Below are 205,928 nucleotides of genomic sequence, written 5' to 3' on the forward strand. Positions count from 1 at the left end.
TCCACTCCACAACTCAGTGGCTTCAAACAATAAGCATTTAGTTTATGAATCTGCAGGTGGGCTATGTGGATAGGGCTGTTGTGGGCTCAGCTGGGCTCACTCACCTGTTGTGGCTGCTCCATGCTGGACTTGACTGGGGTGACTCAGTTCTTGTCTGCAGGTCTCTCATCATCCAGCAGGCTGTCTGGGCATATTTTCATGGTGAGAGAAGTGGTGCAAAATGCAAGCCAAAGCACACAGCATTTTTTCAAACCTCTGCTCAAGCCCCTTGGGAGCCCCTTGGGAGTTACCTGATTGAACTGAGAACAGAGGGATGAAGAAATAGGCCTCTTGACGTGAAGAGCTGCAGAGTCACATGACAATGGGGACAATGAGCGTTAGGCGTGAGGAACTAGGTCCACTAATGTGATCAGTTTACCTGTGGGGACAATAGTGTGCCCTCCCCATGAACATCAGATGTGGTCAGATATATGAATCTAACAGAGGCCTGCGGGGCCCGTGAAAGGAACTTGTAAAGTGGTTAGTTCCTCCTCACACAGGAATCTTAGGCTGCTTCCAGGACTAGTGGGATAGAGTAGAAGATACCAAGAATTGCTAGAGATACGGCAGCAAAGGGAGACACAAGATGTATGCTTTACTTGGTAGAGGCCTTCCCTCAGGTACCCGTCATGGCTCTTTCTCGAGTTTGGTCTTCAGCCTTGATGAGCACAATGTCACTTGTCGACAGACATTCACTCATCATTTGCAGTGTCCTGTTCGTCTACATAGATTCCTGTCAAATGAGAGGAGTCACTGAAAGACTTTCAAACCATTAGCTTCCTTACTACGACACAGACACAAGTCCCTGACAAATAAAAATGTGCCTTTTGCCTTCTGAGCAATAATGATGATGATGATGATATCGGTAATAAAATTCATAGCTCCCACCTACTAAGTAGGCAAAACTGAGTCCCATCTGATTCTCACATTAACTCACTGAAGTTAGTACTATTACTCAGCCCATTTTACAGATGAAGAAACTGAGGCTCAGAGAAGTCATTCAGCTAACAAGTGGCAGAGTTGGGACTCTACAACTCCAAGGCCAATACTGTTAACTACTTCACTTTTCTCCCTTAAAGCTCTTGTATTTATTCTGCCCAAGTCAGGCTACTTGACATTTGTGTTACTTTTTGCAAGCCTGCTTCATTACCCATAGGCTTCAAGTCACACCCTGACAAGCGACAGCAGCTCTGAAGTGAGGGGGTCATAGTTGAAGGGAATTTTTCCAGGTCTGTACAGGTAAGGGTCCCCCAACTATAGGGCTTCCTCTGCTCACTCCCAGAGTTACACTTGAAACCTTACCCTTCCCTTGAAGGCCACTGCCTGCTGGTCATTCCTGGGGACAGCCTGAGGTCTTGGCCAAAGCCAAGGCATGGAGCTGGCCCTTCTCCCAGGGCCCCAACATCTCATGGCTTGAATCTAGGGGTCAGTGAGGAGCAGGACTCTGGGAGGGGAGGCAAGGCCCCGAATATCAGACCTGAGTTGGAGAAACTTGAGAAGGCCCCCAGAACAGCTGACTCTGGGCGCCACGTTTTGGAGGCGGCTGCCCCCTCCCCCACACTGGCTGTGCTGTGAGTCACGGGTTTTAGGCTGAGCACTCTGGGAGATTAACCAGCTTTGTGACCAGCTGCTGGAGGAGAATACTTGGCCGAAAGAAGCAGGATAAAGTTACCCTCTCAGAAGTTTATAGGAAGGCCCATAAATGCCCCCAACTGCTGTGGGGCCCATGATGTGGGGCGCTTCTGGATCCCCCCCTTGCTGAGGCCCTCGGTGGCTATACCCATCCCCCCACTCCTCACCCACCCTAACCTGGAACCCACTGGGAATGCCTGCCACTTAGGGTTCCAAGAAGGGTCTTGGGCCATGGGCCTTCCTTCACCGGATGACACACATTAGGAACAGAGCCCGGACTGGAGTCAGTTGGGAAGGGCCTGGCTCCCTCCTGGCTCCAGCCTGGGTCAGAGGCTGGTGGGAAATGTCTGGAACAGGATGGTAGGCCGCTGGCACCCAGGGCGAAATGAACAGGAAGGACTACATTGCATCATGGCTCCAGAATGCATCATGGTGAGGGTTTGAGAGGATGAAAGGGAGCCCTGGGATAGGGAGCAGGAGGCCTGGGTTCAGCCCAGCTTTGCTGCTGACCCTCTGTCCTCATTCACTAAAAGGAGAGCTGGACAAGTTGTTTTCAAACTATGCTCAGTGGAGTCCTGGGCCATTCAGAAGTGCCTCGGGGCTACCACAAAGGCTTGATGAGCATTTCAGCCCAGTAGGATTCTTCAGTTATCTTTGTGACCCCCTTCCCCCATCTCACATATTCATATTTATCAAAATAATCTCATTTTCCCACAACCAATTGACTATCCATTCAGTCAACAATTATTTATTGAGGGCCTAGCCTGTGCCAGGCTCTGTTGTAGCTGATAGAGAAAAACAGTGTTCCTTATAAGAAATAAGAACTATACATTTGAACTGGGAAAATTAACTTGTAACAACAAAATGGCATGCCCACATCTGCTTTATGGATCTGAAGGTAGGATTCTGTTTCTAAAGAAGTTTGGCTTGGGATATCTCCTGGGTGACTTCTGATCCACTTGACACCATTCCCAAAGCCTAAGCTGCCAGTTACCCAGGGAAGACCCAGAGAAGGGTGAGAAGGAGGCATCTTGGTCCCAGGATGTGTTGGGGGGTTTCCCACACAGTGGAGGAGGCTCTGTCTGCCCTCTGCCCTGGGACCTGAAGGGTATGTGGGCCAGGGGACTGTGCTGGTTGTAGCCCCTACCCTGGATCCAAAGATGGGGTGTCCACACTACTTTATATAAAATAAACAACAAGGTCCTGTTGTATAGCACAGGAAACTATATTCAATAGCATATAATAACTTATGGGCTTCTCAGGTGGCTCCAGTGGTAAAAAATTCATCTGCCAGTGCAGGAGACGCAAGAGATGCAGGTTCAATCCCTGGGTCAGGAAGATCCCCTAGAGGAGGACATGGCAACCCACAACAGTATTCCTGCCTAGAGAATCCCATGGACAGAGGAGCCTGGCGGGCTACTGTCCATGTGGCTGCAGAGAGTTGGACGTGACTGAGCAACTAAGCAGCAATAACCCATAGTAGAAAAGAATCTGGAAAAGATTTAAAATGTTGTGTTGGTTACCAGTGTAAAGTGACTTCTAGGCTAGTGGGAGACAATACCAACAATAATATCTGACACATATACTACCTACTGTATGACAGGAATTACTTCTGAGTTCACTTCACTCCTAACACTAGTGGATGGTTATCTCTTCCATTTTATAGATGAGGAAACAGGGACAGAGGATTAGTGTCCCAAGGTCATAGAGCAGGTAAGATAGAGCTGGAACTTGAAGGCTGCTACTTGCAATGTTGACAACCCACTCCTGTACTCTTGTCTAGAAAATCCCATGGACAGAGGAGCCTGGTGGGTTTCATGGGGTCGCCAAGAGTTGGACACGACTGAAGCAACTTAGCACTCAAGGAGGGGGCAGGAAGAAGGAGGAAGAGGAGGATTTGGGAACTTGTTTCTCTATGAGTCTTGTTCTTGGCTAGAGGCTGGCCCGCTGCACCCAGCCCTGCTCTCCAGCCCCAAGTCTGTCCAGGCACCTGCTGTGGGGCCTGGCTTCTGCAGACAGGACCGGGGAAGGGCCAGGGTGAGGCGGGAGGGCGGGTGAGGACAGCTCAGCCCAGCTCCTCACTTCTGGGAGCCTAGGGCTGCTCCAGCAGCTTGGAGCCTCCCTGGAAGGACAGAGGACATGAGTGTATGTGGAGGAGTGAGCCAGACTCTCCTGCCTCTTAGAAATGAAGTCCCCAGCAGCCTCTGTCTAGTTGGTGGACAGGGGCAGGGTCCATGTCTCTGCCTGCTGAGTGTCTCCACTCAGAGAGCATTCTCTGTTATCATGTGTCTAGACCTGCCTCTGTTCTCAGGGAGCTACTGTCTCCAGGAGATGCAGATGACACTGGAGTGGCCTAAGCCAGGTGTGATCCAAGGTTCTTCAAGGAGAGAAAAGAGCAGGTTGGGCTGGTGCTACAGGAAGGGCTTCCTGGTGGAGGTGGCTCCTGCGTTCTAGGAAAGGGAGGGGCCTTCTTCTAGGCAGAAAAGAAAGAAGGTGAAGTCGCTCTGTTGCGTCTGACTCTCTGCAACCCTGTGGACTGTAGCCTACCAGACTCCTCTGTCCATGGGATTCTCCAGGCAAGAATACTGGAGTGGATTGCCATTTCCTTCTCCAGGGGAATCTTCCCGACCCAGGGATGGAACCCAGCTCTCCTGCATTGCAGGCAGACGCTTTACTGTCTGAGCCACCAGGGAAGCCTAGGGAACCGCAGGTGCAAGGGCTCAGAGGCTTATCTGTGACATTAGATAAGAATCTTCAATTCTGACTTTGCCAAGATCTGGTTATTTTGGCCATGTGAAAGCAAGTCTGGGGGCCCTGAGCTAAGGCGCTGGGTTCCAGATGGGCTTGAGGGGGCAGGCCTGAATTTAGAGAGCCCCACTCAGCAGATACATGGTTGAGACACTGCTGTGGGGAAACAGCTTGAGGGAGGTGACTGCCGCAAAGGCTACCTCTGCACAGGGGACGTGGGCACCCCGGCCCAGGGAAGGTGGACGTTCTTCCTGACACTAAAGACACAGAGACATCCCTGTAGAGTCTGTGGGTCTCACAGTAGCCTTAAGGTCCTGGACAGTGGCACACAGTCAGCATAGGGTGATAATAGAAACTGTCATGTCGGAGAGACACACGCAGTCAGAGTCCCCGGGAATCGGACCCGAGGGACACCATCACAAGGTGACAGCTGTCACAATGCCCCACTTGCCCCTCAAAGTTCCGACACACATTCAAGCCAGTGCCCTCGGCAGCTCACTGCCGAGACCCTCTCAGACCCGCGCAGCCTCCGGCCATCAGCGACAGCCGCAGGGCCCCGGTGGCACACGTGCGCACGCCGCCGCAGCCGCACACCCCCGCGCACACGCCGGCGCGGGCTAACGAGCCCACAGCCCTGCTCGGCGGGAGGGAGCCAGTTGTCGGGCGGGGCCGCGCGGTCACACAGCATTAGCCCTGCGGCCGCCCCGCCAGGTGCGGCCACTGCCCCTAATCCCTGGCCCTGGCCCGCTAAGCCGGGCCTGAGCGACGCCACAGCTGGGGGCGGCCGGCCACGCGCCGCCCATCACCGCAGCCCCAGCCCACCGCGGGGGCCTTCCCCACCCTCCACCCCACTCTCACCTCCCCAGTCCCGGGCAACCCTCGCGCTCCCTCCGCCGCCCCTGACCTTGGGCTCCCACCCCATCTAGCCCTTAGCGCCCCACTGCCCCGCCCCCAGCTCCTCCCACTACAGCCTCCATCTGGGTCCTCGGCTGGTTAGAGCTCCCCGCACCTCCCCGACCCCATTCCAGTCTCCACTGCAAGACCGGCGGTGCCCTACTCTGCCCCAGCGCCACTCACTGCCAGCTCCGTGCCCACTCCTCCACCGGATTTGACTTGGGCTCCACCCTCCTCACGCTTCACCCCTCTCATTTACCTGCCCTGCCCCTTGTGCGGGCCAGAGCTGGGGTCCCCCTCCCCTACTTGGATTTGTAAAGTTCCAGGATCCGCTCTTCCCCCACCACACATATTTCCAGCCTTCAACTGCTCATCCTGTTACCAGGCAGAAGTCATCTCCCCCCCAGGGAAGCTGAACTTCAGTTCTAGATTTCTGACTCTTGCTGGACCTTGGGATGGATCCCAGGACCTTCAGAGGTATTCTGTGGCCTCTTTGAATCTCAGTTTTCCTTGTCTGAAAAATAAAGAAGTGTGATTGAGATGACCTCTGAGAAGCTTTTGTCTTTTCCAATCCCATAATGTTAGCAAGGTCATGTACTTCCTGTCACCTGAATGTTGAAGACAGATGAATGTGGAAGAGCACCCACTAGCCATGTGTTCCCACCCCATCTCATCCCATTATTTAGCTTTCACTGTGTGAGTCGCCCAAGGCAACTTTTACCCTCTGGTATGCGGATGAGTCGGAGAAGGCAATGGCACCCCTCTCCAGTACTCTTGCCTGGAAAATCCCATGGATGGAAGAGCCTGGTAGGTTGCAGTCCATGGGGTCGCTAAGAGTCAGACACGACTGAGTGACTTCACTTTCACTTTTCACTTTCATGCATTGGAGAAGGAAATGGCAACCCACTCCAGTGTTCTTGCCTGGAGAATCCCAGGGATGGGGGAGCCTGGTGGGCTGCCGTCTCTGGGGTCGCACAGAGTCGGACACGACTGAAGCGACTTAGCAGCAGCAGCAGAAGAAGCATGGGGATGAGTGGGCTTCCCAGGTGGCTCAGTGGTAAAGAATCTGCCTGCCAGGAGACACAGGAGTCACGGGTTCAATCCCTGGGTGGGAATGATCCCCTGGAAGAGGAAATGACAACCCACTCCAGTATTCTTGCCTGGGAAATCCCATGGACAGAGGAGCCTAGTGGACTACAGTCCATGGGGTCACAAAAGAGTCAGACACGACTAAGCGACTGAGGATGCATGAATGCATGGGGGATGAGTAAGAGAGAACAAGGTGGAATCTGGGTGCTTAGGGCTTGGCCAAGGCTTGGGACTGGCTGTGGGCAGGGGATCTCTGCCACCTTGGGATGTCCCCTGCAAGGGTGCACATCTGGGACTGGCCTGGCGGGGGTCCTGGCCTCGGGCACTGTCAGCATTGGTGCTGATGGACAGCCCTGGCAGGTGGGAGCCGGCCAGTCACCCCCGACAGCCCTGCCCACCTGTCACCCTCCTGCTCGGGTGACCGGCTGCCTGACCCACTGACCAACTTCCTGCTGCTTCGCTGCACCCTGGGCACTGTATGATCAGGACTGCTGTGCCCTGCCCCGTTCCTCTCAGATTTTTCCCAACAACCTGCTGGTTCAGAGCACACAGGCACACAAATATCAGGTTAATATTATGCAGATTCACACAACACAGACAGACACATACAGGGGTTGCAGGCATGCATGCCCATGTCTAAGCCTGCTTCATTCTCATGCAAGCTGAGCCAAGATGCTTCTTCCCAGGTATGACAACATGGGCATTGCCTTCTCTGTGGCCACAGGGCCCCGTGATAAAGGTGAAGGCAGGCAGTCTGGGTTGCCAGCCCCGACTCTGTGATATCCTAACTGCGTGACTTTGTCAAGTGACTTAATTTCCCTGGACCTCAGATTCTCCATCTGTTCAATAGAACTGATAATAAGTATTCATCTTATAGGATTGTTTTGAGAATCAGATGAAACAATCCATGGAAAGCACTCAGAATGGTTCCTAGTATTAATACAATAGAAATCCACAATACATGCTAACTGTTAATATTATTATCCGGTGGGGGCTGACAGGTTTCTGGGATCTTCTCAGTGATAATTTTCCTTTAATTGGTCATTTCTGGGCATAACTGTTTAAATGGTTATAAATCTCCCTAAAAGTACTTTTATTCCACTTTCCACATTAGGAGATGTCAACTGGCAGATGAAATCAGGATATGCCATTTCCACATCCTTCCCTGGATCCTGGTCAGGTGTGATTGCTCATGCTTTGCTGTTTAAAAACTAAGAAACCGCACAAGTCTAGACCTGAGTTGTTTAGGGGATGCTGGGCTGGGGCCTGGGGCTCACCATCTTCTCTTCAGAATCTAGGCAAGACCCTCTCCCCAGGTCAGGACCCCCAGTCCATGCATCTATGGATCCTTCTCCTTCTTTCTGAAAATCAGGACAATGTCTGCTCCATCCTGTATGACCCCTCCCATCCCCCAGATCTTCCTAAGGGCCACCCGTAGCACTTCAACAATCTCACTTCACATGCTTTTGGGCCCTGAGATTGGGATTTCTTGGAGCCCTAAAGAGAAGACTGCACTTGGCAGAGTTTTGAGTTCTAGAACAATCTTCTTCAGCATCTCCCTCTTCAGTCTGCTCCAACCAAACCAAATCTGCTCTTGGCAACCTTTGAGCAATGAATGAATGAGGCTCATGATCCCAGTGGCGGCAACAGATGCAGGATAAAGTTGGGGAGTTCTACTTTTCTACCACTCTCGCCCCCACAGGAAGTCTTCTTTGTTCTGCTTCTAAACAAAACTCAAGAAATCCTGTTTTCCACCTTGAGCATTTTCCCAACTCTCACTCCACATGAGTCCTCTCCCCTCCTGACTCCCTCCTCTCGAGCCCTGTCTTTGTTTTATCCTCAGGTGCGTGTCTTGCCTCTGATTTGGGGTATATTCTTCATTTATATTCTTTATCATAACTATTGTAAAGTACTGTCACTTCTAGTATAAAGCTTCCTGTATTAGTTACCTACTGTTGCACAACAAAATACAGTCAAATTTACCAGCTAAAAACAATAAACTTTTATTATCCTGCTGTTTCTGTGGGTCAGGAGTCCAGCAGCAGCTTAGCTCAGGGTTTCTCGCAGGCTGTAACTAAGGTGTTGGCTGGGGCTAACGTTATCTTGCGGCAAGACTAGGAGCAGATCCATGTCCAGCTCACTCATGTGGCTGTTGGCAGGCCTCAGTTTTGTGCTGGCTGTTGGCTGGAGATGTCAGTTCCTTGCCACGAGGGACTCTCCATGGGGCAAGTTGCAACATGGCAGCTGGCTTCTCTCAGAGCGAGTGATCCGAGAGAGGAAAGAGACAGAGAATGCACCCAAAACAAAGACGTGTCTTTTGATGTTGCTGCTGCCAGTGCCCCTGACCCCACAGCAGGCCACTGTCAACCCACGCCTCCACAGGAGACTCCCAAACACTCACAGGTATAGAAGGATTATTTGCCTCCCTTTTTCTTCTTATCTGGGCCAAATCACTTCCGAACTACCAGTTGGTCTTAATGAGAGTGCTTCTCAACTCCAGGTCTCAAATGCTTGAGGTCGGTCATGGCTACTCCACTGGACAGCACAGCTGTGACCTGACCTGGATACCCAGGGGCCACCAGGGGAGCAACACTGGACTGGATAATGCTGTGAAGACCACTTAGCAGATTCTGGTGCCCCAGACAAAATAGGCAGACAAAGACACCTGGGCTCAAATCCCACCCCCCTCCCAGAAGATGCATCATTTTATAATCTGATCTTGGAAGTAACTTCCATTACTTTCACTGATATTCATATTCAAAGGGGAGGGATTACATTAAACCAGGAGGGAGAGATCACCTATCACACTTCTCAGTGCGGTGGTCCCTGACTTAGCCCACCCATCACTGTGCTCTCAGTAGATATTTGTTGAAAGAACGAGTGCAGTCACCAGAAGACACTTGGCAGAGGCCCTATTATCTAGACTGTTCTCCTTGGATACGACCCTTCCCCCCAAACCGCCCCCAATTTTCTTCTTGGGAGTCATTTGAAATTAAACTGAAAAATAATGTTACCTTTGAATAACATATCTGCTCTTGGGAGTTTGTCTGCTCTCCCACTTTCTATAATTTGCCTTTCCAAAACTGGACATGTGCTTGGCATTATCTCATGCAGATAATCTCTGTGGTTATCACAAGTTCTAAGGTGACTTGGTTACTTTCTTTCAGGGTTCCTATCTCTTCTCTTCATCTAAGTCAAGACTAGTTTCAAAGAAATGGCCTCCCATGTGCCCCTAGCACACATACCCTCCTCTCACAGTGATCAGCACTTGAAGCTTTCCCGTGTTTATGGTTCTGTCTTCTCAGCTAAGCAGAGACCTACTATAAGGTAGGGACAGTTCAGCAAATACTTGGTGAGTATTCATGGAGTGTGTATCCTGTGCTGGGGCTGGGCTAGGGACCAGGGAGACAAGAGGGTCATTCATGGAACTCCCAGCATCAAAATGGAACAGGTGCTCAGGAATGCTTGCTCCTCTGGGAGATCAAACTGTCAGCAAGTCCACCTCAAGTATTTATCAGGTGCTGTTGTGACAGAATTTCCAGGAATGGCTCCCAAGATGCCACACTTTAATCCCTAGAATCTGAGGATGTGGTGAGATACAATACACTCCCCTGATTGTATTATGCTGTGTGTTATACAGTTGACCTTAAAAAGCGGTGATTATCTGAGGGGGCCTAACCTACTTACATAAGTCATTGCCAGCAAGGAACTCTCACACCCTGGTGGCAGAAAGGGAAGTCAGAGAGATCCGAAGCAAAAGAAGGACTCAGAGCTCTGATTTGTTAGTTTGGGGGTAGAGGGGGCCATGTGAGAAGGAATGCAGGTAGTGTTCAGGTGCTGAGAGACAGCAGGCAACAGGGACCTCAGCTCTACAATCACAAGGACTGGACTCTGCCAACAAGTATGTTTGGAAGTAGATTCTTAGAATATGCCTCATGCCACCCTCCATACCTTCATTTCAGACTTGTAAGCCCTTGAGATTAGAGCCCAGCCAAGCCTGTCCAGACATCCGATCTACAGAACTATGAACTAATTAATGAATATTTTAAAGTTATAATTCGATGCTTTTTAGCATATTCACAAAGTGTGCAACCATCATTGCTATATAATTCCAGAACATTTTACTCACCTCCCCCAAATGAAACCTGTTAAGTAGTCATTCCCTGATCCTCACTTTCTCCAGCCCCTGGCAAACACTAATCCATTTTTTGTATATATGCATTTGCCTATTCTGAACATTTCATATAAATAGGATCATGTAATATGCAGCCTTTTGCATCTGGCTCCTTTTGCTTAGCATATTTCCAAGATTCATCCAAATTGTAGTATGTATCAGTGTTTCACTCCTTTTTATGGATGAGTAATAATCCCTTGTATAGATACAGCACATTATATTTATCCATTCAACAGCTGATGGATATTTGGGCTGTTTCTACTTTTTGGTTATTATGAAGAAAGCACTCGGAACAGTCGTGAACAAGTTTTTATGTGGATTCACATTTACAATTCTCTTAGGCATATACCTAGGAGCAGAACTGCTGAGTCACATAATAACCCTATGTTTAACTTTTTGAGGAACTGCCAGACTGCTTCCCAAAGTAACTGCACACTTTTACACTCCCACCAGTTGTGTATGAGGATTCCAATTTCTTCATCCCCATGAACCACTGTTATTTCTCTCTCTCTCTCTCTTTTTTTTTTATTAAAACCATCCTAGCAAGGATGAAGTATTGCTTCTTTTTGGCTTTAGCTTGCATTTCCCTAATGACAGTTGATATTGAGTAGATAGGGTTTAAATCCACTAAGTTTGGGGTGACTTGTTCTACAGCAGTAGAAATCTAATAAAGGTGCTTCCTCAAACCCAGATGGCAAAAATGGAAATGGGGAAAAAGTTGACAACAAAAGAAGCTATTTGAGGTGAGTGGCAAAGGAGTCAATAAATGGCATTGTCATGAGGTAGGTCTGGAACCACCCTGGGTGGGAGGACAGACATCTAATGTTAAGAGGTGGGACTAAATCAAGAACTAGGACAGTTATCCTGTTATAACAGGGCAGCATACATGGAATAAATCAGGGGAATATTGGGAGTAAGCTGCTTCTAGTTTTTGCCCTTTTCTGTTGAATCAGTCATAAATATAGCTGTGCTGAAGGCACCTCAGAGTCTGCAACATGTTTGACTTTTAGCCATTAAGTCCCTTGTAGCAGGACATCCGGATGGATGAACACCTCATCTGCTTAAATAGGTCTCTGGGTCAGCCCTGGGACACGCTTCAGTATGCCAAACTCCATTTCTATAACGTGGCCGGTAAGCTTTAGGCGACTTTCTTCTGCCCTTCACCACCTTGATTCATTCATGAACAGGCTAGATTTTGTTCTAGGTACCCGGGATACAACAGTGGACAAAATACAGGTCTTGTGTCACTTACCTTTTAGCTGGGAGAGACGGCAACAAGCATAAAGGTAGTAAATAGTGAATTATATACTTTATGTGTATTTGTGTTATATATTAAAAAAAGAAGAAAAGTAGACTGTGGTATGGGAGATCAGGCTGCTGGAAGAGAGAAACTGATTGCAGCTGAAGGATAATCAGGGCAGACCTTGGCTTGTTGAAAAGGTGAAATTTGAGCAAAGACCTGAAGGAGTCTTTCGAAAGAGGAGTTAGGAAGGCAGATACCTGGTGGGAGAATATTCCAGGCAGTGAGAAAAATTACAAAGATGGTTCTACGGCAGAAGCATGTCTACCAAGTTTGAGAAACAATGAGGTGGTCAATATACCTGGGGCAGAGAAAGAGGAAGAGGAGCAGGAGATGAAGGCCAAGTGTGGTTGAAAGAAGACCATGTAGAGCTTTGCAGGCATTGCCAGGACTTTGGATTTTAGTTTTAAAGAAATGTGGAGCCTTGAAGAGTTTTGAGCAGAAAAATTATGAAGAACTAACTTGCATTTTCAAAAGGATTCCCCTAGCTGTTGTGCTTAGAACAGGTCGGGTGGGGAGGTAGGGTGTTGGCCGGGGGGGAGGTTAGAAACAAGAGGTCTTGCACAAGGCTTCTGCAGTGAGAGATGGTCACAGCTTGGTCCGGAGTGGGAGCAGTAGAGAGTGAGAAGTAGTTAGCTTTTTGATACAGTTTTTGAAATTAGAGCCAATAGGATCTCATGACAGACTGGATGTGGAAATGGAGAGAGACGGAGAAGATTCAAAGGTAGTGTTTTACCTGAGCAACATGATGGATGGAGTTGCTGCAAGCTCAGATGGAAAAGGTTATATGTAGAGCAAGCTTCGTAGAGCAGATCAGGAGTTCAGTTTTGGATGAGTTAAGGTTGAGAGCTTTATTGTATATCCAAGTGATGATATCAAGCAGGCTAATATAAGTTCAGAGTTTAGTTGAGAAATCTCAGCTGAAGATAGAAATTGGATAGCCATCAGTATATACGTGGTATTTAAAGCAGGGCTGTACAAACATTGATGCTTTTGCCATACAGGATTATTTGTTCTTCTCTCTGAACAGATCCATTTTCTTTGTGCACATGAAATGTTTCCATCTGGTTTCTGAGGGCTGAGTCCTCATCCCACTATGTCTCCATGAAGTCTAAAACATGATATTGACTTTGCTGACTTAAAATCTCAAGCTCATGGGGTTCATCACTCAACTCTGATCTCTACATCAAAAGCCACTGCACTATTTGACAGCTCCTCCTCCCAGGGTGCATCTCTGAAAAGCTGGGTAGCTCTTCCTTCTAGGTCAGACCAGTAGGTGCCACACCAGTTTTATCTGGCCATCTTTCTCCCTCTTCCTCCAGTTTCAGTTTTTGGTAGATCAGTGTCAGACCAGGAAGCTCTTGGTGTGAACGTCAATACATCATATGGGTAGAGAGTCTTAGATGGTGTTTTTAAGTCAGAGAATGATAGACGTCTAAGGTCAGCCCTATAGATCATGCTCGTAGGGGCAGGAAGTTAGCACAGCTCCTTCCACCACAGCCCCTCAACACAGGGATTTGGAGTGGGTCCTAGAGTGAAGTGCTCCCTAGTCTTGTCAGTTGACTATTCTCTGTCCATTTAAGGGATGGAGACATGACAGTTAGGGGTGTGGCATGTGAAAGAGATGGAGTTAGGCAGTCAGGGCATGACAAAGAAGCTAACGTGCAAGCTCCATGCCCTCACTCTGGTGTATGGATTTGAGGCCTCACACAGGTGACAGGGAAGGTAGTTGAGCTAGAACACCTCTAGGAGTCCAGCCTGGTTCTTCTGCATAATCCCCACACCCTTTCCATCCTCTGGGTTCCCGCTTCCCTCTTCCCTTAGGCCTGGTTCTCCTTGCCACCTCCTCCCTCACCCCAGGCAGAGAGGGGGCCAGTTCAGGGCCCTATGACTCAGGCACAGGGTGGGGGAGGATGTTTTGGATGCCGCTCTGCTGACGCTGGTGCCCTCTGTTCTTACATCCTCCTTAATTTACTGCCTGAGGAGGGGGCCAGGGCTCTAGAGAGGGGATTAGATGGTCCACACTGATCTGAGGCAACAGCTGCTGGGCTGGCGGCCGAGGAGCGAGGAGTGAGCAGGAGGCGGGGGAGGCTCATGCCTCCGCTAGGGCCGGAAGGGAACTAAGCGGGCATCTGGATGGGGCCCCTAGGTGAGGCTGGCTCTGGAAGAAGCTGCCATTGGCCTGAGTGGTAGGGCTAGAAGGTCTGCCTGACCAGTAAATCAAATCTATGTATCACACAGGAAGGCCAAGGGGGGCCATCTGGTCAACCATCTTGCCAGTTTTCTAAAGAAAATTAAGAAGTGCTTTCTTTAGCTTCCTGCAACCCAGGGAGGGGAAGATTGGCTCTGGGGCCTAAAAGGCCATCTTATTCAGCCCTAAGATGCCACATAATTGTGTGAGAAGCTCCCTAACATCAAGAATGCCGCACTTCAGTTGGAACAATTCCTTACAGAGAAACCTCTTTTCCCTCGCTTACAGTCCACTCACTTGTGTCTTACAAAGCAGAAGGCAAACAGTTAGCAGCATTCCCATTTGACAGATGGGGAAACCAAGACCCACAGAAGTTCAGTGCCTTGTTCCAGGTCACACTTGGGGTCCGTGGTGTGGCTGTGATTAGAGCCCAGTGCTCTTAACTAAATCAGTCTGCATTTTGAATACCTGGGCACATGTGTTGACATTTTGCACTGGGGACTGGCCTCTTTTTTCCTTCTAATCCATAATTCCAGGTGATAGTCTTGTCTAAAGGAAAATGGCCCAGGCATGGAAGCCATAAACCTAGAATCTTTGAATCAGTTAATGTCCCCTTTGGGTGACTTGGTTTTCCCATCAATATAATGGACAATATCTTAAACAGTCCTATGACTATCTTTAAAAGCCTAAAAGAGTATTTGTCTTATTCAGCCAAAGGACAGGAGGGGCTTTGGGGACCATTAAAAAAGTAAAGATTTGAGCTCTGGAGTTAAAATATCTGGGATCAAATACAATCTCTGCCACTTACCATTATTTTTAGTGAGTTTTCCCTCTCTTTGAATTCAATTATTTCATCTTCTGTAGTCAAGTGATAGCAACACCTACCACAAATGGATATTATGAGGATTAAAAGAAGTCATTCTAAAAGCAAAGCATTATTTTTGGTGCCTAGTAAATGTTAAATTAGAGAAAGAGCAATAGCTCTAGTAGTTGTTGGGTGTTACTTACTGCTTGCTTACAAGTAGCCAGTGAGATTGGGCCAAGAGATCCCAGGCTAGTGGCTAGCTTAGGGCAGTGGTTCTCAACCTTGGCTGACCAATCAGGATCACTGTTTTGGAGATGGATGCTTACAAGGTTCCTAGATGACCTTGAGGATCACCCGAGGTTGGTAATCACTATCTAGGGGGCCTTCTTTGATGGTTGGATAATTGACATATCAGTTGTTTGTAAGTAAACAGGTGCTTAGTCATTTAATAGTTTAAACACTTTCCCTGATTGGCACTTCTACTCCTAATTAACTCCTAACAAGCCCTTCCTTCCCTGGGTCATGATCAGGAATTCCCCACTGGGGGTTCCCAATTAATGAGGTTTTCCCAGCTTGGGGGCCTCTGGGAAGCAGGCAGGACTAATTATGCTCTTGTCCCCCAACCCCCTGGCCAAATCCTCTCCCTGTCCTTCATCAATCTTGTCCTGGCCTCCAGCTGGCTTGCATTAGCTCTGGTTTTCCAGCCCCCATGGCTGCGGCTGTAGCTGAGAGATTGAGCCAGTCCAGGCTGGATGGATCTGTCACCCGATCCTGGGTCTGTGCTGCAGCCAGTCCTGGAATCTGGGGCAATGTGATCCTGCCCTGCGGGAGCCCCTAGCCAAACCAGGGACGCCATGGCGGAGCTCACGAAATCCCAGCTATCCAGGGACCTCTGCCTAGGCCCCCAAGGATCATATCCACTTATTCTCAGAGAACCTCTTGTCTAAGTGCCTTATCTTAAAGAACAGGAACTGGGGGCCCAGAGATGCGAGTCACCTGCACAAGGTCACACAACCTGTCCATGGAAGAGCTTACCTACAGCTCTGATCCCTTTGGTTATAGTCCAGGCTCTTTCCCTGGCTCCTCCTGAAGTAGTGTTTCTGCAGACCATTGTCTGGGTGATGGAGTCTGATATGGGTGCTCCCATCCAACCCCAGACACCAGGCAGAGGAGATCAGGGGAGGGAAGTTTTGAACCAAAGCACATGATCCTTTTAATCCAGATTAAAGAAGTCCAATTTCAGGTCATTGGAATTTGGAAATTTAGGGAATAGTGGGAATAAAAATACGGAAATAATTGATATAAGAGCAATATGTTTTAAAAATGTATTTTATAGATGTAACACTTTTCAGCATAATTGAGGAACACAGATGGATGGATCTGACACATAGGAACACTCATCTCTGGAATCTGAGTTTGCTGATTATCATGTTCACCCAAAGGTTATTACATCCCAAAGTATGGACACCTAGACCATGAAACAGAAAATTTTATAGAGGACAGTTTGAACTTTTTCTTTAGTAGTTGAGAAAAAAGACAACTAGTTTCCTAAAGACTGCTCTTTCCCACATAATTTCATTTTTTAAATACCCAGATTTTACATATCTCACTCACACCTGCTTCCCTTGTTCCTCCTAAATGATTTGAACCAAATATCTAAGACAAGAAGTGGTTTTGTTGAGGTTCTGAGGGTGAGGACAGCAGAGACCATAGAGCTATCTGGTCTCGGCCTTCAAAGCCCCAGGATGTCAGGCAGCTCCTGTCTAGAGAAGGTGAAATAGCCTCCTTCCCTCAGAGATGATCTGGGGCTTCGAGGTGGCTGAGGGTGTGGAAAACATGCTGGCTCTTTGGCAAGAGCTGCCATATGTTGAGAAAGGGTTTGCTACCTCCCAAGGGCTTTGCACATCACTGTTTTTTATAAGGTAAGTATTTTTATAGCTATCATATATTTGGGGAAACTGAGGCTTAAAGCCGTCAGGTAGCATACCTAATGTCACTAATTTACTAAGTAGATTTGAACCCAAATATTTAGAGTTCAAAAGTCGTATGTTTCTCTCCAATGCCTTTTGGGTAGAAGTGTGAGGTACTCCATACTTCAGTTTGGGTTCACATTTCTTGTTCCTTTTGACTTTAGTTCCCTGTTGCTTTCCCTCCGAGTTTGTACCATTGTTCAGGAGGCTGCAGTCAGGGTGAGCAGCCAGTGTTGTCTGCTCCGCCAGCGCCTGGCCGGCCTCTGATTTCAGTCACAGCCAAAGAGGACAGACCTATGTGAAACTATTCTCATTCTCAATGTCCTCCCTCAAGCAGAGCCAGAGTCTTTCTGATTCTGATTCAGGGTTATCTCCTACACCACACAAGCTTGCTCACAGCCTGCAAATGCTACCTGGAAGCGTAAGGGAGTTAACTTCCCAGGAACAACTTCCCAATCAGTGAGGGGCGGGGGGGGGGGGCGGAGACAAAGACTCCAGCTATCATCCGTCAGGTGGACCCTTCTGTGAGGCATCTGCCACCTTCTCAGAGGTTCCAGTGGACCTGAGCCTTCTATGCCTACAGACCTCAAGGAAACACACCTTCATCTTGGCTTTTCCTATTTCCCTGGTTCGCTCTTCCTCCTCCACACTTCTTCCTGGGGTCACTTTCTGAGTAGACCACCTCCATCAAATCCTTGCCTTGCTTGTTCTGCTTTCAGAGTGATCCAAACTAACCTGGTGTGATGCCCGGAAGGCTGTGTGAATTGGTTTGTGTGCAGGGATCGGGTAGGGAATATGGTGGCAAAGGAAGAAAGAACTTTGAACAGAAAATGAACACAGGAGGATCTCCTTTCATGGAGATTCTCCATATATAAAATTCCAGGAGCTCTTGAAATTTCTGTCCAAATGGGAGGCATCACCTGGCAGAGACACGTGATTTCAATTTGGGGCAATGGGTGGAGTCATCACCGAGCAGGATGTTTCAGGATGGGGCTGTCTCTGTCTCTAGTTAGGGAGGTCCCTCAGTCCTCGGTGGTGGGTCTCCCCAAGCTCTCACCAGTGGAGCTGTCTCAGGTAGATCACTACCTGGCCAGTTTCAGTGAGCCAGTTTCACTGGTCCCAGAGGCTCCCATCTTGCATGAAGTGGGGGACTGTTTTACCTGGTAATGTCTTTGGAGCTGATATCCAGCCACATCCTAAGCCTCTGTATAAAAACAAAGGGGAGAATTTAACCAGCTGTAAAAATCAATTTAAATGCTTACAGAGAAACAGTAAGGCCTGACACTGCCGCCTCATTTTCACGAGGTGAGTCACTGAAACGGTTGACCTCATGGCTAATCTATGAGCAAAGGCGCGCTGGCAGTTACTGCTGGCGCGGGAGTGGCCTCCGACCTGTTTCCTGGAACCCTGGCGCCAGTCAGAGCCCAGAGTGGCCTTTAGCCATTTTGGAAGTCAGATTACCTTTCCAAGGAGAACGTTCCCAGCTCAGAGATGCAGGTCTAGCTGTGACTCCTCGATTTGTCAGTGTCACTGACTAGGGCCCTTTTTGAAGTTACTGATTGGTCAGATCCACCACCCACTCCTCACAATATGCAGCTTTCATTGGTCGAATCCACCATGTGCTCACCAAAGATCTCCTTTTCTGGTTGGTAAGTCCCACCAGCCAGTCCGTGGGAAGAATCCTGCTCTCACACACCTTTGAAATGATTTCTACTTAAAGGCTCGTAAGTCCTGCTATGATCTTCTGCATTTATGCAACTCTAATAAACCTACTTTAAAATGCCTGCTCCCCGTCCTGTAGAGTGAGGAAGTAAGGATTGGAGATACATGAGCTCTGGATTTGAATTCCAGATTAGACTCGTCTTAGCTTTATGATTATAGACCAACGATTTGACTTTTGTATGCCTTAAATTTAATAGCTGAGAGCATTACAGTTAGATGGGTTCAAATATAATTTGCTGGCTGTGTGATTTCAGATGGGTTACTTAAGTTTTTTGAGCCTCACTTTCCACAGATAGAAGATAGGGGTAGTAGTAATACATACTTGGAGAACGGAATGGTAACCCACTCCAGTATTCTTGTCTAGAGAATTTCATGGACAGAGGAGCCTGGCGGGCTACAGTCCATGGGGTCCCAAAGAGTCAGACTAACACACACACACACACAAACACACACACAGTACATAGTATCTACGACTATGTGTGTGTGTGTGTATGCGACTAACACACACAGTACATAGTATCTACATGTTATGAGGATTAAAGGAGATAATGAATATAAAATATTTGGCACATAATACATTCTTAACAAGTATTAGCTATTTATATTGTACATTTGGAGAGAAGGAAACTTGTAGAATAATAAAGACCCAGTCCTAAGTGGTTAAGGATACTGTCCAAAGATCAGCCACCGGGCAGACCTGGATGGTGGTCAGTGATCTCATGGATGCAGCTCTTATTTTCCTGGATGTGGACAACCTCAGTGGCTGGTCCTACCTGGACCTGTTGTTTGTGAGTGGCAGGCAGAGTCTTCATGTGTAGACCAGAGGCTCAAGACAGGGAGGAGGAGGTATTAAGACACTGCATTAAGATCAGCGCTCTGAGAGAACGATGTGATTCAGGAGGGGCAAGAATATTGGCTGTGGCTATTAAATACTCTAAAGCGTTTTAAAATGAACATTAAAGCATTAGCAAAGGAAGAATCCTATGCATACTTGCATAGGATTCAAATACAAGAGGAAGAATCTGGTTTCAAACACTTGACTACAGTATCATGATGTGCAACAATTAAACAACAGAGAAAGTAAGATCTAAGGTGTATTAAGGTATATCTTTGCACCATTCCATTAATACAACATTCTGTCAATTGTCCAATAACACTTAATAACTATCCTCCTAGTCCTTACTTTGTTAAGCAGCTATGAAAGCACAATGCATTGTTCTGATAAAAATAAAAACACCAGTGGGTTTTTTTTAAAGGGTACAGGAAATTGCTGTATTGGTCAAATCCAGCTTTTGGAATTCAGACTTTGTCAAAGTATGTTTCACCTGTATTTATTACTCCAAAATCTTATATTGCATTAGTCGCTCAGTCGTGTCTGACTCTGCAATCCCATGGACTGTAGCCCTCCAAGCTTCTCTGTCCATGAGATTCTCCAGGCAAGAATACTGGAGTGGATTGCCATTCCCTCATCCAACTCTAAAATCTTAGGGTTAGGTTATCCTATGCAATCATTTTCATGTGCAAAAATAATATACATATACCTGGTCAGTATATTGGAAGGTCCTATGTGAACTGGTCATTGCGGGCTCTTTGCAAGAAGAATCTGGAAGCTTGTATGAACATTGATACAGCTAGACCACTGTGTCAGTATCTGTTGGTCCTTTGAGACTTGGTTGCTTGTTAGCTGAAAGTATATGGAAATCTGCAGAATCATGTGTCAGGGATTATATATATGTGTATGTGTACACACACACAGTAATACCAAGTGGTTCGGGCTTGTGCCCTATAGCATTCCCACCATCAACCTTGCGGTTGGAGGGCTGGAGTGGGGTAGGAGGAGAGGATGATGTAAGAGAAGCTCTGTCAGACTGGAGGGGGAAGCCGAGAGTCCTTCAATTGCTAGGAAAAGATAACGTAAGATCAGGGTGCTGCCTTAGCCCAGGGATATAGAGAAGGAAGATGAAAGATGCTGCAGAGGAAATACTTATCTACCACCTAGATCAGGAAATGCAGGCTTTCGTGCCACTGTTGCACTTTCTCCCATGCTCACCATCTGACTGTAAGCCGTATCTGGACTGGTAGCCTGAAGTGGTCTTCACATGCTATAAAAGAGATCCCAAAGCCTCTACAGGTCTCTGGCAAACAGAGAAGGTGGCTGAGAACTGAGGATTGGCGGTCATGGTGTGGAGACACAAGGACTCCCCCATTGTGAGGAGGCATGAGGATCCCACGACAAGACGCTGTGGTTAGCAGCCCCAAACTGGAGGTCCAGGTAGCATCTGAAGCTGGAGAAAACAATCGTCTCCCAGAAATCAATCACTGAGTTATTTGCCTGTGCTGAGCACAGACTGCAAGATGTCCAGTCATAGGCACCTCAGCAATGGATGAGGTTTATGTCCAGAAGCCTGGTGGGTTGAGCTCCCCTTTACCCAGCAGAAGCCAGACTAGAGACCTCTCTCCTCCGGGGGTCCCTGTAGCACTCAGGGAGCAGAGACCGAGGAGTGAGTGTGGAGCACCTTGAAGGACTGAGTAACTACCACAGAGAGAACTTACCCACAGAATTTTTTAACTAGAAGAGTTGGAGTACAGTTTTTCTCCTACCTGCATTTGTTAGGGAACTTTGAATTAAGAAAAAAAAATGCTTAGAGAGTAATAAACAGAAGTATATTTTCTTGCGTATCTGACCTGTGATGCATAAATCGTAATCCAGTTATTACTAAAGTGTACAGTGGCCAATGGCATTGTCTTAAAGCCTATGCAAAACTCAACTGTTCTAAATCATGTTTCCCACATAGTGAAACTCTCTTGGTTGAAAGGATACTTTAAACATTTTTGTGTCATCTGCTGCAGAGCATATGATGGTTCTCTGATCTGCAGATTTTTTAGAGGAAAGGATTATAGTTCATCATTTTTCATCCTGTAATTGATACACTGGCCGCCTATTGAGACCAAATACTTCCAGAGGCAAAGTCCAGCTTTGTTTGCATGTGTTACTCCAAACCCACTAAAACTGGGTGAAAAATCCACTGTAGCAGGCACACTAACAGTGTAAAAGGACTTCTCAAGTGATCCTTCAGAAGTATTAAGAAAGCTGCTTTGTGTAAAATCATTAAATGCTAAATGACAAAAAATAAGCCTGAATTTGCTAAGATGGTTACTGCAAAATATTACAGTCTAAGCACCTGATTTTCTGAAATGTAATCTGCAGTCTGAACAATTTTTATGCCTTTTGACTTTGGAAGAATATTCTTTCTCCAAATTAGAAAAAATTAAAGTCTTTTGAGGAACTATGGGAAGCAGCATCAGTTGCGAGTGTAACACAGCTTATTAAAAAAGCTCAAATAGCTGAACCCTCTCCCACGCAGAGGCATTGCAAAACCAGAGTATACCCTTTGTAATTTGTATAGAATTCTTCACAGCATTAGAATATTGTTTGATTATTATACTGTAAAGATTTGTTTTAGATTTTCAGGGTTCTTTTTTCAGGAGGTGTATTTTTGTTTTAACCAATAAACCAGTTATTGGTTATTAGTAAAATTATGTGCCCAGTGTTTACAATAAGTCTTCTTCATGGTGCTCAGTCCTGAGTGGAGGCACCTGAGACTTTGCACTGCAGTGTATTTGTCCTGCCAGAAGGTCTTGTTATTCCCTAATATCTGCCTGGAGTTCCTAGTCTTGGAGTGTATGGGTTAAGGGACCTTCTTTATGAACTCTGCTCACCTGGGCGTGACCACAGTAGGGACAACACAAATTAGAACCTGACAGGAGAGTTAGGCAGGAGAAAACCACAGACAGAGAAACACTCTTCCTAGGCTCCTATAGTGTGCTGGACACTGGGCCGAGCTCCTATCATTGTTTTTTAAAAATATATATTTTTTAAAACCTTTTTATTGAAGTATAGTATACATAGAAAAAAATACACATAAATGTACAAATTGATGAATTTTCATAAAATGAACATGTCTGTGTAGTTACCCCCTATATTAAGAAACAAACCATTACAGTTTGCAGAAGATCCTATGACCCCTCCCAGTCACTCTGACTCCCCAATGGGAAATTACTCTCCTGACTTCTTGCACCATTGATTTTATCTGTTTAAAAAAAATTTTTTTTAAACAATCTTAGACTCCTAAGCTGGAAAGGTAGTACAGAGAATTCCTGCATATTTTTTACTCGGCTTCCCCAATAATATATCACAGAACTATAGTATATTATCAAAACCAGGAAACTGACATCAGTATACAATGATAGAAACTTAGCTACAGATCTAGTCAGCTTTCACCAGGTTTATGTACACCTTTGTTCGGTATATAGTTCTATAAAATTTTATCACATACATGTAAGCACCATCACAATCAGGACACAGAAATGTCCCATCACTACAAAGGCTTTTGCCTGGATTTGAAATTCGTGAATGACACCATGCAGTATACTTTTATTTCTGGCTTCTTTCACTGAAAATTGTGTTTACGAGATTTATTCTTGTTGCTGTGTGTAGGTGTAACTTGTTTATTCTCACTGTTGTATTCTGTGGTGTCTCACAATTTACTTACCCACTGTACTCTTGGTAGACACTTCTGGTGGGTTCCAATTTTTGTCTGCTATGAATGGTGCTGTTATGAACATTCTGGTCTATCTTTGGATAAATGTATATAAGCATTTCTGCTGGGCATATACTGAAGAGTGCAATTGCTGGACCTTAGGCTGTCCATATGTTTATCTTTGATACATACTGCAAATCAATTTTCCAAAATGATTCTACCAATTTACATTCCCATTAGCAGTTCACAGAGTCCTGGCTTTCGCATCCTTACCAAATCTTGGGATTTTCTGTCATTTTCCTTTTAGTCATGTAATGGAATGCATGTGATATTGTGTGATAGGTTTAATTTGCATTTCCTTAAGAACTAGTGAAGCTGAGCACCATTTCATACATTTACTGGCCACTTGGAAATAATTTTTTTTGAGAAGTATCTACTCAAGTTTTGGTGAATTTTTTTAAATTACTTTGTCTTTTTTTCCCTCATTGATTTTCAAGAGTTTTTATATGCGTGCTTTGTTGGGTATTTGTGTTGCAATAGCCCCTTGCAGTCTGTGGGTCACCTTTAAGGCTTTTTTTTTTTTTTTTAGAGCAGTTGTAATTTCTCACCAAAATGGAGTGGCAAGTACAGGAAGTTCCTAAAACCCCCTGCCCCTACACATAAGCACCCTCTCCACTATCAACACCCTGCACCAGAGTGGTGCATCTGTTATAATCAGTAAATCTACATTGACACATAATTATCACCTAAAGTCTATAGTTTACATTAGGGCTCACGTTTGGTGTTGTAGATACTATGGCTGTGCACAGATGTATGATGACATGTATTCGCCATCATAGTATCATACAGAAGAGTTTCACAGCCCTGAAAATCCACTATGCTCTGCCTATTCATCTCTCCCTCCTCTTCATCCCTGCAAACACTGAGCTTTTTATTATCTCTATAGTTTTGCCTTTTCTAGAATGCAGTATTGTATGTAGCCTTTTGAAATTGGCTTCTCTCACTTACTAATATACCATTAAGTTTCCTCCATGTCTTTTCCTGGCTTGATAGCTCATTTGCTTTTTAGTGCTGGATAATACTCCTTTATCTGGATATCCCACAGTTTATCTATCAGTTGAAGAATATCTTGGTTACTTTCATTTTGGTAAATGAATAAAGCTACTTATAAACATCCATGTGCAATTTTTCTGTGCAGACATAAGTTTTCAACTCTTTGGGGTATATACCAAGTGTGATTGATTGCTAGATCGTATGGTATGAATACATTTAGTTTTATAAAAAACTACCAGACTGTCTTTCAAACTGTCTGTACCATTTTGTACTCCCATCAGCAATGAATGAAAGTTCCTGTTGCTCCACATTCTTGTCAGCATTTGGTATTATCCATGTTTAGGATTTGGGGCCTTCTGATGCTTTTGAAAAGCTTTTGATGAAAGTGAAAGTGGAGAGTGAAAAAGTTGGCCTAAAGCTCAACATTCAGAAAATGAAGATCATGGCATCTGGTCCCATCACTTCATGGGAAATAGATGGGGAAACAGTGGAAACAGTGTCAGACTTTATTTTTGGGGGCTCCAAAATCACTCCAGATGGTGACTGCAGCCATGAAATTAAAAGACGCTTACTCCTTGGAAGGAAAGTTATGACCAAATAATAACCAAAGTTATTATTCAAAAGCAGAGACATTACTTTGCCAACAAAGGTCTGTCTAGTCAAGGCTATGGTTTTTCCAGTGGTCATGTACGGATGTGAGAGTTGGACTGAAGAAGGCTGAGCGCTGAAGAATTGATGCTTTTGAAGTGTGGTGTTGGAGAAGACTCTTGAGAGTCCCTTGGACTGCAAGGAGATCCAACCAGTCCATTCTGAAGGAGATCAGCCCTGGGATTTCTTTGGAAGGAATGATGCTAAAGCTGAAACTCCAGTACTTTGGCCATCTCATGTGAAGAGTTGACTCATTGGAAAAGACTGATTCTGGGAGGGATTGGGGGCAGGAGGAGAAGGGGATGACAGAGGATGAGATGGCTGGATGGCATCACTGACTCGATGGACGTGAGTCTGAGTGAACTCCAGGAGTTGGTGATGGACAGGGAGGCCTGGCATGCTGCAATTCATGGGGTCGCAAAGAGTCGGACACGACTGAGCAACTGAACTGAACTGAATTGAACTGAGGGTAAGGCTAAAGATGGTTGCAAGAAAAAGTGAAGGCTCTGGGAAAGAAGAACCCTTGAGGATAGGAAACAGTTGGCTCCTCCGAGGAAGCACACCTTCACAACCTCTTCCATTCCCCTGTCCTCACAAGGGCAGTAACTAGGTGCTTCCCCAAGGAGACAGGAATAGCAGAGGGAATAGCAGGTGGGACTGAGGCACTTAAAGGATGCAGTGGAATCACCCTGTCCTCTCTTCATCATTCTTAAGATAATACATAGTAATAACAACAACAGTAATAATAAACATTTAATTATCTAAGCTTCTCAATATCGAGCCATTGTGTTATTCTTATCTTCATTTTACACATTTGTAAATAGGTTCAAAGAAATCAACCAACTTGTTTCAAGCCGCACAACAAAGACTGAAAAGTCCTTGATGCTGGGAAAGATTAGAAAGCAAGAGAAGGGCATGACAGATGGGGAGATGGTTGGATGGCATCACTGACTTAATAGACATGAGCTTGAGCAAACTCTGGGAGATGGTGAAGGATAGGGAAGCCTGGTGGGCTGCAGTCCATGGGGTCGCAAAGAGCTGAACACGACTGAGCAACTGAACAACAGAGACTGAAATGCAGATCTGCCAGATTACAAAGCCTACAGGATTAGCTCCAAAGACAGAAGTTTCCCAACTTACAGCCAGTCTCAGGCCAGATATCTGCTGAGCAGGAGAGGCAGGAGTCCTGAGTGCAGACCCCTCACCTCAGAAAGAGTTGTGGTGAAGAATAAAATAGATATATGCGAGCAGACAGGCATATCCACGGACACCTGATTGATGACAAAGATGCCACTGCAGTGCCACAGGGAAGTGATAATATTCTCAGTAAACAGTGCTGGGTCAGTTGGATATCCATAGAGAAAAACATGATGCTGAACCCCTCCACCTCATACTATACACAAAATCAACTCTGTTTGGATTACAAATATAAATGTGAAATGTCAAACTCCAAAGCTTAAAAAAAATGGAACATTTTGGAAATCACTTTGGCAAGTGATTTCCCAGGCAAGAATACTGGAGTGGATTGCCGTTTCTTTCTCCAGGGAAATCTTCACAACCCTGGGATCAAACCCATATCTCCTGCATTGGCAGGCAGGTTCTTTGCCACTGAGTCACTAGGGAAGCCCAGGGAATTGCAAATTAAAACAACAATGAGATAGAGTCCACTACAGACCATTCAGTTCAGTTCAGTTCAGTTCAGCCGCTCAGTCATGTCCGACTCTTTGCAACCCCATGAATCGCAGCACGCCAGGCCTCCCTGTCCATCACCAACTCCCAGAGTTCACTCAGACTCACGTCCATCGAGTCAGTGATGCCATCCAGCCATTTCATCCTCTGTTGTCCCCTTCTCCTCCTGCCCCCAATCCCTCCCAGCCTCAGAGTCTTTTCCAATGAGTCAACTCTTCACATGAGATGGCCAAAGTACTGGAGTTTCAGCTTTAGCATCATTCCTTCCAAAGAAATTCCAGGGCTGATCTCCTTTAGAATGGACTGATTGGATCTCCTTGCAGTCCAAGGGACTCTCAAGAGTCTTCTCCAACACCACACTTGAAAAGCATCAATTCTTCGGTGCTCAGCCTTCTTCACAGTCCAACTCTCACATCCATACATGACCACTGGAAAAACCATAGCCTTGACTAGACAGACCTTTGTTGGCAAAGTAATGTCTCTGCTTTTGAGTATGCTATCTAGGTTGGTCATAACTTTTCTTCCAAGGAGTAAGCGTTTTTTATTTCATGGCTGCAGTCACCATCTGGAGTGATTTTGGAGCCCCCAAAAATAAAGTCTGACACTGTTTCCACTGTTTCCCCATCTATTTCCCATGAAGTGATGGGCCCAGATGCCATGATCTTCGTTTTCTGAATGTTGAGCTTTAAGCCAACTTTTTCACTCTCCACTTTCACTTTCATCAAGAGGCTTTTGAGTTCCTCTTCACTTTCTGCCATAAGGGTGGTGTCATCTGCATATCTGAGGTTATTGAGATTTCTCCCGGCAATCTTGATTCCAGCTTGTGCTTCTTCCAGCCCAGCGTTTCTCATGATGTACTCTGATATCCCACGTCCAAGGTAAGAGAAACCCAAGTAAGACGGTAGGTGTTGCAAGAGGGCATCAGAGGGCAGACACACTGAAACCATACTCACAGAAAACTAGTCAATCTAATCACAATAGGACCACAGCCTTGTCTAACTCAATGAAACTAAGCCATGCCCATGGGACCACCCAAGACAGGTGGGTCATGGTCTGACAGAATGTGGCCCACTGGAGAAGGGAATGGCAAACCACACTTCAGTATTCTTGCCTTGAGAACCCCATGAACGTATGAAAAGGCAAAATGATAGGATACTGAAAGAGGAACTCCCCAGGTCAGTAGGTGCCCAATATGCTACTGGAGATCAGTGGAGAAATAACTCCAGAAAGAATGAAGGGATGGAGCCAAAGCAAAAACAATACCCAGTTGTGGATGTGACTGGTGATAGAAGCAAGGTCTGATGCTGTAAAGAGCAATGTGGCATAGGAACCTGGAATGTCAGGTCCATGAATCAAGGCAAATTGGAAGTGGTCAAATAAGAGATGGCAAGAGTGAACATCGACATTCTAGGAATCAGTGAACTAAAATGGACTGGAATGGGTGAATTTAACTCAGATGACCATTATATCTACTGTGGGCAGGAATCCCTCAGAAGAAATGGAGTAGCCATCATGGTCAACAAAAAAGTCCAAAATGCAGTACTTGGATGCAATCTCAAAAATGACAGAATGATCTCTGTTCGTTTCCAAGGCAAACCATTCAATATCACAGTAATCCAAGTCTATGCCCCAACCAGTAATGCTGAAGAAGCTGAAGTTGAATGGTTCTGTGAAGACCTACATGACCTTTTAGAACTAACACCCCCAAAAGATGTCCTTTTCATTATAGGGGACTGGAATGCAAAAGTAGGAAGTCAAGAAACACCTGGAGTAACAGGCAAATTTGGCCTTGGAATATGGAATGAAGCAGGGCAAAGACTAATAGAGTCTTGCCAAGAAAATGCACTGGTCATAGCAAACACCCTCTTCCAACAACACAAGAGAAGACTCTACACATGGACATCACCAGATGGTCAACACTGAAATCAGATTGATTATGTTCTTTGCAGCCAAAGATGGAGAAGCTCTATACAGTCAGCAAAAACAAGACTGGGAGCTAACTGTGGCTCAGACCATGAACTCCTTATTGCCAACTTCAAACTGAAATTGAAGAAAGTGGGGGAAACCACTAGACCATTCAGGTATGACCTAAATAAAATCCCTTATGATTATACAGTGGAAGTGAGAAATAGATTTAAGGGCCTAGATCTGATAGATAGAGTGCCTGATGAACTATGGACCAAGGTTCATGACATTGTACAGGAGACAGGGATCAAGACCATCCCCATGGAAAAGAAATGCAAAAAAGCAAAATGGCTGTCTGAGGAGGCCTTACAAATAGCTGTGAAAAGAAGAGAAGTGAAAAGCAAAGGAGAAAAGGAAACGTATAAGCATCTGAATGCAGAGTTCCAAAGAATAGCAAGAAGAGATAAGAAAGCCTTCCTCATATGGCAAAACCAATACAATATTGTAACATTAAAAAATAAAATTAAATTTAAAAAATAAAGTTAAAATTACTTTTTAAGTATCAGAATATCAATAAAATTTATATGAAGCAAAAAAAAAAAAAAAGAAAAGAAAAGAAAGAAAGCCTTCTTCAGCGATCAATGCAAAGAAATAGAGGAAAACAACAGAATGGGAAAGATTAGAGATCTCTTCAAGAAAATTAGAGATACCAAGAGAACATTTCATGCAAAGATGGGCTTGATAAAGGACAGAAATGGTATGGACCTAACAGAAGCAGAAGATATTAAGCAGAGGTGGCAAGAATACACAGAAGAACTGTACAAAAAAGATCTTCACGACCAAGATAATCACGATGGTGTGATCACTGACCTAGAGCCAGACATCCTGGAATGTGAAGTCAAGTGGGCCTTAGAAAGCATCACTATGAACAAAGCTAGTGGAGGTGATGGAATTCCAGTTGAGCTATTCCAAATCCTGAAAGATGATGCTGTGAAAGTGCTGCACTCAATATGCCAGCAAATTTGGAAAACTCAGCAGTGGCCACAGGACTGGAAAAGGTCCGTTTTCATTCCAATCCCAAAGAAAGGCAATGCCAAAGAATGCTCAAACTACCGCACAATTGCACTCATCTCACACGCTAGTAAAGTAATGCTCAAAATTCTCCAAGCCAGGCTTCAGCAATACATGAACTGTGAACTTCCAGATGTTCAAGCTGGTTTTAGAAAAGGCAGAGGAACCAGAGATCAAATTGCCAACATCCTCTGGATCATCGAAAAAGCAAGAGAGTTCCAGAAAAACATCTATTTCTGCTTTAACGACTATGCCAAAGCCTTTGACTGTGTGGATCACAATAAACTGTGGAAAATTCTGAAAGAGATGGGAATACCAGACCACCTGACCTGCCTCTGAGAAATTTGTATGCAGGTCAGGAAGCAACAGTTAGAACTGGACATGGAACAACAGATTGGTTCCAAATAGGAAAAGGAGTCCGTCAAGGCTGTATGTTGTCACCCTGCTTATTTAACTTATATGCAGAGTACATCATGAGAGCCTTACCCTCAGGAGATTGTTAATTGCTTGTTATTCCAAAGAAGGCATGAGATGCCGGAAGCAAGAGCAAGGCATGGCACTTGGGAAACCCTGGTCCTTAGACTTGGCTTAGTCGGTCATGTTCTTGAACAATCTTGGATGAGCTGCTCTCCTTTCCTGAGCCATGCTTTCTCACCCACAGTGGTGTAGAATCATTCCATCATGTCCCCAGGTCTTCTTGGCACCATATTCTGTGACTGTTTAATAAGATGTGACACCTGTAATCGCTGGTTGGTGGTATGATCCAGGGTAGGTTTCCAAGTGCATGTGAGTGTGTGTGATTGTTTGCTCAGTCCAGTCTGGCTCTTTGTGACCCCATGGACCATAGTCTGCCAGGCTTCTCTGTCCATGGAATTCTCCAGGCAAGAATACTGGAGTGGCTTGGCATTTCCTGCTCCAGGGGATCTTCTCAAGCCCAGTGATCAAACCTGTTTCTCTTGCATCTCCTGAATTAGCAGGTGGATTCTTTACCACTGCACCACTTGGGAAGCCAAGAGGACCTGCAAAGAAGGCTTATCCCACTCTTGGGGCTTATCCTTTCCCTGAGAAAATCAGGTAGTCTGGTTGCTGTTATGCACAAAGATGTTCATAGTATTGCTTATGCTAGTAAAAACACCCATTTTGGAAAGATTTGCTCTGCCTATGTTCTATCTGGGGTCAACTAGACTGGTACCCAGGATCCTCCAATCAGCATAGGGAAATCTAATATTGACTTAGTTTCAGGAAGGCAGCCACAATACTTGATATAGAATCAATTAGTTAAACATCAAAAGGTTTTCATCACCCATTAAGCCCTGGGCTACAGCTCATGAGAAGAGTTGACTCATTGGAAAAGACTCTGATGCTGGGAGGGATTGGGGGCAGGAGGAGAAGGGGATGACAGAGGATGAGATGGCTGGATGGCATCACCAACTCGATGGACATGAGTTTGGGTGAACTCCGGGAGGTGGTGATGGACAGGGAGGCCTGGCATGCTGCTATTCATGGGGTCGCAAAGAGTCGGACACAACTGAGTGACTGAACTGAACAGAATGAAAACAGTGATAGGCTATTTCATGGGCTCCAAAATCACTGCAGATGGTGACTGCAGCCATGAAATTAAAAGATGCTTGCTCCTTGGAAGAAAAGCTGTGACAAACCTAGACAGAACATTACTTTGCCAACAAAGGTCCATGTAGTCAAAGCTATGGTTTTTCCAGTAGTCTTGTATGGATGTGAGAGTTGGACCATAAAGAAGGCTGAGTGCCAAACAATTGATGCTTTTGAACTGTGGTGTTGAAGAAGACTCTTGAGAGTCCCTTGGACTGCAAGGAGATCCAACCAGTCAATCCTAAAAGAAATCAATCCTGAATAGTCATTGGAAGGACTGATGCTGAAGCTGAAGCTCCAGTACTTTGTCCACCTGATGTGAAGAACTGACTCATTGGAAAAGAGCCTGATGCTGGGAAAGACTGAAGGCAGGAGGAGAAGGGGACAACAGAGGATGAGATGGTTGGATGGCATCAATGACTCAGTGGACATGAGTTTGAGTGAGCTTGGGAAGATGGTGAAGGACAGGAGAGCCTGACATGCTGCAGTTCATGGGGTTGCAAAGAATCAGACACAACTGAGCCACTGAACAACAACAGAATGGTTATATGAAGATGACTCAGACATTATTTCTACTCTGAAGGAGATCATGATTTAGCCAAGAAAGGAGAACTCCAAGAGTTAAAATAGAAGTCAATATAAATGCTGCATTAGAGGCAAGTGAAAGATGCCATGAGAACTCAGACAAGACAGTCATGTTTCTTGGTAAATTGGGAAGACTTCCTGGACAAGGTGGCATCTGGGTTTTCCAGACAAAAAGCTGGAAAATAATTTTAAGCAGTTTGAGCCAAGGCATAGAGAGAGCAGTACATCTTTGTGGCTGGATTGTAGAGTGCATGGGAATTGCATAAGGGGTAACATGTAAGAGAAATAAGAGAAATATTTCTTATGTACTGTCACTCAGGACAGTAGACTAGAGGTAAATATGTAGGGCCTTGAATGGCAGGGTAAGCAGTGTCAACTGCATCCAATGAATGGATTGGAGCTGGGGGGTGGGGGGATGTTGTCTAATATGATAGCATTAGAATGATGATCAAGTGATGTTTTTGAAAGATAGATTGGAGAAGAACAAGGATGGAGGTGGCATGATTAGATAGAAGCTACTGACAATTTTTCAGGAGAGAAAGGAGGAGACATGGGGACCTGAGGGCATTGACAATGGAAAGCAGAGTCCTAGTGCTCTTTAGGAGGTAGAATCAACAGATCTTGTTGGCAGCGAGGATGTGGGAGGTGTGGTGAGTCTCAGATTTCTGACTCTGGCCACTGCATAGACAGTGGTGTCCTTTCCTGAGATGGGGAACTCAGGAGGAGAAGTTGGGGGAAAGATAAGGACCACAATCTGGGCTGTGTTGAGTTTTAGGTGCTAGAATGGGCTCTCAGGAGGCAGATGGTTGGATAAACCAGGGGCTTAGAGGGAGACTGAGGCTGGTGATGTTGCTCTGGGCCACATCAGCCTAGAGCTGGTGTTTAAAGACTGGGAGAGAAGACCTGTGTCAGGGAGAGTGTCTTGAGAGAAGGGAACTGAGGACAGTGCCAAGAGGAGCTCCCACCCCTAATGGAACGAGAAAGAAGGCATTGGAAAGGCAAAAGGAGAAAAGCCAATGAAGAAGACAGATGAGGGACAGTCAGGAGACCAGAAGAGTTCCCCTGGAAGGAGAGGGAAGCTCAAGGAGCGAGCTGCCAGTTTGTCTTATAATGCGGAGAGGTCCAGACCATTGAGAACTCAGATGTGACATGTCCCTGCAATTTAGCAGTGACAAGGTTGGAACAGAAGAGCTTTCTTGGGATGAAGAGAGTGGAATCCAGATGGCAAGGAGTTGAGTGAGTAGGGATGAGGAAGTGCAGGACTTGGAGTAGAGACAGCTCTGGCTAGAGTCAGCCTGGCTAGAAAGAGAAGGAAAGAGATGGAGCAGTGACTGAGCCTGTGGGGAGATGGAGGGAGGGCTTCAAGCTGTGATGGTGGCTACAACCCTCTTTCTACCAACTTCTGACTAGTGAACAAGCCCAGAGTCTGCTTCAGGACCTTTCTTTTCCAGGCCAGGCTTCCCATGGAAGACGGAGCCTGGGTCACACCTCTGTTCTCTTCCCCTTTCTTTGTGCGTGGGTGTCTATGGGCGTGTATGGGCTCATGTTTATGAGCAGTTGGCATAAAAAGCCTGTAGGTAGAGTTCTGGCTCCCCAGCTGGTCTGGAGTCAGCCGTGGGGCACCCTAAGGTTCCTGAGGGGGTGAGCCTGCATCTCTTTATCCAAGATGAGGGTGAGAAGTAGGAGGCAGGCTGTGGACCATCACGATCTGTCAGCTAGCTCAACAAGTCTGCCCGCCATCTGGGCCCTATCAGATGAGCGGAGCGCTTCCTAGTTAATCTCTGATGAACTTGGCCTGGTTTTCATTTCAAAAGGCTCTACTTCTTTGCCTTCTTCCACCCAGCTCCTTCTTTACATCCCCTCCCCAAAATAGGACTAAAAATTATACCTTCTCCCCTCCTTGGTCTCCCCACCCAGCTGGGGCTGAAGAAAGCTTTGAAATTGGAGCAAGGCTCAGGATGGGGAGGGATGGGATGCTGATGTAGCTGCTGGGGAGGTGCTGGGGGAGGAAAGGCCAACTGAGCTCCCAGGCGATGGGGAGAGAACAGAGATCTCTTAGACCAACTCTGCCCCCTTGGGATTTCCAATCCGCTCCTTCTCATCTCCCAAGTGTCCTTCCATCACCTTAGTCTTTCCTTTCCTCATCCCACATCCCACGTAGGATGAGGAAATCATTTCTTGGCATGTTTGTTCATCCCCTGGGTGTCTCAATAGACTAGGGACAATCCTCTTGGCCAGTAAGGGAGTAAGTCTGAGTCCTGGCAAAGGCTGCCCTGTTATCAGCTGCCTGAAATCAGGGGCTTCCAGGGCCATGAGCCAGAGGCTTTGGGAAGCTGGTCTTCTGTCTTCCTCCCTCCATGTTTATCATACAGTATAGTGCAGGAGACCAGTGCTGAAAGGCTCTGTGCCAAATGCAGAATGGAGTTTTGAGCTAACCAGAATAGATAGAGTTTATTGTATCTCAGAGTGCAGGAATCCTAGAATTTCAGAACTAAGAGAGACCTTGAGACATATGGTCCAGCCCAATTATTGTACAGCCTTCCCTGGTGGCTCAGACAGTAAAGAATCTGCCTGCAATGCAGGAGATCCCGGTTCAATCCCTGGGTTGGGAAGATCCCCTGGAGAAGGAAATGACTACCCACTCCAGTATTCTTGCCTGGAGAATCCCATGGGCAGAGGAGCCTGGCGGGCTACAGTCCATGAGGTCATGAAGAATCAGACATGACTTAGCAACTAATACTTTCATTTTCATTTTTCAATTATTGTATGTAGAGAAATGTGAGGGCCCTAAGAGAGAAGAGTGATCACACAAGGACAGATGAGAATGGGCACCAAGGCTCTCACTTACGAGTCTGACTAGTGTGAAGCCCTGCAACAGGCATCACAGATGCTTTACCTTCCTAAGTCAAGGGCTGAATTGGCTTCATGGTCAGTGGGAGCCAGAGTTGTCCTGAAAGTGTTTCATAAGAGCTCTGAGTTCCACTCATTGGAGATGAGGCGTGGATGGGAGGCAAAGTTAAGGATCAGTTTGTAAAAGAGGGAGTGAGGGGAGGATAAGTGAGGGGAGTGAGGCTAAGGATAAAAGGCAATGTTAATGGGAGTCTATTCTTTTTTTAAATTGAAGTATAGTTGATTTGTAATGTGTTAATTTCTGGCATACAGCAAAGTGATTCCATTTTACATATATATATATATATATATATATATCTTTTTCATATTATTTTCCATTATAGTTTATTACAGATATTGAATATAGTTCCATGTGCTATACAGTAGGATCTTATTGTTTATTTTATATGTAGTTGTTTGTACCGGCTAATCCCAAATTCCTAATTTATCTGCCCATCTTTCCCCTTTGGTAACCATAGGTTTGTTTTCTATGTCTGTGAGTCTGTTTCTGTTTTATAAATAAATTAATTTATATCATATTTTGGATTCCACATATTAAGTGATATCATATGACATTTGTCTTTTTCTTTCAGACTTGTTTCACTTAGTGTGGTGATCTCTAGATCCATCCATGTTGCTGCAAATGGCATTACTTCATTCTTTGGCTAAGTAATATCCCATTGTATATGTATACCATGTCTTCTTTATCCATTCATCTGTTGATGGACATTTAGGTTGCTTCCATGCCTTGACTATTGTGAATAGCGCTGCTGGGAACACTGGGGTGCATGTAATTTTTTCAAGTTAGAGTTTTCTCTGGATATATGCCCAGGAGTGGGATTGCTGGATCATATGGCAACTCTGTCTTGCTCCATACTGTTTTCTATAGTGGTTGTACCAATTTACATTAATGGAAGCCCATTCTTATTAGGTTCTCGTCTGCATGATTCTTTTTCTGTTCGCTTGAAGTAGGGATTCATTCAGTAATGGAAGACTGACTACATGGGTACAGGATGGATCTCACTACAGGAAAACCCAGCTCAAACTGGATCAAACAATAAGAGAATCTAGTAACTCATTTGCAAGTTCAGAGATAAAGTGGGCCTCAGGATTGGTTGATGTATCTGCTCAACCATGGCATCCAAGCCTCAAAATCTTTCTCAGCTTGCTTTAATCCATGTCATAAGATGGTTGTCTCCTAGTCATGAAGTAACTGCCAGCAGAAAATAGGAATTTTTACCTGTTTACTCAATTTAATGGAAAAGAGGAAAATAATCTCTCTTCAACCATAGAATATAAGTATTTTTCTTGAGTATACTTGAGCAACTTTGAGTCATATTGCCATCCCTGGACCAACAGCAGTTATCAAACACTTGCATAATTAATCCTATATGATACATTATAATAGATTTTTAAAAAAACACTCAAGTTTTCTTGGAAATAAAAACCTGAGTGGTAGGGGAAAAATAATGGAAAGCCTGATGAACATAATCAAGACAGGATCAGTGAACTAAAAAACAGTGCCAAGGAATTCTCTCAAAATACAGAGAAATAAAACAAACAGGTGAGAAGTGTAAGATAGGAGTTTAAATACAGAGTTTCAAGGCTTCTGCTTTTGCCTGGTGTGGAAAACTGGAGAGTCTCTCATTGTTCCTGCACTAATAAAATGAAAAGGTTGGATAAACTACAAAACTACCATATTCCTTGAAACTATCTGTAGTGACCACCTTCCAAGATGGCCCCCCGTGACCCCTACTTCCTGGTATTTACACCTTGTATACTTATACCCTTCCAGGGTCAGCCTGCGTAAGCCATAAAATATTACAGAAGTGATGTTTTGTCATGTCCAAGATTAAGTTATAAAAGAAGGTGGTATTCTGTCTTGAGTTCTCCCTCTCCCTTGCTATCTCTCCTTCTTCCATCTCTCTCTCTCATCACTTGCTCTGCAGGAGCAAGCTGCCATGCTATTAGCAGACCCACAGAAAGGCCCACATAGCAAGGAATTGAAATCTCAACAACAGCCAGCAATGCACTGAGGCCCGCTGACAACTGCAGGCATGAGCTGGGGAGAGCTCTTCAGCCCTATTCAAGTCTTGAGCTGTCTACAGCCCTGCTGACAGCTAGACAGCAACCTTATAAGAGACTCTGAACCAGAACCACGCCATCAAGCCACTCTCATATTTCTGAGACATGGAAATGGTGAGATGATATTTCTCCTATATTGCTTTAAGCTGCTACATTTGGGGGATGATTTGTTATGTAGCAGGAAATAACTAATAACCTATCCAGAGTGGAGGATTCAGGGTAACCAAGCAGGTTAAAATTTCAGGGAAGACAGGGCCCTTCAAGCAGAGACAGATAGTGAGCATTTGCTTACCTCTGGTAGAGCAGGAGAAGAGATCTAGGTATGTGTGCTCAACCGCTTCAGTTGTGTCTATCGACTCTTCACGACCGCATGGACTGTAGCCCGCCAGACTCATCTGTCCATGGAATTCTCCAGGCAAGAATACTGGAATGGGTAGCCATTCCCTTCTCCAGGGGATCTACCTGATCCAGAGAACAAAGCTGGGTCTCCTGAATTGCAGGCAGATTCTTTACCATCTGAGCCACCAGGGTGCCATAGAAAAAGGTAAAAAGAAAAGAGAGAATTTTTATTTTTGATTCATCAAATGAATTCATTTTTTATTGAGGTATAATTGACATATAACATCATTTTTGTTTCAGGTGTACAACCTAATGATTCAATACTTGCGTATATTGTGAAATGATCACCACAGTGTCTTGTTAGTATCTGTCACCATACATAGTTGCAAACTATTTTTTTTTTTCTTGTGAGAAGAACTTTTAAGATTTGCTCTCTTAGCCACTTCCAAATATGCAGCACAGTATTATTAACTATAGTTCCCATGACTTTATTTTATAACTGAAAAGCTTGTACCTTTTGACCTCTGTCTCTCATTTCCCCCATCCCCAATCCCCTACTCCTGGAAACCACCAATCAGTTCTCTATATCTGTATGCCTAAGTCAGATTATATAGTATTTGTCCTTTGTTGACTTATTTCAGGAGATAAAAGTTTTAAATTGCTAAAGCCCACATGTGGATGATTATAGAAGGATAGAGATTGTGGGAGCAACAGACAAAAGGGTGGTTCACGTTCACATACAGTCTCTTCTTCCCGAACTTTCAGGGGCTGCTCATGACAAAGACCAGCAGCAATGTAGGAGAATGGAGAGTCAAAGACCTGTGCATCTTGATCTTGGGCTTCCCAACTTTCACAACTATGAGAAAATCAATTTGTTATTTATGCCACTCAGTCTATGGTAGCCCTGGCGGATGCAGGACTTATTTTAAAGTGTAATTTCAAATTCGTTATTGACGATATGTTGACCTTATATCCTACCACTTTGCTAAACTCACTTAGTTCTGTTGCTTTTTGGTTGACCCTTTGGGATTTTATGCAGAGACAATTATGTCATCTGTAAACAGAGACACTTTTATTTTTTCCTCTCCACTCTTTATACCTTATATTTCTTTAAAAGTGTTTTAAATTACTTTATTTTTTAACCTTAAAATTTTTTTATTGAAAGAAAGATTCTTTAAATCCTATAGTGCTTTACAATTTTCAAAAGTTTTGCACACATGATTTCCTATAAGCCCATAATAACTTTTTTCCCTTTTATCCCCAACCCTATATGACCTCTCCCTTCACTCTCCCCACTGGTAACTGCTAGTTTGTTCTCTGTATCTGTGAGTCTGCTGCTACTTCTTATTTCTTTTTCTTGCCTAACTTCACTGGATAGAATTTCCAGTGCAATGTTGAATAGAAGTGATAAGAACAGATATCCATCCTTTGTTCTTAGATGTAGGGAGACAGCCTTTAGTCTTTCATTATTAAGTATGATGCAGTTTATATTGCCAACAAAGGTTCATCTAGTCAAGGCTATGGTTTTTCCTGTGGTCATGTATGGATGTAAGAGTTGGACTGTGAAGAAGGCTGAGCGCCAAAGAGTTGATGCTTTTGAACTGTGGTGTTGGAGAAGACTCTTGAGAGTCCCTTGGACTGCAAGGAGATCCAACCAGTCCATTCTGAAGGAGATCAGCCCTGGGATTTCTTTGGAAGGAATGATGCTAAAGCTGAAACTCCAGTACTTGGGCCATCTCATGCGAAGAGTTGACTCATTGGAAAAGACTCTGATGCTGGGAGGGATTGGGGGCTGGAGGGGAAGGGGACGACAGAGGATGAAATGGCTGGATGGCATCGCTGACTCGATGGACATGAGTCTCAGTGAACTCCGGGAGTTGAAGATGGACAGGGAGGCCTGGCGTGCTGTGATTCATGGGGTCGCAAAGAGTTGGACACGACTGAGCGACTGATCTGATCTGATCTGATCTGATACAGCTCTGTAACCATCACTGCAATCAGTAATTGCTCACCATCTGTTATCATGCTGTTTGTGTGTTCAACTGAAATCCCAGAGCAGCCTTAGAATGGAAGATAGTACAATGGATGAAAGGGAGAAAAATTAATATCCTCCCTTAAAAGTCATAACATGCCCTGGCTCTTTTTACCCTCATATCCAGCCTGCTCTCTGCACTCCTAGTTTGGGTTACTTAACCTTTATGCTGATTTTAGAAAAGGCAGAGGAATAAGAGATCAAACTGCCAACATCCGCTGGATCATTGAAAAAGCAAGAGAGTTCCAGAAAAATATCTATTTCTGCTTTATTGACTATGCCAAAGCCTTTGACTGTGTGGATCACAATAAACTGTGGAAAATTCTGAAAGAGATGGGAATACCAGACCACCTGATCTGCCTCTTGAGAAACCTGTATGCAGGTCAGGAAGAAACAGTTAGAGAACTGGACATGGAACAACAGACTGGTTCCAAACAGGAAAAGGAGTACATCAAGGCTGTCTATTGTCACCCTGCTTATTTAACTTATATGCAGAGTACATCATGAGAAATGCTGGGCTGGAAGAAGCACAAGCTGGAATCAAGATTGCCAGGAGAAATATCAATAACCTCAGATATGCAGATGACACCACCCTTATGGCAGAAAGTAAAGAACTAAAGAGCCTCTTGATAAAAGTGAAAGAGGAGAGTGAAAAGTTGGCTTAAAACTCAACATTCAGAAAACGAAGATCATGGCATCTGGTCCCATCACTTCATGGGAAAACAATGGGGAAACAGTGGAAACAGTGGCTGTCTTTATTTTTCTGGGCTCCAAAATTACTGCAGTTGGTGATTGCAGCCATGAAATTAAAGGATGCTTACTCCTTGGAAGGAAAGTTATGACCAACCTAGATAGCATATTAAAAAGCAGAGACATTACTTTGTCAACAAAAGTCCGTCTAGTCAAGGCTATGGTTTTTCCTGTGGTCATGTATGGATGTGAGAGTTGGACTGTGAAGAAAGCTGGGCACCAAAGAATTGATGCTTTTGAACTGTGGTGTTGGAGAAGACTCTTGAGAGTCCTTTGGACTTCAAGGAGATCCAACCAGTCCATTCTAAAGGAGATCAGTCCTGGGTGTTCAGTGGAAGGACTGATGCTGAAGCTGAAACTCCAATACTTTGGCCACCTGATGCAAAGAGCTGACTCATTTGAAAAGACCCTGATGCTGGGAAAGATTGAGGGCAAGAGGAGAGGGGGACGACAGAGGATGAGATGGTTGGATGGCATCACCAACTCAATGGACACGGGTTTGGGTGGACTCCGGGAGTTGGTGATGGACAGGGAGGCCTGGTGTGCTGTGGTTTATGGGGTTACAAAGAGTCAGACACGACTGAGTGACTGAACTGAACTGAACTGAACTGAACCTTTATGCTCGGCCCCTTCTCTTGCTTCATCTGACGCATTATCTCATACGGAGGTTTGTACTCAGCCATCCCTTCTTCAACTCACAGAATTGTTGCTATTGTTTCCTGTTGTTTATGGTTGTAGTCAGGTACACACCCTTCCTTTTCCTTGTGGTGGTGGTGGTTTAGTCACTAAGTTCTGTCTGACTCTTGCAACCCTATGGACTGTCGACTGCCAGGCTCCTCTGTCTATGGGATTCTCCAGGCAAGAATACTGGAGCTGGTTGCCATTTCCTTCTCCAAGGGATCTTCCTGACCCAGAAATTGAACCTGGGTCTCCTGCATTACAGAAAGACTTTTTACTGACTAAGCTACAGGTACTCTACCCTAAACTATGTCTACAACCAAGTCCTGCAGGAAGGTAACTTTCAGTGAATTCGATCTCCCTGGAGTGAATTATTTTGGAATCAGACACATGGTTGTTGAAATCAAAACTGAGGAGCTGCTAAAACTTTCATGGATGGCTCCATGTTCTGGTCCTGAACCACAGGCCTCTGACAGTGATGGGAATCTATCGATCCACTCTAAGCGGTTAGAGCTTCCTTTTTTCAACCTGTGTATGTTTGTCTACAACATTATCCTCTGAGTATGTAAAGCAACTTGAAGATCCAGGTCAGTCTGTACAGGATAACTTGAACTTTAGAAAGTCAATGTATGTAAACTGATGTGCCTTCATCCTGACTTTGGAGGTGTTTTTCAAACTACAGTTTACTACTAGTTAGAAGTCAGTTGAGCGAATGCAATAAGAATTTTTCAAAACCCAGTGGATTTTGACATACCAGAAGGTGTTGCCTACAGCAGTGTAGTATTGTGTGAGGAAGCTTCTGTTGCGTGTGTATGTGGGTGGACGCACACACGTGCTGGCTAGTGATGTTTTGGAGCTATCACAGCCCGTGAAGCTGAACTATTGAAAAGTGCAGGAACTATGGATTGGGCAGCGTGAATGAAGGCAGAACACAAATATTTTTGATTGAGCAAACTGATCAAGGGATGTCTGTGCTTAACTTTAAAAAAATATTTGTTTATTTATGGCTGTGCTGGATTTTCATCACTGCCATTGGTTTTTCTGTAGTTACAGCAGGCGGGGGCTACTCTCTCGTTGTGGTGCACGGACTTCTAATTGAAGTGGCTTCTTTTGTTGTGGAGCGTGGGTTCTAGAGCTCGTGGGCACGTGGGCTCAGGAGTTGAGGTTCCTGGGCTCTAGAGCACAGGCTTAATAGTTGTGGTACATAGGCTTTGTTCCTCCCTGGCATATGGGATCTTCTGAGACCAGGAATTGAACCTGTGTCTCCTGTATCGGCAGGCGGATTCTTTACCATTGAGCCACCAGGGAAACCCTGTACTTAACTTTTAAAGCAACTCACACACCGATTACTTAAGAGGCTATATGATTTTCCACATTCACTAGCAAAGTGAAATGAGGATTCCATTTATCCACATTCTTGCCAAAACTTGATGGGTCAGTCTTTCAGTATGTGGACATTCTAGAGGGTATGTAGTATAATCTCATTATGGTTTTAATTTGGATTTCACTAATAACAAATGATGTTGAGACTCTTTACATGTATTTATTTGCCATCATATATATATTTAAATGTCAAATGAGATTTTGTTCATGGTAGAATTGCTTTTTTTAGACTTCTTATTGTTATGTGGGTGTATTTCTGAACTTTCTGTTGTAGTTCATTGGTGTGTGTATGTATATATATATATATGTGTGTGTGTGTGTGTGTGTGTGTGTATATGTATATGTATATATACCCTTAGAACCATACTGTATTATCTGGATTACTGTCACTTTATAGTAAGTTTTGAATAAAGATAGTGTAAGTTTTCCAGCTTTTATCTTGACCAAGTTGTCTTGGCTGATCTGGGTCTTTACATTCCCATATATGTTTTAGGATCAGCTTGTCACATTCTACAAAACAACCTTGTTGGGATTTTGATGAGAATTTCTCTTTTTTAAAATTAGTTAATTTATTTTAATTGAATGCTATTTACTTTATAATATTGTGGTGATTTTTGCCATACATCAATATGAATCAGCCATGGGTGTACATGTGCCCCACCATCTTGGACCCCCCTCCCACCTCCCTGCCCAACCCATCACTCTGGGTTGTCCCAGAGCACCAGCTTTGGGTGCCTGCTTCATGCATCAAATTTGCACTGGTCATCTATTTTACATGTGGTAATATACATGTTTCAGTGCTCTTCTCTCATATCGTCCCACCCTTGCCTTCTCCCACATTGTCCAAAAGTCTGTTCTTTACATGTGTCTCTTTTGCTGTCTTGCATATAGGGTCACTGTTACTGTCTTTCTCAATTCCATATATATGCGTTAATATATTCTATTGGTGTTTCTCATTCTAGCTTACTTCAATCTGTATAATAGGCTCCAGTTTCATCCACTTCATTAGAACTGACTCAAATGCACTTTTCTATAACTGAGTAATATTTCCTTGTGTATATGTACCTAACTTCCTTATCTATTCATCTGCTGATGGGCATCTAGGTTGCTTCCATGTCCTGGCTATTATAAACAGTGCTGCAATGAACATTGGAGTACATGTGTCTCTTTCAGTTCTGGTTTCCTTGGTGTGTATGCCCAGCAGTGGGATTGCTGGGTCATATGGAAGTTCTATTTCCAGTTTTTTAAGGAATCTCCACACTGTTCTCCATAGTGGCTGTACTAGTTTGCATTTACACCAACAGTGTAAGAGGATTCCCTTTTCTCCATACCCTCTCCAGCATTTATTGTTTGTAGACTTTTTGATGGCAGCCATTCTGACCTGCATGAGATGGTACCTCATTGTGGTTTTGATTTGCATTTCTCTGATAATGAGTGATGTTGAGCATCTTTTCATGTGTTTGTTAGGCATCTGTATGTCTTTTCTGTTTAGCTCTTTGGCCCATTTTTTGATTGGATCATTTATTTTCCTGGTATTGAGCTGCAAGAGTTGCTTGTATATTTTTGAGATTAATTCTTTGTCAGTTACTTCATTTGCTATTATTTTCTCCCATTCTGAAGCCTGCCTTTTCACCTTGGTTATCGTTTTCTTCATTGTGCAAAAGCTTTTAAGTTTAATTAGGTCCCATTTGTTTATTTTTGTTTTTATTTCCATTACTTTGGGAGGTTGATCAATGATAGTAAAGATGGTCCAAAATCTTGAAAACAAAATGGAGGTACAGATAAATAGACTAGAGACAAGAATTGATGAGAATTTCAATTGGGGTGAAATATTTAACAATATTGAGTCTTCCAATACCTGAAGAAGATGTAGCTCTCCATTCATTCACATCTTTAAATTCTCTCAGCGATGTTTTTTACTTTTCAATATATAGGTCTTGCAGGTTTCTTAAATGTACTCCAAACTCTTTTATTCTTTTTTATATTATTGTGATTAGCATTGTTTTCATTATTTTATTTGCAGATTGTTGCTATTATATAGAAATATAATTGAGTTTTGCATATTGAGTTTGAATTGTGTTAACTTAATAGTTCTAGTAGTTTTCTTTTTTGTAGTTCCTTAAGATTCTATACATAGATGATTATATAATTTATGAATAAAGACAAGATTATTTTTGCCTTTCCACTTTGTATGCTTTTCATTTCTTGTTTTACTTTATTGCACTGGTAGAATCTCTTAGTGGAAAATATTCTGCCTCTGGTCATTAAGTATGACATTAGTTGAAAAATTTTGAGATGTCTTTATCTGGTTTAAAAAGCTTCCTTCTGTTCTTACTTTTCTGAGAGTATTTTCTTTTAATGGATGGGTGTTGGATTTTGTCAAATGCTTTTTCTGTGCCTATTGAGATAATGTTGGAACTAGTTCTTCACTTTATTAATATTATTACTTGATTTTGGGATGTTAAACCAACTTGCATCCCTGAAATACTCCACTTGGTCATAGTATACAATCCCTTTTACAAGTTGCTGGATTTTGTTTGCCAATATTCTTTTTAAGGGGTTCTGTAGGCACCCCACTCCAGTACTCTTGCCTGGAAAATCCCATGGACGGAGGAGCCTGGTAGGCTGCAGTCCATGGGATCGCAAAGAGTGGGACATGACTGAACGACTTCACTTTCACTTTTCACTTTCATGCTTTGGAGAAGGAAATGGCAACCCACTCCAGTGTTCTTGCCTGGAGAATCCCAGGGACGGGAGAGCCTGGTGGGCTGCCGTCTATGGGGTCACACAGAGTCAGACACAACTGAAGTGACTTAGCAGCAGCAGTAGTAGTACCCGTGTTTGGGCTTCCCAGGTAGCTTAGTGTTAAATAACCTGTCTGCCAATGCAGGACACACAGGAGATGTGGGTTTGATTCCTGGGTTGAGAGGATCCTCCGAAGGAGAAAATGGCAACCCATGCCAGTATTCTTGCCTGGGAAATCCCATGGACAGAGGAGCTTGGCGGGTTGTAGTCCACAGGGCTGCAAAATGTCAGACATGACTGAGCATGCATGAATGCACGCACACACCCATGTTCACGTGAGACATTAAGATGTTTCGATTTTTATCATGTCTCTGCTGGCTTTGGTATCAAGGTAATACCAGCCTTATAAAATAATTTGGGAAGTTTTCCCTCCTCTTTTTTTCTGAAAGAGTTTGTGTAGGAATTTGTCTTATTTATTTCTTAAATGTTTGATAGAATTCAAAAGTGAAGGGATCTGGGCCTAGGGTTTTCTTTGTGGGATAAATTTTGCTTATCAAGTCAGATTCTTTACTTGATATAGGTCCTACATATTTTTTGTTCCTTTTTGAGTTTTGGTAATTAATCTTTCTCAGAATTTTTTCTGTGTGACATATATCTTCAATTCATTTGGGTTTATACCTAGGAGTGGAATTGCAGGGTCATATGAAAACCACTGAAAACTGACCCATTGGAAAAGGCCCTGATGCTGGGAAAGATTGAAGGCAAAAGGAGAAGAGGGCAGCAGAGGATGAGATGGTGGACAGCATCACTGACTCAATGGACATGAGTCTGAGTAAACTCCAGAAGATGGTGAAGGACAGGGAAGCCTGGTGTGCTTCAGTCCATGAGGTCACAAATAGTCAGACATGACTTAATGACTGGACAACAACGACAACAATGAAAACCATTTGATTAACATTTTGAGTAACTACTAGGCCATTTGCAAAGTAGCTGCATCATTTTATACTCCTGATAGCAATGTATAAGGATTTCAGTTTGTTCATATCCTCTCCAATACCTATTATTATCTGACTTATGATTATAGCCATTTTAGTGGATGCAAGGTAGTATCTCATTGTGCATTTTATTTGCATTTCCTCAGTGACTAATGATCATGTTTTTGTGTGCTTATTGAACATTTTTACATATTCTTTGGAGAAAGCCTATTCAGATTTTTTGCCCATTTTAAAAACTGATTTATCTGGGTTTTGTTGCTGTTGTTATTTGCTATTGATGTGTAGAAATTCTTTGTTATGGATAGTTCATTATGGATACAAGTCCCTTATCAGACATAAAGTTTGCAAATATTTTCTCCCATCTGTGGAGTGGGTTTTTTGTTTGTTTATTTTTTGTTTTACTTTTCTGATGTCTTTTGAAGAACAAAAGTTTTCATTTTGGTGAAGTTCAAGGGATCTATTTTTCTTTTGTCTCTTGAGCTTTTTATATCACATCTAAGATGACTTTGCTTAACCCAATGTCATGGAAATTTACTCGTTTTTTTTCCTAAGAGCTTTATTGTTTTACCTCTTACATTTGGGTTTATAATCCATTTGGAGTCAATCTTTGTATATAGTGTAAGGAATGGGTTCAACTTCACTTTTTTCACATGGCCATCCAGTTGTTCCAGCACTATTTGCTGAAAAGACTATTCTCCATTGAATTGTTATGGCATGTGTGTCAAAAATTAATTGACCATAAATGTTTGGGTTTATTCCTTGGCTTTCAATTCTATTCCATTGATCTATATGTTATTCTTATGTCAATTTGTTATTTTTGTTTTTGTTGTTCAGTTGCTAAGTTGAGTCTGACTCTTTGTGACCCCATAGACTGAAGCACACCAGGCTCCTCTGTCCTCCACTATCTCCCATAAGTTCCTCAAATTCATGTCCATTGAGTCGGTGACGCTATCTAACCATCTCATCTTCTGCTGCCCGCTTCTCCTTTTGCCCTCAATCTTTCCCAGCATCGGGGTCTTTTCCAATGAGTCAGCTCTTCGATTCAGGTGGCCAAAGTATTGGAGCTTCAGCTTCAGCATCAGTCCTTCCAATGAATATTCAGGATTGATTTCCTTTAGGATTGACTGGTTTGATCTCCTTGCAGTCCAAGGGACTCTCAAGTGTCTTCTTCAGCACCACAGTTCAAAAGCATCAATTTTCAGTGCTCATCCTTCTTTATGGCCCAACTCTCACATCTGTACCTGACTAGTAGAAAAACCATAGCTATGTCTTTATTGGCCTTTGTCGGCAAAGTGATGTCTTTGCTTTTTAATACACTGTCTAGGTGTGTCATAGTTTTTCTTCCAAGGAGCAAGTGTCTTTTAATTTCATGGCTGCAGTCACCATCCACAGTAATTTTGGAGCCCAAGAAAATAAACTCTGTCACCATGTCAATTCCATGACTGCAAGTTTGAGTGCACTTGTCAACCTACAAATAGGCCAATAGGCAGAGTATGGACCTTGTGGATTTTGAAGTGTTTAAGCATAACTTAATTCCAATTCATTGGCTAACCACAAAGCTAAGCTATACTAAGTACCGTGTAAGTATAATCATACAGTATTTTTCCTTTTGTAACTGGCTTAGTTCATTTAGCATGATGCCTTCAAGGTTCATCCTTAGCAAGTGTTAGACTTTTCTTCCTTTTTGAGGCTGAATAATATTCCATTGTATGCATAAGCATTGAGTGTTAGGCTGCTTCTGTGTTTTGATTATTGTGAATAAAGCTGCTATAAACATAAGTGTACAAATATCTGTTGTGTCTTTACTATGAAATCTTTAAAGTATATGCCCAGAAGTAGATTTCTGGATCATATGCTAATTTTATTTTTAATTTTAAGGGAAAGCCTTGCTTTCCATAGTGGCTGTACCACTATGGAATCCCCAAGGCAAGGGCAACAAACAAAGTGAATCTTACTAGAAAGCTCCATATTTTTTCCTGGAGGGATTTTCATTTTACATGCTGGAGCATTTTATATGCTTACCAACCATGTGCAAATAAATGTTCAGGTTTCTCTGCATCCTCACCAATACTTGTTACTTTTTTTTTTTATTCAAATGACTTTTATTTAAATTGAAAACGATACTTAAAACACATTTAGAGTCCAAACTCTTTTGTTTATAAAAACTACAAGGATTATTCCTAGGTAAGGCAGAAGTATTACTCAGTTAACAAGACCAGATTTGACTTTGCACTTTTCTTTAAACAAGTTGTAGAGAATGGAGAAAAAAGTTATTTACAGAAAACATTATCTACATATGTACTCAGAGGTACAAAGACAAAAAAGACTTAAGTGTGTGCTGGCATCTCAGAAGCAGTTCTCAAAGAGCTTAGTTTTATTTCTTTGAATTTTAAGAATGTCTAAGATCCTTCTTCATCCTTGATCTTGGGAGCCAAATAGTACTTTTAAATGTCCCATATCAGCAATTTTATACTTACAACAAGGGGTACATGTGCAGACATACTGAGTGTTACTGTAGGAGACAGTGGAGTAGCTTTTGTAAAGAAGTTCAGGTACCTCAGTGCAAAAGTTAGCTGAACTGGTTCATTCATCTCTATGGTAACAGCTTCCTCCTCTTTATCAACATTACTTGTCTGTGACAACTTAATATTTCCATTTCCAAGTTTTCCACTTGCAGAAAATTTCACTCCATCTTTTGCACAGGAAATTACAACAGCATCTCCAATATGACTGAGATCTCGGCATATACGTGCAAATTCACCAGAAGGCATCTTTACTACACAGCTGGACTCTTGTTCTGGAATTCTAAGCTGTTCAACATCTAAATCCATTAACTTCATTTCGTAGTCTGAAACCTTTTCCTGATTTGGAGCTTCAAATACTAGTGCCAAGGTGTCCACGTTATCTTCAGCCCTTAAGGTAATGGTGTCTTCATTGCCAGCACATTTTAGTATTTTGGACATGCTGGTAAGGTTCACGCCCATGGCCAAGTTGCGGTCACAGCGCTAAGTGTCGAAGCCCTCGGGACGAAGGGTTAGCTGCACCAAGGAGACATGAGACGAGTCCATGCTCTGCAGGTTCATGCCACTTGAGCTGATGTCCCAGCAGGCCTCGTTGATGAGATCCTTAAGAGCCTCTAGCACTTTCTTCAAGATGGAGCCCTGGACCAGGCGCACCTCGAACATGGTGGCGGAGTCGCAATGACACGGCTACAGGTAGAAGGGCTGAGGAAGATGAAGCTGGCTTAGGCTTCAGAGGATGAGAGCGAGAGGCAGAACAGGACTGTGAACGCCTGAGACGAAGCAAGCGTCTTACTTGTTACTTCTTTTTTGAATAACAGCTATACTGATGAGTATGGTATCTCATTGTGGTTTGAGTTTCATTTCCCTAATGATTATTGATGGTGAGCATCTTTTCTTGTGCTTATTAGCCATTTGGATACATACATTTCTTTGGAAAAATGCCTGTTCAAGTTCTTTGCCTTTAAAAAAAATTGTAGTTTGTTTTTTTGTTGTTGTTGTTGAGTTACAGAAGTTCTCTATACATTCTGGATTCAGCCATTATTTCTTTTCTTTCCTTTCTTCTTTCCTTCAGGGCCTTAAATTACACGGATTTTAAAGTCTCTTCATCAGGCCACTGAGGCACTATTCATTTTTTCAGCCTATGATTTGTTTTAGATATTTTCTCTTATTTTGTCTTCAAGTTCACTGATCTTTTCTTCTGAAATCTCTAATCTATTCTTAATTTCATTTAACATTTTGTGCTTTCACCTCTGAAAGTTCCATTTTCTTTATTTATATCTTTCTTTTTTTTTCTTAGTAGTTTCATATTTTTCTCTGCTTTTTGAGCATCTTTGTAATAGCTATTTTAAGATGCTTGTCAGCTTTTATCATCACCTTTGTTGTTTCATGTCTGTTTCCGTTGAACTGATTACTGTCATTGTTATGAGTCACATTTTCCAGCCTCTTTGCATGCCTAGTAATTTTTAATTGAATTCTAGACATTATTATGTTGTCACATGTCTGGATTTTTATTCTAAAGAATATTTAGATTTTGTTGGGTCTTATATTTAAGTTACTTGTGTAACAACATGGTCACTTTGAGGTGTGTTTCTGTGCTTGGTTAGGGTAGGCTTAGAGTAGGATTTACTCTAGGGTTAGTGTTTACTCATTCCTATTTCTATTTATCCAGTCCTATTTCTAAGGGATGACCCTTTCTGGAGAGTCAGTTAAGCACACTGATGTTCAATGAGGTCTCTTCACTGTGACTGGTCAGCACTTGAATTTCTCCCAGCCCTATATAAGCTCCAGGAACTGCTCAGTTGACAATTAATTTATAGTTCTCCGCTCAACCTTATGAATGTGCACCCTACATGTGTACACTTAGTATTCAGCAGCAGACTTAATCTACGCAGGTTTCTGGAGCTCTTTCTCTACACAGCAACCTCGGCTCTGGTAGTCTGCCACACAAATTCCAGCTGCCTCAGACTTTCTGAATTTGATCTGTGTCTCCTCAGCTCTTTGGGACTGCCATACTCTAATGGGGCTTCCCCCTCTTTGTTACCTTGTTCCAGAAAATACCTCCAGGAAGAAAGAGGGAGCTTTCTAGTAAGATTCGCTTCATTTGTTGCCCTTGCCTTGGGGATCCCAGCCCTGCACTGCTTGTTGTCTGATGTCTGAAGACACAAATTTCATGTATTTTGTCCGATTTTTCTAGTTGCTTATAATTGCCAGGCAAGTCAGCAATTGCAGAGTATTCTGTTGTGAGGTCGTGAATGTTTTCAATTGCTAAAACATACATGTTTTTTGACTGTGTTTTTACATATAAGCCTCCTATTCTATGGATACATAAATATCCTGGGAATGTTAATAAGAATACTATTCATGTCCTTCTTGTTTCTTGAATTAGTGGTATTTCACTGAGGGAAATTTCCCCTGCTATCTCAATTTGGACACTATTTTTGTCCAAATAGCCAGTGAGTTTTAGTTGACTGATAATATTTATAATAAAAGTCAAGATTAATTAGAATTGGCACGCTGTGGGGTTCCCCAGCAGCTGTGTAGGTGGAAAGAGGGGAGAAACATACCATAACCATTCACTCATTGGGTGACGCTGGTTCCTCTTATGAAAGGATCACAAGGATGTTTCCCACACAGGAACTTTTAAAATCTTTGCATAATTCTCATAACTATTATAATTATTATTCCAACTTTACAGTTGAAGAAACTGAAGTTCAGAGAAGTTCAGTAACTTGCCAAGGTCACAAAACTAGTAAGTGAAGCAACCATAACTGGAAAACAGGCAGTCTGTCCACCCTGTACACCGTGCCTCACAGCCAGAAATGTCATATATCTGGCCTATTGATGGACTCATTTCATAGTTTTCATTACAGGTACATAATTTTCTAGTTTTAAGTTTTTCTTTGTCATTTCCTATGGCTTTTTTGAGTAATCTGAGCATAGTCAGGCCATTAACTTTTTTAATCTTGAAACTATACCCCAGAATATTTTTCCATATTATAAACTGCTTAAGTCACCTTTTTCTTTAAGTGAAAGTCCATGGTGGAACTATTGAGACAAAGGAATAGACATTTTTTGAAGGACTCCATAGTTTAATAAATAGTTCCTGAATTTTATCAAGACAGTTCCATCAAGCAGTGCACAAGCATGCCAGCTACTCCATGGAGTGTAGCTTTAATTGGTGTCTTTGAAGACCCAAAGTTTCTACAATGTCTAATGGTGGAATCTGAGGCACAGTGACATATGGGCAGAGGAGATATTTTTGGGAGCAGTCCCTTCCCTGTACCTCCCAAATCCCTTGCAGACCCCCTTTCTCCTCAGGCAGCCCCTCCTGCACATGTTGGGGGCAGGGCCTGGGCTAGGGGCACCTCTGCCAGGATCCCGCTGATCTATGTTCTTGTCTGACACTCAGCAGCTGTCGCAGAGGCGTGGGCTGCAGGCGCTGTTCCCCATGGGCCGTGTGCAGGCTGCAGGCCGGGGATCCTTTCCCGCCTAATCCGAGGGGCACTGGCGGTGGGGAGGGAGACAGCTGGGTGTAACTGATCTGCAAAGGAATGGAATGGTGCAGGCCTCCCAGTGCTGGGCTGGGCGTCTGCAGGCTGCCCTCCCCAGCTGCCAAGCCTTTAACCCTTCCCTCTCTTGCTCCTCGCTCCCCTCCATCCTGGGAGTGGATGTCGCCCAGTTTGACCAAATCCCAGGAACATCCCCGGGTTGGGTCTGAACACCTTGCAGAGGAGCCAGCCTTGTGATAATTACTGTTGGGGAGGCTAGAGCAGGAGCAAGAGGCTCAGGCGCTGTCTCAGAAGGAGACAAAGCCCCAGCAGGTGTCTCAGACAGCAGCGGAGACCGTGAGGTGGAAGCAGGGAGGCCCGGCTTGGGTTGGAGCTCAGGGAAGACTCCCTGGAGGAGGAAGAGAAAGGAGCTCTGGGTTTGGATTCATTTGATTCTTCTTCCACCTTTGCTCACTTTGCAGTGAGAGCTTGTATAAGTCACTGTCTCTCTAGGATCTATTTGCTGCTCCTGAAAATGTGGTATTTGAAGCTGATCTTTACGGTTCTGTCCACAGTGGTAATAGTAGCTCTATTCACCAGCCAGGGGCTTTTTATCCAGAAACATTCTCACCATCACTTTGCCAGATTCTCCCATTTTAGTGACAAGGAAACTGAGAATTTGGAGAGAAGGAATCACACAGCTGCTCAGAGACAGAGCCTGGCCCCATATTCCAGGCTCTTCCAAGGCCACCTGTTCTGTCTTCATCTCCAACAGTCTGTAAATGGTGGCTGAGTTCAGGTAGAGTGGAGGCCGGGTACACCGCAGGCTGGCGCCCAGAAGAGGCAAAGGCTAGCGATGAGCCCTAGAGCTCCTAGATGAAGGGTGGGCTGCGGCTGGTTGGGACTCCTGGCCCCTTTTATTCTCCTGTCCTGGGCGCAGCTGGGCTGAGATCTCCTGGCTCAGCCAGGCAGCCTCACACAGAGTCACGGCCTTTGCAGTTGTCCAGCCCGTTCCCATCCATGAGCTCACTTGACCCTCATGCCAAGCTTAGGATGCAGAACCTGTCAGCCCTCTTCACAATGAGGGACGGAGGCTTGAAATTTTCCAGCATTCCTATAACTGGTAACTAACCAAAGAGAGACTAGAGCCCTCTTTCCACTGTCCCCTCTGGCCTCCTAGAGGAGAAGGGGCTGGAATACTAGCTACCAGGCACCCCATGATCCTCTTCATGCTCCTGTTCCTCTAGAGTTAAGAAGGAAAGTTTGAGTGTGGGCTCTGGAGTTAAGCAAGCATGGGCTCACATCCTGCCTTCCTCACTCTCAAGCTGTGCAGTTGCTTAAACTTTCTGAGCCTTAGCTTCCTCCTGTGTTGTAAATGAGATATGGGTGAATAATAAATAAATGCTGGAGGCTGGCCTGCCTCCCTCTTCCCTGAGCAGAGCACAGACATAGGCTGGCATGGGACACCCCAGAGAATCAGAATGTAGGGCTGGGGGTAGGGGGTGGTGCTAATGGCCACAGAGAAGGATCCTGTGGGCTGGAGTTTTGCAGTAAGGTAGGAGTCTAGGCTGGTCTGAAGGGTGGGAGGAGCTGCCTAGAGGGAATGAGGACAAGGACATTCCGGGTAAGGCACAGGCCACAGGCAGAGGCGGGAACAGACATGGTGTGGGAGGAACAGAGACGGAGTTTGGCTTTAGCTGCCTGGGGAGGACACTTGTCCCAGAGGGAGACGGGTCTTCATGGAGAATGGGGGCTGAGCAACAAGCCCAGAGGATGCTCAGCTCTGGAGAACAAGTTCTCCAAGGGTACAGGGGCTGTACCAGCACCCACTGTGTTGCCCACCTATTGCCCCCACCCTCGTCCCCATCCATGGGTTGCCCAGACCTCTGGGCAAACGGCCGGGTAGAGCATGGTTCCAGCTTGGGAAAGACAGCTGTGCAGGCCTCCTGCCTGCTGCAGGGGATTAACTGGCACTGCCACGGTATGTGGGGGGCACCTGGCTCCCAGCTCAGCCCACCCCATACCCTTTAACTTCTTGCTGCCTGGGTCCTTTGCTTTCATGTTTAAAGGCATGTTATTTCTCTTTTTTCAGTGCCCTGTGTTAGACACTGGGGGCACAGACATAAATAGAAATCCAGGGCAGGGTCTATCCAGCCAGAGGCAGCTTTGTCCATCACTGTCTCTCCTTGTGCCACCCATGGGACCTCTAAGAGCCTAGATCTCTTTTCCAGCAAAACATTTCTCTCTCCACTGGCTCCTTCCAGGATATATGGTCAAATCACTGCCCTCCTTAAACCAGCAAACAAGCAAACTTTCCTTTGACCTTATGCCCTTTCTCTTTTCTGTTTCCTCAGCCAAACTCCCTAGCATCGTCCGCACTATCTCTACCTCCTCCCTGAGAAGATACCATCCACCAGACCCACTTCAACTTCTTCTGAGCATACAGCTGGACTACGTCTCCCAGCCTCCCTTGCAGTTAGGTGTGGCCATGTACTTGAGTTCTGGCCAGTGGGATGCAAGTGGAAGAGACCCAGACACTTTTAGTCCTGCTCCCTCAAACCTGCAGTGCATGCTTCCTGCACTCCTCTTGGGGTGCAGACAAGCACAGCACTTTTTGAAGGCTCGTGCTGAAGATGGTAGACCCTCAAGACAGAGGAGCCAGGGTCTCTGAATCATTTTGGATGCGAGGTTCCAGCTACACAGGAACATCTAGTTTTCATTTTCAATAGTAAGAGGGAGATAAACTTCTATCATGTTTCAGCCCAAGAAAAGATCTGAGTTGCTATTCATTTAAAAAAAAAAAAAAAAAAGGAGTTGGGTCCTTCTGCTTCTCCATCTTCCCATGTTGGAGAACCCAAGAAGGCAAGGAAGAGGGGACCTGAATTCTAAAAAGAAGGTTGGAATAAGGAAACACTCTGCTCTGAGATTTCCTGAGGCAAGACATGGCCAGTGAACTTACTCAGGCAGCATTTAACCTTCAGCTTGAAGTTGTTCCCTTTTGGTTTGGGGCTATGTTTGCAATCTGCCTCCCCCAAACCACCACGACAAGTGTGTGAGGCTTCAAGGCTTGGGTGGTCAGAGGCTTAGGGAGATGTAAAAGTCAGGGCCACAGGTGGGCGAACAGACCTAGGCCTGGGGGAGAAGCCTGAAGCTGGGGCAGGTGCTGACACAGCAGATGGGAGAGGCAAGGAAAGGGTTAAGGAATCTGAGAGCAGGATTGGCTCCCCTCTAAGTGAGGGCAGTAAAATCAGCATGTCGCCTCCAATTTGCTCCGGCCTGACCTTGAACGTGAATCATTCCATCACAATGTCCTTATTGATTTCCACAGGAAGAGGATTAAGCCCAGAAAATCAGGGCGGGAACTTGAGCCTGAAGCACGGAAAATGGGATCGTTCTGGAGCTCAAAGCCCCTCGTGTTGGCAAATACGTCACAGGGGGCTGCAGGCTGGACGGCCGCCCAGCTCGGCTACCAGTTTTCTGATGGCCGGGGCCTGGGCTTCCGTTTCCTTACCTGTCTGGTGTGTGCCCCCTAGGGTTCCCTCAAGCTTTAAGTCATGTGCAGAGAGTGGGGAGGAAACTGAGGATGGGGGAGATGCTATAGACACGCCTTGAGGCTCTTCGGGGCTGGTCACTTCAACCTTCTGTATGCAGCGGCAGCCTTTGGGACCCTCAGAACCCAACAGGCTGTTCCAGGACCAATGTTGACATGGAACCAGCCGGCTCAAACAGCCAGGAAGGGCCTCCTTAGTCCTAAAAACCCTTCAAGGGAATGAGAGTGATATATGGTGGGTAGGTGGGGGGTGTGTGTGTGTGTGTGTGTCCCTGCATAGGAGCATAAAGGAAGCAGGTCATTCTCTGGGAACTGACCCACAATTTCCTTCTTTCATTTAACATATCCTGAAGAGCCCACCATATCAGTTTATTAAAAGGCTATATAGTATTCTTTGGTGTGACTGTACTAGGTTATTTTAATCATTCCCTAATGATAGGCATTTAAAGTTATCTATTTTTTTTAACTTAAGATAATGTGCCATAAACATCCTGGCACACGCCTCTTTTTAGGAATTACTTCTTTAGATGCTGTGTTCGTTTCCTGATGCTGTAACAAATTACCATAACCTCCAGCCTCAGCTTCTATCATCGCATCTCTTCTGACACTTATCCTGATGTGATTCCCTTGGGCCCACCTGAATAATCTAGGATCATCTCCCCACCACAAGATCCTGAACTTAATCACATCTGCAAAGCCCCTTTACCATGTAAGGGACACATTCAGAGGCTCCTGGCACTGAATGTGGATGTTTTTGGAGGACCGCTGCTCAGCCCACCACAGCTTCCTAGAAATAAGATGGCTGAGTCAAAGGGTATGTGCATTTTTAATGTAAATCAACATCTCATAATTGTATCAATGAACACTCATATCAGCACTATGGGTACTGGCTTCTTGAATGCCACTGAGCAGTGTTGATTTAGGTTTGACATCCTCACCTTTCGCTATCTTCCCCCAGTGCAGAGCAGGAAGCATGCTGGTTGGTGATTTGCTTCTTGTTAATCTTTCATTTGTATCTTAGCCTAAAAGAGTTGGTTCCCCAGAAGGAAGCTAGGGGAACAGGACTGGGAGTTTTAGCCATATGGTTGGGGTGTGACGTGGGTTTCCAGGAGAAGCAGGCAGGAGGGGGTACCTGGGTGGGGATGGAAACCCAGGAACACTGTGATTCCAGAGATCAGTGTGATCATCAGAACGTGTGGCCACCTGTAAGTGTATAGTGAGGGTGGAGTAGGAAAAGTCAGGGTGACCTCCAGGGTCCTAAAACAGGGTCTTGTCTTCAGAGTTTAAATTCCTTCAGATTCAAAGCCAACCTGACACCTTCAGAGATGCTCAGAGGCCTGATGGGTTCCTGTGGTTTACTGGATATACAAACAGAATACAGATACAGGAACAAAGAGGCTGCAGGAACAGCTGGGGACCATCCTGGCACAGGGCCCCGATCCCAAGGGCGCCAGGGCAGCCACACATCTCCAGACATACAGGGCAGTGCTGGGGTCAGAACACCCTCACGTTCATACCCTTTGGACCCAACAGCACAAAGTGGCATGTGTTGGGGTGTGGAGGGAGCCCCAGGCTGGCTTTAGGAAGGATGCTGTGGTTCAGAGGCCAGGCTCTGACAGACGCTCAGAGACAGCTACACATGCATCAGGCCTCACTTCCCACTGACCATTGCTCTCCTACTGGACCGTCTCATGAAGCAGAGAGCTGGGCATTGGCAGAGCTAGGAACCCCATACTTGGGCTGTTCCAGAGACCATGTACTTGGAAAAAAGGCACATGGCAGAGCCGGGGTCTGCCCTTGCAGGCTGAAGGTATCATTAAACACCCTAAGGCCCTTGGAGGGGTGGACTGTGCAGCCACATGGGGGTGAGTGGAGCTGGACCCTCATGGAGGGTCCTCCATCACACCTCACCAGAGCCAGCCCACTTGCCAGGGAGGCTGGTTCTGAGGTGTGAGAGTGGAGGTGAGTATGCCCCTGTTCTTCTAAATCCTTTCCTGAATTACAAGATCAATGACAGAATACCAGGGCTCCCCTCTCTGGGCTATGGGAAACTTGAAGGTCATTGAACACACTCCCCAGTCTCTGGACCTGACCTCACAGATACTGGTGAGAGCACATGGGCTTGGGAACCCACCCTCTTTGCTTCTGAGAAGCCCTCCTGGACAGCACTGAGCAGATCTGGGTGTTGCAATTAAAGCCCTCTTTCCTTTTACTGAGTTTGTGGTTCTTCCATGGTCCAGAGGGCCAAGGAGGAGGATGGGTCATCAGATCCAGGCTCTCTGCTGGGTCTTGGGTACAGCCTTGGTCCCAGCTTCTCAGGAAAGCTGTCTCCTCCTCCACCAACACTGCAGCCAGAGTCTCCAGTGACAGAGGGCCCTTCCCAGACCTCAAGCCAGGGACAGAGTTGAGCTCCCTGAGCCCCAAGCTGTGGCACTCTCCCACACGTGAAGGAGGGAGAGGCAGGATGGGCCAGTGCGGCCTGTTCTGGTCACTCTCTGTGCTCTGCCCACCATTCCACCCTCAGCACATACCAGCTCTCCATACTTAGTGCCCCCGCCCCCGCCCACCCTACACTAGGCCAGCCAGAGCAGACAGTGGTCCGGCCAGCCCCCGCCCCCAGGCCTCAGGACCACTGGCAGGCACAGTCGGTGGGCTCCTGCAACGTGTAGGGCACCCAGGTGGCATTGGTGGCACAGAACAGCTGCACGGAGCGCCGCTGCAGGCCCACCTCGCGGCAGCACTTGCAGAAGCGGGCGTAGGTGTTGATGTTATAGTTGTAGATGCTGGCGGACGGGCACCTCCCATCACAGGACACTAGGTTCACCTGGAGATAGGCAGGCCAGTGAGGCAGCCTGTGAGGCTTCCTTCCCCCCAAAGCTCCCTCCATTCCCATATTCGGTTCGCCCCCACCCCACCCAATCCCCACTGTCTTGCCAGGGCCACGCACAGGGGTGTTGCTCCTGCATTCATTCTTGCGGATGGTCATGCGGATTGTCACCTTCTTGCAGGAGCGCCCATCCTCTTTACCTGCGGGGACAGGGTGAGTGAGGCAGCTACGGCTAAGGAGTGCTCCCGGGGCTGCAGGCTGGGCCAGACTGGGGGGGTTAGTGTCATGCTGGAGGGCCCCTCCACCAGCGTTAGTGCCCCACATTAGAGCCCCTCCCAATCAGAGGAAAAGCTCATGACCCAGTGCCCCGGAAGGAGTTGGAGGCGGCAAGGCAGGGGAGATGGTGAGACAGAGAAGGATGCCTGAGATGGCCTGGGGGCTCTGGGCTAGGGGAGAGGAGGATCTGGGGACAAAGCAAGCTGCCCCTCTACCCAAGCCCCAACACCTGTCTCTAACCCATTGGTGACCCTGGGTGTGTATTCTCCCCTCTCTGAGCTTTTGTTCAAGCATTCAGATTTTGCAGTTTCTGGAGTGAATGGAAGCCCCAGTCCCTAGCATAGTCAATGCTTGCACACAGCAGGATCACTCGGCTTCCATAGCTATCAAACACGACAGGCCCACCTCACGTGGCCATCGCAGAGATAGAAACTGATAAGCATGGACCATGCTTATCACGGTCCATGATAAACCCTCTTCCTGGACCATGCTTCCCACAACCAGTCACATGGCTCATGCACACCCTCACCTGCTCAAATATTCCCTCACCAAGGCCTTTCCTGATCCTCTTCTTAAACAACAGCATCCTCCCTCCACCCAACCTCCTTCCCTGATCCCTCCCTTCCCTATTTCTACCCAGGGCACTATCACCATCCCGAGAGACAGATTTGAAATGATGCTCTTGACACATAAGCATTAGGGTCTTCTTTTGCACAGGCTCCTTCCACAATTTGTTATGAGTTCTCATTCTAAGTAAATCTTCACTCTTGTAAGTTTGGGATCCTTTTCTTAATGAAGCCCACCCCCAAGTGCATAAATTTCAACCCCCATAACCCAGTTACATCCATCTTACTGTAATTTACTTGCCATTCTGTCTCTCCCACTAAGCAATATGGCTTTACCCTTGTGGCTCAGCAGATAAAAAGAATCTGCCTAACCAGAAGACCTGGGTTCAATCCCTGGGTTGGGAAGATGCCCTGGAGAAGGGAGAGGTTACCCACTCCAGTATTCTGGCCTAGAGAATTCCATGGACTGTATAGTCGGACACGACTAAGCAACTTTCACACTTTCACTCTCCCACTAAAACGGCAACTCCACGAGACTGTGTCATTTTTGCTTTATCTACAGGGCCTAGAACAAGGCCTGGCATATTGGTGCTATACAAATACTTGCCAGATGCATAGACTCCCTCTGTGACCCCAGTGTGCCCACAGGAAATGGGGTGGCATCCTCTCTTCTGGCCTCTGGGCTTCACCACAGTGGGTTTCTGACCACACCTGCTGGAGGTCTCCTAGCCAGAGCTAAGTTCACTTTTTCCTCCTTCTCTGGTCCCAGGAAGCAGAAGAACCAAGGACTGTCCTGGCCATAGCATCAGGGTCCTGGGCTGAGACCAGCTGAGTGACCAGCGGGAGCAAATCACTGGGCATTGGTGGGCATGCGGTGCCAGGAGAGTGGGCACTGCTGAAGCATCCCCATGCAAGCCCAGGGTGCAGCCTGCTACCCAGCATGCACTGCGGGCCTTATGGCCTTTGCCAGGGGCAGGGAACTGGGGCACCATGCCCCCCTCCCCCACCCCCAGGGCTTGGGGCCACCTAGCATTAGGGACATTGCTGGAAATAGCAATGCAGCTACACGCCTCCAGTCCCATGGGCTTCCGAGAGGAGTACCTGGGTGGCAGTGGACAATAACACGTGGAGGAGAGGCGGGGCTAATGGGGACCACAGGAAGCAGGGTCCCCGGGAAACCTGGGGAGAGGGACATGGGTCACAGGTCACATGGAGCACCTGGGACGTTCAGAGAACATGAGTTGTGCCAGGAAACAGAGGCACAACTCTGTTGTGATCCTCAGGGAACAGAGATCAGCCAATGAGGCACTGAGCTCAGTGTCCTTGGAATATGTGAGTTGGACATAAAAGGGTCCCATATCCTACAACCCTCCATGGGAGGGTTGAGGGCCCTGGGGAATGAGAGGCATGGGGTCAAAGGTCCTCAGGCTGATGGGAACACACACACACACATGCAGCTGGGGCTGTGGGTTCCCGGGGTAGGGGTGAGGACAGATGCTCAGAGCTCTCACTCAGACCTGGTCAGGGAGCCCGTGTGCCTGAGGCCCACCCAGGAGGCACCTCCAAGACAGGGCTCCTGAGCACAGGAGAATTCACGTAGGGGCATCTGGGCTGGAAGTCATGGCATGCCCGGAGGAGGCAGAGTAGCTGCGGAGTTACTGACCTCCTGGATCCAACATCCCAATGTCCCCCATGTCCAACAAGGAGCAGAGGCCTTTTATTGGGAAAGGGATGTGAGCATGGCCCCTGCCCACCTGCAGCCCCACATCAGCTCTGTGAACACCACGGTGCAAGTGTTATCTCTTCATCTACTCCCTCAGAAAGAGCCACCACCAGAGGTGCCAGGCCAGGAACCTGGCCCTCTGAGCCCCAACATGATACCCTGTACCCCCGACCAGAGCCCCCTCCCTACCCCCAATGGCCTACATTTGCTCACTCACATGTCCTGCAGCATCCTTCCAAGGAAGGTACCACCGAGCCCCCAACCTAGAGGGAGAGGAGAAGAGGTGGGTGGCAGACTCTATCTAGGCCAGGACCCAAGATGCCAGGAAGAGGCACAAAGATTGCAAGAGTCTTGAGACTTGTTTCCTCCCATGATGCTCCAGGGCAGGAGTTCCATGCCCTGTGGTCCAGCAGGCCCAGGCCAGAGCAGGAAGGGCCCCTGGGCTGGCCATCATTGAGAGTCACAAAGCCTAACCTGACTGGTTGGGACACTGGATCTAAGACTACCTCAGCTCCCAGTGAGGCTGGAGGCTGGGTAGAGATGGGGCAGGGTGCCAGGGCCTCCTGTCTGCATGGCGGTAGCTCTTCTTATGTACCCTGCCCCCAGCACTGTCAGCCCGCTTAGTGTTTCCTGCACAGAGGGTCAGGGGAGGGAGAGGGAAGGGACTGACCCACGTGGAGCAGTGATCTGGGCTCTCTCTCAGTCCTAGATGAGATACCTCTTTCCTCTGGACTCAGTTTTGCCATCTCTCCTGCTTGTGCTTCTGCTCAGTCGCTAAGTCGAATCCATGGACTGTAGCCCATATTTGTCCATGGGATTTTCCAGGCAAGAATATTGGAGTGGGGTTGCCATTTCCTACTCCAGGGGATCTTCCCAACCCAGGGATCGAACTCACATCTACTTGGCAGCAAGATTCTTTACCACTGAGCTACCAGGGAAGCCCATTCTCCCACCTCTGAAATGGGACAATGATCCCTGATAGCCCTTCTCCTCTACAGTGAAATGGATAAAAGAATGGATGTGACAGTTCTTTGTAAATAAGTATGTGTGTGTGTGTGTGTGTGTGTGTGTGTGTGTGTGTGTGTGTCTCAGTATATGTGTGTGATTTTTGTGATTTATGTGTGATTTTGCATATGTGTGTCTGTATGAATGAGAGAGAATGACTGGATGTGTGTAATTGTATTCTAGGTGAGACCAGAAATCGTTAAAAGCTCAATATTAATGTCAATGTCCAGGAGTCTCTGGCAGAGGCGTGGGTCAGCGGTGGCCTGCATCAGGCTACATTCGGGGCACTGAGTGCAGCAGTGCGTGCATGGGACCTCTTGAAGAAGGTCGCCATTATTTTCATTACCTCCACTATAGTTTGGCCTCAGGTCAAACAACAGGGAGGGAACACAGCCCTCCAATTTAAAATTGGATTAAAGATTTACTGAGCATGGCCCCGCCCATCAGAACAAGACCCAGTTTCCCTCTCAATCAGTCTCTCCCATCAGGAAGCTTCCATAAGCCTCTTATCCTTCTCCATCAGAGGACAGATAGAATGAAAACCACAATCACAGAAAACTAACCAATCTGATCACATGGACCACAGCCTTGTTTAACTCAATGAAACTATGAGCCATGCCATGTAGGGCCACCCAAGATGGACAGGTCATGGTGGAGAGTTCTGACAAAATGTGGTTCACTGGAGAAGGGAATGGCAAACCACTTCAGTATTCTTGTCTTGAGAACCCCATGAACAGTATGAAAAAGCAAAAAGATAGGACACTGAAAGATGAACTCCCCAGGTCAGTAGGTGCCCAATATGCTACTGGAGGTCAGTGGAGAAATAACTCCAGAAAGTTATTTTGGAGCCAAAAGGAGCCAAAGCAAAAACAACACCCAGTTGTGGATGTGATTGGTGATGGAAGTAAAGTCCAATGCTGTAAAGAACAATATTGCATCTGAACCTGGAATGTTAGGTCCATGAAAAGTGAAAGAAAGTGAAGTCACTCAGTCATGTCCAACTCTTTGTGACCCCATGGACTGTAACCTATCAGGCTTCTCTGTCCATGGGATTTTCCAGGCAAGAGTACTGGAGTGGGTTGCCATTTTAGTTCCATGAATCAAGGCAAATTGGAAGTGGTCAAACAGGAGATGGCAAGAGTGAACATTGACATTTTAGGAATCAGCGAACTAAAATGGACTGGAATGGGTGAATTGAACTCAGATGACCATTATATCTACTACTGCGGGCAAGAATCCCTTAGAAGAAATGGAGCAGCCATCATAGTCAACAAAAGAGTCTGAAATGCAGTACTTGGATGCAGTCTCAAAACGACTGAATGACATTTGTTCATTTCCAAGGAAAACCATTCAATATCACAGTAATCCAAGTCTATGCCCTGACCAGTACTGGTGAAGAAGCTGAAGTTGAATGGTTCTATGAAGGTCTGGAAGACCTTCTGGAACTAACACCCAAAAAAGATGTCCTTTTCATTATAGGGGACTGGAATGCAAAAGTAGGAAGTCAAGAGATACGTGGAGTAACAGGCAAATTTGGCCTTGGAGTACTGAATGAAGCTGGGCAAAGGCTAATAAAGTTTTGCCAAGAGAACACACTGCTCATAGCAAACACCCACTTCCAACAACACAAGAGAAGACTCTATACATGGATATCACCAGATGGTCAACACCGAAATCAGACTGATTATATTCTTTGCAGCCAAAGATGGAGAAGCTCTATACAGTCAACAAAAACAAGACTGGGAGCTGACTGTGGCTCAGACCATGAACTCCTTATTGCCAAATTCAGACTTAAATTGAAGAAAATAGGGAAAACCACTAGACCATTCAAGTATGACCTAAATCAAATCCCTAACGATTATACAGTGAAAGTGAGAAATAGATTTAAGGGACTAGATGTGATAGACAGGGTGCCTGAAGAACTATGGACAGGGGTTTGTGACATTGTACAGGATAATAGGCAGTGATCAAGACCATCCCCAAGAAAAAGAAATGCAAAAAGGCAAAACGGCTGTCTGAGCAGTCCTTCCGAATAGCTGAGAAGAGTAGCTAAAGGCAAAGGAGAAAAGGAAAGATATACCCATCTGAATGCAGAGTTCCAAAAAAATAGCAAGGAGAGATACGAAAGCCTTTCTTAGTGATCAGTGCAAAGAAATAGAGAGTCTTTCCCATTAGAATGGGAAAGACTAGAGATCTCTTCAAGAAAATCAGAGATACCAAGGGAACATCTCATGCAAAGATGTGCACAATAAAGGACAGAAAGGGTATGGACCTAACAGAAGCAGAAAATATTAAGAAGAGGTGGCAAGAATACACAGAAGAACTGTACAAAAGAGATCTGCACAACCCAGATAATCACGATGGTGTGATCACTCACCTAGAGCCAGACAACCTGGAATGCAAAGTCAACTGGGCCTTAGGAAGCATCACTACGAACAAAGCTAGTGGCGGTGATGGAATTCCAGTAGAGCTATTTCAAATCCTAAAAGATGCTGCTGCTAAAGTTCTTCACTCAATACATCAGCAAATTTGGAAAACTGAGCAGTGGCCACAGGACTGGAAAAGGTCAGTTTTTGTTCCAATCCCAAAGAAAGGCAATGACAGAGAATGCTCAAACTACCACACAATTGCACTCGTCTCACACACGAGCAAAGTAATGCTCAAAATTCTCCAAGCCAGGCTTCAACAGTACATGAACCAAGAACTTCCAAGTGTTCAAACTGGATTTAGAAAAGGCAGAGGAACCAGAGATCAAATTGCCAACATCCGCTGGATCACCAAAAAAGCAAGAGAGTTCCAGAAAAACATCTATTTCTGCTTTATTGACTATGCCAAAACCTTTGACTGTGTGGATCACAATAAACTGGAAAATTATGAAAGAGATGGGAATACCAGACCACCTGACCTGCCTCCTGAGAAATCTGTATGCAGGTCAGGAAGCAACAGTTAGAACTGGACATGGAACAACAGGCTGGTTCCAAATTGAGAAAGGAGTATGTCAAGGCTGTGTATTGTCACCCTGTTTATTTAACTTACATGCAGAGTACATCATGAGAAACGCTGGGCTGGATGAATCACAAGGTGGAATCAAGATTGCTGGGAGAAATATCAATAACCTCAGAAATGCAGATGACACCACCCTCATGGCAGAAAGTGAAGAACTAAAGAGCCTCTTGATGGAAGTGAAAGAGGAGAGTGAAAAAGTTGGCTTAAAATTCAACATTCAGAAAACTAAGATCATGGCATCTGGTCCCATCACTTCATGGCAAATAAATGTGGAAACAGTGACAGACTTTATTTTCTGGGGCTCCAAAATCACTGCAGATGGTGATTGCAGTCATGAAGTTAAAAGATGCTTGGTCCTTGGAAGAAAAGCTATGACCAACCTAGACAGCATATTAAAAAGCAGAGACATTACTTTCCCAGCAAAGATCTGTCTAGTCAAAACTATGGTTTTTTCAGTAGTCATGTATAGATGTGAGAGTTGGACCATAAAGAAAGCTGAGTGCCGAAGAATTGATGCTTTTGAACTGTGGTGTTGGAGGAGACTCTTGAGAGTCCCTTAGACTGCAAGGAGATCCAACCAGTCCATCCTATAGGAAATCAGTCCTGAATATTCATTGGAAGGACTGATGTTGAAGCTGAAACTCCAATACTTTGGCCACCTGATGCGAACAACTGACTCACTGGAAAAGACCCTGATGCTGGGAAAGATTGAAGGCAGGAGGAAAGGGGGATGACAGAGGATGAGATGGTTGGATGGCATCACTGACTTGATGGACATGAGTTTGAGTAAGCTCCGGGAGTTGGTGATGGACAGGGAAGCCTGGCGTGCTGCAGTCCATGGGGTCGCAGAGTCAGATACAACTGAGCGACTGAACTGAACTGAATGTCAGGAACTCTAATAATTCAACTATAGGCCTAAACCCTCCAGGAAATCCTTTTCCTTTAGGTGTGTGCAGAATGACAGCTCTCCATGCTAGTACTGGACACCCATTAGCCCACTGCAGGACTGAACAACACATCTGTGTGATGCACGTGTGCAAGTGTGATTGGTGTGTGGCATGTGCACTGGCCTGATGAGGTGTTAACGGCCCTGTGGAGTTGTGTGGTGCCTGTGAGTGGCTGACTGCCCATGTTGGTGTGTATGTGAGTGTGCTGAGAATGTGTGTATGTCTGTGTGCATCTGGACACTCTCGTGTGATGGGTGCGGATGTTGTATGATGGGGTCAGAGCAAAGATACACGGAGAGATGTGGAGTTCAGGTGGAGTCAAGGTGGCTGGACACGTCCAGATTCCAGGGAAGCCCTCCTTCCACACATCTCCACACCAAAAGACACCCCTGCCCCTACCCGCCACCACCACTAAGACAGCCAGTACCCCTGGCCTCCAGCCGTGCTGTAGGGAGAGGTGGCTGGCACTGACCTTGGCGCACTCGGTCTCGTTGAGCGGTGGGCAGCTGATGGGCGAGTGGACGAGCACGGCGCCCAGGGGAGTGCTACCGCAGTGGTGGCGGGTGCAGTCTGCGATCCAGGACGCCCCGGGCTGGGGGGACAGAGGTGGGTGATGGGGACTTGGGGATGATGGCCCGAGTGAACCAACAGGGCACAGCTCTAAGGACAGGTGCTGCCCAGAACTTGGCACTGCCCAGGACCCCATGTGGACCCAGTCCTGGGAGCTGGTCCTAGGTGTCCCTGCCTGGGACACCTTCCCAGTTGCGCAGTTAAGGGCTGCATACCAAGAACAGGGAGGTGGTGCCATTTGGGAAGGTGAAGAGGCAGGACACGTTCCTGCAGGAGCCGCAGCAGGCCGCCAGGTCCCTCGGGTGCTCGTACTCCTGGTTCTGTAGGACAGGGCGGGACGTGATGGGCTAAGCCCTGGGGCCCACCTCCACCCTCCTGCACTCCCACTCTCTGCTTGTCCCTGAGCCCAGAAACCAGAGGAGGGGCCCTGGAGATGGCTGGGAAGGAAACCCCCAGCCTCTTTCAATGTCAAGTAGGAAGGCCGTCCTTATGTACCCTGAACCTCCCTTCCAGCCCTTCCTTGACCCAGCCCCAGTGGACCGAGAGACGGCATGGCTGCTAATTAAGGGTGCCAGTATTCAGTCCAGATAGGCTTTCGTTTGGGTCCCAGTTCCCGGGGAAATGTTGACAAACAGCTGGACCTCCCTAAACTTCAGTTTTCTCATCTGAAAAATGGGAATAATTTCATCATCTTTTGCTCGACTAATTCTGATCCAGGCCTTACTAGAAGCCAGTTGCTGTCCTAGGTACTGGGCATATAGAAGCACTCAACAAATGGTAGCAACACAAAGACACAAACCAAGATGACAGGGAATGTGCCAGGCACGAGTAGGTGCTTAATAATTGTGTATTTTCTCTGTCAAATGTCCACCCTCGCCAGGCCTGCACTCCTGCTGTTCCCCTCTGGCCTCGGCACTTTGCACAGGGGATCTCGGAGGTTCCCTGCCATGCCCACCCTCTAGACTCGTCCAAAGAGCTTGGGCAAGCTTGAAGGGCCCCTCGGACACACAGCCCCCCGGGCCCCCAGCCCCCTCCCCCTACCGCCTCACAGTGGACGTCACACAGCACAGAGGTGGTGTTGATCTGGTAGAAGCTAGTCAGAGGGTCGAGCACATCAGTGCAGCGGGAGGTGTGGCACACACCATCTGCCGAGAGCTCCACCACTGTCTGGCCTGGCTGCATCACCCCCAGCTCGCGACTCAAACACACGGGGGCCTTCACTGGATGGGCGAGCAGGGTGGTGACAGTCAGCAAGAGCCCAGCAGCCCTACCAGCCCCACGCTGACTGGCCCAGCCCTGGATCGCCCAACCTACTTTACCTCCCTGGCTTTCCCCTCCCCACTCACCGCACTCATATTTGGCGCAGCCACACACGTTCTCCGCGCTGCGCATGAACGCCTCGTCCAGCTGGGACTTCTCCCACTGGGTGGGCAGAGGAGGTCAGCACCCCAGGGTTGGGGAGGCCCAGCCCCACCGTTGGGAGCAGCCTGCCACCTGGGGCCCTCTCTCTGTCTGTAGTTTCCTTGCAGTGGGTAGGGAGGGGGCTGGCAGGCCTGTTGGCCAGGGGGGCCCTTGGCACCCTGTGAGTTCAGTCATCCTCTTATAAGGATGCCTGGGTGCTTCTCCCTTCTGAGGAGCTGCTCCCCAATGTCCTCTTCTGGGCCTTGGGCCTCTCCTGTTATCCTGAGCACCCACTGGCCATATCAGCGGGGCCCCTGCATGGCTGGTGGCCCAGAGCCCTGCTCTGTTCATACACTTTCCTTCTTCCTAACCCAGTTAAAAGGAGAAGAGGCTGGGATGGGGGGAAACATGAGAAGACATGAGGGCTGGGTGGGAGGGAGGGAATACTTATGATCCAGAAAATCATGTAAACAACACAACTTTAAGCACAACTTTCCATTTCTTAAAGTATTTTCAACTTTTCTCAGTGGCCATGCAGCCTGATAGTTAAGGGCATGTTTTCTGAAGTCAGATTTCCTGGGTTTCAATCCTGGCTCTGAGATTTACTAGCTACATTGCATTAACCTTAGTTTCCTTTTTTGTACTGAGATAATCACAGACTCCACCTCGTTTGGGTTATCATGAGAATTAATATGATAATGTATATAAAGTCTAGTCAAAGCTATGGTTTTTCCAGTAGTCATGTATGGATGTGAGAATTGGACTATAAAGAAAGCTGAGTGCCGAAGAATTGATGCTTTTGAACTATGGTGTTGGAGAAGGCTCTTGAGAGTCCCTTGGACTGCAAGGAGATCCAACCAGTCTATCCTAAAGGAAGTCAGTCCTGAATATTCACTGGAAGGACTGATGCTGAAGCTGAAGCTATAATACTTTGGCCACCGTGATGCAAAGAACTGACTCACTAGAAAAGACTCTGATGCTGGGAAAGATTGAAGGTGGGAGGAGAAGGGGACGACAGAGGATGAGAGGGTTGGATGGTGTCAGTGACTCGATGGACATGAGTTTGAGTAAGCTGCAGGAGTTGGTGATGGAAAGGGAAGCCTGGCGTGCTGCAGTCCATGGGGTCGCAAAGAGTCAGACATGACTGAGCGACTGAACTGAAACATCAGCTACTGTCATGAGTATCACCATCATCTCCGCCATCCCCACCATCATCCCCACCACCACCACCATCAATGTCTTCCTTGTAGTACTGATTCCTCACCACAACTCTGAACTATGATCAGACCCACTTTACAAGCAAGGGTACTATGCCCAGAGAGCAGAACTTGATACAAGAATGCTGACTTGCAGTTCAAGGCTCATTGACCAGATGAAAGGAGTGGAGAAGGGAAAGGGAGGAAAGAAAAGGTGGGAGGAAGACCAGGGGGAGTGGGGAGGGGCAGGGTCTCCATACCAGATGGCACCGGGGCACTGGGATGGTATCACAGTCACATTCTGGAAAACAGGAGGGGCCAGGACCCACCTCACCAGAGATGTCCAGGCGGGGCCCCTTGGGCCTCCCACATTCCTCACCATAAGTGCAGTCTCCCTTCTAGCCTCCCTCCATCCCCACATGGGGGCTGCAGCTCCGGGGGCTGGGCAGGTGGAGTGTGATGGGTCCATAATTGAATGTGCAGGGAGGATAAGCGGGTGGATGGGTCAACCCTAGGTTCCCTTCCATCATCTGGGCTTCATCTCTCCCAGTGCTCTAGAACCCACTGAGCAGAGCAGAGTGGGGCCTCTCCAAGAAGGAATATGGCAGGGTGGAATTTCTGATCACTTGCATTTCCCAAAGTATATACTCAGCAAGCTGAGCTCTACCCTGAACCTTTGCCTGTGAGAAGGTCCAGTTCTAAGCTGCGAAGGAGCTGACTTTGGAGGCACCGCTGCCTGTGACATAAGGGCTCCACCAGCTCTAGCTTCAGAGGGAAGAGAAGTCAGGGTCACAGTGGCTGTGAAACATGCTTTGGAGTCACCCCCTCATGCAGCAAATAGTTTTAAGCACCTATATGCTGAGATTTTTCTGTGCTTTGGGGACAAATCTGTGGATAAGACAAACTGAAATCCCTATCTTCATGAAGTTTACATTTTAGTGAGGCCTGGAAAAAGTAAGCAAAATACCCGGATGCAAAACAGAGTTTTTGAACTCTTTTGAAAACCATTTTTATGTAAAGTTCGCTGGTATTCATTACTGATCACTGCCACTCCCCACCTGCTTCCCAAAAGGACTTCAGGTGAATTTGAACGAAATCATGATTACTATCTGATGGTTGCAATAAAGATTTTTTTTTTTAGGTGGAAAATTTCCTTTTTGCAACAGGGAAGTTGCTTATTTTCTTCTTTTATTCTGGGGAGACAAAAAAATGTCCAGCACTCAGGGAGAGGATGAAGCCAGGAGGAAGGCCATTTGAAGGCTTCCCTCTGGTGGCTCTGGAGGAGGAGAACCTGAGCCAGGCGGACAGTGGCGGCCCTGCTCCTGCCTCCCTCCCAGGGCCCTGGGTCTCCACCTTTGGGGAGGGGGCGTCTCTGTGCAGGGACTTACCACAGGACTTGTAGGGGCAGCAGCGCTCTGGGCTCCACACCTCCACCAGGGCCGTGCCCATGCCACACTGCACGTGGGGGCAGCGGAAGCTCTCACACACTGCACAGGAGGGGAGGCAGGGGACGCATCAGACACAGACACCTTGGAGCTGCAGTCCTCAGAAACACATTGGCTAAGGAGGGGGTACCTCCTGGCTTCCCCCGAGGCCCCCTCAGTGTCCTCAGGCACGTTCTGGAGTTCAGGGGAGAAGTATGGGCTCCTGAAGTCTCCCCATAGATCTATGTCAGGACACCCTAGCTCTGCTCCAGGAGGTATTAGCAACATGACAGTGTCAGAACCTTCAACTCGTTCAGCTGGGCCTCCCTCTTGGGATGCTGTGTCACTCTGAGACTAGTGCTCCGAGGGTAGTCCAGGACCAAGGGAAGCTCTCCTGATGGACAGTTCCTCTCTAAGAACACAGCTCCTCCCATGCTGTGGAGACTTCCTCCTCTGGTAGCATCTCGGCCCCAATCTGCTCTGCTTCAGCAGATGCTACACACACCCCAGGGCTCACACTTCCCCTCATCCTGCTCTTCAGCAGGTCCCCTCTTAGTTTAGGATTCCCCGGCCATTCATTGAGAGACCAAGACAAGGAGGAGGGAATCGCTGGACACAACTTTCTGGTGGGGAAGGAAGGTGCCAGGGACAATGCTGAAGGTGAAAGACTGTAAAACTTATTTTATCTAATAAAAAAAATATTGGCACAGGTAAGAATTATTAATCAATTTTCAAAAACCTAACAGGCGAAAGGTGAGAAGGACATTTGTATAATGTCTAAGTGATAGGTTACTTTCTGTTTGAAAGAGGAAATTTGTAAATATAAGATGGACAGGTCACCCTAATCCAGGGCCAGCAACTACAGAGTATGTACCTCCTGGTGTGACGAAGCTCAAGAATAGTGTAGATTTTTAGCCTGAATCCATGAAATCTTGGTTCTAATTTCCAGTTTATAGAAGCACAGAAGACAGAGGAGCAATGTAAACAGTTCCAAGAAGCAGCAGCCAGGTAAATGCAGAAGGTGGGACTTGTGCTGGACCATAACCCAAACTCTACAATTAGCATTGCGTGGAAGAAAGGACACTTACTAGATTCAAAGACACTTAAGAGACATAATGTTAATGTGTGCGTCTGGCTGGGATCCTGGATTGGACAGACCAGGCAAATCATAGATGGGGTGTGATAGGACTTGAAAATGTATTAGCAAGAAAAGTAAAGGTCATTCACTGAAAATCTGGCTTAAAAAGAGCATGTATGGTATAAACTCAATTTGGTAAAACACATTCATATTGTATAAAGGCATGGAAAATATCTGGAAGAATATGTACTAAATTGGAGGATATTGACAATGGAATACCTGGGAGGTAGGAAAATTGCGTTTTCATTTTCTTGTCTTTACTTGGATTCAGTGCTTTCTACAAGACTAAGTGCTTTTGCAAGAAAAGTGTAGTGAAGACTGGGACAAGGTAATATCAGTGGCCTCTGTTTATTGAGGGCGCTAGTGGTACAGAACTCGCCAGCCAGTGCAGGAGACAGAAGAGACACAGGTTCGATCCATGGGTTGGGAAGGTCCCCTGGAGGAGGGCATGGCAAGCTACTCCAGTATTCTTGCCTGGAGAATGGACAGAGGAGCCTGGTGGGCCATATAGTCCACAGGGTTGCAAAGAGTCAGAAATGGCTAAAGGGATAGCACACACTATATGCCAGGCACCATTATATTAAGGTAGTATGTACATAGCACACACTTCATGTATATTATCTCTAATCTTCACAATATCCCCTTGAGGCACATGCTATTATCCGCATTTTACAAATGAGAAACCTTGGCTCAGAGAAGTCGTACATTGCCCCAGGCCACACGGCTGGTAAGTGATTGGCACCCAACACAGTGACTGACTTCATACCATTGTACTCACTCCACATTACTCGAGTCCTTCCTGAGAAACACGAGAGGCAAGCTGAGAAGAGGAGATGAGGAGAGAGGCTGAAGAGGACAGAGGATAGGAAAGATGCTGATACCCTCTGCTCAGATGCACTTTGTAAATACTTTGTGACAAGTGGCCTCTGAGCCCCGGGTGCAGCTGCTTGGTCAGGTACAGCTTGGCCTTTGGGGGAACTCTCCTCCATGGGAACCTGCATTGCTTCAAAGGTGGTTCTAGAAATTGATCCCACTGGGGCTGCCCTTGGGGTATCCTGGAAGAGACCCCTCCCCTACAATGCTCTGTGCCAGTGCGGTCCACCTCACATTTCTCCTACAGTTGGTGTGGAAAGTAATTTTTGTAAATAAAGCCATATTTAAATTTAACCCTTTTGTTAATGTTCATCCAATAGATTTGCTTAAAGTTGATGATGCTGGCTGTATTATGACTATGCTTAGTAGGTATTGTATACAGTAATATGTTACTGTAATTGTATACAGTAATATGTTAAGGTACAGTCTATATACATACAGGTGCTATGTCTTGTAAAAATATCAGAAAGGGCCCACTTTGATTTATCATTGCAGAATAACAGGGCTTCAGAGGCTTCAGAATGCAGCCTTGTGGAGGGACTATGGTAACAGTGGTAGAGACCCTGAGGCAGGGGCCTGGGTCAGTCACAGAATGAGGACTGTGGATCCAGGCTGTGTGGGTGGGAGTGGCCTAAGCATTTGTGCCTCAACCCAGGCTCTTGGGGGCCTCCATGGAGGACAGGGACCTCCTTTAGGAAGCCTCAGAGCCATCTATGTGACAGCCCAGACCCTCGCCATTCAGCCCAGCTTCCTCAGGTGGGGCCTCCTTCCATGGCTTCCCCAGAGCCCACCACGTGGGGGCTCCTTGCTGCCCCCTGTTGAATGCCCATGGATCCCAGAGTGAGGAGTTTGTGACGGTCCCCAGAGCCCCTTCCAGCCCTGGCCCCCACGTCCTGCAGGACTCACCGCACCGGTACAGAGGACAGCAGAGCTCTGTGGTGTTCCTGTCCACAGTGAGCGCCTCCCCTTCCTGACACTCGGGGATGGGATCCGGACAGTCTCCACAGGCTGAGGGGAGAGACGGGCCACCCCTGTCACAGGCAGTCCCCGTGCTGGGAAGGGCGGTCCAGGGCAGGTGGTTGTGGGAAGCACCTAAACCACAGGTGTGACAGGAGCCAGACTCATAGCGTTACCAAACCTAACTTGGGTCTGCTCATCTGCCCGCAGTAAAGCCAATCTGCTGACACCCAGTTGTGGTGAAGGAAAGTGCCGTGGTTATTGCAGGCCCCAAGCAAGGAATTCGAGTTTGAGCATTAACTGCCTGTTCTCCTTACGGGCTTCCCTGGTGGCTCAGATGGTAAAGAATCTGCCTGCAATGTGGAAGACCTGGGGTTCCATCCCTGGGTTGGGAAGATCCCCTGGAGAAGGAAAGGGCAATCCACTCCAGTATTCTTGCCTGGGAAATCCTGTAGACAGAGAAGCCTGGTGGGCTACACTTCATGGGATCGCCAAGAGTCAGACACAACTGAGCAGCTAACTCTTTCTCCTTGCCTGGTGCCTGCAATAAAGGCTGCACTTTCCTTCACCACAATGCGGAGTCAGTAAATGGGCTTTGCTGCAGGCAGGTGAGCAGCCCCAAGTTTGGCTTGGTAACGCTTGCAGCATGCCGGTCCCATGCGACCCGTCCTGCAGTCAGAGCCGAGGGGTTCTCCCTCACCTCCACCTAAGTTATTTTACTGAAAAAGCACCCATCTTCCTGTGCTCAGTAATGTACGGCTTGAAGCAGTGGTGGTTTCCTCCTACACTTCTTCCTGGACAGGTGTCTCACCCTTCTCCCTGTGCCCCTTCCACCAGAAGATCCCCACCCTTGCCTCCCAGCCACCCAGGGAAGCAGGGGTGAGGGAGGTGGTGGCGGTGATCCAGGCGGGCCTGGTGCCATCAGAGGGCACGTCCACCCACCACAGAGGTAGGAGATGCAACATGAGTCCCCCAGGCGGCCTGCGATCAGGATCTGGTCCTGACGGCAGCTGGGGACCTGCACTGCCTCGCACAGGTCCGGGTCACACTCTGGGGGAAACAGAATTTCGGGGTTGGGAGCAGACCCTGCGTGGCCATGCCTGGTCCCCCACCCTAGCCCTGCTTTCATTTCCAGCCAGAACCCAGTCATTCCCAGAGCTAGCCATGCTCCCCACCCCCGGGGGATAGGCGCCCCACCCCCCACCCCCATCCCCATCCCCAGGTTCTCACCACAGCTGTAGCCGGGGCAGCAGGAGTCCTCCTGGAAGTGGGTGAGGAGCCGGTGGCCAGGGCTGCAGGTGGGGGCGAGGCCCTCACACAGACTCTGGTTACACACTGCCCGGGGGCCACAGGGCCTGTCACCTGGAGGCCGGGACTCCCCCCAGCCTCCAGCACTGCCCAGCCCCTGGACACCTGGCCCCAGCATTTCCCCCAGGACCCATGTTCTTGGAGAAGGCTTCTGAGGATCACATAGGGTTCAGGACCGAGACAGAAGAGCCATCAGAGTTAACATTCATCCAGCGGGCCACGTGCCGGTTGTAGTTCTACTAGATCAGTATCAAATTCTATAATTCTCATAACAACCCAGAAAGTGGGTACAATTATCAGCCTCATGTTACAGGAGAATGGACCTCATGTTAAATGATCTGCTGGGGCCACAAGGCTGCAAGGCGGTAGAGGAAGCGTCCACCAGGCTGCCTGGCTCCAAGCACACATCATTAAGTCTTGCCCCACACTGACTCAAAGGGCACAGCTTCCCCCACTCTCATGGTCCTCCACTCTCCCCAACACACCCCCACAAGACACTCTCATTTCCCAAGGCCTTATCGTATCCATCAAGGTCAAGGAGCAGAGCTGCAGTCTTTTAACCATCTAACAATGGAGGTCTAAGGGTGGGACTCACCGCAAACCGTCCCCAGGCAGCAGGGGTCCTCGGTGGGCTGCAGCAGGGCCACCTCCCCGAAGCGTGGGCAACTTTCAGGGCGGGGACCTGGGCATCCCAGGTCCACCGGGACGATTGTATCTGGAGCTTGGCACTGGTGCTGGCAGCAGCCACTGAGGGAGCTGTTCCAAGTCTCCCCCAGGGCCCGTGGCACACCCGTGCTGTCCGTGCAGGCTGCAGTGGGCATGGCGAGGTGCCGGGGACTGAGGGATGTGGGGAGACCCAGACCGTCCCAGGCCAGACCCTCCCTGGGAAACTAACCACCCCCAGAGCAGACCTGGAGGGATGCAGAGGGGCTCAGCCATGGGCATAGGAGGGCAAAGGAGACTCTGGGGTCTACCAGACTCCAGGGCAGACTCTAGGGCAGACTCCCTCTGCCGGGGGAGGGGAGGGACTTACCGCACTTCTCCTCGGGGATGCAGAGCCCCGAGTGGCGCCGGTGCAAGATGGTGCCCTCGGAGCAGACGCAGCCCTCGCCCAGCACCTGGCACTGCTCTGGGTCCAGCGGGCCCAGCATCCCATCCTGGCATGTCTTAGCGGGCTCACAGGCTGACACACATGCCTGGTATGTAGCATCGCTGGAGCACAGGAAGGCTGCAGGGGCACAGCAGCAGGCCCAGCTCAGACCCCAGGAGGGCGAGCAGGGGGGCTCATCTGTGCCTCAGCAGAGAGTATTAATTCAAAACGGTTTAGTGCATTGCCGCCTTCCTCTACATCAGGAGCCAGCAAAGCACAGCCCACAGCCCAAATCCAGCCTCTGCCTGGTTTTGCAAATAAAGTTTTATTGAAACACAGGCATGCCCATGCACTTACTATTGTATCTGGCTGCTTCTGTACCATAAGAGAGTTGAGTAATTGTGACAGAGACAATTAAAAGCCTCAACTATTTACTAGCTGGCCCTTTACAGAAAACACTTGCCAACGTCTTGCTGTAGATCAGTGCTTCCAAACTTCCTTGACTGTAAAAACTAGATCTTACACTGTGTTCCAATATACACTCGCACATGAACAGTGGTCCTTAAGCCTGACTGCAAAAGGGAGCTTTGGCAACATCATGGCTGGGACCCCACCCCAGACCAATTGAATTAGCATTTCTCACTGTGGGGCCCAGGCATGAATACTTTTTGAAGTTCCCTGAGTAATTTCAAAGGGTAGCTGGGATTAAGAATCACTGATGCATTATAACAGAAACCTTTTTTCACAAAACAATACTTCAATACTTAACCTTTCTAGGTGTAGTACACACTAGGGTTTTGGTGTTTTTTTTTTTTTAATTCTATTCCATTTTTAAATGCTGATGCCAACCCCCAAATCAGTAGGTGAGCTGACCTCATGCCCACTGACTTGGGGTTCAGTCTGAAAAACACTGTGTGTGTATGCTCAGCCTCTCAGTCGCATCTGACTCTTTGTGACCCCGTGTGCTGTGCAGACCACTATACTCCTCAGGCCATGGGATTTCCCAGGCAAGAATACTGGAGTGGACTGCCCTTTCCTCCACGAGGGGATCTCCCCAACCCAGGGAACAAACCCACATATTCTGCAGCTCCAGCATCGGCAAGCGAATTCTTGACCACTGAGCCACCTGGGAACCCCCCCCCAAAACACAACCCTAGATAAACTTGTCTTTTTATCTTTTGCCTGTCATATTATAGATGTGGTCTTCCTTTGAGCTGTCTCCAACCTTTCTGGATGTGTTCACATTTACAAATCAAACTACTCTAGGCTGGTCCACCCCGCCTACCCCACCAGTGCAAACCTGATGGGGGGTGGGAGGAATGGCTCTCACATCCATCCTCAACGAAGGACAGGAAAGATCGAAAGAGAAAGACGACCAAAAACTAAGAGAGAAGGGCTAATGTTTACTAGATGGAAACACGTGACGGGCCTCTGTGAAGCACTTTGTACACATTATCTCATGTCACCTTCAAAACAATACTCAAGGGACTGCCCCCATTTTACAGATGAGGCAAGGAAACAAAGAAACTAAATAATAAACTAATAATATCTATTTGATGTGTTCATATAAATGATAATAAAGGTAAAATTTTAAATTTGTTAGCAGTTTATAGATTTATTTAGAAAATATTTGTAAATGTATTAATTGATATTCATTAGTGAATGAATGAATAATTGAACCTGGGAAAGCCCAGACCTGGCTCAGATCTGTGAGCCTTTCTCCCACTCTAACAAGGGTGAGGGGTGAGAGCCACAGAAGGCACGGAGGGGACCGTGGGGTGCCGCCGCCCCCCTCCCCTCTCCCTTCCCTGACAACTCACGGCAGTAGTCGGAGCGCCGCCACTCGATGCACACGCGGAACTTGTGGCACATGGCCACATACACGGTCAGTGCCACACAGGGCTGCTGCACGTATTTGGTGTCCCGGATCCACAGGTCACAGAACGACTCCGGGGGGACCTGGGCCGTGCATCAGATGGTGCTGCTACTCCGGCCTCCCACGTGCCAGGGCTCAGCTCCTCCCAGCCAGGCCCAGAGGCAGCAAGGAGCTTCTGCAGGCTCCCAACCCATCCCAAGATCAACACCTCCAGGGAGTTTGCCTTCTGCACACAGGAGCAGAGGAGCTGCCGTTCTCAGCCCGGGACGTCCCCCCTGCTGGAGCCCAGCGACACCTACAAAGCGGTGGCAGGCACTGAACGTGCGGTTGGACACCATGCGAAGGCAGGGCGAGCAGTCGGCCGTGGCACAGCTGTCTGGACGGAAGCGGGTCTGGCCAACTGAAGTCAGGGAGCTGGGCACCTGCCAGCTGTCCAGAAAGGGAGCCGGGTCTTCGGCCTCACCCACCACAGAACCGTCCTTCAGGGTGAGGTCATTGGCCACATCTCCATCACAGATACCTGAAAGGGGCAGAATTACCCCTGTGGCCACAGTAATCTCTACCACTCCCAGCTCCCCAGCTGTCATACTGAACATTCCTCGCAATAACTCTTTGAGGCTGGTATTACTGCTATCCCCATTTTATAGATGAGAGAAATACGACATAGAGAAGCCAAGCAACTCCCTGTGGAAGAAACTGTGTTTGTTTAGGAACTACACATCAAAGTACCTAGGGACAAAGGGACCCCTGTCTCAAACTTATTTTCAAATGGTTCAGAAAAAATGCATTTATATAAACAGCATATGCATAGAGAACTGAATAGATAAAATGCATATATACATATATAAATGAATAGTTACATATACACACGCATATATATATATATATATGTACACACACACACACACAGGTACAAGGAGAGAGAAAGAAAGAAGCAAATGGACAGAATGTGAACACTTGGTAAATCTGGGTAAAAAGTACATGAGAGTTTCTTAATACTAGTTTTGCAACTTCTGAGTTTAACGTTATATCAAATTTAAAAGTTACTCCAAAAAATCTGCTTTAGTAGAGATTGCTAGCTAATTATAGCACCTGTCTCCTCTTCCTCCTGGAAGTTCCGCTAGCCTACTTCTCCCAGGCTCTCTTGTGGCTAGTGAGACCACGTGATGAGTCCCCCACCAATGGAATGTGAGTGAAGGTGATGGGTGCCACTTTCAGGCTGGACGCGTAAAATTTGCCCAATTCTTTGCCCTACTGTGCAGTTGGAAGCTTGCGTTGAAAATGGCAGGGCCACAGGATGGAAGGAATCTCCATTTAGGAATTTACATGTGCAAGAAATAAACCTCTATTGTGTTAAGGCACTGAGATGGGACTCAAGTTCATCTGTCACAGCTTCTAAAGTGAAGTGAAGTGAAAAATGAAGTTGCTCAGTTGTGTCCGACTCTTAGCGACCCCATGCACTGCAGCCTATCAGGCTCCTCTGTCCATGGGATTTTCCAGGCCAAGAGTACTGGAGTGGGGTGCCATTGCCTTCATCTCTCACAATCTGGGCTCCGAACACACACTTCCCTGCCCTTGTCTTCTGTCTGAAACATGTTCTCTTAAGTCCTTCCTTCACACGCCCTTCAGATGCATGGTCCCTGACCTTCCCAATTCTGTGTGGCAGGTTCAGTGTGCAGGTCTGTCTTGCTTTCTGAGCACAAAGACTCATTTTCCTTTATAGTCTCACTCTCTCAATATTTCCCCAAGTTGTCTAGCAGGTGCCCAAGACACCAAGTGTTAGTTTGGATAAAATACAGATAAATTAGCTGACTTCTGCTCTGATACCTCTAGCCACTAATTTCATGAATATAAAGCATAATGTAACACAAAATCCTCATATTTTTATCAACAGTCCCAATGGTCAGATTTTTGGTGTCTTGGCCTTGAGTGATGGAAGGGTGTCAAAAAGGCATCATAGGGAGTAGCTGACCCACCAGAGGTTTACCACAGCACCCTTCACCAGTCATAAACAGTGGAAGGAAGAAATGGTGCGAAAGGATGGCAGAGGAGGTGCTGATGGTGGTGGAAGGGTGTGTGCCTGTGCGTGTGTGTATGTGTGTGTGTGTGTAAGAAGAGATTGTTATATCAGTAGGAATGGAAGCTTCGCAGGACACATTTTGTCTGTTTTGCCTACTCCCTAGTGGCTGATACTCGGTACATATGTGGCGCACAAATGAGAGAATGAGCAGTGTGCAGACTGACACGTGTTAGTGCATATGTAGAAGGCATTTTGACAGAGTGTGAATGAATAAAATGGGTGCAGATTTATGGATGGAGGGCATGCAAGTATGTGTGTTTAAGTATTCCTGTGTCATCCATCATTATAACCGTGGCAGTCTGTCATGGAGTGTCTCATGGGGGTCCTTCTGTATCTGCAAGAAGCAGCAGCTCACGCTCAGACTCCTGTACCCCTTTTTCTTATCAAAATCCATCCAGGCTCTTAGGGAAAGCTCTCTGTAATCATGCTATGGTCTGAAGAGCACTAGTTCTGTGTTGTGGCAACTCTGCTGTGTGATCTTAGGCAAGCCACTTAGCTTCTCTGAGTCCCTTTTCTTCCTTAGTTCAATGGAGATCCTTCAGGGCTATTGTGTGGATAACCTGGAATAAGTGAGATCAGTGTGGAAGTGCTTTGTGAAGTGCCCAAGCATATGCAGACAGGGGGGATTATCTGGTATTAGGAGGCTATCAGGGAAGCTGACAGACCATCTCGGCTGAAGCGACAACTGGCCGAGGCCAGAGCCCTGCACCATCTCCCAGCTGGCAACTTCAGCCCCAGGACACAAGACATTAGGTCTCTGCTCCAGTGGCTCTGCTGGTCCCACCTCTGGCACGGCACTCTGTCCCAGCTTTCCCTGTTCCAGGGGAACTGGTGTCTGGGGACAGAGGTGGACCGAGGAGTTATCTCCCTCCCCTAGCTGGGTCCCCTCTCACCGCACAGGCCACGGCCCTGGGCCTCGCCGGCTCTGCTGGCCTCCAGGATCATGAGTCCCGAGCTGTGGAGCCACTGGATCTGGATGTGTGACGGCGTCCGGATCACGTACATGTGGCCTGTATCCTCAATTCTGAACCCGTGCCAGCTCACAGGGGGCCACACAGGCTGCGCGTCCACAGACACCTTGTGAGGAGGCGGGTGTTCAACGTGAGCACAGCTTGTCTGCCTGTTCAATCATCCCTCCACCCATCTATCCAACTAGCAGTTATTAAAAATCTGCTCTGTGACAGGCTCTGTTTCAGGTACCTGCAGGGAAGACACAGTCTAAGGCGGCATAGAAAAATTCTGAAATCATTTTTATGAGTGTAAAACAATGAAACAAATGCAATAGCCAGAGGCAGGCAATTTCTATATACGCCCAAATACGCACAAATCCTGAGCCTGTCCAATCACTCTCTTCTTTCCTGATTCTGCTCAGGTCATTTCTTCTGGGACAAGCTCATATGTTTAGCTGCTCAGTCGTGTCTGACTCTTTGTGATTCCATGGACTATAGCCTGCCAGGCTCCTCTGTTCATGGGATTTTTTTCCCAGGCAAGAATACTGGAGTGGGTTGCCATTTCCTCCTCCAGGGAATCTTCTTGACCCAGGGATCAAACCCGCATCTCGTATGTCTCCTTCATTGCAGGCAGATTCTTTACAAACACTGAGCCATGGGGGAAGTCCTTTTATTCTGGGAGATTTTCCCTAAATCTCCAGCCCCTAGGTTGGGTATTCCTTCTCTGGGGTCTTCCCAGATCTGTCCTGGCCTTTAAGACAGATTTGTTTCTTCATCATGACTTTCAGTGGACTGTGAGCTTCTTAAAGGCAGAAACTATGTCTAGTCACTCACCTTTGAATCCCCAGCACCTGCCTTGAGGCCTGACATAAATTGGGGGCTCAATGCATGTTTGTTAAATATGCAACACTTTAAACTCAAAGCTACAACCCCTGCTACATACAGACAAGGTTAAATGTGTATGTATTATGGATTCTCAGTTTTACTCTGTAGAAATGGGAGATGAAAAGATTAGGATTTTAAAATATTTATAATGACTTTATACCCTCCCACCCAAGCATCACTGTTTTATTAATCACTTGGCAAATTATCCAGTGCATAAACTACTGTGCTGAATAGAGGGAGTCCCAGCCCAGCAGTCAGAAAACTTTAACCTTGGCCAATTCCCTGGCTCTCTCTTATCCCGAGCCTTCTGAGCTGTACAGACAGTGCCGTGGGCTCCACGACCCTGAAGCATGTGGGACAAAACCCAGGGAGTATTATGCTGAAGTCTAAGCAGTGGGTTTTTCTGAGAGCCTCACAAGGCATGGACCTTGTGTTCAATGTTCATGAGCAGATTCTAGTAAGAGGGCTGCAGGTCTTACCTCAGGAAGAGGTGGGGAGAGCCGGAACTCTGGGACCTGAGAAGGAGTAAGCCCAGCTCACTCTCCCACTGGGAGGAGCAAAGGCAGGGTCCTTGGAGCAGGTACCCCACACAGGGGGGGCTGTGGTCAGGCACCGGCCTCCTTGACAGAGGTGGGCTTAATGGGAAGCCGATGCAGCTTAAATTCAGGGCTCCTTGCTTAGACAGTCCCTTTCTTGGACGAGTCCCCAGTAGTGTGTTCACATGGCCTTCTATTTTTGTAAAAATTGCAAAAGTGAAATATTGGGTTGGCCAAAAAGTTCGTTTGAGTCTTTCCGTCACATCATCTTACAGAAAAACCTGAATGAACTTTTTGGCCAATCCAATATTTTAACCACAATCATTTAAGGCTACTGTCTCTTGCCATTTAGCTTCTTTTCAGTCACAATATTCCTCCTGGCACACTTCCTCCCCTGACATTAGAGTGGTCACAAATATCCTAATGAAAATCACCTCCAAGTATATCTAATTTGCACTACTTTTTTACAGGTTATGAATAAGCTTCAAAGCCCCTCCTGCCCCTCGCCTGATTGCTGCCCTGACCTGTAGGCCGGCTCCCTGATGCACTCACCTTGCGGTTGAAGCGGTCAATGGTGACCTCGTGGGTCTTGTGAGTCACATTCAGCATCACCAGACAGAACGGGGGCCAGTTCAGGTGCCCCTACAGAGAGCACCCAGCCCTCATCAACCTGGAGGCCGGTGCTGCTGGCCCCTCCTCCTGGGGAGCAGCTCTCCCCATTCCCCCAAGCCAATGCTCCTACAGTGTGCTAAGAGCACCCACTGCAGCTGTGCAGATGGTGCACAGAATCCCACAGAACGCTCTGGTTCCACCTGACCTCCTGCAAGCCCCCCAGAAAGCTGTCTCCTTCCACCTGGCTCATGGGAGCATCCCAGGTGGTGGTTCACTGCAGCCAGCATCCTTGACCACAGACCACATCCTAGGGATGGCATCCCAGCTCCTCTGCATTTCAGAGCATTTCAGTACCTTTCGCAGGGGCCTGGGCTACTAGGATGAGCAGTGAATGGTGCAGGCTCTAGAAAGGGCCAGGAGGTGGCGCTCCACTCACTCTTTCCGCAAGTGCTGGCTCCAGAAGACACCCACCCCGCCCTTGCCTGAGAGAGGAGCTGTGGGCAGGGGCCTCTGATAACCCTCAACAAAGCCAACTCACTGTTCAATCTCCCCTCCAAACCTAGTCAGGTCCCGAGGTCCCAGCAGGAAGGGAAGCAGGGGATAGTCACCAGGTTGGCACTTTTGCAGTCAAGGACGTGGACGGTGACCATTTCTTCCGGTCTCTGGCTGAGGATGTAGATGGCCTCTTTAAACAGGGCCACGTGGCTCCCATCAAAGGTGACAAAGCTCAGATCAGGGAAAATTGAGCACCGGCCTGGGGAGGGGAGAGACGAGAAGAATAAACAGATGCCCCCAGGGCCAAGGCCACTCAGGACCACCAGGCCTTTTCCGGAGTGATCCAGAGGCCCTGGGGGCTGGCTGGAGGGTCCCACAGAGATCAAAGGTCACAGGGGTAGGAAATCTGCCAGGTGAGAGGTCCTTCTGCGGGTTCATGTCAAAGTTACCCCGAGAGCCAAGAGCACACAGGTGAGGGGCAGAGGTCGGGCTAGGGTAAGGGTAGGAGGGAGACACAGGAGGCGCCGGCAGACCCCACGACTCACAGGCGCACTCCCAGATGGGGCAGCAGTGGTCGCCGCCCACCCTCACGGCGAGGCCCAGGACCCCACAGCGAGGGGGTGCGGCGCCCTGGGGACAGTGCTGGGACTGGTTCACACGGATCAGCTCGCCCTGCAGGCAAATGTGGCGGACGCAGTCCTGCTCGGCGATCGGCTGGGGCACAGGGTGGAGGAACAGCTTGAGTGACCCCCTTGGGGCCGCAGCCACTCTTGCCCCCTGCCCTGGCCCACCCCCAGCCGTGAGGGCACAGATCCTTACCCTTGTAGGTTCTAGCAGGTGGGGGACCCTGAGGCACAACGACGAGGAAATGGTGCCTTCACCCTCCCTCCACCCACCCAACACAGGCCCCCACCGAGGGCCTGGGGCTGGGCTGAGCGTGAGACTGGAGTCAGGGACTGAGTCCCAGAGAGTCTACATAACCGCCTGGCCCTGCAGAGAGCTCCAGGCACAGAGGCGTGCAGACCACTAGCTCAGACTCAAAGAAACCCAAAACATGCACGCATACACACTTTATCTCTTTTCCTACAAACACACAGACATATACCATCTTGCAACAACATACATCACATGCACAAGAGCACACACGCAGATAGATGAGTGTCCACATGGAGTCCCGTACATGTAAACACAAACGAGTTCACACAGAGTCCCGTGTGGGTACACAGACATAAACATGCTACACACACGCCAGCACACCATGCTGTCACACTGGCTGTCCCACCAAGCCATCCAACAGGCCCCTGGACTCCAGGTGGGGTATGTGGGATCTGCTATGGCATCAGGGGCCCAAGGAGCCTGGGGCAGGGGCCAGGATGGTGGCTAAATGTCATCTGGGAGTCTGACAGCTGGCTAAGGAGAAGCTGCAGCCAGCCATGAGGATGTGAGAGCATGATTGTGTCCAATCCCCGGGGCACAGGAGGAGGGAAGGCATAGAGGGTCCACAAACCGGGGCAGACCCTGACAAGCCACTCACGACACAGGCGGCAGACGTTTTGGCCTCAGCAGTGGTTGCCAAGGCCTCGGCTGAACCCGCTGAGACGCTCTGGACTGCGGGGGCTGAGCGCCCGGACTGCTGGGTGGTGGCCTCTCCCTTCGGCTCCGCTGGGGGCTGAGGTCCTGCCGAGGTACCGTGGGCCTCAGCCAGCTGCGGGGGCAGAACGAGTGGGCTCTCTCGGGAGGCCGTCCTGGCCGAGACTCGGCTCAGTGGGTAGGATGTGGGCACGAGGGGCACCGTGCCAGCCCAGGGGCCCTCAGCCCCCGTCACCAAGGTAGCAGCAGTGTGGGCCACCGCAGGCATGAGCTCCATGGGGCGCCCCTGGGCAGAGCCGGATATCCAGGTGGGCAGAGACACCTGCTTGGACAGGATGGCCGTCTTCTCTGTGGTGCTCTTTTGTGGGGCAGCAGATACTGTGGAGGCCCCCTCAGCCACGGCCACGACCCCAGGAGTTGGCAGTGTGGCTCCCAGAAGCAGGCCTGGAGCCGTGCCTGTTGCCTGAGGGACCGCATGACCGGGCGGGTGACCCTGGGCCATGATAGCAGGGGTTAGAGGCGGTGCAGGACCGAGGGTCCCAGCAGGCAGAGTCGTGGCCACGGCGAGAAATGTGGCCTGTTGCTGGAGTGGAGGAATTAGGGTAGAGCCTTTGGGGCCAGGCGTGGCCACTGGGGCGGACGTCCCCACCTTGGCCAGGGGCAGGCTGGTGTCAGGAGGCAGGCCAGAGAGGAGCTGGGCTGGCCGGGTGGACTCCAGAGTGGTGAAGGGTGTGGCCCCCCACGCGTGAGCAACTGTAGACATGCTGGCGGCAGCTGCAGTCCCTGAGGGCCGAGCTGGGGGCCTGGCGGCTGTGGTGGCGTGCTGGGCAGGGCGGGCTGGGGCCATGGGCAACGGGCTTGGAAGTGGGGCTGCTGGCAGGCCTGTGGGCTGGCCAGGCCCGGGTTGGACCTTCTCTGGGGAAGGCACGGTCTCCACGCTCTCAGTCACCAGGGTATGGGCAGGAATCTGTTCTGCAGCTGTTCTGGCCTCAGCTGGGGGGCTGCTAGGACTGGAAGGGCCCTGGGCCTGTATGGACTGTGGGACCCCTGTCCCGGTCATGACCTTTGTCATTGCAGGTGTCAGAGAAGCTTCGCGGGCTCCTGAGGAAGTGAGGGGCCTGGAGGTCACTGCCAGTGAAGCCACAGGCCTGGAGGAAGGACTTGCAGGCAACTCCAGGCTGGGGAAGGGCTGGAGGGGCGTCGTCTTAACGGGCAAGGAGCTAAGGCCTAGGACCGTCACAGCTTTGGTCACAAGGGGGAAGCGAGGAGCAGGGGGTGACAGAGAGGAGACTGTGATGTTGGGGCTCTCGGTCAGGATCACGGTCACCCTGGTCGTCTCCATGGCACCTGACCCCATGCCAGATGTGGGCACGTGCTGTGAAACGGGGAGGGATGAGGGCTCTGGGGCCCCGGGGCTAGCAGGGTGGCCAGCGGTCACTCCCTTGCTGGCCGGGGCCTCTGTGGGGTGCCCAGGAAGGTTAGAGGCTGTGACTCCCAGGAGCTGTTGCTGAGTGGCCTGGGCGGGGCCTGGAGACAGCGCTGGCCCCGCCGTGGCTGCCGTGGGCGGGTTCAGGGCTGTGGTGAGTGGGGCAGTCGGTGTGAGCGCTGGCCTGTGGGATGAGGCCCCGGGAGCTTCCTGTGGAAACTGCGGCTCCCTGTCACTGGCAGCGGGCAGCACTTGACTGGGAGGCAGGGTCTCGTTGCCAAGGGCCTCCGTGGGAGCCAAATCCACAGGCTCCACACCTGGGGCAGACGAGAGAAGAGGCTCAGCCAATGGGGCGACTCCTGCGTCCAAGGGTCATCACTAGACAGGGCTGTGATGCAGGGCTCCTGGGCTAGCATCCTCGGTGAGGGGGATAGGCAGCTGCTGACCCGCCCAGGGCCTCTGTTACGTGGTGTCAGATGACTCAAGACATCAGCAGGTCCCTGCCCCACACCTCAAACCCTGACTCCAGAGCCCAGTGACCTCAGGTCTGAATCTGGCCACATTCTCAGCACAGGACCCCAAGCCAGACTCTTCCCCACATGGGCCTCATTTTTTCTGTCTGTGAAAAGTGGGGTAATGGACTGGATGAGTCCCTGCCTGCTTTAGAGGATCGTCACCTTCCAGAGGCCCCTCTGGTGACCGCTTCTCCAGGGACCAGGGGGCTCTGGTGAGCATGACTGGTCAGTGAGACCGGGGATTTACAGGACGCTGGAGGAGGGGTGAGAAGTCCAGGCCACTCACAGTCCTCCAAGTGGACGCATCTCTGTGTGACTTCATCCAGGACCTTGGGGGTGGCGCACGCGGGCACACAGCCCTCCACCCTGAGGACAGAGCAGGGCGCTAGTTAATGGTCTGGAGCACAAGGGCTGGTTATGCACACCTGGTGCCCACACTCACACATGTGCACATTTAGGCACATTTTCATGTTTCTTCTCCACACCTGCGGGACTCAAAAACATTCACACAGACACTTATATGTCCACAGTCTGCCAAAACATCAGTGTACATACCTACTTATGCACACACACCCAGCTACACCAACACCCATATACTTGCAGCTCATATACAAGTACATACACACAGCTCTGTACACCTGTGCACCCACAGCCACCCTTTACACCCACATGAACACACACAGGGCTCAGCTATATGCACACATGCACAAATCCATATTCAAATATGCCCATATCAGTCAGGTTCACCCTGGTTCACACACATCCCCGTACCCAGTAAACAAAACATATATATACAAGTACATGTGAAAACACACACACGTCAGTACAAGCTCATGCCTAAACTCACAGATGGCATACAAACCCATTCACATAATGAATGCTCAGACACTGGTGTATGCACCTTAACTCCCATGACCCCTCACCTGGGCACATCCCGGCAGCCGGCTGCCCATGGGTCCCGGCAGGTTTGGAAGCAGGGGCTGGCACAGGCATCATAGCGCCACTCACAAGTGGGGTAGGCAGCCCCCGAGGGCTTGGCATCTGGAAAGGCACCCAAACCCAGGGCCCCGAGACTGAGTGACACCAGGCACCAGCTCCTGATCAGGTGCCCGAGCACAGAGGTCATCCCAGCTCAGCCCATGCCCATCCTGCTCCATGGAAGAGATGAATGGACTCATGAAAAAAAAGTGAAGACTGAAATGAAATTTTAAAATAAAATGAAAAGCCAACCTAAGGAGAAACTGTATTCTTGAGAGTTGAGGTCAGTGTCTGCGGGATCCTTGGATTGGGACCCTGGGACCTTGGTTTTGTGGGGGCTGAAGTCTCAGCAGGGTGGGGCTATGGAGCAGGCAGTTGGGGCTGGACTTTGAGAGGCGGCCAAAGAGGCTGGGACCCCTGACCTTTGCATGAGGCTACCCTGTCACCCTGCCCCTCTGAGGCCCTGGTGGCCAGAATTGCCCCCTCTGACCTTGGTGGCTAATGATAACAACAGCCAACTCTTAACAGCAAGCATAACACTCAACAGTTCACAAGTATTTACTCCCTTATCCTCACAGGTAGCACTATTTTAAAGATGAGGAAACTGAGCACAGAAGATGCTGGGAATATTAGACTTTCCCAGAAGTGATTTCCTCTAAAAAGGCCTTGAGCTAGTGCCTTGACAAATGAAGGATCTTCATGGAAAGTCTGGAGACCATGGCGGGTTTCGAGATGGTGTGTTAGTCACTCAGTCGTGTCCAACTCTTTGAGACTCCATGGACTGTAGCCCAACAGACTCCTCTGTCCATGGGATTCTTCAGGCAAGAATACTGGAGTGGGTTGCCATTCCCTTCTCCAGGGGATCTTCCTGACCCAGGGATTGAACCCAGGTCTCTTGCACTGCAGGCAGATTCTCCACTGTCTGAGCCACCAACCCCAGACCACATTGGCACAAGTGACCAGTCTCTGAAACCGTGGCCTGAGCTGGGAGGTGTGGGCAAGCTCCCCAGCAGGCTGGAGGGAGCAGCCCCATTCTGACTCCTCAGTCCCCAACACTGCTGCTGACTGTAAAGAAGCCTGCTTTTCTAAGATCCTTGAGACCAGAACTGGGAATTTACATCTGAGGAGCACCTACTATGAGTCAGGCCCAGAGCAAAGCCCAGGAGACAGTCAATCCTCACAACAACCTTCTGAGGCAAATGTCCCAGGGAGAAGAAACAGGGAGAGGGGTTCTGGGGCTCTTCCAAGTGCCAAGGACAGGGGTCAGGATTCAAACCCAAGGCTGTCTGTCTCATAGCCTGGGCTTTTTTCACTCTGCCCTGGTGACTTCCAGGAAGGGACACAGTCCTGGCATCATAGCCGGTGATGAATCCGTGCTGGGTGGGGTGCCTGGTGGACTTGACAGGTGACCACTGAGTGTAAGAATGAGCTGGCCCCGCCCTGAGCTGGGAGGGGCAGGGGATGGTAAAGGAAAGGCTGACTGGGGGCGCTTTTACACACATGTGCATGTAAATGGATCCATTCATACAGCACCGGTGCCCACACAAGCGCAAACATACATGTCCACATACAAGACAGACAGGCCAGCCTGGAGCAGTGAGGCCTTTATAGTCACTGTCTCCAGGGTGTAGGCAGAGAACAACTACTTTTGGGGCAGACCCACCTGCAGGGGTATGGCAAAGCCTTGGAAGCCATTGGTCTCAGCTAGAAAGGGCACGAAGCTGCCCCATCACCACCCAGGGTCCGGGGCCTCTCAGTGGGGATGGGGGGTCTGCGGGCTCCTCGTCTGTGCCCCAGTGGGCAGTCTTTGAGCTCACAGGGCAGGCATGTGCCCCCATCAGCAGGAAACCTGAGCCAGCAAGCTACACAAGCTGTGGCCAGGATGATCACTTTCCTCCTCGCTGCCACAAAGGCCGCCCTATTTTTAGACCATGTAAATGGCCTGCAGGAGTAGGCAGACCCAGGAGGCTGGCTGGGCACCAAGCCGCACTGCCCAAGGCTCCCTGGGCCACCAACATGGAGGCCAGGCCGCCTCCCATCTCAGGGGTGGCACCGTGTGGCCTCTCTGCAGCAGGAGAGTGAGGGTCTTGTCTCTCAGGGGGCAATGGGAAGGGTGAGGTGGGGAGAAGGCAGGGAGGGTGAGGCAGGGTAGACACCTACCCAGAAGGCGGAAAAGCGTGCCCCGGCGGAAGGCCTCCGTGTGCTCGTACGGCCGCAGGGCTAGCACTGGGCCCGACACGTAAAGGAAGGCCCCGGGCTCCGCCAGGGACTCCAGGGCCACCAGGCCCGCCCGCCACGTCCCCCGGTGCAGAGAGAAGGAGGCATGGTGGCGGAAGGCATCGCCGGCCTGCCACTTAGCCAGCTCCAGAGACCCGTTGGCTGTGACGTGGAGGAAGAAGTTGGGTCTGTCCGCTGCCTCCAGGGACACCACATCTGGGTCTGCAAAGAGCCGTGGGGGTAAAGTCGGCAGAGAGGGATCCAGATGGGCGGGGGCGGGGCAGACACCCAGGCTCCATCTGCAGTCTCAGCGACCCAGGACTGGGCCCTGCTCCTCCAAGCTTGAGCCACCTCCCCTCGGCCCACCCATCTTGGCCTGCTGGCTGCCCCTCCGCAGACACCACCTCTGCCTGAGGGGGTGGCAACGGGGGGGAGTTACAGTCCCAACTGCAGAGCCTTGTGCAGGTGACTGAACCACCCCCTCCCTCCCTTTCTTCCCTTCCCGCCTTCCCTTCTTCCTCCCTCTTTCCCTCCCCACTCCCCCCTCCTGCAAACATCTCTGAATGCCAGGTGCTATTCTAGATGCTGAGAAAACGGCGGGGAGCAGGACAGACAGAAACGGCCGTCCCAGCGGAGTTCTGTTCCATGGGACGTACTGGACGACCTGGGCTTTGCTGATTTGCCAGGCTTCAGTTTCTGTGGTCCCACCCCTCACAGAATCCCAGAGGGCCAGAGCTGGGGGACCTGGGGACTTGAGTCCAACTCATGGAGGGGAAACTGCTCCAGAGCTGGGCCCCTCTGTCCTCTCTCCTGTCTCCACCAGGGCCTATTTCTAGAGAGAGTGCATTGCTGCTGGGTGGATCCCCCCTCCACAAACATGCACGCACACACACACACACACAGGGCCCTGCAGGGTCAGGACCCAAATCCACAAGCAGGTGTCTGGAGTCCCTGCCCGCCACGGCTGGCATGTGGTGGGCAAGTGAATTAACGCCTCCAGGTTGTGAAGGATGAACAACGTGTGAAAGCCCAGCACCCGACCTGGTGCGTCTCCCCCATCACCACCCCTCCCCTCATGGCCCCAGGAGTTCCTGTTAGACCTCCCTGGGCAGCTGTGAGAAGACATGAGATAACTGGAGGAAGAACTCATTATTAATGTCAACAACAACTGCAACTGAGCAAGGACTTACTCCGTGCCAGGCGCAATGCTAAGCAAGCAAGCCCTCTGCTCGCTGCTTGTACTAAATTCCAAGAGAGCCCTGTGAGGCAGTGAATTCACTCATTCAGCAGCTAATATTACTGAGGGCCCATCATGTGCCAGCCACCGTTCTAGGCACCAGGGACACAAAAGAGAACAAAAGGACAAAACCCCTGTCCTCATGGAGCTGACATTCAAGTGGCGGATGTGGAGGGGCAGGGGGAGTAAACTTAGAGAAGAAGCAAATTCCGTATAATAGCTTAGAAGGGGATGACACTGTTATTCCCATTTTACAGATGAGGGAAGCGAGGCCTGGAGTCACACTGATGGTGGATGAGGGAGGCAGGATTGGAGTCCAGGCTCTTAACCACCGTGCAGTCAGCCCTAGGGATGGGATCCAGCAGTGGGCATGGGGCATCCCGGAGGGGTGGAGCGTGAAGTCCCTTGCTGTGTGACCTCAGGTAAGTCACTCCCCATCTCTGAGTCTTGGCCTTCTCCTTTGTGAAGACTGGGGTTGGCCTAAACCAAGTTTCTCAATCATTTGTCCTTAAGTCCTCCTAACAGGGGAGAGGCTGAAACCCAAAGCTTGAGGTACAGTCATCCCTCAGTACCCCCAACAGCACCAAAATCTGCAGATGCCCAAGTCTGCAATGTTTAATGTCCTAGCGGTCATCCATCCTGATCTGTAGGTTTCACATCTGAAATTTTGCCTGCAGTTGGTTTTAATTCCTAGATGTAGGACCATGGATACAGAGGACTGACTGTACAGAGTCTTGAGTTTTACTTTAATTAATCAAGTGACTTTCACATTCTAAATTTTATTTCTCTTTTAATTTCTCTGTTTGGGAGGCAGCCTATCAAAAAGTGGGCTGCTGTCACTTCCGAGTGCCCTTGGGTAAGTTACCTAACCTCTCTGGGCCTCAGTTCTCACATCTGTAAACTGGGAAAGTAATTTAAATGATAGCAACTACTTCCTAAGACTGTTGTGAGGATTAAATGAGTTATTACAGGTGAAACACTTAGAACAGTGCCCAGCACATGGTAGGTACTACAGAAGAGTGAGATAGTATTAATAATAAAACTATTATTAATAATAAATAATAGAATCAATAATAGATAACCTCCTCTAAAAATCTTGAATGAAAATTGATACTCCAGGGAGACATGCTGCCGGGATGTAGCAATGTGTGCCTTCAGTACATTCCATGAGCGGTCAAGACTGCCAGGGAGAGGCTTAGGCTAAAGGACCGCTGAGTCCTCCTCTTTGTGACCTTTTCACATCGGTGACATTTCTTTTCATCACAGTCTTTCCCGTTCTTCAAGACTAAGTTCAAAGGACACCTCCCCCACGTAGCCACCCCAGAGCTTACCTGGAAGGGACATTCTCTTCTGCTATCCAGTACTCTGGGCTCAGCACAGGGAAGGAGCACAGGATGGGGTGGGAGGGGAAGCGGGGTCCTCACTAGGTCCTGCCCCCAGCTGCTCAGGAAGCCCAGGTCTGACCGAAATGTAGGCTGGCTTTCATAGCCTCGGGGCATCCCATCCACAGTGACATTCTCCAGGGTCAGGCTACTCTAGGTTCTGCTTAACACGCCATAAAACCACTGGAAAATCAACACCCCCTCTCCACTAGACCTTACTTACTGGACTAAAATACTGAATGGGGAATAGAAAATTCCCACTAAGCAGATGGCCCGTTACATCTGGAAGGTTGTAAGACACCCTTAATTCTCCAAGCAGGACCACACAGATCTGAAGGTCAGGCATGTCTAGGGAGGAAGCGTTCTCTTTGGGGGACACTGGAGGTGCTTCTGGCCCTCCCATAGCCTAGTCCCTGGCTCCTCACACCCACGTTTCCTCATGCAGTGATGGGATTCCTCCCGGCACTTCCTCCTGTACCCCTGACTCACCCCACCATGGACATCACCCCGAGCTGTGCTGGGGTGTCCCTCCTCTCCTTAAAGCCCTTCCATGGCTCCCCACTGCTCTCAGGATAAAGACCCACTTGGATTACAGGTTCCTCCCTGGCTCCTTCCAACCCCTCGAGGAACATATTCTAAGAAGCCTCTCTTGACTCTCCAAGGCTGAGCTAGGGGCTCCACCTTCCCACAGGCGCTGTAACTGCCTTGTGTCCTCTGGGTGGGACGGTGGGCTTCTGGTGGGCAGGGATGGTGTCTCTGACACCGCTGGTCCCCTGGTGCCCAACTCTGTGCCTGGCACGGGAACAGGGTTCAGTGAAAGGGAGGGAGGCAGGGGAAGCTGCAGAGGAGGAAGAGGAAGGAGGGAGGAGGGGAGAGAAATTAAGAGGGGGGAGGACGATCCTCATAACTAGACAAACCACAGATCCTAAGAACATGAGACCTTAAATTCTCAGGCTAGAATAAACTCTCTGAGCCATGTCTTGGTTCAAGACTCCAGTCCACACTGGGATTGACTGTGTGAACCATCCTTGTGATTAGGAGATACTGACTAGATGGGACCAACAGGATTTGGGGAAGAAACTCTGATCACAGTGACTGCATGCTGGGACATGCAGAAATGGTCACAGAAGAGAAGGCTTCCCAGCACTGGTGAACTGAGGCTTTGGCTGGCCCAGGACCCAATGCAAATACCAGCCGGGGGTCACTCCCCACCAGGCAAGGTCCTGCCAACCCTCAGGCACTACTGAACTCTGAAGAGAAGATGGTGCCCACTACAGCTAAGCCTTCAGGTCTGCTGACAGTCTGAGACTCAGGACATGGGCTATGTGCTTCAGTCTGTGTTAACCCAGCAGTCCAGAATTCCGAACCACAACTGAGCAAATCAAGAACCCGCTCCTCCATTCACAGGAGAAGTTCTGCTGCAGTCCATACATTAGCCAGCTCCCCTCTGGCATTTGAAGTCTGTCTAATCTTAAAAATAGAGGGGGCTGAGGAGGAGGAAGAGAGAGACAGAGAGGAGGGGAGGGGAAGTAGTAATTATTGCCACCCGGCTTTTCTGGAACATAGCTGTTGTGTGAAGCAGGGTGCACAGGTTCATCTGGACCTTGGCCTCCCTGATCTCTCAGGAAGAAGATGGACAGTGTCTCTTGAAAGAGGCTGAGAGGCTGACCCAGAACCCTGTCTCAACTAGGAAATGGGCGCCTGTTGGAATCCCACACTTCTCCAGCTACCAGAGCTAGGCTAGGGTCACAGCATCTGCCCTCCTTCCACCAAGGGCCAGAGGGTGGGCCTTACCGTGGGCCTTGGCCTCGTACAGCGCAGCTGTTAGCAGGAAGTTCACAATGTCCCCCGGCGCCACGTCCTCTGCTCTCACTAGGACCAGGGCACCGCCTGCCACCTTCATGGCCACCAAGGCACCGCCGGCTGCCAAGCTAGCCAGCTGGTAGGGGCCTTTCCCTAGTGCTGGAGAAAGGGGGCCCAGTCATAAGTCCTGCTTCCCTGGGCCTCTGCTCACCTCCTATCTATCCCTACCTGCCCAGCCTTGTTTGAGATGGGGGAGAAGAGAGGCCCAAGAGCTCCACTGGGTCACGTCCTCAGCCCCAGGCCCTGGGGACCTTGATTTCCAGAAGGAAGGGACGGGAGGCGCAGGTTGCCAGCCGCTGAGGAACTGACCCCCTTCATAGCTCCTGAATCACTTTGTGGGAAGCCTGGAAACAGGCCACCCCTAGAGGAGTGGGGGTGTCGGGGTGGGCATCTGGGTCCACAACGTCTCTCCACCAGCCAGTCCCCCTGCCTGAGACTCTACCATCCCAGCTGCTGTGCTATTCAGAGTTGCCCCTGGGAGAAGACATCTGTGTAGTCTCTGCCCACCCGAGGTCTGGAGAGTAAAGGCCACAAAGGCTTGGGTTCAGCGTTAGCACCTATCTGCTTCTTTCAAACATGTGTCACTTCTGGGTCTCTTGGGTTCCTGGGGTTGTCGGCACAGGCAGGACAGGGGCACAGGTTTCCCAGACAATCACAACAGCCCTGTAACCAACCTTACAGGCTCTGGTGTGCCCTGCCTTCCAGAGTCATCTTTCCAGTCCCTGCTGTAACTCCTCAACAGCTCCCCTCTGCCCTCAGGATAGAGTCCAAGAGCCCGGCCTGAATTCAGGGACCCCTCAAGCCCCAACCCCTGCCCCTGCCACACCAAACTTCTCTCGCTCTTCCCTGTAAGAACCCTACGGCGCTCCACCTTCTGTCTCCACCCGTGCCGCCCCACGCACTCAGCACAGTCCTCCCTGTCTGAGCCCGCGGCCAACGCCTCCTCCATCTCTGGGGCCCAGCTCAAATGCCGCCTCTGTGGTGCAGCTCTCCCCGCACCCTCTCCTCTCACATGTGAGCATCTTTCCTCCCTTGTGCTCCAGCAGCATCGGTGCATGGTACGTGCTGATCACAGCTCTTACGAGGAGGGTCTCAACTGGGGAGACCACATCTGTCTCCCCTACCAGATGGGACACAGGCAGTGCTGTGCTGGGAAATGGTGAACAGTCAGCACCCAAAAAATGAATACACAAAACCCCATTTGGTAATGTTTGCTGATTTCCGTGGTGCGAATACTCCCACCAGCGGTCAGCTTCAAACACCAACTGAATGTGGAGTGAAGAAGACACAGTGGGCTCTAGAGAGTTGGGGTGGGCTGGCTCCAGAGCTCCACTGGGACGGGTCTCGTTAACCGTTGCATCCCCAGCACCCGGCAAGGGCCTGGACCAGAGAAAATGTTGGCAGCACAGCCGAGCAAGGAATGGATGGGTGGGTGGGTGGGTGGGTGGAGGATGCTAGAAGCAGCTTGTCCTTTGTCAGTTACTGCCACCCAAAATGCCACAGAAGGGAGAAAACTCGGCTCAGAGCTGTCTTGCTGAAATGTCTTGCCTGGTGTCAGACAGACCCTGCCTGTGAAGGGACCGCAGTCCTCCCAGTACAGATTCAGGCCTCCAGGAGTTAAAGGTCGGGGGCTATCAGGAGCCCGCTGAGGCTAATATTTTCAGTCACAGCAGGGACTGTGGCTGGAAAGACGACCCTGGAAGGCAGGGCGCACCAGAGCCTGTGAGGTCAGTTACAGGGCTGTTGTGATTGTCTAGGAAACCCATGCCCCTTGAGCTGCCGCGGCAGCTATTGTGAATAATCATACTGTGCCTGGTCCAGCTCTCATCTCATGGACCCCCTACCTGGTATCCTTGTCCCTCTAGTCAGGCCCCCACTATTTCACCCTTCAGGGGGACGTTTCGCAAACCAAAATCTGATCATGTGGGTAACAGGGGAAAAGCCTTGGGCTTGTATCCATATAGACTTGCTCCTGGCAGGATGGTGCCTGGAAGCAGGGGCAGAGGGGACCTCAGAAGTCAAAGGTGAATGGCATCAAGGACTTGATGAGCTTTTAATTCCGCCAACCTGGCCCCACCACACAAAGATCGGTGCTGAAAACTATTCCTGGGCAGCCCTCCAATTCCATCCAACCCCAGTGATTAAACTCACTAATTGGTTCTAACACTGGACATTAACCTCCCTGGAGTCTTTAGTCATGACCTAGTTAGTGAGAAGTTGGAGCCTATCCTGTTACCCTGAGACCTTGGTTAAAACTGAAGATAAATCTGACAGACCGCGCTGGACCACAGGTTTTGCCCCAACAAAGGAAGAGCAGTTTGCATCTGCCTTTGCCAACTCAAAACTTCAGGAAACCCAAGACAAGAATCCATGGGCCTGATGAGCCAGATGATAAAGGCTATGGGGCAGCACGTTGATGCAAAAGGGGTTTCCATTTCCTGGTGAAGCTGCCACATGAGCACACCCGGGAAGCTAGCCTGCCCTGGGCTCTGGACAGAGGCAGCAGAAGCTGCTGGGCAGAGTCCCAGGGCATCTCTGGGCCCTGCACTGTCAGGGCCCTCTCTGCATGATGGAGTCTTCCTGCCCCACATCACTCAGGACCAGCAGGACCTCAGGATGTCTGATGCTGTGGCACCAGGGCACAGATGGCAATGCCTCGGCTTTCAAGGCTGAGCTTACCTTTGTTAAAGAAGTCACAGTCATAGGCTGAAAGAGAGAGAACAGAGACCTCTTGAGAAGCCTGGAACAGATGGACAGGGCCAAGGGCCCTAGCATCCCAACTCTCCCTCATTCCCCAAGGGCTGGACCTGGCCTGCCTCCCAAACTCCAAAATTCAGACATGGTCGTTGATCCAGATGTCTTAAAGTGTAGGAAATACAATGGCTCCTCTCTTTGCCCCCAGCATAAAGCTCAAAGGCTGGCCGAGAGTAGGCATTCAGCATGAACTGAATGAATGAATGCTGGGACAGAAGGGTGTATTCTGTGTGATCCCAAAGGGCAAGAATAGAATCAAGAAATGGAAGCTCAGTTCAAGAGAGAGGTGACATATGTATACCTATGGCTGATTCATGCTGATTGGCAGAAACCAACACAATTTTGTAAAGCAATTATCCTTCAATTTTAAAAATAAATAAATAATTTTTTTTAAAAAAAGAAAGAAATGGAAGCTCCAGTCGAAAATGTTTTGGAAGGTACTAGAGAAATGCAAGCACAAGACAGAAGTTGGTCTTTCAACAGCATGGATAGGAAGGACCCAAAGGCCTCCAGGATCCAAGGCCCTGAGCGCAGTTTCCATCAGGCTTTGATGAGCTCCTCCAAGTATGTGCTCCATACGCCCTCTAGTGGCTTAGCACAGCACCACAGCCTGTTCCCTTGGCAAGTCAGCCACGGATTAGTCCACTGGGATAAGCTGGGGACTTTGTAGGTGGCTTCCCTGGTGGCTCAGAAGGTAAAGAATCTGCCTGCAATGCAGGAGACCTGGGTTTGATCCCTGGAGAAGGGAATAGGCACTCATTCCAGTATTCTTGCTTGGAGAATTCCATGGACAGAGGAGCCTGGGGGGCTACACAGTACATGGTATCTTGCCCTTTGGGATCTTGCCCCATGGGTCACAAAGAGTTGGTCACAAAGGTCACAACTGAGCAACTATCACTAACACTTTGCAGGGGGCACCTAAGCTCAGGAGCAAGACCATGAGAAGTCAGTTGACCCGGTAGATTTGGGACAAAGGCTGAGGAAGGGCCTCCCTTACTCATAGGCCACCAACTCCACCCCACACCCTCCACACCCCATGATGAACACTATTCCTCTGCATTTGGCACTGCCATCTGGAAAGAGCACTAGGAATCAGTAGATGACCCACCATGTGGTTATGGGCAAGTATGTGCTTTTCCTCACTTGTGGATTCGGAAGATTGAACTTGAAAATCAGATCTCCAAGTCTCTGTTTTCAAGTGTGTACCAGGCTGCCCAAAGATGTGGTCAAGAGCCAGCTATCTAGAGACCCACAGACCTGGGTTCAAATCCCATCTCTCACTCATCAGCTGTGCATACTGGGGACAAATTTCTCAACCCATCTGAAATTTAGTGTCTTCCTCTGTAGGATGGGAACCACCGCCAAGTATTGCCCCACAGACTGTTAAGGTCTGAACTGGAGCAAAGCAAGTGATCATTTCAGGTGCAAAATTTAAGGGGACCTCAAAAAAAATCTCGGTAATCAGGATATGTCATACTTCAATACAACTTTTAAAATTTCAGAATTAATGAAAAATATCCATGATGAACAACATATCAAAATTTTAAAACAAAGACAAAAATCAGTGACCGCACCTTGCTGAGCCATATTGGAGCCTGAGGGGAAAGGAAAAATCAATAATATTGAGCCTGTTATTACTAAAATTGTGGTATTTTATTCATCAAAGATGTTCTTGCATTAGTTTTGATTTTTAAAAAGTATTGCCTGAAAATGTGATTTATCTTGATTACTGAGTCTTTTGGTACTCCTTTAAATCTTTGGCTCCAGGCACTGGCCTCACTTGCATTTCCCTAGTCCTGAATATTAAATGATTTAATGCACAGAAGGCTCAGGGCCTGACACACAGTGGATCCTCAATAAATATGTTCCCTTCTCCTTCCAGAAGTGCACGCTCAGTCGCTTCCGTCCTGTCTGATACTTTGTGACCCCATGGACTGTAGCCCACCAGGCTCCTCTGTCCATGAGATTCTCCAGGCAAGAATACTGGAGTGGGTTTCCATGCCCTCCTCCAGGGGATCTTCCTGACCCAGGGATCGAACTTGCATCTGCCTGTGTCTCCTGCATTGCCAGTAGATCCTTTACCTACTGAGTCACCTGGGAAGCCTCCTTCCTCAAGAACTTTTGCTAAAGGAGAAGGAGAAGCAGACTGCATGAGGACCTAAGGCATCTGTGGTGGAAGGGTCTCAGGGTAAAACAGGCAGGGAAAAGGGAAACCAAAGGTGGTTCTGCTCCATCTTCTTCCTGAGGTCATCCTGCCTGGACCTCCCAGGGCTCAGGACACACCAAGCACCATGTCCCCACGAAAAATGACAGGAACATCAGCTCTAGCACCAGTGCCGTGTCCTGAAGTAAGGCGTCTTGTGCCAGGAAGATCTTTGATGTGCAGGAACAAATAATAAATCATTCGAATTTCTGTGTATTTTACTTCATCTTTTAAATATTTATTTTTGTATCTGTTTTGTGGCATACTTTACACTACTAATATTATATATATGTACATGTACCTATGTATATGTACATATACACATATATGTATATGTATATATATATATGTGCTGCTGTGGCTAAGTCACGTCAGTCGTGTCTGACTCTGTGCGACCCCATAGACAGCAGCCCACCAGGCTCCTCCGTCCCTGGGATTCTCCAGGCAAGAACACTGGAGTGGGTTGCCATTTCCTTCTCCATATATGTATATATATTTATACATGTACATATATACATACATATATATGTATATGTACATACACAAAGAGACATTACTTTGTCAACAAAGGTCCATCTATCTAGTCAAGGCTATGGTTTTTCAAGTGGTCACGTATGGATGTGAGAGTTGGACTATAAAGAAAGCTGAGTGCCGAAGAATTGATGCTTTTGAACTGTGGTGTTGGAGAAGACTCTTGAGAGTCCCTTGGACTGCAAGGAGATCCAACCAGCCCATCCTAAAGGAGATCAGTCCTGGGTGTTCATTGGAAGGACTGATTTGAAGCCAAAATTCCAATATTTTGGCCACCTGATGTGAAGAGCTGACTCATTTGAAAAGACCCTGAAGTAGGGAAAGATTGAAGGCAGGAGGAGAAGGGGACAACAGACGATGAGATGGTTAGATGGCATCACTGACTCAATGGACATGAGTTTGGGTGGACTCCAGGAGTTGGTGATGGACAGGGAGGCCTGGCGTGCTGTGGTTCATGGGGTCGCAAAGAGTCGGACACAACTAAGCAACTGAACTGAACTGAACTGAACCCATGTATATATATGTATGTGTGTGTGTGTGTGAGCATGTGCATGTTTTTACTTGATAGGAGTGTGCAACCAAAAGCATTCTGTAGACCACCAATGGTCAAAAAAACACTACTCTCTTGTGTCTCTGATGGGCCTCATGTGTCTCAGCTGACAGGGGCTTTCACACTATCTCCTTTGACCCCCGCAATGAACCTTCTGGGACAGGTCTATTCCTACTTTTCAGATAAAAAATTGAGCCCCAGAGAGGTTGGAGAACTAGTTTGAGGTCACACAGCTTGCAAATGCAGCTCTGAGTCTGGAACCCAGGGCTCCTGACTTATCTGGTGAACTGGTCAGGAGCAGAGTCCTGGGTTTGCACCCAGACCATGTGGAGATGAGCCCTGGCTCCTCCACCAACCTCTGTGACCTTGAGCACGTTCCTGAATCTCTCTCTCTCCCTAACCCATTTCTCCAACTGTAAAACAGGAATAAACAGTCCTGCTTCACAGGCTACATGTGTGCTAAGTTGTTTCAGTCGTGTCTGACCCTTTACCACCCTTTGGAGTACAACCCACCAGGCTCCTCTGTCCATGGGATTCTCCAGGCAGGCATACTGGAGTGAGTAGCCATTCCCCTCTCCAGGGGATCTTCTGGACCCAGGGATTGCATTTGCATCTCTTATGTCTCCTGCATTGGCAGGCGGGTTCTTTGCCACTAGAGCCACCTGGGTACTTGATAATTCGATGAATTATACACACAAGCCATGCTGATGCCTGGCACATGGTAAGTACTCCATAGATGCTCACTAGAGTGATGGGACCCCACAGGCCTGCCCTCAGAAGGGGCACCACTGTCCCCCTCAGATGATGGGTCTGGACACTCACGGCAGAGGTGCGGGGTCCTCCAGTCGACGGCCACCCCATGCTGGCAGCACTGGTGGGCATAGGCGGACACGCTGGCACAGAAGCACTCACAGTCACCGCCCCGGCTGCACCCACACGTGTCTGTCAGGCAGTTCGAGTAAAACCAACTGACGTCAACCTGGAGGAGGTCAGAAGTCAGAGGTCAGAGGACAGGCCCTAAATGTTAGCCCTTCAGCTTCTGGGCTGATGCCACTCAGCCCCAGGGAGCAGCACAAGCGTGAAGGATGGTGTGTGCTGCCAGTGTTGGGTGAGGGCAGAAGGCAGGCAGCTCAGAGGGAAATGTTAACTCCGTGGACTGGGCAGACCCGGCTTTTGAGAACTAAGCTCTTTCCTTTCTGGGCTTAGGCTATAGGATCCTGGGCTTCAAGGTGTGGCTGAGAAACAGACATGTGGTGTGAACCCCCAGCCAGGGCCAGAGACAGTCAAGACAGGTCTGACAGCAGCCTTCGAGGCCCCCGAGGGGCCCGTGCAGAGCTGAGCACCAGCTCTCTTCTGTCTCCACTGAGGGCTGCTGCCGCAGCGTGAGGGATCTGTGTTCACCATTCAGAAGAACAGCCTGATAGGGAGGAAGAGACGTAAGGAGAAAGGCTTGTAAAGGTCACAGAAGCTGTTTGACTGTTGGTCTGTCCTGGGTCATCCAGGGAAACAGGACAGAGTCATCTGAAAAGGCCAGAGGCAGGGGAATGGCAGAGGTGAGTCTCCCCTCTAGATCAAGGCACGGCAGAGGGTTTGAGGGCAGAAGGGACTCCAGGGAGGTGGCGGTGGAGTAGGGGGGATCTCAGGAGCAGCAGAGCCCGGCATCCACTCACCACAGGGTGGCAGGTCTCAAACACCTCGCTGAGCAGGACGCTGCATTCCTTCTTGGCAAAGGGTTCTCGGAGAGGATTCAGGACACAAGTGTCTCGGGGGTCAAGGGTGTCTGGGCACTGAGGGGCAAAGGCAGCATGGTTGATCTCCTGACCCCTCACACGCCCACTGCCTGATGTGGTGGAGGGACTCCTGGAGCAGCTCCCTTGATGCTGGCCTCCTGTGTTCATGTCCTTGGATAATCCCCTGCCCTTGAATGTGGGAGGGACCAAACTGACAAGCCAAGAGGAGATGGGAAAGGTGACGCGTGGATGTGGTTATGTGTCAGTGACTGCATATGATCATGTTACGTAAGCCTGCAGGGCCCATCTGGCTGGAGTCCCTCTCTTGCCGACTGTGAATGGCACATGGCAGGAATTGTGGGTGTTCTCTAGGAGCTGAGGGTCATCCTGGGCCAACAGTGTGCAAAAAAATGAAAGTTCTCAGTTCTCTCAGATGCTGTCAACAGCCACAAGAGTGGTTGGAAAAGGAGATCCCTCTCCAGGGGCACCTTCAGATGAGAGCCCAGCCTTGGCTGGCACCTTGACTTGCAGACTGTGATACTGTATGCAGAGAACCGAGTCTGAACCCTGATTCCTGACCCACAGAAACTGTGAGATAATCCGCGTGTGTGACAGGATGCTGCTAAGTCTATAGTTATGTTGTTATCCTGCTAGAGGGGACAAATACAGATCACCCTGATACCTGCTGAGCCTCCATCCTTGGGCCTACATTGTCACTTGAGCCCCCCAGAGTATGCCCATAGGAATTATTGAGAGAGAAATAACATTAGGGGGTGGGTAAAAGGAAGGAAGTAATGAAAGTTAATCACCCATTCAGCTTCTCTGTTAAAAACACACTTTTTTGAGGCTTTGAGAAAAGATTTGTCCCACCTCAGGATTTCACTGAGCTCCATGCCATGACTAACTGCTCCTCTAACTCCAGTCTATACAGGCTTCTCTCTATCCACTCTCCAATAGAGAATCAGGAAGGGAAGATCACTCAGTCCAGGAAAGGCAAATGTGTAACACTCGAGTCACCACTCTCTAATGCAGCATCCATGGCAGACATAACTAATCAATCGCAGTTCTTCCAGATGAACCTGACGCAAGTGTTGGCACTTCTCAACATGGCTTCCCAGGCAGCCTCATCTGACTGACCAGGTTTGTCACACGAGGTAAAACCTATCCACCCATTCCTCTTCCAGCTCCTTCACTTCACAGAAGATCACAGAGAAGCTGGGGCTTATTCAAGGTCACCAAGCAAGACCCTGAATGGTCTAAGACAAGAACCCAGGTCTAGTGCTCTCAGTTCAGTGCTGTGTCCCCTCACCGCTCACAGCTTGGCAGCCTCAGTCAGACATCTTCCAAACCTCAGAGACATCTCCTATAATTTCTGCCTCTGATAATATTGTCCACCCTCTCAGAGGTCTTCTCGGATACATTCAGCCATCCAAATATGGTCTGTCTTTTAAGTACCACACTAGTCCCGCCACCTTCAGGAAGTCTTCTCTGATTGCCTCAACCCATGTAGATTTCTCTTGGTCTCTCCTCTCTGCTAGACCTATTGGCACAGAGATGGACAAAACGGTCCTGCTTCAACAAGCCTCATCTTCCCTACTGGGTAGTCACCTCTCCTAGGGCAGAGACTCTGTCTCCTTCCCAGCCCCAGCTCTCCCACCAGGTCTTGGTCCAGGGACTGACTTGTGAGATGGGATGATGGTGCATGTCCTCAGGCCACAGGGCTGAGGACGCCAGGTCAGAGGCTGACAGTGGGTTGCGGGAGCAGCCTTGCACCGACGTCCTTCTCCTCTGACCTGTGGCCAGGTTCTCTCAGTGCTGACTAGGGTCCATCTAGGTGAGGGGAGTGAGTCAGCTTGGAGAGGCTTTACCTCGACTGCAGCCCAACTGCCACCAAACTCCTGGGGGTTAGTTAACTCTAAGTTCTCTGGGGTTCTCATCTCGTTGACAGTCTTTAAGTCAAAGTTCCCACAGAGTCCTGCCAGCCGGCCCTGAAAGAAGAGAGAATGATCAGTTTCAGGCATTCCCAGGGTGAACCATAGGTGGGGTGGTGGCGGGGAAGGTGGCTATGAGCCTAGGAGTCTGTCATGGGCCTAGAAACAGCTACCGGGGTCATAGAGTGCAGAGAGATAGGAGAGTTAGAGAGAAGGGGCCCAGGGCAGGGTGGGGCAGATAGGACAGAGGTATGATGCTCCTGGCTCTTTGGCGAGGGTACAGCTCATGCAAGGACACCCAGGGGCTCCTCGGCTCTAGGAGGAGCACAGCACTGATGAGTATCACTGCTCACGTGACTACCTGCCACTGTGGCCCGGCCTGGATGTGCACTGTGGTTCTCTGGTCCCATAAGAGCGTGATGTGCTCCCGTGGGAAATGCACCAGTGTGAAAAACCCTGCCCGCCACGTGTGGACCTGCTGCTTCTCGTCCAGGAAGCTCTCCGGGCTCTAGGGGGACAGAGATGGGCATTCTTGAAGCCAGAGCATCCCCCAGAAGCTGGGTCAGCTGGGCCTGGCAACAAGTCACTGCCCAGCCCCAGGAGTTCACCAATTCCTCTGCCTCCCTCATGTCCTGACAGTGACCTCTGGGTCCCTGGCCATGACCAAGGAACTCAATCTGGGCTGATCACTCAATGGCTCCAAGAGAAAGGGCTGTTGTAAGGAAGCCAGTCCTTAATCCTTTTCTGCCCCCTATCAACTGGCAAACTGTCCATACAACCTTCCCTGCACCGGGCCTTACGGGATTTCCTGAGTCGTCATCAAAGATAATGAGTGAGTTCCCCACGTTGATGGAAATAAATTTCCTGCAGATGATGCCAGAGCTGTAGCAGTTTACATTTTCTACAATCACAGAGAAGCTGAAATCCGATGTGCTCTGGGGAGAAATAAGTTAGCGCAATAAACCAGGGTGAGAAGAGATTCTGTTGAGAGGCAAGGGGTAGAGGGATGCAGACTCTGAATTGGTTTTCAACCCACTCCTGCTTCATATGAGTGGTGTGACTTTGGGCAACTTACTTCAGTTCTCCGAAGCTTAGTTTTGTTTTGGGTGCCTGGTGTATGTAGGGACTCTCCAAAAAGTGTTTGATGAATGAATATATAATAGGAACGACTGGTGCTGACAGGAGTGTGAGGGAAGGAGCACTGTCTTACAGACACTGATGATGGTAGTGTAAGCCTTTTTGGAGGGCAATCTGCACCATACACAGAGAAGGCAATGGCACCCCACTCCAGTACTTTTGCCTGGAAAATCCCATGGACGGAGGGGCCTGGTGGGCTGCAGTCCATGGGGTCGCGAAGAGTCGGACACGACTGAGCGACTTCACTTTCACTTTTCACTTTCATGCATTGGAGAAGGAAATGGCAACCCACTCCAGTGTTCTTGCCTGGAGAATCCCAGGGACGGGGGAGCCTGGTGGGCTGCCGTCTATGGGGTCGCACAGAGTCAGACACAACTTAAGCGACTTAGCAGCAGCAGCTGCACCAGACAACATTCTAAAGGGATAACTTTTATAAAAATTCTACTTCTAAGAGTCTAGGGACACATCTACACAAGTATTCATTGAGTATTTAAATACTGGTGGATAATAAAACAAACTAGAGCACATCCTTTCTGTGGAATTCTACAGAAAGAAGAGAAATGTACCAAACATATGAGATAATGTCCAAAGTATACTATCAAGTGATGAAAGCAGATTGTGGAATCCTGCTCATGTTCCTGCAGGATTCACTCCTGTCTGTTATGAGTGCTTATTCAGCAGGCAACAGGAACAGAAGAGATGCGAAGAGGGATATTCGTTTTTAATATATGCCTCTCCATTGTTTTAAATGTTAGCGAAGAGCATGCAAAGCCTTTGAGATTTAACAAATAAAATAAAACAAGGTCTATCACCTTTGTCTTGTGGAATCATTTAAATTATATGAAAAACCCCAGCACAGTGCCTGAGCCATAGATAGGGCTTATTCCATAAAAAGTATTGAAAGTGAAAGTGAAAGTCGCTCAGTCGTGTCTGACTCTTTCTGACCCCATGGACTATACAGTCCATAGAATTCTCTAGGCCAGAATACTGGAGTGGGTAGCCTTTCCCTTTTCCAGGGGATCTTCCCAACCCAGGGATCAAACCCAGGTCTCCCACATTGCAGGCGGATTCTTTACCAGCTGAGCCACAAGGGGAGCCCATAAAAGGTATTACTATTACTATTATTTGATGAGATGGACAGGCCCTTAGCCAAAGGGCCTGAGGCCTCTCCCACCTGCCCTGTTGGTACCCTCTTCTCCTCCTGGAGGGGATCCTGCCTCTAAGATGTTCTCCTACATCACCATTCCTTTTCCGCTGCGTGAGCTGGTGGCTTTAACACATGACTCCTTTACACACCAACTCTCCAGTCAGATTTCTTAGTTCCAGCTTGACCCCAATTCTGTCACTGACTGTGTGCGACCTGGGTGAGATACCAACTTTCCTCAGCCCAATTTGCTCCATCTCTAACATGGGCTCAATAAACTCTGTCATTTAGGGTTGCTGTAAGAATTAAGTGAAATAATGCTTTAAAATGGCTTGGTAGACCACCCGGCATTTAATGAGGGCCCAGAAAGTATTCGTTTTTACTATAACAGACAGAAAACCCATTGGCACCCAGGAAGGTTATAATGGTGAGTGGACAGGCATTGGGGTATTTATAACTGGTGGGCTCTGTCCAGCCCTGATCTTGCTCCTCAGCACCTCTCTGAGGCTCTGAATTGCCAAACACCAGGGCTTAGATCCTCCCGCCCCAACCATCCAATTATGCGTCAGCTGCTCTGGGGACCCATGGAGCCAACTGTGCAGACATACGCAGGCGCTCACCTTGACCAGGTGCACTTTGCACGCCCCCACGAAGTCAAATGGGAGCCCATCAAACGTGCGGTAATGCCGGTCACCATAGGCCGTGCAGGCGGAGGCGCAGGGGTGGAGGGTGCACTGGAACGAGCCGCGCTGGCACACACTGAAATACACGCGCCCAGACCCCTCACAGGGCATGTCCCGCCCCCACCCTGAGCACCCACGGTGAGGCCACTGCCCATCGAGTACCCACTATGTACCCCTGGGCTGAGTGTCAACAATCATCGACCTCCAACAAAGGCCCAAAGGATATGAGGTTGGGTCCCCATTTTATGCAAGAGACACTGGGGTTCAGAAGGTTAAATCAATCAATAACAGAGCCAAGACTGACCCGAGATTGATTCAACTCCAATATCCACACTCTCTTTGCCACTTCAATCATTCATTCATTCAACAAGTAATAAGCATCTACCATATTCCAGGCATTATTCTAGGAGTCTGAGCTACATCAGTGAACAAAACAGCAAAAAATCTTCTGCCTTTGTGAAGCTTGTATTCTAAAAGAGGAAGATTCACACTAAATAATAAAAAATAATAAATAAGCATGAGTAGGTAATGTGTGTGTGTGTGCAGTTGTTCAGTTGTGTCCGACTCTTTGTGGCCCCAGGCACTGTAGCCCACCAGGCTTCTCTGTCCGTGAAATTTTCCAGGCAAGAACACTGGAGTGGGATATCATTTCCTCCTCCAGAGGATCTTCCCAACCCAGGGATCAAGCCTGCATCTCCTGCATTGCAAATGGATTCTTTCACTGCTGAGCTACTTGGGAAGCCCCGAGTGGGTAATAGTTAGAAGGTGATGAGTGCTATGTGGGGAAAGGAACAAGATAAGAAGGACTGGGAATGTGTGTGGGGGTGGGTTGCAATTTTAAATAAGATGGACAGAAGGACAGGTGAGCAGAGATTTAATGGGTGTGAGAAAATTAAGTATATGGACATTTGGAAAAACAGTGTCCTGGACAGAGGGTACAGCCTTTGCAAAGGTCCTGAAGAACACTCTGGAAGACAACATGGCTAGAATAGAGAGAGGAGGAGGAAAGGAGGAGCTCGGGGAGGTAACAGAGGTTCCGATCCTGTAGGTCCTAGAAGGCCACTGTAAGAATGGTAGCTTTGCTAACAGTGAGAGAGGGAGCGTTTAGAGGATTTCATCATGGGGATAGCATGATCTGAATGTCCATCTTTTTCATATACATGAATGTGCATATACACTCACATGTGCAGTCTATGCATTTTGGACATGTACCGACACACATCCATATAAATACACAAACACATCATCATGGTTACAAATACACATGCACACACATTCATATACACGTATGAACAAACTCACATTGATATTTATAGTCACAAAAACATCTCAAATTCTTTCTGTGCATATATTTATATATATACACAAACCCCTACGGAGCACACAATCACACAAGATAAATATGAACATGGTTGAAGGGGGAATGCTAGACTGTACTCATAATCATACATCCCATATCCACCCTCAGCCCCAACAAAAAGTAGAGCCTGGATGGGGCCCTCACTTACCAGGAATGGCAGGGAGACATGACCTGGTCCCCAGGGTAGTACTCCTTCCCTTTCCAAGTGCATGGACACTCCTCTGGCAGAAAGCATGCATCCCCATGTCTGAGCAGGCTGAAAGCACACAGCAGGCAGATGGTCAGGAGAGCACCCTTCCATCTCTGCCACCTGTGGACGACCTGGTAGCCACATGGATGCCCTGGGATGACTCTCAGCATTTACCCTGGAAGACAGTGACCGTGTACCTACCACCATCCTGCTCCTGCCCAGTGAGGTTCAGAACTACCTCAGCAACTGGAACATGAGAGGCAGGCTTGGCCCAGCTCAGAAGTCCCTGCCATCCATCAGGAAGCAAGGCTCGGCTCTACCAGCCACACCCCCCTGGCCAGGCTGGATGCCAGCTGTCCCATGGACACTAGCTGTACACTAATGAACACACCATGGACATGGCATGGGCCCTTCTACCAAGGTGGCTCATGGAGTAACTAGTAGACTTGCACTGGAAAGAAATGTGAAAGGGAATTTTTCAGGAAGATGGAAACTCAGATCCACAGGAAGGAATGAAGAACTCCAAAAGTGGAAAATATGGTGGTAAATATTTTTTAAAATTATGTCTTAATTTCTTTAAGAGATAATTGAGCATTTAGAGCAAGATTAATGTCAACTGGATGTGAATTGGGCTTCCCTTGTGACTCAGCTGGTAAAGAATCGGCCTGCAATGTGGGAGACCTGGGTTTGATCCCTGGGTTGGGAAGATCTCCTGGAGAAGGGAAAGCTACACCACAGTATTCTGGCCTGGAGAATTCCAGGGACTGTATAGTCCATGGGGTCACAAAGAGTCAGACACGACTGAGTGACTTTCACTTTCACTTAATGTCAATTAATTGTGGGGTTTCTAACACACGTAGAAGTAAAATGTATGATAATAATAATAAAAAGGACAAGAAGGAAGTAAATGAAAGCAGACTGTTGCAAGTAGTCTACATAAAGTGGGAAAACATCAATTCATAGTAGATGGTGATAAATGAAAGATACATTTTGTAATCTTTAGAGAACTACAAAAATAAAACAAAAAATATCAGGATATAGGAACGTCCCTGGCAGTCCAATAGTTAAGACTCTGCACTTTCAATGCAGGAGGCGTAGGTTGGATCCCTGGTTGGGGAACTAAGATTCCACATATCATGCAGTGCAGCCAAAAAAATAATAAATTAAAAAATATACAGATTAAAAATACTAATATATATATTTTAAATGAAATAAAGGAGAAAAAATAGGAGACTAAAGTTACTTAACCCAAAAGAAGAAAGAAAAGAAGAAAAAACAAAGACAAATAACAAATAAGATTGTAGTGTTAAATTCAATCCAATTATTAAAATCAAATGCATAAACTGTCTAATTACAAGGGAAAAACTGTAACACTGGCTAAAAAAGCAAGACTCAACTGTACTCTGTTTCCTAAAGATATAGTTGAAATATTAATATAATAGCACAAATAAATGAAAAGCAAAATGATGGGAAAAGATACCATGTAAACACTAGTTATAAGAGGCAGAGTGGCTATATTAAACTTACACAAAGTATACTTCAAGACAAATAACATTAACTCTAATAAAAAGGGATATTTCATAATAATAACAGTCCGAGATTTCCCTGGAGGTCCTGTGGCTAAGACTGCACTTCCAATGCAGGGGGCTTGGGTTTGATCCCTGGGCAGGGAACTAAATCCCATATGCTGCAACATAAAAAAGAAAAAGAAAAAAAGACTCCCACATGCAGCAACAAAGACCAAAGATCCCATGTCCACAACATGTCCTGGCATAGCCAAATAAGTAAATAATTTTTTAAAAAAAAGAATCAGCATGTCACTGTATGGCAAAAATCACCACAATATTATAAAGTAATTAGCCTCCAGTTAAAATAAATAAATTAATTTTAAAAAATCAGTTTATCAGCAGAACATAAGAATATTAAATGGGCATGCACCAAGTATCAGAGCTTCAAAAACAGAAGCAAAAATTCACAGAACTGAAGGAGAAAAAAGACAAAAGCACAATTATAGTTGGAGATTTTAACATTTTTCTCCATTAATGATAGAACAAACAGGCCAAAAAAATTATCATTGATGTCCCTATAAATTTGACAGCTTCTATGGGATGAACAGCAAAAACACTAAATATCTATAAATAATTCAATGACAAATGCGTAAACCTCTGGGTGAAAACTAGGAAACACTGCTGAGAGAAATTAAAGAAGGAGAAGGCCCAGGAAGTGGAACAATAGTGACCTACTTGCAGATTAGAGGACCCACTAGTATGAAGATGTCAGTTCTCCCAAACTGATCTACAGGTTCAGCACAATCCCAGTCAAAATTCCAATGGCCATTTTGTATAAACTGACAAGTTTATCATAAATTTACATGGAAATTCAAAAACCTAGAAATGTCCAAAAAACTTTGAAAAGGAACAAAGTCAGGGCACTATCAACTTCTGATTTCAGGACTTAACTATAAGCCTTCAGAAATCAAGACAGAGTGATATTGGCCTGCTGCTGCTGCTGCTAAGTCGCTTCATTCGTGTCCAACTCTGTGCGACCCCATAGACGGCAGCCCACCAGGCTCCCCCATCCCTGGGATTCTCCAGGCAAGAACACTGGAGTGGGTTGCCATTTCCTTCTCCAAGGCATGAAAGTGAAAAGTCGCTCGGTCCTGTCCGACTCTTCCCAACCCCATGGACTGCAGCCTACCAGGCTCCCCTGCCCATGGGATTTTCCAGGCAAGAGTACTGAGTGGGGTGTCATTGCCTTCTCCGATATTGGCCTAAGGACAGACAAATAGATCAATGAAACAGAAGAAAGAGTCCTGAAATAGACCCACATTTATACAGTCAATTGATTTTTTTTTTAAGGTGCCAAAACAATTCAACAGGGAAAGTCCTTCTTAAATGGGGCTAGAACCACTGGATATCCATCAGAAAAAAATACAATGAAGTGACTCCATTTTATAGCAGATACCAAAATATAATAATTTTAGATAGACTATAGACCCAAATGTAAAAGCAAAATTTATAAAGCTCCTAAAGGGTATATAGAAGAATATCTTTGGAATATGGCAAAGATGTCTTAGGACACAGACAGCATCATAAGGAAAAAAGTGCCAAGGTAGATATCACCAACATTTTAAACTTCTGCTCATCAGAACTGTTTGGACATATTAAGACTTTTTAAATAAATGAGCAGGCAAACCACAGACTAGGAGAAAATATTTGCTATACATATATCCGACAAAGGACTTGCATCCAGAATATATAGAGAACTTCTGCAACTCAATTTTTTTAAAAAATCAGCTAAATAAAAAGTGAGGAAAAGACTTAACTGGATACTTTACAAATGAAGATATGCAAGTGATCAAACAACAAATGAAAAAGTACTCACCACTAATCAATTACAAATTAAATACAAATTAAATTAAATACAAATTAAAACCATAATGTTATTTGACTATGTTCTCACTAAAATAACAAAAATGAGAAAGACTGAAAACATCAAGTGTTAGGATACAGAGCAGCCACAACTCACACACAATGAGAATGTGAAATGGTACAAATTCTTTGGAAAATAGTTTGGCAATTTGTTACATAGTGAAATGTACATCTACCCTTCCGATCAATTCCACACTGAAGTGCTCTTCCAAGAGAAAGCAGCCTTATTTAAAATAGCCCAAACTGCAAATAACCTAAATATGTATCAACATTTGAGTGGATGATTTAATTATAATATATTCATACAATGGAATACTACTGAGCAATAAAAAGAAGCAAATGACTGGGAAATGCAACAATGGATCAAAGACATATGCTAAGGAGAAGTCAGACATCAAAGGGTAGATACTGTATGACTCTATTTTCATGACGTTCTAGAACAGGTAGAGCCTATTTATGCCAAAAATAAAGAACTATGGTGAAGGGGTACGGGGAGATACCAACTGGGAAAAGACATAGGGCACAAGAAATTTTTTGAGGGGGAAGAAGTGTTCTATATCTTGATGGAGGTGTGGGTTACAAGAGGGTATAAATTTGTCAAAGCTCAGCAAACTGTATGGGGCTTCCCAGGGGGCACTGGTGGTAAAGAACCTGGACTCTGTGGGAGAGGGAGGGGGGGATGATTTGGGAGAATGGCATTGAAACATGTATAATATCATATAAGAAACGAATCGCCAGTCCAGGTTGGATGCATGATACAGGATGCTTGGGGCTGGTGCACGGGGATGACCCAGAGGGATGGTACGGGGAGGGAGGTGGGAGGGGGGTTCAGGATGGGGAACACGTGTATACCCGTGGCGGATTCATGTTGATGTATGGCAAAACCAATACGATATTGTAAAGTAATTAGCCTCCAATTAAAATAAATAAATTTATATTAAAAAGAAAAAAAAGAACCTGCCTGCCAATGCGAAGAGACACAAGAGATGCAGTGGATTAGATCCCTGGGTTGGGAAGATCCCCTGGAGAAGGAAATGGCAACCCACTCCGGTATTCTTGCCTGGAGAATCCTATGGGTGGAGGAGCCTGGAGGGCTGCAGTCCACAGGGTCGCAAAGTCGGACACGTGCACAGCAAACTGTATGCTTACGATCTGTGTGTTTTACGTATATATTGATTGGAAGCTCCATATTTAAGCCAGGGGGTCATTATTTTGTTGAGGATGCCCCAAAATGTCAGTTTCTGGAGGAATTTTTTTTTTTTTTTTTGCCCAGCCAATTTTCAGGATTAGAATCCTCTTCCATTTCTGACCTGGGAGGCAAAAACTTTGATGCCATCATCCCAGGAACCAAGCCCGGGAAGTGGGCTGGGCCCCAGTTGGCTTTCACTCATCTCCCTGTTGTCACTCTGCATCTCATCCCTGCCTCTGTCCCCAGGATCAAAGTCTCTGATTTGACTTTTCTAGAAATTCTTACTGTCTTTCTCTTGCTGGATGGGGTAAGGGAATCCGGACATTTAACTGCTCCTTACACAGACTTGCCACTTATCCCACTGTCTTGCTCCCACCACCGGCTCTTCTGAGATGCCTGGAGTGTCCTGTTCCTGAAGCTGTCAATACCGTGTAGCCTGCTTCTCCTTGGCCTTCCCCTCTATAAGCATCAGCGTCAACCTCTGCTCTGCAGGGTCAGTTTCTACATAGCCACCCTGGTTCCTTCTTCAAAAACTATTGGCCTATCTCATGCCACTGTCATCCCATTCTCATTCCCTTTGTCCCTGGTGATTTATACATTTCTTTTAACTCCATTACCAACATTTCATTGTGGTTGCTAGAGGAAAAAATAAAAAAGCATGTGGTTATGTTCTACCTGAGGCCATTTAACCTTTCTAAGTCTCTGTTTTTTTCATAGGTAAAATGGGGATAATGACACCTTCCTCCGAAGGTCATTAAGAGAATTTAATTATAGACCTGGGCACACTGCCTAGCACTTAGTAGATACACGATAAATATTGGTTTCTTGTTCTTCCTTTCCCCATAATTGAATCAGACACCAGTGATGGACTGGCTCATCACCTTCCATCTTCACCCTCAGGCCCTTCCTTGCCACCCACCATCCACGGCTCCCTCTTGGCCTTTTGCAGACCTGCGTGTATCCTTAGCACCTTCTGTGTGCCCACCACAGACAGGAATATGCAGGGAGGAGCTCTGGGCCTCAGTGTGTGGAGCTATTTCTCCTTAACTGCTAAGGGAGTCTCTCCTCAGGGGCATTTGCAAATGGCAAATGCAAAAAGGATCCAAGTAAAGGAAGACAGTGCTATCCCTCACATATAGAGTGCTTGCTGCTGCTAAGTTGCTTCAGTCGTGTCCGACTCTGTGCGACCCCATAGACGGCAGCCCACCAGGCTCCCCTGTCCCTGGGATTCTCCAGGCAAGAATACTGGAGTGGGTTGCCATTTCCTTCTCCAATGCATGAGGGTGAAAAGTGAAAGTGAAGTAGCTCAGTCCTGTCCGACTCTGAGCGACCCCATGGACTGCAGCCTACTGGGCTCCTCCGTCCATGGGATTTTCCAGGCAACAGTACAGGAGTGGGGTGCCATAGAGTGCTTACTCTGTGCCATTTTCCAGATGAGGAAACTGAACCTCAGGGAAGTTAATTGGCCCACCCAGTAAGAGGTGGAATCAGGACACAAGCCTGACTCCAGAGTCCATGCTCCTAACCACTGTGCTACATTGCCTTGTGACCCCAGAGCCCCTGGCTCAGCATCAAGATGCAAAAGAATTGGGAGCAGCACAGACAGCGCCAGATGCCTACAGGGGCCCAGGAGCAATACACACACCCAGAGATTCTACGAAACACTAGGAGGGTGGCAGGGGGACCAGGGACCCAGAGGGGCCCAGGCAGGGGTTGTTACTTATCACTGGCAGCCCTATCCCAGCTCCCAGGAGAATGTTCCACGATGCCAGGAAGTGCCTGTCCTTCCTTTACAGTTGAGACTGTAGCAATTTCCCTTTGACAAGCCCCTGAGGAGTGTGGAAACTCCTCAGAGGGCATTTAGCGCAGAGCATGAGTCACTACAGCAAAGATGCCAGGAGCTGATAGGGGTTCAACACTAACAAGGGGAAGAGGACAAGGTTCTCTGGAGAACTTAGTGCGCCCAGCTCCTCACAGCTCTTGTCTTCATCAGATCTCACTAGAGTCCTGCACGGTGGGTGTTACTGCCCTCAAGTCACAGAATGAGCAAACTCAGGCTCATAAACATTAAGTGACTTTTCCAAGATCACATGGCTAGTGACAAACACTAAGCCCTCTGGACTGTGGATGCTCTTGGCACAGCACCAGGGCATGGATTGAACTTTGAGAGGCTTGGAGCAGAGGAAGAGGATTCAGGTACTGTCCGCTCGGACTAATCCTGCAAACAGCAGCGGGGCCTCACAGGCAAGAAGACTGTCGCCCAAGTGGTCATGTCACTTGTCAAAGGTCACCCAGTCCTTGGAAACTTCACATCCTAGCCTACCCTTCACAGCCTGGGGATTGAAAAGGGAACCCCACTCTGGTTTCAGGATCTTTTGAGTTAAACTAATCCCTAACGTCAGGCATTGCTTTAGAGGCTTGCTCTTCAACGTACGGTCCCCAGACCTGCAACATTGGCACCTTGTGGGAGCTTGTTATTAATAGAAATGCAGAGTCTCAGGTCTAGGATCCTGTGCGAGTTCTCCAGACCTCACAGGGGTCCCTGGTGGATGCCTTTGTCTGGGAAAGGGCAGGCTCATGACCTATATCATGACCTCTGTGAAGGGGACTAGGCCCCAGGCCTCCCAGAGCCAGCATGCTCTAACCGAAGGGTAGGGTTTGGACTAAGCAGAGTTGGATTCGGGTCATGGATCTTTGGGCAGACCACTTCCCTCCATCCAACCCTTGGCCTCAAATTCCTCATCTGCAAAATTGGAATAATGATCCTCCCCCTCCTTTCTCCCAAGGATGCTCTGAGATTGAAAGACATCATTATACCAAAGTGTTTTATAAATAGCAAAACTCCAGCTGAATGTTCTCTCCTCTCTGCACCCTAGAAGCCCTGATCCTCTTCTCACTTTCTCTGGCCACCAGGCCTGGCCTGGGACTCCCAGCTGAGCCCTGAGCTCTGCACAGGTGGAAGCACACAGCCCCATGCTGCCAAGTCATGAGACGAGGCACCCAGCTGTCTTCTCAGCCTAGACCCAAAGTAAGACCAGCATCAGGGGTGGGCAGAGTGAGGCGCTGGGCCCTTGCAGTCACCTTGGCAAGCAGAACCCCCATGAGGCAACCCATGAAAGTCAGGCAACCCATCACAGCTGTGATGGCAGCATCTCAGACACCCAGGAGGGAGACCACTTCCACTGGGTGAGGCCCGAGCCCTCAACGTGGTCAGAAATTTGCAGGGATGAAGGCTGAGAGCTAAACATGGGTTTCCTCTCATGGTCTTCAGCCCATGAGACTTCTAGGGCAGGCTTGGCACCCACCCATTGTGTCCTCTTCAGCACCTCATTTAATTCTCACAACCATTTCTTGAGGTAGCAGGTATTATTATTATTCCCATTTTTCAGATGAAAAGCTGAGCCTCAGAGGAGCGAGGCCCCTTCCTTGTCTAAGGCCACACATTGGTGAAAAGCAGAGGGAGGTAGACACCACTCAGGCTTGGCTTCCCACTCTCCTGTTCTTTCTCAGATTCCTCACTGGTTATGACGCTGTACCTGGGCAGCCCTGGGCTGGCGCCTCCCTGCAAGACTGTGTGCGGTTTTCTCTGCCCCTCACTCCACCCTGTGGTCCCTGGTTCTGCCAGCCTTTCGGGGATAGAAACCCAGGGCAACACGGAGACATACCCCTGAGGACAGGCGCATCCTGAGAGGCAGGGCCCACGGGCTGGCACGCTCAGGTTCAGCAGCTGCTGCTCACACGTCCTCTCTCTGCTCAGCTCAGGGTCGGCATGCAGGTCGCTGCAGTTCACAAAGACCTGGCCCGCTGGGCAGGCAGCAGCTGGAAGAGGAGAGGGTGGTGCTGGCCAGAGCCTGGACCCTCGGAAGGATGCCTGCAACACCTGGGCCTGGGGTGGGTTCCTGGGAGGCAGAGGGTGGGGCAGGCAGGGAGACCTGGGGACGAGCCTCTGGGGGATGCAGGCAGAGATGGGGCTCTGAGGCTTTCTGCTGCCCTGGCTGCCCCTGAGGCATCCCTCGGGTTCCCAGGAGCACACGACTGTGGGCTGGAGCAGGGTGTTGTGCCACAACAGGACAGCCACCACCGGGTGTGTCCTTTCACGGGTACTGCTCCCGGCCCCTCACCTGCATTTTCTTACTTAACCTGCCACAACTCTGCGAGGTATTACTATCCCCCACTTTCCCATATGATGGAGACAAGCCACTTCTGCTTTCAAAAGACATGATAAAGAAAGAAGAAGCGTCCCAGAGGGACCAGAAGCAGAGCCCGGAAGCGGACAGCCACGCAGTGTGACAAAGTGGCCGGGAACGTTTAACAACAGGAAAGTCAACTTCCCGTTCACCTGTATTTCTGTGACATATACCCACTCCCTCTCCCAGAGCCTTCAGTCAAGTCGGCCTTGTACACTTATACCATGCGAGTGATCTTTCTCAGGGAGATCAATAAAATGGGGCTGAGTTCTATGCCAAGCCTGGGATGGGACAGAGAGAAAGGGATAGACACAGGAGATGAGATAAAAGTCCCAAAGAGAAGAAACCTGAGGACAGGAACTACAAAAAGAAGCACTTTCAGGGATACACAGGAAACGTGGGAAGAACGCAGGCATCCAGGTTATACAGCAAGAGAGGAAGTGAAGGCTCAGAGCGGTGAAGTGAGCTCCTCAGGGCTGCACAGGTGGTGAGGGCTGGGCAGGATGTGGAGCCGGGGTATCTGAGTCTAGGGGCCCTGCTCTTAGCCACCTGCCATGTGATTACTCTCTGATCTTCTCTGTGCTGGTCTCCACACTTAGCAGCATCCTCTGCCCGCCAAGGCCCTCTCTGAGGGTTCCTCCTGCCCATCCAAGACACTCACCGGCCAATCCACCACTGTGTCATCCAGCATCCTCACCCCAACTTCCACTGCCTGTGAGGGTCTCAAAGACCCAGCCTATCCTCCCCACTGCTGTGACCCCCACATCCCACATGGGCTGGATACAGAGTCAGCCTCAGCAGACACGTGATGGTTCAGATGGAGGAAATCCAGGAGCCAGGGGAGGTCAGGACTGCCCAGATATCCCAGCTGGTCACCCCTGAGGGAGACAGAGTCTCGGCATCTCCTTGACAAGCAGGAGGGACAGCCTCTAGAGTGGAGCTGAGGTTGGGACAGGCTCTCACAACGCCACGCTCTAAGCTGCAGCCTTTCCCGAGAGGACAAGGACTACAGTGGTTTGGCATGAGACCTGGGGCGGGCTCTCCTCGTCCTGGCCTGTCCTCAAGCTCCCAACCTTTGTCTCCCCCATCCCACCACCATGAAGGAGCCCCTTCCCTCCCAATCCCCCTTACCCGGGGCTCCGTTATCACAGCTCATGACTCCATCTTTGCAGTGGCTGCAGAGAGAGAGAGAAGCACTGGGGTCAGCCCACCCAGTCACTGCAGGGCCCAGAGACCCCGAGTCACTGCACTCAGGTCACTGCGGAGCTCAGACAGACATCCCACTGCTGTCTCTGGCTCCCTGCGCAGAGAGGGAGGCTGTCACTTCATGGAAAGTCCCACACAGCTGCATTTTCTTTAGTCAGCAACTTCCATTTAAAGACAGGAATAATAATGCCACTAGAAAGCTCACCAGTGGCCCAGAGTTGGGACATCGCTGTCTCCAGGGGGATAATCCATTCCTTGGAAGTGGCAGGAGCACTGGTTCCTATAAAAGCCGGGAACGGAGAAAGGTGAGGTGACTCTGGAGTCAGGGCAGGGACCACCAAGGACAGGCACCCCGCCGTGCAACCAGCCAGGGGCGTTCACACCCAACATCTGCTCTGATAGCTCAGTGCCTATACCACACGGGTGGTTAAAATATTTTGAACATCAGGCTAGGCCCCCCTTTCTCTTCCTTACAGGGGATCTGTAAAGTGGGGATCCTTACGCGACCCTTTTCATAGGTTCCTCTTTGTAGGTCATTTGAGGGCAAAGACTGTGTTTCCTCCTCCCATACCTCAAACAGCTGGTTACAGCCAAGTGCAGGCCTTGGAGCAGAGCAGTTGAGGGCTGGACGGGTTGTCTGTACTCATCCAACCCCAACTCATTCCTCACCATCTTCTCCCTCCCTAACTCCTCCTCCATCCCACATAACTCTCACAAGCTCCCCTCGCTCACAACACTCAACCTCAAGGGGTGGGGGCACGGCACACATCTGGATCTCAAGCGAGGACTCCAGCTCAGAAAGGGCTCTGAGTGAATCAAATATGTTCCCCATCATTCATGCTGATGTCCCCCACATTCAGTTGAATGTTATACCATTTTACAAATTAAAAAAAAAAAAAGAAAAAAAACAGGCCTGGAGGGGACCAGGGGTCTTGCCAGTCAACCCTGAGATCTTGTGAGGTCACCACCTCCCACCTGCCCCTTCCACTCTGCCCTCCAGCCGCACAGAGAACGCCCACAGCCAGGTCTCAGGGTGCTCGCCGAGTCCCCTTTGCCTGGAGTACTCCTTCCTCAAATCTCCACTTACATGCCACTCCTCAGAAAGGCCTTCCTCCTAGGTTCACCTCATGTGACATAAGAGCAACCTCTCCCTCCCCAGGACTCCCTGGGCTCGCTCGGCTGTATTTGGCAATGTAGCTCTTGTTACCACCAGATCCGTTAAGTTTCTGTTTATTTGCTTATTTTATCTGTCTCACCACCTAGAATATGAGCTCTTGTGAAGGCAGGATTCTGTTTTGCTTGTTGCTGAATTGTCTAGAAATGCCTGGAACATACCAAATCAATCAAGATGTGTGGAAGGAGAGGGGAGATGAGGGCAGAGAACCTCTCGGCTCTGAGGGGTTGTCCTGTCTTGTGGCAAAGTCAGACTGGACCCAAGAGCCAGAGTTGGGGAAAGAGGCCTGGGTGGGAAGTGGGGAGGGTGTCCGATAAGCCCAGCTTATCCTCCAAGGCCTGCCCTGCGACCGAGGTGAAGTAGGCACAGGAGAGGCCCAGGCAGGTACCCAGTTTCATATGCTCTGGAGACCCCCAGCTTCACTACCCCCTGACACAGAGCTCAAGCCAGCCTCCTCACCTGGGGACACAGAGGTCAGCCTGGGTGTCCAGGTAGGTGTCTGGTGGGCAGGCACAGCCCTCCACACACTCGTCCCCGCTGAGGTCACTGCCACCATCGACCCCACAGGCCTCAGGGCCGGCCAGGTCCTGGCAGGTCTGTCCACACGGAGCCACACACGGGCTGTACTCCTTGGTGGCCTCACAGGACAGCGCTGTTGTGAGAAATGTGACTGTGCTTTGCCTTCCTCGCACACCCACAAGTTTGTGGAGTGGGGTCACCATCATAAAGAAGAGAACCCAGAGCCAGAGAAGTTAAGACATTTGCCCAAGGTCACACAGCAGGTCAAGGTTACAGCTGGGATTTGAACCCAGTCTGCCTCCCACTGTCCCAGAATGGCAGAGCCACAGAGGTAGATCGCATCCCAAGTTCAGCCTGGACCCTATGATTGGCATTTCCTTCTCTATGCAGGGCATTCCTCTTAGGTAGTGATTTTGTGGGGGGAGTGGAGGACGTCCCCTGATAGTCTTGCACTCACCCCATCACTCACACATAGACACACATACACAAGTGTGTAAATACACACACACACTCTGCCTTTCTCACTTCCATGGGCTGTGAAGATCAACTGTGCTCCCTCCAGCATCCCCTCAGGGTCCTTGACTTGGGGCTGCCCTCTCTTCACCTGGCCACCAGCCCACTCCCTGGGGTCTCCCACAGCCAGTCGGGGGGCGGGAGAAGGTGGACCCTCAGAGCTGAAGCTCCTGCTCCTCCAGGGCCCTCACAGGGGCACACAAGCATGGGGTGCTTACCACAGCCTGGCAGGCGGGCACGGAAGTCAACAGGGAGCCCATGGCGCTGGCACAGGTGGGCGTAGTGAGCCAGTGTGGCACACAGGCAGGGCTGCCCACAACGGCAGGCATCTCGGCGGCACTGCTCAAAGTAGGGCACAGGGCTCAGGTACGTGGAGCAGGGTGCAAACAGCTCCCCCGTGAGCACGCTGCAGGCCTGCAGGGCAAAGGAGGCTGGAGACAGACGAGTGGGCAAGGGTCAGGGGTCTGGTTTGCCTGGTGCTCTGGGCCCCAGCTTCTCCCTCCCTCCCCACAGCTGCAGGGACTGTACACAGGAGTGTGTGTGCATGTGTGTATGTGTATATATGTGCGGTATATATGTGCGTGAGCATGTGCAGGCATTCACGCAATGCATTCCTCATGTCAGGAGTCATAGAAGTGGACAAAACAGGAAACGGGCAAAAGTCCCTGCTCTCGTGTGGCAGACATTCTGGGTTGGGGAGACCATCCCTAAACAACTTCAACAGTAAATTCAAGGTGAAGAATCTAAGGAGAGAAAGTTGAGAAGGAAAATGGGGATTGCAAGGTGGGGGCAGAGGGGAATTGTGATTTTAAACCGAGTGGTTCGGAAGGCCTCAGTGGAAAGATGTTGTTAGACTAAAACCTTGAAAGAGATAGAGAGTCAGGCGTGTGTCTATGAGGAAAGAACATTCCAGGAGAATGGAACAGCAAGTACAAAGACCTGGAGACGAGACAGACCAGGCTGGGTCAGAAGAAAGCAAGGAGGCCAGTGCTGCTGAGCTAGGTGGAGGGTGGGTGCGGGGAGGAGGTGAGATAAGGGGGGTGGGAGGAGAGTGCAGGGCCTGGTGGGGCCACTGTGAGGACCTGGACTTTTGCCCTGAGATGGGGGAGCCGGTACAAATGTGCGTGTAGGTGACGGGGTAGAACGTGAAGTTTGCTTCTGCCTGATCCTCACCAGAAGGGAAGGCCCGTCCGCTCCCCACAGCTCCTCCTTTCTGATCACTCCTACCCAATGTGGGCAACATCCTCACGCCCAGGCTCCCATCTCATCTCTCTCAAACCAATCCTACCCACCGCCCCCCCAGCCACCTCACCGGCTTGCAGATGCACGTCACAGGGGTCCAGCGGGGAGCCAGAGACCAGCGGGGAGCAGGCGGACAGCGTTTTCCAAGAATTGCCAAAGAGCTGTGGAGTGCTCTCAGGCACACCTACTGGGGACCTGCAGCCATGGTAGAGCCACATTCACACACTGGCCCATGTGCACCCAAGTGAACACACAGCATACACCCAGGTAAGCATCCACCTGCTCATGTACACGGGAGAAGGCAATGGCACCCCACTCCAGTACTGTTGCCCGGAAAATCCCATGGATGGAGGAGCCTGGTAGGCTCAGTCCATGGGGTCGCTAAGAGTCGGACATGACTGAGAGACTTCACTTTCACTTTCCACTTTCCTGCATTGGATAAGAAAATGGCAACCCACTCCAGTGTTCTTGCCTGGAGAATCACAGGGACGGAGAAGCCTGGTAGGCTGCAGTCCATGGGGTCGCACAGAGTCGGACATGACTGAAGCGACTTAGCAGCAGCAGCAGCAGTTCATGTATACATGCATGTGCACACACACACGGAGGCAAACATAAAGCATGAACACCCATATTCCGATGCCTATGTATCCTCCCAAATATATACCATTCATAGGTTCACATATACCACCTGCACACACACATAAACACACACACACACACACACACACACAAAGCACAAATATATACAGACATGCAAACAAAAAGGAGATCTACGCAGACACATTCAAACACATGCAACTACAAATGTGCAGGCATGCATATATGCATCACATTTAACAGGCTCCATATGGGTTTGGGGCCATACACTAGCTCACACTCCCTACCAACCCTTGGGTCTTCATGTCAGAAAGAGATAAACAGGGACACCAAGAACCAAACTTCAATGAATAAGGACTTCCTTCACCCTCCTTTTCCCTCCCTCTCTCCAGGTGGGAAAAAGTCACACGAGGGGCAACAAGGGGCAGGAGATACTCAAGTTTCCTAGATATCATCAGTCTCCAAGGGTTACTGAACTGGGTGTAGATGGTACAATGGCCAAGGGTCATAGGCCCATGAGGGGCAAATTCCGCCTGGCGCCCACCACATACACATTCCTGCTCCAGAACAGTGAGAACACAAGTTACACAGAGCACCATTTCCACCTAGGATTCACGGCTAGGAGTATGGCAAGCAGCACACACACTAAATAAACATGGTCTGCTCCCCTCATTCTGATCAGGTGCCCTGACACCAGGCAAGGAGCTGTCCGCCAGGCAAGGCAGAATAGGATGCTACATTTTAAAATGTACCTGCATGGAAAAGCTCTCAAGTTTTTTGTATTCTTGATTTCCCAAACACATTCTCATTTCTGGCTGAAGAAAGCCTCTTACGTTTCTTTCTACATCACCCAATGCGTGTAACTTGAAGGACTGACCAGAACCTCCAGCCATCAAGATCAATCATTTGTTTTCCTTTCTGGAAAGTCTGACTTCTTCTGTCCCCTCCCAAGTTCCCAAACTGTGTCCATGCCGAGGAGTCAGCATTTTAAAAAGCTCTTGGGATGACTCTTTGGCACAAGAAAGACTGTGAACTCCTGCCTTAAAGAAACACATGCTGTGCTTAATCGCTCAGTCCTGTATGGCTCTTTGAGACACCATGGACTGCAGCCCCGCAGTCCATGTCCCCTGTCCATAGGGATTCTCCAGGCAAGAATACTGGAGTGGGTTGCCATGCTCTTCTCCAGGGGATCTTCCCAATCCACAGATCAAACCCAGGTGTCCTGCGTTGCAGGCGGATTCTTAACTGACTGCGCCTCCAGGGAAGCCCAAGAATACTGGAGGGGTAGCCTATCCCTTCTCCAGAGGATCTTCCAGACCCAGGAATCGAATCAGTCTCCTGCATTGCAGGTGGATTCTTTACCAGCTGAGCTACCAAGGAAGCCCTAAAGAAACATACTTAAATTTAAATGTAGAGGAATAAACAACCAATGATGCACGTTTTGCACAGTGAGAACCCATGGGGGTTCTGGAGAAATATTAGACAGTGTCCAGGTACATATCTTCGGAGAAGGCAACAGCACCCCACTCCAGTACTCTTGCCTGGAAAACCCCATGGACAGAGGAGCCTGGTAGGCTGCAGTCCATGGGGTCGCTAAGAGTTGGACACGACTGAGTGACTTCACTTTCACTTTTCACTTTCAAGCATTGGAGAAGGAAATGGCAACCCACTCCAGTGTTCTTGCCTGGAGAATCCCAGGGACGGGAGAGCCTGGTGGGCTGCTGTCTATGGGGTCACACAGAGTTGGACACGACTGAAGTGACTTAGCAGCAGGTGCGTATCTTAAGGGCCCCGCCTCCCCCTCTCCTTCCGGTTCCGGGGCAGGGCACATACAGGAAATCGTCCTGCGTGTTGCCGTTGAAGGTGCCGCAGAGGCCCACGGTGTCCTCCACCCATCGCTGGTCCACCTGCAGGTAGAGCCGCAGGCCTTCGCGGTCGTAGAGCACCCGCACACCCACGTTGGTCCTCACGCGCAGGAACACGGAGGACAGCCTCCGGATCTCAAAGGCGTCTAGGCACAGAAGGAGAAGGGATGTAGGAAGTTCGGACAAGATAACCCCATCCACCGCCATCACATGCATAGCTCCCCCCTCAGCCCAGACCCAGCCCAGTCTTCACACACAGTCAAGCTCTGCCACAAAGAAGTGAAGCTCTGGGTTGGTTTGGGGAGCCCTGAAGAAATCCTGGTCAATGATGAAATCAGGACCCAGGGATAAGCTACCACAGCAGCCCCAGATGAAAAATTTCTTCTAGCATTCAGTGCCAATTAAAACTTGCCTCCCTAAGCACTTGGTTTTTTTTTTTTCTCCCCTAAACAATTGGTATGTTTCCTTCTCTAGCAAAAAAGAATTCTGTAACTACCCGTTTTTGGTTTTGTTTTTTTCACAGTGGCCACCAGGAAGGTGAAAATATGATTTCAGATTCAATTGTAGCAATTTTAAAATTTAGATTTAGTTGTAGTGAATTTTACATCTTTTGTGACTTGCTTTTTTTTTAAACCTCTTTACACCCCTTGCATCTGCACTCTTCTCAGCCTTGAGCCCTTACTCTTTATTTTTTCTTTTTAGTTTTTTTTTATGCTATTTTATTTCTTAATCGTTCTGCCATTTTTGTTAGATTTTGTGTTTCCTACAAGCTATCACAAAGCCCTTGTGAAATCAGAAAGGATAATAATAGAGTGGAGATGGAAGAGAGCTCCATTAATATCCATAAGTTAGGAAAAGCCATCATACTGCCATGAAACCTACTGCAGTGGGGGCAGAGACAATTCTACAAGTCCAGAGTCCATGTTCCTGGGACCAAGGTGTCCCCTGGCCTGATTCACCCAGTACTAGAATGTGAGCTCCTGCCCATACATCAGTGCTTTGCCAGAAGAGCCTGCGCTGCTAACTTTCAGCCAGCTCTTGTCCACCAGGGCCGTACCGTCTGTGTAGGGTGGGGTGACCTTGTACTGGTCAAACAGAAGAACGTCCCCTGCTTGGGTCAAGGTCACCTGCCTCCGAGGGTCCTGATGCAGAATCACTGACACTGACTGGACACAGACTCCGTCCTGGTTCTAGTGAGAGAGGAAGGCCAAATGGGAAGGATTAGTCTGTCTCCCTGCTGATCCCAACAGAGCCCTCCAAGGCAGGGATGTCAGCACGGTTTGAGGCCAGGGGCAGGCTCCTCACAGTGTCAGAGACCCAAGGGACATTAGGGGTCCTCTAACCAAATGCTCTGATCTGGGGAATGAGAAGGCAGAGGCCCAGGCTGGAGAAGGTTAGTGGCAGAACTAGGATACTACAAATAAAAATGGTAGTCAACCCTCAGGCCATGACACAGAGCAGAGCTGGGCCCCAGATGGCTCAGAGTCCAGTCTCTGAAACACTGGCCTCCCCCACTTGACTGCAACCCAGGATTTAATTTCATCCTTTTATTGGTGTTTGTGTAGCTCTTTCCATGTGTCACACCCTGCGGAATATCAAGCTCCACTCATAAGCAGGCAGGAAATGAGCTAATATTCTCTGGGCCTCAGGGTCTCATCCCCGAAATGGGCAGTACACATTGGGTCCATTTATACTTCCCTTCCACACAATCATACATGATGAAAGTGATAGATATAGTCCCTGACCTCATGAAGAATACACACTCCTGAGGGATACAGATTTTAAATAATGGATTACAAAGTTGGTTAATTATTGTGATCAGTGCTGAAAACAGGTGTAGGGTGCTAACGAGACTTAGCCTGCAGAGATAGGAAGGGACATCTTGGGGAATGATGATAATAGTGTAAAAATAATCACAACAATAATATAACACATAGTAATACTATCGATACAATATTATTATAGGGCTTCCCCGGTGGCTCAGTGGTAAAGAATCTGCCTGCCAATGCAGGAGACAAGGGTTTGATCCCTGGTCCGGGAAGACCCCACGTGCATAGAGTAACTGAGCCCATGCCCCACAACTATTGCGCCTGTGCTCTAGAGCCCAGGAACTGCAACTATTGAAGCCCATGTGTCCTAGGGCCTGTGCACAGCAACAAGAGAAGCCACTGCAATGAGAAGCCCGTGCACCCCAACTAGAGAGTAGCCCCTGCTAGCCACAACTAGAGAAAAAGCCCGTGCATGCAGCAACGAAGACCCAGCACAGCCAAACATAAAAAAAAATGCTCTAAGTCTACAAACAGTAAACGCTGGAGAGGGTGTGAGAAAAGGGAGCCCTCCTACACTGTTAGTGGGAATGTAAACTGATACAACCACTATGGAGAACAGTATGAAAGTTCCTTACAAAAACTAAAAATAGAACTACCATATGATCCAGCCATCCCACTCATGGGCACAGCCCGGGAGAAAACCATAATTTGAAAAGATACAAGCCTGTCAATGTTCACTGCAGCACTATTTACAATAGCCAGGACAAGGAAGCAATATAAGTGTCCACTGACAGAGGAATGGATATAGAAGATGTAATACATATATACAAGGAATATTACTCAGTCATAAAAAAGAATGAAATAATGCAAGTTGCAGCAACACTGGATGGACCTAGAGATTATCATTCTAAGTGAAGTCAGACAGTGAAAGACAAATATGATGTCACTCATACGTGGAATCTAATTTTTAAAATATTATATAAATGAACTTAATTACAAAACAGAAACAGATTTTGAAAACAAGCTTACGGTTAGCCAAGAGGAAATGTGGCATAGAAGGAGGGATATATTAGGATCTTGGGATTAATATACACACACTACTGCATATAAAATAGTTAACCAACAAGGACGTACTGTGTAGCACAGGGAACTCTACTCAATAATCTGTAATAACCTATATGGGAAAGGTATCTGAAAAAGAATGAATATATGTATATGTATAACTGGATCACTATGCTGTACACCTGAACCTATCTTAACATTGTATATCAACTCTACTCCAGTAAAATTTAGAAAACAAAACCAGAAAGAATGACTCACTTTGCTGTACAGCAGAAATTAACACAACATTGTAAATCAAATGTATTTCAATAAATTAAAAAAATAAAAAACAACAACGATGGCCAGGACAGGGAAGCGACTCAGCCAACAGATGTTCTGGAGCCAGAACCCAGTTTGCTGTCCCCCGCTCTGCCCAGAAACAACAGATAGCAGGGTGGGGCTGTGGGAGGCCCTGAGGCCGTGCCCTAAAGCCCCAGCCTCTCTAGGGGGTGGCAGTCAGGGGCGGCTGGCTGGCTGGAGCCTGGGGTCCCAGCTCTTAAACTTACCAGGCCACATGGGGCGTTCTGCAGCGTCACTGTGAATGTGCCCGAGGAGCGGCTCTTGGCCAGGATGTACTGACACGTGGCGGGGAATGTGTAGCGGCGGCCGTCGAAGGTCGTGAAGTGGATGTCACCAGTCACTGAACACTCAGCTGAGGGGCAGAGAGAGGCAGCTGACCCGGGGGGCTGCCCCACGGGGTGTGCCTCTGCCCTGTGGCTCTGAGCACCCAGAGGAGACGGCACCGTGTCCACAGGAATCAGGGGTGCCTGGAGCCCTGGCCCTCCCTTTGAGAGCCCCGGTCACTTGGGAGAAGCCCCCCAGGTCTGTCTGAAGGGAGATGCAGCTCTCCTCTCCTCTCCCTCTAACTGGAGACCAGGCCCTGAGCATGGAGGCCAGTCTTGGTCCAAGTCCCCTACACTCAGGAGGGACCCCATGAAAAACCCTCCCTGCCAGGGCAGAACAAAACCCTTCATCAGTCTGAGCAGTTCTGAGAACACAAAGAGGGGCAGGCAGAGCCAATGGAACTGAGTGAGTGCCCCACCCCAGCTGCAGGCCTGGCCCTCTGAGCTCCCTGGCCCAAAAAGCTGAGGGGCTGAGAGAAGGGGTGGAGTCCAAGTGGGGCCAGACGTACCTGGGCAGACAGACGTGCTGCACACCCACCTGCCCGCAGTGCATGTGCTGAAACACAGAGACCAAGGGAGTAGGGACTCACCTCTGCAGGGCTAGGATAGATGCTAGAGGGCTGCAGAGCTCCTTCCCAGCCCTCAGTCTTCCCAGCTCTAAAATGGGTGGTGGAGAGTCCACCCACAGAGTGGATCTGATGAGATCTGTGACTCAGAGGTGCTGAGTGAGTGCCCCAGGTGATCAGGGTCCTAGAGGGGTGGAGGGGTAGCCCTGATGGAAAGCCCCAGAAGTCACCGTTCCCCTCCCCAGCAGTAGACACGGACCAGGAATTGCAGTCTTCTTTCACCACAGAGCCAGTCGGGTACAGGGTCCCATGGAACTCACAGGGACACTCAGCCGGTGCCACACAGCCCCCATCCTCGAAGATCAGCCCTAGGGTGACAGGAAAGGCCCACTTAACTCACCTCCACTCCTGTTTACAAACCTTTCATGGTGCTTCAGGGCCTGTGATAAAAATCAACTCATCCACACTCTTTCACCACCCAGCTCATTTTCAAACTTTCTCCTGTATAAATGCATGGCTCAGGCCAGATCTGAGTCCCCTTTGAGCAAATAATCCCACCTCCAGACCTTTGCTCTGAGAACGACTCACCCCACACAAAGAGCATGCTGACTAGCTTCTTCTCTCCATCTCTCAGAAGCCTGTCACTGTATCCAGAATCAACTAAGGGGCCACCTCCTCCAGGAAGCCTTCCCTGATAACCTCTCCCCACAAATGAATTCCTGTATCTTTTCTCGTTTGAACTCCTGAGCTGGTCCTCACCATATTATGCCTCAGACTGGAGTTATATGTGTAACTGTCATCACTGCAACCAGACTCAGATTCCTAAAGTCAACAACTGTATCTTTATATTTTTTTATTTCATCCTCACCAAGCAAGCTCTGCACCATTAGATGTGCTGCAGATTTATACACCATGAAAAACAGTACACAGATGGAAGTTTAAACAAATACATGTGTGATAAATGAATAAATGAATGACTGAATACCTTGTCCCCATCTACACACCTTAAAAAGCTCAGTCTCAATGAAATTAAATATCCTGTTGAATCTTCAAGAGCTACGGCTCTGCCCCTACCCTTACCTCCCTTAAGCCATTCATTCACTCATTCATGTATTGTTTGTTCCTTCCTTCCTTCATTCTACAAACAGACATGCTCTGACCCCTGGCTTCACGCTCATCTATGCCAGGCCAGAGAAATGCTGCCAGGCACCCACTGACCCACTAGCATACCGTCAGGGCAGTAGCAGCCGTCCACACAGGCTATCTCGCTGTCCACACAGGATGCCCGCGGCTGGCAGGAGGCCGGGCAGCAGGCGACGCACTCGTTGTAGACAAAGGCCTTCTCCTTGCAGAGCACCGCTTGGAAGGAAGGCAGCATAGTACGGCCTGCCTGCTCCCTTCTGGCCCCAGTTCTGCCAGGGCCTACCCAAGCCCTGGGGGTGGGGGGTGGGGGGCGGGGTAGGAGGGCTTTCTTGGTCCCAGTTGGAGCACCGGGTGACCAGGAAATTAGTGAGAGCCTGGGAGACCCTAAGAGCCACTTTCATTGCACTTGGTGGCCCCAGGTCAGTCCCTCCCTCTCTGAGCCTCAGTTTTCCCATCTGTCTCATGGGGATGGAACCTCAGGGCTTAACACTCCTGATCACTGTGGTTCTCAGCAGGACAGGACATTGACTTGAGGCCTGGGAATGCCACCCACAGCCCCAGGACAGAGCTTGTCTGTATCCCTCCCTGCCCACAATCAGGCTGCACCTACTGCATGACTGGAGCTGGTTCCTCCACCCCTGCAGCGGCCGACCTGCCTGGGCACATGCCCGGGCATACTCTGCCAGTGCCCGGCACCATGTGGCTTCATCGCCTGCTGATCTGTACAGGGAAGCCGAGGATATAAGATTCAACCTGCAGCCAGCCCCCCAGCACCCGATGGAGTCTGCCAGGGCTCAGACTCTACAGCTGGGAAAGGTAGCCAGGGGAGGCAGCTAGGTATACAGACCCCTAGACTGGAGGTTGGAAAATCTGGGCTCTTGTCTCAGCATTGCCCCTGACTGATGAGACCCGGGGGTGGTCAGGCCCCATTTCTGGGCCTTGATTGAATGAGGACAGTCTGTCCCACCCATGCAGATACATAAGCATTTCAGAACTTTGTGAAGCCTATCTGTTACTGCCTGGGATCATCAAGCTCAGTGGCCCACGTGCTGAGCCCCCACCCACTACTGGGAGAGGTCTCCCCACAGCCCAGTACCACCCTTGCTCCTGGGTCCCCACTCACTGGCAGAGATCGCTGGTACAGCTGGCCATGAAGGGCAGAGGGCTGACGAAGGCATGGCAGGTGTCAAAGGGGGGTCGCAGCAGTGCCTCACAGCGGTCATACACACCCTGGGGTGTGGGCCAGGAGCCAGAGCTGGAGGCTGGCAGGGCCACACACAGCCCTCTGACTTCACCAGTCCCATGCAGCACCCCAACTTGGGCCCAAGGGAGAGAAAGAGGAGGATGGAGAGGAGACGGAAGGGGTGTGGACACCTACAACCTTGGTCCCCTGCAGCCAGTGACTTTCCAAGAAGTAGACAGGAAACCAACCTAAGCCAGACACTAGGGTGGGGTTAGGGGGCTGGAGTAAGGGGGGTCGGCCCAGGAGCCACACCTGCATGGTTCCCAGGGTCTGCTGCAGGCATGGAGGGCGGGGCAGGGAGGAGGTTGTGGGACCTGGAGGCTGGTTGGGGGCCTGCTCCTGCCAGCTGTGCACGAACTCCGCCACATCATCCGTCAGCTTCCCTGTAGGGCAGAACAAACATGACCGCAGGTGGGGGCCACAGGGGAGGCAGGTGGAGCCGAAGAGATGCCAAGAGAAAGGCAGGGCGTTGAAAAACCAGCCTCCTGAGCTACCATTCCGGTCTGCATTTCCCTACAGAGCCATTCTCCTGAAAGAGTTGTTTGGTAAGCATAGTCAAGAATGCTCAAGACCCTCAAGGTTCCAGGAAGTGGCTCCCTGCTGCTCTAAACTCAGAAAAGCAACACCATGCCATCGAGACGGAATGAACGTATGAGTCTGAACAAGCGCCCATGCGTCTCTGAGCATGAGGTTCCCATATGTGAATAGGGCAAACCATCCCCTTGTGAATTTATCACTAGGACTACATGAGACGCTACGGGTAAAGTGTTCAGTGTGTTGTGGCTGCTCATAGGTGGCACTTTCTCTCTGGCCAGAGTTGCTATGATTTGGTCTAAACTCTTCACTTTAACTTCCTGCCTCTCCAGCTGGAGCCTTTTTCTCCCTGCCTCCCTCTGGCCCCTGCACCCTGCAGTCCCCTCAGCTCCTCCATCCCCCAGACACCTTGCAGGGCCAGCGCCACCTGGCAGTGTCCATTAGATCCTCACGCAACCTAAGTAGAAATTCTCATTACATCTATTTTACAAATGAGGAAACTGAGGACCAGAGTGGTTAAAACACAGTTGGAAGAGGCCTCTGACCTCCCCCCAGGTCTTTATACCATGACCCCAGGGTTCTGTGCCAAGTCCCTTCCCACTCCTCCCAGCCCAGCCTATCCTCCACCCCAACCAAAACCCCTTTGGTGGCCACCTGGCCTGCGCCTCACCATAGCTGGTCACCAGGTCATCCTGGGGGTCGGCATTGTTGTTCCCACACAGCCCATGGGTCCAGCCTAGGAACTCTGGACTCATTTTAATGTAAACAGCTGAGGTGCCATCCCAGGCAAGCGTGAAGGCCGACTGAAGCCGCACGAGGACATAGCCAGCAAGCTGCTGTAGACGCAGGTTCCCCATCACGTGAGGCAGCTGGAGCCTGCAGGATACAGCCCAGAGCTTCAGGGCGTCCACATCACCTCTACCAGCCCAGGCCCTTCACCAGGGGACCACCATCCTCTACCCGCAGGACCCACCATGTGCACAGGATCAGCCTCACCCCCTGGCCACTGACACCATAGGCTGTAAGGTCCCTATTTTCCTTCCCCCTGACTTCTTGGGTGCTTGGAAGTCCACAGTTAAAAGGGGTTTCCGTGGTTTTCAGAGTTTTAAAGTTGCTTTTCAAAAGTACAATTCCCCTTGCTCTCTGGAATCACAGTGAAGACAATCATGGGATTTTGAGCCCTAATAGTGGTAACTTTTTATACAAAAATTATTAACATATATTTTATTGATGGTGTTTCAATAAATAAAGGGCAGTTAGTCAAGCAGAAAATAATACTTAAAAAATAAAACTGCAATTTCTCTGGCAGGAATAAATCTTAGAGTGACTGAAATTGCCAGTTTGTTTTTTCAGACAGGAGCGACAATATAAACAGACATCCACTTTGCTTATATTTTTGGTGGGAAGCAAGAAAGGAGTTGGAAGAGAAAAAGAAAAAGCCAAGAGAGAAGACAAACAGGACATGAAGGAAAGAGTTCAGGGCTCCAGCAATCTCAATATCCTCCCCTGTTTTACTGGCACAGACTCTCTTAGCCGATCTGAAATTTAGCAACATTAACACAGATGAAAATCCGGAGGAAAGCAAAAGGAGTGTCTAACCAGTCAGAGCCGGAACCAAAAGAGCCAGCTACCAAGGCTTCATTCACAGGGAAACACTGTGGATCTTCAATTCTATACTCAGCACCAGAAAGCATGGCTACCCCGTTTCCAGGTCTGAAGCAGGAAATGAGAAAGGGGAGAAGGGTCAGTGCAGGAGGGTCCCCCTAACAGCAAGATGAAGTGGCAGTGGACAGCCAAGGAAGGAGAGTCCAGTGAAGAAGAGGTGCAAGAAAGATTTCCAAAAGGACCATAGTCTGGAGCCTTTTGATGTAGGAAGCTGGGACTTCACCCCTTAAATAGTCCCTCAGTCATCTCTGAGGTCCCAACAAGGTAAGTGACAGTCAAATGACCCCATGCCATCAGAAAAGGGTGAAAGTGTGCTCAAAGTCTGCTCTGATGAGGCTTGAACTATGTAGGATACATTCAGGAAGATTTCCTTCAACTTGTGGAAGCAAAAACCTGTTAATCATGCCTATACAGCTATCTGGGAAACTTCGCTCATTGCCTGAAAATGTATTGTCTGGAAACCCACAGGGCCTGAGAGTTCCAGAAAATCATGAGGGACTCGTCTTTCTGTAAACCCAGCTGATCTGCCGGTATGTTTCTGCCATAGAGGTGGAGATTCTGTTTGCCCCCAGAAAACAACTCGAGAAGGGCAGATGCTCAGCCATCTCCCACCACCCACACCAGGGAGTAGGGGAGCTCAGGGCAGAAGGCATTGGAGTTACCTCACACCTCCACGGGTGACCTCCTTGGCCAGATGGATCTCCTGCTCACCCGCAAAGAAGAGGCTGGCAGACCTGGAGCAGGTGTAGGGGAAGGAGCCGCACTGCGGGTCGTTGTGCACCTGGGGGCGGATTTCAGAGGCCACTGTGCAAGCTCCTGCCACTCACCTGGCCCCCAGCTTCGGCTATGGGCCCAGAGGCACCCTGTTGAGCTCCCACTAATGCTGGACTGCCTGCCCGCGGCATGCCAAGCACCTGTCCTCTGTCATCTCTCCCAGTCCCCACAGCACCACAGGGAGGTCGGAGCTATCTTTACCTGCACCTCAGAGAGGAGCTGGCTCGTGCTCAGAGAGGTGAAGTGACACAGGTGACATGCACACAGCCAGGATTCCAATCCAACTGTGCTGTCTCCCTATTTCTGGACGTTTTTTTGTTTATCCACCCCAGCTTATCCCATCAGACTGAAAGCCCAGTTATACACTCACACCATCTCACACTCATAATGAACACAACACACATCTCAAATAGGTACATCAGAGGGCACTCTCAATGCTCACACTATAAATACACACTCCTACCACCACCCTGGTAGAGGTGGCTTAGCTGTCCCCTACACACACATATCACTCCTGAGTTGCCTGACACATGCGTGTCTCCTCTGCCCCCGCTCAGACAGAACCTACACCTCCAAAGCCACAGCACCCAAGGAAAGCAGGCAGGGGCTCTCAGAGTTTAGGGAAAAGTCTGAAATGTACCTCTGCCAACTGTGAAAATCCATCCCATGAGTGAACAAACCTTCCACTAGATTATTGTTAAACATGGTTAGGTGGGCCGGAGCCATTTCAACTAAAAGTAGGACCTGTCAAAGCTATTCCATAGCCTAAATATTTTTCAAATTTTTGGGAACATGACCCATAGTGAGAAATATATACACATATAAATTAAATAAAATAAAAAGTTTTACAAAATAATATTCATCACTATTAATGTACAAAGCATTCCTACAATATTTTTTATTTATATTCTCTTTTGTCTTTTTTTTATGCTGGTTATGACTTATTACTTATTCATTTCATAACTCAAGAATGGGTGGCACCCCACTGGTCTAGGTAATCATAACGTGTGTGTGTTAGTCACTCAGTCATGTCCAACTCTTTTTGACCCCATGAACCGTAGCCCACCAGGTTCCTCTGTCCATGGAATTCTCCAGGCAAGAATACTGGAGTGGGTTGCCATTCTCTTCTCCAGGGGATCTTTCCAACATAGGAATCAAACCTGGGTCTCGTGCATTGCAGGCGGATTTTTTTTTTTTTTTTTTTTTTATCATCTGAGACACCATGAAATGATACAGTCATGATGTGTGATACCCATGATACTCTGTGGCGAAGAGGGTCAGGGTCCCCGGTCCATCCAGGACCTGGCCCCCAGACAGTCCCTTGGCAGGGCTATGCCTGAGACAGAAGAGGCACACCCAGCTGGCAGAGGGGCGACACTGAGTACCACGCTCTCCCCCATCTCCCAACCCCTCAGCCTAACTCCACGCTGGCCAAGGTGCCCTCCAGCACAGCAGCCTCCCCAGCTAGACTCTTCTCCAGGTAGAGACTATACCTGCAGGTGACTGCCCACTTGACACACAGGGAAAATGTGAAAAGCAAATCTGTCTGACCATGAGACTGTGACTCTTACATATGTTCATACACAAGACAAGCTTTTACTGAACATTAATCCAGGTACTGGGAATAGCAACGGAAAAGACATGGTCCCTTCCTAGAAAACTTACATCTGAAGAGGAGACCAACCCAGAAACAGATTTTTGTAAGAGAAACACAATGATAGGGTAATGGTGTGGAACTCTGGTTCCACAGAAAGGAGCCCCTGAGCCCACTCAGGAGGTCAGAGCATGCAAAAAGTCTTCTTAGAAGAGGTCACCCTAAGCTGAGTCACTCAGGACCTCTACCATTTCCTCTGTGGCACCACGCTCTTTCTTATCTAAGGTTCATACCATAGCATCCAATGTTCCTTTGACCTAGAGTATTCTCCTGTCTGTCCCCACCCCTTCACTTGTCCAGCTCTAATTCATTCTTCAAATACCAATGTAAATATCACTTCCTGCAGCAGGAAGCCCTCCCCATCACCATATTTCCCAATAGGCAAGGTTAGGTTTCCATCACACACTCTTCTAACTGTTTGACATTCTCCTCTATTGCACTCAGTGGCACTTGAAATGATTCATTTGACTTGATGTCTGTTTTCCCATTAAACTGTAAGTTACATGAGGACAGAGACCACATCTGTGGTGTTGTCCACAGGGCCAGCACCAGGCCTTGTGCCAGGAAAAGAGTACAACTATGCACTTAATAAATACTTGGTGAATGAGAGACTAAGTGAATGAATGGCCAGGGGCAACCAGAAGGGAGTGGATGAGTGAGAACCACGGAGCCTTCAGCTGCCTCCAGGTGCACAAGCCCTGGGCAGGAGCTGGGAGGGTGAAGGAAAGCGCCAGCCTCTTTAACTCTGCCGAGCAGAGCCCCGGCCAACCAAGCCTTCAGGGCCTAGAGGAACCTTCCCGGACAGGCAGGGGGCAGTGAACACCTCACCTGGACTGAGAAGATCTGCCCCTCAGGTTCATGGCGCCCCACCAGAGTGTAGCTGCCCTTCCCAGACAGGTAGTAGTAGAGGCCATCAAACGTCTCCACGTGATGCTGTCCCCACGCCCGGCAGATGCTGTCTCTCTCAGGGCCAGCATTGTACACTGAGCCAGGGACAAAAAGGGCATCTCTGTGTAGCAGCAGTGGACACCGAGCCCAAGGCTAGTGGGTTCCCTGTCCACTCTCTCTAACCCAGACCCCTGAGTCTCAGGTCCACAGATTTTCTTAAACCTGTGGCCCCTCCCAGAGGTGGAATGGAGCCCAGACTCACCCATCTGGCAGCGCGGCCCGGTAGCATTGAAGCGCCTGCAGTCACAGAAGGCTGGGTGCACACATTCGCCCCCGTTGAAGCAGGAGAACAAGTCTGCAAGGGAGACGCAAGGCATCGCCCCATCAAGCTGAGAATGGCAGAATCCATTGACGCAGCACCTCCGTCACGATGGGACCCAAGCCCCCCACCTCCCAGAGCAACATGGAACTCAGATCCCCATCACAGCGAGCCCCAACTTTCCTCAGGAGCTGGCTTTGATGGGGGCAGGAGCAGGGTGCCTCAGACAGCTGCCCCACCCTCTCCCTAATAGGCTGTGAAGTCTGAGTACTGACCTTCGGTATGTATCAATGGCCCCAGGCCAGCCCCACCTAGGCCTTCAGTTTCCTAAGCTAAAAGTTCTCGGCCACCAGGCAAGGCATCAAAGCTGTGAATACGGAGCATGAGGGGTGAGCAGGAGCCTGCCCAGAGCTTTTCATGGACTGCTCTTCCTCATTGCTCCATAAACTTAGGGGAAGAGTCCGTAGTGTAAACCAAGGAATGCACTTGGAATGTAGTAGAAAGGAAGGCCTCAGAGGATGAGAGGACAAAGCAGAGTGGCGTGTGGCAAGGGAGGGAGCCATAATATGAGAAGAGGGATCACAGACAGAGACCAGGTGAGGGGAGAGGCCACAAAATAGTAGAGAGAGGCTACAGACACAGAGTGATATCCAGGGGGAAAACCACCACTAAATAAGAAGCTCAACCTCACTGGAGTCAGACAGTGTGAGGGGGGACAGCCACAGGGGCATGGTCATGAGACCAGGACACTCCTCAGGCAGGAAGGGAAAAGCAGAGTAGAGCTGGACGCTGGGGCTGGGGACAGTGGAAAGAGACCCCCTGCAGGGAAAAGAGGTCCCAGGAGGCCCCAAGACAAGCCCCGGGCTCCCCTCACAGGCCTTTCTGCAGGCAGGGGCCTCCCACGAGCCCCAGGGAAGGAGGGGCACTCACAAGACGGTGCACATTTGGCCCGATGGAGCCGCCTTTCCCAGGAAGACATGGCCAAGGAGTCCAGGACTTCAGCTTCCTCCTTTTACAGACAGGAGACGGAAAAGAATTCAATCCAGGGCTGACCTCAGGGATGGCGGGCTTCCTGAAGGTCACAGCCCTTCCTGTTCACTACCTGGAGGGAGGCAGGCCCTCTGCTGCTGGGTGCCCCAGTTACCCAGCCCACCTCTGAGAAGCCTGGAGGCAGGATTTTCAGGTGGCGTGAGGCCTGGTTTACACCCTCCTGAGTGGCATCTCATTGGCAGGCTGGGGAGGCCTGTAGCCTGAACACAACCCCCTCCCCTCCATGCTCCAGTGTCCCCCGGCCTCCCCCGACTCCCTCCCTAGTAAACCTTTGTATGCTCCACAGCCCAGCACAAAACCCTCTTGTCTGGAGAACAAACACAACACCTCCTCACCACAGAAACCATACGGGGCAGAGCTGAGAAACAAAGGCAGCCCCTCAATCCAGGGCAGGGGAACATCCCCCACCCCAACTCAGCCTTTTGGGCTCTTCTATCAGCAAAAACAATGCCTCACGGATCACAACCCGCTGTTCTCAGAACTCATCTGAGTCAGAACCCTCCCCGATACCACACACCTGAGGACAAAGGCAAAGCCCCGCTGAGATCCTGTTTTCCAGACCAGAAGCCCCATCCCATGGTCTCTTGAGATACGAACATCTGAAATCAGGACTTCCCCGAACATCATTTCACTGTGTTCAGTCCCTCTCAGAACTCCAGCCTGAGGGTCTAAAGTCACCCAGCACCGGGACCCTTGGCACAGTAGGATCTTCACTCTCAGGGCCTAAGTCCTCTCATTTGAACAACTTCTGGGACTGGGGGCCCAGCCTGGCCCAGGTACAGGGAACACGTGCACGTGATCTTGCTCACAGGGCTGACAAGGCACGAACCACACTGAGGGTGTTTGTCTCATGTATTTTCTCCTCACTGTCACCTCCTCATCCCTGGGCTAAATCCCCAGCGTCTAGCAAAGACTAGGAACACAGAACTATTCAGAACCCTTGGTCCCTGGAGCCCAACCCCAGCTCTTTGTCCCTCCTGTGGGTTGTACTTCTCCACCTCCTGCCTGGCCTGTGCTGCAACGAATCGAGGCCATTTCTGGAGAAGAATTTTAAATCCTTTCCAAATGATTCATCTTCATTATAGATGGGGAGTTCTTAATTATTTTTATGCTATGAATCCTTCTGACAATCTAGTGACGATTATGGGCCCCTTCTTGCAACAGATGTTTCTAAATACGTAAAATAAAACATAAGATTATAAAGGATATCAAACATATTGCAATGCAGTGATCAAATATTTTAGAAAAATGAGTAATGGTGATATTTGTGCTTTTTTATTAATACATTAAATCACAGGACCAAGCGACAGGCCATACCACTGCCAGCATGCAGGAGCAGTGAGCATAGATGCGATCTGGAGACAGCGACAATTGCAAGCTGATAGCAAAATACCTGTGATTTCTATTAATGAGAGTCACAGACACTGCTAATATTCTGTGGTCTGTAACGTCTAGCAGTAATTAAAGGGAAGACTAAATTTCAGTCCCATTGAAGTTTCCATAAATAACAATGCATTTTTCCCCCCATCCAAGTTCATGGACTTCTGGTCTACACCAGCAATTCTCTGGAGAATGGCTGAGCTCTATAGAGTGAGGCAGCACAGAAATGAAGGCTGGTGAGCTACTGGTCTGAGACCTCCCCTTCCCTTACTTAAGAGGGCATTCCAGGCAGAAGCCTTTGAGGGATCCCCAGGTTCACTTTTTAAGTAGCCTTATTCCTGCCCAGCCTCCTCCAACTCCAGTTGCCTTCAAGGAGAGCCATTCTAACCCCTTGTTTGTTCTGAGGAGTAACGTGAGAAACCTACTGGGGTTGCCTGGTCTGGATGCTTCCCCAAGGAAAAGAAGGGGAGGCCTACCCTGGAATCCAGCAAGGAAAGAAGCCCTCTAGGGGAATGAAGTGCTTGGGTAGGAGGATCATTATGCTGCTAAAATACAGGGATCCCTGGAGTCCAGTGGGGGCATTTATGCAGTAGAACATGCTAGCTAGAAGACCTTGCTCTGCTTGTGCCCTGAGGGCCCGGCAAACCATCCACCTGCCTCAGTATCCCCATCCATAAAAAGAATGATGAAAACATTTTAAAAATAAAATAAAAACTAAATAAAAAGAATGACGACATTATCTTTCAGTTCAATCTGGGGCCTGGAGAAATGGGAAAAAAAGATACAAAACCCCCACATAATCCAGACATTCAAAAGTAAGCATGCCTCCTCCTTCCTTGGGATCTTCATATCTATTTCAAAAGGGCAGGTATTTGGGACACATTGTTTTCTATTATAAAAGATGCTTCCATCCTGCTGGCACAAGGAGCTCCCCAGAGCGGATCCCAAGGGCCAGGGTGTGTGAACTGAGGCTCAAGATTCTCTGGGAGGAGACAGATGCAAGCCAGGACCAGAAAAGGAAACTGAATCACTTGATCCAGAGACCGACCGAAGTTTGGCAAAGAGAGAAAAGCACCACCTCTTCCTAAAGTACAGAGGATCTGATGTATGACAGAAACCACAAAATTCTGTAAAGCAATCATCCTTCAATCAAAAAAAAAATTTTTTTTTAAGTAATAAAGCACAGAGGACCTGGGGAGGGTGGGCAACAGGAAATGGTCAGGACTTGGAGGATGGGTCTGCCTCTCAACCAACCCTTCCTTGCAGGCCCCACCAGGGGGCCTCAAAGCAGCACTGCTGCGGATGCTCAGGGGATGAAGAGGGACCTCTGACAGGGTTTAGGCCAGGCAGGGAATAGAGAACTCCACTCTCCCAAACCTTCATCTTCCCGCTCTCACCCAGGAAAGGAAAGAGTTCAGCTGTCTCCTGACGGCAACTCTGTGCCCTCTTCCTCTAAAACACAAGTTATAAATAAACAAAAGTTGGCTATAGGGCCCCAAGAGATTAGGAAAGTGGAAGTAGAAATATCCTATGAATTTGCATTCTTCAGACACATACTAAGAATCTTGTTGGTTCCTTTTGGAATAACTGTAGAAACATACTTCCTGCCACCTACAGAGCTCCCAGACAGCCTCAAACCCCGACAGAAATAAGCCCCTGCCCAGTGAAGTGTCCCCTTCCCCAGGCCTACCCTTACCTGGCCTCCCATCACCGTGGTAGCATCCCCTATGGCAAGGACTGCCTCTTGATGGCTGTGGCTAGGTGAGAAACAAGCCTGGTGTGGGTGAAGGGAGAGGAGTGGGCCATGCCCCCCCACCATCCCAGGCCCATCCCGTCCCCTGTGCTAACCCCTGAGGTCACCCATGCCAGGAATGAAGATGGAACCAGTGAGCGGGGTAGCTACCAGTTCTTGCCTACTCACCTGGGATCCTGGGCTGGCTCAGGCTGCAGCTCTGCATTGCCCCGGGGTGTGGGTGCTGCGGCTAGGGGGTGGGGGGATTACTCTCCACTCAAGTTATGCCTCCCACCCCTTCTCACCCTGTTCCCTACCTGCTGGGAAGCCTCTCTCATACCTGCATCACCCCCATTCTCTCTCCCTGCAGCCTTCTCAAATCCTTTCTCCCCCTCCGTGGGGTCTCTTTTCCAACAAGGGTCTCCCTCCTCCTTCCCACTCTCTGTGCCCCAGTTTTCTCTGGTTCCCCCTCCTTGGATCTCTTCCACGCTGCCCAGCTTAAGAGCCATTCCCCTGACTGCGGCTGGCCTTTCTTTCCTTCTGCGGTCCCTCCTGGACCCATTCCCTGGCTGTCCCCCTGCCGTCCCTCAAACCTTCTTTCTTTACCCTCTCTCCAGCTGGCCCAGGTCTGTCGCTCTAAACCTTCTCCCAGGTTCCTGGCCTCCCCTAGTCCACACCCCTCTCACCGAGAGACTGCAGTGGCGGAAACTCCCCTGCCGGCTCACCCCGGGGCAGCCAGACGCAAGCTAGGAGCAGGCAGAACACTGGCGCCGGGGCCCCCATAGGGGCGCGCGGGGACTGGGAAGCTGAGCGCAGGACCAAGTCCGAGTGCCTCTCCCGCGAAGGCAGAGTCACACCTCCACTGGTTGGAGGCCGCCGGGCCTCTTGCTCTCTTGCCCCAGGATACCCTTGGCTCCGCCCCCCAGGCACCTGGCTCCGCCCCGAGCTAGAGAGACGGGACCGCCCAACTTATTACCATAATTTAGGAGTCTGATCGGTGTGCGGGGCGTAGAGGGTGGCCGCCTTTGTTCTTCTTGGTCTGTGGCTGCCCCTCCCCGAGGGAGGTTGGATTCAGATCACACTCAGCGCTAAGTCCCTTGGAGGAGCAAGGAGGCAGGAGTCTGTGCAGCTTCCAACATCCCTTGCTCCTCAGAGATCCCTGGCTCAGGAACCTGGGTTCTGGAAGCCCCTTACTGGGTTCTTGGAGACCCAGGATGCTGGTATAAGTCTGGTCCTATGCATTCCTTTTACAGAGGTCCCAGGAGGCGCAACTCAGTGATCAGTGGCAGAGCCATGGCTCAGGCCTGCAGAGTGTAGCCTGTGTTTACACCATTTCCCACTACAGCCTCCTGGGTCCCCAAGACCCCACTCTACCCCTAGTTTTGAGCTAGGGATCCAGCCTCTAGGAGTTAGATCATGCCTTAGTCCTCTGTGTGTCCAGCACTAGCTCAGGCCCCAGTTCAGGATATGTTGACTAACAGAAATGCCTTACACTCAGATATTATTGGTCCCGTTGAGGCCTGACTTTGACAAAAACAACTTCAGTTTTGTGAATAAGATACGCTCTGCCCAGGAAAAATTTTGGAATGGTAGAAATGTGGGCCTGAGAGCCTTGGGAAACTTTGCATCTTTCACTTGGCCAACTAAGTGTTAGAACACCAACCAGATGCCAGGCCTTGTAGATGGTGATGATGATAGTGTCAGCCCTCACAGGCCCCTGGGCAGAGGTGTATATTTGGGATGCCTTTATTCATTCATCCTGTCAACAAATTTATTGAGCATCTACTCCTCGCCACACACTATTCTGGAAATACAGTGGTAAATAAAGCATGGATAGCTATCTCCACACAGCGTATTTGAAGCCATGGGCTTAGGTGGGATGATGAAGAGGAAAAAGCCAAGGATGGAACCTTAAAAAACACCAGTTAAGGAATGGGTGAAGGCAAGACTCTTAGAGAAAGCTTGAAAAGGAACATTCATGGTGTAATAGGGAAGGACAAATCTGACTCCATATTGAATCTGTTTCCTTTACTTTAACCTTCGTATTCTGTTGCTTTTGCTCTAAGTCAAAAATGTAGCTAATAGCGTGAAATATACAGGATAACCCATTTTCAGGGCTCTGACCATTAAAGGTCTAATACTTTCCCACTCATATAGAGACAAAAGTTTCAGAACAGAGAATAACATTTGTCTTGTTTGATGCTTACAGGAACGTTGAGACCCAAGCTATGTGGACAGCTATAAGAACAAAGGATTCCAACATTAAGAAGTTTGCAACATCCAGCCACACTCCCTCCCCCTTTAGTATAAAAGATGCCTGCTTCCTCTTTCAGTATAAAAGAAGCCTGAATTCTAACTCAGGGAAGATGGTTCTTTGGAACTCTAGTCCACCATCTTCTTGGTCTGCTGGCTTTACAAATAAAGTCACTGTTCCTTGTCCCAACAAGTCATCTCTCAGTTTATTGGTCTGTTGTACAGCAAGCAGTATGAGCTTGGGCCTGGATTCAATGGGAAAGGAGAACCAGGACTCAGTTTTGTCCCTAAAACCAAGAGGGAGGCATTTAGAGAAGAGCGTCTGTGTGGGCAATGTTCAGGTAAAAGAAGGATTAGGGTATCACTGGATGTCATTCACCCTCACAAGGGGATTTGCTGCTCTGCCTGAAATCTGTACATGAAATAAACAGCCATATGACATAGTTATGAAATGCAGAAAGTCAAAAAAGTCAGTTGGAGGGGAATTTGTTTTATGCACGTTTCCTAGACCTTTGAAAATCCCACAAATCTTTTATCTCCAACATAACTAATTAATACTAAGGGGAGAATATGGATGCTATTTTAAGGTTCTTTTCCAGAAAGGATTTACATCTCAAATTAGGTCATAATTTAGATAAATAAAAATAGTCTGCTGGCAAAACTTCAGCTATTGCAGGTGGGCTGCAAAGGACAGGGTCTCTAGATGCCTCTAAAATTACAGTAATTTGCTGATTTGGGCTGCAGTCCATCTCCTGTCCCCTCGCCTTTGACATGGTGCAAACAGGGCAGGCCCTCGCCCTGGGTTGAGTGCAGAGACAAGTAAACAAATTCGTAATTAAAGGTGCCCACTCTTTCCATTCACAACTGTCTTTATCACCCCTCACCCCCTCTGTGCTCTCAGTCTGTCTCAGCCTTGGTTCATCATTATCTTTGCACCCCAGCACTAGACCTGATCTGGGTGGGGCAGCAGAGACTGGTGGCCTGAAATGAGATCTTCATTCCCTGCCCAGGAATTGAATCTGGGTAGCCTGGGTGAAAACCAGGAATCCTAGCCACCAAACCAGCAAGGGCTAGAGGCTAGAAGCTAGTTTTCCCTGGATCTTTGCCCCCAGTGAAAAGTGCATTTATCACGGAGGCAGAAACTGTCAGTGCAGGTACAAAGTTTATTTTAGAGACATAGCACCACAACAAGTGGGAGAGCGCATAGAGAAGCAGTTTGTTTAGTTGAGATAGAAGCAAGGCTGAGATGCACACCCAGAGAGAAAGGGTGTGGGCGTCCCCCCAATGAGGAGGAGCACAGTAAAGAGGAGGTTAAATCATTTATATAGGTCAGTATTTCCGGGCCTTTGTCTTCTTTCAGGCCAATTGTCTGGTTTCTTTTTCCATACCTGGCCTATCCTGGGACCCTCCCCTGGGGTGTGCACACACCCCATCAGCCAAGGTGGATCTCGAAGTGAAGGCTTCTGGGAGGAGCAAGACTCATATGGCTTGGAGTTATCCCCTGACTTTTAACTCCAAGGAGCCTTTCTGCACATGTGTAGTGTCTCCCGTATCCTCTACTCAGACTGGACTTTTGCCTTATTCCTTTGAGATGTTTACAGGAGACAAAGACTTTCTATTTACCCTGTTTCTGTTGTTGCTTCCATTTGTGAGAGCAAAGAGGGGGCTGGTGGTCCGTTCCTCAACTGCAGCCCACCTATCTCTTGCCTCAGGAAATGCAAAGAGGAGGCAGGCTGGCTGATTGTAAATATCCAACCTGGAGCCCGTCTATCTCCTACCTCAGATCTTAGTTGAATTGATTCAAATGAACCAGACAGGCGTCATCCCCGGGTAAAGGTCGGCTGTAAATCAGGATGTCATTTCCAGGCTCTTCCATGCTTGTGTGTGTGTGTGTGTGGCGGGGAGCTAGGGAACTGTGGGAGAGGAACTCAGTGGAGAAGGGGCCCTCCTACCCACTGTTCAGGTTCCTGTGGGCTACAGTAACACCCAACCCCAAGGAGTTCACAAACAGGTTTCTTCCAAGTTGGAAAAGTCCAGGGAAGCAACTACTATAGAATGTACAGTGAAGGTGAGATGCTTGGCAAGGGGTGACAGACAGCTTCCTGAGATCCCTTCAGTTAACCGCGTGTGTTTGGGAACCACTCCAAGGGCAGGGCCAGTCACACGTCCAACCATCGCTGCCGCCACCATAGACACGCCCTCCTGGCCAGCGGCTCTCAGGCTTCAGTGAGAGGCGGCGAGATTCAGGACAGGTACCTCCCGCCGCCCCGCCCCGTCCGCCCCAGGCCCCACCCTCTCCTTCCCAGGCTCCGCCTGTCACGGTCGCCGCCTCTGAGGGCTGGAGCAGCCCGTCACCCAGCAGCCGGCACCCGAAGGAGCGGAACTGTGTAGCAAGCGACTCGATCCAACCCAGCCATGGATCGGAAGGTGGCCCGAGAATTCCGGCACAAGGTCAGAGCCACTAGCGGCCCTCCAGCGCCCCCGCGGAGTCCGGGGGCGGAGTGGGTGGGCGGTGGATACCCACGGCACCACCTCTCCCTTTGCCGGTCGGTCCTGGGGCTCTGGGTGGGCTGGGACCCTGAGGGCCCTTTGGTTACCAGCAGGAATCCCCAGTAAAATGAGGGAGAAGCATTGGGACTCTAGGTGTCGAAGCCACTAAACCGAGTTCCTTCCTGAAAGTGTCCGTTTTCTTAATACGCTGCGGGGGTGGGGGTAGGGGGTTAGAATGCCTTCCGATCTTGCCTTGAGATGGGATATTTCTCTGAGATGCCCCATAGTGGGCAACGCCCACCCCACGCCTCTGCCCGGCTCCCTCCTAGCGCCCCCAGCTATGGGGTGTTGGAGGGTGTAGAGAGGCTCTGGGATAGTGTCTGAGAGGTGAGGACTGGGAGGGAGGGCAAGTGGATGCCTCAATCTGTCTTCTGACCTGAAAATTCGAGTTGGAGGCATGTCAGGCAGCCCACTCCCCATCTAAGGGCATTTCTTAGGACCTGAGAAATAGTGGAGGGAGCCATGGGAGTCAGCCAGGCCCTTTAGGCTCTCCACCAGTGAGGGGCCTCATTGGTGGCCCAGGACTGTCAGAGACCATCGCTGGAGACCACTGGGTTTGACCCAGGCTTCCCAGAACTGTTTCCAGAGCTGTGCAGGAATTGCGGAGGCCCTGAGGTCAGAGAGGACCCTTTGAAGAGATCCAGTGTACATCCCCACTAGGCCTGAGGATGCCTCAGAGCCCAAGGGTGCAGCCAGCGGTGTCTGGAGCTACCCACAGGCCCTGCCTAAGGGAAGGGTGACTGAGCCTTGAGACCCACCCAGAGAGGCAGTGTCTTTAGACCCAGCCAACCCCCTTCCCAAGCCTGAGAGGGCAGAGCTCAGGTAGACAAGGTCCGGGGGCTTGGCCCCTCTCTCACCACAGAGAGGCCCAGGGGAGCTCAAGGAGCCAGCCAGTATGGAGGCCACAGAGGCTAAGGGTTGTGGCCTGGGACTAGGGACCAACGGTCAGTTGTTCACTTAAGAAACATGTTTTGAGCACCCAGTCTGTGCCTTCAAGTTGCTGGTCATGTGGGTGGAATACAGACCCTATACTAATAACTACCCACACCTGGGTGCTGAGTGTTGGAATCAAGGTTTGGTGGGGGCACAAAGGGGACAGCTCCTGCTGGCCAGAGTCTTCTAAAAATGAGGCCTTGGGATCCCAGGGATGAGAGATAACCGGAAGTTCACGCAGGAGTATGGGGGCTGGGAAATAACAAGGGGAGTGTGAGACAGTGTTCACCAGCGCATCCTGTTGCAAAGGGACCCGAGGGGAGAAATTTCAGCCGCCGGGGACATTTGGTGAGTGTAGATTTCAGGCAACCCACTTGCCCGTCCCCTACCCCAAGATGACTCATGCTTGAATTTCACTTTCCTGCCCTGGGATTGAAAGTAATGTCGGGTCCTCTTTTGTCTTCTCCTCATGAGGTACTTTTCTTTGCCTCTTTGAGAGAGTTGTTTCTGGGGTCCCTGGTGTCTGACTCAACCCCTGGGTTACCCCCTGTTTCTCTTCCCCAGGCCCCATGCACCCCAAAGGGCCCCAGGCCTCTGTGTTTCCACCACCCTGCTCTTCCTCATCACAAGAGTCATTACCTATTAATGCCCTGAGTGTGCAGGCGGGGCGTGCTCAGCAAGGCCATGGCTGGACTTTGTGCCCTGTTGCTTCGGAAGCCGAAGCAGCCTTCCCCTCCCAGGTTGGAGATCATCTGGGAACTGGGGAGAGAGGATGAAGCAGCCGAGGAGAGACCTTGCTGTTGATTGCTTTCTAGATGCCCCTTCCTTAGTGTTTCAGAGAAAATTTACCCCCTTGAGAATGATTTGTAATCTAAATAAATCCTTAGTCGTTGGAGGTAGCATTAAAGGTAGTGTGTTGTCACGGAAAGTGCTGTGTGACCTGGAGAAAGTTATTAACTTCTCTGTGCCTCAGTTCTCCAATTTGGTTAATGAGGATCACAGTAATACTTAACTAGTAAGTTTATTGTGAGAGATAGATGAGACCTACACATGTGTAGAGAGCTTAAATAGAGCCTGTTACTTAGTGAAGCCTCAGTAAATGTCTACTGTTGTCTGTTGTCTGGAGTTAGGTAGTTATTGTTTGGTTGCTAAGTCGTGTCTGACTCTTTTCAACCCCATGGACTGTAGCCCGCCAGGGTCCTCTATCCTTCACTATCTCCCAGAGTTTGCTCAAATTCATGTCCATTGAGTCACTCATGCTATCTAAACATCTCATCCTTGGCTGTCCCCTTCTCCTTTGCCCTTCAGTCTTTCCCAGCATCAGGGTCTTTTCCAATGAGGTAATCAGTGTGTGTGTTAGTTGCTCAGTCGTGTCTGACTCTTTGCAACCCCGTGGACTGTAGCCCACCAGGCTCCTCTGTCTGTGGGATTTTCCAGTCAAGAACACTGGAGTGGTTTGCCATTCCCTTCTCCAGGGGATCTTCCCCACCCAGGGATCGAACCCAGATCTCCTACATCACAGGCAGATTCTTCACCACCTGAGCCACCTGGTGTTCTACCCAATGAGGTAGAAATTGGCTCAAATCTCAGTCCTGTCCCTCTCTGCAGTGAGACCTTGGGCAAGCCACTTAACCTCACTGAGCTTTAGTTTCCTTCACTGTGAGATGGAATTCGTTGTGCTCACCTCACAGGATGGTGAGGATGAAATAGCTGTTCAAATCTGGGCTGCTCTGGTTGTGCAGCAACCATTTGGTAAAGGGCCTCACTATTCCCCACTGATGCCTACGGAGCATCCTAATGGATGACCCAACAGTCTCCAGACCGTTGAGCGGGGACTGTTGGGCTTGTACAGTTTCCCCAAGGCTGTGAGCAGCACTTGCATGCCCTTCCTGGTCACAGCCTTCAGCCAGGACACCAAGGCAAGGGGAGGGGGGCATCAGAGACTAAGGCTTCCCCCCAGGAGAACCAGCTTTTCAAAAGAAACCTGCTCTTGCACACTGCACCCGCAGGTTGCAGGAACTTGGTTACTCATTTGCTCAAAAAGTATTTATTGACTGTTTAGCAATCATATATTCATGGGCATCTGTAGTGTACCCTGCCTAAAGCTATGCATCTGGCTTGGGGAGTTTGGGGAATAAATAAGGTCAGGAAGAGCCTCTGCCTTCTAGGGATTTGCTAATCTTTCATTCATTCATGCATGTATACAATATATATTGACTCAGTTGCTGATACATGCCAGGCAGTACTCTAACCACTGAATAACAAAACAAAGTCTCTGCCCTCTTAGAGAGTACATTCTAGTAGGGAAGACAGACAGTTAACAAGCAAACCAATGGAAGTGCCATAAAATGCCAAGTAGTAATGAACGCTATGAAAAAAATTAACTGAGTGAGGTGAGGGGATAAAGAGTGACGAGATAGTACTTTTAATAGGATAGTCAGGAAAATCTCTCTGAAAAAAGTGATATTTCAGCAAAGACATAAAGACATAAAAGAAATGAGGGAAGGAGTCATGCAGATATATCAGCATGCAGTCATTTCTGCCTCATGAGCTGATTTCTACCTCACTGGGTAAAACACCTGGTGTCTCAACGTGTAAGAAGAACATTCCAGGAAGAGGGAACAGCAAGTGCAAAGGCCCTGAGGCAAGCATCTGGTTGCCTTCTTTAGGAACAGCAAGTCGGATGGTGTTTCTGAGAGGACTTACAGAATGAAGAGTGGTGGGAGATGGATCAAAGGGGTGGTGGAGTCCTAATGGGCCATACTCAGGATTTGGGGTTTTGTTCTAAGTGAAAGAAGCCAGCAGGGGAGTGATATGATTGACTTACATTTTAAGAGGATTGCTCTGACTGCTGGTAGAGAACAGACTGAGACAGTAAAGGGGAGAAGGCGGACCCTCCCTTAGGAGGCTCCTGCAATGGACTAGATGGAGTGCCAGACCCAGGATATATGTTCAAGGTAGATCTGACAGGCTTTGCTGATGGGATGGTTGCAGGTATGGAGAGAAAGGTATCAAGGGTGAGACTGTGTTGGGAAGAGGAAGATGTTGGTGGAGACAGAGCCGGAGGTGGTGGAAACCAAGAGTTCCATTTTGAATGTTTTATGTTTGAAATACCTTTTAGATCTCCAAGTACAAAGGCGACTGAGAAGATCAGTAGATGTAGGAGTGTGAAAATCAGGGAAAAGTTCTGTGCTGGGGATAAGCCTCAGTGAATTCTTAAGGTATAAATGGTATTTAAACCCCAGAAACTGGTGAAGTCACTTAGGGAGACGGTGCTGATGGAGAGAAGACTCAGGACAGAGCCTGGGGCACCCCAACCTGTAGAGGAGACGAAGAGGAGAAGGAACCTCAAGCAAGGCAAGAGAACCAGCAGAAGGAGGGTGTGATCTGCTGTGCCTGGCACTGGGTCAAATGCTACCAACTAGTAAGCATGACACAAGTCTCTTGAAAAGACGAAGGGTAATAAAACATGAGTCAGATAAACTCAGTTCTCTGGGATGCCCACAGTGGTCACGTATGGATGTGACAGTTGGACTCTAAAGAAAGCTGGGCACCAAAGAATTGATGCTTTTGAACTGTGGTGTTGGAGAAGACTCTTGAGAGTCCCTTGGACTGCAAGGAGGTCCAACCAGTCAATCCTAAAGGAAGTCAGTCCTGAATATTCATTGGAAGGACTGATGCTGAAGCTGAAACTCCAATACTTTGGCCACCAGATGGGAAGAACTGACTTATTGGAAAAGGCCCTGATTCTGGGAAGGACTGAAGGCAGGAGGAGAAGGGGACAACAGAGGACAAGATGGCTGGATAGCATCACCGACATGATAGACATGAGTTTGAGCAATTTCCTGGAGTTAGTGATGGACAGGGAGGCCTGGCGTGCTGCAGTCCATGGGGTCACAAAGAGTCCGACACGACTGAGCAACTGAGCTGAACTCCAGGATGTGCACTGTGCAGGCCTGGGTGGAAGTGGAACTAGATCCTAACATCCCAACGACACTTACGAAGGTCTACTCTCTGCCAGTTGCTGAGAACATGGAACTTGTATTCATTTATGCTTACTTAGTTTAACTAACAAACACTTAGAACCTGCTACTTTCTAGGCACTGTTCAAAGTAACAACTATTAACTCAATGAAGAATTTTTTAAAAAACCATTTTTAATCTCTCACAAAAGGATGGAATCCTACGAGATCCTTTATTCCCATTTTACGGAGGAGGAAACTGAAAGTACAGAGACGTGCAGACCCACATGGGGAAGGGGACGTGGCCTCACTGCCCGCCTTTCTTCCGCTAGGCCTGTGTTGGGACCCATATGGATTAGTGAGGAGACAGGCAGGTGAAGAAAGGAAGTCCAACACAGCTTGGTGAGTCCCACGGCAGAGGTGGGAACCAAGTGTCATCCTGTGCAGAGAGAATGACAGGGCAGGTATGTTGGGGAGCCTGAGGAAAGGCTTGACCAAGGGGAGCTGGCATTTGAGGAGACTTGGGCTTCCTTGGTGGTTCAGATGGTAAAGAATCTGCCTGCCTTGCAGGAGACCCAGGTTTGATACCTGGGTCGGGAAGATCCCCTGAAGGAGGGAAATGGCTCCCCAATCCAGTGTTCTTGCCTGGAGAATTCTACAGACAGAGGAGCCTGATGGGCTACAGTCCTTGGGGTCGCAAGAGTCAGACACGACTGAGTGACTTTTATAGGTAGAGGAAGAGCTCACAGAGAAGAAATACTGCTGCTACCACCAGTGCTTATAGCTAAGATTTCACACCAGCCAGGGCTTCAGCAGGAAGCAGGTGGCTCACTCAAGTGGGAGACTGAAGAGTTTTATGAAGGGACTGCTTACAGGAAAGGGCGGGGATGGCTGAGCTGCCAAGGCGTGGTGACACAGCCTGGGAGCAGCACTGGAGGCCAGGGGCTCCCCAAGGGGCAAGGGAAGGGGTCCCAGAACAAAGGAGAGAGTGGCTGCAGAGAGATGCCCAGTCAGATGCTGCCACCTCAGGTGGGGGCACCTGCCTCGTGGTGGTCTGGCACGGAGAGAGCCAGGGAATCAGAACCCCACTCCCTTTCTCCCCAGGCTGTCTTACCGCCCGACTTGGCTGAACCCAGAAGGAAGTAGAGGGCAGAGAGCCCAGGCAAAGCTTCCTGGGACACTCCTCTAGGTGGAGGAGGCTGGGTTGTGGGTCTGGAGGCAAAAGGAAAGCGATGCAGCACACATTTTAGAGCCCTTGAAGTTTAGGAGCCCTGGGCACTGTCTTACAGTAAATGTCTTTACAGTGAATGTCTTTACAGATACTCATTCATTTAATCCCGACACAGCCCTAGGAGGGCAAATGTCACCCAGTGGAACAACATGCATTATTTAATCTGCTTCTTGCTCTCTTTCTCCGTCTTTGGCTGAGTGCATACATGAATTTTCATGAGCGGAAGGTTGTGTGCTTCCCCTGTGAGGCCAATCTGAAAGGGTAGTCCATATGGAGGAAGGCAAGGAGGTGAAGTTGGAGAGACCCAAGGCCAAACCCAGAGTCTACTTCCAGTGCCCTAGACAAGGGCTTGCACCTTGTGAGGAGGGAGATATCCCTTACCATGCAGGCCGATAGCACTGAGCCAGCTGAACATTGGCCAGAGAAGGCCCATGCTGGACAGAGGGGACCAGACACAAGATGAGTGGGCACAAGATGACTGGGCATAGGGTATTGATGTGGTAAAGAGACCCCCACACAGTTACTTGTACATGGTGGTCTAATTAGGGCTTCTGTGTCCATCAAGAGGGATCCAAGAAAGGGAAAGGCTTTTTATATCTAGTTAGAGAAAGAAGACATGGTGTCTTGCACACACTAAGTGCTCAATTAATGTGTATTAGACACATACAAATAAGGAGGTTCTAACTGGTAAGTGGATACAATGTGGTAGTTTGGAAAAAAACAAGGGTTTTGGAGCCAGGAGTCATCTCATCTCTACTACTTCAGAGCCTTGATTTCCTCATCTGTCAAATGGGGGTAATATCCATCCACCTCAGAGGGTTTTTAAAGACAATACAAGTAAAGTACTTCAGATATGGTGGCCTGTCTGTAAGCAGAGTCTGGCCCAAATGAGGGAGCCAGTCAAGGGCCTCAGGCTGGGAGGCTGGTAAGGAGGCTCTGGACTGGGCATGGTCAGGAAAGACTCTAGAAGAGGGACTTGGACTCCCCTTAAATGATAACAGAGGTCAGTGGGAAGAGAGAGGGCAGGCCATCTTGTGTGGGTCCGAGACTGGAACTGAGCTAAGAGGAGACAGATCCAGGAGGCTGTGTACTGAGGAGTGATGGGAAGGTGACTCCAGACTGGTGGAGAGGATAGAAGGAAGGCTCTAGACTAAGGCCACTGGAGTTCATTCAGCAGACACCACTGAGCACTGTGCACCTGTTTGCATGGCATGGTGCTTTAAGACCTACTGTGTACCAGGCGTGTTACAGGTAGCTGAGCACAAGCTTTTGGGAGAATGGCACACAGCCATTCCAACACACATCCCATCCAGGGACGGGATCCCTGAAGCTGCCCCTTGGACTGGTACGGGGGAGACCCTCCTGGGGAGTTTGCTTGAACCTAGATTCGAGGAGGAAGAGACATTATATAAGTTTTTTAAATACTTACAAGCAAAATTTGAATTATAGTGCTGATGTTTCTGCACGTTCAGGCTTCTCAGCTGTCTTTCCTGGCGCGTGTGTTTTCACTCAGGTCAGAGAACAAAGTGGTGCTGTCGTCTCTGAGTCTTTTTGGAGACATTCCTGGGTGGGGAATGGTCAGGGTCACGAGACTCCCAGCATTTTGATTTATCCCTTACATTGGTGTTTAAAGAACATTCTACATAAGCCAGGTATGATTTCCCAGATATTGTGGTAAATGGATAGTTTTTTAAATGGACAAATTGAATTGCTGGGGATAGATGGGACAATTCTGAATGAGGTCGAGGAGGTTCCAGTGTGTTAGGGGAAGGTCTGTTTGGCTGCAGCCTGAGTCACACTTGGGAGGTAATAGAGATGACCCTGGAGGGATAGGGAAGGGCAGAATTGAAAGTCAGGGTTGGAGTGACCTAGGCTCTGAGAATGAATGGAGCTAAAGAGCTGAACTTTGCAGGCTGCCTCAGCAGGAGACTGATAAGATGTAGTTTCTGGGTGGGGACCTCTGGATGCAGGGGTCAGCACTGGAGGGCTGCCCACAAGGACCAGGAGCCTGGGACCCCCAGGAATAGGCTCTTTCCTCGAAGAGCATCTCCAGGTGATCTGTGCTTGGGATGCAGAAAAGCAGAACCTTAGACTCTAATATTGGAAATTGCCTTTGTCTTCAGTTTCTACTTTCCGCCCAGTGCATAAACGCTGTCTGCTGAGGACAGTGCCTCACTTCTTACATCTAATGATGCAGCAGAAGGCATTTCTGCAAGGAGGGGTTGCAGAGAGCTTCAGTCATAAGGCCTCAGTCAAGAAGGGATTTCCCTCTCCTCTACTTTGTCTTGTGTCACCACCCATGGCTGGAATTGAGCTAGAAGCCTTTGGTTGGGCTCTCCTCACTGCAATCAGAGCAGATGGGCTTTTTATGCTTTCATTGAAAGCAGAACATCTGCAGTTCCAGGAGTTATCCAAAAGAGGTATTTTCTTGCTTGTTCTAGACCAAACCCAAAGGGATTTCTTGAGTATGAAGGAGAGAGATGGGGATTTGAGATAAGGGGAACCTGCTTGAGAGCGAAAGTTTTGAAATTTTGGCCTGAAGAGCCCTTGAAGTTTTTTCCCTGGAAGTCCTGACTCACACAGGCAGTGGTGTAGCAGGGAGAGCATAGGCTTTGGAATCAGATAGCATGCGTGCATGCTCAGTCACTTCAGTGACTCAGACTCTGCGACTCCATGGACTGAAGCCCGCCAGGTTTCTCTGTCCATGGGATTCTTCAGAGAAGAATACTGAAGTGGGTTGCCATGCCCTACTCCAGGGGATCTTTCTGACTCAGGGATCGAGCCCATGTCTCCTGTATCTCCTGCCTTGCAGACAGATTCTTGACCGCTGAGCCACTGGGGAAGCCCCAGAATCATCTCTGATTAGCTGTGGTACCTTGTGTGACATGGTGTAACCTCTCTGGTCTTCAGTTTCCTCATCTGCAAAATTGGCCTTGTAGGGCTGGTGAGATAAACAAGTGGAGTAAAGCCCAGAGAAGTTCTTGGTGCCATCCCATGATGCAAATGTTATTTCCCTTCCCTTTCTGCTCCCATGATTCCCTTCCTCCCATCTGACTGTGCATGGACCAGGAGGCAGGGGGATGGAGAAACCCCTCTGATACTTCTTTACTGACCACATTCTATGCATTAGGCTCAAGAGACTTAGAAAAAAATGGACTTCATCTTTCCTTTGTGGGGTTTTTCTGTCTAATGAAGGAAACAAACCAGTTCACAAAAAAGCAAGCCTTAATTAATTGCAAATTGTGACTGTTGTAATGAAGGAATTGAAGCATCTTTGGGGTGATGGAGTGGGTTCTGTTTAGGTTGGTGAGCAGGAAGACCTCCCTGGGGCAGAGGCCAGCCATGCAGGGAAGGAGGAAAACAATATATATGATGGCCCTGAGGCTAGAGCGAGTGTAGCCTGTGGGAAACACTGAAAGGAGGCTTGTGTAGCTAGGAAGAGTGGCAGGAGCTAAAGTTGGGCCTTGATAAGGTAAGGGATTTGGCTGCGCCGGGTCTTAGTTGCGGCATGCAGGGTCTAGTTCCCTGATCATTCATTGAACCAGGGCCCCCTGCACTGGGAACCTGGAATCTTAATCACCAGACCACCAGGGAAGTTCTTGAATTTTGTTTTAACTACAATGAGAAGCTATTAAGCACGAAAGTGATATGATCCAATTTATTTAAATATTTCTGAATCTGATCCTACAGAATTTTTCTCTGCTCAGACTCCTGCACCGCAGCCACGTGTGGGCACCCCAGGTCTGTCTCGGTGTGGCTCCCCACCCCTCTCACGCAAGCCCAGGCAGAGTGCGGAGAGAGCAGGCTGGGTTCTCACAGATGTGGGCTTTTCGAGGTGCCCACTTCTGTGGTGTGTGGAAAAGCCAAGGCTACCACCTGAGATTCAGTGCTGCCCACTCTAGCACGTGCTTCTGTCCCCCATCTTCTACTGGCCTGCAGGAAAGGGGCGCTGAAGCAGAGGAAGTAGGAATGCCCTCCTTGGAGCGGGTAGGATAAATTTCTGAAGCTGCTTTGAGTCAGTGCAGGGCAAGCCTCCTAGCTTATTCTTATCTCTAATCAAATGTTCAGCTTGATTTTAAGAGGGGAAAAAAGTACTGCTAGGTGAAGACTAGAAGTCTGCATTCTGTACCCATCTGCTCAGGCCAGAAATCCCAAGGGGCTCGTATCTGGGACAAATAGATTTCCCCCCAACTTCCCAGAATCCTTAAGATACCCACAGAAAAGGCAAAGGTGCCCTGACTTTCCTCTGAGGACCAATCAGGTGGGAGCTTGCAGCTTCCAGCAGCATCTTCTCCCTTTTGTGGGCTGAGGCCCTGGACCATGCTGCTGGGCCTGGAGAAGGGAGGGATCCAAGTACCCCTTAAGCCCCCACCCAGTCCTCTCACTCAGTCCTGGGCTGAAGAGAGAGCTCAGGACACAGTGCAGAGATACACAGCGAGCTGTCCCAGGGAGTGGAATCCGGGGCTCCTGGCCCACCAGCTCCCCTGGGATTGAGGTGCTAACAAAACAGCTCTTGACCCTGACCCTGGACTCCCAGCCATTGACGTCAGGGAAGCTGAAAAAATGTAACCTGATTCTCCCCCTCCGGTGGCAGGGGAGGCACACAGGGATGTGGGAAGGGGAAAGAGTGATCAGAAGTCAGGGCTGACCCAGCTTAGGCCAGGACTGGACGTGGGAGAATTCAGTGCTAGGGGCTCCGGCGGGGGCGGGGGATGTGCTATCTGAGTGAGTGGCCTAAATCCTTTCTGAAAGCAGTCATCCGGCACTACAGCCACCATCAGGTAAGACAGTGGGCTTCCAGACCGGGGAGCTGACACTCGTGTTGCCGGCCTGGACACAGGTGACATAGCCATGGAGGTGATCGGCAGTACGGCTGCCTTGGGGGTGCATCACCGTCACGGGGGCTTCACAAGTGTGATGCGCGTATGCATCGCTGTGTACATCACCGCCCTGGGGACGAGGCTCAGCCTGACCACATCCAGACGCGAGGCAGAGGGACTCCTGTGGCCACGTCAGGGTGGTCTGCACATCTGATGTGTTGCAGTCAGGTGCCAGCCTGGCCTCTGGCTTCCGCCCTCTTCTCACAACCCTGGAGAGATGCGGAGGAGGGCCACCCCCCTGCCGCCACCGTCAGTGACCTCCCTGTCCCGGGATCTGCTGTGGGGGTGCTGGGCCTGGAGATATAATTCTGCCTTGGGGTTTTCCAGGTGGATTTTCTGATTGAAAATGATGCAGAAAAGGACTATCTCTATGATGTGCTGCGGATGTACCACCAGTAAGTGTGCAGGGTCCAGGTTCCGTGGACCAGCCCGGGTACCTCTATCTTCAGGAAGCCCTGGGATGGGTCGTTCTGAGACAGGACCACTTCCCTCTTGAATCCTGGAGGGGCTCAGGGAGGCCAGTGCTCAGTGTTCCTGGGAATCAGGCAGACACGCCGTTCACTTGTGTCAGCAAATATTTACACAGCCCAGGCAGGTCCACAGAGACAGGTCATGGAGACCCTGAGCCTGCCAAAGAAGATGGACTGCATCCTTTGGGCAGTGGGGAACCGTCAAAGGGTTTTGAGAAGGGAGCAACTTATATTTTTAAAAGTAGGTGATGGACCGAGAATAAGCAAGTCAGTTGGTAGCCAGAAAAGTGTCGGCCCTAGACATTGAGGGTCTGAATGGTATGAGGTAGAGGCTCGTGCAATATACTGTGATTTCAGGATTTTCAGAGCTCAGCTGCAGCGTGGAGGTGAGAAGCAGGGTTATGAGAGGGCTGGCCACCACCTCACAGACGTTTCCTGTCTGGAAGGACCCTGGGCTTTGGAACTAGGTAGAGACGAGTGAGAATCCTGGCTTGATTTCATCTACCTGGATGGTTTCCTTGGGATACTTAGATGGGAGAACAAACCCTTCTGAGGCACCTGGCCCAGGGTTAGGGGCTCTAATCTTTTATCCACCCAAAGTCTGGGCCCAGAAGTGGGGACCCAACCCAGGACTGCTTCCTCTGGGAATCTTTGGGTCTCAGAGGCCATGGCTATGGATGAGGCTCCAGGGTCCCCGTGTCTCTGCAGGACCATGGACGTGGCCGTGCTTGTGGGGGACCTGAAGCTGGTCATCAACGAGCCCAGCCGTCTGCCCCTGTTTGATGCCATCAGGCCTCTGATCCCACTGAAACACCAGGTGGAGTACGACCAGCTGACCCCCCGGCGCTCCAGGTGTGGAACAGAGAGAGCTGCAGGCTGGAGGCGGGGGTGGGAGAGGTTACCCTGGGATGGACAGGGTCTCTGACAAGTGGATGGGGCAGTGCTGGCCATTGGACCAGAGCTGGGCTGTCACCGGCCCTTCCTCCCATGGCAGGAAGCTGAAGGAGGTACGTCTGGACCGGTTGCACCCCGAAGGCCTTGGCCTCAGCGTGCGTGGTGGCCTCGAGTTTGGCTGTGGACTCTTCATCTCCCACCTCATCAAAGGTGGCCAGGCCGACAGTGTTGGGCTCCAGGTGAGTGAGCAGGGCCCAGGGGTCGTGGGCACCAGGCCCTCAGGCTTCCTGTCTCCCCACACTAGGCTGTGTGGTGTCACGTGGTCACCTCACCCTTCTGAGCCTTTGGGAGAGGAAAAGGCCTCTGTATCCTGACAGATTGTCCTCAGGCCCATAGAAATCTGGCTGCAGGCACTTGTCTGTTTTCAATTTTTAACTTTTATTGGAGTGTAGTTGATTTACAATGTTGTGTTAGTTTCAGGCGTACAGCAAAGTGAACTGGCTATACATATAGATATATCCACTCTGTATAGATATATACATTGTTGTATAGATACAACGATATATCTCTTTGTTGTATAGATATATCCACCTTTTTTAGATTCCTTTCCCATACAGACCATTACAGAGTATTGAGTAGTATTTTAGATTCCTTTCCCATACAGACCATTACAGAGTATTGAGTAGTATTCCCTGTGCTATACAGTAAGTCCTTATTATCCACATTATATCTGGTAGTGTGCTGCCTGTTTTCTTGAGGGGAGCGGAGAACCTGGCTCCGAGCTGCTGCTGCCCCTGCTGCTCCTGCTGCTCTGCACCCACCTCCCTTATGTCTGAAGGAAGAGCATAGTTATGCCCTGACACCTGAAGTTCTGGATACATAGCCTTCTCCCTGGAAGGGAAAAGGAAATCCTGGCACAGTGCAGTGCTTCAAAGATAAACTCTGGAGCCAGAATATCCTGGCTTTGCTATTCATTAGCTGGATGCCTTTGGTGAAATTACTGCCTCAGTTTCCTCATCTGTAAAATGGGATGACAAACAACCTACCTCATCAGGTTGTTCTGACTGAATAAATGAATTCATATTACAAAGTACTTGTATCAGTACCTGGCACATGAATGCTATGTGCACGTATTTTATGCTCCTAGAATATGTGTGACTTCTATTTGTATTTGTGTGCGGGAACTCACATGCACACATACCAATGAAAGGCTGTTACTTGTTGGAGGAGGAACTGGAGTGGATAGGGAATAAAGTGAGAGTGAGTTTTTGAAGGCTACACCTTTTAGATTGTTTGGCTTTTGAATCATATGAATGTATTATTTTTTTTCTAAATGGATTTTTATTGAAGCTTAGTCAATTTACAGCGCTGTACTAATTACTGCTATACAGCAAAGTGACTCAGTTATAAACGTTATACATTCTTTTTCATATTCTTTTCCATTATGGCTTATCACTGGATGTTGAATATAGTTCCCTGTGCTATACAGCAGAATCTTGTTTATCCATTCTTCATATACCAGTAAATGCCATGTGCTTGTTAAACATGCAGAGAGGGAGATTTAATAAGCACCTGTAATGTGCCAGATAACATGCTGACAACCAGTTCTTTTTATATGCCTCAGCTGGATCATCCCCATTTTAGAGTTGATAGAAGATCAGGGACTTGACTAGAATCACACAACCATTAAGTGGCAGAGCCAGGATTTGAACCTGGTTCTCCTTATTGCCAAGCCCAGAGATTTCTCTTCAGCACCCCAGGGTCCCTCCCTTGGGGTCTCCACACCACAGTGTCCAAGCAGAGACCGGAAGACCTTCAGGTCTCACTCCTGCCAGAGCCCAGAGCTGTGTTTTTGTATGACCAGCTAAAAGAGGCCCTCCCACGCCCTCCCCAGAGTTTCCAGCATGTTTGTTATCAGCATCCCAATCTGGGGCTTCAGGGGGCCCGAAGGCTGGTATAAGACGCTGTGGAGTGGGAGATAGAAACCGGGCGCAGACAGACATTGCTTTGTTCTAAATCCCCGTCTCACGGCTCGCCGGGAGCGTCTGAAATTTCAGCCCCCTCATTATCCCTCTCCTGTGCCGCACATTTTCCAGCCCAGAAACGCAGCCAGAGAAAAAACATAATGAGCTCCTCTCTTGGCGTCAGCTGAGCCCTTTCTTTTCTCCCAGGGTGAGCTCTCCTCCTAGGACAAGCCATTTCTCAACGACGCTTCTGTGCCTGGGGACTTCGGGGCATTTTAATGAATCTTAGAGTTTTCCCTCCCTGCCTGTTTCTCAGGCTTATAAATTATCGACCCTCTCTCAGGTTGGTGGGCTCATCTCTCCTTTGTGCCACTCTCCCTCAGATCGTCATTTCACCCTGTCCCTCGCACAAAGGGCCTTTTGCAGGGCTTCATGCAGGGGCAGGAAGGAGAGGAAAGCTGATCCTGCAAATTGAGCTGGGGATTGTGTGGGAATCATCCTGCTGGGGTCCCACAAGTTCCCTTTAGGAACAAGACAGGGAGCTTCACTCAAAGGAGCTTGGGGGAAAAGGTCTGCATCCACTCACCTGTTTGGGGTTCATGTTTCTGGAGAGCTCCCATGCCTCAGGGTGGCTGGGGGAAGATTCCAGAAGGCAGGGGAGGGGCATGTTCAGACAAGCCTGGCCAAACCAGAGGCTCTGCTGATTTGACCTGTGAGTCTGGACTCCACATGGGGTCCTGGACCCTGCCCTGGAACTCCATCTCCGCTCTAGTCTCCCTACTGGAGGTATTTTAGGTTTTTATCCACATGTATCCTCTCTGAACCTGCATCCTCTGCCCTGCACAGCTTGCTGTATAGTCCAGGGCTGGAGAATGATTCTGTGTGCCTTGGCTGTCCTAGCTGTAAAATGGACGGAGTAATCCCTGCCTTTCCTATGGTCCTCGGGGGCTCTGTCAGGTGGCAAAGATCCAGAGAGGACAGGACGCAGGGAACTGCAGCCCAGCTTGGCCAGACGCCCTTCCTTCCTGCTTCCAGACAACCATGAGACAGCGTTTGCTATCTGTCAGGGAGACCTGACTTCAAATCTCAGCAACACTCTTTACTAGCTGGATGACCTTGAGCAAGTCTCCTCACCCCTCTGAGCCTCAGTTCCCTCACCTTATTAGCAGAAACGCAGGTTGTTGTGAAGAATGAGTGCAGGGAGGTCATCCAGCTGTTCTCCTTCCATGAGACATCCCCAGAAACACAGCAAGTTCTTTAGCAAGCCCCTCTCCTGCCCCATGTCACCTTTTTGAGCTGCTTGCTACTCCTCGCAGGCCCCTGAGAAGACTGAGGTTTGTGTCCAGGTTGGAAGTGTTTGAGTGACAATAGGAAGAAGGTGACTCTGGGGCAGGGATGTTGTAGAGGGTAGGAGTTGGTCTAGAGGACCCCTGAGAGGCTATATGCCTGCCCAGTCCTCGACCCTCCACGGAGTCAAGCTGCGTCCCCCACATGCACTGACAAGCCTCCGAAAGGTCAGCAAATGTGGTGTGACTTAAGCCTCCAGCTGACCCGTTCTGGTCTCAGACTGGGGAGGGCCTCCACCAACCAGTCCCTGTTCTGCAGCTCAGGACCATGACCCTGCACAAACCATCACCTCCTGGGCCTCCATTTCAACTGATGTCCGGGCATCCTTCCAGCCTGTGGTTGTTAAATGAGGAACTTCAGGACTGACCTCCAGAGCCAAGGTGCTCGGGGGAGCCCACAGCCGTGTCCAGCAGGGAACCGACTGATGTCACCAGGGATCCGTATCCAGGGCTGGCCCTGCAGGTCCCTCAGCCCCCATCTCTCCCAGTTAATGAGACTAAAGTCCTGAGAAGAGGGATCTGAGCAGAGAACTTACAGTTGAAACCCAACTAATGGTGACAGCAACTATTTATTAGTTATTTGCAGTGTGCTGAGCTCAGCTGGCTTTACACGCTCTTAATTGTCATAGCAGCCACAGTACTTTCCCATTTTACAGATGAGGGAAACTGAGGTTCAATAAGCTCAAGAGACTTGCCTAAGGTCACCCAGCTAATAAAAATAAAATCAGGGGGTTGAACCCAGGACATCTGATGCTAGACCCTTGTGTTCATTCAGTGTTCATTGCTTTCTTCCAGAAGAGGAATTCAGAGGTCAGGGCCAGGGCAGAGTTAAAATGTTCATTGAGTTTCCGTCAAATGGAACAGAAGAGATTGTGTGTGTCAGTGATGTGAGCTTGAGTCAGGAGTCATGGAAGTTCCTACCCCAACTCAGTTGTGGAGTTGTGATGCAAGCCTGCTCCTTGGGGTTGGGGGGACAAAGGCCAGGGAAGAAGCGCTTGAATCTGGGTGAAAGGTCGCCCTTTGCATGGATTCCAGAACCTGATGGTGCCCCCTGGATGGAAGTGACACAGGGTGAGGGCGCCGAGTTCTGACTTTTACCCCCGGTTCTGCTTCCTGCTCTCTGTGCTGCTCACCTCCAGCTTGGTTCCCCCATCTGTGAAATGGGCAGAAAGACTGCTGGGAAGTGCTGCCTGCCCTGGGGGTCCTCCAGCTGATGGAGGGTGTTGATGGAGGGTATGTGGCTGGTGACAAGGCACTGGCCGTGAGCCTGCCCAGCCGCCCAATGCGTGTTCTCCCTGTCTGTGGCCAAGGTAGGGGATGAGATCGTCCGGATCAATGGGTATTCCATCTCCTCCTGCACCCATGAGGAGGTCATCAACCTCATCCGCACCAAGAAGACTGTGTCCATCAAAGTGAGACGTGAGTGAGGCCAGGACAAAGGGCTGCTGACCGTGGGGTGGGGTCCGGCAGCTGGTGGTACCCAGCTGCGATGGGAGGGAGGAAGGGCAGAGAAGCCATCATAACCCACCTCCCCTTTCTTCCACAGACATCGGCCTGATCCCTGTGAAGAGGTGAGCAGGACCCTCCTCCACAGGCAGACTCTCCCTGTGCACTCAGGGTCCTGGGGTCGGCCTGGGGTCTGGCCAGCTCTGGCCCTGGGCCAGTGACAGTGGAGGCTTCAGAGAGGACTTGGATTCCGGGTCTGGTGCCGTAACCCTCTCTCTCTAATGACCCCTTTTCTACATTCCCACCCTATCAGCTCTCCCGATGAGCCCCTCAAATGGCAGTATGTGGACCAGTTTGTGTCGGAATCTGGGGTAAGGTCAGGACCACCGCGGTGGGTCTTGGATGGGGTGGTCTTCCAGGAGGGGCAGCCCGCCTGAAGGAGGGCTTGCTCTAGGGAGGTGCTCTCAGGAGGCTTCACACAGGCTGCCCGCGCATTCAGAATGGCCCTGTGGGCAGTGGCCCAGCTGGTGCAGACACACACCCCGAGGGCCAGAACGGCAGTCAGGCTCATGTGGGCGCAGCAGTGCTCACCCTGGAGGCCTTGTGAGCACAGGAGGCCACTTGCACAGTGTGGACACCTGGCGACCTCAGCCTCTCTCTCCCCCAGGGTGGGCGGAGCAGCCTGGGCTCCCCCGGCAGCCAGGAAAACAAGGAGAAGAAGGTCTTCATCAGCCTGGTGGGCTCCCGGGGCCTTGGCTGCAGGTGGGTGGCAGGCGCACCCTGGGGCTCACTCATGGCCAGCTGGCCTCTCTCACCACTCCCCTTTCTCACTGTTGCTGCTGAGATTTTCGTCAGTAGTAATGACACTTCTTAGTGCTTGATTTCCCCTCTGAGCTTCACAACAGTCTAGTAGGGCCAGAGGGACAGCTCTATCAGCCTCATTTTACAGAGGCGGAAACTGAGGCCCGAAGGCAGAGCCATGTTCCTTTGGTGGGCCCTCAAGTCACGCAAAAGGAGCCTGTCCAGTTGGCCACCTCTGACACAGTTCTCTTGTCACTTATTACTTTGTGACTTCCTTAAGAGGCAGCCAGAGAATTGCCAACAGGCAGAGGGGCTCACGGGACAGTCTTGTTAAGCACACAAGTGCAACAGTTAGAGATCTAGGTTCTGGGCCCTGCTCTGCCACCTATGAGCTCTAGAACCCTGGACTAATGACTCAAGCACTCCAAGCCTCAGCTTTCTCTACAAATCAGAGGTCATAGTCCTCACCTCACAAGGCTGTTGTGAGAAAGAATGAGATGACAGAGTGCCTGGCAGGTAGTAAGCATTTTGTAAATATTAGCTATTATTATTTAAGGTGTCCTTTATTTTTCCTTTTTTTGGCCATGCCCCACTGCTTGTGGGATCCTAGTTCCCTGACCTCAGGCCCTTGGTAGTGAAAGTGCAGAGTCCTAACCACTGGACTTCCAGGGAATTCCCTAAGTGATTCTTCTTATTTCCTTTCTGTCACATTTATTTAACACTTTTCTGCCAAGCATAAGTGATAAAAAAAAGTCCCTCCTTTCTAAGAAATTATAGCTTAATATAGAAGCCAACCACATAAATAGTTACAGTACTGAGGGGCTCTCATGCAAGCATGGCAAACAGATTGTCTACTCTGTGCTATCTCTAATCAGTTAGTGGTAGCTGCCACCCTGGAGTACTCTTTTGAAAAGAACTTTAAGGCTGTATCTAGGCTCAGGTAGAAAAGAGTGTTGATTGATTAGTGATGTCTGCTACAGACCTGGGAGGGGAGGATAACAGTACACACGCCATCCTAGCTGTAGGTGTTTCAGGCGCACTGGGAAGGGAGCGACCAGCTTAGTCTTGAGAGATAATAAGGAGTTTGGTTAAAACCATGAGGAGGAGATAGCATTTGAGTTTTAAAGAAAGCTTTGGCAAATGCTAGAAAAAGAGAAGAAACAGCCTCTGCATGTGTTGGATGAGAGGTTGGGTGCAGAGAGTTAGAAGTAGCTTCCTGTGGTTGTTGCCCCAGGGGAATGAATCTGGACAGGTAGCCAGAGGCTGAGGAGGTAGATGGCAGAGGACTTGGGTGCTGAGCTCACAGGTGGCCTGGACACACAGGCAGATGGGGCAGGACATTGCATGAGCAAGCACTTTGGAGCCGAGGCTCACCTACCCCTCCCATCTCGCCCACAGCATTTCCAGCGGCCCCATCCAGAAACCTGGCATCTTCATCAGCCATGTGAAGCCTGGCTCCCTGTCTGCTGAGGTGGGGTTGGAGGTGAGTGACCCTGGGCCTGCTCCAGGGGGGCCCCGTGGGGTGCCGGATCGCACTGTGATCTCCTAGAGAAGGAGCACGTGCTTTCCCCCACAGCCCTCTCTCGGCATGCACTGGCTGACGATTCCCGTTAATCCGTTGAAGGGAAGGCTTCACAAAGCAGGTGACATTTGACCGTTTCTACAGCCCTTCTCCAGTTCTGGGATCCTTTGGTCCTGAGCTTGGGAATGTAGTAACAATAATCTGAATTGACATTCATCGAGTGATTACTGGATTGGACATTGTTCTAAGCCCTTTAAAATGTATGAGAACTCTGAGAATTAGGTACAATCATTAGCCTCATTTTGCAGATGAGGAAACCGAGACCCAGAGAAAGTATGTGATTTTTTCCAAGATCATGTACTTGGTAAGACAGGGCTGGGATTCAACCCTCGGTGGTCTGATGCTAAAACAAGAACTTTTAACCTCTACTTTAGACAAGTTACTTCCTTTTTCTGTGCTTCAGTTTCCTATCCCGTAAAATGGGGGTAATAGTCTTCCTTCTAGGGTCATTGTATAGATTAAATTAACTAACACATATACTTCAAATGTGTCTGATACATAGGGAGGGATCAATTAATATTAGCTATTATACTAATTATTATTATGATTCCACACAGAATCTACTGTATGATAATCTTAAAGGCTCCTATGTCTACAAACTGAGATTTTTAAGCAAATGCGTAAATTCAACCAAAGGAATGAACCTCTATTGGTGTAATATTTGAGAGAGATACAGAATGGAGGGGCCCTGGGAGGACCCCGTTGGAACACTGCTCATTGGAAAGAGTTAAGGCACAGCTACTCTAAGAGCCAATGTCTGATACTGGCCTCCAGGGGGAGCCCTTCCAACAGAAAAGGTGTCCAGATAGTATAAGTATGCTGATGCCTCTCCGTTTCTCCCCAAGACAGGGGACCAGATTGTTGAAGTCAATGGCATCGACTTCTCCAACCTGGACCACAAGGAGGTAAGATGTGGGGTTTTCACCTGCCGGCCATGAGTCTCTCTGCCCTCCTCTTTCCACCCTCCTCTCCCTTGCCGCAGATTCTGAACCCTTCTGTGCTCCCCAGAGGCCTCGATTGCTCTGGTCTGTCAGGCCTCTGCTGACTGTCTGTCTGTCCCCTGTAGGCCGTGAACGTGCTGAAGAGTAGCCGCAGCCTGACCATCTCCATCGTAGCTGGAGCTGTAAGTCCAGAACGAGGTGGTGGGGGCCCCACGACCCCTACCTGCAGCCCAGCTGCTCAGACCCCTGGTCTCCACCACACTCTCCTGGCCTAGGGTCTCCATCCCTGAAGCTCTGATAGTTGATGGGAAGAGCCCTGCCTAGCCAGAAATTAGGGTCACAGAGAGCAGAAGCCACATGCCTGACATGGGGGGCCATGGTGATGAGAAGACAACCCACATCTTGGCCCCCCAAAGCTCTGGCTCTGTACTTCTAGGCTCTCTGGAGACTGAGCAAGGGGCCTGTTTTCTCTCCACAAGGGCCGGGAGCTGTTCATGACAGACCGGGAGCGGCTGGCGGAGGTCCGGCAGCGCGAGCTGCAGCGGCAGGAGCTCCTGATGCAGAAGCGGCTGGCGATGGAATCCAACAAGATCCTCCAGGAGCAGCAGGAGATGGAGAGGCAGTGAGTGTGGCCAGCCAGGGAGCCCCCACCCGGCCCTCCCAGGCCCCGTACCATCCCACCTGCTTTGCTTCCTGTCGGCTGCGTCCTGGGCTGACTTCATTCTCTCCCCCTGAGGCCTGTCCTCACACCAGATGGGTTCAGTGATGCTCAGCGCAAGTATCCCCTGCCTCCAGACCACTGGGCTCCCCTCTCTTTAACAAGGAAACCCCCTGATTTCCAAGACTCAGGAATATGGAAAATGAGGCTGCTACAAGCAGTAGCTGACATTTGTCAACTACCAACCATACGGCTGGCGTTGCATGGGGGCCTTGTTTATGTTCCTTAACTGAATTCCCATAATACCTGCAAAAGATACACGGTTATTAACCCATTTTACAGGTGGGGACACTGAGACTCAGGTTACACCACTCGTGTACCAAGTCAGATATGGCCAAGCCGTGGAATTCACACCCCGGTACTTTGGCCATCCCATCTGTGGTGATTAAGAACTGTCCCCCACCAACCCCAGAGTGGCTGGGATGATGACTGAGAATAAATGGAGCTAGAAATTCATAACTCAAAAACCATTGTCAAAATTCCAATCTAGCTGCATTCTACAAGCATAGTAAGAATTTGGGAAAGGAAAGCGGACAGGATCTTTCCATCTTTCCCATCACAGAATTAGCCTGGAGAACCACCCTGGCCTTGGTTAGCAGCCCCAGCATTGCTTCTGGGGTCTGGGGCCCTCCTCTGGGAGGACCTCACTCAGTCACTTCCTCTTGGTGTTTAGAGGTGGCTGCATGGCATGTGGCCTGCCCTGAATGGCCTCCAGTCCCCTGCAGAGGAGCATCTCTGCTCATCAGTGCCAAGCAAACCACACAGACTTTTTTGGGACCCAGACTTTTTTGGACCCACTTCCCCAGCATCCAAATTTGGTGCAGGCATCCTTGGAAAGGAGCCTGGAAGAAATATTTAAAGCTTTTTCTCAAATCAGAGATTAGCTGCAAGGAAGAGTTAACTTCTCTTACTTCGACTCCAGCATGTCAACCTGCATTTGTGTTTCAGAAGGAAAAAGGAAATTGCCCAGAAGGCAGCAGAGGAGAATGAGAGATACCGGAAGGAGATGGAACAGTGAGTGCCTTAGCCCCATATGTCTGCACGCACACCTCTGTGTGTGGACGTGGGTATGCTCACAGGAGTGTGGCCCCAGAGGCCACTTCCAGGCCCAGTTTACCTGGCCCTGGATGGAAGAGCCTGGCAGGCTGCAGTCCATGGGGTCACAAAGAGTCAGACACGACTGAGCAACTTCACTTTCACTTTTCACTTTCATGCATTGGAGAAGGAAATGACAATCCACTCCAGTGTTCTTGCCTGGAGAATCCCAGGGACGTGGGAGCCTGGTGGGCTGCCGTCTATGGGGTCGCACAGAGTCTGACACGACTGAAGCGACTTAGCAGTAGCAGCTTGCCCCCTGGTGGATCGTCCTTTATTTGCAGCCATTCCATAATCCTAGTAATGGGTCTCCCTAGGTTGGGGTGACTGGAACATGGTTTTATTTGCCAGGGTGGCCTTCCCACCCGATTTAGAATACAAGTGCCAGGGACTTGGTTCCTTCACCACAACTGGAACCACATGGCTCTTCCCCAGGGTGGTTGGGGTTTTCCAATAGGCAGAAGGCTGGCCTATGAAGGTTGTGACTCCAGTCACAGGCATGGGAATCTTATTTCAGGATCGTGGAGGAGGAAGAGAAGTTCAGGAAGCAGTGGGAAGAAGACTGGGGCTCAAAGGAACAGCTGCGGTCACCTAAAACCATCACCGCCGAGGTGCACCCGATACCCCTTCGCAAGCCAAAGTGTATGTATTATGTGCTGGCGGGGAGAGGGCTTCCTCCAGGGACCTGGGGGTGTCTCGACAAAAGTACAAGTCTCCCTACACCTACAACCACCTGCCCAGGCCAATCAGCCATGGCTGTCTTCACGGAGGGGCAGCCATGTGTAGGGGCTGTCTGCCAGGGTGTTGGGATGGGTGGAGTCTGCCTGCCCACCTTGTCCTGGGGCCTGCTGCCAGGCTCTGCCCCATGATACAGACTCCAGCATGTGCCCCTGGACCTCTGAAGAGGGACTGGAGAATGGTGGCAAAAGCAAGAACTGCTCAGGGATGATCATCTTCGTATGTCGGGTGTCACGCCCTCTTTTTGCCAGGTTCTAAACTGGGGCTGTGGTGAAACAGCAGTAAGAAAGAGGGGAAGGGATTCACGTGAGAGTATTCTATGATCCACGGCCGATGGGCAGCCGTGGGAGGAGCTTCCTGGGAACACCCCTACCTCCTGCACCCCTGTGCGTGGACCGCAGTCACTCCCCTCCTTGGGTGGAGTTGGGGAGAGAACTGTGCGACTCTCCGAAGCACCAGGCTTCAGCCATCCTGGGGCGTCAGCAACCTCTACCCTTCCCATCTGTCCTCATCTGTCTTATGATCCCATGTCCACTTTGAGGCCAGGCTCCCACCAACTGCTCGCCTGTCCACCTGCTGTCCACCTCAGCTCCCAGGATGTCATGTCTCTTCAAGGGGCAGAGGAGGGGGTTCAGTCTCAGTGCTTCTCCCGTGCGCTAGTGGTGGGGAGTCAGGAGCAAAGCAGTGTGGGGACCGTGGCAGTCACAGGTCCAGGATTCCTGGTTGGGCCTTTACTCTGACTTTCCAGGTGTTTTGATTTGTACCTGACATGGGGCAGAATCTATTCCAGCTGACTGTGCTCAGCTGACCTGGGATCCTTCAGGTATGGGGTTGAATCTGCATCTGAGAACCAAGGTTTCCCCCACTTCCGCTGTGCAACAGCCATATGGGACCCTGTGATGGGGTCCAGACAGCTATGGCCCCAACTGTGGATCATACTGAGCCCTGGAGGGACATAAAATTGCCAGCACAGGCCACTTGGGTCAACAAGAGGTGCAGGGCATCTGGATAGTTCCATGTCACCCTCCCTGGAGCAGGGCAAACAGCCCCCAGCACATTCCTTGCTGGCACCAGGGCAGTGTCATCTCGGGTCCTCTCCCAAGGACAAAGCACACTGTCATCAGCCACCCCATGACATTTGGTATTAGTTGAGCTAAATTCTCAGTGAAAAATCAGTGTTTTAGACAGGGAGCTAATTTGCTTTTAGGAGTGAAATAGGAGCTTCCAAAGGAGAGGAATCAATTTTAATTGCTTCTTATGAAAGTAATCCTAGTCAATTTAGTACCTTCCTAGAAACTGGATCTGGGCTTCAGAGCAAACACACCCTTTCAGGAACTGTAGAAAATAAAAACCCTTTCTCTAGCTATTTATTCACTGCTTTTAACCCAAATCAATCTTCTTGAATAAAAGGAGCAGGAACTTTCCCTTTGCTCGAAATATAAGTGTTTTCTCAGGGGACCCCAGGAAGCACGTGACTGATGACCAGGGCCTGCCAGCCGAGCTGAAGTGGCTACACCTCCCTCCACCTCTTTTTGCATCGGCAGTTTAATTCTGCTTTGGAGATTGGTCAGGAAATACATTAAGGCGTCTGAGCCAGCCCAATTCCTGCCTCTTGCCTATTGCTGGGAGGCTGGAATGCTCTCTTGAGCTGATAGAACTAGGCTGCAGCCTGTCCCTCCCTGACCACTCTTCAATTTGGGGGACCAGTCGGCTGACAGGTTATTTATCTGACTCAAGTGTCTGCCTATGTGGACCCTGCATTTCTGAACAGAAAGGAAAGAGTGAGGAACATCTCTTGCCTGGAAAATAAAGCAGTTCATCCTAATGATCCACCCTGATCTTCTCCCTACTCCCTGTCCCAGGGATCTGGCTGCCTACCCATGACTGACCCAGCAGAACCCCAACATGACATGGAGTCCTCAAAGCCAGGACATGCCATCACAGAGGCCCCAAAGCTTTCCTTAGCAAAAGCAACAGGGAGCAGAGGGGTATTTAAGGATCCCAGAGCTGGAAGAAGGCTTGAGAGATAAAGAAGTTTAAATAAGAGCTTTCTAGCCATCTCTCCCCATCAGGGACCCCATCTGGTAGCCCCCACCCTATTAGACCCCATGGTTTAGAAGCTGAGTTTTGTTTCCTACCAATCTATTAAGTCATCCTTTTGTGTTCATTGTTTCTTTAAGTAATCCCTCTCATTAGCAAGAAAGCAAGTGTTTCACTGTGGAGTAAATATAAACTGAGCCAAAAACAAAGGAACTTATTAATACTTATAACCTTTTCCTTTGTTAATGGGCAAGTTCTTCTCATTAATATTTTAAAATATTAATAAGCAGCTCATAACAGACTCAAATATTCCAGGGCCCCAGGGAGGCCAGAGTCCGGGTTAGAAACCACTGGAACAGATGATTTGGTGTTCTCCACATTAGGTCGAAATCCATGTCTTCCTAACTACTTTTACTCCTTGGTATCTCCTCACCTTAAGATCCCAACTTCCATCTGCTGCCCATCCGCACAGTTCTGACATCCCCTGGGGACCCAGAGCTCCCAGGGTGATCAGAAGCAGCAGGGAGGATCTGTTCTCCCATTGCAGGCCTCTGGTAAATACTCAGGTGTTCCCGACATCAGCACCACCCCTCCCGTGTCAACCAAATACCCTGCAAAATCGTTCTCATGCTGCCGTCAGATCAGATTAGCCCAATATACAGATAGAGAAATGAGAGCTTCTAAGGCTGAAAGCGCTGCATGCGCCATCCCACAGCAAGAAACCTTTCCTCTGGATTCCTGAGCCCTGTTCCTGCCCCTGACCTCCCAGCTCTCCCGTGGAATAAGCTGGTCACAGGCCCCCGGGCTCCCCCAACCACCTCTGGCCCCTTGGTCTTCCAAGTCCCTCTTGGTTCACCAGCTTCCTCCCCTTTTCCTGGGTAGATGATCTGGGCGTGGACCCTGAGTTTGACCCAGCAGATGACTTGGATGGAGGCACGGACAAGCGGGGAGAGCAGGTTTGCGGCCCCTGCTTCGCTTCCTGGCCTTGCTGCTCTGCTTGCCCTGCCTGCTTCTTCCTGTCAAACCTGCACACTCTCAGCTCTGCGGGGCCAGTACGTAGTGGGGACTCCTGGAGTCTGGGAAGCTCCTCCAAGCCCCCGACCTGGTCCAAGCACTGCCCGCAAAACCTTGAGGAAAAGACTTGTGCCCAGGCTGAAATGTCAGCTGGAACCACTGATTCAAATATTTAATACCCCACAGGCCCAGGTTCCTCCTCTGGTGCCCTGGCCTCTCCCCTAGGGCTCTCTAGACCTCCCCAACATCCAGCAACTAAGAGGGAAGTGCTGGCTCCAGCAGGGGGACTTTCTAGATCCTGTTCCAAAATTCAGGCTGGTCAAGGGTGGGTAATTAAGCCATCACCACTGGCCAGGGAGCTTTAGCCTTGCGATATTAGCCCATCCTTCATGCTGTTGTTGGGGAAGGCAGGAGCTGCGGATCTGGCCTGGGTGGGGATATGCTTTTCTGGGGGCAGTTCTTCTGCCAACTGCTGCCTGAGCATCTTTCCCAGGGCTGACCCCCTCCCCCTACCCTGCAGGGTCTCCTCTTTCGATGTTAAAAGCTGAGGACATGGACCACACTGTAAGGCAAGACAGTTCTGTCCTGTCTGACAGTCATTCTAGGCAGAGACCCAGGCTCCCTTTTGTTTTGGGTTGTTTCTTGGATGGAGGGACCCGACACCGGTTAGGAGAGGCCTCACTCAATGGGGCTTTGTGTTTGCAGACTGTGGCTATGATGGGGAAAAGCTCATCCTTCTACAAGGGGCTTTGTCTTGGACTTTCTGGCATTGACTTCTGAAGCCAGTGTCCAGGGGGAGGCAGTTGACTGCGGCCCAGGGCCTGGGAATCAGGCCGTTTCTCGGGTTGTCTTGGGCCTGCTTTACAACCTGGGTGAGGCCAGGTAAGTGGAGAGGCAGAGGGTGTGGTTCGGCTGTTGGATTTGCCGGGGCTGCTTTCATCTCCCAAAGCCACATGTTCTTTGGGAACCCAGCTCCCGGATGCTGCCTATGGGTGCCCTGGTTAAGCTGATCTGCCTCTCATCACTTTGTTCTCTGTGTTCTTGTAGCCTTTGGCTGGTTTTATCGTTACGATGGCAAATTCCCAACCATCCGGAAGGTAGGCCAGGCCTGAGTGCTGTTGGCAGCTGAGTTTGCTGTGGGTTTTGACCTTTCCCATTGTTTCTTTTCCTGTTGCTTCTCAACAGTGTGACCACCTGTTTACTGGGGGAGCTAACCCCCTCTGTGCCTCTCTGATGCCTGATGTCACAGGACAGGGCGCTGTCACAGGGTCACCATGGGGGAAGTATTCACAGGTGGAGACCTGCCCAGGTACCATCAGGCTCCGCTGGGTCGGCACCAGGCCCACTGGGCACAGGGCAGGGCAGAGCCATGGCAGGAATCTTCTGCTTTGTTTCTCTGTCAAGTAGGACCAGAGGCTAAGAGCAGAAGCCAAGGTCAGACAGAATGAAAAATCCAATTGGGTGCATGCAGGACAGATTATGAAGCTGACTGCACCAGACACAGACTGGCTCCAGGGTGGGGATTTTTCTGCCTCAGGCTGGATTCAAAGCTGCACCAATCCTAGCTCTATCCTAGAAATTTCCCTGCATGTGCCCAGGATAATGCATTTTTCTGGCCTCTGGGGCCTTGAGTTTTCTCTCTAAATCTTATTCCTGTATCTCCAGACCCCATAAAGCTCCCTCTTATTTTTTTTTCCTAAATCACTTTGGCATTTGATTAGGAAAATGTTGCTGTTAATATTTGTAGATTGGACATTCAGAATGACTTGGTATTTGGAAATCAGACATCAGCATAAATCTGGGTGAACTAATTTAGGTGTTATCATTAGACTGGCTCTTTCTGGCAGGATGTCAATTCCCCAGAAACCAAAGCACTGGCAGCTGGGTGACCTTGATGATATATAACGTCTCCCTGTCTGGAAAATGGGAATATCTGATGTGCTGGAAACAACCACCCCCTTCCTGTAACATGGTACTGTTAAGATAATAGATGGCAGTATTGCTCTTGACAGGGGTAAATGTCTTTACCTAGGAGCACAGATAATGATCTGTATGGCATTGAATAAGCACACTGAATAAGCAATAAGCATTGAATAAGAGCATCTCCGGGGATCCCTTTCTACACTGCCCCTCTCTCAGAAGGGTCTTGGTCTCATGGGCTGTCCTTTTCATCTTACAGGCTGACTCTATGGCTTATGATATTTCACTGGGTTCAGTTTCTAATTCTTCTCTGTATGGTACCTCTACTAGACAGGATAACACACACACACACATATGCCCCCCCCATACACAGAGGATTTTACTTGAAAAAATAATAAAAGGAGATGTACAGGCAAATTCTTTCCCAAGCACTAATATCTAGGTAAATCCAAAAGAACTAGTGTCTCCTTCATACACACCTCCCATCAGAAATCGCAGCACTTGAGAATCGCTGTTGGTAAAGAGGAAAGCCTGTTTTCCTCTACTCAGTAGTCTAGTCATTCCAGAAATTGCTTGTGTTTTGGTTTTCATTTCATTTCCAAAAGAGAGAAAATTCACGTGAAGGTAGAGGCAAGAGCACCCCCCCACCTGCCTGTCCTCTCAGTCTGGACCAGGGGGAACATTTGCAGTGAATTTAACTGACTGCTAAAGGACAACAGAATTATGTCCCTCAGGTTGACTCTGAAAATCCACTGACATTTTTTTTCTAGCGTTATATGAGATGCTTTGTCTCCAAGCAGCTGGAACCAAGTCCCTAGGTTCCGAAGGCCCAAGTGGCCTTCGATGGCTGTGATCAGCAGTGCACAAAATTCCCCTTATTTGAAAAGATAACTATTCAGAGTCTTCCTGGGCCCTCTGGGGCTCAAGGAGCCCAGGCCTGTGGCCTCACAAAGTCTATTCCGGTGCCCGAAGGCTTTGTGGTTCTGACTGAGTCCTTTCCCCAGGACTGCTTGAGTAAATTATGCAGACCAACCCTACTGGTAGGAGCCTGCCCTCTGGCAAGAGAGGCAGATTCACAAACAGCTAAGTAACCCATACGGAGAAGGCTACTATGAGATCAGTATGCAACGCTATGAGGCAGCTTGCCTTTCTGCATCAGTAAGCAGGTGCTCTTTTCTTGGAGATGGGACAGAAACTGCCACATCTCCCTCTCCCTCCCCGCCCAGGAGCCCTAGCTCTAAAATCTTAACACTGGTGTTTTTTTTTTTTAAATAAAACAGTAGAATGGCCATGCCTATTATGATGGTCCCTGTGGGAGGTCATGCCCTTAGTCTAGCAAGCTGCCATTGGGCAGAATGGTTCTGATTCCTCTTGGGGAGTTGTCTGAATCAATAATGCGATGGTAAAGAGTCATCTATCAACTGAGCCAAGAGTCTAGTGAACAAGGTAAGAAGGAACCAAGCAGGGCTCTGAAGCAGTGAAAATCATTTTCTCAAGTGGCTCATAGACTGCTCTGAGGGTGGGGCCCCCATCTGCTAGATGGGGGACCGTCTCAAAAGCACCTGTGCACAGAGGTGGGGGACAGAATGACTCAGTCACAGGTCTGTAATGATCCAGGCCCCTCAGCTGTGGACAAAGTTGTGTGTCCATTGCTGGGAAACTCCATTTCTCATTCCTGGCCTTGAATGATGGGATGATTCAGGAGTTCTGAGAGCAGGCCCCACCCAGGAAGGCCTGGGAGGGTGGGGGTGAGTTCAGCAAATGTGTGGGTTTCCTCCTTCCCCGTTTCCTGGCCCCTGTCCTCCATGCTGTACGAGGGGCCGACACTCCCTCCTGCCTTGCTCCCCTTGCCCCCAGTTCATCAGGGTGCAGTGGGGAAACTGTGGGACCTAGAAGACTCTAGTCCAAATTCTGGCACCACCACTTACTAAATGTTTGACACCAGGCAAGGGACTTCACCTTCATCAAGAGAAGGGAGATTGAACCTGGGTCTTCTGCATTGCAGGCAGATTCTTTACCATCTGAGCCACCAGAGAAGTCCCATGGATGGGATAAGCAATGTAAACCTCTTGGTACATAGGCAATCCATAAGTCTTAATTCTCTTCCTTCTTTACTCCTTGGCTTCCCTGCAAGCCCATGGGAGAAGCAGCCAGGAAAGCAGACTTTGTGGTCTAATTCAAACAGGAAAGAGAAGTCCATTTGCCCTCCATTTCCCTCCCCCAATCCTCTGGAACCCTGAGGGCCAGTGAAGAAGACTTGGGCCATCCTTCCTACCTGCCCCTCCACACCAACTCCCAGTCCTGTAGTTTCTACCTAGTCCACCTAGTTCAGAGGAAACAGTGGGTTTGGACTCTGCAGGAGGAAAAGGTCTGGAGTTAAAGCAGCAGAACAAAACTGATGTCCTTGGCTCTGGGCTTCCAGGTCTGAGGCTGCCATCCTTCTCCTCTAGCTCAGGACAGAGGATCTCTGTAAATGAGACTTAGCCATCTGTCCCAGATTTTCTCTAGAATCTACCAGGATGCATCTGTGGTATCTGAACATCCAGATAATGGAGAAGGCCTATGCCCAGACACTGGGAAATAAATACAGTGCCTTTTGAAAATACAGCATTTGGAAGCTTACAAAGTGCTTTCATAGATGTTATTTCATTGGCTCTAGATGGCAAACCTGTATTTCTCCCATTTTGGATGTGAGATAAACCAGGCCCAGAGAGGTTAAGGAGCTTAACCAAGGTCACACAGCTTGTTAGTGAACTAGTAAGCCAGCTCTTCTGACTGGCACAGGAAGTGTGTCTCACTCTGTGATGGGTAGCAGCATCCTGCCTGTTCTAAACCGGAAGCCCAGTGCCCCAGTGCCGAGTGTGGTCGAGCAGACCTAGGAGAGGGACTCATGGGGGGAGGTGCCTGCTGTTGTCTGTGCCGTTTGCTGTGCCGTGCCAATGTCAACACTGCCTTGTAACCCTTGTATAAACAATGCCACATCTGCTCAGAAAGGAAAGGATAAGAAGAAAGCCAAGTATGATAGCCTTCAGGAGTTGAGAAAGAATAAGAAGGAACTGGAGTTTGAGCAGAAGCTTTACAAAGAGAAAGAGGAAATGCTGGAGAAGGAAAAGCAACTGAAGATCAATCGGCTGGCCCAGGAGGTATGACGTGTCCTGCCCCCAGGCCAGGGAGCATCCCTGGGACAGTTTGGTTGGTCCCCACCAGCTCTCAGGAACCAGCTAGAGTAGCTGTTCCCAGATGGAGTCTGAGGATGGAGTGAGCCCAGCCCCCTCCCCAGGCTGGAGGGTGAGATCTTCCCATCTCCCCAGCGTGAGACTAGCTTCTGGCTAAGGTGTGTATGTTTGGGATCGAGACTCACCTCCTTGCTCAGGAGTTGGCTTCTCTGCCCAGACTGTGGGTCTCAGGTTGGCCTCGATGCACAGGGCTAAAGGTCTGTATCTGTCCTCAACCCCCACCCCCACCAGATTGAGCACAAGGCTAGGCCTATCCTCCTAGGTATGGCTGTAAGGCTGGCCTCCCTGCTCAGGGTTTGAGTGTGAGGCTAACCCTTCTGCCCAGACTGTAGATCTGAAGTTAGCCTTCTACTCACCTGTCATTAGATCTGGGTCAGTTTGAGCTCCCGCCCCACCTCCATCACCAACTCAGGTTATGAGAATGCCAAGCTGATTAGATTACAAAACCAGAGAAATCCTGGAAAATGTGAAGTGCATTAGATTTGACATTAGAACAAATTAGCTACAGAATTAAAGATAACATCGAACTTGTGCTCCTGAGGACAAGGCAACCTGGAATGAGGGGATAAAGAAACAGTAAAGCTGGACTCTTGGAATGTGCCTACAAAAGGAGCATTTTTGGAGAATCCTAAGAGCCTCAGGGTTTGTGGGAATCCTAAAGACAGCTAATCCCATGCAAGGCATGAGCCCCTTCTCGAATTTTGCCTACACCTGCTGTAAGCTAATACCCAACACCTCTCTCCCTTATTTTCCCTCCACTGGGGCCAGGTGGAATAAGCCTGGGGCTTTTTCTAGGTAGTTGACACATTCATCAGTCCTCTGGGTGTTTTAAAAAGTGCTTTGAACTGTCAGCTAGAGTGTGCCACCACGTGTGACTCCGTGTGCCCTCTGTCTTCTCCATTTTGCGCTGGCCGTGGGTTCCAGGTATCTGAGACAGAGCGGGAAGACCTTGAGGAGTCGGAAAAGATTCAGTATTGGGTGGAAAGGCTCTGTCAGACACGCCTTGAGCAGATTTCCTCTGCTGATAATGAGATTTCAGAGGTAACAGAGCCCTTCCCAGAGCCCTTCTGTCTACGTAGACCCTCCTGCTGCCTTTGGAATCACCCACCCTAGCGACAGCGGGAGGCAGCATGTCCCCATGCTAGGGAGGCAGCCTGGCCACTGACAAGCTTCACCTTCCAGGGCCACTGACCAGCCCACTCCCTGCTCCCCTCTTGAGGAGGGAGGTGTGTCTGTATTTCTGGGGTTATTTCCAGAGTGACCTCTAAGTCCCAGCCCATCTGAGATGATCAGTTAGGCCTGCTGTCCTGGCATAATTATTAAGAGTGTACTTTTCCCTGTCATGTGCGTTCCAGTTTAGATGGTTGCCTTTTCATCACTCGCATAACTGCATTTGGGTACCCCCTACTGGCCACCTGGTATGGGGTCAGCTGGGCACCCAGGTGGCAGAGAATTGACTGCCCCTCCCGCTTCCAAGGTTCGGGTTTGAGGGTGGTGGGTCTCCAGCAGCAAAAGAAACAGATGAGCATTAGACTCGGTGTATCGTGAAGTGGGGCGCTCCTCAGTGACAGAACTTCCTTGCCACCCCCAGATGACCACAGGGCCCCCACCTCCCCCGCCCTCTGTGTCTCCCCTGGCCCCGCCCCTGAGACGCTTCGCAGGCGGGCTACATCTGCACACCACTGACCTGGATGACATCCCCTTGGACATGTTCTACTATCCCCCCAAGAGTGCCTCTGCCTTGCCTGTGATGCCTCACCCTCCACCCTCCAAGGTGTCTGCGCCCCCTGTCCTGCCCTCATCGGGCCGTGTGAGTGCCTCTTCCTCGCCCTGGGTGCAGCGCACTCCACCCCCCATTCCCATCCCTCCCCCGCCCTCCATTCCCACCCAAGACCTCACTCCCACGCGCCCGCTGCCCTTGGCACTGGAAGAAGCGCTGGGCAACCATCCCTTCCGCACTGGGGAGACAGGCAATCCAGCAGAGGACTGGGAGGCCAAGAACCATGGTGGGAAGCCTGCCAACTCTCCTGTCCCTGATCGGAGCTTCCCACCCACCCAGAAGGTACTGCCTCTGTTCCGCATGCAATGCAGGGAAGCAGGAAGAGTGGGCCGGGCTGCTGTTTCCTACGCCCTCCTCTGCTCCTGTGAGTGCAGACGGAAGGAAACATCACCCCAGCCCCTTTTCCAGGAACTGGCTCCCAGCCTGCAGTTGTGGACTTCCTGCATGTCTATGGCTTCTGCTGATTTTGAAGTGCTGCATGGTATGGTGAATTGCCTGTGATACTTGGGGTGAGCAACAGTGTATCAATGTTGATTGTTCTCTCTGCTCCTCTTGGGTAGTACTGGCTGGTAACCTTCATTGTAGCACTTGCAAGGCTGTGTTAATGAAGAGCCAGAGCTCTATTTATATGCCAGGTAGTCCTTTCTTGATATTAGCTCAGAAAGCCTTGAATGTGGTGAATGAATCCTCTGTTTAACAGGGGAGCAGTATTAGGCTCTGTAAATGAGGTGATAACACTGTCCACTGAAGTATTAAGACATTACCATGCCGTTTTCTACGATACTAGCCAACTATATTAGCTTGAAGCATAATACCCAGAAATTTCTGGCCAACTGCCAGCTATGGAAACATGATAATGGATAGTTCCTAGAAAGCTCCAAATTTGCAGCTAAAAGATTAGGGACCCTTTTCTTGGATGTCAGCAGGCAGAACAGTGATCTTTCTCAAAAAGACATATTCCTCATTAATTGTTCTTAAACCAAAGACTAAGAGGCAATCCAAGTGAAGACACAGAGCTTTGATCCTTGGGAGGAAAAAACGAAATATTTCTCTGCTCCAGTAGCTGTAAGGGAAGACTTCAGGCAGAACTTCAGCAGTTCATGTTGACTAAGAGTGGGGTATGAGGGCAGGGTAGTCAGTAGTACCCAGTCAGCTGTTTTTATTAACCTTTGCTGCATGGATTTGGGTTCCTGCATGAAGTGCAGACTAAGCATCTCAGAGCATTAGGGAGCACTTGGAGGAAGGAATTTGGGAACGAAAAAGTGCCAGATGCTGACGAGGCTGCGACTGCCAGCAGGGGCCTCTTAGAGGGACTCCCAGTGGGGCCCTGAGCCCTGAGCCCTGACAGAAGTCTGGTATTCCAAGGATGTCTTGCCTCCAGGCCCAGCCAGAGTAGGTTTGCAAGGGGCAGAGTGAGTCTGGCACAGAAGCCCACATCCTTCTTGAGAGGGGCCCCCACCAAGAGGGGCAGCAGCTTTCCCTCAACGAATTCAGCTCAGCAATCAACTGAGCACCTTCCCTGTGTCAGGGCCGTGGTGGCAGGGTGCGGGGAGCAGAGCTGAAGACAGCACAGAGACAGTTGGCACTCTTGGGCTCTCCAGGACTTTGCCAGCTAAAGGATTAACAGCTGACCAGGCGGGAATCAGCTATAGCAGCAGCACAGGCTAGGTGCTATGGGAGGGATTCATTCTAATGGAAGGTTGACGGCACCTCTTCAGAGCTAAGCCTTGGGGGATAGTGATACATGTAGGATGGGAGAAGGCTACTGCAGGTGCATGAACATAACAATGACAAGACGGAGCTACCCAGGTTTGAATCCTGGCTCAGTCACAGGCTCTATGACTTTGGGCATGCACTGCTTCATCTGTCTGAGCCTGGGTTTCCTCATCTGTAAAATGGGAATGCTAACTTATTATGAGGATCAAATGAATTAATACATGAACTCATTCTAAGTTAATAATTGGAGCACATAGGAGGTGCTCAATAGATATTACCTATCATCAGTGATGGATCAGGGTACAAGAAAATTTGGGTGAAGCTGCAAACATGAGGTCAGAGGTAAACTGCAGCCTTTTGAGTCAGGGTCAAAGTCAAACCAGGTCCCACTTTCTCAGATTCCTCCAGTCATCATGAAGTTCCCACTGTTAGTTCCTGATCAGAGCAGAGAGAAAATTAAAAGCTCCTCCCACACAAGGAGCCTCTGAAGAACTGGACCCTAAATGTCTTAAGTGACATAAAAGCCATGAAGGTTGGGGGTTAGCTGTCTTGGTTAGCTGCATTTCTCCTGCATCAGCACTTCGGTCCGTGCATCACCAACCCTGCCCATCCTCCTCCTCCCTGCATGCTCGGGCGACGGTCATCAGTGCTGCAGTGGGACGTGTGGACCACCACACGTCTGCACAGTCAGCCCTGCCCCCAGCAGGTCTCGGGTGGTGGAAACAAACACCCGTGTCAGCCCCACAGGCACCTACCAGGGGAAGGTTTCCAGGGCACTGTCTGCCCCCTGTCCCATGCGTCCACTCACTTACTAAGTCCTTCATTTACTCATGTAACTTGTTTAAGGACTCCTTCTCTATGCCAGACGCTGTGCTGGGCACTGAGAGCCAGCACAAGACGGACAGCCCAGTCCTGAGTCTGGTGGGAGGACAGCCAAGTCAGCAGGAAACTCCCGCACACCATGACAGATGAGGGAAATGCAGGAGGGGTGCGGAGGAAAAGCTCAAGGAACGGTTCCCAAAGATGATGACACCCAAGCCAGCACCTGGGCAGGTAAAGCAGGAGGCAAGAGCATGTGCAAAAGCCTCAAGGCAAGAAAGCCGAGCGCTTTGGAGGCTCAATCTAGTCAGCGTGAGGAGGGCAAGGAGTGAGGGATGAGATTGCCAAGGAAGGTAGAGAAGCCCCTGGGGGCTGAGCCAAGGAGCTTGGTAGTCAGTGAGGACCCATGAAGGGTTCGGGGCAGGGCTGTGACCCGATTTGTCTTGCCCAAGATGATCAAGCAGGTCAGAGCCAAGCAGACATGTTGCATCAGCTCTCCTGATGCTGTGCTTACTGGTCCGCCCTCTCAGCCCCCGCCTCCAGGGCCTCTGTGCCCACCCACCAGGAGCAGCAGATGCTGCATGTGCAGTCCGAGGATCGGAGCTGCCTCCTTAGAAAGAGAAAAGGATGGATGGCACCCGTGGCCACTGAAGGGGAGCCTTGAAAGTATCCTCTGAGTGACAGTGCCCGCTGGCGCCCCCACAACAGGCTCCGGCTCAAGTCCCTGATTCCTCGGAACCACCCAAATGTTTCTGTAGCCTCAGGACACACTGTTGCCGATGGACTTCTTGTCCCTCTGCTGAAGGTCACACATCTAAGACATCCAGCAGGGCGAATGGGCCAGGCTGGCTCAGTGCATGGTGTGAATTTGCCTGTGTGTCAAAGTGCCGTGGTTGGCCTGGGCCACCCATCTCATGACCTCACATGGGCCTCTCTTTAAACTAACCCCTGTAGACATTCTGCCCAAGCCCACAGCCTCCACGAGGCCCAGGCGTGTCCACCATCTCCAAGCCTGTCATGGTCCACCAGGAGTCCAACTATGTCTACAGGCCACCTGTGAAATCCGAGGTCCTGGTAAGCCCCTCAGGCCCCCTGCAAGGCTGCTTCAGAGGAGTGGACATGGACTGTCTCCCCTGGCTGCTGCTGCTGCCTCTAGAGGAAAAGCGAGGTGGGATTCAGACAGAGTTTGTAATAACTCTGCAATAACACTTTGTAAGGCTAATAACCTTCTCATTAGCCAGGCGGTGAATCCATCTGGGTATAGGTGGCTGTTTCCACAACCAGTGAAATTCCTGTTCCTTACTTGATCAAATGGCCTAGAGCGCCATCTCAAAGTAAGAATAATAACAGCACTGATTATTATCAGCCTCCATGTGTCAGGCTCTGTAAAGCCCCATTTAATCTTCACAATAATCCAGTGAGATGGTTCCTTTGCTACCCCTGTTCAGCACTTGAGGAAACTGAGGCTTAGAGAGGTTAAGTAGGTTGTCCAAGGCAGAGCCAAGTCTGACTATTTACGCCAGTCTTTCAGACTCCAGAGCCCAAGTTCTTATCTCCATTGCATTTTGCCAAGACCTACAGTGATTCCAGTTGCCCTGGCCTGAGCCCCTAAGGCCTATGGTGGGTCACCCTCAGATGAGGCAGTGAGCAAAGCTGACCCATTTCCCTTCTCCATTTCATGTCTCACTCCTCACTGGGGCTGGGAGTGAGGGGTGTGGTCCTGGGGGGGGAGGGGACGGTCTACACCCCCCACCCCCGTCACCTATGACTGAGCAAATTGGGACCAGGTGCACCCCCTCCAGGGGTGCCGGCCACTGACAGGCCTCCCGCCCACGGTGGGAAGAGCCGTGCTAGAGTTTATACTCCCCTCGCAAGGAAAGCCTATCCATATGTCAGGGTGGAGCCACTTTGATACTTATTTTGAGTTTTAGCTGTCCTCTCAGCTCCCCAAAGAGCAAAAGTTCACTCTCCATGACAGCCTGCAGACGCCTCCGCATTGCGTTTTTAGGCTGATGACGAGGGGAGGTGTCTGCTTGCCTGGGACTGGTAGCTGCTGTGTCTGGGGGTGTTGAGGGCCGCCCCCCACCATAAATCAGGCTGCGTCTGTCTGGGGAAGGATCTTGGCCAGGCAGCCCCAGGCTGGCAGGCCCAAGGCCTGGCACCAGGGGGCAGACGAGACCTATTGGTAGAGTCCAGCATAGATTTTTTTTTTTTTTTTTTTCTCCTCTGGCAGCCACAGGAGATGTTGAAGAGGATGGTGGTTTATCAGACAGCGTTCCGACAAGTAAAAGGATCCCCGTCGTGTGTCTGTGGTCCTTTGCACCTCCTTCTGCCCCTCCCACTCTGACCTCTCTTGGGTGCCTGTCAGCTCCAAGGTGGCCCCAAGCACCATCTGCTGGCAGCCTTAGGCCAAAACTGTGCCCCTCATTCCCTGTGGCTCTGGGCTGGGGGTTCTCATAAAAGGTGGGAACCCTGGGGTGGTGAGACCCCATGCCCAAGCTGAGAAAGCCACAGGTCTCCCTGGGGACTCACCTCTTTTGCTGCTGTTTGTTCATAGAGGAGCAGGAAGAGGGTATGCTCAGAGTGTCACAGAGGCCAAGATGTCTGCTTGCTCCAGCCGTAGAGAGAAAGGGCTGCCTAAGGCATTTCCCTGACCCTGCCCCTCCTTTCCTTCTCAAGGCAGATCACAGCTTCAACAAACCCCACTTGGCCCCAAACCAGCATCAGGAAGAAAGTGGGGCCCAAGGACCTCTATCTGCAGGGGGCATTCCTGTGCACGGGGCCCGCAGAAGTCCTTGCTGGTCCCTAAGTGGGTTCAGGCAGGCAACCATTTATCCTCCCGCCTTCTGGGGCTTACATCCTCAGAGCCAGCCGTTGGTTTAGCCATCTCATTGCCAATGAAAGAGCCCAAGATGGAGATCTTGTAGCCAACATCCTCGTGTGTGCATGCTCAGTCATGCCCAACTCTTTGCCACCCCATGGACTGTAGTAGCCTGCCAGGCTCTGTCCATGGGATTCTCCAGGTGAGAATATTGGAGTGGGTTGCCATTTCCTCCTCCAGGGGATCTTCCCAACCCAGGGATTGAACCCATGTCTTCTGTGTCTCCTGCATTGACAGGCAAATTCTTTACCACTGAGCCACTCAGGAAGCCCACCAACATGCTCACCAATAGCCTAATATCTGACTACAGGCTGAAACAGGCAGGGAAGGAAGGGGAGGTATCAGCTGTACAGTGAGACAGGGGCCTTCTAAGGAGGCAGTGACAGGTACCCAAGGTGTGCTGTGCCAAGCACTGTTTATAAATACGTTATGTATTTTAACTCTTTTAATCTTTACCAGAACCTAGGAAGTAAGTGCTTATATCACCCCCATTTTGTAGATGCAGAGACATTGGGAATCATGCCCTTGGTGGCACAGCCAGTGTCAGACCCCGGATTTGAATTTAACCTAGGAGGTCAGGCTCCACAGTCAGGCTCCTAAATCCTCCACCACCCTCTTGGGCATGAATGTCACCTCTCTGGGTCCCAGTGTCTCCAATCTGTTGGATGAAGGGCTAACCCCCTCTTCAAGGACTGACTGGCACTAGTGGCTTATAGATCTCTCATCTGAATTCACGCAAGGCACAAGTCCTTGCCATCTGGCCTGTGACTGAGAGCAGATCCTCAGAGGGAAGGAGAGAGGGAGACCCATAGCTAGCACAGCTCAGTTTTCTGGAAGAAACAGCCATGGGTAGGCAGAGACCTCTTGGTAGAAGGGAATTGACTCCATGTCCTGCCGTTACCCTTCTTGCCCATGGATTTGCTGCACCCCTTTCTCTCTCTGCTCTCCTGACACCCACATGCCAGCCTGGGAGTGGCCTCAGAGCTGGGGTGGGCTGGAGACCCCCAGGCTTTTTTGGGGTGAGCCTGAGTGTTGAAGGCTCATGAGGAAGCAGGGGAAGCAGATGCCCAGGGACCTGTCTGCTGCTCTCTGGCCCCTGTCTTGTGCCCTGAGCTTGGTTGTTCCATGCTGGGCATAGAGGGGGCTGTGGCCACCCATGATGCCAACCACAGGCCCCAGGGGACACGGTATGGTCCAGGTGACTGTGTGCTGGGGGATGGCTCCACTCAACAAAGCTTGTATGGGCATCAGTCACAGGGCTTCTCCTTTGCACCCACCTTGCCAAGGGGACTGACTAAGACTTGGGGTGCCCAGCCCCTCAGTCTGTGGACCCTGGGCTCCCGCTCTCTGTGCATGACTCCTGGAAAGACTATGCTTTCTGACTCTGCTTCCCCTTCTCCCTTCTCATCACTTTGTTTCTACATCTTGGGGATGTTGTCCCCATAGCCCCCACTAAGCCAGGTCCTCTGAACTGAGGGTCTCCCTCCTCCTCCCTTGGCTAGAGTTCTGGGGGAGCCTTGCATTCTGGATAAGCATGACATGAAGAATGGTACCAGGCACTGGGCAAGCACAGACACCCCCTTTTCCTCTGGGTGCCTGACGTCCCTTCCCCACGCCCATCATGCTGTAGCTGGTTTCCACAGGAAGACCCCTAAGCTGTATCATCCTTCTTTGGGGGCCAGAGCAGTGGGTGGACAAAAGCTGGGCTTCACCCCCAGAACCTGGACCTGGCTTCAGGTAGGGGAGGGGCTGAGAAAGGGCCTGAAAGACCTAAAGCTGTGGGCAAGGAGACCTTCAGCAAGGCTGCCCAGACCACCTCGACGTCAGCAGGTGCCCCTGCCAGCCACAGATGCCCACCCCTCCAGAACAGTGCAGGGTCCAGGGCTGGGGTCCTTCAAATGCTTCCTGAGCTTCCTGCTTCTCCCAGACATAGATGCTCTGGCTGCTGGGGCGACCAGCCTCCTCCCCGCATCCCCCATGCTGGCCACAGCTGCCTCCTTACCTGCTACTCTCTCCCTACTTCCCAGCCATTCCCTGTCTTCCTTCACCCTAAGCTTATTTCCTGCAGTGCCCCTGGAGGAGTCTGAAGCCCTAACACTCTCACTTTGCTTCCAGGATTTCCGGAAATATGAGGAAGGCTTCGACCCCTACTCCATGGTGAGAGATGACTCTCCTGCCCTGGGGAGTAAGCCCAGGAGCAGGGGTGGGGGGTTATGGTCTATTTGGTGGCGATGCCTTCTGGGCTCTGAGGGTCCTGGGGATGAGTTATGGGCTGTGAAGAGCCCCAAGGAGGCTCTTGCCTGTGAAGGCTTCTTTCAAACAGCATTCCACTGTGAACTGTGTGTGTGTGTGCTTTGTAACAATAGTTACACTTGCTGAGCACTAGCTGCGTACCAGGCACTGTGCTGGTTACACCTGGCATGCTGTCCTCCAGTCCTCACAACAATCCCAGGGACAAACCGTCTCTGTGTGTGGGTGTCCATGGGGCTCCCAGTTGATGACTGATGGGAGTGGGACGGGCAGGGTCCCCTTGTCCACCCCTTCTCCAGGGCCCAAAGTCCCGCAGGTGCCTGACTTTTCCTCCCACCCCTGCCCCCACCTGCATCCTTCACCCCTGTCTTCTTCCTCTAGTTCACCCCAGAGCAGATCATGGGGAAGGATGTCCGGCTCCTGCGCATTAAGAAGGTATGGGGCACACGGAGGCTGGGCGAGGACCACGCTTCTCTGTCCCTGCCCCCTCCTGTCTTGGTCCCTTGTTTTCCTACTCTCAAAGTGACTCCTGGGTGACTTCTCAGATCCCCACTTTCCTCCGCCCCCCTGGGGACACCCTTCCTCTGGTGGGACCACATGCCCAGGCCCCACTTGGTGCCCACATCCCATTTTCTTGCTGACGGCACTGCCCGTCATTGCCCCCCGTGGCTTCTCCTGCCCTCTCTGTGGCCCCAAGAGGGTCCTGGGTGCCCAGGTGCCCACAGTCTGTTGTCTGCTTGGCTCCAAAGGCCTGTTTCCCTCTCATCAGGAGGGAGCTTTAGACCTGGCCCTGGAAGGTGGCATGGACTCCCCGATCGGGAAGGTGGTTGTCTCCGCCGTTTACGAGGGTGGAGCTGCTGAGCGGCATGGTGAGTGGGGACCAGCCCTCAGGTTTGGGGATGGTGTGATGGTTATACCGGCTCCTCCAGGAAAGCAAACAGCAGCCTGCTGGGAGCGGGCTGACAGCTCTCAGGAATGCTCTCCCCGCTGGATCCATCCAGCATTCCCACATGTTCCTCACGAGCACAGGAGCACAGAGCCACACAGATACCACTCTGCCCTCCAGGGGCTCCCTGTCTAGGGGTGGAAACATCCTCAGAATCACCGAACAGCTGACTGTAACAGTGTGGTGTGCTGCAGGCTGGCCAAGGACTGAGAGGGTAGAGGGAAGCTGTGGGAACCCTGAGGGCCTAACCCACTGAGGGAAAGGGGGCAGCCTGGAGGGCTCCCTGCGACGGTGATACCTGAGCTGAGCCTTTAAAGGTAAGTCAGTGCTTGCCTTGAGAAGGAGAGAAGGAGCTTTCCAGGCAGAGAGGACCGCACAAGTAAAGGCAAGAAACTGCTGAAACTTTACCCGTGCTTTTAACGATAAGAGCCAGCATCTGTCCAGAACTAACCTTGCACCAGATGCTATTCTAAGTACCTGCATATAGCCTGCGTCTAAGTATTTCATGTGCATTAACCTATTTAATCCGTATACAACCCTGAGAGTAGATACGGCTATCACTCTCATTTCACATCTCAGGAAACGGAGGCACAGGAAGGGTTCAGGGCCTGCAGCCAGCAGCAGCGGAGGCAGCATTTGGACACAACTGTTTGGCCCTTTCTTTACTGGCCAGCACAAGTGCCGCCCCTGCTTGGGACCTTCAGCGGCAGATCTTCTTGCTTTGCCTTGATCCCCTTACCAACAAAAAGCACCCCCTGCTAATGAGTGAAGCCTCTGTGGAGCCAGCACAGACTCAAACGATCAACCCATTCATGTGTCAGTGTCCAAAATGCCACCACTAATGAATTCTTCTTCCAGTCCGGCAGCTTTTCAGTACTCCTGACCCTTTGCAGAGGAATAGATGCCCTTGAAGGAGGAGTCCCTTTGCAGGCCAAAGAGGGCTTCCCTGGTAGCTCAGATGGTAAAGAATTTGCCTGCAATGCAGGAGACCAAGGTTTGATCCCTGGGTAGAGACGATTCTCTGGAGGAGGGCATGGCAATCAACTCCAGTATTCTTGCCTAGGAAAATCCCATGAACAGGGGAGCCTGGTGGGCTACAGTCCTTGGGGTCACAAAGAGTTGTACATGACTGAGCGACGAACACGCCACACACCCTTGCAGGGAATCCCAGGGTCAGATCCCCTCTCGACAGTGCTAGGCTGGAGTCTCTCCCACAAGCTGAGGTGAGAACAGAGGGTGGTGCGGGCCTGAGGAAGGAGGTGGAGTGATGGCAAGGGGACCTGGCCACGGTGGCAGCCAGGCTTCCGTGAGTTACTAGGGTGAGTCCAGCTCAGCCTCCCATGGCCTTCATGACCTCGCCCCTCACAGCCACACTCTGAGCCTTCATTTCTGCTATAGGAGGGGGTCCTGCTCAACCAGGCAGCTGCCGGGGCCCACCTCTGCCCATCCGGCTCACAGCCTCCTCCTCTGCCCTCCTTTCCTGCACCAGCTGAGGGAAGGGTCGATGCTTGGCCCCACCTATCTGCCATGTCTAGCAGGGAAAGAGCACCAGGATGGCTGGGTGACTTCCTGGGCCTTCCCCTCCTTACGAAGCCCCAGCCCGAGCACTGTCTTATTGGCCCTGCAGCTCTATTTGGGTTTGTACAAAATGAAAATGTGAAAGCTGCCTCTCCCCGGGCCCACTGTCCAGAAGAAGCTGCTGTCTACAGTTTGGTCCCACACTGCTTGGACATACAAGCAGCTGGTGAAAGTTCCCCCAGGAGCACATGTGTTTTAAGCCACCACAGCTGCCATCTTCAGTAGCACACACCACAGTCTGGTAGGCCTTCATGCCCGCGAGGCTCCTGGGTAAACGTCAACATAACACAGAATGTTCTGTGGACACCAGGGCTGGGAGCAAGGCCTCAAAAAAATAAGAAGAGGCTTTGAAGTTGAAGTTGTGCGGGGAAACCATGCACAATCAACTTCTTGGAGAGGCACAATGCATATCAGTATACTCAAACATACTATATTAGTATATTCAAGGCTCTGACAAGTCCTGCAGCGAGTACTTCTATTTAGTTTATATCTTCAGCTTTTCTCAAACTTATCAGATCATAGGTCTGCTTATCCAGGAACACCTTCAACCACACTCATTCATTCAAGAACTATCTGTTGAATTCCTATTTTGTATTAGGTATTTCATTAAGCACTGGATATGTAGTGCTGAATCAAAAATACAATCCCTGCCCTTATGGAGCTGACAGTCTGATAGGAGGGACCACCAGTCAACAAACAGATATATGATTACAAATTGTGAATATGCTGTACAGGAAAGGACCAGGGGAATACTAGGTTATGAGAGAATAATGGGAAAGATCCACTTGAGATTGAGTGTGGGGAGTGAGTCAGAGAAGACCTCTCAAGAGTTTTATCCCAGACTTGGAACACATGAGGAAAGAGTGAAGGCAAGTGCCCCAGGTGAAACATCATGAGAAGGCTCTGAGGCAGGAAAGAACTCAGGCTCGGGGACCTAAAACCAACCAGAACGGCTGAAGCGCAGAGAGGGAGGCTCACAGAAGTAGCTTGTGTTTCTGGTTAACCTCACCGGAAATGCAGGTCAGCCTCCCTCTGCAGTCAGAGGGACAAAAGTTGGGTTGGCAGTAATTCCTCACTGGTGTCCCAATTCTGCTGAGCTGGGGGGAGGGCGTGTGGATGGGGTGGGAAGGAAGTGCTGCCCTTGAGTAACCTGGTCAATTGTCACCCCTTATGCTTTCTGAACCTATATGAGCTTTCTGAATCCAAGAGTCAGGCCCCTTCTGCAGCCCTACAGTGATGCCCTGTTTTCCACGTACAGCCCAGTTGCATGTCAGCCTTCCTTTCCTGCAGGTGGCATTGTGAAAGGGGATGAGATCATGGCCATCAATGGCAAGGTCGTGACAGACTACACCTTGGCTGAGGCTGAGGCTGCCTTGCAGAAGGCCTGGAATCAAGGGGTAAGAACAAACCCCCTCCTTTCTTCCCTCCCTGGTCTGCCTGCCTCAAACCCTGGCCTCTTCAGCCAGACCTTACAGTCAGGGTACCCCATCCCAGAGCAGATATCCAAGGTCCAGGTAACTCTTGGGTGACACCCACATATCCTATCTGGCCAGTGGTCTTAATCTGACAAAACAGAATTCACAAAGTCAGTTTCTGACCTTGAATCCAAAAGCCAAGTAGCATAAATAGACTTCACAAGACCAGATGTGACAGCCCACCCAAGAAAAAGACTTAAAGTCTTCACTAAGTACATGCCAAACAGGAATCAAAAGAGTGCTCGGGGCTACTAGAAAGCATTAACAGAAGTAGAGGGCCCAGAATGGAGGAGGGGCTGGTGGTAGTCTGCCCTGGCTCATTAGGCACCCACCTGGGTCAGGACTGCCAGGTAAGGTCTCCCAGCCTGTGCTCTGCACCATCAGAGGGGGTGCCCTCCTACAGACCACAGTGTGAATGGTGCCCGCTCGTGTTGTGCAGTGCACAACCTCTGCAACTGTGTGCAGGCAGCCGAGCCTGAGCTATTAAGTTCGGTGCCAAGGATGCTGACCAGATGGGCCTGGGACCCACATGAAGGCATGTGGAGAAGAGAAGACTTACGGGTAACATGATGACTGTCTCTGATTATCTGAAGTGCTGCATTAGGGTAGAGGGAACAGAGTGTTTTCTGTGATTTTGAGGGCAGAACTGGATTAGATGGAGGGAGGTCCTGGGGAGAGATTTCAGTTCCGTATCAGGAACGATTACATGGTAGAGGGGCCTAATGATATTCCACAAAATTTGTGTTGGATATACCCAAGCCAAGGATGGACAATGAGGAACAAGATAAGGATGGAGGTGATGCCATTGAGGGGATTTAAATGTTAGGAGCAGAAAGAGCCTGAAGTTCCCTAATTGGCTGTGCATCAGAATGACCTAGGGAGTTTGTTGAAAATGCTGTTTCCCAGGACCTAACCTCAGATTTCTGGGGCCCGAGTCCATGAATCTAGAATTTGAAGTAATTTCCTGAGTGATTCTGAGGTTTTTGCCTGACTGTGGTCCACAGATCACCATTTGGGAATCTGGTGTCATTCAAGGACCTGGCAACTCTGGTCTCAGTGGTTCTGAAACCTCAGAGACTGGAAGCTTCCCCAGACCGAAGGATTGCACCGTGAGAGTCCTCCCCACCAGGAGGACCTCCAGCCCCACCTGGGCCCACCTTCCCATGGGGAAAAGACCCCAGCTGGCTGTTCCTGGGCCATGGTGCCCAGGCATGGGAACGGAGTGTCAGGGGCAGACACGCCGTGACCACTGAGCATGCCCCAGAGTCACACAGCTTCTCCCCACAGGACTGGATCGACCTTGTCGTCGCCGTCTGTCCCCCCAAGGAGTATGACGATGAGCTGTAAGTGTGTGCGGGTGCCTGGCCCACTCTGTTGTCTTCCTCCTCCTCCTCCGGAATCTTGGCCACTTTCTCTCACCCCGGCCCCAGCCCTCTTCCAGCTTGAAGGAATGGCCCAAGCACACAACATCTAGTAGTAATTGATCCTAGAAAGCTCCCCATCTAGAACAAGCCTAGAACAAAGTCACAGTCCTCAAGTATTGCCAGAGCTGTCTCCAAGTCCGTCTTGTCCAAATTCTTCTTTCCATGTGGAAAACAGGCCAAGTAAAACGAAGTAGGGACAAAGGCTCAGATTTCTGATTCTCCATGCAGCACTTCGTCTCCAGCCCCATCACCAGCTAGTTTAAAGACTTCTGTGTCTTTTGTTCTCTGGAGGGTCTTCCTGATCCTTAGTTCCTTTACCTCATGTAGCCAGGGCCATAGGCTTTGGCCCCACCCTGCAGGTTTTCCTTGGTCCAGGGACTGTCTTTGTGTGTGTTTCATTCGTGTCTCTGTGTACATCTCTCTGTCTCATTCTGTCTCTCTTCCCCCTCCCTCCCACTCCACCACCCTTCCTGTCCATCTCTCTCCCATTCACTCCTCTGCCCTGCATCCTTCTTCCCTTCATCACTCTGCCCCTTCTCTTGGCCTTCATCCTTACTTCATCACAGCACCTCCCCCACCTCTGTGGTTGCCTGTCACAGCTGTGCCTGCTTGCTCCCCCTCCCAGCAGAGGCTGAGTCCTGTATGTCTTAGAGAAATCAAGGTCTTGTAGCAACTAATTCTGGAACCCAGGCTCCAGGCAGGACCCAAAGCAGGAGCCCAGAGAAGGGAGAAGTCTGGAGGAGCTCTGCCTGGAATAACCAAGCCCTGTTTTGTGTTTCCTGCTCTGCTCTGTGTATGTAGCCTCTCTCTTCCCTCTTCTGCAGCCAAAAGCCCCCAGCCAGTCTGAAAGCTCCTTGAAGACCGTGCTTCCGTGCTTAGACATGGGTTCCTCCTGCAACCGGAGCCCAGCAGCCCCCACGGTGAATAGGCAGGCGGGCTGCATGTCATGGCCGTCTGCTGCCCACGCTGTCAGCAGGTTCTTTGGACTGGTGTCTGGGGGATGTGCCATCCCTGAAGTGCCACTTGGGCCTGCTGGTGATGATGCTGCAATTCTGTGGGACTCAGAGGCCCTCCTGCTCAGGGAAGCCGAGCAGAGCCCAGTTTGTAGCATGCTTAAGACCTGGGTGTCCTCACTCACCACAGCCCTGGGGATCTGCCCTGGGTCCCTGCTGCACCCCCATGAGCAGGATGGAGCAGTGAGCACCATTCTCTGCTGGACACAGGTAGCGCCTCAAACCAGGCGTGATGGGCTGGAGAGCCCAAAGGAAGCGCAGCCTGGATTTCCCCTTCCCTGTGAGCCCACCCCTGGGAGCTCCACCAGGACACTGTGCTGGGGTAGAGCTGGGGCAGTTTAGAAGCAACTGAAGCTGGTCCAAAGAACCAGGGCTGGCCTATCTGACTGGTCCATGTCCTGTTGTGACCCGTGGCCTGAGCCCGGCTCAGTGTCCTCGGCGCCTTCCCTCCCCCTTGACTCTGGACTCTATCTGTGGGACACTGTGGAGCCCAGCTTTGGGATGTATTTCCTGCCCTGTGACAGGACGGTGCCCATGGACAGAGCTGGTAGGTGGCCATGAACCTGGGGTTTGGTGTGGCCTAAAGCCCGCAGCTGGCAGCTTCTGGGGCAGACCATGCTGACTTTTCTGTTACAAGTTTCTCAAAACATTAGGGCCTCATGCTCCTAAGTCAGTTGACCTCAACTGTGGCTGTGGCTTACGGGGTGGCCTCAGTGGGCCTATGTTTTCTGTCATTTGCCATCTGCTCTCTTCGAGGGACTTCAGCCCCTTTGCCTTCTGGTCCCCTCTTACCTCATCCCTGGTGTCCCTTCTGCTCCCTCCCTGGCTCCTGTGTGCCATGGCTATGGCCGGGGTGTGGCTGCTCGGCGTCTGGAAGCCGGCAGGGCTTTGTGCCTCTGGAGGTGCAGTGTGTGCTCCCTGCCGTTGGCCTTGCCCTCGGCTGAGTGCCCGCCCGCAGGCCTGCACCTGCCTGGTTTGTTCCTCTTCCCCACAGGACCTTCTTCTGAAGTTTAGAGGAGAAAACAAATTCACCCCTAGAAGCCAGTGAGCTGTGGCTCCACCCTCCTGATCATCATGCCTGGAAGCGTCTGAGACACAGCCGCCAGCAGTATCCCTGGAAACCCGCAGCCGCCCCCCAGGGATGGCAAACTTCCTCTGACCCTGAAGCAGGGCTGCGTGAGGAGCACCTCGGGCCACTCTTCTGAAGGCCAACATGGAGGGAGGGAGCAGCCAGCCATCTGAAGGGGCCCTGTGGTCAAGACTCTTCGGTCATTCCTCTGCCCAGTGAATCTGGGAGACTCCTCCCTGAACTCTGCTAGGACCTGACTCTTGGGTCTCTCTCTCTCCCCCATCCCTCTCCTCCCTCTCCTGGTCTCCTTGCTGCTAAGATTGATGCCACAACCTTACTCTGAACTCATTAATAAAATAAGCAGCCTTCTTTTCTAGCTTATAGGAGTGAGTGTGGCTTTGGACAGCAGGTTCAAGGCTGTCAAATTAAAATTCATGTAGTTTTGCCTCCTATTCAAGAATGAGAAACAGATCCGGGTGCCGGGGTCTGGGACTGACTTGAAGGATGTGATCCAATGGCTAGGAGCTGGCTTGGAGCAGGGGGCTGGGGAAGCTGGAGACAGGCTGGGCTCTTCAGTGTCTTCTCAGCAGAAGGATGGCAGAAAATGAAGCTCTTGTGGCAGGGACTTTGCTCAATTCCAGAAAGTGTAGCTGAAGCCTGCAGTTCCAGAGGATCACCTCTAGGTGTGAGGTATCCAAGTTTTTCTCACAGACAGCATGGTCACAACTATTTCTCTTGAAGTCACCAAGACAGGATGTGAGCAAGGCAGCTTCAGGCAGTCCACTCCATCTATGAAATTAGATCCGGCAAAACCTCACGGGAGGAGGCAAGAATGTGAGGTAGAAGGGCATAGGTTGAAGGCGCTGGCAGGGGGTGAATGGAAGCCCTCCTGGTTCAGGGTCCAGGGATGAGCTCCCAGGCTGGCTCCAAGGAAAAGAGTGGTTGGCATATCATGGGGATCCAAGATGAGAAGCCGAGGGTTCCCAGGCCTTCTGAGAAGTGGAAGGTGATTCTGATTTAAGGTGCCTCAGAGGAACAGCTCTCTCTGGCTAGGCTTCCTGTCTCTGCCACCCGCTTCTTGTGCATCCTCGGAGCTCACCTTGAATATAGCCATCACCATCTTCTACCTAATTCTAGATGATCTTTCAGCTGTAGCTCCACCACGATTTCCCAATTCTCAATTCCAGAGGCAGACTCTGACTGGGCCAACTCACCTGAATGGGCGGTCTTGGGGGAAGGGGCCAATCTCATGTCCAGTCAGCTGCGGCTGGGGCAGAGTCACATACCACCCAACAAGGTGGGTGAGGCAAGGCAGACTTATGGGCAGCAAGTCATGATCAGTGGGAGGAGCAGAGAGAGAAAGAAGAGAGGGAGAAACTGTTGGATTTTCCGATCACACTAGAGACAAAGCCACGATGACCTCCTAACAGCTGGATCCCAGAGATAGCAACCGTGCTGAGGAATTCTATGTTGTCTTATCTGGCTCTTAACCTGCCTCTGGCGACAATTCCAAAGAGAAGGTCGAAGGAAGGGCTCCCTCCTTCGAGGGAAACCCCCTATGTGCTGACACCTCCTATGTGCCATCCCTGAGCTGGACCCTGGTGTCTGCCACCTCAAACTGCAGTGAGCAAGATTGCTGCAGCCCCCCCCCCCCTCCCCGGCCCACCCGACCAAGGAGCCCAGTGTCAACAGGCAGCACTTAGCATCAGCTGTCTGCCAGGGACTGGTCTTTCTATGGTAAGCTCCTCTACTCCCCTCAACAACTCCACCAGGTAGAGACTGCCATCATCAATCCCATCCTATTAAGAGAAGATTGAGGTAGAAAGAAGTGAAGTGACTTTTACCAAGTCCCACAGTCAAGAAGTTGTGAAGCTGGCATTCAAAGCCCAGGTGCTCTGTCTCAGGAGCCCATACCCTTCTCCACTCTGAGCTGTAGGGGGCAGGGCAACCCTCATTGGTATGTCTCAGTTTTTAGGCCGTTAGCAGGACAATTCTTCCCACAGTTGAAGAGCAATGAATGTTTAGTCCTTCAAGGATGGTTACTTCCTCGTATGACCTACAATTACTGCTGCTGAGGCCTTCAGCTCCTTCATGCCTGGAATCTCACCCTTTGAAATTCATCTCCAGCTATTCTTAGTTATTAGCACCTCAGAGTCAATGAGTTTATCAGTGCTTATCAAGACTGGATGAGTGAGGCAAAGAGGGCTTTGAGCCCCTGGTTAGTGAAAGAAGAGCCGGGAGAGTGTGCTACTGGACAGGGCCAGAAGAGAGGATAAAGTAAAGGGAGGTTGCAGACGAGGGGAACTTAAGTCCTGGGCTTCAGCTTCCTTTTCTATGATGCCTGACGCTCATGATTCAAGGAACTCAATTCTCGTGTATTGCAAAGCTATTCCAGGTTGAGTGCAAAGTACCCAGCAGACATTGGCATCAACCACTTAAAAATTGGAAAACATCAGAGACTATGTATAGAAGGGAGGCTTAAAAGTAGTATTTGGCCTTCTGGGTTTGGGGGGGTGGGGGCAATGCATGAGGGCACAACTGAGGCTCAGAGTCCACCTGGGAGACTGGGACAGACATGGGAATCCACTTCAGAGCCAAGACTGAGTACTCAGGACGAAAAGCCCATCCAGGCCAAAGACCGCCGACGCACCACCCATTGCCTCCCACATGCAGGGCAGACATCACTCCTTCAATCCTAGCACTCTTTCTAATCAGCCAACCAGGCAACCCTTAAAACTGATCAAACATCTGGCCCCTAAGTAGAACACTATTTACCACCTTTGAATCTAACCCCCATTAGTGGGTATTCAAGAAAATTAGGGCCACAAAGGGGGTGTCCTGTCCAGAGTCCCCCTAAGGTGGAGATAGACCTGCCACTTCCACTGCACTGCACAGTGAGGGGACGGGACGAAACGGTCGGGAATTCAAGGCTGCCCTTTGACTCTGAACTTTTAGCCTTTTGTCCATGTCATTGAAGTTTCTTCCCACAGCCAGTCCCCGGGGTGGAGCCGGCTTTGAGCCTCTCACCTCTGCATCTGGAAGATGGAGTGAAAGGGCTGCGTTGACAGACTCTGTGATCCCAGGACACCCCCTTTGGGCTTGTGCAGGGCTGGGAAACTGGGTTTTACCCGATTCCAGCCTAATTCCCAAGATTAAGACTTAGAGGAGTATCTGTTTCTAGAACTAAAAGCCCTTTTCTCCTCCTGTCCCTGCAGTGACCCTTCCCAACTCCCCGAGGCCTGGGCTGGCTGTGCCTCTGTGAGAACTGGAGAGGCAGACTAGGTCTCCAGGGAAGGCAGGTGGGGCTGGCACAGGGAGAGGACAGAGGGCAGGGGCCTGCCGCTGCTGGTGCCCCAGGGCCTGGGATTTGCAGCCTAGGAGGCTGCCCACTGGCCTTGGTAGGAATAAGATTGCTACTAACTACTAGGGGTGTGTGTGTGTGTGTGTGTGTGTGTGTGTACATGCGTGTGTGTGTGTTCAGTCACTCAGTGGTGTCCTCTCTTTGCAATCCCATGGACTGTAGCCTGCCAGGCTCCTCTGTTCATGGGATTCTCCAGGCAAGAATACTGGAGCAGGTTGCCATTTCCTATTCTAAGAGATATTCCTGACCCAGAGATCACACCCATGTCTCTTGCATCTCCTGCCTTGCCTGGTGGGCTCTTCCCACTGTGCCACCTTACCACATGTCAAATACTGTGCTGAGCCCTAAGTATGTGATAACACATAATCATTACAAGACTTTAGTAAGAGGTGGACAAAGATGTTATGTTCGCTAAAGAAACAGGCACTAAGACTTAAGTGACCCTCCTGGGGTTAAACACACAGTAAGTGGCAGAGTGAGGATGGGGAGCCAGGCAGGGTGGCTCCAGCAGGCCACATCATTAACCACTGTGCTTTGCTGCTTCCAGTAGATGAGAAGGAAATGATGTCTAGGATATTATTTCAAGAGCACCAGGAAAAGCACCAGCCATAAAATGATTTCTCTCTGCTTCTGTTATCTCTGCATCCTGTGTGCTTCACACTGCTCAGTGAACCAACCAGAGCCTGAGTCAGTTCATTTAACTGCTCTGCTTAACGCTCTTCAGTGGCTCCCTTGCTGTCCTCGGGACAAAGTCCAAACTCCTCAGCCTGGCATTCAAATCCTGCATCACGTAGCCCCTGACAACGTCTCCAACCCAGTCTCTTGCCCGTCACTTTTTCCACATCCGCCACACATGGGTTTCCTGGGCTTGCCGTGCTCCATCGCTTTCCCATTTCTTTGCACATGTTCACTCTACCCTGTCCACTTCATGCCCATGCGAATGTCTCTGCATCCTTCAAGGCCCAGGGGACTATGAAAGGGGAGCGGTGGGCCTGGCATAGAGCTCAGTCAGTGTGAGCTCCTGCTCCCTCCTGAGATGGACCCTTTAGGAGGTAAGTGACAGAAACACAATTCAAGACGACTACTACAGTGAAAAATCCAGGCGTATTTGATGCCAGATCTGGTTGGATCCAAGTGTTAAAACAATGATATCAGGAATCTGTTCTGGCCATCTGTGAGTGTCAAGGAGGGGAGAAAGATTTTAAGGAATTGGCTCAAATGATTATGGGGCTTGCTAAGTCCAAAATCTGCAGGGCAGGCCAGCAAGCTGGGGAGCTAGCAAAGAACTGATATTGCAGCTTGAGTCTGAAGGTAATCTGTCCCCCTCTTCCTCAGGGGATAATAGTACCCTAATGTCCTAAAGTAGGGTTTCTTTATTATGGATTTCAACTGATTGAATGAGACCCACCCACATCATGGAGGATAATCTTCTTTGGGTCTGGCTGCGTGGGCGCAGAAGGGTCTAGAGGAGCTATCCCACATTGAAGGTCAGGAAGGGCGGCGGTGAGGAGATACCCCTCGTCCAAGGTAAGGAGCAATGGCCGTGCTTTGCTGGAGCAGCTGTGAAGAGATACCCCACGCCCAAGGTAAGAGAAACCCAAGTAAGACGGTAGGTGTTGCAAGAGGGCATCAGAGGGCAGACACACTGAAAGCATACTCACAGAAAACTAGTCAATCTAATCACACTAGGACCACAGCCTTGTCTAACTCAATGAAACTAAGCCATGCCTGTGGGGCAACCCAAGATGGGTGGGTCATGGTGGAGAGATTTGACAGAATGTGGTCCACTGGACATGGGAATGGCAAACTACTTCAGTATTCTTGCCTTGAGAACCCCATGAACAGTATGAAAAGGCAAAATGATAGGATACTGAAAGAGAAACTCTACAGGTCAATAGGTGCCCAGTATGCTACTGGAGATCAGTGGAGAAATAACTCCAGAAAGAATGAAGGGATGGAGCCAAAGCAAAAAGAATACCCAGCTGTGGATGTGACTGGTGATAGAAGCAAGGTCCGATGCTGTAATGAGCAATATTGCATACAAACCTGGAATGTTAGGTCCATGAATCAAGGCAAATTGAAAGTGGTCAAACAAGAGATGGCAAGAGTGAATGTCGACATTCTAGAAATCAGTGAACTGAAATGGACTGGAATGGGTGAATTTAACTCAGATGACCATTATATCTACTACTGTGGGCAGGAATCCCTCAGAAGAAATGGAGTGGCCATCATGGTCAACAAAAGAGTCCGAAATGCAGTACTTTGATGCAATCTCAAAAACGACAGAATGATCTCTGTTCGTTTCCAAGGCAAAGCATTCAATATCACAGTAATCCAAGTCTAAGCCCCAACCAGTAACGCTGAAGAAGCAGAAGTTGAACGGTTCTATGAAGACCTACAAGACCTTTTAGAACTAACACCCCAAAAAGATGTCCTTTTCATTATAGGGGACTGGAATGCAAAAGTAGGAAGTCAAGAAACACCTGGAGTAACAGGCAAATTTGGCCTTGGAATATGGAATGAAGCAGGGCAAAGACTGATAGAGTTTTGCCAAGAGAATGCACTGGTCATAGCAAACACCCTCTTCCAACAACACAAGAGAAGACTCTACACATGGACATCACCAGATGGTCAACACTGAAATCAGATTGATTATATTCTTTGCAGCCAAAGATGGAGAAGCTCTATACAGCCAGCAAAAACAAGACCAGGAGCTGACTGTGGCTCAGACCATGAACTCCTTATTGCCAAATTCAGACTGAAATTGAAGAAAGTAGGGAAAACCACTAAACCATTCAGGTATGACCTAAATCAAATCCCTTATGATTATACAGTGGAAGTGAGAAATAGATTTAAGGGCCTAGATCTGATAGATAGAATGCCTGATGAACTATGGAATGAGGTTCATGACATTGTACAGGAGACAGAGATCAAGACCATTCCCATAGAAAAGAAATGCAAAAAAGCAAAATGGCTGCCTGGGGAGGCCTTACAAATAGCTGTGAAAAGAAGAGAAGCGAAAAGCAAAGGAGAAAAGGAAAGATATAAACATCTGAATGCAGAGTTCCAAAGAATAGCAAGAAGAGATAAGAAAGGCTTCTTCAGCAATCAGTGCAAAGAAATAGAGGAAAACAACAGAATGGGAAAGACTAGGGATCTCTTCAAGAAAATCAGAGATACCAAAGGAACATTTCATGCAAAGATGAGCTCGATAAAGGACAGAAATGGTATGGACCTAACAGAAGCAGAAGATATTAAGAAGAGATGGGAAGAATACACAGAAGAACTGTACAAAAAAGATCTTCACGACCCAGATAATCATGATGGTGTGATCACTGACCTAGAGCCAGACATCCTGGAATGTGAAGTCAAGTGGGCCTTAGAAAGCATCACTACGAACAAAGCTAGTGGAGGTGATGGAATTCCAGTTGAGCTATTCCAAATCCTGAAAGATGATGCTGTGAAAGTGCTGCACTCAATATGCCAGCAAATTTGGAAAACTCAGCAGTGGCCACAGGACTGGAAAAGGTCCGTTTTCATTCCAATCCCAAAGAAAGGCAATGCCAAAGAATGCTCAAACTACCGCACAATTGCACTCATCTCACACGCTAGTCAAGTAATGCTCAAAATTCTCCAAGCCAGGCTTCAGCAATATGTGAACCATGAACTTCCTGATGTTCAAGCTGGTTTTAGAAAAGGCAAAGGAACCAGAGATCAAATTGCCAACATCCACTGGATCATGGAAAAAGCAAGAGAGTTCCAGAAAAACATCTATTTCTGCTTTATTGACTATGCCAAAACCTTTGACTGTGTGGATCACAATAAACTGTGGAAAATTCTGAAAGAGATGGGAATACCAGAACACCTGACCTGCCTCTTGAGAAACCTGTATGCAGGTCAGGAAGCAACAGTTAGAACTGGACATGGAACAACAGACTGGTTCCAAATAGGAAAAGGAGTTCGTCAAGGCTGTATATTGTCACCCTGCTTATTTAACTTATATGCAGAGTACATCATGAGAAACACTGGACTGGAAGAAACACAAGCTTTAATCAAGATTTCTGGGAGAAATATAAATAACTTCAGATATGCAGATGACACCACCCTTATGGCAGAAAGTGAAGAGGAACTCAAAAGCCTCTTGAAGAAAGTGAAAGAGGAGAGTGAAAAAGTTGGCTTAAAGCTCAACATTCAGAAAACTAAGATCATGGCATCTGGTCCCATCACTTCATGGCAAATAGATGGGGAAACAGTGGAAACAGTGTCAGACTTTATTTTTCTGGGCTCCAAAATCACTACAGATGGTGACTGCAGCCATGAAATTAAAAGACGCTTATTCCTTGGAAGGAAAGTTATGACCAACCTAGATAGCATATTCAAAAGCAGAGACATTGCTTTGCCAACAAAGGTTCGTCTAGTTCAGGCTATGGTTTTTCCTGTGGTCATGTATGGATGTGATAGTTGGACTGTGAAGAAGGCTGAGCGCCGAAGAATTGATGCTTTTGAACTGTGGTGTTGGAGAACACTCTTGAGAGTCCCTTGGACTGCAAGGAGATCCAACCAGTCCATTCTGAAGGAGATCAGCCCTGGGATTTCTTTGGAAGGAATGATGTTAAAGCTGAAACTCCAGTACTTCGGCCACCTCATGCGAAGAGTTGACTCATTGGAAAAGACTCTGATGCTGGGAGGGATTGGGGGCAGGAGGAGAAGGGGACGACAGAGGGTGAGATGGCTGGATGGTATCACTGACTCGATGGACGTGAGTCTGAGTGAACTCCGGGAGTTGGTGATGGACAGGGAGGCCTGGCGTGCTGCGATGTATGGGATCACAAAGAGTTGGACACGACTGAGCGACTGATCTGATCTGATCTGATCTGACTGCTGCTGCTAAGTCACTTCAGTCGTGTCCGACTCTGTGCAACCCCCATAGACGGCAGCCCACCAGGCTCCCCCATCCCTGGGATTCTCCAGGCAAGAACACTGGAGAGGGTTGCCATTTCCTTCTCCAATGCATGAAAGTGAAAAGTGAAAGTGAAGTCGCTCAGTCATGTCGACCCTCAGCGACCCCATGGACTGCAGCCTTCCAGGCTCCTCCGTCCATGGGATTTTCTAGGCAAGAGTACTGGAGTGGGGTGCCATTGCCTTCTCCGAATTTAAAGGCTAATTTCATCTAAAGAAAATACCTTCATAGCAGTATTCAGCCTAGTTGGCATAAAATTATCCATCACACCATCTCTTGGCTCCACCCTCCTCTGGTTGGCTTCATTCTCAGACAGGTTCTTCCATTTGATGCCGAGATGACCTCCAGTATTCAAACATATTCCACCAGGTAGTGCTCTCTCAATGGGAAAAGCACTCCTCTAACCTAGGAGTTCCAATAAATTTGTCCTGGGGGTAGGCTTTCCCTCATTGTCCAGGCCTGGATCACATGTCCATCCATGTAACCCTACCAGCACCCGATTGGACTGAGTAAAGGGGAAGACTGGGTTCCAAGAGGAAAATTGGGGTGCTGTCACAGAGGACAATGAATAGATCTGGGCAGTCCCAAAGTAGTGTCCATAAGGACCTTGGTTCTCCAAAGCTCCCTTCCTTCCTCCCTTCCTTCTGGTCTCCCTTTTCCTCTGTGATCTACTCTCGAAGGAGGCTCAGGAGGCCAGGGGACAACTCACTTGGTGTGTGGAACTCTCACCTACTCCAGCTGCCAGGGCAGGCTGCTTGGTCACCACTTAGGGACAAGAAATGTGGATGTGAAAGATCTGCTATGACTATAGAACTCTTGGGCTGAGATACAGGGGTTCCAACACTTGATTCCAAATGTCCAGAGACGTGAGAACTGAAATCTGACCTTGGTCATGTTACTTAATCTCTACCTTCATTTCTTCAACTATAAAAGTGTTATATAAACAGAACCTGGGGCCTCCCAGGTGGCACAGTCGTAAAGAATCCACCTGCTAATGCAGGAGACACAGATTCAATCTCTGAGTTAGGAAGATCTCCTAACTGGAGAAGGTAACGTATTCCAATACTCTTGTCTGGGAAATCCCGTGGACAGAGGAGCCTGGCGGGCTACAGTCCGTAGGGTTGCAACGGAGTCAGACGTAACAGCAACTAAACAATGGTAAAACAGTACCCACTTCATAGAATTGTAAGAATCAAAAGGAATAGAGGTAAAGTGCTTAGAAATAGTTCTTGGATCTCAAATTAACATTATTATTATTATTTTGATCTACAATGGAGAGAAAGAGGAGCTTGGGACCCATTTCAGGATGTGGCTTGCCCAAGGTGGACTCTGAGGTCGAGGTGTTGCTCAGCCTGCCTCTGTGCTCCACACTCACAACTACAGCAGCTGGGGAGGGTGGGGGGCTATCTCCCCGTCCAATGTTCTGTGCACAAAGTCCTCCTGCACCTTCCCTTACTAGGGAAGCTGCACCTGTTCCCCAACAGGCCACCAGCTGAGTGTGTGTGTTTGTGTGCGCGCATGCATGCACATGTGCTGATTAATATTCATCCTCATTAATAGTGTCCTGAATGTGTGCAGGAGGTATTCTAGATCAGAGGCAGATTTCCTGTCATTTTTCTTATAGCAATGATAAGGGAGTCAGCCCCTCCTTCCTACTCCTCCCATTGGCCCCGATCTTACCCCTGAGGGGATGAGATGAAAACCAGATGAGAAAGTCTTCTACATGAGTAATGGACAATCCATAGGCCAGGGGTGGTAAACTGGGTTTTCTCCATTTATATATAGGAGGCAGATAGCCATTTCCCTCTCCTCTTGAAAGGGAAACTGAAAAAGCCTTTTCTTCTTTGAGAAGCGATGGAAAGGATTCTCAGTCTAAGCTTCTGGAATGTGCGCACCTAGGGAGCTAGTGCTCGAGTCTTCCTGGTACCTCAGGGGCTTAACCTGGGGCCCTGGCCCGGCTATAACCTTCTGGCTCTCTTGGACAGATAGGAGAAGCTTTGTTGTCATTTTCTAAATTGTGACACGATACACATAACCTACAATATACTGTCTTAATCTTTCCAAGTGCAGTTCAGTGATACTCAGCACACTCCCATCACTGTGCACCCATCACCACGATCCATCGCTAAAACTCTTTTATCTTGCCCAACTGAAACTCTGTACTCAGTAAATTTAAAATAACTCTCCGTAACCCCTATCCCCTCAGGCCCTGGCAACCACCATTCTGTTTTCTATGAATTTGACTACTCCAAGTACCTCATATAAGTGGAATCATATACTGTTTGTCTTTTCTCGACTCCCCTGGTGGCTCAGATGATAAAGAATTCATCTGCAATGTGGGAGACCTGGGTTCAATCCCTGGGTTGGGAAGATCCCCTGGAGGAGGGCATTGCAACCTAATCCAGTATTCTTGTCTAGAGAATCCCCATGGAAGAGGAGCCTGGCAGGCTACAGTCCATGGGGTCGCAAAGAGTTGGACACAACTGAGTGACTAAGCACACATATTTCACTTAGCATAATTTCCTCAAGGTTCTTCCATGTTGTAGCATGTGATTTTAAGGCTGAACAATGTTCCATTGTGTGGAAATAGCACATTTTTCTAATCTATTCAGTTCTTGGTGTACACTTGGGTTGCTTCTACTCTTTAGCTGTTGTGAATAACGTTGCTATGAACATGGGTGTACAAATATCTCTTCCAGACTCTGCTTTCAATAATTTTGAGCATCTATCCACAGGTGGAATTGCTGGATATGTTTTGTTATCCTTTTGGGCAAAAGCAATTATCTAAACAAGTGGCTACAGACCTAATTCTCACGGGGTGTGTGTGTGTGTGCATGCTCATGCACATGCTTAGTTGCTCAGTGGTGTCTGACTCTTTGTAACCCTTTGGACTATAGCCTGCCAGGATCCTCAGTCCATGATATTCTCCAGGCAAGAATACTGGAGTGGGTTGACATGCCCTCTTCCAGGGGATCTTCCCGACCCAGGAACCAAGCCATGTCTCCTGTGTCTCTTGAATTGCAGGCAGATTCTTTACTCGCTGAGCCATCAGGGAAGACCCTCTCATGGTGTACAAAGGGCAAAATGCTTCTAGGGAAAGTGAAAGCAAAAATTTCTTCTTTACATCATATATATTTCCAAATCTCAGGAGGCTAGGGCTTCTTTCTTTTTTTAATAGACACCTGAGAAATCTAAGGGAGTTTTATTTCCCCACAGTCCATATGCTGGTCACAGGTGGACAAACAAGGGAGGTTCTCAGCGAGCATCACAGGCAAGCGATGAAGGCTGTCACCTCAGAGGAAGCAGAGTTTCTTCCTCTCTACCTGTGTGCTGCACAGCTGGCCACTCTGACCACAGACTCTTGATCAGTTTATGGTGATCCTGAGACCACTGAGTCAGCTCAGACTCTACTGTTCAGGCCCCCTTACTCAATTGACACATACCGAGGGGCAAAATTCTGCTTGATGTGGCTCTATACCTTCTGCACAGTTCGACCCACACCCACCGGGCAGCCACCTCAGGCCTGCAGTTCCTAACTCAGGGTCCATGGATAGATTTAGGGAGAGCTTATGAACCTCAGAATGTAAATCTCCTTTTGGAGAAGTGGTCTAAATTTTATCAGATTTTCAAAAGTATCTCTGATCCAAAAGAGGTTAAATCCACTCTATAATAGGGTGATGATTAAAACAAAAACCCTTAATAATGAGATGTTGGGAACTCCCAGAAGATTAAAGAATAAGTTTACTCAAAGCAGGCCCTGTATTCACCACTGGGTCTCTGCATTTTGTAAGGGGCTGATCATATAATATGTGTTCAATAGAGATATGCCAACAAATTAATAAGGAGGAATCTGTTAAAGACAGACAAAGAAAGTGCACCTGCCTGATATGATGTAAGTCAATGAAAAAGCTGAATCAATTCATAGACATCAATTTTCCACTTAGCTGAGCTAGCACACAGCTGTTGTGCCCATGGGGAAACATCATTGATCAACTTG

The 205,928-nt window shown here is 49.4% G+C and overlaps 2 protein-coding genes, 1 long non-coding RNA gene and 1 pseudogene across 3 annotated transcripts; 1 reads left to right on the forward strand and 3 right to left on the reverse strand.

Annotated features, from left to right (window-relative positions):
* Window positions 1-16,017: 16,017 nt before the first annotated feature.
* Window positions 16,018-18,394, reverse strand: LOC129628273 (uncharacterized). The gene is made up of 3 exons (XR_008702752.1): window positions 18,304-18,394; window positions 18,003-18,046; window positions 16,018-16,340 (listed from the first exon to the last, which is right to left on the reverse strand). It is a non-coding gene; the product is annotated as an uncharacterized LOC129628273 (long non-coding RNA).
* Window positions 18,395-47,755: 29,361 nt separating this feature from the next.
* Window positions 47,756-48,794, reverse strand: LOC129628068 (proliferating cell nuclear antigen-like; annotated as a pseudogene).
* An 8,949-nt stretch (window positions 48,795-57,743) lies between these two features.
* On the reverse strand, window positions 57,744-141,429 carry OTOG (otogelin). The gene is made up of 56 exons (XM_055547484.1): window positions 141,333-141,429; window positions 140,836-140,896; window positions 140,611-140,671; window positions 137,415-137,493; window positions 136,428-136,520; window positions 136,106-136,260; window positions 133,512-133,630; window positions 131,855-132,060; window positions 130,903-131,033; window positions 130,531-130,637; window positions 130,018-130,127; window positions 129,495-129,623; window positions 128,524-128,632; window positions 128,208-128,254; window positions 127,582-127,727; window positions 125,263-125,395; window positions 124,174-124,351; window positions 121,814-121,938; window positions 120,720-120,932; window positions 119,929-120,121; window positions 118,501-118,575; window positions 118,221-118,264; window positions 116,568-116,721; window positions 108,241-108,348; window positions 106,670-106,808; window positions 104,569-104,703; window positions 104,130-104,276; window positions 103,706-103,825; window positions 101,778-101,894; window positions 100,930-101,086; window positions 96,749-96,775; window positions 94,001-94,168; window positions 89,531-89,809; window positions 87,316-87,433; window positions 86,679-86,758; window positions 84,396-86,194; window positions 83,407-83,575; window positions 82,975-83,120; window positions 82,307-82,396; window positions 80,277-80,460; window positions 77,603-77,823; window positions 77,248-77,386; window positions 75,371-75,565; window positions 74,933-75,145; window positions 74,260-74,364; window positions 73,972-74,079; window positions 72,979-73,080; window positions 70,026-70,124; window positions 68,898-68,938; window positions 67,387-67,462; window positions 67,082-67,260; window positions 66,256-66,360; window positions 65,943-66,062; window positions 60,730-60,775; window positions 58,068-58,147; window positions 57,744-57,944 (listed from the first exon to the last, which is right to left on the reverse strand). Exons 1-56 carry the CDS (start codon window positions 141,427-141,429, stop codon window positions 57,744-57,746), a joined length of 8,778 nt encoding a protein of 2,925 aa, XP_055403459.1.
* A 7,949-nt stretch (window positions 141,430-149,378) lies between these two features.
* Window positions 149,379-192,375, forward strand: USH1C (USH1 protein network component harmonin). Its single transcript, XM_055547486.1, has 28 exons — window positions 149,379-149,399; window positions 153,805-153,819; window positions 156,782-156,849; window positions 157,633-157,776; window positions 157,919-158,057; window positions 162,439-162,547; window positions 162,675-162,699; window positions 162,888-162,945; window positions 163,242-163,336; window positions 164,774-164,858; window positions 165,803-165,862; window positions 166,024-166,080; window positions 166,378-166,520; window positions 167,565-167,630; window positions 168,229-168,353; window positions 172,551-172,600; window positions 176,414-176,566; window positions 177,584-177,700; window positions 178,251-178,721; window positions 181,929-182,048; window positions 183,208-183,258; window positions 185,971-186,012; window positions 186,487-186,540; window positions 186,875-186,974; window positions 189,920-190,026; window positions 190,491-190,493; window positions 191,392-191,447; window positions 192,330-192,375. The coding sequence occupies exons 1-28, from the start codon at window positions 149,379-149,381 to the stop codon at window positions 192,373-192,375; spliced, it is 2,580 nt and encodes an 859-aa protein (XP_055403461.1).
* The last annotated feature ends 13,553 nt before the right edge of the window (window positions 192,376-205,928 follow it).

Source organism: Bubalus kerabau, chromosome 15, assembly GCF_029407905.1.
Source record: "Bubalus kerabau isolate K-KA32 ecotype Philippines breed swamp buffalo chromosome 15, PCC_UOA_SB_1v2, whole genome shotgun sequence".
NCBI classification, from domain to species: domain Eukaryota; kingdom Metazoa; phylum Chordata; class Mammalia; order Artiodactyla; family Bovidae; genus Bubalus; species Bubalus kerabau.

Bases quoted from the DNA above. Each gene is read 5' to 3' on its own strand.
- OTOG (XM_055547484.1), bottom strand. From the start codon at position 141,429: ATGGGGGCCCCGGCGCCAGTGTTCTGCCTGCTCCTAGCTTGCGTCTGG. The intron at 104,277-104,568 runs GTAAGGCCCGGT...CTGTCCCCCTAG, and splicing joins ATGACGACTCAGGAAATCCC to AGCCCGGAGAGCTTCCTGGA. The intron at 77,387-77,602 runs GTAGGTGTCGCT...TGCACGGCCCAG, and splicing joins TCAGTGCCTGCCACCGCTTT to GTCCCCCCGGAGTCGTTCTG.
- USH1C (XM_055547486.1), top strand. From the start codon at position 149,379: ATGGAGAGAAAGGTATCAAGG. The intron at 162,946-163,241 runs GTAAGGTCAGGA...TCTCTCCCCCAG, and splicing joins AGTTTGTGTCGGAATCTGGG to GGTGGGCGGAGCAGCCTGGG. The intron at 163,337-164,773 runs GTGGGTGGCAGG...TCTCGCCCACAG, and splicing joins TCCCGGGGCCTTGGCTGCAG to CATTTCCAGCGGCCCCATCC.